The sequence below is a fragment of the Rhineura floridana genome, chromosome 6 (genome assembly GCF_030035675.1).
Source record: "Rhineura floridana isolate rRhiFlo1 chromosome 6, rRhiFlo1.hap2, whole genome shotgun sequence".
Classification (NCBI taxonomy): Eukaryota; Metazoa; Chordata; class Lepidosauria; order Squamata; family Rhineuridae; genus Rhineura; species Rhineura floridana.
In genome coordinates, this window is record NC_084485.1 from 139,064,750 (window position 1) to 139,353,107 (window position 288,358).

General features: G+C 42.6%; 2 protein-coding genes across 7 annotated transcripts; one reads left to right on the plus strand and one right to left on the minus strand.

The window, feature by feature from the left end:
* Positions 1-3,239: 3,239 nt before the first annotated feature.
* On the minus strand, positions 3,240-205,386 carry CRB1 (crumbs cell polarity complex component 1). The gene is made up of 12 exons (XM_061630658.1): positions 205,317-205,386; positions 146,518-147,108; positions 131,804-131,999; positions 128,499-128,638; positions 127,450-127,632; positions 67,705-68,658; positions 54,951-55,504; positions 49,683-49,848; positions 37,582-38,488; positions 35,234-35,362; positions 32,256-32,382; positions 3,240-3,455 (listed from the first exon to the last, which is right to left on the minus strand). Exons 1-12 carry the CDS (start codon positions 205,384-205,386, stop codon positions 3,240-3,242), a joined length of 4,233 nt encoding a protein of 1,410 aa, XP_061486642.1.
* Positions 205,387-249,391: 44,005 nt separating this feature from the next.
* On the plus strand, positions 249,392-268,179 carry ZBTB41 (zinc finger and BTB domain containing 41). Of its 6 annotated transcripts, none has more exons than XM_061633963.1 (11): positions 249,392-249,472; positions 252,099-253,321; positions 256,001-256,208; positions 256,932-257,001; positions 258,264-258,411; positions 260,009-260,138; positions 262,146-262,241; positions 262,900-263,006; positions 264,877-264,982; positions 265,921-266,009; positions 266,850-268,179. In XM_061633963.1, exons 2-11 carry the CDS (start codon positions 252,190-252,192, stop codon positions 267,503-267,505), a joined length of 2,742 nt encoding a protein of 913 aa, XP_061489947.1. In that variant the 5' UTR covers positions 249,392-249,472; positions 252,099-252,189; the 3' UTR covers positions 267,506-268,179. The 6 variants fall into 6 exon arrangements, with proteins under 6 accessions (XP_061489947.1, XP_061489950.1, XP_061489946.1 ...); XM_061633966.1 differs by having other exon boundaries at positions 249,415-249,472; positions 252,142-253,321; XM_061633962.1 differs by having other exon boundaries at positions 249,435-249,501.
* The last annotated feature ends 20,179 nt before the right edge of the window (positions 268,180-288,358 follow it).

The window sequence follows — 288,358 nt, forward strand, 5'->3', positions numbered from 1 at the left end:
TTGGTGAAAATAACATTAAAAATGCATTATGTTAGGATAACTTGCGTGCAAAAAATGTGTACACTAGTCAAAACTGCATGCAAAATTGTATTTATTAGGAGAAAAGCTCACCAAATGCTGAAGAATTTTAATGAGGATTTTTAAAAGAAATTTGCAGATTGCTGCAGAAATGTGGAGAACCGAATTTAAGTTTAGAAAACTGAGAGAACATTCCATCCCTAGGGCTGGAGCAGACATGGCATGCTGTGTGACACACCTGTCCCAGATGGATGCAGAGTTCTTTTCCAAAGATGATGTCCCAGTTATCAGGGGATCACTTTGTCAGACACCAACCAGACGTGTTTGTTAGACATGGTGCTTGCATTTTGTCATGTGCTCGTAGGCTGGAGGCTGTACATGCTTCATTGGGGCATGCAATAAACAAACAAAAACATGTCCATTCAGTGAACTGTGGTGCTTTGTATGCAGAAGGGGTGAAAGTTAGTGCTGCCAATTACTCCGTTTGTTGTACATGATTGCTCCGTGGTTGTTTTCTCTCTAGGTTACTAGTTTTGACATACATGTGATGTCAGGTATCATAACTGCTCAGAGGGACTTCGCTGACCTGGATTCACTACTTCACTACTCCTGTATTGTAATGCCTGACAGTTAATGTTGAGCTCTTACAAAGCATGCCTCCATCTTCATTCAAGTGTGTACTGGGATCTCTAGGGGTAGCATGTGGCTAAGGAGATGTGTTAGGGGACTTGTAGATTCTCTCTCTCTCTCTCTCTCTCTCTCTCTCTCTCTCTCTCTCTCTCTCTCTCTCTCTCTCTCCCCACACACACACACACACTGGATCTCCAGCTGCTTTTCAGCTATTCAAAGACCTTCCCATGTGAAGCTTCATGTGCAGGTGGAGTCTATCCTTAAAACCATCTTTGCCCTCTGCCACAATATTTTTATACTGCTACTGGCACACAGTTTTCTGATCATTTTATTGTGTTTTGTTCTGGCTGGAGGGTCAGATTTGTCCTTCAGTGTAGAAATGGGAGCTCAAGGGCTTCCCTCCCCAAATCTAATTTGCCCTATGGAAAACTGTCCCTTTAAGTGTAAAGAACATTGGCATGTTACCAACTGCTCTGAAGTTGTGTGGAGTTGAAACTATGCTTATGTTCTGTCCTGTTGTACAACACTGAGAACCTGTTAACCTGTGATATATGAAGCTTGTTTTTGAACTTTGAGAACATCACAGAATGGGGAACCTGGTACCCCCTCCAGATATTGCTGGACTGCAGCACCCATAATCTCCAATCATTAGCTTTGCTGTCTGGGGCTGATGAGAGCTGGAGCCCAATGACATCTGGCGAGCCACAGGTTTCCCCTCCCTGCCATACATTGCCTCCTGAGGAAGAGAGACTCTGCTCTGAATCCTGCACCGACTCAAGTCACATCTAGGGGAATGAAGAGCATTGCCCTAATTTTTTGGAACTCTGTTCCCAGCAACTGTCATCAATGCCTACTAGACTCCAGAAAGAAAGCTGTGACCCTCCTGGTTCTGAAAGCTTTCAGAATTTCAGTTAACACAGAGATGACTTCAGCCAAATGCTTGAAGAGTCTTTCAATTATGTATGAGGGGTGACATTGCAGGGAGATAGCCTGTGTTTCCTGGACATAACCAGCTGAACTGGGAATAGCTACTGCTAGGCTTCTGGTGGTGTGAAGGTAGTTAAGCATGGCAACCTTGGAATATGAATCCAGGTCTTGGATAAAGGAAGAAGGTTGAGGGTGGAGATGATTAGGTGGCTGGAACCAAAATACCCACCCACCCCTCCTCCTAAGAACACATATTTCTGCCTTTCTATAAAGAATAGCATTTATAGGGTGTTTTTCTCTCTTTCATGACAGACCATAGTTGCTTGGACCCAGAAAATTACCTGACTTCCAGAAAGACAGACCCTATCTCCCTCCAGATATTGTTGGGTTCCACTTCCATCAGCCCCAGACAGCATGTTAGGGATTATGGGAGCTATAGTCCAACAATATCCGGAAGGCCACAAATACCTCATCTGCAGACCCTTGTGTCATTATTGAAGGGCCTACCTTCGTTGTTAGTGAGTCACAGTGCTTGGGAACATATCCTTTGAGGTGCTGCACTTTGCAGTCCCTGCAGTGGCAAAATGTACGATTCTAATAGGTCACTGTACAATGGCACTGTACACTGCTGATTTATTATCTCAAAGTGCTAATTGCTTTGATTTTTATAAGAAAAGTAGCTATAAATCAGGGATAGGGAATATGTGACCCTCCAGATATTGTTGAATTCCATCTCCCATCAACCCCAGCTAGCATGGCCATGGGGGTTGTAGTCCAACAAGTTGTAGGGCTACATGCTCCTAACCCCTGACATATATAAAGGAACGGCAATTTTTGAAAAATCAACAGTTTATTTTGCAAGGGACTAAAACATCTTCTAAATCTAGAACAATATGGTAGAAAACAAGGTGAAATGAGTACACAAAGATAAATGGGTTGATCATTTGAAATGTTTATTTTACTGCATGAAGAGCTTTCCTCCAGACTATTAATTTGATCCCTGATTAAGAACTAAAATAGATGTACTGCTGAGCAAGACCTCTACTTCTAAAACCTCTTGAGATGCACAACAATGGTAGAATGACAGACAGATTACATAAGGTCACGTGATTGTTCCACATTGTCTTCTGCAATGGTGGCGAACACTAGGCAGCTGAGAGGGAAATGGGACAAAGATGTGGTTCAATTATATCTGAAATGCAGGCACTTAACAAGTATCCCAGAAGTCACTGTAGTCTTAACAGTCTACATGTGATTAAGACTAAAGCTAAAATTTCCAGTGCAATAAATAAGAATTTTCAGAAAGGGAGAAATGGCATCCATTCACTTCTGTCATTAATGCTTTCTAGAGCTGAGATCTACACAAGTCTGTGCACAACCACAAAGTGTGTGTGTGTGTTGATTTTTCTTTCTATCAGTAGCCCCTCGCATCCCATGAAGGCTGCTGTGAATATCAGAAGATGCAAAGACTACCAGTGGGAAGGGTTAGTTGAAAAGCCGAGAATGCACATGTGGAATAATGTGCATGATGCTTTGGATACTGACCAAGGCGATGGAGTTAAATTGCAGAAATCATCAACGTTTACAGAAGGATGCTTTCCCTGGTATCCAGAACAGCCCATTCCAGCTGGAGGCTTCCATATGAGGTACGGCAATGGTTCAAGCTAGATCAGCCTTTCCATTGGGGGAGGTTGTACCATGTTCCACATTTCGACTCGGGATCCCTGTTTCTCCTGGCGGCTGGGGCTGTAGGTTCCTTGCGTAGCCCGCTTATTGGCAGTTATGACAGAAAATGTGCCCGCCAGAAGGAAGATCAGTAACAAAGCCAGTGTTACTGAGCCAATGGCAGTGAATACACTGGAGGCGAGGTCAGTTGTCAACTGGAAGGATAGAAACAAGGCACAATATGACTGGCGTTAAAAGAGAAAAGGAACATTCATAGGTGTTACTATGGAAAGAAACTATGTAACTCAAGTAATATATATTTAAAGGTACACCTACACCTACGAAGAAAAGTCTGGCTGGTTAGTTTATATTTGAACGATGCAGGGTATGCAATTCAATATTTGATAAGGAATTAATTCAGTTGTCACTGTAGAAAAACTGTTCAGACTGTTGATAGTTTGAATGTTTTGTATTCTGAAAAAAAATAATAGTTTGGGTATTTTCTGGATTGCAAAATCATGTATTAAGAAATATTAAATGTTTATGGCCCGTATCCAACCCTGCATCTCTGCTGGCGCACGACACTGGTGTGCATGCAGTGTAGCTTCTGCTTCCTCTCCGTGCCCCTCCAAATGTACCACAAGATCAGCTCCAGAGGGTTGGAGGACCTCCTAGAGCATATTTTGGGGACACATGGGGGCAGGAGAAAGGAAACGGAAGTTTCACTGCACCTGCAGAACTATGCACACAGAGCACTGGATTACAACTTTTGGTTTTTAACAGTATATCTACCCCACTTTTCAAACGAATTTTTGAAAGTGGCTTACAAGATCAAAGTGGCTTAAATGTGATAAGACAATCTGGACTTTGAAAGTTGTTATTATATATGATTATTATCTGGGGCTACCATCTATAGGAATGACTTGCAGATTAGCATTTACTTTGCGTTGTCAGAAGATGACAGCACAACAGAAGAAACATTAACAGATACTTGAAGGGGGGGTAAGTGAATATATGTAAAATTCAAGAAATGTAAACTTGGTTCAGGGGATCTCTTTAGGGGATCCCTGATCAGCAGTCTCCCTCTGCCTTTATAATTACCCTCTGTCTGAAGACATAAAATGGATTGTGACTATACTTTTGAAATGTGTTTATTTTCTGCAGTCACACCTCTTTCTACAGTGTCTCACTAAGATTAGAAACCATGACACCTGTCACTCCATCAGATTGCCTTATAAGCTTAATTCCACTGCAGTGTGGAATGGGGATGGGGGAGAAATTCAACTCAATTCACATTTAAAGCCAAATTCATCAAATTTGCACTTTCCAAAACAATGTGAGAACTAAATCACAGCCATCCTCTGAAATCCACTCTTACCCAAAATTTGCAGTGCAGTTCTTTACAAAATTGCATATAATAGGATAAAGTGTGCATGAAATGAATACATTGGTGAAAATAATATACAAAAATGCATTATAGGAGAAATTGCTTGCAAAAATGTGTACATTAGTCAAAACTGCATACAATATATATATATTTTTGTTAAAATGCTGAAGAGTTTTCATGAGAATTTTTTAAAAAATAATGTGGAGAATCAAATATAAGATCAGAAAAATGAGAAACTGAGAAAACCAAGATTGGCAGATCATTCTATCCCTAGATCACAGCTTGGAAAAGTTACTTTTTGAACTACAACTCCCATCAGCCTCAGCCAACATGGCCACTGGATTGGGCTGATGGGATTTGTAGTTCAAAAAAGTAACTTTTCCAAGCTCTGCCCTAGATGTGGTGCTGAATGGGAAGCATTTACCTATAACCACTGCCATGTAGGGCAGGCCAACACAACAAGTGACTCATCAAACTGGACCAGGCTCACAAGGCCCCAATAAGCCTCCCAGGTTTGCTGCCTGCCTGGAGACGCATTGATTTAAGGCAGGGATGGGGAACTTGTGGACCTCCAGAGGTTGTTGGACTCTAACTCCCATCAGTCCCAGCCTGCATGGCCAATGTCAGGGATAATGGGAGTTGTAGTCCAGCAACATCTGGAAGGTCACACGTTCCCCACCCGAGTTAGACAAATTCCTCATCCCTGACTTAAGGCTTTGCTTTTTCCCCCCAAGTTACTTTGCCAATTCTACCACTTTTCCATGTGTGGTGTGGTGATGGTGTGCAGTTACACCATGCAGTGAAAGAGATTTTTTTTATTTTAAAAAAATGACCTTCATTTAACTTTAGCAAAGTGCCTATCTGGATCTCCACTTTTCCAAGCTGGAACTAGACAGGTGGAACATTAGATGAATATCTCTGAAGCCCTCTATGATGATGACACAAGGTGCTTCTATGTCTGGACTCCAAGGAGCCCACCATTTTGCTCCAACATCTTGGAGATCCACACTAGGAATAAGGGGGATATAGTGTGGCTGTTTAGCTTCACTCAGGAGTGTATGTATTTTGGTCTCATTTTTCCAATCTTAAATTCAGTTCTCCACATTTCTGCAGAACTTTGCCATTTTTTTTTAAAAAAAAACATGAAAATCCTTCAGTCTTTTAATGTAAACTTCTCTTAATAAACACATTTCTGTAGGCACTTTTGACTAATGTACACATTTTTTCAAAGCAATTTCTCCTCATCTAATACATTTTTGTATGTTATATTCACTCATGTTTTCACGTTTATGTCCACCTTTCCTTAACATATGCATTTTTGCAGGGCTGGCGCCAGGCATGACTGAGCCCCTGGGCACCAGCTTGCCCCTGGCACACGGCTCCTGCCTGTTTCACCTACCTCTCTCTTGTCTCTTGTTGCTGCGTGTGCTGCACACACAGGGATGCCATCAACCAAGATGGCAGTGGAGGCTTCTCTAAAGAGCTGATGTCCCCGCCGCCATATTGGTTGTGGGCACACATTGCACAGTACGCTATGCAGAGCTTGGAAAAGTTACTTTTTTGAACTACAACTCCCATCAGCCCCAGCCAGCATGGCCAGTGGATTGGGCTGATGGGAGTTGTAGTTCAAAAAAGTAACTTTTCCAAGCTCTGACGCTATGTGCATGCGCGCACACATGCCTGCTATCAATCAGATGGCGGTAGGAGCGCCAGCCCCTTAAAAAAGCCTCCTCTGCCATCTTGGTGGATGGCAACCCTGTGCGCACAGTGCACACAGCCTCAGAAGACAGGAGAGAGAGGTAGGTAGAGCGAGCGAATGAACGGGTGGGTGGCCTGAAAGCTCCCTCCCTGCGAACTGTGGCAGGGACCCTGCCATGGATCACAGAAGGGGAATGCTACTCCCCCACCCTAGCGAAGCGCCCTTCAGGGGCCCCTGTGGGCTGCAAGGCACTTGGCCAGGGCCCGACCTGACTGCCCTTTGGTGCCAGCCCTGAATTTTTGTAAACATTGTTGGGTTGGTGAAATGCATTGCAAAATTCAGATATGTCTGAATTTTGAAGGATGGCTGTGTTTCAATTCTCATGTGGTTTCAGAAAGTGCAAATTTGATAGATTTGGCTTGAAATGTGAACTGAATCAAATTTCTTGCCCATCCCTAGTTTCAAAGGACAAGCTGACTAAAACAAGTGTGGGGAATCTGTGACCCTCCAGATGTTGCTGAACTATAACTCCCATCCTCCTTGGCCATTGGCCATGCTGGCGAGGACTGATGGGAGTTGGAGGGCCACAGGCTCCCCATCCCTGAATTAAAATATAGAAAGCTGCTTTACGCCAGTTCAGACTATGTGTCCATCTTTGCCCTGTGTTGTCTATTTTGATGGACTTTGGCTCTCCACGTCTCCAACAAGGGTCTTTCACATCTCTTGCTGTGGCTGCTACTTGATATCTTGAACTGGAGATGCCAGGGATTGAGCCTGGAACCTTCTGCATGCCAAACACATGCTCTACCAGTGGGCTATGGGCCCTGCCCATACAGTGGCTATAGTTTTTGCCTTAGGATGGCGCCCAAACTAATGTCCTTGCACTATGTGATGGGAAAATGTTTGATGCAAAAACCATGCTTGTTGATCTGTGGCCTCGCTGAGGGAAGGCCGAGCCTCTCCAAAATGTAAACACAGAATTAGCATTTTGGAAATGTACTCTGAAATACAATACTGTACTCTGAAATAGAAACAGAAATGCTTTTTTAAAAAAATTGAAGTAAATATTAATAGTAATTAAATCCTAATTTAAAACATTTTTTACAGGGCATGTGGAACCCTTGGCAAGCCACAATGGATGACTATTTGGCTGTATTTTCCCTGCTGAATCCTAAGTTTAACTTTCTCATTTCTCATATAAGTGATTGTTTCTTGATTCCTAAAGTCTGGATGGATTCAGAGTCTACCCTCTTCACCCCATACACACCTAGGTATGTTTTAGGTGCTAGACAACTCTGCTTACCTGATAGAATCTAGTTTTAATAGTCATTCTAGTTAAATATTGGCTAGTTGGCCCCAGACTTCTGGAATTGCATGGCACAGCATGTAGCTTCCAGCGGGTTTACAATCTGGTGCATTCGTTTTTAAACAAATTATGCACAGCTTGCTGGAGTAGTCCTTTGTCGCAGTTCATTCTTCTCATCTAATCTCACAGATATCTTCCCACCATTACTGATGCCCTTTCTCTTTGCACTTGGATGCTCTAGTTAGCAGCGCAAAGCCATGGCCATGCACTTCCATACCAGTCACTTGGCTCCAACAGCAGTGCCCTGGTCTGTTGTGCAGGTTGCCTTGCTAGCTGTGAACTGACTTTAAAACTGCCAGCAGGCTCGTCAGTCTTCTCCCATCAGGATCAACTATTGCTTGGCTAATTGATAGCGGATTAATTAACATAAAAGATCTTGGCTTATTTGAGAAAAGTTTTTTTTAAAAAAGAATGGTGATGGAAGAGATTTTGGCTGACCCTAGACATCAGTATCTACTAGCCATGATAATTTATGACAATGACAATGCCTGGAAACATACAAATGAGGGTAACAATGAAGCACTGAGCCATATCATTAGAAACAAAATAGACTGGCTAATCAGAGAGAGAGAGAGAGAGAGAGAGAGAGAGAGAGGTGTCAGTCAAATGGTCTCTGGAAGGGCTGGATACAAGGACAAAACACACACACACCTTTATTTGTCCTGTCCAAGATGGGATTGCACATATCCTGAAGCCACAGCCAGCATGGCCAATGGTCAGGATTAACAGGAGTTGAACTCCAACAACATGTGGAGGGCCACAGGTTCTCCATCTCTATTCTAGACTGTTCTTGAAAACCCTTTTATTCCAGAAGATATTTGATAATTGATTCTGCTGATGTGGGGTTGCTTTTTATTATTATTATTATTATTATTTAAGGTTGCATGGCTGCTGTGTTTTTATGTGAAATGTTTTAGGGTGTTTTTATTGAACATTTTATAGTTATCTTTTGTTGTAAAAACTGGACTGTAAAAAACTTCAAAATAAATGCATATCAAATAGGATTGTCTGGGCTTATAGAGGGAATCCACGAAGCTACTCATACTGAGTCAGACCATTTGCTCCAGTACTATCTGGTCTAGTTTGGGGCAAAGTTCTTTAACTGGAGAAACTGAGTCCATCACGTGTTCTTTGACCGCAGAGCTATGGGCCAGCTACGCTGTTATATTGTTCAAGCTGAAGGGTCTTCAGTCTGGTCGGTAGCAGGCTGGGAGAGCTATCTGGCAGTTGCTCCAAGAGCTTCTCAACGGAAGAGTGGGATGATTTAAGAGTAATAAGTGAATAATCTGCCTTGTCCTCTACCTATTGCATAGCATGCGACAAATAGCCAGATGACAAATTCCTCACTTGGTTTGCCATTAATTGTCCACCGACGGGAGCCTGGTGTTCACGACAGGGCGTGTGATAACTGTTGGAGTATCCAGTCTTCTGAGACTACGGCAGCGCTGAGGCACCAGATGGTTAGCAATATGGGCTCAAGCCAAACACTTCTCAGATTACAGGGAAGCATTTGGAGTCTTTGGATGAGTCCTTTATGTTTATTCCCAGTTGATATCAGGGAAATATAGAACTCATAGACGTGTATTTTCCACTTTATTCACTCACTCTATCAACAGCTAACTCAGAAACAGAATGTTCGGCAGGGTTGCCACCAAATGTCACCTAAGCAAAATGTGAAGTGAATTTGAAGGTTCTTCTCTAGGTAAAAACATGTGGTGAATTTGAAGGGAAGGCAGAAGAGCTTTCGTTAACATATGCAAAAATTCATCCCAAAAGATTTCGCCAAAAGAGAAGTTTGAAGCAAATCAGATAAAACATGAAAAATCTCAAAGAAAGCCAGTAGGCCAGCAGAGGGGAACCTGTGGCCCTCCTGGTGTTGTTGGGCTCCTGCTCCCATCAACCCCAGTCACCATAGCCAATAGTCAGGGATGATGGGAGATACAGTCCAGCAACCTCTGGAGGGCCATAGGTGCCCCACCCCTGAGTTGGACAGACAAAATTCCTTGTGGATGGGATTCTCTCTCTCTCTCTCTCTCTCTCTCTCTCTCTCTCTCTTATATATCCCCACTAATCCATAATGCTCATTGAACGGGCTTGGGCAATTCACTCTTTCTTAGTGTGTTGTTTCTGGTATGTGACCCTAACTTCCAAGGAAGATGATCATGATACAGACATAACATAAATAAATGCAGTTTAAACAATATTGGTAAGTGATTTGCTATGGTGTTCTATCAACCTGAACAACAGAAGAGAACTGCATTGTATAACAGAGGAGGAGGAAGAGAATTCAGATACTTGTCCCAGACAAAACTGCTCACTAAACCATAAAGCTCATTGGATGACCTTGAGCCAGTAATTATCTCTCAGCCTAACCTACCTCACAGGGTTGTTGTGAAGATAAAAAGGGGGCAATGGGCTATGACACAAGATATACATGTCATAAACAAATAAAATAAATTGCTTAGTAACTCTACCAGGATGGCCATCTGGCAGATCACAAATTAGGCTGGACCTTGATTATTCCGATGCAGAGTTGTAAAAAGCTGATGTAGCATGATGGCTAAAAGCATGAGCCAGGGGGTTGCTGGCACAAATGTTGCCTCAGCCATGAATTCACTATGTAGCCTTAGACAAGCTGCTGTTTCTCAGCTTCAGCCCTGCTCCCCACCCCCATCTACAACACGGAGTTAACAATCTTATAGAGTTGCTGGAAAGATTACTGAGATCATGTATGTGAAATGGTCTGAACATGTAAAAAGCGCTGTGCTAAGTATCATTATTAAAAAGCTACATTTCCATAATCTGTTCACTAAAAAAAATGGAATGAGTACAAATGCCACACCCAGCAATTCCTCTTCCAAGCCACATTCAACTCTCTGAAAAATTATGATCTGGCTCCAGCCTAATTTAATTCTGATTGCGGTGTTCCACCTAGTTCAGGATTGTCTTTGATGACTGACAGCCGCTCTCCAGGATCTGAGGCAGGAGTTTTTCTCAGCCCTACCTGGAGATATCAGGGAGTGACCCTGGCACCTTCTGCATGGAATGCAGATGCTCTACCACTGAAGTATTGTCCTTCTCCACATGCCACACTTATAACTTCACTACCTAGTCATTCCAAATTCATTGGTTCTTGGATAACCAGGTATATTTAGCAATACAAGAAATATCTCAGAGGACTGCCCTCTCCTGTTGGTGCCAGGATTCTGCAAAACAATCCTGAAAGGCCTACCTACTATTAGCATGAATCAGTGATTAGCAAAATAGCTCTTTGGATGTTTCATGCTGTCAGACAGCAAGATATCAAGTCAACAACTCTTCTGTGTGGGTGCAACACTTAAATTGCAGCCATCGTTTGCTTCCAACTCTAAATATTGATCATCAAAAGCCAATGCCCTACTAGCCTTGCAGATAACACATAACTACTGTGTTGTTGCTTACTGAGAAGTAGATAATTGTGACCCATGTTAGCAACCCTATGTGTAAATTATTCCTGTGTGTGGTTCCTTGGAAGAAAGTTAATAGGGGCTCAGAGATCATAGAGCAAACACAACAGGTTTTGGCTTGGAGGGAACATAGAAATCTTTTTTCTTTTTAATCTTTTTGACAAGCTGGTTATCACTGGCTGGATCATTTATTCTGAGTCTTAAATCTGAGCCTCCAGATGGTGATTGTTCAATCATGGCAATTGTGTCTTCTTGGCGTCTTCTACAGCAGCTTTGGGGGACCTGTGGCCCTCCAGTTGCTGATGGGGCTGCAAGTCCCATCATCCCTGGCCATTGGCTATGCTGGCCGAATCTGATAAGAGATGGAATCCAACAAAGTCTGGAGGGCCCCCATTTCCCCATCCCTCCTTTAATGTGTGCTCTAGAGCACAGAGTAAAAAGAAAAGAAAGAATAAGTACATTTTAAAGGCATGCCAATCACACAAGGGAAATTTCCTCCTGAAAGCAGAGGTTAAGTAAATGGCATACATCAAAGGAAAATGGAACAACAGTGAAATGGGCCACCAACTGAAATGCAATGAATAATTTTAATAAACAAATATCTTCTATTTTTATGTGCTCCTAAAATGGGGAGCTTTGCCAATGTGTACGTTTCCTGCTGATGCTGAACTGTTTTTCTGTGAGCTAGATATGTAACTGACTTTTAGGATTTTAACTTGAAGGTATTGTATTCCACCCCAAATCACAGGAGAGGCATGATTAAATATTTTAAACAAAGGAGTTGATTCATTAAAGGGCGTGGGTGTGGATTCATACTTTTTAAAGACTTTACATTTGCCTGTCGGCCAATACTTGTTTTCCTCGTCTTCTACCTCTTGCTTTGTGCTGGATGCAGTGGGCTTATGTTTTGCCATCCAGCCTCTGCTCTGAGTTGTAACTACAAGGGGATGGAAGGACGGTTTTGGTCTCCATTCCATTTTGAAGGGGGAGGGACTCTCCTTTTATATTATTTATTTATTTATTATTTATTTATTGCATTTGTATACCACCCCATAGCCAAAGCTCTCTGGGCGGTTTACAATGATTAAAAACAAATATACAAATTTCAAAACACGTTGTTTAAAAAGCAATTTAAAAACGCATGCTATACGTTGGGTCCTGATCTCCTTTTCCACTAAGCAACTGCAGTGGTGATTGTTCCAGTGAACAACTCCTTCACGTTATTCTGGTTGTGGTTTGAGAGACCCACAACCAGTGGGTCCCCCACTAGAGGGGGTAATGTGGTGCCATCAGCCCTGGTTGAATGTTCTGGTGCGCTCATGCACATGTGAAAGTCCATAATGCCACACAGCAGCATACTAATTTTACTATGTCTGTATACATATATGGAGATATCTGTCTATCTATCTGTGAAAAACAGTGACTGGCTACAAACTGTCTTCAATCATTCCCTCCCCCCAAGGCCCCCTGCTCTGCCCTATTCAACCTCTTTTCATTGTTCAAGTCATGGTCATAATTCTGCACCCTCCTTGTTGGATCCATGAAGAAAGAGCTCACCCCGTTAGTTTGTCAGCTTGTCTAATTTTTGATTTCAGAACTTTTTGATTTCAAAAATGTTGGTCCCCAAGCTGTGTTTCACTTCATGTATTGTTTTGGTAAGTGCAAATTAGGTCAGTTCACATTAAAAATGTAAAATAACTGAATTTCTCTTTGTCCTCAAGCAGTAGTATATGAAATCGTATGTAAGGCTAAGCTGAACACCTTGGATCCATAGTGTATACGCTAAGCGGTTCAAGTCGAAAAACTGTTCTGGGGAGGTAGGTTGATGTCAGAGGGAACCAGCCTATCAGTGCTGCACAGCTGGCTTCTCTGCCAAACCAGTTTTCCTGAGCTTGATCCTGGAGAGGAAATTGTACATGTAAACAGAATACACACTGCTCAATATATGCACATTTGTGTGAACTCCATGACAACTCAATGAAGCCTCCATGTTCAGAGGCAGTGTACCTATGATTTCCAAGCAACAAGTACAAGGAACCCTCATGCCCTCTTTGTGACTTCCCAGAGGCATATGGCTGGCCATGAAGGAAACAGACTCCTTGACTTGATGGGCTTTTGCTTGAAACAGCAAGGCACTTTCTATGTTGTTGTTCATTACTTTTGGCAATGTAATCAAAACAATGCTTTTGACTTCCTGCTGCTGCTTTACATTTGGAAGACCGTGACAGGGTCACTATTGTGTTTGTGATATACATCAACAACAGCTCAGAGACTTTCGATAGAATCTGATATAAACCTGGGCATAATTCACAAGGAGTTTGTAGAGATGGTATTAGTGGCTGCCTGTATAGAGGTGACCAGGCACTGGAAAGACAGTGTTGGTCCCTCCAAAACAGGCTGGATGGAAACGGTCTGGGAGAAACCTTTATTAGAACATCTAACACAATATAGGAGAGTGGTACGGGGTATTTCAAAGCATGATCGATTTGATGACACATGGGTTCTTTTTGTTAGTTATGTGAATCAAAGGAAGGGGGATCTTCAGCCTCCTTCCACATATGGCACACTCTCAGGCCTGGGCGGGTGTAGCTCCTGCTCTGCAGTCTGCACTAGCATTGTGTTGCAGAGCATTGAGCAGGCACCACCCTTATGGCCAGTTCTTGCATTGCCTCATTGCATGGACTTTCTGGCCATCACCCAAGATGGGGGGTGAGTGTCATCTTGGGTGATGGCTAGGGTTGCCAGGTTCAATCCTTGAGACTGATCCTGTATCTTTAGGGGAAGAGAAAGTCATCCAAGTGCAGGTGTTCTTGCATCACTGTAATGGGAAAAACCACAAGGTGGAATTCTCCCTTCCCCCTGCACAACTTTTAAAGATACAGAAGACCTCTTGGAGGCTGGGCCCGGCTTCCAAGAGGTCTTCTGTATCTTTAAAAGTTGTGCAGGGGGAAGGGAGAATTCCACCTTGTGGTTTTTCCCATTACAGTGTTGCAATAACACCTGCACGTGGCTGACTTTCTCTTCTCCTAAAGATACAGGATCAGTCTCAGGCCAGGAACCTGGCAACCCTAGTGATGGCAGGCATGCGCATGCTGATGTCCTGACACGGCTGGGGTTATTTAAGCCCCCGGCAGCACAGCAGTAGTGCTGCCATGTCACCGCCCGCCACTGCCACCTTCAAGGGCCTGCTGCAGTCTGCGCTGGCCCTGCACACTCTGGTGAGGCTATTCTCCCTTGAATGGATCAATGACAGTCCCCATGTTTGTATGTATTTTGTTATACTTAACCGTATTTGTTGATCTGCATAAATGACACTGCATCACATACATACCTAGGTCTATATGACACCACTCTGTGTGATATTTTGTAGTGTTGTAGGTTTTTATTGTATATATGTTTGCTATGTTGTCATGTTTTAAATTTAAAAATCAATAAAAGAATTTACTAACAAACCCCAGCAGGTCAGAGGTACTATTTTATTTACCAGCTTGTGGGAATCTTGAGTGATGAAGAGAAGGTCCAAGCTCAAGAGGGAGCGCATGTTTTGCAAGGTGAACGTCACAGGTTCAGTCCTCTGCATTGCCACCTATAGTTAAAGACGGACCAAGTAGCAAGTGATAGGAAGACCTCTTTGGGGGAAGCCAGGACTGTCTAAAGTGGAATAAAGGTCTGGTGTGGATGTGGCCAGTGACAGCATTGGTTTCAATTTGGGTGGGAGGCTACATGTGCCTGTTGTAGAATAAAAAGGTGGGGGAAATGCTGAAAAAGAATGATACTGTTCACAATGTTTTCCTTTTGGAAAGGAAAGGGGCTTCCCCTCTGCCCAGTGCCCACCCATCCAATCTCCTCCCCTCCCCCTTCCTCCCCCTCCCCTTCCTGCCTCTCCCCCAGATCAGTTTCACCTATCCTAAGCATGACTGCACAGGAGTACATCCCATTGAACTCAAAAAGCATGCAAATGACCAAACCTGCCTTCCCCTTTCCCCTCCCCCCTCCCCCCTCCCTTTCCCCTCCCCCCCTCCCCCATGGTCAGTTTTACCTACCTATCTGAAGCATTATCGCACGGGAGTATATCCCATTGAAAATAAGTATGCAAATGGTCAGACCTGCCTTTCCCCTCCTCCTCTCCTCTCCTCTCCTCTCCCTTCCTCTTCCCCTCTTCCTCCCCTCCCCTCTTCCTTCTTTCTCCTCCCCTGCCCACTCTTAAACTTCTTAAACTGCAAGTTTTTTTTGCCTATTAGTGAATTAATACTATGTTTAAGTTGAAACTCAAACATATTCATAACATTTACTATCTGAATGAGGTGGTGATGAAGGCACAACATGTCTGCTCTCCACACAGAGTCAGTCTAGTTGTGACTTTCAGCATAGTTTTGAATCACGTGCCTGCGACTGGCCACATCTCTTTGTTTACAAAACTAGCTGTGGGTCCCTGATCTGGATTGGGACCTTTTCCCCTGCACAATTTTCCCACCATTGCCCCCATGCTCCTGTTTGTCCCATTTTTTAAAAGCAAAAAGCAAAAAGATGTGATTAAAATGTGCTTAAAGGCCCGTCTAGTTTGACCTTGACCCAGAGATTTAAATACTTGAGGCCTGAAGGAGTGAACTTATAGAGATGCGCTACATGTTTTTAAACTGCTTTTTAAAAAATGTGTTTTTAAATTTGTATATTTGTTTTTAATGTTTTTAATTGTTGTAAACCGCCCACAGAGCTTCGGCTATGGGGCAGTATACAAATGCAATAAATAAAGAAATAAACAAACAAATGTCTGTGTCTACTAAGAGTTAGCGTCAGTAGCTGCTGAGGTTCTAGTCTCCTGGCACTGCTGATGCCTGCCCTGCCTTGCCTCCCCCTTAAAAATCTGGCCCCAAACTCCAAGCAGCTCCGGGCAACTGGGTCTATGTGCCACTTTCATTCCCCAAAGTGCCCCAAAGTGACACTATGACAGGGGCATTGTGGGAAATGAAAATGGCAGCTAGCCCCAGCAACCTTGTGCTACTTGGAGTGCCAGTGCCACTGCTGTCCACTGCCAACAGGTGACACCACCAGGGCCCAACCAAGAGAGGACCAATGAGAAAGTATTTTGCCCAGAGCCTCCTCAAGCCTGGAGCCAGGTTTGCATAAGGGATGGATGAATCTGTCAGTTTCAGATCCTCCTCCTTTCTCACTTTTTCCATTCTTATGTTCAGTTTTCTGCTCGGAAATTCCTTAAAAGTTTAGCGTGCTAGCATTTTTTATTGAAGCTTTTGTCAGAAACAGTCGCTATATTGATTTTTACTATTTAAACTGCTTCCATTTCAAGATTAAGCTCACCAATTTGATCAACCTCTATGCATCAAGGAATATTCATGAAGCCCTTACTTGCCTTCCAGGAATAGGCATTTGAAATTGAAATCTCTTCCTCAGCCATTGCTTCGCTCAGATAGAAGAGGCTTACATGTTTAAGTTCATTGCAAGATGCACTCCTATTGAACATTATGTTTTGAGCAGCACATGAACATTTTTGTCAGGTCTTCAGTCTTAACCTGAGATCAGGTTCATAGATTTGAAAAATGTGGTCTTGCACAAGACTGTAGTGTATATATCCACTGCTCACCCCCCACCCCCGCAGCTTGCACTCCCCCATGAATTGTCCTTTCTAATGTAAATAAAGCTTAGAAGATCCCCTTTGGCTTCTCTTGCGCTTCATACTCCAGTGGGAATGTTGTATGAAGGCAGGCATGGGGGGGATGAAACCAGAGAGACTTGATTTCAGTTAAAATATTCCAAGATATTGAAATGATCTATCCCCATCCATCTCATTATCTGTAATTGCCCCCAAACCAATGGCGCCCTGTTTCTTTTTAACTAGGAGGATGTGCTTTCAGTTTTTCTCTTAGCTGAAGTGGGGAGGGTGCCTCATCTGCTTTGGGAGCTGTCTGATATCCCCTTGTGGATTGTACTTCTAATGAGGTGGAGCTTTGGTGAGGCACAACTACCAACAAGAAGGATGCTAGCCATTCAAGTAACATGGGGAACCAAACGACGGTCCATGCTGCACATGACTCTGGGTGTCTTCCCGTGGAGTTTCTTTTCCGTTTTTGCAGGATTTAAAAGAGCAAATGTTCTTCAACCTTTCTATGAGACCTGCGTACTGAAAGTGTTCTGCAGAGAGGCCTGTGCAGCAAAGTGGGGGTACAGGGAGTGGGGGTGGGGAGTCAAGGAGAGTTTTGACCTGCAAACAGGTCTGTTGGTCTGTGCCTGTGCCTGATGCCACTAATACATTTCTATTTATTGCTTCATATTGTGTTGATATTTTGAATGTAGTAGCAGGAGTAATTAATAGTATTTATTTAGTGTTTTGTCCAAGAGCTCTCCATGTCTCCCCCCTCCCTTATAAGAGCCATAGGATAAGACAGGTCAGTCTTGCTGACCTCATATTATACTGGGGAGGGATGGAATGGACTGAAACATGAGCTGGAATCTGAACTGGAGTCTTTGTTATTTAACCAGTACTTTACACTGCACCATATCATGCCAGTAATAATTGTGTAAGGCATATTAATTCAAAATGACGGTGGCAATGGATATGGTACAGGCATGGTAGACATTGTAGAGGTATGATAGCATCATGTGATGGGAGCAGGGGAGACTGTGAATCCAAATTATGGAATGATCATCCTGATGAGGTGTGCCTGGTGCCAACACTGTTATCTTTTCGGTGCCAGGTCAAGACTTTCCTCTTCTCCCAGGAATTTTAGCATTATTATTACTCTTTATTATTACTCTTTATTTTTACCCCGCCCTTTTTCCAAAACTGGAACTCAGGGCGGCTTACAAATAAAAACCACACATAGGTAAAAAACATACAAAAATATACAATTAAAATAGAATTAAACTATTCGTAACATTAAAACCATGAAACATACACTTAAAATACTAAGACAATTTAAAACATTAAGAATAGGACCATAGAACAATACAACAGACCTTATGAGGCCCTATCTTAAACAGCTTCTAGTCCAAAAGCCTGTCGGAATAAAAAAGTCTTTGCCTGCTGATGGAAGGATAGCAAGGAAGGGGCCATTCGTGCTTCCCTAGGAAGAGTGTTCCAGAACCTGGGGGCAGCCACCAAGAAGGCCCTATCTCACATCCCCACCAATCATGCTTGCGAAGGTGTTGGGACTGAGAGATGGGCCTCTCCTGAGGATCTCAACACCTGGGTAGTCTCATATGGGGAGATACAGTCTGACAAATAGCCTGGACCTAGGCCGTATAGAGCTTTATAGGTCAAAACCAGCACTTTGAATTGTGTTTTTATTTATTTTTTAAAAAACGTGTTTTTATATTTGTATATTTGTTTTTAATGTTTTTAATTGTTGAAACGGCCCAGAGAGCTTAGGCTATGGGGCGGTATACAAATGCAATCAATCAATCAATCAATCAATCAATCAATCAATCAATCAATAAACAGATCAGCTTCTAGACTCTAATTGTAAGTTCAGATCCAAGAGCCAAAAAGCATATCTGGAACCTCATTTGACACTGTATCCTTGGCCCAGTTTAAACTGGATATGAAGATCTCTCAGGAGTTAGTATCCTCTGGATTGCTTCTGAACTAGGAATCAAATTAAGATATTTCCTGGGTGAATTGTGTAAAAACAAAGAACGAACACCTAATATCCAGTAACTCAATTTAGCAGACTAATTGCTGGGAAACCACAGCCAACCCACAACAGATGCAATTGCTGGGTGATGCCATCTGGACAGTTAATAGCCATGTTCCATTCCTCCTGCAATCACCATCCACATAAGAGCTGGAAAGCCCCCAGTGTATGGTTGGGGAGCAAGGAAGATTTAATTCTGCCTCCCATGGCAAGAGCATCAGCAAGGTTACAATCTGGAAGAACTTTCCAATGCTATTCCTAGTAGCCTTCCATTTTAAATGGAGGGGATCCAGATAGGGGCTCAATACTGTAAAGGGTTGTTCATATATCACAAAACAATGGTTGGGTAATAGGTTTTTTAAAATTACTAGATTTCCCCCAGAAAGGGTAATTCTCTATTAAATGGGGGTGAGGTGGAAACATGGGCTGCCAGTTTTGATGTAAACTATGCTGAACAACAACAACAACAACAATATGCATGAGGAGCACCTGCACAATAAGAACCCTTCTGGATCAGCCCATACTGCAGCTACTGAAGTATACTTTAAACTGATGATATATTAGACCAACTACTTCAGCAATCTCAGTGCAGATAGGGGAGAACTAAGCAGTGATCATTCTTGGTGCTTGCCTCCAAAATCCTGGGAAGGATAGCTTGTGAAGGGTGCTTAGAGAAGACCACCATTCCCCTCACAGAGCTACGGTCACCAGAATCTGGGAACAGGGGCTGACTGTTAAACCACTCTGGCCACTGGAGCTCTGTCAGGGGAATAGCAGTCTTCTAACAGCTCTCAGCATCCTTCACAACTTTCACTTCTCAGGATTCATTGGAAGCCGTGACTGTCTAACGTGAAATAATAGTGGGATAAATATGTGGTGTGAATGTGGCCCTATAGTTCTCAGGATTCATTGGGCATGGGGAATGATTGTTAAGGAGTTTGTTGTAGCATAGCTCAGCACTGGTTCCAGGTTTCGGGGAGGGGGAGGGACAATGTCCTTTGATAATATACCCTGCGTTGGCCCACCTCCATATAGGGATGGGGGAGACTATCTGTTAAATTGGACTTAGTACCAGATTTTGACACAATCCGATAATCCGCTGTCTTTTTGAACCGGCATTGATTTCTTGTGGCGAGTTGTGGTTGTCATTGGCACTTGGGGGGGGGGGAAGCACCTTTCAAGTACATGGCTTCTCCCAAAGAATCGTGGGAATGGCAGTTTGCCCCCACAAGGCTACAATTCCCAGCACCCTTAACAAGCTGCTTCTTAAGATGCTTTGGGGGAAGTCATGTACTTTAAATATATGGTGTGTATGCAGCCTGCCTTGACATATCAATGTAGAACAACCTAGCCAGGGAGCCTGCTCCACAAGCTAGAGGAAGCACCCAGCTGACAAAATGTGAAGGTGAGTTAAGCAGAAGAGCGAGTTCAGCAGCAGGGCAAACTGGACAGGGCACCTCACTCTGCCCATCTGTTTCCTGACCGCAACAAAACCTAAGCTTTAATAAATCAACTCAATAAACTACAAAAACAATTATACAGGTAGGAAGTCAGCAGAAGTGTGGGGGCTTTCCAGTGTTTTGTATTGTCTCTAACATGTACAACTATCTGCCTGCTGGACGGAAGTTGTGGGTGTGCCTTTGGTGCAATGAGCTTCTGACTCGCCAGGAACAAATATGTTTTCTTGAGGCCATGATGGCTGACTTGGAGAAGAGGCAGAGAGGTTGTAGATTAGGCCTTTGGGGGCATATTAGCTATGTCCCACTCCCAGGATGACAGCTCTCCAGCTGTTATGGAGAATACAGGCCTTGGGGAAGGAGAATGCCTATCAGAGGAAGAGAGAAATGATCCTTAGAAGGGACTCATTCCTTGGGGGACGAGCAGATGTCCTCTCATGCTGAGGATACTTCTCCAGGAAGGGTGGAGAAATCCTGGTAGTGGGTGATTTGATCATTAGGAACATAGATGGTTGTGTGTGATGAGCATGCAGACCCAGGGTGATTTGCTTGCCTGACATGAAGGTTGCAAATGTTGCCCATTGGCTAAATAGCTTGGTAAATAGTGCTGGGGCAGTGGTCATGGTGCATGTTGGCACCAATGACATTGGGAAATGCAGTTGTGAAGTCCTGGAAGCAAAATTTAGGTTGCTACATAGGATGCTGAAAGCCAGGACCTCCAAGATGGCTTTCTCTGAAATGCTACCGGTTCCACGCACAGGGATACTTAGACAGGTGCAGCTTAGTAGTCTCAATGCATGGATGAGATGATGGTGTCAAGAGGAGAGGTTTGAATTTGTTAGGCACTGGGGTACATTTTGGGAAAAGCCGTGCCTGTACAAAAGCGATGGGCTCCACTTGAAACACAATGGAACCAGACTACTGGCACTGAAAATCAAAAAGGTGACATAGCAGGTTTTAAATTGATTGAGGGGGGAAAGCCAACAGGAGCTGAGGAGGGATTGGTTTGGAACAAATCTCCCCTTGGGATAAAGACCAAAAAAAGGAGTAGGCCTTGAACTAGGCACTGAGAGTGCAGGGCACAAGATAGCAATCCACTGGCCAAAACAAAAGTGCCAAAAACACTTGAAGAGAGACACTGTATATATTATTATATTAGTGTTTACATACTAATGCTAGAAGCCTCTGAGCCAAGATGGGAGAACTGGAGTGCATGTCTTAGAGGACAGCACTGATATAGTGAGCATAATGGAGAAAAATAGTGGGATGGTTATCCCTGGATATAAACTATATTGGAAGGACAGGGAAGGATGTATTGCAGGTGGTGTCACTCTATACATAAAAGAGGGCATTCAATCCAGCATGCTAGAAACTCCCAAAGAGGCAGACTTCTCCACGGAATCATTGTGGGTGGTGATACCGGGCCCCAAGAGTAATTTAGTACTGAGGACACTAAATGAGCTAAAATGGCAAATGAAATTCAATGTAAACAAGTTATGCATATTGGAGCAAAATAATAACAATAATTTTACATATATGCTCATGGGATCTGAACTGGTGGTGACTGACCAGGAATGAGACCTTGGGGTTGTAGTGGATAGCTCGATGAAGATGTCGACCCAGTGTGCTGTAAGCTGTGAAAAAGGCAAAATCCATGGTAGGGATCATTAGGAAAGGTACTGAAAATAAAACTGCTGATATCAAAATACCATTGTATAAACCTATGGTGCAGCTGCATTTGAAATAATGTGTACAGTTCTGGTCACCTCACCTCAAAAAGGATATTGTAGAGCTGGAAAAGGTTCAGAAGAGGGCAACCAAAAGGACCAAGGGGATGGAGTGACTCCCCTATGAAGAAAGGTTGCAGCATTTGGAGCCTTTTAGTTTAGAGAAAAGGCAAATCAGAAGTGACATGATAGAGGTGATTACAATTTTGCAAGGCATGGAGAAAGTGGATAGAGAAAAGCTTTTCTCCCTCTCGCATAACACTAGAACTCAGGGACATCCAATGAAGCTAAATGTTGGGAAATTCTGGACAGACAAAAGAAAGTACTTCTTCACACAGTGCATAGTTAAACAATGGGATTTACTCCCACAAGAGGCAGTGATGGCCATCAACTTGGATGGATTTAAAAGAGGATTAGACAAATTCATGGAGGAAAAGGCTATAAATGACTACTAGCCATGATGGCTGTGCTCTGCCTTCATAGGTGGGGGCAGTATGCTTCCAAATACCAGTTGCTGGAAACTGCAGGAGGGGAGAGTGCTCTTTGCACTCAGGTCCTGCTTGCGGGTTTCCCATGGGCATCTGGTTGACCACTGTGAGAACAGGATGCTGGACTAGATGGGCCTGTAGCCTGATCCAGTGGGCTCTTCTTATGTTCTTATGTTTTTAGTGCCAAAAGAGCATAACATTTATAGAACTAGTTAGTTCTGTGAGAATTTTCCTGCACTAAGAATCAAAAATATCATTCCTGATAGATGAAACCCATGTAAAAAAGAAAAGACAACTAGCTTTGCACAACCCTTTCCTGCAATGGCTATAAAGGAAAGCAAAGAGTGTTAATTGAATGAACTGTCAACATTCAGGCCAACAAATTCAACAAATTATTGAAGAATTTCTTTTAATTCTCCTTTGAATGCCTTTGTGAACAAAATAAATAGGAATACATTAGACTGAAAACAAAGATAGATTTATTTTAAATTTGAGTTTCATCTTAAATTAGATTAACCAAGATGTTGTCAATTAAAAGAAATGTAAGAATTTTGCAGTGTTTATTTTAAGGGGCTGCCTCAGGGCTGAATAAAACATGGGAAATGCATGGAAAGTAGAAGCAGAAGAGGTGCCTGTGTGATGAAGAGGTGCATTATATATTCCAACTACCCCTGTTTTCCAGGGCAATCCCTACCTATGGGTCAGCCAACTTTTCTTTTTCTGTACAATGTCCTTGTATGGAAGAAAGATAGCTGCCCCTATGTGGGCAGCCATCTCTTTTGCATACAATTTCCCAGGAAGGGACTGCACGTTATGATCTATGGTGACTTCCGGGAAGCATTTTTAAAGGTTTTTTTTTTAATTATGTGGCCACAGAGCTGCTCTAAGCAGTTTAAAATGTTTAAAAGGTTAAAGGAAGGAAGAAGCAGCCCTCAGACCACCTTGTACATACAGCATGGACCTATGTGCAGTCTGATATGTTGGTTATGTGACTTACTCCACAGATGAACGGTTCAATCTGTGCGTGGGTCCATGGGAGGTAAAATGGGAAGATTCATTGCAAAATATGGAGTGAAATGGAATCCTCCTGAACCCATTCTTTAACCTCATTATTGCTCATTATTGCTACGATGCTCATTTTTACATGTTGGACACATTGCGTCTTGCATGTCTAATTAAGGAAGGAATATGCAGCAAATGAACAATAAAGGTTTCAAAGGATATATTACAAAATAATCTTACTCTGGTAAGTACTCTGGCCTAGACAGTTTCTCTTTTGTCCAAAGGAGCCACGCTGGACATGCACACACCTTGGTGGGACTCAGAAGTTGGTTATGTGGCTAACTACAAATAAGTTGTTTCTTGGCTTGCTCGTATTACATTTTTACCCCAAATCACTAGCCTCTCAGTTGGGCAATATGGTTCCAGAGTGGAGATGGGGAAGAAATTTGATTCGGTTTGGATATAAAACCAAATCTATCAAATTCGCACTTTATACATGCACGCACACACGCACAGAACTGAAACACAGCCATCTTTCAAAATTCACATTTTGTGATACAGTTGTCCAACCAAGCAATGTTTACAAAATTGCATATATTAAGGGAAAATGCACATAAAAATGATTATATTGGTGACAATAATGTAAAAATGAATTGTATTTCGAGAAATTACTTGCCTACAAAAATGTGTGTTGATTTCAAGGGTGTTAATTTCAAAGTCACCTACACTGAGGTTTTAATAACATCAGGTTTAAATACATTTCTATTAATTAATCAACTGATCCATTAATTAAAAAACAGATGATTGATCATTTGTATTTTCTAGATGGTATAAAGCAGGAATGTCATTTAGAAAATGTAGAAATTTGCTTTAATGGCAACTCGTACTGTTTGTTTATCTAACAGCATTCCTATGTCCAGGAGGTAAGTCAGTTACCTCTTCTGAATGGGGTTGCACTCCCTCTGAAGGAAAAGGTATGTAATCTGGGCATCTTTTGCATGCAGAACATGTACTTTACCAGTGAGCTATCGTTTCTACACAATTTGTGGGTAGCCATGTTGAACATATTATGAAATTACCTTCTACTAAGTCAGTCCATTGGTCCATTTAACCCTGGTAATATGATCTGAGCTGTAACAGCTTTCTCGAGGTCTCAGGTCTTTCACAAAACTAAAGATGGGAGAAATGAATGCAGAACATTCTGCATGCAAAGTGCATGTTCTGCTAGTGAGCTATCAGAAACTTTGCAGGCAGAGATGGCAGTTAACTGGCTCTTTTTGTTGAGAATCCACACCACTTGTGATTATGCTTCAGGAGCACTCATGGTTCTGGCCAGCTCACTGGTTCTAAGCAATGCATGACTATTGTTATAAATCAAATCTGTCTAAGTTGTAGGTAAGAATATCAAAGACAGATACCCATCCCTTTGCTGCAGAGAAATAATGCCTATTTGTTCTAAGTTGATAGCATCTCTGTATAATCACTTTGGTATTTTAAAAAATCACAACAAAATGTTGGGAAAGCTGTTATCCAAACATTGTTAAAGGTATGATGGAATTTGCCCTCCCTTTCCCAAGTCTAATGGTAGCATGAGGGTTCAAGACCAGGTTAATAGGCAAGATGAGGAGCCAAGAACCAAGTTGCTTGTCAATCCTAGAATTTACTTGGCATTTAAGTAGAAAGCAGATTCTGTTTGAAGTGAAAAATATATTAGTAGGATATGGGACTTCCTGTTTTGTGTGGAAGGAAAGGGGAAATCTATAGCTACAATTTTTGAATTATTTGTGCATGCTTCTTTTGAACGATTACAGTAATATGAGATGAAATAACAAAAACCTGGCTGTCCATATCTGTTCCCCAAATTTGGAGATTGTCTGAGTTCAACTGCACAAGAAATATATGGAATAAAATAACTTGATCACAACAAATGCTCTTACAATGCATTTCTTTTCCCCATTTTTCCCCACAAGGGCCACTAGACCTTGTTAAATCTTGCTCTCTTACACTTATGAAATCTGAAATTGTGCTCCTGGACCAATATTGTAGTGGCAAATTCAAAAGTACAGGGTCCCTTCAGGATAGTCACAGCCATGCCTCTGCACAGCCATGCCCGGCTGAGATTATACAACCTTCAAAGATTATTAAATAATTGACCTAGGTCTGCATACTGCTTTCTGCTTCTCTATCCTTGTTTAGTGTCTTCTCCCACAACAACAGACATCCCTAGGAGCTAATCAGCTTGAAAGGGGAGTGTGTTAGCTACTGAGAAGAGTCTTCTCAGTGGCTGACTCACCTCCTTTCCTGTGATCGGCTCCAATCAGCAGGAAAAGACAAGACTCTTCTCAATGGCCCGTACTCCCCTTTCATGCTAGAGACATTGGAACCCTGCTCCCAAAAAATTAAGAGGTCTAAGACTCCCCCCAAGACCCTGGACCACTACACCCCTATCCTGGACTACAGCAACAAAGTACTGTAGCAAATAAATCTGTATAACCAAAAAGCCATTATGAATAAATACCCCAGCCAGATTGCAGTTGCTTTAAAATCCCTCAATAAGTTAAGACTGCATTGCTGAACTTTAGCCGGAGAACACCTCTTTCAGTTGACTGCTTCTTCACACAGTCCTAATGGGAGATTTGCTTTTTGCTTCATTTTGAAATGGGGATTGTGGAAGAATGACTGTAGTATCATGAACGAAATATGAACATGGATGATGGAGGGAGAAGATGAACCCATGGAAGGAAACATAGTTATTCAGTCCTTGACACTTTTTCAGTCAATACGATAATTACTCAGGAATAACTGCATAAGGATGACAATGCAAATGTGGAATAAATTATTCATGAGGCAGCAGGCATTTATTATTGTAATTTAAATGTCATTAGAATGTGTTCATATAACTAACACTTGTGGTTAATGAATATATTAAGTAATCTCCAACAGGCAAATTCAGTGAGAATCCGAAACTCCTGCACTATAGTTCTTTAGTTGTTCTGAATTCAGTGTTGCTGATATCTGCCATGCTCATTGTTGTTGTTGTTGTTGTTGTTGTTGTTGTTGTACTATTTGTCAGCTTGCCCCAAAGGCTGAAATAATATTAACCCACAGACCTTGTAAAAGTAATGTTTGGGCTACTGTTAATTATCAAGAGGATAAGGAGAAAGGGTAATGTAGTGGATTGCTCTAATCAGCACAAAAGGATGAGTACTCTTCTCAGTAGCTAACGTGCTCCCCTTTCAAACTGATTGGCTCATACATAGGGATCTGCCTGGGACTCTGCTCCCAAAAAAGTAAGGGGTCTCCTACCCCTTGTCACCCCAGATGACAGCACCTCTGATTACCACACTGTGCTGGACTCATCCTTGCCATTTTGATGCTTCTGGCTCCACCTCCAGACACCTGCCTATTGCTGTGAATGTCTCCCATGCAGAAGCCTGGGTGTGAGAAGCTGATCATGCACAGGTTTCTTTGGTCACCACTCCCAGTACCCACGCGAACATCCTTAATGGAATGCACACATGAAGAAGGCTGCAGTGGCTTGCCTGTGGCTTCTTGGTGAGTTTGTGTCAGAAGCTCCAACCTCAGCAAATCCTTGGTGGTTAGGGAGCTCTGATGGATATGAAGGTGGGCCTGGCAAAGGGCCATCTGATGGTCCCCTCGTCCATCAGTCAATCCTGGTGGCACCTGTGGATAGCAGCAGTGCTCTCAGCAGCAACCGCCAGCTGCATCTGGGCCCCCAATGTAGCATTGTTCTGAGGAATTATGGGAAATTAAAATGGTGGATAGACACAGCCACACCAGTGCTGCTTCCAGAAAATCTTTTTTAAAGCAAACCAGGCATCAAGAAAGGGCTCTCAGGATGCTGGTGCCATGGTAGCTATCCAAGGATGCCAGGTGCTGATGCTGGATTGGTATGGATGCTCTTCACTGGAATGACTGGGCAAGGCAGCATATATAAGAAATCCTTGCATATGACCCCGCACTCACAAGAACCTTAAGAAAAAGATTATGATGGATCAAGCCAAAAGCAGTCCAGCATCCTATTCTCTCAGTGACCAACCAGGTGCCTATGGGAAGCCCACGAGCAGGACCAGAGTCCAACAGTGCTCTCCCCAGTTGTGATTGCCAGCAAATGGTATTCCAAGGCATACAGCCTCCAACAGTGAAGGGAGAACATAGCCATTGTGGTTAGTAGCCACCGATAGCCTCGTTCTCCATGCGTTGGATCTAGACCTCTGTGTGCTGGGTGAAGAAGTCTCTCTCTTTCCTGAATTCCCCATCACTCAGCTTCATTGGATGATCCTGGGTTATAGTGTCATGAGAGAGGGAGAAAAGCTTCTCCCTATTTACTTTCCCTATACCCTGCATCACATGGCTCTGGTTTGCGATGATTAAATATGTTTCCCCACTTGGGCACAAGTGTCCAACTGCAACTGTTGTGATATTGTTGCTGACTCAGGAAAGTAATTGAGTTGGGCCATGTTTTGCTTCAGCATTGGGGCAGGGAGGAGGGCAATGAAGAAGAGAGAGAAATTAAAATTTAAGCAGAGAAATCCCAAGTGTTTTCTATTTTCTGATGCATTTTGGTGAAATCAAAATAGCAGGCTCCAAATGTATTCTGGAATTGGGAATGAAGGCTTTCTGTCCTCAGGGAGGGCAGATGATAGTCTCTTTACTGGAAGACACTAGTCTCGGGAGATGCTTAAGCAATCACACACACCTCAGGGGTTGGGTGGAATTCAGGGTGGAAGGACTGAACCTTAGCTTTCTGGGTAGCATATTTCTGAAGCATGTAAACATTTATAAATCATGAGGCACACAAAGCAAATGAGAACACAGGCATCAGCACAAACAAACAAAAATGAAAATGGGAGCTGTAACATGACAAAGGCAAAAGTTTATTGTGTGTACAAAGACAGGGAAGCTAAGTACATTCATATGCACACACAGACACACAATGTACATGGAAAATACACATGCTCAAAGAGAGGGACAAACAAGTATGTTTGACGACAGAGGATGCTCTTGATAACAAGGTGGTGAGAGAAGAAGACACTCTTCATTACTGCAGTAAGAACAGTGGTATTAACAGCAGGTATGCCATGCAAGAAGACTGGAAGGCTGCTTTCAGTATTACACTAGTGATCACATAAGGCACATCATGCATATACAATTGCACTCCAGTATCAGATTTCTTGAGCTGCACAAATATTCTGAGGGGAAAAATATTTATATTCCCCGTGTCTATGTTATACGCTTTTGGTGCTTGATCTATTTTTCATCTCATAAAATAGCAGCATAGTATGCAAGGAAATAACCTTGAGAGTGAAAGGTTCTCTCCCAGATTCCACGGTTCCTTACGCCAACCTAAAATGTAATGTTTTTGTAGAACCCTTTGTGGTGCTTAGCTCTCATCCAAGATTGTTTTTTTCTTTTCTTTATGTGCCCAAGGAAATCTTATGGGTGGCAATTAGCTCTGACCTCTTCTGTAACATACGTTTCAGCTATGTCAGTAAGCGAACACTCTCTAAGGCAGCCTTCTCCAACCTTGTGGGATGCTTTTCCCTTACAGATCTGACTGGTGTGGACCTTAATGTGTTTCTAGCACACGTATCTGTTCACCCAGGCCTTTGGTTAAAGTGATTGACCATATTTATTGTTGTATATGATGTGGGGTTTGTGATCTTGGTTTTACTGTAGATTGCATATTGGGACGGCTACATAGTCCTGCAAAGTGGTATACAAATAACAATTTTTTAAAAAAAACAAAACCTGGTAGTTTTGGACTACAACTCCCATCAACCTCAGCCAGCATGGCCAAGTATCAGGAAATATGGGAGATGTAGTCCAAAACATCTGGAGGACACCAGTAATATATTTGTATTATCAGTATGGGCTGAGAGTATGTGTTTTACTTGATTGCATAAAATACTACTTTTCCCTGTCATAAATACTTTGGGGTTAAAAAATACCTTGGGATATTGGTGGTGTTTGTTCTTTGGTACTAACGTCACCTTGTGTTTTGGGGAGCAAGGAGAATGGGTGCCATCATTTAATTGAATAAGCCCCAGCCAGCATGGCCAATGGTCAGGATGATGAGAGTTGTAGCCCTGCAACTTCTGTTGGACACCACACTTTCAGAGACACTCTTTTTTCTTAATTAAAATTGGAGGCACTCTCTCACAGCTTAAATTAGGTTTGCTTTCAGAGTGTTTCAGAATAAGAGTAATTTGCAGAGGAGCAAGCCCTCTAATTCTGTATGAGTTACACGTCTGGATGTATCTGCTGAATGAAAGAGACAAGCCTAGTGCAACGAGTCATGCAGAGGTGTAACAGTATGAGGGCTCAGTTGTAGGCAGAAGTTTGAAGGGAATCAGGAGCCATGAGATTAACCAGAGGTTTGGAGCTAAGAGCAAGTCAGAACTGGAGGGCAAACAGTGAGGTAGGATGGAGGATCAAGCCAGAAGTAAGGATCAAAGGTATAAGGACATGGCAGAGCTCAGGAAGGCCTTGTAGCTCAAGCAAGGCTGGAACAGAACACCCTTTTACACTTCCTCCTGTCCAGGAGGATCCATAACAAGTCTGAGTTGATGGTGTTAGTCCAGGGCCTGAAGGTATTTCACTGAGAAGCTGCCATCTGCAGCTCCAAGGTTCACCACATGGGGGAGCTGCACACAGATCTGGCAAGTAATTCTGTTGCGCCTCTGCATTGTAAGTGATTGAAGTTTGGGAAACAGTGGCTTAGCATTTTGCTAGCACAGGAGCAAGAAGAGGAGATTGAACCACTTTAGATTTACCTTTATTCTAATTAATGTCAAGGACCCTGCCAGACCCCATGCGGAGACAGAGAAAAAATACCTATCCCATAACTGAGGAAAGGCCAGAGCAGCGAGTCAAGCAGGCAGTCTCCTCTGTGGGTTGGTGCTTTGAGCTCATAAGAGGCACTAATTATTTAATTGATTTGTTCTTTGTGGCACACCAATCTGCCTCTGAATACCAGACTCTGGGGGACACAAGAGGCAGAGTGCTATTTCATGTTCATGTGCTGTTTGTGGGCTTCCCATAGGCATCTGGATGGCCACTGTGATAACAGAAAGTTGGACTAGGTGGGCTTTTGGTCTGATCTAGCAGGGCTCTTCCTATGTTCAGTGCACCCTGAAACACAGTTTGTGAATTACCGAACTAGACGGAGGTATTTAAATCAAGATCAAGAAAAAAAAACTCTTAACTATTTATAAGTCACAATAGGATGTTTAAATACTGTTCCTATCTACATCCCTCTTGTAAGCATCCAGGAAAGTGGATGATGGTAGGATGGCTAGTTGCAGAAGAAGACAAGGCTCCTGTACTTTGCACAGCTTTATAGAAGAGGGGATCTTAGCAGCTGGGCACACACATGTGCATGCACACAATTTAGCTGAAGAGCACAAAGGAGCAGTAAATCCAGGATTTTTGAAGCCAGAGGTTGTTCTGTGATGGCAAGGTGTCAGGTGGACAAAGAACAACCTTATTCTATTAAAGGGTTAGATGCCCTGTCTATCTTTGAATTGAGTGAGGGGATGGGTTGGATCAGCTTTTTTCAGCTGTGGGCCTTCAGATGTTGTTGGACTACAACTCCCATGAACCCTGACTATTAGCTAAGCTGGCTGAGGATGAAGGGAGTTGTAGTCCAACAACATCTGGGACCCAGGTTGAAGAGCTCTAGACTAGATGGCTCCCAAGGTTCTTTTCAACTCTACCTTTATAGGATACTATTGTTAGGTTAGCTTATTTGTATTGGCCTGTATCCACTGTAGCACTAAGTCAGGTTCCCATCAGCTCAAGGATTATAGAACCACAGAATTGTAGAGTTGGAAGAGGCCTATAAGACCATTGAGTCCAACCCCCTGCTCAATGCAGAAATCTAAGGTAAAGCATATTACTGCAAATGTGATGGGACTTGCCCTCTCTTCTGTCTCTGTGCCCCCCTTAAATCTGTTCTAGTGGTTCTTCCTCCAACCCTCCAGAGCAGATTTGGGAAGAGTGTGGGCCATGTGCAGGGGGAGAAGAGGGGGGAAGTCCCATTGCGCTAACAATCCTTGTGCTGATGGGATGAGTCAGCAGAGTACCGCCCATTGTTTTACACAATGTTATATGGATTGATGGTTTAACATCATTTGTACTTATGAATATGATGATGTTTCTTATTTGTTTTGAATTATTGTTCATTTGAGATGTTGTGAGTCATTTTGGGCACAATTTTGTGGGAAAATGGCATACAAATGAACAGATAATGAAGATGATCTCCTCATTCTAATAGAAAGGAAAGCATAACAGGATGTGATCCAAAACCAAACTACTAAACAAATCCAGAGCAAAAAGAATATACATATATTCCTTTGAAATCTTCAAAATCTGCTTTAGGGATGTTTTGCTTTCTTCTCTCACATTAAAAACGGAACTGCATCAAGAACCATGAATCTGCTGCACTGCCTTTCCACTTAGCATCGGAATCTGGACACCAAATAATGCACACCAATGTATTTTACATATGCTCAAAACGTTAGAAAAATGGTGTCAAAATATGACTGTGTTTTCAGTTGCTATTCCTAACCTAGCTGCACTTGTTTGGCCAAGGCATCTTCTGTTGTGCTTTGATGGCTTTTAAAATGATACTGCAATCTGGCTGCTAGAAATCTTCCTGTTCCCCCCACTCCACTGCTGGGTCATCATCCATGCGCAGAACAAGGTAAGAGAGAAGCTGAAAGAGGTTCTGCCACAACAAGAGAGAGACCAAGAAGGAAAGGTCGCTTACGTCTATCTCGCAGCGATCGCCAGCATAGTTCATGTCACAAATGCAATGGAATTTGTTGAGCTGGTTCTGGCAAAGGCCTCCATTGAGACACGGATCAGAGTTGCATTCATTGATATCCACTTCACATCTGCAAGATAAAAATTAGGGTAAGTGCATGGGCCCAACTACTCACTAACATGAATGGAAAAGGTGAGAAGACAGGACTCTCCATTTCGAATGGCTCACTGAAATCACTGGCTCACTGGGATGGCTTAGAACATTGAAGTTCAACTAGGGCAGAGGGAGCAAAGGCCTTATCTGGCAACGTCTGGAGGGTCCCTCCTTTAACCCCCTCCCACTACTGACATTAGACTTGAAACAAGCATGCTAACAACCAGTAGAACAGGTTGTGGGGCATGGTAGGTTGCATGGGGTGTGTGGTGCCCATAATACTTTCTCTGGTTTTCAAAGGTGCCCACAGACCCAAAAAGGTTGATGACCCCTGAACAAGTGGGTTGAGACTGAGGTGGAGTTGCATCAGCTACACCATTCCTATTTTTTTTCCTTTTAATGACTTACCTAACTGGGGTGGGAAGAAATGAGATGAAGGGAGATGGGAGAAAAAAACAGAAAGGAAAAAAAAAGATGACCAACATATAAAGTAAAAAATTAATAGTATAAGGAAGTCTCGTGCTGCTGGTTAGAGTTATAGTTGGGTTCCAGATTTGAAAACGGTAAAGACTATTGGTTTAAAAGAATATTGCAACATAGCACATCATCTTATGCAGTAAGCAGTATTTAAAATGAATGGTATCTACATAGTGTATGTGCCTAAGAGATTGACCCATATTTTACGTTTTGAACAGGTCATAATGTGTAAGTTACATTACTGATTTTTCCCCGCAAAACGAAGCAACAGGATAGTAGTGGGTTTCTGCTGGGATACCCTCTCAGTTCTTGCAGCACTGGTGAGGGCCAACAGACCTTGCTAGTGCTCTACACGAAGTAAGGGTGCACCATAGCTCATGTTACAGGATCTTCTGTAATGTGCTGGGGTTCTGGGGCAGACATGCAGGGTCCTTTGATGTGAATTGCTGAAGGAAAAGGTTTGAAGAAGAAAGCTTGAAAACTCCCAGTCAAGACTACGCACATCTTCCAAACTGGAAACATGGTTTGACAGCTGTGATTTAGCAATCTAGAAAAGGCAAATGAATGATGTGGGATGATGGTGAGAATAGGGTTTGGAATGTCCGTCTAGTTTATTCCAACGATGCATGAATGGTGTAGAGTTGCCATCAACAACTTCATGGAATTGTAAAAGTCATGTTTTTATCAGCTAGTGAGGCTGAAAATAAAAAAGAGATACTTTCATCCTCTAAGTTAGAGTAATCAGGTTGTTTCTAGGTGAGAAAGAGTGGTATTTTCTTTCGATCATAAACCTCTGAGGAGAAGAAAATGCACCAAATATATTTTGAAGTTGTCATTTTCCCCACTTGAATCTGCAAGGACTGGTAGGAGGTATTCCCTGACTGCTTGGGCTATACATTATGACACAGCAGTGACTGCCAAATCCTCTGTACATCGGTACCTAGGATTTTTTTGCATGTCATCCATCATACTGCATGGCTCCCCTTACGTTCGGAAGCACTAAACATCCTTTATAACATAATGGATGGACCCCACCCCTGCCAAGTCAGGAAGCACTACAAAGTAAATGGAGAAGAGAAGAGGCAGGATTAAAGCCATGCAAATGTGTGTGATTTTCCTTTCAAGTTTTAAGGAAAAGAAAAGCAGCCTCAGGAGACTGCTCTCAGGAGCAGAGGAATGGTAGGTGTGGAGAGGGATGCTTAACTCTTCCCCTGTAGGGCATTTTTTAAATTCAAAATTGACCCAATCTGCTGTTCTCTCTAAAGGAGAAAAGATGTATCTTTTCTCACCTGGGGGAAAACACAGAGGAAGGGTGTTTTTGAGCAAAAACAAACAAATATTGCTGGGAAAGGGCTTAGCACCTCCCTGCTGATCCTTGGCCAAATCCATAGTCTTCTGAGGCTCCTTTTCACTTTGGGGAGGAAAAGTGTTAACAGAAAGTTACTCGCAAATACTTGGCAGTTTCTGGGTACTTCCTTAATTTCCATCCATATAGATGGAATAATAATAATATTTTTTGCTCAGGTGCCGCCCTGGGCTCCTGCTGGGAGGAAGGGCGGGATATAAATCAAATAATAAATAAATAAATAAATATTATAAATAATTAATAACATCTCACATACAAATCAAAATGTTCATCAAAGGGTTTCTGTTGCTTACGTTCAGCACCCAATGTCTTTTCATTGAGTAAAGATGTCTTAATCTATCAGTGACCCAGGTCACAGATGGCATTTGTAGGATCTAACAACATGGTTGCATTACCCCAGGCCAGGGACTGGGGGCTTTAATGGAGACCCCCATGCAGAAAGGGCTCCCAGTTACCTTTACTGGAAAGGATCAGTACATGGTGCCAAAGTGAACAGGAATGGAAGCCTTGATATGAAGAAGCTCAACATGTTTATTGTCTCAGAGCTCTTGACTTTCTGCATATGAGTCAGTGCTGAGCTGCACATGCAGTGAAGTCTTCCTTGGCCTGTACCACATCAGTCTACAGGTGGGGGGACTTCATGCTTGAATGGATTTCCAAGCAAAAACAATAATTAAATAATCCCAACCAGCACATAGAAAGCCAGCTTTTTGGGGTAGACTACATTCCTCCTTTTGACACATTGTTTTTAGACATGCTTTCCCTGTTTCCTTTTGTTCCAGGAGTCTCATGATCTGCTCATTTCTTTTGGAAATGAAATAACAGAAAGATTATATGATAGTGAATAGAACCCAATGTTAGTTTTTAGAATCTAATCTTTTCCAGGATGGACTGGAGCTTGGCTAATGGTCCCATTTCCACTGTATGGCATTACTGCATGAAAGAATTCACACATCCCTTCATCTGATATGTCAAAGAATCTCACCGCTGTCCTGCAAATCCTGAAAGACACATGCATTCTAAGTGTCCTTGGAGCTCAGTACAGTTGCCATAGTTGTAACAGGTAAGATTTCTGCTCTCATTCCCGCACACTGTAGATGGTAGCCCTATACGTCTAAAGTAAAACAACAGTGATAAGTCTGTAACATCACTTTACCTTAATATTTTTCAAAAGCAGGTTATTGTTTTTGTTTTTTTAAAAAAACACCCTGTTTATCTGCCATTTAGGCTTCTTTTGGTCATACATGAGTATTGCTTAAATAACATCCCAGTCCTCAACATATTAAGATGAAAATGAAGGCTAATGCAAATGTTATGTTGGCATAACATATGTGGGCCTGCTGCCTAATGCTCCAGTATCACATCTATAAACAATAGGAATGAATTAATGGAATTATCTGTCCATTTCGGTTCTCCCCTTTTCTCATTTTTCTGATCTTAGATTTGGTTCTCCACATTTCTGCATCAACTTGTGATTTTTTAAAAAAATCCTCATGAAAATTCAACATTTTAGTGTGGATTTCTTCTAAAATATATATTTTTGTATGCAGTTTTCACTAATTACACCTTTTTGCAAGCAGATCATTCTAATATAATGCATTTTTGTATATTAATTTCACCAATATATTCACTTTGTACGCACTTTCCTCTAATATGTGCATTTCCATAAACACACTGCTTGGTTTGAGAACTGCATCACACAATGTAGATAAGTGTGAATTTTGCAGGATGGCTGTGTTTCGGTCCGCATATTGTTTCTGAAAGTGCAAATTTAATAAACTCAGCTTTAAATGCAAATGAACTGAATTTGTCCCCCATCCCTACTACACAAGAGCCATCTTGGAGATCCTGATATTGACATGGGTATTTCCCATGAATGCTTCACACTTCCCAGGGGTAACTTCCCAGGGGTAACTTCCCAGGAGGTAACTGTGTCATCCAGACATCTGCGTGGCTTTACCGGAGTGTTACGAGAATGTGCCTTGAACGGGTAGCTCAGCTCACATCACTATCAAGGTAACATTTGGATCAGACCTGCATCTTTCATTAATTATCTCAATGTAAATGAGCTTTTCAGGTGATAAGTGATTGCAGTATATAGACAGACTTTGCTGAACGGCTGATAGCACAATCCTATACATGTTTGCTTATAAGCAGGTATGGAACAGAAGTTCAGTTTGGTTAGGATTTTAATGTAAAACTATCCAATTCGCACTTTCCAAAACAATGTGTGAACTGAAAAAACAAAATTCACACTTCTTTGAATTTTGTGACGCAGTTCTCCAACCAAATAATGTGTACAAAATGTGTATATTAGGGAACAGTGTGCATAAAAATGCATATACAGTACTAGTGAAAATAACATATAAAATGTATCGTGTTAGGAAAAATTGCTTGCAAATGTATGCATAGGGAAAATTACATGCACAAAATTGTGTATTAGGAGAAGTTTGCACTAAAATGCTGACTAAATTTGATGTGGTCCTTTTTAAAAACAAATTTCAAAAATGTGCAGAAATGTAGAGAACTGAATTTAAGACTGGGAAAATTAGAAACTGAAATTGACAGATTTGTCCATCCTTACTTATAAGCAAGTCTCGAGTTCAATGGAATTTGCTCCAGGTAAGTAGGATTGCAGCTTAAGTGGTTATTTTCTAGTAGTGTCTAAACCAACAGAGATTTATTCTCATTCTCTCTCACTCACTCAAACACACATTCACTCACTTTCTCTCTCACACACATACACCAAGATAGAAGCAATTATCTGTGATGAACTGTCTCCATTTTCTTGTGGTATTATGAATGGATAGATGACTAGATTCATTATGCTATAATATATTGTGTTAGTCTTCAAGATACCACAAGACTCTGTTGGTTTTGCTGCAACAAACTAACATGGGTACCCTTCAGGAAAAAGATTTACTAATGCTATCTACCATTGCTTTCACTTATTTTCTGGTCTCAATAGGAAATAAACCTTTTATTTCTTTACTTCTCTTTGTTGTTTGGCTCTCTTTGCATTCCCTTCCCTTTCCTGTTGAAATTTAGACTATACCCTTCTCGGAGCGGGTACCTGTTTCATTTCACTTTGCTTATGTGAATTTGCAAAGACTATATATATTGATGGCCACATATAAAGAATTCATAATGAAGACTGAGGATATGTAGGACCAGATGCCCACAACATTACCTGATATCCTCATAATACAACTCTCAGTAGTGCAATTGCTAACCAGGGGTTTGTTCAGCATTTAATCACTGCCTCATTTAGGAGGTCAAAAGTGAATGATATTTGTAGTGGATGAATTTCTTCATCAGGCTTCATGATAGTACCTGCAAAACCTTCCAGTGAAATTCCCAGCACATAGGCAGGAATAGCTATTAATCTCATCTACACATGTGGCCCCATTTGCACACAGATGGCCACGACAGTCATCTATGTTTTCTTCACATCTTGCCCCTGTGTACCCCAGATCACATATACACTTGTACAGTGCCACTCTGTCACTGCAGTTTCCCTGCACACAAGGATTTGAAGCGCACTCATCAATGTTGGTTTCACAGTGAGTTCCAGTCCATCCCTCGGCGCATGAGCAGCGATAATAACTGTAGAAGTCTTTGCATAGCCCATTGTGCATGCAAGGGTTTGAGTTGCAAGCATCTGATTGAAGACAGCCAGTGACGACGGGATTGGCCGATATCTTGAGGAACTGCTCTTCCTGTGGTTTTTTCATATAGCCATCAGCAGTTTCAAAGTAGGAGAGATGGATGCCATTGATTTCCACAGTGCTCATGCACCCTCTGAATCCATCCATGTTGTCGAAAGCTTTGTCAGCCAGATAGATGTCTATCTCTTCTCTCAGAAAGTTGAGGTTTCCTGCGGCAACCGTACTCGTCGCACTGTCTTTCTCATCATCAATATCAATGTGCCACCTCGAGGACTGAGATAAGGGTTCCATCATTGAGAAGGTCACCTGGTGCCACTTCCCGTCATTCACTGGTTGTGAGCTAGCCAGGCTCAGTGTATAGAAGCTGTTGCCGCTTTGCAGTTGAAATGCTAATTTGGCATCCTGGATGCTGATGGTTACAAACTCTGGCTCCTTCTCAGCGTAAAGCAGGATTGCATTTGAGTCTTGAGTGCGAAAGCCAAAGGCTACATTGTTGAGGTCCCTCCTGATCTTCCCGTTGCTTCTATAAAATATTGCACTGCTTTGGCCACTAAAAATTGCATTGGTGATACCTAGGCAGAGATGGCAAAATTCATTAACATAGAAGAGTGGTGTACTTTGTCATGCATGCTATATTTTAACTTTTTATTTGTTGCATCTATATACTGCCCACATAGCCTAGTACTCTGCTTTCATATCTATTAAAAATACAATTAAAGTTCAGATGATATAAACAATACACCCATAACAGCAGTTAGCGTCACCTTCCCCCAAGCATAAAACTGGTATTTCTTTTTGGTTTCAGCATGGCATTTGCTGGCATGTGCTTGAAAATGGAAAAACACACACACACACAACAAAATAAATACAGAAATAAGGAGAGAGGGGACATAGTTCAGGGGCAAAGTACATTCTTTGCCTGTGGATGTTTAATCTGTGGTATTTACAGTCTAAAGAAGAAAAGGAAAAAGATCGGACCGTAAGTAGGTGATGCAAAGGACCCTCTGCCTGAGGTTGTGGAGAACAGCTGCCAGTGAGAATGGACAATACTGGGGTAGATGGAAGAACAGTCTGACCTGGTAGAGGAGATTCTTACGTACCACATATGCAAGTTTTCATAGGTGCAGTTGGCATTGTTTTTAGCGGAAAGCATGAGGACAGTGGAAAAGATCCTTGCTGGACATCTTAGAGAGCCACTGCCCATCAAAGTACTGGCTAGATATACCAAAGGGCTGCCTTAGCATTAGACAGTTACACTGATTTTTTAAAAAAGAAACTGTTGTACAGGTAACCTTGGATTTGTTCAGCTTACCAAGGGCTTTTCAATGAGAACATCAGTAGTGGTGGGCACAGGATTCCCTGTAGGGCACCTTGCCCGCTTCAATACATCTTCCTCTCCAATCCAAAGGAAAGTTTTAGGTGTGCCTACTGTGCGCTTGCAGTTCATGTAGAGCAACTATGAGTTCAGAAAGTACAGCTGGTCCAGAACACTGCAGAGTGCTAGGAGGTGAAGAGTTACTATCTTGCCTATATTGAAACAACTCCACCAGCTGCCACATAGTTTCTGTGATCAACTCAAAGTGATGGTTTTAACCTTTTAAAGACCTAAATAGCTTGCAGAGGCAGCTGGTGTAACGTACCCTGTCATAACTTTTGCCAGCTTAAGTTACCCCATTCCATCAAGAGGAATGTCACTTACACCACCCTTTTTGCCAATCCCTTTTCTGCTGGGTTGCTAGGTCACGTGACCAAGCTGAAAGGGGTTTGGAATAGGTGTTTCTTTGCTCCGTCCCACCTCCGTCTGCTTTTGGGGACTTACACTGGTGTTTTGGACAGCTGATTCTCAGCTGAGCTGGGGTGAAGGACTTAACACTGGTGTAGCAAATACACATCCATGCTCTTTTCCTTATCTTTTCAGACCAACACATACAATTAGTTTTCATTCTTTCATTTAATATCCCACAAACTAATCCAAAGGATTCACATAGCTTACAAATCAACAACACCAAAAGGTGTAAAAACAATAAGAAGACTTAAGTAGCAATCATAAGACACACACATCAATCAGCAGCCAATTTTAAAAAACAGCTGAAGCTCAACTATCCCAAAGTCTTCCATGGTATGCGCAAAGTTCTCCTCCAACACCACATTTCAAATGAGTTGATTTTCTCTTTCACTGACCAACTTTCACATCCATGCATAGAGATTGGGAATGCAATGGTCTGAATGATCCTGACTTTAGTGTGCAGTGATACATCTTTGCATTTGAGGACCTTTTCTACTTTTCTCATACCTGCCCTCCCCAGTCCTAGCCTTCCTCTGATTTCTTGACTATTGTCTCCATTTTGGTTAATGACTGTACCTCAAATGGTGAGTGTCAAGAATAGCTAACTTTGAGTTAAAGTTGGTCAAGCTAAAATGGTTCAACCAGAGGGAATTCTGGGAGCTTTGTGATCCCTGGGATACTCTGCTGGAGACATTCAAGGCTAAGTGTCAGACAGGCAATTTGCAAATGTCAAGAAGATGCAACTGAACCTTGTCTGTTATCTCTTATCTGCTTCCTGAGATCAAAGTCAGGGAGAGTGGGTATTGCATATCAGGACTGCTGAGTGGGACTGTCTAGCCCCCCATATCTTCAAAGGAGGTGATCACAGAAGGGGCACTTAGGATGGCTAATTGGCCCCCTCCCTGTTGCCAGCAAAACCCCATGAAAATGAAGGGTGATTCTTCAGTTACTTGTTCCCGTTCCTTTATTCCAACTACTTGACCTGCCTGATGATGCTGTTGGGAACCAGACATTTACTATAGTGAGTATAGCTAGGTTAAGTTTTGTTGTGTTGATTGTCTGTTTGTATCTCTCACAGTATTATGCAAATGTATTTCTTGTTTAGCCCGGTTGAGGGCAATCAGCTTTAAAGGAAATATATGCTGCTCTCTTTTTGTATGTACCTTTCTTTTCTATTAAATAAACTACCCTTTTATTAATGGTGTGTATTGCTTGGGGCTATGACTCTAAATACAATCCTTGATCACTGGATGCTACTGACTACCAGTGATTAGTGTGGGTTAATGCCCTAGAGCAGAGGGTGTAACAATAGGTCTGCTCTAGGATCTCCATTAGTGTTCTGAATTTCCTTTATTCAGAGTGGAAGCTAAGAAAGGGGTGGTGGCAGTTCTACCATAAAACTAATCCTGGAAGAGGGAGAGTTTGCCTGGTAAGCAGTGACCCAAAGCAATTGGGACTGTTCTCAGAAGCAAAGGACCCCCTTGGGGTGCTGAGGTCAAGGGACCCCAGGGGGGCAATCTTTGACAGAGTGCATTCTCATATCAGCAACACCTCCCTGGATAATTTTATGGTGCTTCTTCAAGTACTTTGCATGCAGACTATCTAATGTTTTCTCTCTCATAAGCAGCTTTTGCTGTTAAGCTTTCCCTATTTATTACCATCCTAAATGCTCTGACTTTTTAATGGTCAGTGTGTGATTACAGGATTTAAAATTTCATCATATGTTTCACTTTGAGAAACTTGCAGTTGATTAGCATCCAAATGTGTGTTGTCTGGAATGTCTTGCCAGGAAGAGTGGGTTGGGGTAAGGGAGAGAGAGAGGAAAGGAAACCTAAGGACAGGCTGTGGGATTATCCTTCTTATCTTGTTGCATTGTAAAATGTGGGTCACACCAGTACTGAGAAAAGGTGTGGCTGATTTTATAACCTCCTTAAGTAGACACAACAAATAACTGAGAAGTGTACTGCCTTCAAGTCGATTCTGACTTATGGAGGCCCTATGACTAGGGTTTTCATGAGGCTGAGAGGCAGTGACTGGCCCAAGGTCACCCAGTGAGATTCATGACTATGTGGGGATTCAAACCCTGGTCTCCCAGGTCATAGTCCAACACCTTAACCACTACACCACAAAGTAAGAGGGTGAAATCCTTATAATTATGACTGGTCATGCTTGGTAGCTTGAACATGCATGCGTATGGACGACTGACTTTCATGGCATGAATGATATTTAGTAGTTGATGAAAAACACGATGAAATGGTTTCCTCACGAGATTATTTTCTCTCTCACACACACCTAGCAGATAGATATTAGGATCAGATGAAACCTAAGCGATGTGATTCACAACTGTGGAAATGCACCTTCTCTCCTATGTTGCAATGCAAATAGGAATGCATATTTACGTCAGAGCACCCTAGCGAGGGAGCCTGCTCCACGAGCTAGAGGGAGCCCCAGCTGACGAAGCGTCAAGGCCCCAGCTGACAAAGCGTCAAGGCGAGTTAAGCAGCAGAGCGAAAAGAGGGTAAGTAGCTCCCATTTATTCCATTATTAAATTGAAGTAAAACAGCTCAGAGCAATAAGTAATAAGGGCAGCCCAAGGTCACCCTGAGCTAGGAGCCAAATCCTGAAAGAACCTATATCTTAGGAGACAGATCCTAGGAGAAGGAAGCCCATAGAAAGCTAGTTTTCAACACCACCCTAGCAGGAAAGCTTCAGGGGACACTGTAAACAAGGCTAAATTCCAGTCGGAGAGAAGGGGGAAAAGGAAACTCCACCGACACATCCTGGGAGAGAGTCAGCTCAGTCCTTGCTAAAAAGGGCAGCTTCAGCCTTCCTGAAACACAACCACAAGCTCTGTTTCCCTAGGTTAAAGAAAGGTCAGGCTGTTCTAGGTGGGAAAACAACAAACAAAAAAGACTTGCCTAGAAGGCGCAGCCCCTTGATTAGATTAAAAGCAGCCAAAAGCTTAAACAGCCCCGCCCCTCACTCAGGAAGGAAGGAAGGAAGCCTGAGAGAATACTAAAGAGTTAAGCCCCAGCTGATAGCCATCAGCCTCAAGTAACACATCATTGGCTGGCAGCAGTAGCTGGGAGGAACCAGCCACACATATAAAGTCAGAGCAGCCTAGCGAGGGAGCCTGCTCCACGAGCTAGAGGGAGCCCCAGCTGACAAAGCGTCAAGGCCCCAGCTGACAAAGCGTCAAGGCCCCAGCTGACAAAGCGTCAAGGCCCCAGCTGACAAAGCGTCAAGGCCCCAGCTGACAAAGCGTCAAGGCCCCAGCTGACAAAGCGTCAAGGCCCCAGCTGACAAAGCGTCAAGGCCCCAGCTGACAAAGCGTCAAGGCCCCAGCTGACAAAGCGTCAAGGCCCCAGCTGACAAAGCGTCAAGGCCCCAGCTGACAAAGCGTCAAGGCCCCAGCTGACAAAGCGTCAAGGCCCCAGCTGACAAAGCGTCAAGGCCCCAGCTGACAAAGCGTCAAGGCGAGTTAAGCAGCAGAGCGAGTTTGGCAGCAGGGCAAGGAGGCCAGGGCCCCCCACTCTGCCCGTCTGTTCCCTGACCTCAACTAAACCGCAGTCTCCAACCCATTGACGTAATAAACCTTAAACAAATCTATGCAGGTAAGAAGCCAGCAGGGGTGTGGGGGCTTTCCAGTGTTTTGCACCGCCTGCAGCATGTACGACTATCTGCCTGTTGGACAGAAGTTGTGGGTGTGCTCTCGGTGCAATGAGCTCCTGGCTCTCCAGGAACGACTTCATTTCCTTGAGGCCAAGGTGGCGGACCTGGAAAAGCTGAGAGAGGCAGAGAGGTGTGTGGAGGAGGCCTTCAGGGACGTTATAGCTGTGTCCCACTCCAACGATGATAGCTCTCCTGCTATCATGGACAACAATGGTCTCGGGGAAGGAGAGCATCCAGCTGAGGAAGAGGGAAACGATCCCTTAGAAGGGACCCATTCCTTGGGGGATGAGCAGCTATCCTCTCGTGCCGGGGGTGGAGGGATCCTTGCACTGGGTGATTCGATCATTAGGAACATAGACAGTGGGGTGTGTGATGGGCGTGTAGACCGCAAGGTGTTTTGCCTGCCTGGTGCGAAGGTTGGGGATATTGCCCGTCATTTAGATAGTTTGGTAGACAGTGCTGGGAAGGATTCAGTGGTCGTGGTGCACGTTGGCACCAACGACATGGGGAAATGCAGCCGTGAGGTCCTGGAAGCAAAATTTAGGTTGCTAGGTAGGATGCTGAAAGCCAGGACCTCCAAGGTGGCTTTCTCTGAAATGCTACCAGTTCCACGCGCAGGACCAGCCAGACAGGCCCAGCTTCGCAGTCTCAATGCGTGGATGAGACGATGGTGTCGGGTGGAAGGGTTCGGATTTGTTAGGCACTGGGGAACATTTTGGGACAAGCTGGGCCTGTACAAAAGGGACGGGCTCCACTTGAACCAGAATGGAACCAGACTGCTGGCACTTAAAATTAAAAAGGTAGCAGAGCAGCTTTTAAACTGACTGAGGGGGGAAACCCGACAGGAGCTGAGAAAGGTCCAGTTCGGAATAAACCTCCCCCCTGGGATAAAAACCAAAGAAATGATGAAATTTTAAAAGGGGTAGGCCTAGAAGTAGGCATTGTGAGAGCAGGGGCACAGGATATAAATTCAGAAGAGCAAAATTACCACAGGCCTAACCACAAGTGCCAAAGACACTTGAAGAGAGACACTGCTTACAAGTGCCTGTATGCTAATGCTAGGAGCCTCCGAACCAAGATGGGAGAACTGGAATGCTTGGTCTTAGAGAAGAGCATTGATATAGTGAGCATAATCGAGACCTGGTGGAATGGAGAAAACCAGTGGGATACGGTTATCCCTGGATATAAACTATATCGGAAGGACAGGGAAGGACGTATTGGTGGCGGAGTCGCTCTATACGTGAAAGAAGGCATTGAATCCAGCAAGCTCGAAACCCCCAAAGAGGCAGACTCCTCCACAGAATCGTTGTGGGTGGTGATACCGTGCCCCAGGAGGGACTTAATACTGGGAACGATCTATCGTCCCCCTGATCAAAATGCTCAGGGAGACCTTGAGATGAGATATGAAATTGAGGAAGCATCCAAACTAGGAAATGTGGTAGTAATGGGTGACTTCAACTACCCGGACATAGACTGGCTGCATATGTGTTCCAGTCATGACAAAGAAGCAAAGTTTCTAGATATTCTAAATGACTATTCCCTAGACCAGTTGGTCATGGAACCGACCAGAGGGACGGCAACCCTGGACTTAATCCTCAGTGGAGACCGGGACCTGGTGCGAGATGTAAGTGTTGTTGAACCGATTGGGAGCAGTGACCACAGTGCTATTAAATTAAACATACATGTAAATGGCCAATTGCCCAGAAAATCCAACATGGTCACATTTGACTTCAAAAGAGGAAACTTCACAAAAATGAGGGGATTGGTAAAAAGAAAGCTGAAAAACAAAGTCCAGAGGGTCACATCACTCGAAAATGCTTGGAAGTTGTTTAAAAACACTATATTAGAAGTTCAACTGGAGTGCATACCGCAGATCAGAAAAGGTACTGCCAGGGCCAAGAAGATGCCAGCATGGTTAACGAGCAAAGTCAAGGCAGCTCTTAGAGGCAAAAAGTCTTCCTTCAGAAAATGGAAGTCTTGTCCGAATGAAGAAAATAAAAAAGAACACAAACTCTGGCAAAAGAAATGCAAGAAGACAATAAGGGATGCTAAAAAAGAATTTGAGGAGCACATTGCTAAGAACATAAAAACCAACAACAAAAAATTCTATAAATACATTCAAAGCAGGAGACCATCTAGGGAGACAATTGGACCCTTGGATGATAAGGGAGTCAAAGGTGTACTGAAGAACGATAAGGAGATTGCAGAGAAGCTAAATAAATTCTTTGCATCTGTCTTCACAGTGGAAGATATAGGGCAGATCCCTGAACCTGAACTAATATTTGCAGGAAGGGATTCTGAGGAACTAAGACAAATAGTGGTAACGAGAGAGGAAGTTCTAAGCTTAATGGACAATATAAAAACTGACAAATCACCGGGCCCGGATGGCATCCACCCGAGAGTTCTCAAAGAACTCAAAGGTGAAATTGCTGATCTGCTAACTAAAATATGTAACTTGTCCCTTGGGTCCTCCTCCGTGCCTGAGGACTGGAAAGTGGCAAATGTAACGCCAATCTTCAAAAAGGGATCCAGAGGGGATCCCGGAAATTACAGGCCAGTTAGCTTAACTTCTGTCTCTGGAAAACTGGTAGAAAGTATTATTAAAGCTAGATTAACTAAGCACATAGAAGAACAAGCCTTGCTGAAGCAGAGCCAGCATGGCTTCTGCAAGGGAAAGTCCTGTCTCAGTAACCTATTAGAATTCTTTGAGAGTGTCAACAAGCATATAGATAGAGGTGATCCAGTGGACATAGTGTACTTAGACTTTCAAAAAGCGTTTGACAAGGTACCTCACCAAAGGCTTCTGAGGAAGCTTAGCAGTCATGGAATAAGAGGAGAGGTCCTCTTGTGGATAAGGAATTGGTTAAGAAGCAGAAAGCAGAGAGTAGGAATAAACGGACAGTTCTCCCAATGGAGGGCTGTAGAAAGTGGAGTCCCTCAAGGATCGGTATTGGGACCTGTACTTTTCAACTTGTTCATTAATGACCTAGAATTAGGAGTGAGCAGTGAAGTGGCCAAGTTTGCTGATGACACTAAATTGTTCAGGGTTGTTAAAACAAAAAGGGATTGCAAAGAGCTCCAAAAAGACCTCTCCAAACTGAGTGAATGGGCGGAAAAATGGCAAATGCAATTCAATATAAACAAGTGTAAAATTATGCATATTGGAGCAAAAAATCTGAATTTCACATATACGCTCATGGGGTCTGAACTGGCAGTGACCGACCAGGAGAGAGACCTCGGGGTTGTAGTGGACAGCACGATGAAAATGTCGACCCAGTGTGCGGCAGCTGTGAAAAAGGCAAATTCCATGCTAGCAATAATTAGGAAAGGTATTGAAAATAAAACAGCCGATATCATAATGCCATTGTATAAATCTATGGTGCGGCCGCATTTGGAATACTGTGTACAGTTCTGGTTGCCTCATCTCAAAAAGGATATTCTAGATTTGGAAAAGGTTCAGAAGAGGGCAACCAGAATGATCAAGAGGATGGAGCGACTCCCTTACGAGGAAAGGTTGCAGCATTTGGGGGTTTTTAGTTTAGAGAAAAGGCGGGTCAGAGGAGACATGATAGAAGTGTATAAAATTATGCATGGCATTGAGAAAGTGGATAGAGAAAAGTTCTTCTCCCTCTCTCATAATACTAGAACTCGTGGACATTCAAAGAAGCTGAATGTTGGAAGATTCAGGACAGACAAAAGGAAGTACTTCTTTACTCGGCGCATAGTTAAACTATGGAATTTGCTCCCACAAGATGCAGTAATGGCCACCAGCTTGGATGGCTTTAAAAGAAGATTAGACAAATTCATGGAGGACAGGGCTATCAATGGCTACTAGCCGTGATGGCTGTGCTGTGCCACCCTAGTCAGAGGCAGCATGCTTCTGAAAACCAGTTGCCGGAAGCCTCAGGAGGGGAGAGTGTTCTTGCACTCGGGTCCTGCTTGCGGGCTTCCCCCAGGCACCTGGTTGGCCACTGTGAGAACAGGATGCTGGACTAGATGGGCCACTGGCCTGATCCAGCAGGCTCTTCTTATGTTCTTATGTTCTTACATGCAGAGCTACTGAGTGAATGTTGCCAGTTATTATGCCTCTGTATCAGGGATGAAATACATCCACCTCCTTCTGAAGTAAATTTGGTAGACAGCCTGCTCTGGAATGGATGGGCTTGCTCTCCCCCTGAAAGAGCAGGTGCATAGACTAGTGGCTACTATTTGATCCAAACTCCAGAACCCCATGCTTCTGGGGTGAATTCAAGGCACTGGTATTTTATCTGCAAAGCCATAAAAGCCTTGAGGTCCAAATATCTGAAGGAACACCTCTGTCTGTATCAGCCTACCTATGCCTTTAGATCTAGGGTGGGGATCCTTGTTGTCCCACTTCAAAAAGAGCTACACTATGTGGTGAAACAAAGTACAGCCTACTGTGTAGTGGAGCCCATTATGAAATGCCCTCCCCCAGAAGCACTACTGGTACCTTTTCCATTTTTGGAGCCAGGTAAATACATACCTGTTTGCCTGGACTTTTATTGGCCATTAGTATTAATGTGCTGCTGCAGCTGAGGAACTAGATGTGGCTCTATGGGATTTCTGTTTATGGATTGTTAAATTGTAATGATATTCATGTTATACCTGCTCGTTTGAATGTATTGGGATTGTTTGTGGCCTGCACTGGGATCATATTTATTTATTTATTTATTTATTTTATTTAAGTATTTCTATCCCGCCCTTCTATCCTATAATAGGGCACTCAGGGCGGCTTACAAAAATACACACACACACACACATATATATACATATATATAAGGAGTGGTACTAAAGGGGACTACAAGGGTAAAATTTAACATAGAAGGCATAAAATCATAAAATTATAAAATCATATGATGAAGAATAGGTGAAAAGTACTCTTAATAAAAACAATAAATTTATGTATTAAATGTATATCCTGCTCTTCCTTCTAGAAGAGCCTAGAGTGCAAACACACAAGTGATAAAACAATTAAAACATCTAAAAACAATTCCAGTACAGAAACATGCTGGGAAAGATCTCTACTTAAAAGGCTTGTTGAAAGAGGAAGGTCTTCAGTAGGCTCTGAAAAGAGAAGGTCCCTAGATAAAAGACTGGATTTTTATCCAATCTTCTATACGGGACCTTAACAGCATAGTACTATTACATTCTGATTCTTGAAAAAGAAGATACTTTTCTTTAGTATAACATGGAATAGCACAGCCATTGATGCCAAATTTTCAGGTCAAGGTCTGTTTGTTGCTCCCCCACAACATCTCAGTTTCTCTTGGGCTGAAACAGATCTAACACTGAGATGCCCAATCAGAGTGATCTTCCCAAACTGGTATCATTGCTAAGACCCAATCAACCCTCGAACTCAGTATAAATAGCCAAATATGATGAAGGTAAATGGAAGTCTTGCTTCAGGGCTATCAGCCTTACTCCAGTCATACAAGCCTATTGTCTCCATTTAAAATAATAAATAAATTACTTGATGATTGTTGTGGGACTGAAGAAGGGGATCCATTTTATACACTGAAAAATTTAAAACAAATCAAAAGCCAGTGCTGTGGGACTTAGCACAGAGCAACTTAATGCTCTTCAAATATTTTGGATGATAACCTCATCATCACTGACCATTGGCTATGTTGGCTAGGGCTGATGGGAACAATAGAGCCACAAACTTTAGGTTGTTTCTGTAAGTCACATATCATTCCTCTCAACTGATTTTTTTTTTAAAAAAATAAATGGCAGAACTAGTAACTATTACAATGTGATGTCATGGATACTGTACAATAGGTACTCACTACGGCCAAAACAAAATCCATGCCTCCCTTTCAGAGGACACATCAGTTTGTCTCTGGTTCAGCTTGAATCAAGTCAAAGGACAAAGCAGAATTGGTTTTATAAATTCATTTTTGCCAGCAATTATATACTAAGGCACACAAAAAATGTGTGCTTTGTTTTGTTTTGTGCAGTGGTGGCACAATGCCTCAGTTTTTTTGTAATGGATGTCTGTTTTCACACTTACTGCTTAGCAAACTTCCCCTATAATATACTTTCTTGTAATGGTAGGTGAATGAAGTTCCTTATAACCTCAACTTTAGAGTGATGCTTGTTTGTTTATGTCAGAGCTCAGCATTGTGTCATCAGAGTTACTGTACAATAGCAGATACCCACACACGCTGTGAGGAGTGAACTAACCTACAACAGTGGTGAAAATTAGCCCTGGGTTGCTTTCGTGCCCCAAAGTTAAGTCCATTTTTTGGGGGGTGGGGGTGGTAGTAAGGAGGTGGGGAAATACTTGCATTCAAATCCTTGATGCACCAGCTGGCAGTGGGCTTCATGGGGGCACGGACTGAGTTCACACCATTTCACCTCCTCACAAGCTTTCCCGGCTGTATTTGGTGGACAGGTGCAAGTGAAGTCATCCCAGACAGCATAGCAAACACCACCGTTTTGGCAGGGGTTTGACTAAACAGGAGAGATGGGAGTCACATGTCAGCAGGTATCTCTACAGAAACCATCAAGGGGAGAGACTCTGGGAGGAGAAAGAAGCTGTCCTCCTTCCCCTGCCCTCCCCTCTTGTACTGATCTGCCAGGTTTCCTTTTCATATGCAGGCTTTACAGCGGAACCGTTGGCACTGTTTGGGTCTGTCAGCAAAAGTGAAACACATTAAAAGAAGTGGGTGGTTTTATTTTTATTTATTCTACAAATTTATAAACTCGTGCACAGCCTGAAGCCACCGAAACAGTGCACAAAAGGTGAGATGAAATACCACAAATAAAGTTCTAAAAACAAGAACGCCATTTCTACCAACTGGAAAAACTCAAAAACCATTGCTACCAAGGTACAATTAATAGTCAATAAATGACTGTGTCACATCACAGGGAAAGTCGTAAACAAAAATATCTTCACTAGGTGCCTTAACATCATAGGGTTGCCAGGTCCATGGCCTGAGACTGATCCTGTATCTTTAGGAGAAGAGAAAGTCAGCCAAGTGCAGGTGTTCTTGCAACTCTGTAATGGGAAAAACCTCAAGATGGAATTCTCCCTTCCCCCTGAACAACTTTTAAAGATACAGAAGACCTCTGGGAGGCCGGGCCTGGCAACCAAGAGGTCTTCTGTATCTTTAAAAGTTGTGCAGGGGGAAGGGAGAATGTCACTTTGTGGTTTTTCCCATTACAGGGTTGCAAGAACACCTGCACTTGGCTGACTTTCTCTTCTCCTAAAGATACAGGATCAGTCTCAGGCCAAGAACCTGGCAACCCTATAACAGGTGCCTGTCTAATTTTGGCTGATAAATTGATTTCAGAGGTGCAGCAGCAACATTAAAAGACCAATTGCTACAACGATGTCTCTGGGGCATACAGTACCCTTAGAAATGCCCACTGGAGGAGAACAATTGCCAAGCGGGGATATATGGAGCGAGGGAGTTCCTTATGTAACCTGGTCGTAAGTTTTTTTAGGGCTTTAAATGCAAAAAGCAAGACCTTGTACTGCACCTGGTTGCATCTTAGCAGTCAAGACAGTTCCCTCAGCAGAAGTGAGCTCCCACTGGGAGGAAGGGTGGGATATAAATCTAGTGAATAAATAATGGTGTTGACAGGACACCCCAGATAATGAACTAGCTGCTGCATTCTGCTCCAGCTGAAGCTTCTGGGGTAAGACCAAGGTTTAATCCACTTCCAGGTTTAATCCACTGGCAAAACGCTTGCTTTGTATGTAAAAGGTCCCAGTTAGGGCCAGCCCAATCATTAGACAGAATGAGGTGACCATCTCAGGTAGCAGATGTTAGTGTATGCGGGGGGTGATAGTCCTCAGTTGGAGGACACAGTTGGTCCACTGGCCCATGTGGTCCACTTTGCCCCCTAAACTTTGTGCTCCTCCCTCAGGTAGAGGGTCTAGTCCTGTTGCCAGTGTTGGAGTAAGATTCAACCACCAGTTCGGTCAGTTTCAGTCCGTGTCAGTGGGGAGGTACCATCTTGTCCCTTGCCTCAGGCAGCAAAATGTTTTGGGCCAGCCCTGGCCCCAGTTCAGTCAAAGTACCTCAGGGAGACTGGCTCTGTATGTGGACATGGAAAGTTGAAAAGGACATGCAGCAGGAGATCCGCAGCGATCAACTTTAAAGCAGCCACAGGCAGCTCCAGTATTGATCAGAGTAGTGGTCTGTGAGAAGGAGTGTTTAACTCTTTCCTATGCCACTTTCTAGATCAGTGCCTGGGGCTCTTATTAGCCCTAATGATGGGGGTGCAGGTATCTATAATCCTGCCTGCATTTTTTCTGCTTTGGGGCAAAGCCTGCTTGCAGATGGGTAGCTCTTAGCACTACCCAATCATTACTCTTCTGTTGTAAGCTGCAAAGAGAACCACAATAGACTTTCCACACTTTTCCATGTGCTGTATGCCTGCCTCACCAGTAGGCATGACATGGCTGTTGTGAGTGGTGCCATCTGAAGCTCGGCAATAAGTCACTATAAGCCTTATGGTGGGTATCCCATTAATTTATTTTTAATTCAACTCTTAATCAGCACTAAAATGCTTATATATTTTTAAAAATGCAAGGTAGGTACAGTGCTATAACACCACAATGCTAATGGGTCTTAATTGTGGTTATTAGGTGTGATTATATCCAAGCCTATATTGGGTGTTCATTTTGTAGACAGTACCGATGTAGCAGTTGTATCAGGCATCTCTATATATTCTATAAGAGGGCCAGTGTGGCATAGTGGTTACAGTGTTGGACTATGACCTGGGAGATCAGGGTTCAAAGCCCCACACAGCCATGAAGCTCCCTGGGTGACCTTGGGCCAGTCACTGCCTCTCAGCCTCAGAGGAAGGCAATGGTAAAGCCACCTCTGAATACCGCTTACCTTGAAAACCCTATTCATAGCGTCGCCATAAGTCAGGATCGACTTGAACCCAGTCTATTTCCATTTTTCATATATTCTATAGAATGAATGGTCTTAGTTAATCATAACTAAAGCTGTGGGACTTCAGTTACTCATGACTAGTTTTTCCCCAGTGATTTCAATAGGACTTTTGCTGGATTCTGGCTAATCTTTTTCAGGTTGTCTGGGAAACCATTAAGGATAGTCCCGAACCAGGAACATGGGATGGAATCATGTAGTGACTATTCATGTAGTGACTACACTATTCATGTAGTGATAATTGCAGGTATCATAGCAGTGCTTTAATGTTTTAAGTTACTGTTGTAATCTGGAGGTTATTGCTTTCTGTAGTGGGCTTGATTTTTTTGGTGGTAAACAGTGGTATGTACTATCTAGGTACATTTCTGGCATTCTATAGGGAAAATGTTCCTGACTAGCAGAATTGAATTTAGATTTGGTGGCTTTTTATTTTTCCAGATCTGATTCTCCAGTGGTGTCACAGTCGTATTACCTGATCGTATCAGACAAGCTTAGATAAGATACATTTCTTGTGTTCCAAAAACCACTTAAACAGACCTTTTGATTTAGTCCAAAGAGAAGGATCTCAAAAGATTAAAAAAAGAGATGATTGATGGAATTAGAGGTCAAAGGGAGGAGCATAAGCATGTAAAGCGGTGGTTCTCAAACTTTTTTGGTTCGCGGCGCACTATTAAACATAAAAATTTTCTGACGCACTCCGTGTACAAAATTAAAAATATATTAATATATTTTAAACTATGAATAAAAATAAACTATAGAAAACTATTACTTACCCTATACAAATGGGTTTCTTCTCATTTTTAAAATATACTTGCATAATATTTGAGGCACACCTAGCTACCTCTTAGGGCGCACCAGTGTGCCTGGGTGCACCGTTTGAGAATCACTGATGTAAAGTAAGGCTTTTGTTAGGGTATATCAAATAAGAATGGACAATGTTTTTACAAACAAACTCTTGGCAAAAACCAGTGGTACCCCGAAATCTCCGTATATAAAGATCTTTTGTAGAGAATGCTCAACACAAGGAAGGCTTTTATGGCTAGAGAATGTTGAGCAGGCATAAATTTACTACATACCAAGGTGTGACCTTTAGTGAAAGGCCATAGCTCTGTGGTATGGCAGATTCACTCCCTGACATCTTCAGACAAGGCTGGAAACCCCACTGCCAGCCTGTCTGAAACCCCACTGCCAGCCTGTCTGAAACCCCACTGCCAGCCTGTGTGAACAACCACTGCCAGCCCGTGTAGACAATATTAAGCTACATGGATTGATGCTCTGATTGAATTGCTTGTTTGAATACTGGCCAGTTGTGTAGTCATTTCAGTGAGCACGCAAAATAGCTGTCTAAACTCAGAGGTTTTAAGGGAGAGCAAATGGGAAAGTAGTAAAACAAAAGGTAGAGGTAGATTTGGGGGTGGAGGTTGAGCAGAAGGGCAAGGACAACTTCCAGTGGGTGGCCTTGGGCTGCTTGAAGTAGTGGAAGCATCTGGTGTAAGGTTACAAGTCATGAATGGAAATCAGGATAGATATTGCCAATTGTATCACTGACGGTGGTTCATGTTAATCGTTTGATGACTGCAGCATCAAATGACAACTGGCGCATGTGAACGAGTCAGATCAAACATCACAAAAATCTGTTGTATCTCCTTGCCCTTCAGCTGAGTCCCTTTATACATTCAGGTGCAAATCATCATGGGCTGAATAATCAACTTGCACAAAATCAAGTGATGTAAGTCCATGCATGAACTGATCCTTGGTTTTCAGAGAAGCATTTGGTCATAAATAGAGGAGAGCAGGGGAGATGGACCTGAGAAAGCCTAAGGTATGTTATAATGTCATCAGTGTTCTTCTCTGAGGCTTCATATTGGCTAGGAGAAGTGAAAATAAATAAGAAAATATGCAATTCTTGAAGAATTTTCTGATGGGGTAGTGGTATATTTTTAATGTTGAAAGGAGAGCAAGCATATGAAAAGGAGTCAACCATGATTGTGAGTGAACCTTTTTAAAAAAAAGAAATGCTTGAGACATTACAAAAATAGCTGTTTCATATAAAATGTACAGTGCATGAATGTGCAATCTACAGTAAAATGTATTCCATAAATCTACACTTTTGTAATTGAGAGATGGTATTTGTTTATAAATCCACTGATTTTATATAATGTTAAATGACAACCCTGTGATTTCTGATAGATCCAGTCCACACGGGGCCTGGCTTTGTATTTGTATGGTGACATAATATTCTTCTCTTCTTTAATATTTTTACAGGTCTCATTGCCAGATCCAAATGCCCATAATATGCCATATGATTAGCCCACTCTGAAAGTCTGGTTTTACAGTAATTACGAGAATATTTTGGTCTGAAAACTGAAGCGAGTTCAAGTTGCCCTTAATGAATAGCAGGTTTGCTAACTGGTTATCATTACCTTGCCATTTAAGTGCTGTGCTTTCCAGCCTCCCAGATGTTTTGTGGTATCAGCGCCCGCAAATTGCAAGGCTATTCAACAAAAATCTGATCTTACCTGCCTGTTTCAGATATCGTGTTCAGATATTCTTACTGTCACATGCTGTTTTTCGAGCACTGTTAGTTCAAAAGAGAATTCCTTGCTGCAAACATGGAAAAGGCACTTTGAGAAACAGCATCCTTACCTTGCAGAAGTTGTCTCCAATGCAGCCTGGGGCTATGTTGATCAGCGTGCTCTTGCTGTTGATAGAATATGATGAAGTTGTGACAGGGAAGAATTCCAGTGGTTGGTTGTTCAGTCTTAAATCTTGGATGCAGCCTTTAAAATACCCACCATTTACATGGGTTTCTTGGTCACTGGGTAATCCTCCAATGTAGATAATATCCCCGCTCTGGATTTTTATTATGGGAGTAGAAATATAGCCCAGGTTTTGTGAGGACTGGAATAGCTCCGTCTTATTTGGCTCAATTTTTATGGATATTAAATAGAAATTTCCATCATTTACAGGCTGTGTTCCTAGGACTTTGTCAGAGCTTAGACCAGACACAATGAGTTTCCCACTTTCCAGCCAGACCTTAAGAAACAGGAATGTGCTTTTTTTCAAAGAAAGTAACAAGCCAGAAGGCTTGCGTGTTCGGACAAACATTGAGATGGTTGCACTTTCGTAGTTGCTACCTTCTACAGGAAAAGCAGCATACCCTTTGGAGTCCTCATGTCCAAATCGTCCTGGAATGTAGTCTTGAGTTCATGTGACAAAAAGAAAAAGAGAAAATGACACATCTTTAAGAGAGAAGTACTGATGGATGAAGGAACATATCGGAGAACGACAATGAATGTTCTTGTGTTGAATCTAAACAACTAAAGTACCCAATTGCACTTTCAATGGTAAAATGAGACTTAGCTTCTCTGTTCCATTCCAGGAAAGTAAATTAACTAATCAGCTAGCATGCAGGATTGCTAAAGTTGGTTTGAAATGTAAAGTAACTCTGGGCAGGGCCTGGGACAGAGGCAGGGTGTGTGGACCTGGCAGGGTTTATGGACCTAGCAGGATCTGAAGGGGCAGAAACCTGGAAGAATCTGATCAGGTATGAACAAAGCCAGAATGGAACCATGAGGAAAAGAGCAGAGAGGATTCTGACAGAATCTGGTGCTTACCACTTTTTCAGATTCCAATATCATTTGTGTGATAAAACACAGTTGTGCTAGTCAGCGCTGTTAGATACTGAGTGGCTGACAACCCAACTAGCATCATTCCTTCTAACAGCAAGCTCGGTGAGTGCCACCAGGATTGTAGCCAAATGAGGCCAATGAGAAACAAGAGGGGAGGTATCAGTATGCTTGAGGGAATTCTGAGGTTTGAAGAAGTATAAAAACATTTGGGTTAAATGAAAGGGGCAGACCCCCACCCCCAAACCCCAGCCTAGTGAGGACTAAGCATGCTCAGCAGCCTCAGAATGTTGAGCAGCTGTTAAGGAAAAAGGGGAACCAGGTGAAGAAATGGAATGGGCAAGAGTATAGCTAGCTGGTTTACTTGCTGGAACGCTGGGCATTCCAGCAATGTTGGAGATCCCACTTGTGGTTTATTTTGTGGGTATCTGTATGTTTTGTGGAGATAAATGGCCATCTGGTGTTCTTTGCCACACTTCAATGGTTCGTAGTGTTCATTATGAATCCTGCACCAGAAGAGCAACCTTTTAAAGATCGAGAACTCCATTCAATATAATATCTGAGATAAGAGGTAGCTGGCATCAGCTCAAAGTCAGGAGGCCAGCAATACTGAGTGGCTTGTTCTGTTGCTTCTGCTGCAGTCCTTTGGATTATGCCCACATTCAGTCTTAGATTCCTTGTTTCTAATCTCTGGGACACCAGGATCACTTGACATTCTGGGTGGGTTTTTTTTTCCTGATGGCCCATCTCTGATGCATGAGGGAAAGACAGATAAATATAGAGTGACTTTAGCGTGTCCGAAAGGTCCTTCCCTTTTTATTGGATGACTCAGTAAATTTTGCTCATGCTTAGGGACCATTGGTTGAAAAGCATGAGTTTGGAAGGGTTTGTTTCTCCCCTTAAATCTGATTGTTTAGAGGGCACGAGCAAGGGAATTGTTTGCATTTGCCTGCAACATATACCTTGGATCACTGCCCAAGCCAGATTATGGTTTTGGGCAGTTGTGTCTAAATCCAGACATGGTGTGTGTGTGTGTTGAAATGCAACATACAGAAGATTCTGCTCTGTTGACCATGTGATGGAGGGGCATTACACTACCTTCCAATTGCAGGGTCCAATGTTGCATACTCCTGTCCAGAACTTGGAAAAGTTACTTTTTTGAACTACAACTCCCATCAGCCCAATCCAGTGGCCATGCTGGCTGGGGCTGATGGGAGTTGTAGTTCAAAAAAGTAACTTTTCCAAGCTCTTCTCCTGTCCCTATGTGTCTGAAGAGAGCTCTGAGGAATGAGCACACACAATCCTAGACAGACCACTAGGGTAGGTCCCAGCCTCATGGTTCCAATTCAATCTGCAAAGCCCTTAACGTCTCTTGCTTAAGCCACAGGGAGATATTAGCTGTGCAATCACCTTCCTTGTGATGTACCAGAATCAGTATTTTTGAGGCTAGTGGACAGACAATTTAATCATGCAGAAGGGCTTCGGACTAGGAGAAGGGCCATAGCTCAGTGACAGAGCATCTGCTTTGTATACAGAAAGTCCCCCGTTCAATCCCTGACATCTCATGGTAGGGATGGAAGAGCGCCCTACCTGAAACCCTGGACAGCCACTGCCAGTCAGTGTAGGCAGTACTGAGCTAGATGGACCAATGGTGTGACTCAGTATAAGGCAGCTTCCTATGTTCCCAGAAGGCCTTTTGGTTTCTCCTAGCCATGTGATTCTGTGACAAGATGAAATATGAGGATGAGGATGTTACAGCCATATGACAATGGAACCAAACACTGGAGGCATTCAAGAGTCAGCTAGACAGCCATCTGTCTGGAATGCTTTGATTTGGATTCCTGCATTGAGCAGGGAGTTGGACTTGGTGATCTTGTAGGCCCCTTCCAACTCTACTATTCTATGATTCTATAGGGTCAGATTCTCAACAATTTAATGTCATGGCTGACCCTTAGGCAAAGTCCTCTCCACCCTTGTGCGAGAATAACAAGGTAAGCCCTCTAGAAACATATATAGGAAGGGACATTACTTCAGTCCCAACAAGCCAACTCTGGAAATTTGTCACAATGTAGACACCATAGCTATTTAGGAAACAAAATAGGTTCATTTTCCCAATCTCCATGTTTCTTTAGCTCAGCCTGTCTCCTGCCATGCAAAAAGGGAAGAGTCAGTGTTGACTGAACCAGGGGATGTTGCAGATGGCCACATGAAAGGAAACATATTCTCTGGTACTTGCACTAGAGCAGAGCTCCCAGTCTGAGTAGATCCCTACTTTGTAGCATACATGGCATGCTAGTTAATCCAACCATAAAGCAAACTCTTTTAGTCTTGGGACATCAGGCAATAATATTGCTTCCTCTTTTTTCTGCTGCTGTGTTTAGCTCAAAATAAGCTTAATAGAGTGTAGGCTGGTGATTGGATATGTGCCTTTTGTCTCTATTTTGGGTGTTGTGCCATCAATATGAGGGATGTGAAACCCAATAGGCTGTAACAAGCTTTTTAAATTGGGATCTGCCTTGGCAGTTCACGTTGTACAGATTTCCTTCTGAGTGTGCTCATTCTACAGGTGTGCTGTATTGTCCACATTAAAGTAACCAACACTGAAGATTTAATATTTTAAAGTGTTAAAGCTTAACCTTCTGGCTGATTTTTTCTTGATCTGAAATCAAGTATGACAAACGCTAGTCTTTCAAACAACAACAAACCCCAATAACAAAAAATCTTAAACTTTCACATAAAAAAAATGGACAAACTTAAAGTTTCTATTGTTCTTTCTTGTCTTATACTACAATAGGCATTGTAAAAAGTACATAGGCTCAGGTCCCACAATATGGTTTAAAGGCACATGAGGACATTGCCTTGCAGAAGTTAAGCAGGTCTGGGTCTGGACAGACCCTGGATGGGTGACCACCTAGAAATCAAATGAATGCCACCTTGGGAAAATAAATAAATAAATATACTGCTAATGTCAACATATACCCCAAAGGACTAACTAATTTGTTAACTTCAAGAGAAGATCACCCCTAGGTTGTGGGTTGGACGAATGACATGGCTTCTTCTTAAATGACCATCATTCTTCCCTGAGGCCTGGCAACACTGATGTGAGAAGAAGATCCATCATTCACCCAATCAGTGCGGTGGCTCTCTACAGATGTTAACTGGTGTATAGTGGGACTGGACCACATGGACATGGAAGCAGCTCCCACATCTCAAGACTAACATATAGATCAGTTTAGAGCAGCTGAATATTCTAAAAAATATTTGGAGGGACACAATCATATGGAAGTGGCTTCCACACAAGGCTAACTTTACTATGCATCAAGATTAAGTGGGCTGATTCAGACACTGGAAGCTGCCTTACACCAAGTCGGATCATTGGTCCATCTAGTTCAGTATTGTTTGCACTGACTGACAGTGGCTCTCCATAGTTTTAGACAGTGGTTTCTCCCACACCTACTTTGAGATACCGAGGATTGAACCTGGGACCTTCTGCATGCAAAACAGATGCTCTACGACTGAGTTATAGCCCCTTCCCCAATTTAATGGAATTTAAGGGTTGGGGAGATGAAAGCAGTTATTAATGTCTAAACAGTTCAGTGAGGCTTTTTAACTTTGCATGGCAAGGGGTGGGTTAAGGAGATGTGTCATTTAATGCTCTGCTTTAGGCAGCAAAATGTCTTAAGCCAGTATGGCTTCCGCAATGCAATGTTAATTGATAAGATGGCCCTAAATCAATAATCACAATAATCTAATCTGAACTAAAACCTTCAATGTATGGTTTCACATACCAAACAACATCAATAGCATTAACCACATTTAAACAAAACAAAACCCAGCTGTTCACAAACTTATAATCAGACTTTTCTTTCATAAGTGGAAAACTCCCATTTTGGTGCTGAGATTTCCACTAGTCACCTTTTTTTTGCCTGCAGCATTTTATTTTAATGAAAGGATCACAGTGATGATCATTGTGAAAACCTGCCTTTAGACTGTTTTAGGGCTTATGTCTGGTTCTGTTTATTTAGTAGGGGGAAATAAATTCCTGGTTTATTTCTGAATAGACAATTTCATAAATAACGTGAAAAATGTTTTAATTTTGTGAAAAAGATGATCTTAAACTTCTTTCTTCACATGCTTGTTAAAACGTGGCACGCGTATATAAATCTTTCCCCTCTGTGTTGAAATGGGCATTTTAAAGCATGAAAGCTTTGTGTGTGTTTTTTAAAAAAACTTCTACTCTTTCTATTAAAGGAGTACTTGAAAGACATTTTTCATGTTGAAGAGAGAACGCTTATGACGTGGCAAAGCCAACAAGGAGCAGGAAGAGTTGCAATATTACAAAGAAGGCAAAGGAAGCAAGGTTAGCCTTTTAAAAGGTAGCACACCGCGTGTGCAGTTCTCAATTACATTACTTCAAAAGAAATATTGGATCTGGTATGTGGTCTGATGGGCATTTGGCATAACCTCGGTCAACATCCACCTCTTCAGCCACTACATCTGGATGCAGATGGAAATAAATCAACTTTTGTTGCTTGCTTGTTACTTCTGTGAATGCGGTGTGCAGTGGAAATGCTGCCTTGCACCTATTAACTGTTTGTCACCTTCTCTTTATCAAAGATGCAAGTATCTGTGTGCCGCAAACACACAGAACCGCACAGCACCACACCGCTTTAAAGATATTTTCCATTAACTTTACACCCCAAAGTATATGTGCTCTTGCATATTAGGAATGAAAGCTTTAATTGGTAGTTTAATCTACTAAGGCTACAATCCTGTGCACTATTACTTGGGAATATCCTCAGTTCTGCCCAGTGGGACTCATTTCTGAGTAATCATGTAAAGTTTTAATTGGCAGATTGGTGAGGGCCAATTTTAGTCAGTGGGGTTGCAAGCTAAAGGGATACTTGCTTTTTTATTTTAAGGCTAATTGCTTTATCTTTATTTATCTTTATTTTATTTAAGTTCTGGTGCATCAGTATAAAGTGAAATATTATTAACAGCCTGGTCTTTCTTTTTTTCCCACTCAGTCCTATGAGTATATGTGAATCCCACTGCGTTCAATGGGACTTACTCCCGAGTAAGTGTTTTTTAGGGTTGTAGTCTTTGTTTATTAAATTGTAAGGTATCTTTTGCTTCTTGCAATGCATGTCTTTCAATATGCTAGGGCTTTGGTGATAATGCAAATTTGTTTAAATGTAACTGATTAACGTTTAAAAGCAAATGATTAATCACATGAATATGAAATATAATTGGTTGACAACCATAATATATGTGTATTTGGCACAAACACAAGCACTATTCAGACAGTTGTATGAACATTCATGCTAGGGAGATAGGGTCATGCTGTTGGCCATTATGTGAATTCAGCAAAAGGTCTGAAAAAGCCTATGCATGTACAAATGGTATACATGTAGACACTGTCACCCTGATCAGTCCCCTTTGCCTATTCAGGAGTCTCTGGTGGTGTGGACAGGGCTTGTTATGACCTCCAAACAGCCCTTGCACCATCCTGAGGAAGATGCCGATGAGGAGGAAATACAGGCTGGTCTACTCGGAGGCAGGGTGGGGATGAGAGGGGAGGATGGACTCTCAAGCACAATGTCCTCCCAGCCAAAGACATAGCTCACCTGCCTTCCTTCAATTCAGAGGAGCCCCCAATCACACCCCCATCCCTTCCACAGTGTAGAAGCCAGTGCCTGCAGAATCAGACAAGGTAAGTCAGGACAATAAATCAGTGCAGTCAATTTCTCAAGGAGCTGGAGCCAAGTGCAGCATAAACTTGTCAGCAGCCAGCTTAAGGTCTCAAGGGGCCCCAGTTCATTCAGATGGGGACACTGCGAGCTGCCCAGGGTTCTGACCTGCTTAGAGAGACCTGCCTTGGCTTTGCCTGGATTGGACTTGACCTGCTTGGAAGAGGTCCTGTTTATTCTTTCCCTAGAAATGGAAGGGAGGAATGAGGTATACCCCTAAATGTTTAAGGAACTACTAGGCCACCCAGAAAGCTGAAATGTGGAACACATATAGCCCAAGACACACTGTTTACTAGAAAACTCTGAGAATAGGCCATGTTAGTTCCTAACTTCGGGAATGTTGTTTACCTCATAACAGAGACCAATATTCCAGCACAAAGCAAGCCAACCTGCACATGAGGCTGAATACTGGAGTGTTAGAATTCAGTATCCTCTTTAGGGTTGGAGTTGTGGGAAGGGGTGTTTCCATTTGCAACCAAAAACATGTATTCATAATTAAGATTCATTTGTGTGTGTATGCAATACTCGTTTTTGGGATTGTATGTGTATGGTAGGGATGGGTGAAAATTTTGACTCAGTTTGCACTTCAAGCCTAATCTATAAAATCCACACTTTCTAAAACAATATCAGAACTGAAACACAGCCACTGCACTTACTCGAATCTTGCAATGCAGTTCGCCAACCAAACAATGTTTACAAAATGCATGTATTAGGGGTAAGTGTGCATAAAAATGAATATATGAGTGAAAATAACATACAAAAATGAATAAGATGAGGAGAAATAGCTTGACAAAATATGTATATTAGTTAAAACCATCTACAAAATGTTTTTATTAGGGGAAATTCACACTAAAATGCGGGAGAATTTTCATGAGGATTTTTTTTAAAAAAAACTTGTAAATTGCTGCAGAAATGTAGAGAAGTGAATTTAAGGTTGGAAAAATAAGAAACTGAGAGACCCAAAATTGACATATTTTTCCATCCTTAGTGTACAGTAATCCACTTATTTACCCACATGCACATACCTAAAAACAAGTGATACCTTCCGTTTATCTTAGGATGCAGTGTTGGCCTGACACATTTTCTTGCCTGAAATACAACCCAAATGGCACCCTCCCATCCTGCTAGAGCCAATGTTTTTTAAAAAGAAAAGCTTGCTGTACCAGACACCAATTCCTGCCTTCATTGATCTCCCTGCCCTCATGGTGCCCCTAAACTGGCCCTGCAAAACAGAAATTATTGTTATTGTATTTTAACTTTGTATTGTGTTAACCACACTTACTTGGATTTTAAATGTGGTTTTAATATGTTGTACACCACCCTGAGAGCTTGTTGCTATAGGGCGGTTTAAAAATGTAATAAAATAAAATAAAAATAATCACAGAAATATGGCAAATGCTCCTGATAATTTTTTCCATTCCCAATATTCTTAGAACTAGAACTTTGACTTCCAGTATTGATTCTGAAATCCAGACAGAGATCTGTGATCAAATCTTTCATCTCCTTGATTTTTTGTAAAATGGAGCTGTAGATATCCTGTTTCACATCAGAACCACTGTGTTGCAGCCAGACTGACCCTTTCCCTGTTCCCTTTTCTCCATGAAAATTGCCCCCAGTACAATCTATTATGAGAGCCAGTGTGGCTTAGTGGTTAAAGTGTTGGATTACGACCTGGGAGACCAGGGTTCAAATCCCTACACAGCCATGAAGCGCACTGGGTGACCTTGGGCCAGTGACTGCCTCTTAGTCTCAGTGGAAGTCAATGGTAAACCACCTCTGAATACTGCTTACCTCGAAAACCCTATTCATAGGGTTGCCATAAGTCGGAATCAACTTGAAAGCAGTTCATTACATTTACAGCCTATTATAGTACCAGTACGTTTCCGCCAATGAGGCAAATAGTAATGGGGGTTCATTTTTATTGAGAAAACTGCAAGGGGAAAGGGTTAAATGAGTCCTTCCCCTCCCCCCATCACAGCAGTCCCAACCCAAATCCCCCAGCTGCTTTTTAGAAAAAAAATTAAAGAGATGGGAGATCTGATCCCAGATTCCCAACATTCCATCTGATTTGAACATCCATTTATTGGAAGAAGGCAGGCTCATGTCCCTTTTGTCAGTCACTTAAATCAGCACATGTGTGCATAGACACACAAGTATATTTAACTTGCAGACAGATATATGTTTTTGGCTAGTACCAGAAATCAGCTTATACTAGCTTTATACCAGAGTGGTGGCCTCAGCCTTGAGGTAAATCTATGCAGGAGGTAAACCTGTGAAAACGATATGGTTTCAACTAGGGATGGGCGAATCTGTCAATTTCACTTCCTCATTTTTCCAATCTTAAATTCAGTTCTTCCCATTTCTCCAGAAAGTCCTCATGTAAATTCATCAGCTAATTCTTGATTCTTGGGCTCTTACTGGGAGGAAGGGTGAGATATAAATCTTTATTATTATTATTTCTCTTAATATGCACATTTATATATATCCCACCCTCCCCAAAATTTTGCCTAGCATAGCCATATTTACAAAGCAATTCCCCCTAACATAATGAATTTTGTAAGTTATTTCCACTAATATATGCATTTTATGCACACTTTACCCTAGTATATGCATTTCCGTACACGTTACTTGGCTGGAGAACTGCATTGCAAAATTTGCAGAAGTGCGAATTTTGAAAGATGGCAGTGTTTCAGTTTGTGTATTGTTTCAGGAATTGCAAATTGAGAAAGTTTTGCTTTAAATGCGAACTGAATCAAATTTTCCCCATCCCTTGTTTCCCATAACTAGGCAATGTGAACATACAGTAACCATTTTGAGATATACTTCATGTTCCCTGTTTCCTAGAAGAGATGCACTACATGTCTGGATTCTTCTAAAATCAAAATGCCTTGGACCTAATTTATGAGGAATCCCCTACCAGTGTTGATACATCCATGAGGGAGTGTAAGACTGTTCATTGCTCCCAAGCTTCTTTTTCTCTTCTCCCACCTCTTTAGTCAAAATGATAGGATGCTGTGAATCTAAAGAACACTGTGGTCAGGGTGAGGTGGGGGGAGAAATAGTTTTTAATCATTTGCAACAGTTCTAATGGAAGCATAAGCTTCTCTCGGAGCTGTATGGTTTTAATTTTGCTTCAAGTAAAGAGGCAAACATATTTACCAGATGTAGTCTTCTATTCCAAAGTTTCTTTTCAAACCTTTGGATAAATTGCTGCTAAACTTCAAAGCTGTCTGCTAGAATTACAGCTCTGGCAATGTCACTTTGAAATAGTAATAATAATAATAATAGTAATAATGATGATGATGATGATGGTAGGTGCGCACACAGTGAAGGGAAGCATATATTTTTTGTATGATATAGTATTTAAAAATATTAGAATGCGTTTTTGAAGCTGAAGCTTTCGGGACAAATGGATCCAATAAGCCCCTTAGACCAGATATCAAGGGTGTATATCCACACAACTCCACCAAATCCAGTGCAACTATGCTATTTAACATCTGCAATAGATATGGTGCTTTGAATTGAACCAAGGGCTTATATTGGTGTCTTTCATATTTCACCCCCCTTTTCTATCTGATTTTGCTGTGATGTTTTTTCCATTAAAATTCTACCTTTTCTAACAGATATCTGAATGCAAACATTGGGTGCAATCTGGCCAAACTTAAATATGTTTAAATATAAGAACTCTCTCTTTCTCAATGCTCAGCAGGCCGCTTTGCTGTATATGTTCAGGCAGCTCAATGACAGCACAATAGTCTGCATGGATACTCAGTCTCACTGGGAGGCATTCAACAGTAGTTCTCCTCAGAGTAGACTGACTGAAGTTCATTGACATGACTAACTTAGATTCATTAATTTCAATGGGTGTACTCTGAGTAGGACTAGTTGAATGCAACCTTTAGAGTTCAATGGGCCTTAGGTAAGTAGGTATAGGACTGCAGTCTAAGACTTTTAATCTTGCATTAGCTGAATCATCATGTTCCCTGAAGGGAACAGTACTGCAGCCAAAGCAATGGGATTTGACTGCCACCAGTCAGTTGAGTGGAGATTAAAGCCCTGTGGAAAAGCGCCCTTTGAAACAGCTTACTCAAATGGGAGCATGAGAGCTGTCTAAAAGCCTTTTCCAAGTTTACCCACACTTTCCTTTTAAGTCCCCTGAGATTGGGGACTTAAAGGAGGAGTGGGGGAGAAACTTGCTAAAGCCTCTTTCAAGTCTTGCTGCACTTTCCTTTTAAGTCTCTGACTTAGAAGAGGATTTTGTAAATCTCTCCCCCCTCCCCCTTTAGGTCCCTCATCTGAGGGACTTAAAAGGAAAGTATAAAGAATTTTGACAGGTGGGTGGTCCTGCCCATCTGTCAATCATGCAACATCATAATGTCATATGGCCCTATCCACCTGCTAAATTTGGCCAAAGAGGCAGATCCTGATAAGGATCTGCCCACGGAGCCAAAAAGGTTCCCCACTCCTATATAGGGGAAGGAGTTGCTACAATTCTCTGATGAAGGAACTACATCCTCACTTCACATCTATTTGAACAACGAATAACCAAGACACTAAACATTAAAGAGAGGGGTGAAGATGGTCATGATGAACAGGCCTGGAAGCAAAAGGTCAGGAATGAATTTGGACATGTTGATATTTATCAATGGCATGCTTGCAATTGGATAGGCATTTTGTTACTTTGAAACTACATTGACTTTTCTACCTGGCTTGAAGATGGGCTGTCTGGGGGAGAGAACAAGAAAATACTGGACTTATGGTGCTGTGAGCAATGACTATTCCCTTAACAGCGACCAATAGGCACAAGATGACTTGTGATTAGGGTTGCCAGGTTCAATCCCTGAGACTGATCCTGTATCTTTAGGAGAAAAGAAAGTCAGCCAATTGCAGGTGTTCTTGCAACCCAAGAGGTCTTCTGTATCTTTAAAAGTTGTGCAGGGGGGAGAGAGAATTCCACCTTGAGGTTTTTCCCATTACAGGGTTGCAAGAACACCTGCACTTGGCTGACTTTCTCTTCTCCTAAAGATACAGGATCAGTCTCAAGGATTGAACCTGGCAAACCTACTTGTGATACAGTGAGGCAAATAGCGTCCTTGAATATTTACAGTAAAACATCACTAACTTAGAAGCTCTATAGTCTCCTGTTCTATAAACACCTATCTTTATTCCAGGCCATGTGCACTGTAGACAAATTCATAAAACTGGAATGATTTTTGAAAGAGATACATACTCATATTTTTGATAGGATTCGGAAGAGCATTTCAAATTGTAATATTTCAAAATGGGAGCAAATCTGAGTGAATTTTCAAATCCTAAACTAATATTCAAACTACTGAATTGATTTCAGCTGTGCGGATGTCTTCTCTGAAAGTGTGAGTGATCTTAGTGTGGCAATAAGCCATGAATGTCAGTCCAAAATGTGCAGAGAACGTACATAACAGAGTTTGAATTTCAAAATGAGAACTTAAAATTTTGAAAACCTTCAAGTATTTGTGCACTTGTGTTCATGAAGAGTTTGTAGCTTTGAGATTACCTGATGTATATGTGTATTTTGTTTCACAGCTGAGATGGGCAGAATTTCATTCAAGTCCACCAGTGGATCAGACCAATTTTGGTGGACCGCTGTCACAGTTGTAGTGACATGGGTGGCTCAACCCAATAGGCAGAGTAATAAGCAGAAAACCCTTGAAAAGGAAACACAATGTTCCCTCCAGCTGCATTAATTTTTCCCTAGCATAGCTTGAGCTGGACCTCAATGACTGCTGGCAAATCCTGCCACAAAGGTAGCTGCGATGCACATGACAGTGTTGACACACTCTTTGTACATGCATGTCCTATGCTTATAAGAAAGATGGTAGCGATGCTGTGAATCTGTCACCAACACAGCTGAGGAATTGTCCAGTGGTGGGTGAGTGACGATGTCATTGCTGGAGCATGGGGCTCTGCCATCTGACCCCACTTGTTGTACAACATGATTTCAGCTGGTAATTAAGACTCTGGGTGCTTAGGGCTTTACCTTACCTGTAGCACAGTTTGGCTCAGCATAGGGCCTGTAACAATCACACTGATAGCTCAGCCACAAGTTGATGCAGCGCCCCTTATTTTGACAAGGGTGGTGTTCGCACCAATCCTTTTTAGTGCAGCCTGCATTGACATTTAAAGATGAATCAGATGACATGTTCTCTGGGATAATAATGTTCAAATCTATTTCAATGTCCTGAAGACAGCCTATAAATGAAGGTGCAGAATGCATATTATAGATGTTAAGCACAGAGTTATCGCTCCTGTTCCCCACTGGCAAACCACCCAAAAATGTGCTCTGAAAAGTAAACATTGCTTGATTGCTATCTATTGTGGGAGTCGTTTTACTGAGACAGGGTTCTATACAAGAGCTGTCAAGTAACTTAAGAGTAACTGCTCTTCCTATGGTTACCTCCACTGAATGCCATTCGCCATCACTGACGTTATGTGCTATATGCAAAAAAACCTTTGACTGGTTATTGACTTGCATGGATAAGTGTAAGTAGCCATTCAGTAACTCCAACTTCACAAATGTGTCTTTGTCACCTCGGTAAAATATAAAAGTTGTTGGCTGAATAGTCAGAAATCTAAGGTTTATGTTATAAAAACTGTCCTGGGAAGGGATTATGACACTGTTAACCTGAAGGAACCCATTTCCCTGAAAAGACAAGGTGGTCATTGTTTCACAGTGTACTCCGATATATCCATTTGAACATATGCAGCTAAATTTGTGTTGTCCGTTTCTTAAGTGAGGAATACACAATCCCCCATTTTGGCATTTATGTTGAATACATCCAAGCAGGATTTCTGTACAGTTCCAGCCGCCATAAAATACCCCATCCTCCTCTCCAGTTGGGCAATGGCATGTATAATTTCCAAAAGAATTCTCGCAGGTCCCTCCATTTTGGCAAGGGTTCATGTGACATTCATTGATGTCTTCTTCACAGTGAATGCCTGAGAGAAAGCAGAGGGGGAGAATGAAGGCATTGATCCTATAGGCCAGATTAGAGCCACATTTACACCATACATTTATTCCACCTTAAACAGTCATGGCTTCCCCCAAAGAATCCTGGGAAGGGTAGTTTGTCAAGGTGCCCAGAGTTGTTAAGAGATTCAGATTTTCCTTACAGAATGACAATTGTCATAGTGGCTTAACTGTCAGTCCCTCTTCCCAGAGAATTCTGGGAACTGTAGCTCTGTGAGGGGAAGAGGGGTCTCCTAATAATTCTCAGCACTCTTCACAAACTACCCTTCCCAGGATGGGGGGAAGCCATGATTGTTTTAAGGTGGAATGAATGTATGGTGTGAATGTAGTCTAGGTTGAATGTTTGGGTGCTTTCAGATAGAGGCTTAATACTGTAAACAAGTAATTGAGTAATCCCAAATGGGCCACTTTCAAGTGTTTTTTAACCTATTAGATTTCCTCCATAAGGGATAAATTTGGATAAAATTGGGGGTGGGGATATAGGCTGGCACCTTGATAGGGGCATCCTGTGTTCACTGCAAAAAACTTGAACATAACACAAGCACCCATCTCAGAATAAACACCCATCTGGAAGCACCTTTTATCTCTTAAACATAAAAGCATATGATAAAATTAACCATGTGGCACAAAATATAGGTTTTCCCAAATATGGTTGAGCTTACTAATGTCTGAAAAACCCTCTTAACTGGATGAATTATAGATCTGTCCCTGCCATTGGATTATTTATTGGCAAATAATTAATCCAAATCACAAAACATTCCCTAAAACCATCGTAACTGAAGGTGTGATATGAACGTGAAGATGGTGACTGCAGTTTTTTTTAAAAAGGCACAATTTACAAAGAAGACAAACTTAAATCTTGAAAGGAGCACTATAAATGATCCTGTTTCTGTCACAAATGCTCAGCCAAGGTAATTCAATAAAGATTTCCTAAATCTTTGCATATAGATATAGAAACGTATGAGTTCTGCATGCAGTTGACAGGATTGCATCTCTCCTAAACCACATGCTACGGTGTATGAGAAACCCCTGTAACATGTTGTGATGTCCTTCAGAACCCCAACCCTTCTCCCTGCTCTTCCCAGATTCAAACACCCACTTTATGAATTTGGGCCAATTACCGGCTTTCAGTCCTATCTGCCTTTCAGGGTTGTTGTGAGGATAAAATGGGGTATGTCTGTATGTGTGTGTGAGAGAGAGAGTTGTTTTGTTTTATTTAGGATTGCTGGACATATGATTCCAAAGAAAACATTTGGATCAGCTCCTGGCTGGGTCAGGGGGAATAAAAGCCTGGCTGCCCTTGGGGAGCCCCTTAGGGAATCCTGAGGGCGAAGATATTATCCTCTTCTATTTCTTTCTTTCTTTTTTAAACCAATCTAGAGGAGATTGGTAGTGGGGAGGGCGTATGGCGTATGTGTAGTTCCTGCACAGAGTGAGAGCCTGTGCAGTGAACTGAATGATAGGAGGAAGTCGCCAGATGTCTTCAGAGTGAGAATCTGCAACTGGCAGAAGGCTGGCCCTCCATGGGTGTGAGATGGGGGGGGAGTAGATGTGCCCTGTGTGAAAGATATTGAGTGGGTCCAACTGTTCCCAATTCTTGCATAGGCCTACTGGGATAACTGGTTCAGACAGGCTTTGTTGGTGGGCTCTTGTTAGGTCCCTATCAGGTGTTTAGAAGGAGTTTTAGTAAGGAGGAACATGGGTGATGCCACCCCAATTTCAGTGATCACGGATAGAGGGAAGTATAGCCATGGAGAGGTGGTGAACTACCATAGAAGATGAGGGCAAGGCTATCTACGCCTTGTTCCTCGCTCCCACTCCTCTCATGGATGGGTTCCTCGTTGCTCATCTGCTGTGCCCACTGGCCTGTGTGTGCTGTTGTTAAACACCAGATCGGTACACGATAAGACCAGACATCTATGATTTGATCATGGATGAAGGTGCTGATTTGGTGTGCATTACCGAGACCTGGATGGGTGAGCTGGGAGGAGCTGATGTGACCCAGCTTTGCCCACCTGGATACTCAGTGCAACACCAGCACAGGCTGCAGGGACAGCGGGGAGGAGTTGCTGTGGTCTACAGAACTTCCATCTCTGTCACCAGCAAACCACTCTGTCTTGGACAGAGCTTGGAAACGTTACTTTTTTGAACTACAACTCCCATCAGCCCAATCCAGTGGCCATGCTGGCTGGGGCTGATGGGAGTTGTAGTTCAAAAAAGTAACGTTTCCAAGCTCTGGTCTTGGAGCTGGCTGTGAGGGCCTGCACCTGGTGTCGGGCCAAGGAGACAGTAAACTAGAGTTGCTGCTGGTGTACTATCCACCCTGCAGCTCGGCAGCTTCTCTGACTGAGCTGGCAGAGGTCATCTTGGCTGTAGTATTGGAGGAACCCAGAATGATAGTCCTGGATGATTTCAATGTCCATGCTGAGGCTGCCTCTAGTGTTCCAGCTCGGGACTTCATGGCCTCCATGGGGCTGTCTCAAGTTGTCACTGGCCTGACGCATAGGTAGGGCACACCCTCGACTTGTTTTTTACTCCTGATGGAGGAAGGGGTGGTCTAGAGATGGGGGGCAGATGTCACCCCACTGTCATGGTCAGACCACTTCCTGGTGAAGTTTAGATTTATGGCTCTAATCCTTCCCTGCAGGGGTGGTGGACAGATTAAGATGGTCCATCCCCGGAGCCTAATGGAATCCATTGGATTCTTGAATGCCCTGGGGGAGTTCCCAGTAGATAGAGCAGATGACCCTGTTGAAGCCCTCGTCACGCTGTGGAACAGTGAGGAGCACTGGGCTCTTGACACGGTTGCCCCTAATTTATTTATATTTATTTATTTATTAAATTTATACCCCACCTTATGGCCAAAAGGCCCTCAAGGCGGCTTACAAAAACACAAATATAGCAATACATACATCAATAATGCAATTCTCAAAATTAAATAACAAATAACATTATTGAAAGAAAAGAAAAAAACATTTAAATGTGTCACGATGAGAGAACCTCATTCAGCCAGGTTTTTTATACTAGATATGCTCTGCTCCGGAGGTAGGACAGTCTCAATTTGAAAGGACACAAATTGGCTCTTCAGCTTTTTCAGGACCTAATCTTCGTGACTCCCAAAAATGCCGTCCTCCATTTTGTAACTTAGAGACAAGAGACCTTTTGTTTTCCTCTTCACGCTTCTCTGTTCCTGTTTGTACGCAGCAGCCATGTTGGTGATAACAATCTCTTTCACTGCGTCCTGCTGCTCCTGAACTGCAGTGGTAAAATGATGGGAGGACGCTGGTTTTGAAGGGACTAGTGCCTTGTTCTTTGGGGGACTCCTTGATGTATTCAGCCTCTGCTGATGGAGCAATTCCGGCAGGCCCTGGAGGAGCTTTCCGCAATTGGGCAGCAGAGCCGAGGGAACGAGTGTGAGCCTTGCAGCTGCCGCGGAGCGCGGCGGCTCTGTCTCTCCTCCGAGGCCGGCATTGTGGATCCCAGTTTGCACCTTGATACACCAGTAAGCTAAGGGCAATGAAACAGGCTGAACAACAGCTAGAGCGCAAGTGGCAAAAGACGTGCTGTGAGGCTGATCGGGCACGAGTAAAACATCATAGCTGTGCCTACTGTGTGGTGGTGAGGGCAATGAAGAAGGCTCACTTCTTTGCCACCATCGCATCCTCAAGTAGCCATCCGTGGAGCTTTTCCATATTGTCTGGGGTCTGTTGACATCAACTCCAGGAAATGGAGTTTTAGACCCTTCAGAGGCCCACTGTGAATTGTTTGCAAGGCACTTTGAATATAAAGTTGCTCTCCTCCGTAGTAATTTTGATGCCCCCTCCACATCTGCTGTAGTCCCCAGTGAGATGTCCAGTGCAACATCGGCTGCAACTTCTTTGGAATGGTTTCAGTTGAAGTGGCCTAATGACATGGACAAGGTGCTTCCGATGATGCAGCCAGCAATGTGTCCTCTCGACCCTTGCCCTTTTTGGCTTATTAAAGCTTGCTGAGGGGGTTTGACTGAGTGGATCCAGGGTGTGGTCAATGCATCGTTGTGGGAGGGAGTGGTCCCAGCCAGCCTGAAAGATGCAATGATCCGATCGCTCCTGAAAAAGCCCACCCTGGATCCATTGGTTTGAGACAATTACTGACTGGTCACAAATACTCCCTTCTTAGGAAAGGGGATTGAGAAGATTGTGGTGCAGCAATTGCAGCTACTCTTGGATGAAACAGATTATCTTGACCCATTCCAATCTGGGTTCAGGCCTGGTTATGGGATTGAATCAGCCTTGGTCACCCTGATGGATGACCTTTATTGGGAGAAGGACAGGGGGAGTGCAACTCTGTTACACTTACTTGACCTCTCAGCGGCTTTTGATACCCTTGACCATGGTATCCTTCTGGGCTGACTTGGTGAGATGGGTATTGGAGGCACTGTTTTACAGTGGTTCTGATCCTACCTCCAAGGTCGTTTTCAGATAATAGCATTGGATGATTATCTTTCGGCCTCCTGGCAGTTGTGCTGTGGGGTGGCACAGGGTACCATATTGTTGTTTAACATCAATATGAAGCCCTTGAGAGTGATCATCAGGGGATTTGGAGCAAGGTGTCAGCAGTATACTGACGATACCCAGCTCTGTTTCTCTGTAACATCTGAATAGGGAGAGGTCGTGCAAGCCCTGGACCGCTACCTGGACTCAGTGGTGGGCTGGATGAGGGCCAATAAACTGAGTCTGAATCCTAGCAAGACAGAGGCACTGTGGGTTGGTGGTTCCCGAGTTCGGATAATTGGTCAGTTGCCTGCTTTGGACGGGGTTGTACTCCCTCTGAAAGAGCAGGCCTGTAGTCTGGGGGTGCTCCTGGATCCATCTTTGTCACTAGAGGCCCAGGTGACCTCAGTGGCTAGGAGTGCCTTTTACCAGCTTTGTCTGGTGAGACAGCTGCGGTCGTTTCCTGACCGGGATAGCCTGACCACTGTTGTCCATGCACTGGTAACCTCCAGGCTAGATTACTGTAATGTGGTTTATATGGGGCTACCCTTGAGGTTGGTCTGGAAGCTGCAGCTTGTGCAAAATGCGGCAGTGAGACTGCTCACTGGGGCAGGGTATCACCAACATGTCACCCTGCTGCTGAAAGAATTGCACTAGCTGCCTATTAGCTACTGGGCTAAGTTCAAGGTTCTAGTTTTGGTGCACAAAGCCCGATATAGCTTCGGACCAGGATACATGAAAGACCATCTTATCCTTTGTATACCCAATTGATCACTGTGCTCTGCAGGTGAAGGCCTCCTGCAGAATCCATCTTATTAGGAGGTCTGTTCTGCACAACATAGGAAATGGACCTCTAGTGTAGTGGCGCCTAACTTTTGGAATTCCCACCCCTTAAATATTAGACAGGTACCATCTGTGTTATCTTTTCGGCAACTACTGAAGACTCCTCTCTTTCAACAAGCCTTTTAAGTTGAGACCTTATCCCAGTCTGAATCTGTGTTGGGATTGCTTTTTAATATGTTCTTAAAACTTTTTTAAAAATAGATGTTTTTAAACCTTTTTTCTATATGTTTTTAAAGCTGTTTTAAAATTTTTTAAAGATGTTTTGTTTTAATATATTTTAAAGTCTGTTTTTATGATGTTTTAAAGTGTTTTTAGTGCTCTTGTTTGCTGCCCTGGGCTCCTACTAGGAAGAAAGGCAGGATATAAATCAAATAATAAACAAACAATCTTTATTATAATTTATATAGATAGAACACTGCAAGACAGACCTTAAGAGCTGTTTCTTCTGCCCAGACACTGAGATCTGCTGACCTCTTTCAGCTAGTTCTGACTAATAACATTTGCTCTCTGGTTCTTAAAGAGACAGTGAACTATTCTCACAGGAAGGAGGAAAGTTGGAATATAAAAGTAAAAAATGAATAAATCAGAGGTGGAGGAACAGAGACCCTCCAGACATTGTTGGGCTACAAATCCCAGCAGCTAGCATGGCCAATGGTCAAGAATGATGGCAGGTATAGTTCAGCAACAACTGGAGGGCCATAAGTCCCCCATGCCTGAAATAAATATTTAAAAAACCAAATAAAAATGGTTAATTCTTAATTTCTTTAACAATTAGAAAATTCAAAGGCAAAACATGTGCACTAAATAATTTAACTTGGAATATGATTCAATATTATTCAAAAATCAATAGTTTTAATAAATGTAATTCACTAATGTAATAAATGTAATTCACTCAGTGTTACAGTGAAATGTGAGCTTGCAGACTCTGCCAAAGAAACATACATTCCCTATCAGATCATTCACAAATGAAGGCTGATTTTGAACATTCAACACTGAAGGTTGCCGGATGCATCACAAGACTAGATAGGACCATGTGTTATTTATCAACTCCCACACTTGGAATGGAAGAGACTGGCCAGCCCAAGAGGGGAAAGTGAAGTGCTTGAGGTGGGGAGGAGGTTGTAAGATTTTATGGAACCCTTGGAAGGATACTTATAAAATCTGGTTGAAAAACAATGGAGTCTTCTTACTCCCAACATCCAGGGGCAGGTTGATTTACTGAATTATAGACATTCAGGAGCTCCTGGAATGGTAGGGAGGAGCTATGGAGCTGACCTGCTAAACACCACTGTCGCTGCCACTTCCTGGGATGGTTCAGGAGTGGGGCAGGGCTGCAGAAGTGAGGCTGGGGCTGAATGGGCATACTGGTAGAATCAATCCAGTGTTTCCACCAGTGCCCCACATAGTTCCAAACTTGCCAGTGCCCTGGCCTCCCCATACCATCCTGGTAAGCAGCAGCAATGTTGGCGTTGAGAGGGTGATTCCACAGCATTGCCTTACCACCAGAGCTTGGAAAAGTTACTTTTTTGAACTACAACTCCCATCAGCCCCAGCCAGCATGGCCACTGGATTGGGCTGATAGGAGTTGTAGTTCAAAAAAGTAACTTTTCCAAGCTCTGCTTACCACACCAGCCACTCCTGATAAGTATGCATAGTGCTTTACAGAGTAAATGAGCACAAGTCTCTGCCTCCAGGAGCTTGCAATCTAAACATCTGATACAGGAGAAACAACAGAAGAAAGGAAAGGGACTGGAGGGAAGGGTAAACAAGGAACCAATATGCAGTTGTTTCAGTTGTGCATGCTTAGGCTAGGAATGGGATCCATTGACCGGTGCTGGTTTGAAAGCATTCTGTTGACCTAACAGGCTAGTATTTGTACTTTGTCCACATGCCACTGCTTTTATGCATCAGTTTTTTCCCCCTTGGAACAATATTGATATTAATATTGGGTTTTTTCAAAGCAAATGTCAATAAATTAAAGGAAATATCGATAAATTGAAGGAAACATTGAGAAAATATAAATATTCATATGAATATTTTAGATACTTATTTTTTTTAAAAAAAACATTTCTGAAAATAACCATGGAAACAGTCGGATCCATAGCTATAGTGAATAAGCGAATTAATGGAAAATTCAGCACCAAATATGTACTGGAATTCTAGCACATCCCTAGCTTAGGCTCAGTTACAGGCTGAGTTAGGGCATGAGAAAAAGGTGTTTGTGCTTCACAGAAAAGGGGGGTTTACTTTTGAGGAGAGATTTATAGGGAGGGAGGGAGGGAGGGAGGGAGGTAACTTCACAGGTCTTCTGGGAGGCAGTGCAAAGCATACAGGGCAGCAAAGGAGAAGGAAAATGTCAGATGGTGATGAGGCTGGATGAGTGCAAATCATGGGCAGGATATGAGAGTACAGAGACCAGGTGGTGCGATAAGTTAAGAAGGAGGTCCAAGTTTTAAAAGTTTGAGAAATATTGATAGAGGGAATTGAACATTCAATCAAACCCTGCAAGTGCGCTATAGAGAGAAATCAAACCCAACCACTGCTCCTCCACCACTTGCAATCTGTTTTGTTATGGCCTGTTCAGTTTCAATCATTTTTAGCAGAGTTAAATCTGACCTGCACAACTTGTAACTCCATGGGTCCAGGCCCACTAAGAGGTCCCTAAATCTGATTTTTCTATCTGCCTGGGACTGAAAAAGGGGAGGGCTAGTCAAGTTGCTTAGCAAGCCACAATAAATTATTGGTGGGCTCATGGGACCCTTGTTGGGATGGTGGAGAAATTTGATTCAGTTCACATTTAAAGCTGAATTTATCAAATTTGCACTTTCCAAAATAATTTGAGAGTTGAAATACAGCCAGCCTTTGAAATTCACACCTCTCCAAACATTTTGATGTTGTTCTCCAACCAAACAAATGTTTGCAAAAGTGCACAAATTTATTGTATTTATTTATTTATTGTATTTATATACCGCCCCATAGCCAAAGCTCTCTAGGTGGTTTACAATAACAATATCGGGGAAATGTGCATAAAATAAATATTTTGATGACAATAACATACAAAAATGCATTATATTAGAAGACATTGCTTGCAAAAAATGTGTATGTTAGTCAAAATTGCATACAAAATATGTCTAGTAGAAAAATTACACTAAAATGCTGAAAAACTTTCATGAGGATTTTTTAAAAATCACAAATTGCTGTAGAAATGTGGAGAACTGAATTTAAGATTGGAAAAATGAGAAACAGAGAGAACCGAAGCTGACAGATCTTTCCATCCCAAGTCCCATGTTGTGCAGGCTTGTCCCTAATTGTCCCCACTACTTACTCCTACCTTCTCCAATTTGGCCTTCTTAGGTTCAAGTTAAACATGATGATGTACACATAAAGCAAATATTACCCATATACTCACTGTCACATTTCAAATTAGATGTGCATTTTAGCACCCCAGGAATCCAGGGATCCATAGATCTGGTGGGCACTATGTGGCTGGCATAGTTACACTATAAGTGTGTTGGCTGAGCATTTTGTTAAAATGTGAAGTCAGCCACACATAGGGTTGCCATATTGCCTGGTTAGGGGGATGAATTGGCTGCCAGTGGGCGGTTGCTGCTTACCCCCCCCAGTGCCCCATGAAAAGTGCCCCTCTGGGGGGTGCTTGATGAACCCCCATTCCCAGGGTTTGGGGTGAAGTTCCATCACACAGAATGTTACACTTGCAAAGCAGTTTCAGCCCACACATTTAAATTGGACCTTCATGCTTATCCAGTTAGTTTCACTCTTGCTTTGGGAAACTCTCTCATAGCGTGTGTGAATTGGCTATAATCTCTGGCTGTAGTTCCTAAGGCAATTGCATTCTGGGGCTGATTTACCACCATCTTGCATCTTGTCTAGTCACTTATGCTGGAGGACAGCAGTGCAAAATAGCTGTGAAGTGTTTCCAAGTCAGGAAATAAACACTCTTTTACCCACTTTGTATTCTTTTCCACAGGTGCCAATGAGTTGCTGGAGCTGCAAGGCAGCATTGAATGGCGCCGACTATGTTAAAAATATTAACTTCATGTGTTAAAAAATATATATCTGATAGAAAATAGTTCCAGGAACACTTTTGTTTGTAAATCCAATACATTTCCACCTTTTAAATTAAGCAACACGGTTCACAATTAGGAGAAGAAACAAAATGTGCTATGGAGCGAAAGACATTTGCTAATGCAAAGTGAATACAAAGCAACAATGAGGTGAGGTTTGTTTGCTGTTTCTAAACAGCCTGCATGTAAGAAAATGATTTAAAAACAAAAACAAAGTACCACCATCAAATAGTAGATTCAGCAGGGCCGGCGCCAAAGGGCAGACAGGTCGGGCCCTGGCTGAGAACCCCTGCGGCCCAGAGGTGCCTCTGAAGGGTCCCTCCTTAGAGTGTGGGGGTAGCACTCACCGTCTGTGATCCTTGGCAGGGTTGACTCCCGACCCTGCCACAGATTGCAGAGATGGAGCTCCAAGCCCCCCAAAAACCATGTGGGCCTGTGGCACCTGTTCGCTCCACCTATCTCTCCTCCCTTTCTGAGAATGCCGTGCATGCTGTGCACACAGCTGCCACCAACCAAGATGGCAGCAGAGGCTTCTCTAAGGGGCTGATTGATTGATGGCAGGCAGCATAGTGTGCATGTGTGCCATCAACAAAGATGATAGTGGGGGTATCAGCTCCTTAGAGAAGCCTCTACTGCCATCTTGGTTGATGGCAGTGAGAGGTCGGTGGAGTGGTCCTGCACAGTCTATAGGGGGGCTGGGAGCAGGGGTCCCTGGGCAGGCTGGCACCCAAGGGCCCAATCACACCTGGCACCAGCCCTGAGATTCAGTAGTATTTTCCTATTCCAATATAGAACACTTAATTCACTAAAGAACAATTGGGGAAGATTTAAGAGTTTTTGTCTTGAGTCTCTCTGCAAGCCATCACCGTTGTGTATCTACCTTTCTGCTCTGTCAGGCAAAAACTGTTTTGAAAGAGGCCTACAGGAGGTGAGCTATTTTTCTTGTGGCAGCCAAACTTATGGTACAATCCCTGTATAGAATTATGTATCAATCCCTCTAATACTGAACTCAGGTGGGTGAGTGCCTATCAGTACGGATTCCAGAAGCAAAATAAAGACACCCCATATAAGGATATTGCTTCTACAGACTCAGGGGACTCCCTAGGGAAACAGAAATTAAAAGAAAGGGCAATTAAAAAAACACCCAAATAACCAAAATAGCCTGACAAGGGGTGGCATCCATCAATGGACTTCAGATAGTCATGCCTTGTAGCTCAGCAGACCATTTGTGCCTGTGGGAAATGAATACGAAATGGGTAAAATAATGAGTAACTGAAATGATTTCAATGGATCTATTCAGAGTGTGACTTAGTTGAATGCCACCCAAGACTTGTGAACTTTCAGGATTTATTGAATGTTGAGGATAGGGATTCACACACCCCAGCCACCACTCTGCTCTGCCCTGCCCACCCCCAGCATGACAGAGGAGGAGGAGGCAGGAGAGAAGGGACCCTCCCCAGGTGGAAGGATAGAGAGGCAGCCGTGGCAAAAGCCTTCCCACCAGGGCCAGACCGCGGAGGAGGAAGGAGGACAAGAAGGAGAGGCGCCACACTGTGGGGCAAGCAACAGGCTGCAATAGATGAATACAGGCTTAACTCCCCCACGGCCGGAATTAAACAGATTCTTCACCCACCCCAGCCTGCAGTCTGTCCCTTGCCCCACAGTGTGGTGCCTCTTCTTCCTGTTCCTCCTCTGTGGTCTGGCCCTGCTCTGGGAGGGTTTTGCCTTACCAGCTGCTCTCTCCTTCTACCCAGAGAGGGCCCTTTCTTTCCTGCCTCCTCCTCCTTCATGATATCGGGGGGTGAGTGGGGAGGAGTGGGGCAGATAGGATTGGTGGGGGCGAATCCCATCCCGAGTCTATGTGCATTTTTTTTATTTTAAATTTTTAATCTGCAAGTAGCTTCAAAAACTAATGAAGAGAATCTGCCTTATGTTCTCAAGAGTAGTATTACCAACTCTTGCTGTAAATAGCAGCTGAAATGGCTTATTATTGGCCTTGTTGGAGCAAGGGCCACTGTCACTCATGTTAAGAGGATTGGGAAACATTTATAAAACTAGATATAATTCAACCACTCAGAGAGGCCCATCTTTTAGTGGGCTGAAAATTATTTGCATACTAGCCAAGTGTGAGATGTGTCAAAAGTTAGATGTGGAAAGGAAAGGGTTTCTCAAGGCATTAATTGTTTTCAGCCACTACAGGCATCTGCTAAGCCAAATGTTCTGCATTTTCTCATAGAGGAGAAAAAAATCAAACTACTTCAACTTTTATTGATGTTTACAGTGAGCACAAGTTTCTGATTAAGTAAATGTCAGATCTCTCTCTCTCTCTCTCTCTCTCTCTCTCTCTCTCTCTCTCTCTCTCATCAGCATTCTGTAGCTTTTCTCCTGCCCATTGCAATGGATCTTACTTGCAAATGAGATGAGGAATATCCTATTCACCTCCTATTTGCACACTCTGGTTCCGTTGATATTTCCTTCATGCCCTTAATATTATGTTTTGGTACTGCCCAGTTGCTGTTAACTGGTGTGCATGAAAAAATACATAAAGGCTGTAATTCCGTCCTCATCTGTATGGAACAAAGCCTCATTGAACTCAATGAGACTTATCTCTAGGTATACATGTATAAGACTGTACTTGTAAGCTGCCTTAAATGCGGCTCCAGTTCTGAACAGATTCACAGAGATGGATTTACAAAAGCAGTTAATCAGGCTGAATGCTATTCTGTGACCACTAGTTTTTAGGAATTTTCTGAATATCTGAAAGTGACGCTATTCCTTGATGTTGTTACTGATAGCAAACTTGGTTTAGAGAAAAAGATATCAACATTTATGTTTCCCTACAGTTTCCAAATATATTCTAATTATATTAAATCAGAAGGAACCTGATATTTAAGTTGCAACAGTCGTAACAGCTAGATCTGAGTTGAGACAAAACTTAGAAATAAAATAATAAACTGTGACCATTACCATAGATAAACAGCACAAGCCTGTTATTTGGGTGGGTGGTTTAGAAAAACCACATTTACATTATTTTTCTTCCACCTCTTCTCAAAGTATATTGTAATTATATTATAATAGAAGCAAGGGGATATTCAAACGGTGTTTCTGGCAACTGGGTCTGAATAAAGACATTCACTTAGAAACTAAAAAAACACCACCACAATCAAAATTACCTGTGACCATTGCAGTTAAAAGAGCCCAAGCCTGTATCGTAGCTGCAACCATTTTCCCCACAGCAGATGTATTCCTTACAGGTGCATTGCATGTTCCATGAGATTACGTTTTGAGGAGGAAGACCTAAACAGGTGAATCTGCGACTGTGCTGTGCTTGTTAGTTTAGCTTGATAGTATCTTCCCTGACAAGCCAGATCAGCAGGGCTTAACCTAAGACTCAATATGGTGCTTACGCGGTGGTTATACATTATGTACTTAGGCTGCAATGCCAAATGCACTAAGCTGGAAGTAATTTCTGACAGAATTCAACAATGCCATACTTTCTAGGTAAATGGGTTTATAAGTGTATGTGTGATATGTTCCACCTGCAACATTGCTCACAACGTCTAATACAAATACAACAACGGCTGACCTATATCATTGTGAAACACCCATATTACTATGCTATATGTAGGTCAGGTTCTGTTGCTGACTCAAGCCAAATATCTTGTTCCTGTGATGGAGTGGGCAGGTATACCCACCACCTGCTCATAATGTAATGTGTCAGGCAGACCTTCCACATGGGTGAGTGCTGAGTCATGTAATCTCTCCCACCCCTATTATTTTACTAGGGGCTTCACCTCTGCATCCTTTGCATGCCAACCCCACCCATCCCCACTCCCTCACCAACCCCCCCCCAGTGCCTCCATGCATCGGTGTGCATCAGCCACTGTCAGCCCACTCACATTCCTCACCTACTTGCCTCACCTGTTTGTCTGCTGCCCCTGCTGCCTCCTGCCACCCCACCACCACCTCCATCTCCATTTGTCTCCTTCGCTAAACTTTCCCACCTACCCCTTTATTCCTGGATGTCTCTATTTCTTTCCTTCACTAAATCTCTACCCACCCCTCTTTAATCCTGGCTGTCTCAGTTTCTGTCCTGCACCTCAGGCATGCATGCATGCTTGCTCTCCCATCATGCCTCACTTGGCCACCACCATGGAATGCTGCAGGTCATCATGCTGTAGTTTGCAGTGCCACCTGCTTGTGGCCAAGTGAACTGCATCATGACACTTACATTTTTATTAAATAGTTCAATAGAAAGGGAAAGGATTATTCAGTTTGGACTTCTTGCACATTCAGGGGATCATAGTGTCTATGTCAAACATTGCAATTCGAGCAGTAGAGTGGATGCCTAGACCCACAACTCCATCATATGAACAGGATATGTTGGCTTAAGTTTCTGTGCTGGGACTGAACCTTGCTTGTGGGTCTCTGGGGTTTATTTACATGTCCAGGTGTCCAGGAGGAGAGCTGTGTGCAAAAGCAGCCTTTATGCACATAAATAATAAGAACAGAAATGAGCGTCTGGGTGAACAACCTCATCCATATCAGTGATACTTATCTAGGCTCCATTGATGGGGGCTTATGTGTGTTTTGATATGTATTCCTATCCAAGTGCACCAGTTGTTCTGTGTAACCACCTCTGGAGCAGCATTTCTAGAGTAGCAGCAAAGTAAAACGCATGTGTCAGATAATATGGTGCTGCAATGACAGTTATGCATTAGGCATCTTTGTTTTGAGCTCTGTATTGGAGAGGGTTTTTTAATGTGACTGACAGCACAATCTTGTGCATATTTGCTAGGGTTGCCAGGTCGGAACCATCCAAAAACCTGAGAAAATGGGGGCGGGCCCTAGTGACATCACGGGGCAGGCCCTAGTGATGTCACGGGGCAGGCCCTAGTGATGTCACGGGGCGGGCCCTAGTGACGTCACGGGGCGGGCCCTAGTGACGTCACGGGGCGGGCCCTAGTGACGTCACGGGGCGGGCCCTAGTGACGTCACGGGGCGGGCCCTAGTGACATCACGGGGCGGGCCCTAGTGACATCACGGGGCGGGCCCTAGTGACATCACGGGGCGGGCCCTAGTGACATCATGGGGCGGGCCCTAGTGATGTCACGGGGCGAGCCCTAGTGACATCATGAAGCATGATACATTGTATCAACCACGCTTGCATGCAGCATACCATTCAAAAAAAAAATTCTGATTGGAAATTAAAATAGAAATCTTACCTAAAAGAGGTCCAGCTGAAGTGACAAGGTCATTCCTTCTCACCATCTTAGGGAGTATGGATGGAAAATGGAAATGGAATGCCCTCAAGTTGATCCCAACTTTTGGTGACCCTATGAATAGGGTTTTCATGGTAAGAGGTATTCAGAGGTGGTTTACCATTGCCTTCCTCTGACTTTGGACACATATACTTTGGACACATAATGAGAAGACATGATTCATTAGAAAAGACAATAATACTGGGGAAAACAGAAGGGAGTAGAAAAAGAGGAAGACCAAACAAGAGATGGATTGATTCCATAAAGGAAGCCACAGACCTGAACTTGCAAGATCTGAACAGGGTGGTTTATGACAGATGCTATTGGGGTCGCTGATTCATAGGGTCACCATAAGTTGAAATTGACTTGAAGGCACATTAACAACAACAACTGAATTAAAGATACAAAAAAGGAAAGTGGAAGGTGTTTTATTTTATTTTTTACAGCCTGGAGAAGTGGTAAGAGGTAAAGTCAGGAATGAATGCATTTTTTTAATGAACAAGATAGCATGTTGAACTATCTTGTAAAAATGAACTAAGAGTGCTTGCAGCAGCTATGCTAATGCAGAGTGAGCCAGTTGTTATCTGCATGGTGCTATGAAGTCAGTTGTATGTTAACTGTATGCTCATGCAACAGATGGTATAGCACAGTGAGGAGGAGAGCCTGGCTGGGAGTCCAGAGTCTATGAGTTCAAATCCCCACTCGTGTCTCCTGGATGTCAAGGGCCAGCTAAAGATCACCCCCACAGTGGCTCAGGGATTATGTGCCCTGCCACGTGTGGGCAAGGTGCATAGTCGCAAGGAGCCGTTTCCCCCAGCTGGCAGTTGCGGACAAGGAAGGGACTGGCTTGTGCAGCTGTGGCAAGCTGAGCAGGCCCTAGCCAGATGGAGAGTACTAGCCTTAGATGGTAAACCGCCTCTGAATACCGCTTACCATGAAATCCCTATTCATAGGGTAGCCATAAGTCGGAATCGACTTGAAGGCAGTCCATTTCCATTTCCATGCATATAATTAAACAGATGCAGTCAAGTTTTTGGACTTTATTGTGATTGCTGGCCAAGCAGGATAGGGCTCATGGGAGTTTTAGTACAATATCTGGAGGATGCTACTTTGGCTGCCTTTGGGATAATAGATGGCAGCCTTAAGTCTGAAATGGTGTTTGGAATGCTGTAGAGACCAGCCAGTACACATTATGTCATAAGGCCAATTCTTAACCATTTGGCTGTGGCAGTTACCTGAAATTGCTCTTTCGTGGGCTCTCACAAACACCACCAAGCTTTTCTTTCAAAACAGACCAGCTTGTTTAAGTACATACAAAGAATAAAAAAGGAAGTCAACTGACAAGAACAAGACACTTTTTTTCTAAGCAAAATTGATCAAAGAAAAAAAGTATGCTTGTGTGTGTGCCTGTGCGTTTGTGTGTAACACACACACACACACACACTTACATGTAGCATAGAATCACAGAGCTAGAAGGGGCCTTTTAGTCCTTCTAGTCTAAGCCCCTGCTGGAAGTCCAAAACCCAGAACAAGATCAGGTCTGTTCGCTTAAATTGCCACATTAGAGACTTAATGAGACAACACGAGTCAGTTTAATGGGAACTTTCCCACAACAGGGTGACCATATGCTTAGATCTGATAGACCTGAAGCAGCTGACAATTTAGGGCAGACTTCCCCAGCTTGGTGCCCTCCAGATGTTAGCTGGTGGCAGCTGTATGCCCAAAGATATCTGGAAGGCACCAGGTTGGGGAAGGCTGCTTTGGGGAGATGGGAAATGTGCAGAAAAATGGAACAATGGCACACATTCCTATTTGTTGTCATTTCAATCTCACTCCCACATCCTGTCAAGAAAAGACAATTACATGATGATTCTGTCCGTTTCCAGCAGTGCAATTATCCAGAGGAAATAGTAAGAAACTGAGGATTAGGGCCAAACTCTTTCTTTCTCTCTCCAGCCTCTCTCTCTTTCTCTCTCTCCAGCATCTCTCTGTTTCTCCAGCATCGCTCTCTTTCTCTCTCTCTCTCTCTGTCTCTCTCTCTCTCTCTCTCCAGCATCTCTCTCTTTCTCTCTCTCTCTCAACATCTCTCTCTTTCTCCAGCATCTCTCTCTTTCTCCAGCATCTCTCTCTCTCTCTCTCTCCAGCATCTCTCTCTTTCTCTCTCTCTCTTTCTCTCTCTCTCTGTCTCCAGCATCGCTCTCTTTCTCTGTCTCTCTCTCTCCAGCATCTCTCTCTTTCTCTCTCTCTCTCAGCATCTTTCTCTTTCTCCAGCATCTCTCTCTTTCTCCAGCATCGCTCTCTTTTTCTCTCTCTCTCTCTCCAGCATCTCTCTCTTTCTCCAGCATCGCTCTCTTTCTCTCTCTCTCTCTCCAGCATCTCTCTTTCTCTCTCTCTCTCAGCATCTCTCTCTTTCTCCAGCATCGCTCTCTTTCTCTGTCTCTCTCTCTCCAGCATCTCTCTCTTTCTCTCTCTCTCTCAGCATCTTTCTCTTTCTCCAGCCTCTCTCTCTTTCTCCAGCCTCTCTCTCTTTCTCCAGCCTCTCTCTCTTTCTCCAGCATCTCTCTCTTTCTCTTTCTCCAGCCTCTCTCTCTTTCTCCAGCCTCTCTCTCTTTCTCCAGCCTCTCTCTCTTTCTCTCTCTCTCTCCAGCCTGCTACCCACAGCAGCAGTGGACGCCGGACAGGGCCAGCTCCTTCTTAGCCCCGAGGACGCCCGGCCGCTTCACCCCTCGTGCTGTGGGCGCCGCTGGGTGGCAGCGGCCGTGATGCGCTCCCCAGCCAGAGACGCTGCGGCCGCCGCCGCTGCCGCCGCCACTGCCGAGCTCCATCGCGGCCACTCCCGCCCAGCGGCGCCCACAGCAGGAGGGAGAATGACAGCGCCGCGCTCGCCCAACTGGCCTTTTAAGCAGCGCCCGCCTCACGCGCCCAGGGCCAGCCCCTCATTGCCGCTCCCGCCCGCCCCTGTCCAAGACAGGCTGCTGTCTGGGAAGACAGAGCCCGGCCCCGGCGGCACCAGCTCTCCCTGCCTCAATGACAAAGGGTGGGAAGGCGGCCAGTGAAAAGCCGGAGATCATCCAGTTTAAGCAAAGTATTGCCGGAGGCTGGAGACGGCCCCTTTTTCCCTGAAACTCCGGCCAAAAACCGGAGACCTGGCAACCCTAATATTTGCTCAGACGTAAGTCTTATATTTTCACTGGGGCTTACAGCTAGTAAAGCTGAATGAACTTCAGTGAACTTGAAGGTTCAGGACAGGCAAAAGAAAGTACTTCACACAGCACATGGTTAAAATATGGAAGTTGCTCCCACAAGATGCAGTGATGGTAATTTATATGGATGACTTTAAAAGAAGATTAGATAAATTGATGGAGGATAAGGCTTTCAATGGCTACTAGTCATGATGGCTATGTTCTCCCTCCACTGTTGAAATCAGTAAGTCTGCAAATACCAGTTGCTGGGAATTGCAAATGAGGAGAATGCTGTTGCACTCATGTCTGGGCTACCCATGGGCATCTGGCTGGCCACTGTGAGAACAGGATGCTGGATTACATTGGCTGTTGGCCTGATCCAGCAAGGCTTTTCTTGTACTTATAAAGCATGCACAGGATTACAGACTTAAATACCGGCTATAATATTGTAGTCACAATCAGCCTGTTAATATCTTTCCTGTGATGAATACTGGATTCACACAAGGATTGCCACCTACCTTGGAGCCAGGCCTTCGCCACAGTGACCCTTCTAGAATACCCTCTCCTGTGTCATCAGGAAGGCATCAACTGTGGCACTCAAATGCCTTTTAGAAACCCATTTGTTTATGCAGGATTTCTCTACTGAAAATATTTTTTCAGATTGTGCTGCTCAGTGTTGTGATTTAATATTTTACTGTGTTTTGATACTATGCGTCACTTAGATTTAGCTGTGATTCTGACTGTTCCTTTTCTTGTAAACCACTTAGAGTTTTTTCATGTTAAGCAGTATATAAATTGTATAAATGAATAAATTGCTCAGTCTAAAAGGTAGCAACTACGGTTTGGAGAAGGTGATTAGTGAGGGATGCTCGAATATTTGATTCTCAACTCTGTTTTAGTACCCATTGTCTTATACTTAAAAAATTATAATAATGAGCTACATTATTCTTTAAAGCTCAGTATTTTGAAAATGCGTTTTCATCCTGAAGTGTCACTCCAAATCTTATTGAATCATCATGAAAATTCAAATTTGGCCACATCTATGCTGCTAATTGTCAAGTGATAATTGCTCTTTGCTGAAAGGAGGAAATGCACCTTCACAAGAGGCAAGGGGAAGGGGGATGAGCAAGGAAGTGAAACCAGCCAGGCTAAAGTAATGGTAATTAACTCTCACACTTTGGGGCATAAATCCATTGTTTGCTGTAAGAGTTGGGAAGGAATTTTCAGTCCACTCCAATGATTATCCTTCCCCCTTCACTTCAATTGGCGAAATCATCCAATTCTTTTCTTTTTCTTGTTCATTCACAGGACTGCAAGATTCTAAATTGAATACTCTGACCTGGTCCAACAAACCTCACAATTTTGTTAGTAAGGCTCAGGTGCATCTCTGCCCTGCCTGCCAAAGGCAGCTGCATTATTTTCTTGCACTCACAGTGGCTGCATACACACCATACATGTTTAATGCTCATTATTTCCCTCAAAGAATCCTAGATACGGTAGTTTCTTAAGGATGCTAGGAATTGTAGCTCTGTGAGAGGTAAACTACAGCTCCCAGGATTCTTTGGGGGAAATGTGCTTTGAATGTACTTTAAATGTATGGGGTGTGTGCAGCTACAGGAGCTGTGCCCTGTTTGTAGCCAACAGATTAACTGATATGTTCACCACCACAAGGAGAACCTAAAATTCAGAATTCCACTGCTCAACTGACACTGTTTTTTTCTTCTTTTCCTTAGTTCCACAGTATCCAGCCTTTTCAGGCTTGTTCATCACCTGTTAATCCAAACCTTCAATACCATGCCTATTTTATTCCACCTCCCCATATATGACCATCATGCTTCCTCCATTTTTCACTGCTTACTCTTTCTCACACACACTTTCCCCTCCTCTTAATAATAATAATGCCATTCACAACCAACATGATGATGGTGTTCCTGGTGGAACTTGCCTTAGATGTATTTATTTATTTGGTAGATTTATGTTCCACCTTTCATTGTTGCTGATCCCAGGGTAGGTTACATCATATAGTAAATATTAACCAGCAGATAACAATACAATTATCAATTAAAAGTTCAGAGGATACTGCAAAAAATCTTACAGACTTATCACACATAAATGAAAGATTTGCACTAGCTGCCCATTTGCTACCGGGCCAAGTTCAAGGTTCTAGTTTTGGCATACAAAGCCCAATACAGCTCAGGACCAGGATACCCGAAAGACCGTCTTACCCCTTATATGCCCAGTCGATCACTGCGCTCTGCAGGTGAGGGCCTCCTGCAGATACCATCTTATCAGGAGGTCCATTCTGCACAATATAGGAAACGGACCTTTAGTGTGGAGGCACCTACCCTGTAGAATTCCCTCCCCTTAAATATTAGGCAGGTGCCATCTTTGCTATCTTGTCAGCGCCTTTTGAAGACTTTCCTCTTTCAACAAGCCTTTTAGGTTGAGACCTATCCCAGTCTGCATCTGTGTCAGAATTGTTTAATATTTTTAATAATGTTTTTAACCCTTTTTAAGGTTGCTTTTTAAATGTTTTTAACACTGTTTTGTTTTAATGTATTTTAAGATCTGTTTTTATGATGTTTTAAAGTGTTTTAGTGCTTTGTTTGCCGCCCTGGGCTCCTGCTGGGAGGAAGGGCAGGATACAAATTAAATGAATGAATGAATGAATGAATGCCTGGGAGAATAGATACATTTTATGAAATAAAAAAAGGGTTGATACCAACTGTACCTCCAAGGGGAAAATATTCCCCAAAGTGGCCCTTTCCCATGTCCCTGTGAACAACCATTCCTGGCAGCAAAACATCAAGAAGGGCTGATCATTTTTGTAGGTAGTTTTGACAAAGGTACACATTTTTGCAAGTCATTTCTCTATTATGTCATGCCTTTTTGCATGTTATTTTCATTCATATATTCATTTTTATGCACACTTTCCCCTAATATATGCATTTTTGTAAATATTGTTTAGTTAGCGAACTGCATCCCAAAATTCTAATAAATGCAAATTTCGAAGGATGGCTGTGTTTCGGTTCTCATATTGTTTCAGAAAGTGTGGATTTGATAAATTCTGCTTGAAATGTGAACTGAATCAAAATTCTCACCCATCCCTAGCAGGAGGTCAAACTGCTGTAAAAAGGGGCAGCTCAAGGGACTTCTTCAAACATTGGCAACAAACCCTACAGGGAACCCAAAGGTTGCTCTCTTTGTTGTTAAATGTCTAAGCATGGGGTTTCCTTTAACCATTTATTTTATTTTTATTTTCTTACATTTATACCCCACCTTTCTTTCAGCAGTGAATCCTAGGTGGTATACATGTGGTTCTCAGGTGGCTGTCTGTAGGAGCCAAACATGTTTTCCAGTAAAAGGAACCAGCCCTTAAACACCAAACAGAGCAGCTCTGATCATGTGCTAGAATGTACTTCCCTCGCCATTGTATCAACATATATGAAAGAAGGCAGGAGATTTGCCACCTGAGAGTGACTGCTGCTGGGTACAATCAGTGGCAAAGCCAGCAGACCTGCAGACCTCTCGCAACTTTTCTCCTATAATGTAGTATAACAGCATTACTTTGAGTTCTTTCTTTTCCTCCAAGGCAAGTTCCAGATCCAGTTTAAACTCTCGCTGTCTGTGGTCCCCCCTGCTCTCTTCCTGTGCACATGGCAGAAATGCTTCCCTGCCATCTGTGCATTCAGCCAGCATGGGAAAGGGCACTCATTTCCCATCAAGGGAATTAATCCTTCAAGCTTTTGTGGAGCTGCTCACTGTGACTTAGGAACCCCATCTCCTGCAGCCCCACACACCCCACAGTGCCATGCACAGCAGAAAGAAGTCTGTACTTTCTAACAGTTGTTTGATCCTGTATTCCTTGATAAAAAACTGTATTACAAATTGTACAAAGGTATGAAGTTAGAGTTAGTGCCATTCATTAGTTTTGAGAAGATTGTCCAAGGTCAAAATTCACTGACTTCCAAGTGGTTGAGATCATTGGATGAAATAAAATCTTGCAGTGGATTTGGTAAGCAAAATTATTTTCACTCCTGAAAACACTTAAGGGGTTTAAAGCATGTTTGCTTCTTAGATGAATGCAGTTACACAGAGGGTTTGGGCACTGTCCAATCTGCTATGAAAGGGACTGGGTATCTTGTCGCTTGTTGCCTGTTTCTTGTTCATTTTAATTGAGATGGGCATGTACAGCCATTGTGCTGTCTAGTGTGTAACTGCTCCGGCCTTTTTCTCTTGCCCAGTGAGATAGCAGCTGGGGAAAAGTTTAGTGGTCTGTGAGAATTTCCTGAATTGCTAAAATGCAAAAGCGTCTGTATAATATGCGAAAATGACTGAGTTTGCATAGCCTCATTGTCAGACGACATTAAAACAGAGTCTTGGAGCCAGCAAGGTAGAAAATGACAGTTTTAATAGGTCTTGGCTAGTTGGAAGAAGAACACAACCCAAAGAGTAACACTGAAGAAAAGAGGGCCTGTGTGGCATATATCTGTAATGAACCAGTATCCAAACTAGTGCTTATGTCTAGTAGCTGCATATAAAACATTTATATTTTTGTGTTTTTCAAAACTGGGGTGGGGTGGCAAAGGCTGGAAGATCATCAGTGGGCCCTGTGGCTGATAGACCTCCAGTGAATATAAACCATTGACGCTGGGACCAGTTTATTTATTTATTTATTACATTTATATACCGCCCCATAGCAGAAGCTCTCTGGGTGGTTTACAGCAAGTTAAGATGGGTGACCACTGGATCTGGTGGGGTGGCCTATGGGGTCACCAGAGGTGGTGCCAATTTGCTCTATTTTTCCCCTCCCCATCCTCCTCCATTGCAAAGATACTGAGGACACTTAAGCAACACAGTAGTTCGATTCTAACTGAACTCAGCCTCGTGAGGTAGGTTAGGTTATGGGACTTCCCCTTCCTCTCCTCTCCAAAATCCACTTCAGAGCATCCCCAGCCCTCTGGTGCAGATGTCAAGGATGTGGAGGAGAGAGGAGAGGAGGCGGAAGCTCTGTTGTGCAAGCGGAATAGCAGCATTTGATACAACCCACTGTTTTAATAATCCACCAGCTTTTTAATAGTGTATTTGGTAGCAGAAAATGGATAAACAGGTTTTATCATGTATTTATATATGCTGTAAACTGCTTTGATATTTTTAATAAATAGCAGTATATAAATATTTTTATAAAATAGAAATAAATAACTTCTAATTTTTTTTGAAGTAGGGTAGGTGAAAAAAATAGCCTCTCATGAACCTCCACAAGCATTAAACATATGATTCTAAGTTTTGTTTCATATAAAACAAAAGAGAAAGGAAGAAAGCCTGCTCAGGCTGAGAGAAGTCCCTAAAGAATTCACTCACACAAGCACACAGACCCTAATGCACACATCCACACACATCACTTTCATACATACCAGCCTGGCTCGCATGACACAGTAAGCCAAACTATGGGCTTATCCAAACGGAGTGGGATAATCCACGGTTTCCATGTTCGGTTTGTCATCTGATAGTCCTCACTTTGCCTTTTAGTTCGCTCTTTCTCAATTAAAAAAAATGCTTTTTTGCACCCGCACCCGCAGCGGTAAGACCCCTACATTCTTTTCGCTTTTTCCAAGCTCCGCCTCTAAAACCTCCTTCTATCAACCAATTGGTCAGCAAAAAATTAAATATGCTCCTCTCCTTCTTTGCAATGAAGCACAATATGGCTGTAAAGGAGTTCTCGCCGCGGAAGGAAAGGGAGAAGGAGGGGGGTGGTCGGTTTCAGCCTGCCTCCAGTAAGCTTTGTCAATTTCATTCTACTCGCTGGTGTTTTTGCTTCAAATCATTTCGCTGCGGGAAGGAAAGGGAGAACAGGGGGTGACACGTTTCTTGCTTTTTTGGAGAAATAAGTGCAATTGCCAGCATGTGTATCTCCTTAAATATCCATAAAGGCAGAAAACCATACATTCGTTTAAGCGTAATATCGCAAATACAAACAAGAAAGGGGCTGCTGGTCGGTTTTACGCCTGCCTCTGGAAAGCTTTGTCAATTTCATTCTACTCGCTGGGGTTTTTGTTTCAAATCATTTCGCTGTGGGAAGAAAAGGGAGAAGGAGGGGGGGTGACACATTTCTTGCTCTATGGTTCTCCAGTCTCTATGGTTCCAGGCGGTGGGGACGCTGTAGCAAACCACTCATATGCAGGGCAGGGAATGCCCATTACTTTCAACGGGTAGAACTGGGGGCAGAAAAGCCCATGCGTCTCAATGGGTAGACCTGGCGTCACAACAGCCAATGCGTTTCAGTGAGTAGATCTGGCATTTCAATGGGTAGACCTGTCATCCGAAAAGTCTATGCATTTCAATGGGTAGACCAGGCCACCAGGTCTACCCATTTGAAGCCTGCTTGCTTTCTTGTTTGTATTTGCGATATTACGCTTATGTATGCTTTTCTGCCTTTATGGAATGTATGCTTTTCTGCCTTTATGGATATTTAAGGAGATACACATGCTGGCAATTGCACTTATTTCTCCAAAAAAGCAAGAAACGTGTCACACACCCCTCCTTCTCCCTTTCCTTCCCACAGCGAAATGATTTGAAACAAAACCCCCAGCGAGTAGAATGAAATTGACAAAGCTTTCTGGAGGCAGGCGTGAAACCGACCAGCAGCCCCTTTATCGCTTGCTGTGCATTGCAGATCCCACCCACAGTGGCCGCCCAGTTTGCAGGCTGGCAAAAAATAAAATGCATCTGCACAGTAGTTGCAGACCCCCCCCCAACACCTGTCAGGCCCAGGATGGGACTCAGGAACCAGGCTTGGGGTTGAAAGCAATTCAGTTTTTATTAAGGTAATATCCAAGCATAGACTGCGCCTTCTCATGAAGCAACACAGAGTTATAGATCCTGCGACGTGGAAGAAAGTTGACAGAGCAAGGAACTGCTTTCCCGCCTGTCTCTTAAGAAGGGGGCAAATGGCCGTGGAGCCTTTCGCTCCTCCTTACCGGACCCTCAGTTGCCACCCTCCTTCTCCCCCCCTTTCTTGTCTCTTCAACTGTCTTCGAGTATGTGGCAAATGGGGAAGCATGGGCCCCTCCTCTTCTGAAGTCTCCGACTCCGGTATGGGGGAAAGGGAGGGGGCAGGCTTTGAACTTTCTTCAGGCTTCTCTGTCTGGAGCAGCCCTCCCTCTTCCCCCGTCTGTTCTGAGCTTCGGAGCAGCGGAGGCGTGGGAACCTCCAGGGGAGATTTTGCAACTGTAAAACCCTCAAGGTCCCCGTTGCTAGGTAACTCTATCTCTGGAATTTCCTCTGCTTCGTCTTCGCTCCACTCGGGCGAAGTGGCCCCCTCCCTTCTCTCCAGTTCTTGTGAATCCCATTGATCTAAATCCCCGGGACCCCAACCCTGTGTCCCGACATCATCCTCTCTCCCAGGCTGTGCTCCCCCCCCCGACTGGCTTGGGGCAATGGGGAAAACGTTGGTGAAAAAGTTTTACCAATTCTGGAGCATGCACGTCAGTTTCAGCCTCCCAAGATCTATCTGCTGGCCCATAACCCTTCCAGTGAATCAAATACTGCAATTTGTTGCGCCTTATTCTGGAGTCCAGGATTTCCTCAACTTCAAACTCAGTCTGCTCATTTACTAGGAGCGGAGCCCCTGGAGGCTCCTCTGGCCGTAAATCACTGGGAGGGGCTGCTTCCGTTAGCAGAGATCGATGAAACACAGGGTGCATTTTAAACGTGTCTGGTAGCTTCAGTCAGTACGCCACGGGATTGATTTGAGCCTCTATTTCAAAAGGCCCCACCCTCTAGTCTTGTAATTTCCTACATTTGCCTGGCATTTGAAGGAAATGGGTGGTCTCCTGGTTGGAGGGGAGGGCCCTCTCTCCTGTGCAGATCAGCAACTCTCTTGTACTCCGTCTTGGCTTCGTTTAGCTGCTGTTTCAACGTCTGTTGCGCAGCCTGTAATTCCTTCAGAAAGTCTCCTGCAGCGGGCACCAACACCCCTTCTGAGCTGCTTGGGAAGGCTTTAGGATGAAATCCATAATTAGCGAAAAACGGGGTTTGCTTAGTGCTGGAGTGTAATGAGTTGTTATAGGCAAATTCTGCAAAATGCAAATATGACACCCAGTCAGTCTGTTGGTAGGACACGTAATATCTTTCCAAAACAGCATTCAGGCGTTCCGTCTGACCGTCTGTCTGGGGATGATGAGCTGAAGAGAGTTTTAGCTCCGTCTGCAGCTGTTTCCACATGGCTCCCCAAAACTTAGCTGTGAACTGAGTTCCTCGATCTGAGACTATACTGTTTGGCAATCCATGCAACCAGTAGATTTCTTTGATGAATAACTTGGCTGTCTCTTTTGCCTCTAAGGCCCCTGAACAAGGAAGAAAATGTGCCATTTTGGTGAGTAAATCTACCACTACTAGGATGGCTGTCATTCCTTGTGACTTTGATAGATCAGTTATAAAATCCATGGAAAGGTCCTTCCAGGGTTCGCTTGGGACAGGTAGCGGTTGTAACAGCCCTGTTGGTTTTCCTGTTTGTGTTTTTGCTCACATACAGACAGAACAGGATTTTACGTAGTCTTCAATATCCCGACGCATTTTAGGCCACCAAAAGTCCTTGGCCACGTTCTGAATGGTTTTGTAAATACCAAAGTGCCCCGCGGTGACTGAGTCATGGCATTGACGTAGGACTCTGAGTCTTAATTCCTCTTCTGGCACACACCTGGCTGCTTTAAACCATAACAATCCATCTCGCCAGTGGAAATTTACTTCAGGGTCTTGACCCTGTCCCGCCTCCTGAATATATCGTTGCATGCCTGCATCTTCCTGCTGGGCTCTTTTGAGTTCTTTTTCCCATGAAGGCTGACATGATCCCAGCGTTAATTTCTCTGGTGGAATCACGTATTGAGGCTGGTCCTCAAACTCACTTCCTTTGAATTGTGGCTGTCTGGATAAGGCATCTGCTCTCTGGTTTTTGGCTTGGGCATGATAAGTAATCTTGAAGTTGAACCTAGTGAAGAACTGGGACCATCTTATCTGTCTGTGGTTCAACTTTCTGGCTGTTTGTAGGCTTTCTAGGTTCTTGTGGTCGGAGCGCACTTCGATCTGATGAGAGGCCCCCTCCAAATATTGTCTCCAGTTCTCAAAAGAATCCTTAATGGCTAGTAGCTCCTTCTCCCACACTGTATAGTATTTCTCTGCCGGCTTTAACTTTCTAGAGAAGTATGCGCAGGGGTGCAGCTCCTTCCCTTCTTGATTTAATTGAAGAAGGACCCCCCCGATGGCAAAATCTGAAGCATCTGCTTCCACGACGAAAGGGCGGGTTGGATCGGCAAAGCGCAGAATGGGCTCAGTAGTGAATCTTCTTTTCAGCTCCTCAAAGGCGTTTGTAGAGTTCTCTGTCCATTGAAATTTCTTCTTTCCCCTTAAACAGTCAGTCAGAGAAGCTGTTAATTTGGAAAACCCTGGGATGAACTTCCTGTAATAATTGGCAAACCCTAGAAAATGTTGTACATCCTTTTTGGTAACAGGTTGGCCCCAATCCAATATACAATTCACTTTCCCTGGGTCCATCTCCACTCCCCCCACTGAGATTCGGTACCCAAGGAAGTCCAGAGACTTGAGGTCAAATCCACATTTCTCTAGCTTAGCATACAGATGATTTTTTCTCAGTCTCCTCAACACAGTTTTTACGTGCTGGTCATGGTCTTCTTGATTCTTTGAGAACACTAGGATATCATCCAAGTAACAAATCACATACGTGTCCAACAGGTCTCTAAACACGTCATTCATGAACTTTTGAAACACGCCTGGACTCCCCAAAAGCCCGAACGGCATGACCAAATATTCAAACTGACCGTAAGAAGTCAGAAATCCTGTTTTCCATTCATGTCCCTCCTTCATTCTGACCAGATTGTATGCTCCTCTTAAATCCAGCTTCGTGAAGATTTTTGCTGAGCGCAGGCGGTCTAGTAGCTCTGAAATCAAGGGCAGTGGGTAACTGTTAGGGATGGTGATCTGATTCAATGCACGGTAGTCGTTACAAGGTCTGAGCTCCCCCCCTTCTTCTTCACAAACAACAGGGGCGCTCCAGCAGGGGACTGTGAGGGACGTATGAATCCTCGCTTCAGGTTCTTTTCCAGAAATTCCTTCAGGGCCTCCCTCTCAATTTCTGTGAGAGAGTAAATTCTCCCCGATGGGATGCTGGCTCCTGGCACGAGATCAATCGCACAGTCGTAAGGGCGGTGGGGGGGTAGAGTCTCTGCCTCTTTTTCATCAAATACGTCTTTGAATTCCTCATACTTTGAAGGAAGGGTCACTTGCTCGCTCTCTTGTACTGCCCCCGCTAAGGTGTTCTTGATTCCTTCGGGTTGACAGTTCTCCTGACAATACTGAGAGGTGAACCACACCACCGCCTCCTTCCAACCTATTTTGGGTTTGTGCTTGGCTAGCCAGGGCATTCCCAGAATCACCTCAAAGTTCGAGAGATCTGACACGTACAGCGAAATGAACTCCTCATGCCCAGGAATTTGGAGTTTCAATTCCTCCATGGTGTGTGTCACCCCTCCTGACTTCAGGGGTCTCCCATCGATGGTCTCCACAGATAGGGGAACGTCCAGTTTCCACCTAGAAATTCCATAACGCTTGGCTAACTTTGCATCCATAAAATTCGTGGAGGCCCCACTGTCAATTAATGCAGTAGAGTTAAACATCACTCCTTGGGAAGTTGTAATCCGAATAGGTAGAACGAACACTCCTTTGGAGGGGGGTTGGGTCATTGGAGGGCCTTTATACAACGCTGCCCCCAGTCCACCGGCCTGCACTTGGACTGGGTGTTCTAGTTTCCTGACGGCTCTGCCTTCCCCCCTTCAGTCCACAATCTCTGGCCACATGGCCCGGTTTCGAACAAAAAAAACATAGACGCTCTCGGCGTCGTCTCTCTTTTTCTTCTTCTGACAGTCTCAGCCTAGCCCCTCCCTGTCCCTCGGGTGCATTACCTGCCGTTCCTGAAGTGGAAAGGACCTTGCTGCGGGATGCTGAGGCTGAATATCTTGGGACCTCCTGTTTCTTTTCCAGGCGCCTTCCTTCCAGCCTGTGATCGATCTGTAAACATAGCCAGATTAGCCCTGGCAGGTCAGTGGGGGGGGGAGGTCCTGGCCAGCTCATCCAGGATTTCAGCGTTCAGTCCACTTCGGTACATATACATCAAGGCTGCCTCATTATAACCAGTTTCCTGGGACAAAATTTTAAAAGCATTAGTGTACTCGGAAGCAGTTCCATTGGCTTGTTTCAGTGCGCCTAACAGCCGCGCTACTGTTTCAGCTCGTTGCGGGTCTTGAAACATCTCGGTCATTTCTTGGATAAATCCTCTGTATCTTCCTAGGAGGGTATCCTTTCTCACCAGGTACAGGGTCACCCATTTTGCAGCTTCTCCCTCCAGGAGGCTGATCACAAAGGCCACTTTAGCCCCATCACTCGGAAATTCTGCATTCCTGACATCCAAGTATAACTCACATTGAGCCACAAAAGTTGCCAACTGATCACTTTGCCCCGCATATTTTGGGGGTAATCCAATGGGAACCTTCACCGCCGTGGCTGGAGGGGCTGCCTGCATCCGATCGACCGTGGCTTGTAAGGCCTGATTATCCGTTTTCAGCGCCTTGACTGCTGCCAGCAAGGTTTGAACATCCGTCTGCAGATCAGCCACATTAGTCCTCAAAAGTCTTACTTCTTCCGTCTCAGAAGTGGGATTTGTTCCCCCCGCCGCTCCCTTTGACATCTTGTCACGGTCAAATGAAGAGAGCGTAGAGGGTGATTTAGGTGACTCTGTCAAGCTGTCAGGCCCAGGATGGGTCTCAAGAACCAGGCTTGTGGTTGAAAGCAATTCAGTTTTTATTAAGGTAATATCCAAGCATAGACTGCACCTTCTTCCGCCTGTCTCTTAAGAAGGGGGCAAACGGCCGCGGAGCCTTTCGCTCCTCCTTACCGGACCCTCAGTTGCCACCCTCCTTCTCCCCCCCTTTCTTGTCTCTTCAACTGTCTTCGAGTACACAGCAACGGGGGAAGCATGGGCCCCTCCTCTTCTGAAGTCTCCGACTCCGGTATGGGGGAAAGGGAGGGGGCAGGCTTTGAACTTTCTTCAGGCTTCTCTGTCTGGAGCAGCCCTCCCTCTTCCCCTGTCTGTTCTGAGCTTCGGAGCAGTGGAGGCGTGGGAACCTCCAGGGGAGATTTTGCAACTGTAAAACCCTCAAGGTCCCCGTTGCTAGGTAACTCTATCTCTGGAATTTCCTCTGCTTCGTCTTCGCTCCACTCGGGTGAAGTGGCCCCCTCCCTTCTCTCCAGTTCTTGTGAATCCCATTGATCTAAATCCCCGGGACCCCAACCCTGCGTCCCGACAACACCCCACCATTGCGATGATTGGTTCAATTTTCCAGGGCTTATTCTCACACATGCACAAAAGTGCAGATATGTGATTGGCTGGAATGAGGAGAAGAGGCAAGGGGAAATGCCCAAGAACCACCCATCAGCTGTAAAGTCCGTGGTATTGCATCCTTCCTCCTGAAGGCACAGGGGATGATTCCCGATTTTAAACAGCAAATCGCATTTTTGCCGGTATTGCAAGGATCGGATTTAACCCGCGAAAATTTGTAACAGTGCGAGACGTCAATTGGACGACTGAAAAATAATGAACACACATAGCGGGCGTGTCACACATTTTGCAGTCATCTGGATGAGCCGTATGACTTACTAGGCTTGCGCAGGGTCCTAGAGAGGAGCTAACAGCCACTTTGCTCTCATAAGAACATAAGAAGAGCCTGCTGGATCAGGCCAGTGGCCCATCTAGTCCAGCATCCTGTTCTCACAGTGGCCAACCAGGTGCCTGGGGGAAGCCCGCAAGCAGGACCTGAGTGCAAGAACACTCTCCCCTCCTGAGGCTTCAGGCAACTGGTTTTCAGAAGCATGCTGCCTCTGACTAGGGTGGCAGAGCACAGCCATCATGGCTGGTAGCCATTGATAGCCCTGACCTCCATGAATTCATCTAATCTTCTTTTAAAGCCATCCAAGCTGGTGGCCATTACTGTGTCTTGTGGGAGCAAATTCCATAGTTTAACTATGCGCTGAGTAAAGAACTACTTCCTTTTGTCTGTCCTGAATCTTCCAACATTCAGCTTCTTTGAATGTCCACGAGTTCTAGTATTATGAGAGAGGGAGAAGAACTTTTCTCTATCCACATTCTCAATGCCATGCATAATTTTATACACTTCTATCATGTCTCCTCTGACCCGCCTTTTCTCTAAACTAAAAAGCCCCAAATGCTGCAACCTTTCCTCATAAGGGAGTCGCTCCATCCCCTTGATCATTCTGGTTGCCCTCTTCCGAACCTTTTCCGACTCTATAATATCCTTTTTGAGATGAGGCGACCAGAACTGTACACAGTATTCTAAATGCAGCCGCACCATAGATTTATACAACGGCATTATGATATCGGATGTTTTATTTTCAGTACCTTTCCTAATTGTCTACCCCCACCCAGTCCTTTCTGCTCCCTTGCCATGCTAAGCCAAGGTTTGGCTTAGTCTGTCAACTGAACCTAGGGTCAAGGGTAAGTTCTCTCCTCGCTAACCACAACCTGTAGCCAAGAACAAACCTTGATGTGGTCCCAGGAAGCCATAGCTTGGCTTATCGTGTTGCGTTAACCAGGCCATTTTCCCTCTAATGGACTGAATATACATTCCTGTTACACACATTTTCTTTCTGCACAGCAAAACTTCATTCCCAGCCCCTTTGCAAAACCATACCTCATCAGGGCTAACTTGATGGTTCTCTTCTGTATCTCCTTATCAAACTGGAGAGTACAAAGTAAACAATGGGCTGATCAGGCTTTCCTGGCCTTTCAAACTGTCTTTCAATCTTCCCCCTCCCCCTCTCTATATTTTAACAACAACAACAACAAAAGCTATAGTGAAGAGAATAGACTCATAACTGCTGTTGCTATCACTGGTATATCAGGTCTAAAATAAGTTTGATGTAGTATGAGGACTTTGATAGCGTGCTTGCTCTAAAAGCAAGGGAATCAGTGCTGGCTCAGAAGAGTCCAACTGCCAGAGAGTGCAAATGCTTGAACCTAATTGGCCCAGAAGAAACTGCATGCACCTGATTGGTAGGCAGATCATTCATAACACACCACAAACTGTAAGTTAATTAATGGGCCCTGAGGAGTCCCTCTGATTGGCTAGTGCTACTGGTCAGGCAACAATAACAAAATGGAAGAGCAAAGGAGTCCTGTAGCACTACATATATATAGATAACCATTGTTACTTTACTTTTTAAAATGAGGAACTGTGTAGAGCTGCTCTCACAGTGATGTTTTGTGATTGGCTGTGATGCACAGAGAGCAGAATGACTAGCAAAAGCGATGGACAGAAACAATTCCAGGGAGTTTCTCTCTGCAGTTTTGGCAAATTTTATAGATGCTCTTGCAAGATAAAAGGGTTTATGAACAATTATAAGTGAGGAATTATTGCATTATAGCCAGTAAAGGTAAAGGTGTCCCCTCACTTATAGTGCGTGTCGTTTCCGACTCTTAGGGCGACGTCCTGCGACGTTTACTAGGCAGACCGTATATATATGGGGTGGGATTGCCAGTTCCTTCCCCAGCCTTTCTTTACCTCCCAGCATATGCCGGGTACTCATTTTACCAACCACGGATGGATGGAAGGCTGAGTGGACCTCGACCCCTTTTACTGGAGATTCAACTTCCTCCTTTCGTTGGAATCGAACTCCGGCCGTGAGCAGAGCTTCGGCTGCATTACCGCCGCTTACCACTCTGCGCCACGGCAGGTCCTTTATAGCCAGTAGCTGGTGGTAATAATAGGACTTCTTCTATGGCTTTGCAGCACCATGAAAATAAAGGAAGAAGAATACTCAGTAAGTTGAAATTTAAGGATGAGTGTGGGGGGCATAAAGGAGAATGAGCTATGGTTTTTGTTTTTTTAATCATTTTGGGGACAGACACGTCAGAGGACTGTGCCTCTCTCCCAGACCTAACTGAGAATCCACTGGTGATTGCAACAGATGCAGTGTATGAAATAATAAAAGGTTAACTAGAAATGTGTGAGCCTCCAGATATTTTATCTGCATATTTTTCTAATCTTAAGAATATAAGAAGAACCCTCCTGGTTCAGACCAAAGGCCCACTTAGTCTAGCATTCTGTTCCCACAGTGGCAAACTAGATGCCTATGGGAAGCATCACATTCTCTTTAGATTTGTACCTATCCAAATTGGGTGGTAACGTAGATTAATATTTAGTGGTAATTTAAGATTAGTGTGATCCCTTGTTGAGAAATTTCATTCATGTTGGACCTATATAGATTTGCTTCAGTTGGGTATGCTTAGAATTCTCTTGTGCTTGTCCGATAAGCTTGATTCCAGATCTACCATAGTTTGACCCAACACTTACTGTTTTAAATGCTGAATGAGTCTGAAAAAGTATAGATTCACACATATGAAAAACTCCATGCTTTACATTCTATGTTGCTTTTCCTTGTATGGTCATTAGCATACCAGGTTTACATATCAGGCAGTTAGCTATGTGTCTGGCCATTCACAAGCTGTCCTTGTGTATGTCTCTTGATGTGTTTCTGCAGTGGATCACAGCAAAGCAGAGAAGTAAAAAAACTCTATGAAAAGTCCAAAGTAAAGCTTAGTAGGTAATCCAAAACACATTTTATTTTTATTTTGGGATAATTTATGGGGGCACGGCTTCCCTGAGTTACAAGTTTACTGTTCACAGTCTTGATGGGCAACTAAGTTGACTTTCTTTTTGCATTTTCTCCAGTTCCTGAAAGCATCCTGAAAGTTATCTTAAAAACTTAAACTGGCTTAATGTGTCATAATCAGCTCAGCATCTGTTTCCTATGGTGCTGATGAGTTGGTATGAATATGCATTATCATTCACATCCTTACTTACCTGTAAACACTCTGCAATTAGGAGATGAGATGCTATAGGGGCTCATTTAAGTAAAAAGATCATTTATATGAAGCACTGCCTAAAATGTACTTTTTCCATTATTAGTTAACACACTTTATTTTGGCAGTTTGCATTCACAATAGGCTTTTGTAATGCTCATTGTGAGCTTATTCATGAGACTCACCTACAATAATTAGCCACACTAATGCAAGGAACCCCTGTAGTTCCTAGTGCAGGGAAACCCCTGAGCATTCACTCTTGGGTTTGTTGGAAGAAAGCTACAGCATAGTTTGCACACACATGTTCATCACAGATGACTGCAACCATTGATGAGTTGCATCTATGAATGGCCCATCACAGCTACAACATCAGAGACAAAACTTTCATAGCAACCAATGATGCAGTACTTTTCAACTGAGGCATTTAACACATTCAGCAGCTAGTCATCAAGTATACTAATTCAGTTATCAAGTGTAGAAAAATTAAGTGATGTACAAACATAGGCAGACCAGCCCTTGTGGTTAGGTAGATCTTTACTTGCAGATTTGATGTAACTTTTACTTCTCCATGTGGGGATATGCCTTGATTCTGCATTCAGATACAACACTTTCCACATGTATGCCTCCACAGAAAGTCCTTCATAAAGAAAATTCTCTTTCAGAGTCCATAAGACTTAAGGAGAAGCCTGCTCCTGTATGAACCTCCTTGCACAGTTAGGTAATTGAATTGGGTCTGGAGTTGACTGCTTTGGGCTTCTGAGCACAGATGATAGTGATAAGAAGCAGGACTCTTTAGTAATGGATCTTTCACTAGGAAATTCTCTGCTCAAGTTGAATGCCAACCTACCTTGCTTCTAGTGGATAGAGTAGAGATGGGGAACCTGTGGCCCTCCAGATGTTGCTGGATTCTGGCTCCTATCATCTCAGAACATTGGCCATGTTGGCTAGGACTGATGGGAGTAGGAGTCCAACACCATCTGGATGGCCACAAGTTCCCTGTTCCTAGTATGGAGGCTAATAACATTTCATAAAGCCTTTCAAGACTAGTGTGGTATTGTAGTTACACAATTGGATTAAGATTGGAGACACTTGGAGTAAAATTCCCACACGGGCTGCAATTCTATGGCCACATCCACACCAGACATTTAAACAGTCATGGCTTACCCCAAAGAATCCTGGGAAGTGTAGTTTGTGAAAGGTGCTGAGTGTTATTAAGAGACTCCTATTCCACTGACAGAGTGGTTTAACAGTCAGTCCCTCTTCCCAGAGAATTCTGGTGATTGTAGCTCTGTGAGGGGAATGATAGTCTCTTCTAAGCACCCTTCACAAACTACACTTCCCAGGATTCTTTGGGGGAAGCCATCACTGTCTAAAGTGGAATAAATGTCTGGTGTGGCTTGTGCCCTATATCTACATACTTAGGAGGAAATCCCATTGAATTCAATTAGGCTTATGCCCAAGCAGACATGAACAGCATTGTGGGGTCAATTATGCTCATTGTGTGACTTTGGGTAGGTCAACATTTCTCATCTGGATGCCACCACAGCCTCACCTTTTCTGGGCCTTCTGCCACCATTTAATCCTCCCTGTCCACTACTCCGTACCATACTCCTTAAACCAGACATGAAAGAAACAATACCTGTGGATTATTCTGTGAATACTATGCTGTGCTGTGGCATAAACTGAATTCTGAGATCTGTATAAATTATGCAAATTAAGCAAATTTGTATAATTTTTTAAAATTTGCTTAACATATATGTGGGTTTTTAAAACTATTTTACATAATTTACTTTGGATCTGATAGTCATGGAGAGAAGCAGGGAGACTTAAACACAGAGTACTTCCAGGCTGTCCCTATTACCAGGTGGGATTGAATCACATACTGGCAAATTCAGGTTGCACAATTAGAGTTGATTGGAAGGTCTTGTGCAACAAACCAGCATTCCCCCTCCCACCCCAAAACTGGACTTTTGCAATAAGGAAACTGATGGGAAAATGCACTGGAAAGTGTGGGACAATACTTGCTTCACCACAATGGCATCTAACCTCCCCACCGGCAAATAATTAAATAGCTGATATTGTCTAATCTTCCTGCAAACAAATTAGGATGAGCTTGTCTGGCTTCCCCTTTGGCCATCTTGGATTCTTCCCTCAGCCTTAGAAAATGGAGAGGAGGGGGCCTAAAAACATCTATTCCTCCTTTTCCTGCTCAGCCTTAATTTCCTGACAGGGAATCAGTATCAGATTGGTTTTACACAGAGAGTAAGTGTGTGATCCTAAATGGAAGTCACTTCTCTAACCACTGAGAATCTTGCATAGCTAACTTCTGAAACTTCAGTAGGCATGGACCATGCATACCTTTGCAGCCAAAAGGGCTAGAATTTTTTATTTTTTAAAAAAAGTGAAATTCTCAAGAAGTTGGATTGGTTCCTACCCATGGTGGCCACCCACCATCTTAAGGAACCCCAGATGCAATGCCCTGAACTATAGACTTATGAAACCAATAAATGTCATAGATCTATGGCAGTGGTTCTTAACCTTTTCCACTGCCAGTGTCAGGATCCCTCCTGCTGCCACCTCCTGTCAGGTCCCTCCAGTCAGGATCCTGGTTTTTATTTGTTCTCTCACTGGCTCTAGCACAGATCTCACAAGATCCCACTGCTAGGCAGCACCACCAGCCACTCCCTATTTCACAATATTGCTTTGAGACTTTGCCTTAGTCTCCTTCTGGCTTATTGTTACTTTGTGTCTGGGTGCACTTGCAGGCCACAACCCCCCTGTATCTTTGTGCCAATAAAGCATACAGCCCCCGGTTGCCCTGAATACTTGATGATACACTATCTCTTCACCGCTGCCACCATTTGATACTGTTTCTCCACCTTGGTAAATACCCTCCTCACCCCTCTGTTCTGTGAAAGCCCCAGCCAAGGATCAGGCTTTTAGTAAACCAAGAAAAATATTTATTTATAAACACCAGGAAATAACAAGATTACTTAAGGTATATTTAACAAGCGTATGGTTTCATATATCGCGTTACTCTTTATGTTTCTAGTCATATATAATCTGCCTCAATACCAGCCTAATACAATCCAGCCCACAACCAACTCCAACCCACAACAACTGACAGAACTCCCAAAACTCCACCAACAGAACACTTTCTCAACTGTCATCCTCTCATTTATACCTTCAGCCACTCAAGCGCTCAGCCAATCATCATACCACATTATCCAGCATTCTAGCCTATGTACTCCCCCCTCTCACTCAGTCCACCTACCATATATACCATAATAAACCTGCATTTAACATATTTACAGTAATATCTATATACAGGGACATCACATTAGCATCCCTTGGATTTCCAAAATATGCTCTCACACCCCCTGAAAAAACACCATTCATTTTTAATTTTAATTTAATTTATTTTAAAATGTGTGTTTTAGCCTAACTTAACTAAGATAAATGATAGTTTTCCAAAATCTGGTTGTATAGTTAATTTTCTGCTTCTATTTAAATGATTTTTTAAAATCTCTTGAATGCCTCACACCCCTAGAAAAAATGTCTCACACCCCCAGGGGTGTGTGCACCCCAGGTTAGGAACCACTGATCTATGGGCTGAGGGATTACATTTTGGGTAAGTTAAATGGTGGGTGGCCACCACAGATAGTAGCTGAGCTTGAATTCACTTCAAAAAAACAACACTACTGACCAACCACCACTGAAAAGCATCTGGGAGCCTAATGGAAAGAACAGTGAATGGCAGTGCAACCAGATCAAGCCAGTGAAAGACCCTTCCAAGCCCCCAAGGCCTTCAGCCAGTGCCTGATTTAGCCGAGCACTTGCACCAGGCCTGACTCTACCACTGTGGTACTAAAACAAATATATGCATCCCTTACAGATATGCCACCCAATTTCTAGCAGTTGAAGCAGCCCTTAGATTTATAATTGTCTGTTCAATTTGGATATGGGATATTTGTTTGTTTTGTAAGAGAGAAAGAGAGAGACAGAGGCTAATAATTCAACTTAGAGAAGCGATATGGTTTGTATTTGACCTCTTCATTTGTGAAAATTGAAGGACTTCACATTGAATAACAAAAAAAATGACTGTGAAGGAAAGAAAAATGGTGTGAATGGAAATATGTTTACATCTCAATGCTTGGGAGATGAAGCTGAATACCATTTTGCAGTTGGGAGCATTATGTGTAGTGTTCAAGTTGCCCTTGGCTGTTCTAGTATAATTAAGGATATATGTATGAAACATTCTTGAGGGTGTTTAACCTCTTCTCAGACTTTCCCTCATTTCCCACCAAAATCTATGATGACCCATGCACACTAGGCTGGTTTCTTAGTGGAGAATGATATCGTTTCTGTTTTACAGACTGGACAGTTTGGGAATTGTCAATGTTAGCTGCTCTCTTCTTCCCACAAAATCTCTGTATGGTGTTTCCACTGTGCTGCCCACATAATGCTGATCCATGAACTTGAGAGGTCACATTCTTGAAGCAAACTCATGTCTCTTGTATGCCGTGTATTCAGCTGAAGGCCAGCCTGTTGAATTAAGCCATTTAATTTACACACCAGACATACCATTCCTGGATCCAGGTACAATTATTTTTAAAGGAAAACATGAGCCATTTTGCGCAACCTAGAAACTCCAGGTGTTCAAAGTGGGGAAAGTGCGTTTCACACCATCCATAAAATCCTGAAATGCATTTGAAAACCAAGTTTGTAATTGTTACAGATGTTTCTGAACCTCCTAATAGCAATGGCTACAATGTGGTTGTTTTTCTAAGGTGATATCATCTGTGCCACAGGCATTTATGGAACCCCTGTGTAAGCGGCCGCAGACTGGTTCCTAATCTGTGTTACTGCAGCTTAAACAAACAAACATCCATCCATATGGGCTGAGAGCCGATAACAAAACCAATTTAAATGAGTGTAACCACAACAAATTACAAGAAAAGGGCTGCCTAACAAGCTGACTTAAACATTAATTCATGATGATCCAGCAAGTGAGCTGTGCATATGCACTTGATGTAGGCATCTGCATCTGTACACAGGTGAACATTGGCAAGAGCATCTAATCCTCCCCACTGAACTTAATAGATGTAGATGGGGCAGCTCATGTTGACTACATTGAACTGGATGGATGTATCAGATGTGAAAATAGTATTGCATTTCCATCCAGCGCTCCTGAACAAACAAACAAAAGGCAATGAGACCTGGATGAGGGCCACAGATTGCTACCCTCAGAACTTTTACTTCTGAAATATATTAAATGCCTGCTGGAGTGAATAAAAGTACTCGGTAATACAGCACTGAAATCTGATTTATTTTTAACACCCCAAACTGTTACATTTAATTCAAGTATTGGAAAAATGTTCTTGGAAATTCTAGTTTTGTGAGTGAGGCTCACAAAGTGAAGTGACTTCAGGCCTTAGTGTTCTCCCATATTTTGTGTATGTAATTACATGCACAAGCACTAGGACTCAGATGCTGGCTCACACACACGGGCTGCAGTCCTACACATACTTACTCAATGGCACTTAGAGATTTGCACTCTCAGAGTTTAACTTTTCTGAGGGCTGTATCCAACACTGCAACTTCAGTGGCACAATGGACTTCCATGCATGCAGTGGAACTTCCTCTACCTCCCCAGGCTGCCTAGTGCCCTCAAAATCAGCTTTGGAGGGTTGGGGGACCCTCTGAAGCAGATTTTGGGGACATGCACAGGAAGGATGATAATGGAAGTCCTGTTGCACCAGTGGAACCAAGCACGCAGACCGGAAGCATTGGGTACAACCCTGCATTTTTAAAAGACATCCCAAATGTCTGTCCCAAAGGCAAAACATGGGCAATGTTTTACCAGGGACTGCTAAGCAGAAGATAGGGAGTCCTTCTAAGAACAATTGCTGAGTATGTGCCCCTCACTTATAATTTCAGTCAAGTTAGATGGATGAGTTCCAAAGGGTTTCTGTGAATCAATGTCAAATGCAAAGAGATGTGCCAGATTCAAAATATCTACTGCTTGAAGGCTTTGTCAATCATGTCCAAGTGTATTATGCAGCACAATGCTCCAGACAGGATGGATCAGAGTAACAGATAAGCCCTCTGTGCTATTCCAGTGCACAAGAGAGCCCAACTTCAGGAGAGAAAAATGTCGGTGTGGGACTGGAGCTGAGTTTTCCTAAACACCACAAAATAGATCAGGAAAGTTCCTGTAGCCCTTTAAATGGCATTTGGATATTCTAAAGTAGGGCGAAGTTTCCATGTTGAAAACATACATTGCAGAAGCCTTTTTTCCCAATGCAACAGTTGTAAAAGCCATCTTTCTTGGCTGCAATAAAGAGAAGCTTTAATACTTCCATCCAAATTATATTTATTTATAATATAAAAATATATACTCCACCCTTCAGGTGCCTATGCATCACTCAGGGTGACTATTAATTAAAACAAACCATAAAATGCAAATAAAAAAACCAAATGGTATACTGTACAACTTTTCTTTTCTTTTTGGGAGGCTGGGTGTACCCATCACCCAGATTTCTGACCTTGTCAGTTCTACCTCTGAGGCCTTTGGTGGCACAGAAATATTAGCACAGGTGATTCTGGTGTTTCAAGCAGCAAGGGCACATATTTTACTGTTAGGTTGTAATGTATCTCATAATTCTTTCAATGTCTCAAAAAAGCCACCTACATTTGGTTTTGCTAATATACAAATGTATTCAAATTGCATTGACTGATCTGTCTGTGAAAAGGTAAATCAATTGAAAATGTCACTACCCAGTTGCAGTTAGGGATGGGCGAATCTGTCCATTTCAGTTTCTTTCCATATCTCATTTTTCCAGTTTTAGTTCAGTCCTCTATATTTCTACAACAGTCTGATTTTTGTTTTAAAAAATCCTAATGAAAATCCTTTAGTATTTTAGTGTGGATTTCTCCTAATGTACACATGTTTGTATGCAATTTTGCCTAATATACACATTTTTGCAAACCAATTTTCCCTAACATAATACATTTTTCTTTGTTATTTTCACCCAGTATATGCATTTTTGTACACACTACTTGGCTGCAGGACTCCATTGCAAAATTTGGAAAACTGCAAATTTTGAAGGATGGCGGTATTTTGGTTTGTGTATTGTTTCAGAAACTGCAAAGTAGGTAGACTTGCCTTTAAATGCAAACTGAATCAATTTTCTTCCCTATCCCTAATTGCCATCCTTACTCACTTGCTTACTCACTTATCTAATCTATCTGTCCTCAATACTGTAATCCTTAGAGCTCTATCTGCTGTTACCTTGGCACTTCTGTGCTTTGTACACCTGTCCTTGCATTGGAAGAAGCACTATAAACTGTGGATATACTTTCTCCAGCACAAGAACGGTGAACTATTAACATGCCTTGGAGAAGATAGCGAATAGTTTGTCATGGGCCAATGTTAAACTGAAGTACATTTGACCTAAGATTGAAAATGATTGATAATTGGTGTCAGCGTGTTCCATGATGGAACAAAGGTTTCCTATGCTTTTCAAATGGTTAAAACCAAAGTCCTGCCAGTTCAGAGAGGTTCTGAAAACAATGTTAGTAAAAGCTTCTGAGGTTTCTGATTCAGCATATTAGCTATTAACTCTGAGTAAAATCTGAACTGGGAAGCCATGCATCCATGTATTAATGCACACAGGTATCAGGAGACCACTGAAGAGTGGCAGACTTCTCTGCCACAGAAGTTCATGCAGATATAAACATTGTGTGATTATGGAATGCAAACAAATTCTGTTTTTCTTGATGCACATGGGCTGAGCTGCCCAGCCTTCCTGCTTCCAGCTGTCTTTATCTATTCCACTGGCCTTCAATTCTATATATGTTTGTGCCTAGTATGGACCCATTTTCCACCTGATTTGCATGCAATTTTATTTGTGAGCTGTGCCTCAAATGTACCTATTTTCAAATGTACCTATTTCAAATGTACCTATTTTGTTAAAGTAGGAAGAACTATTCTGTGTCTGAAAGCCAGCTGGATGGCACTTGACTCTTACTCAGCACTGGCTGTCCCCAGTGCACCTGAGCTTATGGGGCACAGGGCAGGCTGTGCATCAGTCCACCAATACTTTGTTGCCACTCCCTTTCCCCACATCTGCCAGCTGAGGTAACTGCTCATTCTGCCTAATGGCAGGGCCAGCCCTAATCAGAAGTATAATTACACATTTCCTCTCAGAATTTATTTTAAAGGGATGACCTAAGAGAGTGGCTTTAACAGCAAAAGTCCAACTATTCATTCCTGGGGATAGTCTGAAAAGAACCTACAGTGTAGACCTGCTATTTACTTCTAGATATATGTTCTTGAGAATATTATGTACAATCTGTATGAAATTGTCCTAAACCTTCATAGCCAAAGCTGTGTGCAGTTCGTAGTACCTCCCCCCCTATAATTATGTGCTGAAAAAAGCTGGATTTGTCCTGTATATTCTTTTAGGTAACATCATTCTGCTATTTTTACTACTTTTGTATAATTTGTTTTGATATGTCAGCCATTGGAATGAAAAAAGAGCACTGAAGCTCCATCCAAACCAGTGAAAATCATATTTAGCTAGCCAGCCAGCCCTCTGGTTTGTGAGACTTTACTAGGCATTGCCCAAATACTTTCAAGCAGATCTTCACATTCATAAGGACTAGAGGTTTGCATATTTTAAATGGACTGGATGAGGGCTAATAAACTGAGGCTCAATCCAGACAAGACTGAGATGCTGCTAGTGGGTGGTTCTTCTGACCAGATGGTGGATGTCCAACCTGTCCTGGATGGGGTTGCACTCCCCCTGAAGGAGCAGGTTCGTAGCCTGGGGGTTCTCCTAGAACCATCGCTGTCACTTGAGGCTCAGGTAGCCTCGGTGGCACGGAGTGCCTTCTACCAACTTCGGTTGGTGGCCCAACTATGTCTGTATCTAGACAGGGATAACCTGGCTTCAGTTGTCCATGCTCTGGTAACCTCCATATTAGATTACTGCAATGCACTCTACGTGGGGCTGCCTTTGAAGACGGTTTGGAAGCTTCAGCTTGTGCAAAATGCAGTGGCCAGATTGGTAACAGGGACCAGACGGTCCGAACATATAAAACCGATTCTGGACCGCTTGCATTGGCTGCCTGTATGTTTCCGAGCTCAATTCAAGGTGCTGGTTTTGACCTATAAAGCCTTACATGGCTTGGGACCACAATACCTGATGGAACGCCTCTCCCGATATGAACCCACCCATACCCTACGTTCAAGATCAAAGGCCCTCCTCCGGGTGCCTACTCCAAGGGAAGCTCAGAGGGTGGCAACAAGGGAGAGGGCCTTCTCAGTGATGGCCCCCAAATTATGGAATGATCTCTGTGATGAGGTGCACCTGGCGCCATCACTGTTATCTTTTCGGCACCAGGTCAAGACTTTCCTCTTCTCCCAGGCATTTTAGCATGTGTTTTAAATTGTTTTTATATTGTTTTAAATGTTAAAATTGTGTTTTAAATTGTTTTTAAAATATGTGTTTTAAATTGTATATTTGTTTTAATGTTTTTCATTGCTGTAAACCGCCCAGAGAGCTTCGGCTATGGGGCGGTATACAAGTGCAATAAATAAATAAATAAATAAATTTTAAAGAACAAAGGTGAAATTCCAAATTGTCAGGAAGCTGAATTCTAAATCCAGTATCACATCCTGCACTTTTTCTGTGCTCTTATGAAATCTCAAATAGACACGATCATGGCATGTGAGAGGAGCCAAGAGAAGCCAGAATTTAGCTAAGCAAACTGTTTATCTGCCAAGCTCTGTCCACATCCCTCAGCATCCCCCCCTCTTGTGACTGAGGTGAAGCAATGCTTGTACATGATTCAAAGAGAACATTTTGTCAGAATTTCTCCTAAATTAAACAAACCTCATGAAAGTCAACAGCAGAAGGAAAAAACATTTTCTTAACATTAAAAAAGTAATCAGGCTGTTGTACATGGAGTTGATGTCAGGGGGGACAGCTTTTTATATTGGGGAAGTGATGGATTAAAGAAATATTTAAAAATGATAGTAAAAAGAAAAATCTTAAGATCTATTTTGAGCTTGTCCAAATGCTCTTTCAAGATCAGGAGGTTTCTGAAAGAAGGAAAAGTGCTTTAAAGTGCTAATTGTCTCTCTCTTTTTAAAGATTAAAAAAAATTGCAGTCGGCAAGTACTTGCTAGTCCTGAGGGTGTCCTCTGATGATGTGTTGAGCGTATTATATTAAGTGCAACCCTACCCATGTCTACTCAGAAGTAAGCCCCACTGAATTTAATAGGACTTACTACTGGGTACATGAATATAGGATTGCAGCCTGAGTCTTATAATTTAGATCATTACACTGAATGTTCTCAACAGCCAAAGCCTAGCATACATTAGGAAGCACCTTCTCCCACACAAACCTCTTTGCCCTCTCTGATTAGCCAGTGAAAATCTCCATTCTCATCTAAATGTGAAGTTAGTTCTGCTGAACCTGTGTTCCTGCAGATGTTATTGGATGCCAGCTCCCAACAGCCACAGCCAGCATAGTCAGGGATTATGCGAATCATAATTCAACAAGATCTGGAGGGGTACTGTGATGTTCCTGTAAGTTAGCATCTGTAAATATGGTAAGTGCGGGTCTATTGGGTGATGTATGGTAATTGACTGAGAGAGAAAGGGGGAGTACCTGGGTGAGAAGCTGAGGTATGCTGGATGATGACTGGCTGAGTGGCTGGTTGGCTGAAGGTATAAATGGAGGTTTGTGAGTGATGAGAGGAGGTCGGGGGTCGGTTGGAAGGAAAGAGTTAGAGAGTTGAGAGAGAGAGGTTGTTGAGTGGGTTGGCAGAGTTCTGAGGGAAGTTTGGATTGGATTTGGCTGATATTTAAAGAGGGTATATATATGAAACCATACGCTTGTGAAACATTCCTAAAGTAATCTTGTTATTTCCTGTTATTAGTAAATAAATACTTCTTTGGTTTACCAAAGGCCTGATCCTTGGCTGGGGGAATATACAGACCAGAAGGGAGGGCAAGGTAATTACCAAGGCTGAACAGAAACTGTATCTAATGGTGGCAGCGGTGAAGGGAGGAATTGTAACAAGTCAAGTATCCAGAAAAACCCAGAGTTGTATGCTTTTTATATAAAGATACAAGGGGGTTGGGAACAGCATAAGCACTCGGTCACAAAAGTAACCAGCTAGAGAGAGACTCAGGCAAAGTCTCTGGGAGTATTGGTTATAGAATGTGACTGGTGGTGTTGCCTAGCAGTGGGATCTAGTGAGATCTGTGCTAGAGCGGAGTGAGAAACCATATAAAGAACGGTCCGGACTGGTGGTGTCCCTGGTGGTGCCTAGTGAAAGGCAGTAGCCACAAACAGGTGGGAACCTGACAGGGAGAGCCAGGGAAGGGCGTCACAGGTACAAGTTCCCCACTGCTAAAGGACAGGGTGGAGTCTTTTCAGTGGTGGTACCTATCTTATGGAAAGGCCTTCCATAGGGAAGCCTGCCAGCCATTTTACTGATTGCCTTCTGCCATTTGTTTAGTTAAAACTTTTATGTTAACCACAGCTTTAACCATCCTTAAATTTGCTGCTGCTTTTCTTTTCAGTTACTAGTTTATATGGTCCAATCCACTCCTCTCCAAACACACAGCTCTCAGAATTTTGAGGCAGAGCAGTACAGCTGGATCTCCATATGGAAAATGGGTATGGGCCTCCTCTTGAAGGGAACAGCCAGGTATATTGCCATGCACTCAAACTATGTGATCTCATCCAAGGTTTGGCTGTGCAAAGGGAGAGACGAAAAAGAACTCATTTGAGCCCTATTGCTTCCAAAGAAAGTACTCTGAGAATTGCTTTGATGGATAAGAAAACACACACACATGCTTATTAAAGCATATCAGGTTATAAAGAACTTATTTTCAGTTAAGACGACATCAGATTCTAATGGTGAAAGAAAGATTTTGCATTGCAGATAATTTTGCTTATTTATTAACATTTGTGGCTTGGACCCTCCTGAATACTCATTACCTGGAATAGATGAAGATGACTCTCAACAGGAGTGCCTTTAATTTGTCACTGCAATGAAAGTTAGACCTTAGACATAGTGGGCATTTGTGAACAGCAGTCACCTACAGGGGGTGCTATCTAGGGTTGCCAGGTTCCTGGCCTGAGACTGATCCTGTATCTTTAGGAGAAGAGAAAGTCAGCCAAGTACAGGTGTTCTGGCAACTCTGTAATGGGAAAAACCACAAGGTGGAATTCTTCCTTCCCCTTCCACAACTTTTAAAGATACAGAAGACCTCTTGGAGGCCAGGCCTGGCAACCAAAAGGTCTTCTGTATCTTTAAAAGTTGTGCAGGGAGAAGGGAGAATTGCACCTTGTGGTTTTTCCCATTACAGAGTTGCAAGAACACCTGCGCTTGGCTGACTTTCTCTTCTCCTAAAGATACAGGATCAGTCTCAGGCCAGGAACCTGGCAACCCTAGTGCTATCTCCATTCATGGGTGAGAGGGATGGCAGAATTATCAAGTATGAGATATCAAACAATGTGTGTGTTTGTTTGAACCACTCAGTAATCATGCTTTGGAGCTGAACTACTTGACTGTATTACGGCCAACCATTTTGGAAGAGGGTATTGCAGCTGAGAGAGTTGCTTCCAGTTTTTCAGTGCTGGTCTGCAACGGGGATAGGACAGAAAAGAAAGCTTGGGCAGAGAAAGAAATATATATATTTGAAGATTTTCCATAAGGAAAGAAAACTGGATGCTCCTTGTTCTACTGTTTCTCTTTAAGGGCCCTTGAGGACTTAAGGGGCTGGCTGTCTCTCCCTTTGCCCCAACTAAATCAGGCAGAATTGACACTGTCTGAGAATGCCTATGGCTGTCAAAATGTCAGGCTTTGGGAACCAACATTCACCACCAGCCATCAATATCAGTCTGTTGGGTTCCCCTCCAGCATGAACCTCTGGGGATTTTGGTAGCTTCTGTGGATGAAAAGAGATGCTAGTCGGAGGAAGCAGTGAATCACTTTGTCCCTTCCCCCAATGCTCATAGCCCCTAAGCTAGAGTTGTGTCCTTATTAATTCTAGTCTCTTCTTCATGAATCTGATAATTCCATTGTCCAAAAGTAAATGTTCCATATGGTAACACGATCCTGAGAGGCAGATCAGGATGAGAGATCAGGAGCTACTCATTGCTATCCAGTGGGCTTTGTGTCTGAGACAGGATTTGAGTTCAAGTCAATGGAGTTCATTGGGTAACTTTGGGCAAAACATTATTTGTCAGGGCAGCCTCACAGGGTTGTTGTGAGGATACCATGACACAGCACCACATATGCTGTGATGTGAATCAGTTTAGTGGAGTGGCCAGAGTAGTGCTCATTGTGCTTCCAACTCGCTTGTTGCTCAGTTTTCCACTTCTCTAGGAATGGGGGGTGGGGTGCTTATCAAATTTACATATGACAGAAACGGGAGAAATGGGTTGATACCAGTTAGGGATGGCAAAATAGCTTGATACAAACCTGACTAATGTGCAGTTGCTGAAACAATGCATGAACTGAAATATAGCTATACTTCAAATTATGCAATGCAATTCTTCATCCATAAAAATGAATGCAAAAATGTGTATTTTACAAAAATATGCATAAAAATGCATTTTAATGAAAATAACATGTGGTGCATGAAAATAGCATACAGTGCATTATACTGGGGAAAACTGCATTCAAATGTGTATATCTGGCAAAATTGCATACAAAAAGGAGAAATGCACATTAAAATTCTGACAAAGGTTCATGAGATTTTTTTTTACAAAATCACAAATTGATGCAGAAATATTGCAAACTGAACTAAAAACTGGAAAAAATAGAGAGAAACCAAGAGACACTGAATCTGACAGATGTGTTCATTCCTAGCAGCAGTACATGTTAACAGGTTCTAGGCATCTCATGTCAATCATAAGCTGAACATGAGCCAAAGTGTGATGCAAGCTGCTTAAAAAGCTAATGCAAACCTAGGCTGCATTAACAGAAGTTACAGTTCCACTCTATACTGTGTTGGTCAGAACAGATCTAGGCCACCGTGTGCAGACTCCAGTCTGGGTGCCACATTTTAAGAAGGGCATCAACCTACTGGAGCATGTCCAGTAGAGGGTGACCAGGATGGTGAAGGATCTGAAAGCCAAGTCTTATGAGGAACAGTTGGAAGAAAGAAGTATGTTTAGCCTGGAGAAGAAACTACTAAGAGAGGACATGATAGCGGTCTACAAATATCTGAAGGGCTGTCGAGGAGAACATGCAACAGGCTTGTTTTCTGTTGCTCCAGAAGACAGGACTAGAACTAGTTGGTAGAAATTGTAAGGGAGCAAGATTTTTGAGAAATATCCTAACATTAAGAGTTGTTTGGCAATGAAACAGACTGCCTCAGGAGATTATGGCCACTCCTTTGCTGCAGGTATCTAAGAGGGTGGATGGTTGTCTACTCTGGGATACTGTAGCTGCATCCTGCAAAGAGCAGCAGATTGAACTAGATTACCTCCAAGGTCCCTTGCAATTATGTGATTCCTGAGGCAAGAAATTAATGCACATATGATTCAAGTACCATGACATTATTCTCTTTCATATTGGCTCAGTGTAGTTGGAAAAGACTAAAGAAGTTGAGAGAGACACTTTGGGGATTTAAAATGCTAAGTTACAATTCAATAGTGATGGTGGAAGAGACACAGCTGGCAGAGTCCTTCCTTATGAACAGTCTCCCCCAAATGGTACCTGCAGCCAATGAGGGCCTGGATTATAACAATATAACTAATTCTGACATTTTTCCTCACAGTAGCTTGCAAAGGTTAATTCACAGAAGATCACTGTGGTGCTTATCCAAGAGATCTGTCTGCCTAAAAGTCTTACTTACTAGCCACACGATAGCCAAGGAATAAAAAGCCTCAGAAAGGGAGCCTACCATTACCTTCCTTGTCTGATTGAAGGCTTGAGCCCAGCAGCTAAGATTAGAGCTCTGTCCAGGCCCAAAACAATGTTCACAGCAAAACCTCCCTCCACAGGCTGAGAATCTGTTGGTGGAGAAGGGTTTAATCTCCCTAGGCGAAAGATGGGGAGAGAGTGTTTATATTGCCTTAGGTGAGAGATGGGGTGGAAATAATTGGAGGGGGTGGCTTTTCATTTGCTGTTGCATCTGTACATGAGTATTGGTTGTTGAGTGCTTTGAAGACTTTATTGAAGTGAGACATGAGTGGATGAAGTTGATGTGATGAGTGCATAGAGTGTGATCGTTGAACTATTGTGTTTGACAGCATGGTTCCTGAATTCCTGGTTTATATTATTACATGTGAGGATGCTTTTTTTATCTTGTAATATTTCTGAGATTTTTTAAGATATATTGTAACTATGTTGTACTCTGATGATGTATTTTGGTGCATTTGTTGCTATATGGTTCCCTTTTTTATGTACTTATGAATATTTTGTAGAGAGACATCAGTTAATGATATTATTTAATATGTGGGATTTTATTATTATTAGCTGTGGCAGTTGTGTTGAATGTGGAATTTGTATCTTTATGTAGTATATATTATTTTTTGTTGAGATGGAACAAATATAACTGGAGATGGAACTGAAATATAAAGGAGTATATAAGTTCAATAAATAAATAAATATCTCTTAAAACAACCTTCCCCAAGCTGGTTCCTTCAGAGTGTTTTGACTACTGCTCCTGTCATCTCTGATCATTGGCCATGCTGGCTGAGGTTGTAGTACAAGGTACCTGAAGGGAACTAGATTGAGGAAAGTTGCTTTATACAGTCCTGTCCACTGTATAAATGATACTTTTGAACATCAATAATCTCATATATATAAAAAGAGCAAGGCTTAACAGATTTAAGGTCAGATTGTTTGCTGTTGTAAAGGAAATGAACTTACATATATTTATTCATTTTTACAAGCAAACATTTATGTTTATGATACTGAGGTTTTAGAGATAATTCATATATTTATATTCATTTAAGAAAAATAGACTGATGTTTAACATGTATATTTTTAGAAATAAGATGAAATACAACTGTGATGTTAAAGGTTTTGTATTAAGATATCATACGAATGAATGTTTGATATAATAGGATGTGTTACATTCTATGATATTCTTACTAATATCATTTAGCGCTTGTATGGAACTTGTAATGTCTATATTCATTGAATAAAATTTACATTAAAAAAGATTGAAGCTTATGGCTTGGTTACATGAGGTTCTTCCAGGTTAGCTTCGCAGATGAGCTACATGATACTCCTATAGGTCAGCTATTCATCTGGTTGCCTCATGATCAAAGATTATGGGATTCCATCTCCACAATGGTCTGTACGATCTCTTTAAAAACTTACCTTTTTTCAAACCACTGCCTCTTAAGTAAGGCCATTTTTTAAGGGAATTATTAGACGGGGTGGACCTGTTAGCTGTTGTGGCAATGCCATATTGTTCTTTTCGTCTGTTTGTTTAACTGACCTATTTTTAAAATGATTATTAATGTAACTGTCACTATTAGTTTTGTAGCTGTCTGTATTTCTTGGGTTTTTATGATGCTGTAAGCCACCTTGGGTGGGCTATGCCCCCCAAAGCCACATATAAACAAATGTTGACATGTTTGGATAAATCACTTTTCTTTCATTGTGTTTTCTGAGGTAAAGGTTTTGTTTTAAAAATAATGTATAAAGAGATTCACAATATAGGTTGCAAGGGGTTAGCTATGTAAACTTTATATGCTTTCTACCTGGAGCTGTAAGAGATACATGGTATCAGAATGTGCAAGTGGCTGGCTGACAGTTAACTGACATGTTACTTTGTATCAAAAACCAATGTAGCTTTGAGAGCGAGGTGCCATTTATATATATGCAGAGACAATAGATTGAAAATGGTAGATTTTGATTGGTGCTGATAGTGGACATTCTGTCCCATCCCATTGGTCTAGCGTTGTGACCTGATGGGTGAGAATTCTACTCAGATTTAGATGACTGGCTGAGGGGAGACAGGCCTCTAAAAAGCAGGTCTCTGGCCACAGTAGGGGTCAGTCTTTGTGTCAGTCGTTGTGAAGAGGCCAGTTGTGAGGAGGGTCAGCAAGGAGCCAAGTGAAGGACACTGTGGCTTTAAGGGGCTTGGGAAACCTGAGATAAGCCAGGAGCTGAAAGCACTGGCTGGAGTGAAAGGAGGTCTGTGAGGGAGAGCGAGAGGCCCAAGAGACAGCATTTGAGGGAGCTCAGAAGCCAAGGGTCAGCAGGGTTGCTGAGTGCCTGAGGCAGAACAAGTTGCTGAACCAAGGTGAAAACTTTGGCAGAAGCCCGAGAGACTCCAGAGGCAAGTAGTCAAGGACCAGATTAAAGTCCACAGTAGTGCTGTGCACTGGATTCAGCCGAGGTCTGAGCAAAATCAGGCCCATTCAGACCTTTTGGGGCCTCATCCAGACATGGTTCTGACAGCCACAGATGGTTATGCGTCAGACTGGATAACTCAGAGCAAACTGGGGCTGTCAGGGTGTGGGGCATCAGGCAGGGAGAAGAGGTAGCTGCAGCTCTCCTTCCTTCCTGAGCACTGCCACTTGCAGGAAAGTGCCTTACAAACACACATTGTGCAGGTTTGCTCCCTCAGCTCATTGGCTTTGGGCCCAGGGAGTGATCCGGGGGGGAGAATAGCAGGAAAGCACCTTGCAAACCACCACCTCCAGGATGGCTCCCTGGGCTCAAAAGCAAGAAAGCACCTTGCAATCAATCACCCCCAGGACTGCTCCCTGGACTAACAGATGATGAGCCCTCTCTCAGTTGGGGGAGGGGAGAGAGGAGAGGACATGCATGCCCCCTCCATGCTGTATGTTTAATTAGATTTTTTATCCTAATTAAACATTAGCCCCACCTCCTGAACTTATTTGGGAGTGGTTCTGTGCCAGAGTGGGTAGTCCCCAGGTTAACCCAGGGTAGGTCTGCCTGATGACCCTCCTCCAGTCTGGAGCCACAGGGAAATTAGGGGGTTCTGTACACAGCCCTATCCCCAAGCATAGTCCTCAGTGCCTAGTTGTTGAATTAACTGAGTTGGAGCGGCATAAAGTAATAGGCTACTGGTTTACATAGTGGGAGGAACAGAATCTCTCTGAGATATCTTCTTTAAGCAACAGTAACCTAGTAAAAATTCTGATTTAAAATAACAGCAGCCAAATTAAGTTTAATATATAGTAACCTTTCAAGCTAGCATGACCATCTCTTTCTATTAATTGTTATTAAAAATAAAATACAGCTTACATAGTTTTTTTCTCTTTATAGTGGTGTCTCCTCTGTTTTGTACCATGCTTAACCACAGCTACTGATGAGTGGACTGACATTTATTATTGTTAATTAATATTGCTAATTTAAACACAAAGCTGCAGCAGGAAAATGGCTTGAACAAATAAGTAAATAGTGTAAGAGTTGAAAGGGCTGGATAATAGGGAAACAGTAATAGTTACATAGCTATATATCTCTCCTAACCCATCACCTTTGGTAGCATCCCATGAAGTGTAAACCTCTCACAATTGGTGGAAACAAGGTATGATTATAGTACTCGACATCTTAATGTGTGACATTTTGGTGGTAGCGGTGTGACATAATAGAGACCTCTTGACAACATGCACCTCTCTAAAATGACTTTCACAGCTACAAGGCCAACAGGATGTTTCCTGTGGTGCAGGATCAGGGGACTGGCCCAGGTGCTCAGATTTTCATACAATAACCCTTTAGAGAGGCTAATTCACAAGAAGAAATTGGTGCAATTAGAATATGGACTGGGCGCACCTGTGATGAATCATGATGAAGTTGTGACACAGCCAGCTCACAATTGCATCACAACTCAACCAGCTTACAACTCAACATCAACTAATTGACTGTGCTGCAATTCCAACCCCTTTTGTAAGCTGTCAATCACCCCTGCAACTGCTCTGTCTAGGAGGGCAACTGACCTTCAGAAATATCACATGTGTGACCAATTCTTGGAATAAAGTGTGTGTGTGTCCCATTCACTGACCCTGAAATGACTGTTAGGAAATAAGCTCATGAATGTCCTCTCATTGCTAGAGGTGAAAGCTGGCTGTTCATGAACTCATAGGCTCATTTATTCAGCTGTCAAATGAATTACAGCAATCTCTAATCAGCCTTGGGCTTCATTAATCTGTTGATGGTGTGTCATGAAACAGAGCCTGTACATTTCTCTGCAAATGGAAGGAATTACTCTTACCACCACAATGGTGATTGGTTGATCTGTCATAATGGTGGCTTTCAGTGTCATTCCTTTTTGACACAAGCAGCAAATGAGAAGGTCTTAGATTATATTCATTGCCAAGAACATCATTTTAAAATATGGTTTTTCAATTGATAAAGCCTTTACCCTTGCATAAACCCACACGTTACTCAAAACCATCAGAATCAAACAAAATAATGAGGAAAGGCAAGGAATAGGCAAAGAAGCAACAGATATATTCAGAATATTCCATTGTGTTTAGCAAATTAGACTTGTAAGAAGCTGTGGAGTTAACATAAGAACATATGAAGACCCTGCTGGATCAAGCCAGTGGGCCATCTAGTCCAGGATCCTGTTCTCATAGTGGCCAGCCAGATGCCCATGGAGAGCCTGCAAGCAGGACCTGAGTGCAAGAGCACTCTCCCCTACTGCAGTTTCCACCAACTGGTTTTCAGAAGTGTACCACCTCCAACTATGGGTGCTGTGCATAGCCCTGATAGCTAGTAGCCATTGATAGCCTTGTCCTCCAGGAATTTGTCTAATCCTCTTTTAAAACCATCCAAATTGGTGGCCATCACTGCCTCCTGTAGGAGTGAATTCCATTGTTTACCTATGCGCTGCATGAAGAAGTACTTTCTTTTGTTTGTCCTGAATCTTCCAACATTCACCTTCACTGAATGTCCATGATTTTTAATGTCACGAGAGAGGGAGGAAACCTTTTCTCTATCCACTTCCTCCATGCCATGCATGGTTTTATACTCTTCTATCATGTTGCCTCTCACCTTTTCTCTTAACTAAAAAGCCCCAAATGCTGCAACCTTTCCTCATAAAGGATTTGCTCCTTCTGCTCACCCTTTTCTGAACCCTTTCCAACAGTAAAATATAATTTTTGAGGTGAGGTGGCCAGAACTGTACATAGTATTCCAATGCAGCCGTACCATAGATTTATACAACGGCATTATGATATCAGCAGTTTTATTTTCAATACCTTTCCTAATGATCCTTAGCATGGAATTTGCTTTTTTCACAGCTGCCACACACTGGGTCAACATGTTCATCGAGCTATCCACTACAACCCCAAGGTCTTGTTTCTGGTCAGTCAACTGCCAGTTCAGATCCCATGAGTATATATGTGAAGTTAGGATTTTTTGCTCTAATATGCATAATTGTTAACTTGTTTACATTGAATTGCATTTGCCATTTTACCACCAGTCCACTCAGTTTGGAGAGGCCCTTTTGGAGTTCTTTGCAATCCCTTTTTGTTTTAAGAACCCTGAACAATTTAGTATTATCTGCAAACTTGGCCACTCCTAATTCTAGGTCACTTATGAACAAGTTATATCTTACCCAGAAGTTTGCTGAGGACAGTGGTTTTCAAACTGTGTTCTGGGATCAGGCCTAGCATCAGTATCCAGCAGGACTCAAGTGCCCAAGTACTCACACTTGCTCTGCCCTCCCCTCGCCGAATGACTGGTGGGGTTGCCAGTTTTGTTTTGTCAAGGGCCTTCCAAAACCTAGAGCAGGCCCTGTCTTGGAGACTCATGAGTATCTTGGAAACTTCACAGTGGTTTCTTGGTGAGAAGTACAGTAATAAGCTATTATTAATCTTCTCCTGAAATGTGTACCTACATGAGTCTGTTGGGTATGTTATAGGGCAGGCTTTTGGTTCATGTAGGACAACAGCCAAACCCAAACAGGTATGGCCAGTACTATATATGAACAGAATTTGCATCACAGATAATTCCCAAGAATCTTCTGCTGTAAACCACAGGGATTCAAAGGCAAATGTACTGGAATTCCTTAGCAGACAAGCTGATGTGGAAACAGTTCCCTGGAGGTGGAAAGACTGAAAATAAATGTCTTTTTTCAACCCTGACATAGGCAATGAAGTGCCACATAGTTGTCCCTCAATGGATCATTCACTTAGGAAGCTGCCTTATATGGTTTGTCCAGCTAGTTCAGTATTGCTCGTGTGAGCTGGCAGCAACTCTACCAGATTCAGAGTTCAGACAAGAGTCTTTTCCAGTTGTATCTGGAGATGCCTAGGAGATTTCTTGCAGGCAAAGCATGTGCTTTACCACTGAGTGATGACTTTTCCCCTTCATGCAGGTGATAGTGTACAACACTAGGCATGGCCAGAAGTACGGAACAGTTTAGTAAAAGAGGAGCTATGGGCATAGCATCTTCCTTATATGTTTAATATACAAATGTGCATTATTATCATCACCCATGCTTTCATTGCACAGATGATGCTATGCATTTATAAACTGCTAATCAAACCTATTAAAAGAAACATATTTCCTGAAAGAGAGTATAGCCCAATTTAAATGTTTTTAATAAAAGAAAAAAAAAGATCTGTGAGTAAAACAGAGACTATTACAGGAGTTCATCAGTCAAGTGCCTCTTGCTGGCCCTCTTTTAGTGGGGTAGGGTATTTCTGGATGAGCATTTGGCTTTTAATTGATTTTATTATTCTGTATTTTATTTTGTTAAGTTGCTTTGATACATTGATTTTTGCATAGAGTGACTAGCAAGTGGTAATTAATTATTATTATTATTTCAGAATTTGGGGTTTAGCACTAGCATGCTGAAAGCCATACTACCCAATGTACAATCTTTTTCCATTAAATCTCTGATCCATACGTATTGGCTATGGTTGCTCATTGATGAAGCCTAAGAGCAGCTTACCTGGTAGAGCAGAGCCACAGGAATAGTAACAGGGGTGAGGTGGCAGCAAGGTCAGATGCACTGGCGGTAGCAACCCGATTGGCTCTGCCGGAGCACCCACATAGCTCTGACCTCACCAGTGCTTCACCCCTCCTGTTAAGTGGCAGCATCACAGCTGCCAAGAAGCAATTGTTGCACCTCTGACACAACAGACAAGCTGCCCCTGGTGAAGCCATCTGCACATGCTCAAAGGCACTCTCCCCTGTGTTCACGAAGAGCTAAGAGTATTCTAAGAATTCCATTTGTAATGGAAATTCTCCTATTTTGAAACTGTTATGAAAACTGCAATGAAAATGGGAAGTGAAAGCAAAAGGGCCTGCATAAGTTTATCACTTTAGTTTCACTTTGTTTCACATTAGTTTCACAATGAAATGAATGTGGACACATTCATTTAGTTTCACGTTAATTTCTGAAATGAATGCATACCCTACATGTTATACATTGGACCCAGGTTCCAATGTCTTAACACCAGCATCTGTTGGCCTGAAAGCACATAAGGCTAGGTCCCTGCTGAAGGGCAGGGTCAGGTCTGGTCAGTGCCTGGATGGGAGACGGCCTAGGAACCATATGTAAGCCGCCTTGGGTTTCATGAAAAAAGAAAGGCAGGGTATAAATGTAATAAATAAATAAATAAATACATTCTGGGACTGAAGCCCGCCAGACTCTGGCTGAAATTAAACACTCAGCCTGGTTCTAATATGATTGTATGTTGAAATGTAGGAAACAGTGAAAGCCAGCCTAGAACCTAGTCTATTTTTTTGTAATAATTAGCCTGTGTCTAGAAAGAATACTATATTAGAAGAGTACTATTTCATTAATATCCTCAAATACACACAACATAATGTAAATAATATATAACATGAATGAACCCAGATGAGTTGCAGGCACTTAGCTTTTGAAGCAAGCCAAAAATATTTTTTACTATGCATTAGGACTAAGCAATTGATCTGGGGTGGGTTTTTTTCCACAAGAAAATTCTGCAGAAAAGTTTCTATTTATACAAGTGCATTTGTTTCATAAGTAACACAACAAATGAACAAATGAACAGGCAAAGCAGATAGTCTCAAAGTTGTAATCAACTTTTTCATCAATGCATGGAGAGGAAGCAGGATCATAGGTATTGATCTGCTACTCCTGACCTCTGTGCTTCTGTTGGTTTGCCACCCATCTCCACCTCCACCTTCACTGTTCAGCGGAAGGTACAAATGGACTATATGCATGCGGGGCCCTGAGCTTTGAGGGTAGGTGGAGAAAGGATACATTTTACCATGGCTGGACATCATGCCTCCTAAGTATGGCCTCTTGGAAATCTAGACAGAAGATTTCTCTTTTTCCAAAGCTCAAATTCAGTACTTTTGAGCTGTGATGATACTTTCAGGCACAAATGTTTCATGTAGCTTTGACCTAACAGGGTCCCCGTTAAAAGTGTCAAACTGGATATTCCTGGCATCACCAGCCATCATAATATTGACAACCTCACATGACTTGCCATTAAAGGGCTCTCCATGTTCTGGAATTATTTCCTCCATGTTAGAAAAATTGGTGAATATTCTGTGGAGAGTTGCAGTGGAGTATGTAGAGAGTGTCTTTGGCAAGGGGAGGTGGAACAGGCATGCTTGATCAGGGTCTATGGTTCTGGGGGAGCCTGGACTACTTACCTTTTTGCATTGTTGTCAGTCTCTTTTTACATCACCTAAACTTTTGCATGACTTTAATTTTTGAGCTCCCCAAATGTTCTTTTTGAGCTGCTCATTGTTTTCCTATAACTGCCCATTTTTGGTCTGGCTGCCCATTAAAAAAAGCCCTGGCAAAAAGGATATTCCTGTTTACACCTGGCAAATATATTCCCATTGCATTGCTCTTTGGGCATACTAGAAGTAGTAAACAGTATGTGCTTTTAAATTTTTTTTACGTATCTTAATATATTTACAAACATTCCAATAAAAATAATTTCCAACTTAAGCTTTGAATTCATTTGGACTTAATATTTAAATCACATTGAAAGTGTGCTTTATTGGATATTGTTTCTAAGCCTTTCTATTCCAGTTCAAAACCTTTGGCTATTTAGAAAAAGCTTTTGAGACATTTATACAACATAAATTGAAACTTACTTTTTCTAGTTTTAAAAATTCATAGTTGGACAATACTGTTATTAGCCCCAACCAAATTGTCACCAAATAGGTAGCAAGCCTTTGTGCTCTCTGGATTCTTCATTGGGGGGATGTTAAGCACAATAGGGGGGAGGTGGAGGGAGGACCTGGCTTGATGCTGAAGTCACAGACTCTGCACTTTCTCACAGTCTTAAAATGGACTGTTGGAGGAGACTGCTGCAATCCTATATGCACTTGCTTGGGAGTAGTCCTATTGAATTCAGTGGGGTTTTTGAATAAACATAGAACTGCACTGTTAACTGGGTTAAGCTCTATTAGGCACTATCTAGATGTTGGGTTTACCTAGCACCGTAACAAATAATAACTGATTCCCCCCCCCCTCTCCCAATCCAGGAGGTACTCAGGTCTGTCTCTAGTCCAAAGTGAAACACACATAAACATACTAATTCAGTTCTAAACTGATTTAGGGCACTGGACATTTTTCCAGACAAATCTCATTCATTTTTTTCTAAACCCCCCACATTATTGTGACTAATGAATGTGAAATTATTTCCCGCACAATTATTTTACACAGATACAGTTTCTGCAGGCAACAGTACACTATACACCATCATATGTGATGAAGATGATTCATGGGACAAGCTACAATTTGTGTATCATGTATATGCCCAGCAAAAAAAAATAAAAAATAAAAATGGAAATGTATATTCATCACACAGGAGGTTGTACATATAGTCTACTTGTAGTTTCTCTACATGGAAGCAAGAGCTGTACAGTATTTGCTGCTTCTGAAATAGCCTTAAGTCTCTATTGTAGCATATGTCCACCAGGGGGACCCTTTGGACTGTGACACTTAACAATACCAAGTTTACAAATCGGGAGGCTGCAATACCTGTGAATCCGGTAGGACAGTTGCACACATAGCCTGATGCTCTATGGTAGCTGAACTCTGAGGATAGCTCTGGAATTCTTCCATACCAGTTTGACCATGATAACTCCACACACTCACTCCTATGGAGACATGGATTACTGCTACACTCATTTATGTCGATTTCACAGTGAAACCCTGTATAGCCTGTGAGATTGAAAACAAGAGAAGGTGTTGAAACCTCTGAAGCTCTTAGGAAAAGTGATCCTTTTTGTTTTTGATTTTGGTTTGCAATATTAACTTTAGAAGCAGCAGAAATATTATTATTATTATTATTGGGAAGAGTGAAGAAGACTGTAGGAGAATGCAGCTCCCTTCTACATGCATCTGTTTGTATTCTAGTAAGGGTTTAATATGTTGCATGAAAGCCAGAGAAAGATGAATTGGACTTGGATACAGTTTCAAACACATGGACTCAATTAGTGGCTTGCTGGTAAATCACAGTCTCTCATCCTATCGTCACTAACTCAGATTAGAGGGAAATCTGAAACTACCACCCATTCAATAGGTGCACACTGTTGTTCCCTATCGTCTCAATGTTTTTATTTAAATCAACAGAGGAAGTGAGGGCAGGGCTGTCTTCAGCAAATGCAAAAAAAAAAAAAGCCACTGGATTTGATAGCAAGTGCAAAACCTACCATTCAGAGAATACAAGCATTTTTTTTTAAAAAAAACAAGTTTCTAACCATCATGGTCATGACAATGTGTATTGGCAATGCCATGCAAAATTGGCATAGCAGGGTTAAGTAAGGCTTCCAGTGGTCAGAGTTAGACCATCAGGGCTCTGTATAGTACATTGCCTCACCTGTGATTAACAGAAATAGAATAAATAATGCATACTAAACCAATATTTGTTTTTATTTGCATAATTTATAAAGGTCAGACATTCAGCATATTTTGGTACAGAATTTAGGCTGTCATGGTGCATAATTAAGTATTTTTTTAAATTGTTTACATAGACGGCACACAGTGGTCACAGAAATGGGTGCTTATGAAAAAAAAACAGACTTTACCTGGCCAGCAGTGGCATACATAACTCTCCACTGTATCCTCGCAGGTAGCATTATGATGACATGGGTGGTACCAGCAGAAAGGAATTAACATTTCACAGTGTTGACCCATATATCCACTGCCTGTACAGTTACAGCTATACCTGCATTGTAATAAAATTAATTACAATTATAACTTCCTTATGTTTCAGTCTGTAGATTATTATTTGAAAACTGTTTGCCTTTTGCAAAGCTTTCAGGTCAATATTTGCCTCTATCCTTCTTTCTCTGTTTTTGTATCTTGGCCTCCCCTATGTTAAAATTTTATCTTGATTTAGATTTAGAATGCACCCTACCATACTTGACTGCCTCTTCTACACACTTTGCATTGGTCCATACCCCTTTGGATGCTCAGTATCCATGAGGGTGAAGGCTCTACCCCAACTGTTTATCACAGGGATGGGAAACCTTTGGTCCTCCAGTTGCTGTTCCGATCCAGCTCCCATTGCCCCAGCCAAATTGCCCAAAAAAGCCAACGGTCAAGGAATGACGGGAGTTGGAGTCCAGCTACATTTGGAGAGCCACAGGTTTCACGGCCTTGATTTATCAGAGCATCTGACAAGTATTAAGTAAATGAAGACAACAGACTAGAAACTACTAGTGCAGCCCTGATTAACTCGGACGTTTTATCTTACATGAACATTTTCCTTAATAAACAAGTGTCTGAAACGAAGATGAGAGAAAGCAAATAAGCTGACAGATATTCACAGGATGGTATATTACCTATTATGACTGAAATCCAGCAGGATGCATGTTTAGGTTGTTTATATCTATTTAATTATATGTTTTAAAATTGTTGTAATCCACTCTGGGACCTCTGGATGAAGGAGGGTAATATATTCTAATTCTAACAACAACAACAATCAATAATACATTTCAAAATGTAGGCTCTGGGAAAAGGAGGAAGAATTATAGTTTCTATTAGGGGCCCTCTACAGAAGGTCTAACAAATGTATGTAGGTTAGGATGGAGCCTCCCCCATCCCCTGCATATATCTTTATTATCCATGGATATTGAATACCTGCAAATAGCTCTTGCTTCTTTTAAATCCTACTGAATATTTCTGTACTGATTTCCTGTCTAAGATTTCTCTCTTCATTTTCTTTCTACCCTAATTTACTTTATATATTCTTCTCTGTCATTTCAGGGATTTCAGAAGCCTCCCGTTTTCTTTCTTCTGTTTTACTGATCATCCAATACTTCACATTCACATTGAGCTGTACATCTTATGTATTTTTAAATATAATAATAATAACAATAATAATAATAATAATTAACAACAGCATTTCCTTTTTCAGTATTAAATAAGAAACCATATCAGTGCACTACAGGTGTTTCTGAATGGGGATGTTTATATGAGAAAGGCTCAATTAGAAGGCAAGCTTTTTTTTCTGTAATCCCTAGATGTGATATAAAATTTCGCTTCACATTTGATGAAAATCTTAAATTTGAAATTGGCAGATTCAGGTTGCTAATACTCAGAAGGAGAACTTCTAGTTTTCACTGGTGTTTTTTTAAAAAAAGAATCAGTTCAACACAAAATAGTCCTGAGAGTCACCTTTGCAAATGATACTTACATGTGGATAGTGTCATTATATGGTCCTGCCACTAGGTGGCACTGGACTTTTCTGGCTGCAGTTGTATCTGGCTGCAGCCAGGAGTGTCCTGTTGTTGTCTTCTTGTTTAAGAGAGGTAAAGTTTTGTCTAGTTTCCTGGACTGATGGGTCCTTTAATCCTCTTTTAACCCTCATAGCTCTAATGGATGCTGCCAAATTTGCATTTCAGTTTATCTAATGAGAACAGAAAACCTGTGCCTGCTATTGGAACAATTAGTTCAGTGGACAGCTTTATTGGCGTACATTGCACAATAGCATAAATAACAGCTATTGTTCAATTCAAGTAGAATGGGGAATTCTACCTCTGTGTGACACCTGTTTTCTTGTGATAGGAGAATACAGTGCTTTATGTTTTGAATGTTTAATTACAAAGTCTGCTTTTGAGATCACTAAACTATTTATCAGAAACCATTTCAAGCTGAGCAGGTCTCTATTTTTTAAAATCACCACCTCAACAATTCTTTTTCATGATAATATTGAAAAATTATAGTTATCTTGAAAAGGAACCATATCTACCCATTGGGTATCTCTGGCTCAGTTGTCCCTGAGGTGGTAGCCCTGTTTCTGTCTGGGACTTTGGACTGTACCACTTCAGACTAATTGGGGGGAGGGGTTCCTAACAGGATTAAATATTTCTCTGTACAAAAAAAATCCTTGTGCATGACAAAGTGGATGCCAGGGAGAAAGGTTCTACTCTTAACATTGACATGCTCATTTTCTATGTTTTTGTAAGGAGGAACATTCCATCAAGACACAGATTTGTCAGCTCAATGAAATCCAGGCCATATTTAACTAGTTTTGATTTAATAATATTTATTGATTTTTTTAAAAAAAATCAAGATTTTGATACTTTCGTGGGTATTTCCCCCACATGATAAAAAACTCAGGGCTTGTCTGATCGTAGTTGCCAAAGTTGTTGCTTTGAATCTGGAAGGCTATAGGCTCTCTACCCCTTCTGTAGACATTCTAATGCATTGGGCTAATCTGTGCCCTTCAGAAGTTGATGAATGGCAACTCCCATCAGCCCTGGCCAACATGGCCAATGGTCAAGGATGATGAGAGTTCTAGTTTAGCAACATCTGGAGGGCCACAAGTAGCTACATCTGTTCTAGTGTATATATGCAGGTATGGTGTGGAGCCTGCTACCCCACCCCATGGGCATTCGTTTGAGCAGGTATTTACAGTAAGCAGAGGCTGGATGACCATCTGTCAGAGATGCTCTAAATTACTGCATTGAGCAAGGGGATAGACTAGATAGCCTTCAAGATCCCTTCAAGCTCTAAAATTCTATTATTTTATTATTAATTATCCCCAGTTTTGGATGCCTAAAGTATATTTCTAAGGCAAGCAGCCTTAACATAACTTCACAGCCAGCTCCAGAATACCTCCCTAGACCATAAACAGAAGGACCCTATTTTAGAGAAAATTCCTAATTTCTCAGCCTTAGCTGGGATTAGGTCTCAGTTGTATTTCTAAATATCTCTCAAATTCTAGCTGGAATCAGGGAAGGATCAAATGTTCAGCTGGTCAACATTTTTTTCAAAGAATGTTTACCTGCCTACCTGGCTTAGAGGTGATTCCAGTCTATAGGCTAAAGCGAACAAGTGCTTGTCATCTGTTGTAAACACATTTTCCAGCATTGAGAGTACATACCCGTTGATACTATCTATACACTGCCCGGCATTGAGGCATGGTTGACTTGCACACTCATCAATGTTGATGGCACAGAGATCCCCCAGGAAGCCAAGTGGGCAGGAGCAGTAATAGCCACCCAGTCTATCATGACAAGTTCCACTGTTCAGGCAAGGCTGTGACAAACACTCATCAATTTCCAGTTCACAATTGATACCTGCAGAAAAAGGTACGTAAAGGATGAAGTTTGAAGGAGGAACCCTAAAAGTATATGTTCTGGAAAGTAATTTTGATGTATAGGGTTTTTTTTGTTTTTGTTTTGCAAGATGTGAGAAAACCAGTTGTTATTGTTGTGAACCAACTTGTTTCATATACAGAGGTGCAGAAATCTTAAGTGCCCAGTAGCCAGTGGTGACTAAAACCATTAGACCAGGCAGCTGTACTGCTTAAATAGGACAGAAAGCAGATCCCTCCTCTTCCCGAGCTGCTGTTCGTAGGGCCTGGCTTCTATCTTTCTTATCCCCTTAGCCAGGGGTGGGGAATCTCAGGCCCAGGGCCAAATCCAGCCCTCCAGGCCTCTCTATCTGCCCCTCAAAGCTCTCCTCAGTTCACAGTCTTCACTGTCTCTGTGTTGCCCTGGAGTGTTTTTTCCTGATGGGAATGTGTCCTCAAATTCTGATCATGCCTCTTGCTTGAGTGTGGATAGAAACTAGCCTACTTTAGGAAGGTAAAATTTACATTTGTTGCACCACCCACTTTTGCCTCTGGCCCTGCCCACCAATGGCATGTGGCCCTCAGAAAGTTGCCCAAAAGGGAAAGCAGCCCTGAGGTTGAAATAGGCTCCCCATCCCTACCTCGGTCCCATTTCCTTCCTTAATTCTGTCAGTTCCCAAGATTTTCAGTACAGCTTGGCTTTCTGCACTTTCGCAGTGAGGTGGAGGTGGTCTAGCAGCAGAGGAAGAGGCAATAGCAAAGGGTATGTAAGTCAGTGCTGGGGGGAGGAGGAGGAGAAGGAGCTAGGTAGCGGTGGTCTGCCTCGGGTGGACAAATGCCCTGCACCGGCCCTGTTATTTTCTACAAACTAACTCCCATTGGAAACACAGGAAGCTATTGGTCTTTCTAGCTCAGTGAGCTCTACGCTGACTGACAGCAGGAGTCTTAATCCCACCTCTATGTGGAGATGTCAGGGACTGAATCTGGGACCTCTGGCATGTAGAGCATGTGCTCTATCACTCAGCTTACAACCTTTCCAAAGTCTGAGCCTTAAATGGATCTTTATTTTCTTTGATCTTGCATAGTGTTGTTGTTTTTTAAAGGAAGTTTTTTGCTCATCATGAAATGCTGCTTTTATTTGTCACTTTCATCCTGATTTTTTTTCCCCAGATAATGATAAAATAGCACAAGTGGGCACCTGGATTTTGGCTCTGATTCACTCTCATAAATTGCTGCAACTTGGCATGCAGTGTGAGTTGGATTAATCCTCCTTCGTGTGTTGCGTTCGCTTCCCTGCTGTGCAGTGGCCTTTGCTGTGACCTTGGCTGTGCTGAGTTTGTTAGGTAAAGCTTACATGCTTGCTCTTGTATTGGCGTAGCTCAGTTGGGGCAAACATAACAGGGGAGGAGGATACCGGCTACCCACTGGTATCTGGCTGCCATGCCACCTAGATTTACAGTGAGTGTGGCAATTACTGAAGACCAGCTGCTGCTTAGGGATGGCTTTGTTGCTCTGGTCCTATCTAAAACATGCATCACACCCTGCTCTATGCTGGCTGCTTTATTTACAAGTTCATGAGACCAGTATTCCTCTCCCCAATGATTGTGCTCCTCCTCTTTGTACTGGGATTGCTGTTGTATGCTATGCAGTTGTAGCAGCTGTGTACTTCTTTCCCATCTAACCATCCAACAGCAGAGCAGTTCTGTGGCAAAGGTGACAATTATTCTCTCTCTCTCTCTCTCTCTCTCTCTCGGCAACATCCTCCAGATGTTTTGGCCTACAAATCCCATCATCCCTGATTACTGGCCATACTGGCTGGGGCTGCTAGAACACCTGGAGGGTACCACATTGGCCACTCCTGCTCTACACTGGAGCTTGGGGTCTCTCGGGTCTATCAAGTTACCCTGAAGAGGAATGCTTGTCCATATGGTTTGGTCTTGAAGAATGAAGGTCCATGACATAGTTGTCAGAGTTTAGTTCTGCTCAGACCTGGAACCTAAGGATTTGGAGGAGGTGGAGACGGAGGAGGAACAGAGGGAACAAGACCCTCTAGGAGATGTCCATACTGTCAATGACCTGGAAGAGCTATTGGATCCAGATATCTCTGCTCCAGGACTGCAGGTCACTACACCTGCTGCCTAGGTTCCTGGATGGATGTCAGAATCTCCCCCTCTTCCCCAGGTCCACAGGAGGAGAGGAGACCACAAGCCAGGTAGGAGCTTCAGGGATATGGCTAGCTGTGCACAATAGGGTTGCCAGGTTCAGGGCCTGAGACTGATCCTGTATCTTTAGGAGAAGAGAAAGTCAGCCAAGTGCAGGTGTTCTTGCAACCCTGTAATGGGAAAAACCACAAGGTGGAATTCTCCCTTCCCCCTGCACACCTTTTAAAGATACATACGACTTCTTGGTTGCCAGGCCCAGCCTCCAAGAGGTCTTCTGTATCTTTAAAAGTTGTTCAGGGGGAAGGGAGAATTCCACCTTGAGGTTTTTCCCATTACAGAGTTGCAAGAACACCTGCACTTGGTTGACTTTCTCTTCTAAAGATACAGGATCAGTCTCAGGCCCTGAACTGGGCATCCCTACTGCATGAGCCTATTCAGGAAGAAGGGGAAGTGCATGGAATCACCTGTCCAGTTAAGGATCTGGATGAGAACCAGAAGGGGTGGAGGCTCCAAATCCCAGTCTGACCTGCTTCATTGCTAAAGCAATATCTCTCATCCAAGAGTCAGTTTTCCTGAACTAGGAAATGGACAACTCCAAAAAGAGGAGAACTGATTAAAGGTAGGTAAGTGTCAGCTGAGGAACACCACAATCCCACCAGCCCTCATCTAAGATATTTAGGTATTATTTATAGGAGGTGTTCATATATTCTAGGGTACGCACTGGCCAAGATTCCTACAGTATCTGATCTGTTCTGAGTTGCTCTGCGCTCTCTTCCGATTCATTCTGATTTATACTTTGGGTTTTGAGCTGCTCTGTATAAAATGAGACTGTGTTTCCCATTCACCATAATGGAAAATCTAAAAATGGTTATAACTTTTCCCCATTATGGCTGAACAGAATGGACTAAGCCTGCCAAATTGCAGAAAAAGAGGTCCAACGGCTTTGCTTTGAGGGGGGAAGTAAAGGGGATCCACTTTTCTTCATATTAGGGCAATGCGTTTAGGCCAACTAAAACTCCCAAAATCCATATTAGTTTCATTTTTGGTGGTGGTGGGGAGTATACATTTATCTCTTGCCCTTTCCTACCTTAAAATAATTAACAGGTGGCTGAATGATGTGCATTCTTGCTTGTGCATTTTAAAAATCTTTCTGGGGTTTGTTTGTGTCTGAGCCTTACAACACAAAGCTGTCTAGAATGTGGTCTGTGACGTTCTGAAAAGCTCTGCTTTTGTTTTCTTTTTAAATTATTTTTTCAAAACAATACTAATTAAATTGAATTGAGCTTTTAACTTTTTTATCTACTGTTCTTTAACAGGGAAAAAAAACAGAGTTCTTCAGTGCATTGCAGGCAACATGTTGGACAGCCTCACTTCTTGCAAAGCCCATGGACCTAGAGAAACACAGACATATAAGAAAACACAGAAGTATAAGAGATAGAAACCATAGAGTGACACAAGGCTTTATGGAAGCCGTGATCCAGTTTTTTGGGGGGGAGGGTATTGACATCACACTTTTGACTTGAGCTGAGAGGAAAGAATTCCAGTTTATCTTGTTATTCAGCCCCGCACAGAGAGCCTCTGTACACTTCTAATACAGGACTGCCGATTTTCACTCCTACAGTAAGTTTCACTGGCTAGCCAATGACTTCCGCAGACACTGTCAATGCAACATTATTGCAATATCATCATGCATTTAAGTGGGTCCTTTGCAAGTCTTGGCCATCCAGCCAGGGCTGCACCAAACATGGTTGAGAGCAGTGAAGTGAATGTGGCGTAAACACTTGATGCTTTCCAACCATGTTGCCTTAAGTCTGACTAGAAATAATTCATTCATTTGTATTGTGGTGATGTGCTGAGAAGCATGATGTTTGCATAGCACACATCTTCAGTGCTCCATGATATGAGCTATTAATGGCACATGTGACTTACCCTAAGGAGTGGGTTGCACACAGGATCTAGGTGTATATGTTGTACATGTTGTGTGACACAGGAGTGAAACTTGGGCTCATGGACTTCCTGCCACCCACCTGCATAGTGACAGCATCATGTAAACTGACACCAGGGAGCACACATCTATATGCATTTATACTCTTCCCATACAATCAGTCTATTTTTTTTTGTATGCTGGTTGGATCCATATCCTATGCATGGGGTACATACTTATACCTAATAATTGTTGCTGTGTCCCACAGTCTGTTAAATCTACATAGCTAGATTCAAAACTACGGGCCAAAAAACAGCCTGTTTATAAATATGAAACCACGGGATTTGCTATGTTGGATCAGGCCATTGGTCTGTCAAATCAAGTAACCTGCCTTAGGCAACTGAGTGAAAACCCCTTTCCATCCATAAAATGTCTAGCCAATGTGATGGATGGTATATGGGAGGGATTCCCCTCTGGTCTCTACAGCTGCAATCAACTTGCAAAAACATGGGATTTTAAGAGACGTGGAAGAGGAGGAGGAGGAGGAAGAATGGATATAGATTGTTTTGGCATCTGCATACAATGCCCTGTCATAAATAAAAACGATTCTAGGAAATAAATAAAGAACACTACATTTATATTTCTCAAAATTAAAAACAGAAGACTCCAGTCCAGTAAATCATTAGTTTGACCATGAGTATTCTCAGTTAAAGAAAAGGGATATGTACGTTTTATAGTTTGGTAGTAGTGTTGTCCAGTAGATGGATGATTCCGATTGCTTTCACTTGGAATTTGGAAGGTGATGATGGAAGAAAATGGCTCTCTCTTCCCCAACTGGGCAACATGTCACTTCATAGCCCTGGGCAAATCATTCTCTCTCTGTCTCAATTCCCCAGCTGTAAACAAAATAATAGCCAACCCAACAGCTTACCAAATAGGAGTCATGGGAGGATGTGAATACAATAAGGAGACATTGTTACCCACACAAACCCTTGTGGATAAGGTAGCTATATCTCTAGTTATTAAAATAAAAGTACTGGGCATGGTCCTGCAACGTTGACCAAATTGGGGGAGATGTAAGAATGATGACCATCAGAGCTTGTGCCCTGAAAGTAAGCAGGAAGGGAATCATGCAGGGATAAGAACTCTACTGACAGCTCACTCTGTGCCAAAGTGGCTGGGAGCCAAGCCAGAGTTGGCAGCATTGTAGGCTTAGATTGGTCCCTGGTTGTGTCACCTGAACCCGGCTGAGCTGGTAGCAGCAATGCTACCCCCAAGTCATCTAGAGGGGATGGTACTTTAGCACAGCAGAAGTCAGTCTAGCAGTAACCTCCTTCTCCAAGCTGCTAGAGAGCAAGGTGCAAAGACCCTGCCTCTAGGAACTCCAAGTGCTTAGGGATGCAGAATAATTTTTTCTGGTCCACGGTTTAAAATGAATCAACCCGGTCTGCAGTCTCTGGATTTGTATGCATAGCAGAATGCAGATAGCAATTGGACTGCACATTTCTCCAATTTTGTGATACACTTTCAGGTCAAAAAATGAGTACAAAAATGTGTATTTTAGGGGGAACTGCATACAAAATATTTTAGGAGACAGTATGCAGAAAAAGTGTACAAATTAAATGCATTTTTGTGCACTTTTGTTTTTAATCCACAGAAAATGGGATGGAATGGACTTATTAATGAATGCATTCAAAACTGACACAGTACAGAATTAGGCTGATCTGTTTATCTCTAATTCTATGACCATCAGTGCCAGAGTTGTACACACATGCTTAATACTAAATGAACACTCAAGGTATTTCACTTTGGGTGTCTTGTGCCCATTATTTCTTCTGTTTTGATCTGAACATATGACATATTCTTCCTCTCCAGTGCTATACAAAATAACTTTATGATTGGTAAATAAACATTAACTGTTCCCCATCAAGGCCAAGTCTGTGCAAGTACACTTATGAGTTTCATCCACTCTTGCTCTGTGAGCAATATACTGAAACATGGCCCTGTAAGTTCTTCTCTGGCTTGGATTTCTTCTGAGCTAGAGAAGAAATCAAGTCCACCTGAGTCAGGAAATTCTGTACATCTAGGATGCCCCTCCAAAGAGATCCTCAGTGGCCAGGTGCACAACATTAAAGATATAACCTGAAATGCCTGCATCATTGCTGCTTACTGGGATGCTTTCCAGCCATCCCAGTAGGGACAGGGCAGGGCAGTGTGAGGTTGGGGCAGTGTGTGCATACTAGTGGGAGCACTGGATTGGCTCTGTTGATGCATCTGCACCATCCTGGCCTCACTGCTGCCCTGCCCTAGTCCCATCACCCCAGCACATTGCAGCAATACTACTGCTGGGATGCCAGGTACATTACTCCTCCTCTCCCCAACAGCTATTCCTGAAGCTAAGAAATTTCCACATATAATTCTCAAAACTCTCACCATACTATTAGGATTCTTTGTGGAAGCCATCAAAGTTAAATGGACATAATATAGAGAATCGGGGTGTAAATATATAATGAAAAGCTTGCTTTAATAGGTATATCATGAGAAGACGGGACCAATAAGCTTTATCAAAAACCTTAGAAATAGTAAGAGCTGAGGCTCAGTGTTTTATAAGGCCAACATAGACAGGAAAGTTTAATATCTCTGTTGATATAATGCATATATGCAGCTAAGCTACTTTTTGGTCCTTCCTCCTAAAAGTCCCTTGTCTTTCTATATAAAACCTGGAATGGATAGCCTGCCATTACTTGGGGTACCCTGGAATACTAGCCAGGATCAGGAAATGGTTCTACCACGAAGGGTATACTCTCAAAACCCACAAACCAGATGTGAGAGATGCTTTAGCTTGACATGGCTTGGTCTGGTCTCTCTACACAGAGACTATCCACGTGGATCATTTTTCATCCTCACCATGGCTGCCGCTGTTGTTTTTTTTAGCACCTCTTTAACAGTGCCTTACAATGCCAAGGCAGGAGCATGAGAAGCCACTGTCTGAACTAGATTTCCAAATTCTGTGGTCTTTGGATTAAATAGGATTGACATAACAGTGAAATGCTACGTTTGATTGCCAGCCTGTCGCAGCACCAGTTGCACTTTATTATTTAACAGCTGCCCAACACATGCACTGTAAACAAAGCACACATGTGCAGTGCATTATCACACTAAAAATGCAGATGCCTCTCCCACCAGCCTCCCGACTGCCTTAAACGTCCCGTTACTCTGTTATTCCTGCACAATAACCTATTCCATTTGTGTGAGAATTATGTGAGACATTTCTCAGCTCTTTGAAGGTAAGAGCATGCAGGATACCAGTTGCATAAGAACAGCCTTGACAGCACGGGGAGCAAGTAGCAGCCTGAAGCTGGTAACGAGAGCATTGGTTAGCATTACTGCTGTCGATTTATTGCAAGTACTCAGTGGGCACATCAAAAGTTATACGCTTTTTAACATCCCAGGGAAATGAGATGAGGCTGGATGATTTCCCACTGTGATTCATGGTGTCAGGCTGGGATAATAGCAATAGGCAAGCTCCCTCTGACAGACTAAATGAGGGTTTTTATTACCAGCAGGGACCCCTTGGGGGTTCAGTCCAAGAATCCCTCTGGCTCATGCATTTAACACATCTCACAGTTAGGTGCAGAAAATGCAACAACGACCAGAACAACAGCAGCAGCAACAACAACAACAAAAATGGCTTCTGATAAATCACTCCATTATGCAGGTGTTAAAATCCAATATTTTACTATTGCAGAAACAGCAAACTACCCCTTTATAGAATTATTACCCTAATTATTTTACTCATTGCTGCTGGAAGCTGTTCTCAAGCCATACATCAACATATGGAGTCTCTTTGGGCTTATATTTTATTCCCCCCCTTTCTTTTCTCTGTTGCCTCTACTTTTAACTCGTCTCATGCTCCTGACAGTTCAGCATTCACAGTGACTCTTGGGTTCCCCCAACTGAAGTAACTGGTGGTGAGGGAGGGAGAGGACAAACATACTGTTATGGGTTTGGGCTTGAGATAGATGATTTCTATGAGTCCCCTTCCAGCCTATGATTTGGAACCCTGCACCTGAAGGTGGACTCTGCAGCTGAGAAACCTGCTCTGCTGGTCAGAAGAGTCTCCTTTGTTAATCTAATACAGTGGCCAGGTGGGCTATCAAGTGCCCATTAACTGGCAGATGGGCCAGGAAGATCCTATTGTTATTGAAACTCTTCAGGAGAGCCCCCCCCAAGAGAGGCTTGTGTTTTGAGTAGAGTCTGAGGAAAGGCTGGAAACTGGAGATAGACAGAGAGGATGACTCCCTGCCTCATGGCTTTAGGGTGCCTCCTGTAAGCCTCAGGAAAAAGCAAGATATTGGACTGCTGATGCTTTGAACCTCTCCATCTTAAGCTCAGGTTGGAATGTGTGTAAATAAATAAACCATATTTCATAAAAACACAGCGGTCTATGCTGACCTTATTTCCAAGGAAACTAAACCCCTGGATAAGAGCAGGGACCCCTGGAGATCTCTCACCGCTCGGAGATTGGGGTGGCGCACAGCAATATATTAAATGTGTCACCTCCAGAATCCGGGAGAGGACTAGCAAGCTGGAGAGGATTCCCGCAGGCTGTTCCTGTTTGGGGATTTGCCATGTGTGCCTCAAGTTGGTCTTATGGTTTCTAACTGGCAAAGGGCTGGCGGTGGAGTTGCAGTATCTCTGTCAGAATGGGCCCCTTGACAGAGAAGAGATGAGGGCGGACGGGATGGGAACAATTCTTGACTCTGCAGACCACTGAAAGGTCTCCAGGGGTCTGGAAGGAACCAAGGCAGTGAAGGTCTTAGAGGACAGGAAGTGAAATTTGGCCTGAGTCCCAGGTTGGCTTAAGATCAGTTCATAGGCTATTGGTTCAATGTAGTTGCTGTCTCAAAACCATGGGCTCCCCCATGGCTGGCTCGCATGCAATACTGGTAATGTGTCATATGGGTACAATCATACGGGTAGACTGGATCCCAAACCAGCATCCCTCTTGTAGCCACATGATATGGTCTATATATATGTTACGACACTTTGATGCCTAATGCCATCAGTAGGGAGCAACTGCACTACATTGGTAAATTATGAATGGACATCCCATCAATGCCTAGGGAAGCTATTTGCACAGAGTTCCTCATGTATCTCAGTGTCATTTATTCTTTGACATTCCCATTGCCAGCAGCTGACCCAGGACCATTTGAATGGCTTATTTTGACTTTGAATGAGGTGAAACAAGAGAGAGAGAGAGAGAGAGAGAGAGAGAGAGAGATGCTGACAAATGACCACTAACAAATACAGTGACGTGACCATGGAGGGGCATTGGTCATTTCAGTTGGTTGGCATTTATTGGGACTCACCACAGCCCAGAAAAAGTCATGAATCCATGCCGACATTCGGCATCATGAATCCCTATTTGCTAGAAACTGCCCCCATTTTCTGATACCTGTTCCTGATAGTCTCTGGGGAGATACTGAAAAAAAGATATATATACATTTTCAGATATTTCCCTGGGTTTGCAGAAATTAAATATTTTCCTCCGTATATCAACCTGGGAGTAAACTCAGTTGAAAACTGGCTTTTTCAGCTGAGAAAGCATGCTTATGACTGTACAATAAAAGGAGAAAGATTATTCTTGGCTGCAGTGCATAAATGCATGTACATGAACACAAAATGGACTGGTACACCCTTTCTTTTCCCTTCCTCCTTGCACATGTGCACACATACTTCTTATCCAGATCATACATGATGTTGAATGAGGTTGAGCTGCAGCTATTATATAATGCATACAAACAGTGCTGTGGCAAGATTAAAATGTCTGCTAAATGTAAATGTACTACCTTCAAGTCAATTCCGACTTATGGCGACCCTATTAACAGGGTTTTCATAAGGCTGAGAGGCAGTGACTGGCCCAAGGTCACCTAGTGAGCTTCATGGCCATGTGAGGATTCGAACCCTTGTCTCCCAGGTCATAGTCCAACACCTTAACCACTACACCACACTAAAACATGTTTTAAGTTTTCCAAAACGGAATGCTTAGGCTCAGTTTAGAAGCACATCCTGTAGTAACCAATATGTGCTGTCATAGACAATGAAGAGTGAAGGGCAAAACCTTCTGCATTTTGTAATTGGAGAAGGAAGCTCAAGCAGTGCTCCATGGAGGGCGAACAGAAGTTACAAGGACACAAGAGTGCCCCCTTTTTTTCAGCTGTGACAGGTTCAACGGTAAACCATTGTGGTCAAAGCATTTGAATGATCAGTGAAAATAAACTGAAAACAAAATAAAGAAAGAAGAGGAAAGGAAGGAAGGAGGGACTACGGGGGCAGGAAAGTGGTGCCTTTTCTTGAACTGGCTGCCCAGGGCCTCTTTGCTGGGCAACCCCAATTCTGCCTAGACAGTTCATTTCTTCCCTTCACTACTTTAATGTTGTTCTCTGGCTCACTGTTCCTGAAGGGGGAGTCTGTTCCCCTGTCCATCAAGGAGTTTGGTTAACAGGGCCAGTTGCAAATGCAACTTCCTGTGTACAACAGGAGGTCCAGGTTGAATGTGATCATTTCAGAGCAGCCACACTGGCAGTTAATAGGCTTTTCCTTCTTTCTCCTCTCCAGCTTTCCTGTTGTTCTGTCATTTCTCTCATCGCTTGGCCTGGGCTGAGACACCTACTGGTAACAGCAGGGTGGCGGGAAGGCAACACACTTCTTGTTTGGAATAACACTCAGCGTGCATATGATGGATCTTAACTGAAGGCAGGCTTCCAAATGAAGTCTATGTCAGTCAACAGAAGAGATCTGCCTGTACCTTTCTACATGCCCCTGCGCTCATGAGCGGTTTTTTTCCGGGGGGGGGAGGTGGCTTAAGTCTCTATTTTTAATTCTCATTCTCTGAAAATGCTTGCAGCCATCATAATGCCATTGGATACTGCTGCTTTCCCCTCTCCTTACCTCACTGGAAATTGCCTAAAAAATCTAGGTTTTTTTTGGGGGGGGGGTTATTTATTTATTTATTTATTATTTGATTTATATCCCACTCTTCCTCCCAGCAGGAGCCCAGGGCGGCAAACAGAAACGCTAAAAACACTTTAAAACATCATAAAAACAGACCTTAAAATACATTAAAACAAAACAATGTTAAAAACATTTTTTTAAAAACAAAGCTTTAAAACCATCTTTTATAAAAGGGTTAAAACATATTATTAAAGAAACATATTAACAAGCAATTCTAACACAGACGCAGACTGGGATAGGTCTCAACCTAAAAGGCTTGTTGAAAGAGGAAAGTCTTCAAAAGGCGCCAGAGGTGGCACCTTCCCAATATTCAAGGGGAGGGAATTCCACAGGGTAGGTGCCGCCACTCTAAAGGTCCGTTTCCTATATTGTGCAGGACTAACCTCCTGAGAAGGTGGTATCTGCAGGAGGCCCTCACCTGCAGAGCGCAGTGATTGACTGGGTATATAAGGGGTAAGACAGTCTTTCAGGTATCCTGGTCCCAAGCTGTGTAGGGCTTTGTACACCAAAACTAGAACCTTGAACTTGGCCGGGTAGCAAATGGGCAGCTAGTGCAATTCTTTCAGCAGCGGGGTGGGTGACATGTTAGTGATACCCTGCCCCAGTGAGCAGTCTCGCCACCGCATTTTGCACCAGCTGCAGCTTCCGGACCAACCTGAAGGGCAGCCCCACATAGATTTTAGATTGTGCTGCAGGAAATGTTTGCCACTTTTTATTTCCATGTTGGCAACAACCGATTTCTTCAAGAAAACATTTAAGTCTCATTTAATAATAAGTATTTGGTATTATTATTGTTTTTCCTGGTTACTCTCCCAGTCCTATTTCCTTCCTTGGACACTGGTCTTTCCTTCCTGGATTAATCACATGGGTGATTCCACTCAATCAGTGAACTGGAAAGACATCACAATCTGATTTGGCTGCATGATGCTATCAGTGAGGGTGAGTGAGGGCAAGTGGGGGCAATTTAAACAAATAAGCAAATACTTTCACAAAGAGTGGTGAAAATTTAAAGAAATGAGGCACTGCCAAGTTATTCATGAGAAAATGCACGTCATTTCAGCTCCACTGTATTTTTAGTCTTTATAATGCCATTTGAAATTGTCCTACCCTTCCCCCAAAAAAGAATCTTACAAGTTTCTGTCATATTATTAAACAGAATAAGAATGGAAATATCCTAGCAGCACTTTGCTCTAAAATGTATTGGCCACAATCCAGCATCCAAATATGCTACTTTAAGCCTATTGATTTCACTGGATATCGGTATACCTAACTCTATGCTAGATTATGGGGATTTATTTAGAAGTCAGTCTCTTTGAATGGAATTTATGTGCAAACAAGTGCACTCAGCCTGAAAATAAGCACCTTCTCTGTGTCTCCAAATAAAGCTGGCTAGTACTCAGGAGGAGCTGACTTTTAGAATGATGTCTGATATTAAAGAGTACTGGAAATTTCACGTGTCTGAGAAAGCCACTCTCTGAAATAGAATTACCACAAACATTTTGCACTGACCACCAGCTGGGCTTCCCCCTCCCTCGCTTGAGATTTTGTCAGCTCAGTTCATGTGCAATTCAAATGCCAAACATATATAATAATGATTTGTTGGTTCTACTCCCATGACAGGAAAAATAAGGACCAAAAGTGATTTTTTAAATGCGCAGAAGGGATTTATTGTGTTTTCAAAATGTATGTCGCATTTTCAGAGGTAATATGGGGCTTTTGAAGCACTGGGTTATTAGACACCCCCTTTGGGATAAATGAACATCCATTTTTAAGACAGCGTCAAATGCCCCTTGCAAACATACTGGATTCTCTGAAAAGCTGATACACAGCATGATTTTATAACTTGGAGTTTTAACTTCTCTCAGTAGTCTTGGTTTTACGATCAAATACTTAGAGAGACTTTTTTGTGGTAGTCAGTAACATAATGGGATTGTGTGTCCAGAGAGTGGAGCAGAATTATGAATCTGCTGGCTACATTATGTGGAAGCAGTAGGCAGCATAGCTGAGCAGAGAAAGCAGAATGAACCTGATGGTTGCTAATATGAGAGAGAAAGTTGTGTACAATATTGTAGGTCAAGAAGATCGATAGAACAATTTAGCGAGCATGGAGATCCAGGAAGGTGAAGGCAGGTGAAGATGACTGACAGTTGTGGAAGATACAGAAGGGCTTCAAAAGAGAAAGAGACAGGATGTAGAATGTTGCATGGCTTGCTCAACAAACCCTTTCAATAGAAAAGAAAGGAATGGGTTGTGGATGAATGGAAAGGAGATCTCGAAGGTGAACTCTGAAGCCCAAGAAGTTATCTAGTGCACTGAATGTAACTACTCAATATACAGGGTTTCAAGGCCAGGAGACATTGCTTGGGCACATGCCAATTGATCTGCAAAGGTAAGTTTGCAGCATATAGGAAGTGTTCATGGCATGAAACCAGTATAGCAAGTATTCAAAACAGTGCCTTTAAGGGCAAATAGGAGCCAGGGGATGGGGAGGGTGGGTTCTGTGGGAAACCACATGAAGCCCCAATCTAGTTTGGGAATACTATGCTGCTCAGGGCTCTGTGCAGCTGCTTTTCCTTTCAAAAGTGACCAGCTTAAGCATGCATTTTAAGCATACCCAAAATAGGTTCAGAACTTTGGACAGTGCCTTGGAAGTTTGGACTAAGCCCCAGACTGGATTCACTGCCCCACTGCTATCAAAGCCACCAGTCTCCACTGGCTACCAGTTACTCACCCCTGCAGCAAGTCTTTACCACGTATCCATCCTTTTCAACTTAAGAGTTGGGCTAGTTTAAAAATGGTAAAAGAAGGATTATGCTACTCCTTCAGAGCAGCGGTATCTGCTAGTCTGTGGTCTGGTAGATATGATTCATGATGTGGGGTGGAAGCACCTGGCTTGTTTATCCAGTTGGGATGGCATATGCACTCTGTCAATGTTCAGAGGCACTTTCCTGCCTGTGAAATTCCAGGGTATGGTTAAATGCAGATGACCATTTGGTGAAGAGACGACTGATTATTCACTGGATGCAGGCTGCGAGGTCCAAATTTGTGGACAGGCAAGAGAAAAACACATAGCTGCCCTGAAATAGCATATGCTATGGATGCACAGAGCATACATTCACCCCCAGTGCAGGCCCGCTGGCTGTCACCAGAAGAAAACATAGGATGGAACACTGGGCTGTGGGAGTTCCATTGCCTATTCACACCCCTGAATGAGTCTTGGGTTTGGGAAGGAGCTGGAGCTGCAGTCACAGGCAGGGATGTGCATCTGTGCTTGCAAAATTCTTGATTTATATATGTAATAGCATTTGTATGCCACTTGATTGTAAATAGAACCTCTAAGCAGCTTACCCCCAAAAAAACCCAACCCCCCCAAGCCATTTGTGTCAGTAGGAATCAAAGGCAACTTTTCATGTGCTTACCTGTATACTCAGGAGGACAAATGCACTCATACTTCCCTATTAGGTTCAGGCATGTGGCACCATTCAGGCAAGGGTCCGAAACACATTCATTCACTTCTAGGTCACAGTGTTTTCCTTGGTAGCCTGGGACACAGTAGCAGGAGTACCCGCTGATCTTGTCTCTGCACACTGCTCCGTTGAGGCAAGGGCTGGAAAGGCATTCGTCAATGTCAGTTTCACAGTGCATACCTGTGTACCCTTCAGTACAAAGGCAGGCGAGGCCATCAGGCTGGTCCCAGCATGTGCCTCCGTGCCTGCAGGAATGCAAGCCACACATGCTGGTGGCGGTTTCACAGGTAGCTCCAGTGTACCCTGTGGGGCAGTCACAAGTAAAGCTGAGGCTTCCTGCAGCACTTGAACAGGTAGCGTTATGAAGACACGGGCTGGAGGAGCAAGGATCAGAGACTTTCTTCGCACAGTCTTCTGCCAAGGTGTCACCTGAAGAGTCCAGACAGCTGCAACCACCCTTTCCAGCTGCACCACCACCACATGCCGAGTCCTTTTGGCAAGAGTTTGGCAGGCACCTAGGACCATCTTTTAGGCAAAGTGACTCTAAGAAGGAAAGACAGAGCTTAATGGGCAACTCTCAGGGCAGTCAAAATATACAGTAAGAAGTGGGGCCTGCAATAAAATGCTGTTGTCTACCCTAGAGATGGAGAAGACATTACATTCAGTTTGCATTTAAAGGTGAGCCTTCCAAATCTGCACTTTCCAAAACAATACCCAAACCAAAACAGCCTTCCAAATTTGCACTTCTCTAAATTTTGCGATGCAGTGCTCCAGCCAAGTAATGCTTTTTAAAATGCGTATAGGGGGGTAACGTGTGCATAAAATGCATATGTTCATGAAAATAACTGACACAAATGTGTTGTATTTTATATTGTTGTGAACTACCCTGGGACCTTTTGGTGAAGGAAGGGGAATAAATTTAACAACAACCACAACAGTATCAGTGAAAACTGCTTTCCAAAAATGTGCATATTAGGAAAAAGTCACACAAAAATGCTGATGATTTTGTACGAGGACTTTAAAAAGAATTGCAAACTGATGTGGAAATGTGGAATCCTGAACTTAAGATTGGAACAAATGAGAAACTGAGAGAAACCAGAATGGACAGATTCTCCCATCCTTAGTCTGCCCATAGCCTGCAGCAGGAGCTTTCTAGTGCTGTTCAGGCCTTGCTAGCGGAGGAGGGCGTGAAGGTCAGGAGGAAGGAAAAGACAAAGGACACATGATTTGTCTGCTCCTCTCCCTGAGGATGTCCCCCTCCCCCAGTGCTGTATGGCACTTGAGGGCTGTGAGACCCAAAGTTGAGTATTTCATAGCTATATCATGGGAAAGAGGATGTGGTTCTGGGCAATGGGAAAGAGAGACAGGGGTGGGGTACCTCAAGCCTGGGGACCAAATGCAAACCTGCAGGCCTCTGTTTGGCCATCGGGACTCTTCCTCGGCCCACACATCCCTCCTTAGCCCTGTGACACACTGCCCTCCAGTTCTTTTGCCTGGCTGGAACATCTACTTGAATGGTATCTTATTTTTTAATTTTTTAATTATTTTATTTGTATCCAGCCCTTCCTCCCAGCAGGAGCCCAGGGCGGCAAACAAAGTGCTAAAAACACTTTAAAACATCATAAAAACAGATCTTAAAATACATTAAACAAAACAGTGTTAAAAACATAAAAGGGTTAAAAACATTATTAAAAAGCATATTAAGCAATTCTAACGCAGACACAGACTGGGATAGGTCTCAACCTAAAAGGCTTGTTGAAAGAGGAAAGTCTTCAAAAGGTGCCGAAAAGATAGCAGAGATGGCGCCTGCCTAATATTCAAAGGGAGGGAATTCCACAGGGTAGGTGCTGCCACACTAAAGGTCCTTTTCCTATATTGTGCAGAACGAACCTCCTGATAAGATGGTATCTGCAGGAGGCCCTCACCTGAAGAGTACAGTGATCAACTGGGTATATAAGGGGTAAGACGGTCTTTCAGGCATCCTGGTCCCAAGCTGTGTAGGGCTTTGTACACCAAAACTAGAACCTTGAACTGGCCTGGTAGCCAATGGGCAGCTAGTGCAATTCTTTTAGCAGCGGGATGACATGTTGGTGATACCCTGCCCCAGTGAGCAGTCTCACCGCTGCATTTTGCACCAGCTGCAGCTTCCGGACCAACCTTAAGGACAACCACACATAGAGAGCATTACAGTAATCCAACTTAGTGGTTACCAGTGCATGGACAACAGTGGTCAGGCTATCCCGGTCCAGAAATGGCCACAGCTGTCTCACCAGACGAAGCTGGTAAAAGGCACTCCTAGCCACTGAGGTCACCTGGACCTCTAGTGACAAAGATGGATCCAGGAGCACCCCCAGACTACGGACCTGCTCTTTCAGAGGGAGTATAACCCCGTCCAAAGCAGGCAGCTGACCAATTATCCGAACTCGGGAACCACCAACTCACAGCGGCTCCGTCTTGCTAGGATTCAGACTCAGTTTATTGGCCCTCATCCAGCCCACCACCGAGTCCAGGCAGTGGTCCAGGGCTTGCATGGCCTCTCCTGATTCAGATGTTGTGGAAAAATAGAGCTGGGTATCATCAGCATACTGCTGACACCTCGCCTCAAATCTCCTGATGACCTCTCCCAAGGGCTTCATATAGATGTTAAACAGCATGGGGGACAAGATGGTACCCTGCGACACCCCACAGCACAGCTGCCAGGGGGCTGAAAGACAGTCACCCAATGCAATTCTCTGAGAGCGACCTTGGAGATAGGATTGGAACCACTGTAAAACACTGCCTCCAATACCCATCTCACCAAGTCGGCCCAGAAGGATACCATGGTCAATGGTATCAAAAGCCACTGAGAGATCAAGTAAGAATAACAGGGTTGCACTCCCCCTGTCCTTCTCCCAATAAAGGTCATCCATCAAGGCGACCTGGTATGAATGCCCATTGCATGCCTAGGTGGAGAGGTGCATAAGAACATAAGAACATAAGAAGAGCCTGCTGGATCAGGCCAGTGGCCCATCTAGTCCAGCATCCTGTTCTCACAGTGGCCAACCAGGTGCCTGGGGAAAGCCCGCAAGCAGGACCCGAGTGCAAGAACACTCTCCCCTCCTGAGGCTTCCAGCAACTGGTTTTCAGAAGCATGCTGCCTCTGACTAGGGTGGCAGAGCACAGCCATCACAGCTAGTAGCCATTGATAGCCCTGTCCTCCATGAATTTGTCTAATCTTCTTTTAAAGCCATCCAAGCTGGTGGCCATTACTGCATCTTGTGGGAGCAAATTCCATAGTTTAACTATGCGCTGAGTAAAGAAGTACTTCCTTTTGTCTGTCCTGAATCTTCCAACATTCAGCTTCTTTGAATGTCCACGAGTTCTAGTATTATGAGAGAGGGAGAAGAACTTTTCTCTATCCACTTTCTCAATGCCATGCATAATTTTATACACTTCTATCATGTCTCCTCTGACCCGCCTTTTCTCTAAACTAAAAAGCCCCAAATGCTGCAACCTTTCCTCGTAAGGGAGTCGCTCCATCCCCTTGATCATTCTGGTTGCCCTCTTCTGAACCTTTTCCAACTCTATAATATCCTTTTTGAGATGAGGCGACCAGAACTGTACACAGTATTCCAAATGCGGCCGCACCATAGATTTATACAATGGCATTATGATATCGGCTGTTTTATTTTCAATACCTTTCCTAATTATCGCTAGCATGGAATTTGCCTTTTTCACAGCTGCCGCACACTGGGTCGACATTTTCATCGTGCTGTCCACTACAACCCCGAGGTCTCTCTCCTGGTCGGTCACCGCCAGTTCAGACCCCATGAGCGTATATGTGAAATTAAGATTTTTTGCTCCAATATGCATAATTTTACACTTGTTTATATTGAATTGCATTTGCCATTTTTCTGCCCATTCACTCAGTTTGGAGAGGTCTTTTTGGAGCTCTTCGCAATCCCTTTTTGTTTTAACAACCCTGAACAATTTAGTGTCATCAGCAAACTTGGCCACTTCACTGCTCACTCCTAATTCTAGGTCATTAATGAACAAGTTGAAAAGTACAGGTCCCAATACCGATCCTTGAGGGACTCCACTTTCTACAGCCCTCCATTGGGAGAACTGTCCATTTATTCCTACTCTCTGCTTTCTGCTTCTTAACCAATTCCTTATCCACAAGAGGACTTCTCCTCTTATTCCATGACTGCTAAGCTTCCTCAGAAGCCTTTGGTGAGGTACCTTGTCAAACGCTTTTTGAAAGTCTAAGTACACTATGTCCACTGGATCACCTCTATCTATATGCTTGTTGACACTCTCAAAGAATTCTAATAGGTTACTGAGACAGGACTTTCCCTTGCAGAAGCCATGCTGGCTCTGCTTCAGCAAGGCTTGTTCTTCTATGTGCTTAGTTAATCGAGCTTTAATAATACTTTCTACCAGTTTTCCAGGGACAGAAGTTAAGCTAACTGGCCTGTAATTTCCGGGATCCCCTCTGGATCCCTTTTTGAAGATTGGCGTTACATTTGCCACTTTCCAGTCCTCAGGCACGGAGGAGGACCCAAGGGACAAGTTACATATTTTAGTTAGCAGATCAGCAATTTCACCTTTGAGTTCTTTGAGAACTCTCGGGTGGATGCCATCCGGGCCCGGTGATTTGCCAGTTTTTATATTGTCCATTAAGCTTATAACTTCCTCTCTCGTTACCACTATTTGTCTCAGTTCCTCAGAATCCCTTCCTGCAAATGTTAGTTCAGGTTCAGGGATCTGCCCTATATCTTCCACTGTGAAGACAGATGCAAAGAATTCATTTAGCTTCTCTGCAATCTCCTTATCGTTCTTTAGTACACCTTTGACTCCCTTATCATCCAAGGGTCCAATCGTCTCCCTAGATTTGAATGTATTTATAGAATTTTTTGTTGTTGGTTTTTATGTTCTTAGCAATGTGCTCCTCAAATTCTTTTTTAGCATCCCTTATTGTCTTCTTGCATTTCTTTTGCCAGAGTTTGTGTTCTTTTTTATTTTCTTCATTCGGACAAGACTTCCATTTTCTGAAGGAAGACTTTTTGCCTCTAAGAGCTTCCTTGACTTTGCTCGTTAACCATGCTGGCATCTTCTTGGCCCTGGCGGTACCTTTTCTGATCTGCGGTATGCACTCCAGTTGAGCTTCTAATATAGTGTTTTTAAACAACTTCCAAGCATTTTCGAGTGATGTGACTCTCTGGACTTTGTTTTTCAGCTTTCTTTTTACCAATCCCCTCATTTTTGTGAAGTTTCCTCTTTTGAAGTCAAATGTGACCGTGTTGGATTTTCTTGGCAATTGGCCAGTTACATGTATGTTGAATTTAATAGCACTGTGGTCACTGCTCCCAATCGGTTCAACAACACTTACATCTCGCACCAGGTCCCGGTCCCCACTGAGGATTAAGTCCAGGGTTGCCGTCCCTCTGGTCGGTTCCATGACCAACTGGTCTAGGGAATAGTCATTTAGAATATCTAGAAACTTTGCTTCTTTGTCATGACTGGAACACATATGCAGCCAGTCTATGTCCGGGTAGTTGAAGTCACCCATTACTACCACATTTCCTAGTTTGGATGCTTCCTCAATTTCATATCTCATCTCCAGGTCTCCCTGAGCATTTTGATCAGGGGGACGATAGATCGTTCCCAGTATTAAGTCCCTCCTGGGGCATGGTATCACCACCCACAACGATTCTGTGGAGGAGTCTGCCTCTTTTGGGGTTTCGAGCTTGCTGGATTCAATGCCTTCTTTCACGTATAGAGCGACTCCGCCACCAATACGTCCTTCCCTGTCCTTCCAATATAGTTTATATCCAGGGATAACCGTATCCCACTGGTTTTCTCCATTCCACCAGGTCTCCGTTATGCTCACTATATCAATGCTCTCCTCTAAGACCAAGCACTCCAGTTCATGTGATGCCCCTGTAAATGTAATTACTGTAAATATGGTAAGTGCGGGTTTATTAGAGTATATGTGGCAAGTAGACTGAGTGAGAGGGGGAGTATATGGGTTGGAATGTTGATGAGTGTTGTATGATGATGGCTGAGCGTCTGGGTGTCTGAAGGTAGAAATGAGAGGATGACAGTTGTGAGGGGGGTTCGAGTGCTGAGGGGGATTTTTGGAGAGGGTGGTGGTTCGTTTTGGGTTTTGGAGGGGTGGATTGGATTTAGGTGGGTAGTGAGGCAGGCTATTTATGACTAAGAAATATCAAGAGTAACACATCTTATGAAACCACATGCATGTTGACTGGACCTTTAAGTAATCTTGTTGTTCCCTGTGTAAATAAAAAAAAATAGTTCTTGGTTTACCAAAATGCTTGATCCTTGCCTGAGTTTCACAGACCAGAAGGATGGGCAGGGCATATACCAAGATTGGGAAACAGTATCAATGGTGGCAGCGGTGAAAAGATAGTGTCAGCAGGTATCCAAAACAACCCAGGGCTGTAATCTTTATAGGCACTAAGATACTGGGGGGTTGAGGCCTGTAAGTGCACCCAGACGCAAAGGAGCAATAGGCCAGGAGGAGACTAAGGCACAGTCTCGAGGCAATATTGTTTACAGAGAGTGTCAGGTGGTGGTGCCTAGCAGTGGGATCTTGAGAGATCTGTGCTAGGGCCAGTGAGAGAACCGTTTTGAGAGCAGGACTCTGAAGTGAGACCGTGACAGGGTGGTGACCATGGGAGGGGTCCTGACAGTGCACATCCAGACTTCTGTGCAGTGGGACGGCAGCCTATGATACAGAGATCAGAGCCATGGCCATTGCATTGCTTGCCACTGGAATGGGGAACCCAGAATTTAGCCCATGGGCATGTCGCCCTTGGACTATAAAAGGTTCCCCAAATCCAGACTAAAGGCAAACTAGATGTTACACTAATTGCATGCACGGCATGTGCATATTTTTTGTTATGTAAGTAGTGGCTGCAGAGAAGTCTAAGCAGTCTCGGAACTGTGGGGCTGCAAAGTCTAACATTTTCACCCCCTGCCATGGTCCTGACAAAAACACACACAAAACCTTCCTCTCTGAAGCTGCTCCTTGAATTCAAAAGAAGCCTCCATTGGGGCTAACAGAAGCTTTCCTTGATTTTTTTTTCAAAAGCAGCTTCAAAGAAGCAGTGTTTGTCATGACCATGGCAAGGAAAGAAATAGTTAATTGATAGGCTCCCATCATCATTATAAAAGAGTGAAATGATGTTTTCTGAAGATATGCTAAAGTAAATTAAGTCTTGCTATGGTAATATTGTGCAAGTGTGACTTAACTGTGATGCACAAGGTTTTTGGTACATTTATAAGCAGTAACTTTAAGACCTTGTGCTTGAGCCTGCTTCTCTCTCCTCCTTCCCATTCATTTTTTCTTATGTGTCTTTTTAGGCTGTGATCCTGAGGGCTCATCTTAGTATTCATTTTTGTAACCAGCTCTGGGAGTCCTTATGGCTAAAGGGCAGGGTATAAATGCCTTAAATAAAAGTAAGTAAATAAGTAAATAAATATGTACATTCTCATTCTTTTATACCTTCTCTGTCTCTCCAAGTCCTGGGGACTCACAGGTGCTTCTCAGACTGTTTTGTTTTAAAACAACAACTTTCCTTTTATTTTAATTTACAAACATATATGCTCTTGAATATCTTGGGAGTCCTCTGAATACACAAAAACTCCTAACTGATTTTGGGAGGCCTTGTTTCACTTCCAAACAGATAGGACACTCACACTCCTCAGTTTCCTACTAGAAGAATTGATGAATAGCACAAACAACAACGAACACCCACATGCCATGTGGCCTAAAAGTAGCATAGAAAACCTTGGATTAGTTACAAAAACCCATGGCATTTTCATTTCAAATAATTTAATCTGGGTGGGCTGGGCTCGACCTTTCTTTTAAAAACAAAAACGTTTGAGGTTGGCACAGCCCTACAGTAATAAATTCAAGAGAGAGAAAAAAGCTGAACTCTTGCAGTTGGCTCATGAATTCACTGAGATTCACACCCATTTTCTCCTATCTATTCTTTTATTTCCCCCTTGTTCTCCTCCTCAATCCCTTTGTTTGATTAAATACTCTTGTCTTCGTAGCATTTAGCGTGCAAAAACTGGGGGAAGAGACTGTGGGGCTTACTTCTGTGTTCCATACAATATCTAGTATAGCTTTGGATTGGGCTAAATGTGAATAATAGTGTTTCATGCACCCAGTTTTGTTGAGCGGTAAGAGGTTTTTCCTAGGTGTATAGGTTTTGTTTTTGAATCTTTTTCTTTCTTTATTACATGTATTTGTCACTTACTATATAAAATGTCTCAAAGCAACTTACAATGGTGAAAAAACAGCTACAAAAGCTCAAAAACAACATCAAAAGAGTAAAACAACATTATATACTAGAAGTGCTCATCCTGCAATATTATAAAAAGGAGAAACCCTCCTCCACCTTACCACAAGATGAACAACACAGCAGGCTAGGGTATCATCATACCATATTATCCCAATTAAAAAACAAATGCCTGGGTAAATAGAAACATCTTCACCTTGCACCAAATGTTGATAATGATGGTACCAGGCACACCTCTCTGTGGAGAGCAGTCCATAGCCAGGGAATCTCCACTGAAAAGGTCCATTCTCATTTCTTATTATGAACAAATTCACACGTTAAGAATGAGGCGCCATTAATCTTGAAACAGCACTAATTTCCCCCTCCCACAACAAGGCTACCTTTGCAGGTCTCAAAGGTGCTGGCTGCCATCCATCTGCAAAAGTGAGGCTTTCTTCCCCTCCTTTGGCCTCATTTGAAGTGCAAAACTATTTCCTTCAATCATCCTGGAGAGGGTAGCATGTGTATGACAAAATGAGCTCTCAAAAGGGCTTGAATGATGAAAGTATTTACCTGCTAACTAGAAAGCTGGTACATATTGAAGAAGCTGTCAGGCTGTTCCTAGAGAAGCCTTCCCCAACGTGGCACCCTCCGGATGCTTTGGGCTGCAGCACCCATCAACATAGTGATGCTGTTTGGGGCTGATGGGAGCTGGAGTCCAAAACATCTGAAAGGAGAAGTCTATGCTAGAGACAAAGTCATCTCTTCACTACAGCATGGCGTCTTCCACAATGATAATAAATCATGAGCTGAAAAGAGCAGTTGGAATAGGTTTCAGTACCTTGGACAGCTCCTTGAAAGTTCAGACTAAAACCTGGAGCAGATGCACTGCCTCACTGACACTGGAGCCACCAGTCTCCACTGGTTTCTGTCTATGTTGCTTTGGGCTCATTTAGTTCTGAGAGTTTGGGGCCAGATAACAGAGTGCTTTGAAACAATAACCATTCCTAATATGTGGGTTCAAATGCAATTGAAAAGAGAAGCCCATGTGCTAAAGGCACTCATCCATGCACCCATTATGAGCCTCACTGTTGTATCTCCCCCGATGTCACCTCTAACCGAATACTTTTCAGTGGAATCAATTCATCCAATCAGCTGCCCAGATGTCAAGTGTCTGAATCAGGCCTGCCCTTAGCATGTGCGGGGCCCGGGGCAAAAGCATAGTTGCCCCCCACATTCTTTCTCTCACTATATTAGAGAGAGAGAGAGAGAGAGAGAGAGAGAGAGACTTAATGTTTGCATAATGGCCTGTTTCCCAGCCCAGCTACAGCCAAGTCTCAGAAGAACCCTTCCCCCAGAGACCATCATTTTCTGTGTTGTCAGCACAATACCAAAGCATCTTGACTCTTACACATTTCAAACATAAAGATCCTGGTCCAACATCTTGTTACTTGGAAATAATTCCCACTGAGTATAGTTTGTCTTACTTTCAGGTAAGTGTGATTAGGATTGCAGACATTGTTAACAACTGGCCAGCACTTGGACAAGGCTACCTGGCTGCTCCCTTCTCTGTCGCATCTCTTCCCACCATCGGGACAAAGCCTCATCTGTCCCTAGGCCTTGTGCAGTTGACAGGGTTTTTCCCCAAAAAAACCTTCTGGGCAGTGAGAATGTTTACCCCTGAGCAGCTGAACCAATGACTAGGAAGGGCTCGTTTTAAAACACTAAATATAGGGGAGCAGCATCCCATAAAGCATGACGGGCAGCTGTTAGAATGAATGTCTGACCCTCCCACTTTCTGCTTCCCCCACACACATTGGGTGTTGACAGTCCCCGCATATTAGTAACCGCCCCCAAATCCATCGTTTAGAGCTATACATGCTCTTGATAGGCGAGGTTTCCCCTCCCCTTCATTTTCTAATGCAAAGCAGTGAAGGCTTTCACCATAGAGATGCCAAAAAGGCTAGAGCAGCAGATGTTTCAGTGTCCACAGAGAACCAAGGCCGAGAGCGACTTCCAATTGAATACTGGAAGTTCAGGCTGTGCAGCTCATAGAGAGACAAGGATCAGAAAGCGTCGCTCACGATTTGACGCCCATGGACTGCGACGCCACCTCCCTGGCCGCCTCTTTCTCACTACCTCACAGGATTCCCGCGCTCGCTCGCCCACCCACCTGCCTGCCCGCCTGCCCACTCGCACGCACGTCTTAAACAAAATCGGATCACCAAGTACGGCCCCCACAAAGTGTGGGGCCCAGGGCAACTGCCCCGCTTCCTGGTGCCTAGGGGTGGTACTGGTCTGAATAATCAAGGGATGTATGGTATAGCACAGTGAGGAGGAGAACCTGGCTGGGAGTCCAGACTCTGTGAGTTCAAATCCCCGCTCATATCTCCTGGGTGTAAAGGGCCAGCTAAAGATCACCCCACAGTGAGTGGCTCAGGGGTTATGTGGGCAAGCTGCATAGTCCCAAGGAGCCCAGTTGCCCCCCAGCTGCAGTTGCGGACAAGGAAGGGGCTGGCTTGTGTAGCTGTGGCAAGCTGAGCAGGCCCTGGCCAGCTGGAGAGGACTAGCCTCAGAGGGAGGCAATGGTAACCCCCCTCTGAATACCACTTTCCATGAAAACCCTATTCATAGGGTAGCCATAAGTCGGGATTGACTTGAAGGTAGTCCATTACATTACATCTGAGCCACTCCTAGATATATCACCAGATATTAAAGACCTCCAGAAAAAGCAGTTTTCCGTAGGTTAGGGTGGACACTTAAAAATGTAAATGTACTGCCTTCAAGTCAATTCCGACTTATGGCGACCCTATGAATGGGGTTTTCATGAGGCTGAGAGGCAGTGACTGGCCCAAGGTCACCCAGTGAGCTTCATGGCTATGTGGGGATTGGAACCCTGGTCTCCCAGGTCGTAGTCCAACACCTTAACCACTACACCACACTTAGACACTACCAAAAAATAACTCTTTCGATAGTTCATGAAGTCTGTTCCTTCTAGTTTTTAAATCTGTTCTAACTCTTGAATTGCTGTGAGTGTTTTGTTTTTGCTGTACTTCGGTTGATTTTTGATTTTATTGGTTTTATGCCTTATTTACAATGTTCTTATACTTATGTATTGTAAGCCTCCCAGACAACATTATGTTATGTTATGCAACTATCATTAATAAATAAATAAAGGAAATGCATCACCACAAAAAGGGCACCGTTTTGCACAAAATTTACATATGCAAATTTAGATGTATAGATGCAACTTTAGAAATGTTTACTGTAATTTAAATAGAAATGCAATACATCTCACCACAGTGAGGATGCCTGTGATAAGGTGCTGTGAGCCTGCTCAGACCTCTGTCTGGGTGCTAAGTGTTGATGGGTACCTTCAAGGTCCCTCTTTTATGGATTCGTATATTTAAACCAGACTTGGACCAAACAGTTCTTCAGACAGAGGGCTGTTCTTTGCGAAGTAGGACACATTGCCACCCTGCCGTAGGTGCATATAATTTCCTTCTCTGTGCTGGCTGAACTGGATTGTGTGCATGAGAATGGAAATAAAAACCCAGACAAGAGAGCATCTCAACTTCTGACCTTTCCATGCAGGAAAGCAAGTATCTGATTCCACAGGAGCTGCCTTTCCTCCGTGCTATGACCTGCAATGTGAGTAACCCATGCTAGGGGGTAAGGGCATGCTGTGCACAGGCACATGGGCTTCCTCATGCTTGAGCTACAAACATCTGTTCTTCGATCGAGAATATTATTCCAATTAACAGTGTCAGAAAGGAGTGTAGGGGGGGATGAAACCTGCAGTGATGTTGAGAGTCGGGTCTTCCTTTGAATACAGAATAAGAACCACACAGGTTTTCTTCCATTCTCAACCAGTTAAGATCACTTAGCAGTGACCTCCTTTGACAGAGATTTTTTTAAAAAAATTAATATTTAACATCCAAACAAATTAAAAGAAACTGCAGATCACTTTGAATTTAGACTGCCTGACACATGAAGTAATTCTCCAAGTCTCTTTAAAAGGCACCACAGCGTTAACCTAATTACTTGAGAAATTAGTGCCAAACATTTTACTCCATTGTTAAGGCTTTTTGATGGAACTGAGATGCTTGACGCGAGGATTTCTTCCCCTCCTCCTCAGAAATGGAATATATTAGAATCTGAAGTCCAGAAGAGTTTTCCCAAGATGTTTGCTCACAGTAAAGAGTGACATCTACTGGTTGATATCAGTATTAATAAGGTATTACAGAAATCTGATTCTTATTTTTATTTTTAAATAAAACCTACATAAGCTAAGCTGTTTGGGGTGATCAGCATTTGCCATTATAACAAAATTAGGATAAGGGGAAGTGGAAAGCAAAGCAAAGCAAATCTCTGCAGACACACCCAAAAAACCCCGAAGAAACTGACCATCAGAAAAAATAACTGGCGGGATTCATGTGCTTCAAATGTGTGTTGAATGTGCTATAAACGAATAGTGCGGATCTGCCCTAGGTATGCTGTGCATTCCATAGTAAACTGAAAAGAACAATTTTAAAAGATACTTTTTTAAATGGAAAGGGTTGTAGCTTAGTGGCAGGTCATATGCTGTGCATGCAAAGGTCCAAAATTCAATTTCTGGAAAAGACTATTGCCTGTAATCCTGGACAGTCAGTGCTAGTCCATGTCATCAGTACTGAACTAGATGGTACCAAATGAGTCAGTATAAGGCAGATTCCTTTGTTCCTAAAAGTGGAAAGAGACCCAAAGGCCACAGTAACTCTAAAATTTATGTATTTTATTTACAACATTTATATACTGCTTTATTGTAAAAAAAAAAATCAAAGCAGTTTACGGAAGGAATTAAACAATAAAATCATTGGCAAAAACAGTTAAAGACAAGTATTTAAAACATTCAAAATAATGATATCAACAATGAGTTAAAAATAGATTAAAAACACAATAGCTTCTACATGCATGGGTAGACCTGCCTAAACAAAAATGTTTTTAGAAGTTGCTGAAAAGACTACTATGAAGGAGTCTGCCTAATGTCCATAGGCAGGGAGTTCCAAAGTGTAGGTGCTACCACACTAAAGGACTGATTTCTTACAAGAGCAGAACAAGTACTGTGTGGCACCTGTAACATGGAAAGCACACCTTGAACTTGGCCTAGTAGCAAATTGGCAACCAATGCTAATTTCAGAGCAGAGGTATTACGTGGTGACAGGGTCTCACTCATTTCAGCAATTGTGCCATAGCATTCTGCATTAACTGAAGCCCCTAGGTCAGGTTGTGCTACATGGGGATTTCTGTGACCTTGGCTGATTTGCTGCAAGGACTTTTTTTAGCTTTGGTTTTTGGTTAGGAATCCTGACTGGTTGTGGGATGCTGGGTTTTCTGCCTTACTCATAGGAATTTTGTTGTAGTAGGTATGGTATTGCATTTAGGAAATCATCACTGTCTTTTTCTATTTGCATTTCATTTTCCTTTAACCTCACTCCTTTATATCCATAGAAGCAACAACAGTGGTTCCATGCGCTCAGCTCAGCCCCCTTAAACCCACTGATGATGCACCTTGTTGTTTGCATGGCGGTTTGTTCCTTGCCCTATAGTGGTAAAAGAGAATTCACATACTGGGAAGTGTAGTTGCAATTGTTATTGTTCCCAAGCTGCTGCCCGTGAAGGTAGACCAAACCATGTGTTTTTTCTCTCTGTCAGTTATTACTTACTGGAATTGGGCTGTCTGTCAAAGTGAGTTTATAGAAGCCCACAGAGTAGGCAGGAAAGGGTAGATAATCTTATTCTTACTCATTTCTCAAACTTCTTTCTGAAGTGAAAGGTCAAATCTGTAAAGAAGTTTGGAGCAGCCATGTTAAAAGGTAGGGGCAGGGTATTCCAGGCAGGGGGTTGCCAACCCTGCTTGGATATGGATATCTTTGCAGAGGATCCCTAGTCAAGCTTTATCAACAGCACAATCCAAACCGTATCTACCCAGAAGTAAGTCCTATTGAGTTCAATGAGCTTTGTACGTGTGTTTAAAATTGCAGCCTTCAGGGGCACCCATCTTTAGGTGCCTCTATCTAACATCTTCACAATATTAGGCTCCTTTCTTCCTACAATGGCCTTCTGGTGACTGGCCTGGCTTGAGGGCACTTAAACCCTTCTTGCCAGAAGCAAGTAGGCTATATTAAATGTTCCCTACCCAGGGTCCATCTTTTAGCTAAAATTTCTTAATTTCCAAATGTTTTTGTTTGAATTGTATGCTCCAAGCAATTGTCGTTGATGCTTTATGTATCATGCTTAATGGCATCACTTGGGCCCACCCCTGTGACATCACTAGAGCCCACCCCTGAAATCTCAGGGTTTGAGATGCTTCTGACCTGGCAACCCTAGCCCTGCCACTCTGTTAAGCCCCACTCACTGACATCAATTACATTAGTCAAGGCCATTGATTTCAATGGGCCTACTCTCAGTAGCATAAGGACTGCAATCCAAACCCTGGTTGGAGAGCAGTTGGGCTTAAGAGAGCGGCAGTTTGTTGTGGACTCGGTCCTGCTCAAGCATGCAAGTTTCACACAGCATCCACACAATGTCATCCTCATTAAATCTGGATTTATTGTTTCCACGGTAAATCCACAGAAGCAGCAAATCCAAATTAAATAGGGGGGGTATGGGATGGCATTTTGATGAGGATGACGTCAGGTAGACATTGTACAAAACACTTTTGTGTGTAATAACGCCATACATGTAGGCCAAATCCAGCTGCAGAAGAATCCAGACAATGCCCTTTCAACACTGCATGGGTCAATGCAACAATAGTCCCATGAACACTAACTAGCTTCCGTTCTTGGACCTGTCCTCATAGCTTGGATAGCAAAGAATTTTTTACTGCAGGAAATGTTCAAAAGTAACTGCAATATTGATCCTCTTTCTGAATGTGAGATCTTAACTTGTTTAGCCCATGCAGTTGTCCACTAGAGAGGAACCAAACTTTAGTTGTATGGTGGACCACCTGTTTTACATGTACAATGTTTCAGTTTCAGTTTCTGAGCTCTCCAGTTCAAAGGAACTAAGCAGTGGTGGGAAAGTTTCTGCCTCGGATCCACTACCAGTCAATGAGTACTGGGTCAAATTGGCTATTATCCTGTACATGCCTATGTGTATTTTATTGATTTACTGCAGTCCTAACCCACTTAACTGGGAATAAGCCCCATTAAATTCAGTAGGACTTCTGAGGAGATAGACATACAGTAGCTAGGATTGTGCTGTTACTTTGGCCCTGTTCACAAGTTACAGTCAACGAGTGTACAGTCCCTGTACCCGGGTACACAGGTAGTTGGGCTGTACACTCGTACAGTTATTCACATGTAACATTCAACGAGTGTACAGTCCCTGTTATATACACATATGCCGCCAGGAAAAGAAAATGGCTTCAATGACACTTATTAAATGCGCCATTGAAGCAATTCCCTTTTACTGGCAACAAGGCAAGGCACGCTGGGTTTGTTATACTTCCTGAAACTGTTTCCTGTCAAGGGGTACATTCAATAGAAAGAATTTTGGCAGAAACAGGAATGTAGGTTTACTCTTTTCATTTTTCCTGCAGATACTTAAGTTTTTAAAATCAAAACACCAACTTTTAAAAAGAAAATACCAGTCTGTAACTATCATAATTATAGCTATTAAAATATTGCATTTTTCATTGCCTGTATTAGGGTATGTATGGTTTCTGATGTAGGCTTTCATGGAACAATCCTATACATGTCTATACAGTCCTACAGAGATCAATAGGACTTACTCATAGATAAATCTGTGAAAGTGCAGACCTACATATATTGAATATTTATATATGAAAATATTTTGAGGAGGAGGGGGCTGCAACAAAAACAAGCTGCTTATAAGAGTATGAAATGAAACAATTCTTCCAACATGGTACACCTGGTTCTTTCTTGAGGACATCATGTGTTTTAATACATAAAACTACACTCAAAGTATAAATGTGGTGGGAATTATTTATCAATTGGGCTTTCCAAGCTGCTGCTCCCACTGTAACATACTCTGTCCCCTGGAAAACCTTTCCTGGTATTTGGGAAAGCTCTGCGCTGTGGTTTTTATGGTTTCTCAGTGGAAATTTTTGTAGCTCAGTATCAAAAAGTGATCATCAGTATCTCTTTTTATGGTCTATGTCATAATGTTTAGCTTTTGGATAGCACTTTAAATGCAGAGAGTAGATCAAAATGTATTGGTGTATCTCAGGATGACTCGCAGAAGATCAGTTTGGATTTCAGACTCCTGTTTCAAATGAAAACAAGAAAATGACCACCCCACCATTGTACTGCTTAAAAGAAGAAAATGGAGTGGATTTTTGTGTGGAAATACTGTGAGCTGTTCAATTTTGGAACTCAAAACAAATTCCTGGGCTAAGAATGATTTAACTCTAAGTGTATATATTTTCCACAGGTAGTCTGCCATCAGTTTGGGTTATACTGCCATCTAGCGTCCGAAGGCAAGAATGCACTGTAGTCAAAACCTGGGGCGTCCGGCCCCTCCCACTCCAGTTTTCATTCTTCCCTTCGTCCGAGGCATTTGGATACTTACACAGAGCGTGGCTCTCTTTTTGTCTTTGTTTCTGTATTAGTCTGTCTGTTTTGATTGCCTGTTCCCCTCTCCTCTTCTTCCCCCCTCCTTCCTGGGTTTTTGGAGTGTGTGGGACTGTTTATTTGTTCCTTTTTACTCCTTGATTTTGTTTTCTCTGGTGCCTTTGGGTAACTGTTTTTTCCCCTTGTTTGAGCAGTGGCTCATCCCTTATGCAGCTAGATCCTGACGAATGGAGTGAAGACTCTGATTTGGATGAGGACTACTCCTATCACCTCTTCTATTTGGCTGATTATCTTCCCCTTTGCTGTAGAGTGTTGGACACCCTGGGCATCTAACCTGCACAAACGCAGCCCACTGCACCACCTGTGAAAGTTGCCAGGGTTCTCAAATCGCCCAGGTCAGCGGAGCACTTGATCCCTGTGCCAGATCCCATCAATAAGCTGGCCAAAGAGGAATGGGCCCATCCCCTGCGCCCATGTCGCTTTTCACCGTTAGCCAACAGACTTTACTTTGGCCTGGAATTCATGTCTTTCCTAAATGTTCCTGGTGTTGACCAACCGATTTTGAACTTGATTTCTAGGTCCCTCCTTCCAAAAGAAGGAGATTCACAACTCAAGGACCCTTCTGAAAGATGGCTTGACTTCGCACTACGCAAGAACCATGAGGCATCCGCCTTTTCCATCCAGGCCTCCGCTGCCACCTCAATTTTCTCTAGGGCCTCCATGATGTGGCTCGATGAACTGTTGGATGATCCTAATCTGGACCCAGCCACACTGCAAGAAGGCCTAGTCAAGTTGCATAAGGCGCCTGCATTCGTGGCGGATGCCACCTTGGATGCGACCCACCAAGGAGCAAGGGCCCTGGCCACAGAAGTAGTAGCTCAAAGGACTTTGTGGCTCTGGTACTGGGATGCTGACACCACGGCCAGAACCAACTTGTCCATGGCTCCATACTCGGTGTCGCTTCTCTTTGGGGAAGACGCTCTTAAAGCGGTCTTGGTTGATCCCAAGGACAATCGAAAGCCCATGGATCACTTAAAAATTCCTTGGTGGAACACTTAAAATGACTTTTTTTCTGCCTGTTAAAATAGTTGTAATGCATTGTGCCAAACGCTGTATGATTTTAATTATATTTTTATTGCTTATTGTATTTCTTATATATTGTGTTTTATTGTATTACAATTTGAATTCCTTTTTTTATCATTAATTTTTATTCAAATTTTCAAAGACAAAAAACAAAACAAAAATAATTAAACAATAAAATAAAATGTTGACTTCCGATTTGTCACAGATCAGTTATAGGTCTACAATATATAACAATCCTGTCTCTTAAATTATATTATAAAATCACTTTCCTCCAGTAGTTATCTTAGTTAATCATCAAATCTCATAAACATTACTTTATTCTTTCCACAAAAAGTCAAAGAGAGGTTTCAATTCCTCGAGAGATATATCTTTCAATTTTTCTCCAAATAAACATGTCGATTAATCCATCTCGTTCAAATCTATTAGGTCCAATAATTTCAATAGCCATTCTTCCATTATCAATGTTAATTCCATCTTCCATCTTCAATAATCCTGTTAAGTCCAGTAATTTCAGTAGCCATTCTTCCATTATCAGTATCCCATAATAATCTTGTTGTCATAACCATAGTCCAAATAAACATATCGATTAATCCATCTCATCAAATCTGTTAGGTCCAATAATTTCAATAGCCATTCTTCCATTATCAATATTAATTCCATCTTCCATCTTCAATAGTCCTGTTCAGTCCAGTAATTTCAGTATCCATTCTTCCATTATCAGTATCCCATAATAATCTTGCTGTCATAGCCATAGTCATATAATAAGAGTCTGATGGGAATTTCCTCTGTCACAAATATTTCCTTGCCATCAATTCTGAATATGTTGCTGAAATATTGTTGTAAAGTCATATCTCTGTTCTTCTTTTTTACAAAATGCACTGGCTCATCTCTTGAGAATTTTTCCATTGTCACATATCTGTAGTTAATTCCATAGATTTTTTCTATGTCAAGCTCCATCACATCATTCCAGTCCAGAAAATTATCCAAGACCTTGATAACTTTATCTCTAATATCTTCATTAATTTCTTCAGAGACAACGTTGAATTCCAAACAATAAACTTTGTTTCTAATATCCATAAACTCCAAATCTTTTTCCAATTCCACATTTGTTCCAATCTCCAGAGCTTGTATCTTCCCTTTAATTTTTCTTTTCTCATCTCTAATCTCATCAATCTCCTCTCTCACAAGATCCCCTATTTCTTTAAGCTCCTGCATCATTTTGCCAAATTCAATTTTCATCTCCTGTCTACCCTGTCTCAGGGTTTGTTTCGTTATCTCAATCTCATCCATTATTTTCTGAAACATAATTTCTTCCATGGTCTCAGCCACTTTCCTGATTGCCATTCTTAAAACCACGAAAACAAAAATTATTTCAGCCACAATTGGGTTAATATTCCAGGCTTGATGACATCACAGTGTAGACAGTACAGCCTGCCTTATCTCTTTTATGTTCAGGAATACCAAACAAATTTAGTTCCCAGCATCAAAACAGTTAGTGGCGTCGTGAAGAAGCAGATTCGTCAAAATAAAATAGACCAAAAAGAAAATAGTCCCGGACATATAATACTCCAAAGTTCATAAATCAAATTTATTTATTTTTTTTCCTGCTCAAAATAGAAATCCCTCTTCCGTTTGTATCTTTAGAATGCACTTCCAGGCCAGCTTTTTGCAATAAAAACAAAGATAAGCTTTTTCAATTTCTTTCCTCCTTAATTTCGTAAATAAAAGAGAAGAGTTATAACTCACCCAGAAATTCTTTATAGCTGATTCATTGACAAATCTCTTTTTGCTGCAACAATTTAAACCAAGTGAAAAAAAATAGAAAGGATGCTTGCCTGTTAAAGTCCGTTTTTCTTTGAAGAAAAGATAAACATGTCGCTTAATCAGTTAGAGCTAGTTGGAAGTCCGTCCGGTATTGCTGGCTGAACCTTCTCTCATAAATTAATGAAATCCAGTCCCCCCAACAAAAACAGGCTTTTGTGGTTAATCTCTACATTTCTCCCTGCCCAGGAGAAAATCTTTACCAGTCAAAAAGAACGTTCTGACTGATTTTAAAACTGAAAAAGCTTCTTCTGAGACGAGAGCTCGTCTCAAAAAGCAGGCACAAGCGAAGTCACCCTTCCCGGAAGTCGTATTACAATTTGAATTCCATAGGATTCAAATTGTAATATAATAAAATGCAATGTAAGAAATAAAATAATATAAATACAAATAAAAATCAATATGAGTATTTAATGAGATGGATGTGCCATCTCCCATCTTCAAACACAAATCCACAGACACACTGCGGACCACCTGAATAGCACTCATGGATCACTGGTGATCCACGGACCACAGTTTGGGAACTCCTGGTCTACAATGACTGGAGGTGGCTCTCCAGTGTTTCAGGCCCGCAACTCTCCGAGCCTATCTGGAGATGTCAAGGATTGAACACGGGACCGTCTGCATGCAAAGAAGAAGCTCTACCATTGAGCTATGGCCCTTTCTCTCCTTTTCCTGGAGCTATTACAAAAAGTGTGTTTGAGTTAAGGGATGCCAGCTGCAAATCCTGCAGCACATCTCAGAGGACAGGACTGAGCCTATAGCTAGTTGCTGATCCCTACATTATCCATTTATTAAGTTAGTTCCTCCATATGTTGGACTAAAGTGTAGGCATTTCACAGAAGACATTATTAGACCTAGCATGAACAGCATGGCTTAACAGGCTGTTGTTGCCCTGGATTGTGCCCACATAGCCCACATATCAGTTGTAATATTCCCACTGGAATAATCACAATTACATGTATTTTGTAGACCAGTTTATAGGAGGGCATTTTTTCATTGAAAATTCTTCTGCTACAGATCAGCACTTTGGTGTCAAACCAGACATTTGGGAAAAGTTGACTATGAAGGAAGATACCATGCAGTAGAGCTCTGCACTGATATTGTTTCTTGGGTCAAGATAAACTACATTAGCTCTGCTTTCTTGCCTGCCACACAGTTGCCTGCCATTTTTGCCTGCCGTATAGGTTTCTAGAAGCTGAGCTGAAACCCAGCCACTACTCCTCTGGAGGGCTCAGTGAATCTGCTGGGCCCATGAAGTTTCATCACCCCCCCCTCCCATCAGGCTTGGTTTATGCCCTTTTCTATCAATACACTAACTTCCTGCTTCTGTGAATTTCTTAACAGAACCTACTTATCTATTTAGCTTCCTTGATTCGCAACACAAAGATCCTTTAATTGCTTCTCAGACTGATGAGCCAGGCCAGTCAGCTGCTTTATAGTATCACGTGGAACCTCATAGATACCTTCTATCACTTGACTGCTGTTGAGTTGGTAGACTGACTGTCCCACAGTGTTGCTGGCAAAGTGGAGTGTAACAGGCATAGTTCTGGAATACAGACCTTGCTCGGTCTGCACCAATTGTTTTCACATGGTAGATACTCAAATGTACTGAGAGTAGCTCAAGAAGTCTGCATCCCATCTCCTGCCTGAATTAGTGCTCCTATCCTGGATGCCCTACCTCACAGAAACATAGGAGTTCCTATGTTTATACTTTATACTGAGTCAGACCATTGCTCCACTAGCTCATTATTGTCCACACTGACTGACAGTGGCTTTCCAGGGTTTCAGGCAGGAGACATTCTTAGCCCTACCTGGAGATGCAAGGGATTGAACCTGGGACCTTCTGCATGCAAAGCAGATGCTCTACCACTGAGGTATGGCCTCATTAGTCGAGCACTAATGTTCATATAATGTCTCCTGTGTTGGTGCAAATTAACATATTGCGAGGCCTTTTATCTCAACCATTAACCATTCACTCTTGATTCACTATGAACTGTCATTTGTTCTTGATGTATCTATTGTCTTTTATAAAAGTTGTTACTCTCTTTGAGGACTCTAGCTGAAAAGTGATATATAAATCTTCTAAATAAATAATCTCATTTTCCATGCACATTTCTAGTCATCCCAGGCTTCCCTCAACACACACACACACACACACAAGCACAGTTTCAGCTACTTCTGAATTCCAGAGATTGAAGTCATCCCCCCTTTTGCACTCCATACAAGTTATTAGTGAATGCGTGAATTGTTGGAATGTATGAGGTTCAGCTCCAACTTGGTGGGTTGAGGCTGCATGGGGTTAATAATGGTAGCTAGAGCGCTAGACCTCTTGCTGGTTGAGGCTATACCTATCCCTTTGATCCTCTGCCTTCTCTCCCCTTCCTGCTAGGCTGATAAGCAAAGGAATGTTGATCCCAGTTTCTTCCCGCCTTTCTCAGTGTTCTCTTTCTCTTGAGAGGGGAGCAGACATCTTTCTTTGTCTCTCCTCTCAACCAGGATGAGGGCCAGCTAGATATAGAACTCTTTCCTATCAAGCATGTACTTCCAGAATAAAGTAGTTGTTTCTTATTTTAAAGCTTAAAGTCTCTATCTGACTAATTTGCAGGGAAGGTAGAATCTTAGCAAAGATTCAAACACACACACACTAAGCTCACTCAATACTCTCCGTTCCGCAGCGCTACGCAACTCTGCTACGCATCTCAATAGAATTCCGACATGAATGAGGTTCAGAGCTTGGAAAAGTTACTTTTTTGAACTACAACTCCCATCAGCCCTAGGCAGCATGGCCACTGGATTGGGCTGATGGGAGTTGTAGTTCAAAAAAGTAACTTTTCCAAGCTCTGAGTTGCACAACTGTCTTTGAATATTTATTTATTTATTTATTTATTTATTGCACTTGTATACCGCCCCATAGCTGAAGCTCTCTGGGTGGTTTACAGTAATCAAATGCATTAAAACAAATATACAATTTAAAACACATATTTTAAAAACAATTGAAAACACATTTTTAAAATTTAAATCAATATAAAAACAATTTAAATCACATGCTAAAATGCCTGGGATAAGAGGAAAGTCTTGACCTGGAGCCGAAAAGATAACAGTGTCTGGATTGAGCCTCAGTTTATTAGCCCTCATCCAGTCCATTGTCGCAGCCAGGCACCGGTTCAGCACATTGACAGCCTCACCTGAAGAAGATGAAAAGGAGAAATAGAGCTGCGTGTCATCAGCATACTGATGGCAATGCACTCCAAAGCTCCAGATGACCGCACCAAACGGTTTCATGTAGAAGATGAACAGCATAGGGGACAGAACTGACCCCTGCGGAACCCCATACTGGAGAGTTCAGGGTGCCGAGTAATGTTCCTCAAGTACCACCTTCTGGAGGCGACCTGCCAAGTAGAAGTGGAACCACCACAATGCAGTACCACCCAATACATTGAGCATGGTGTGTGTGTGTGTGTTAAACTTCTTGTTGGAATATATGGGGTTCAATTCCAACTTGTGAGTTGAGGCTGCATGGGGCTAAAGGCGTAGCTAGAGAGGAGACCTCTTGGTTGCTAGGCTACACCTGTCCTTTGATCTCCTGCTGTCTCTTCCTTTGCTAGACTGATATGCAAGGAATGTTGATCTCTATTCCTTCCCACCTTCCACCAGTCTTCTTTCTCTCGAGAGGGGAGCAGACATCTTTCCTTTGTCTCTCCTCTCAACCAGCATGAGGGCAGACCCTGGGATCAGAGTTAGCTAGTTAGCTAGATCTAGAACTCTTTCCTATCAAGCATGTACTTCCAGAATAAAGTAGTTCTTTCTTATTTTAAAGCTTAAAGTCTCTGTCTGACTAATTTGCAGGGAAGGTAGAATTTTAGCAAAGATTCAAACACACACACATAAGCTCGTGCAAAATTCTCCGTTCCGCTACGTAACTCTCTGCAGGGTCTTACAGGACATTGGGCCCAGCCTTCTATAGGTTACGGGCACCAGCCATGCAAAAGGAGATTTAAGCAATTAAAGGAGCTTTGTGTTGCAAATCATGGCAGCTAAATAGAGACCTTCGGAGTCTAGTCAGTGAAAAGAGTTGAGGCTTTTACTTAAGAATAGCGACTGTGGGAATTTCAAATGAAAAATCACTTAAGGCAACAGAAGCCGTTGGACGTAATTACAGGATCGGAACCAGGAGGAGATGCTTCTCGGGAGGAACAAAGAGTTTGGACTGAGGACGAAAAGGTTCGAGATATTATTACAAAATGCTTGAGTAATTCCCAGATCCCTTTAATCATGAATTGTAAAAATGCCAGACAGATGTGGTCTGCGCTGGAATCGAGACATCAGCCGAAAGGTCAGGCACATCTAATTGCAATGTTACGAAGTCTTATCAACTTGCAAATGAGGGATGATTCTTTTGAGGAACATTTTACTAAATTTATGGTGTTAATCCAAGGGATAGAGGAAGCAGGCACAGTTTTAGATGGACCGGTACAGATTGCCTTATTTCTTGATTCCCTCCTAAAATATATGGAAACTTTCGTACTTATTTTGCAACAACAGAAAAAGTCTCTGAATGAAATTATTTCAGAAGTTAGGGAACAATCCCATCAGCAGAGTGAAAGGAAAGCTGATGCAAGAGAGGACAGTGTCTCCTCTTTCCTACGTAAACAAGCTAGCAAAGAAGCTGCTGGCCTGGCAGTCAAATGCAGATTTCGGGAACAAAGGGAATCCAAAGGTGTGAAAGCCAAGCGTTGCTATCTATGTGGTTCAGAAAAACACTTAAAGGGCCAGTGTGATAAGAGAGAGAGGTCTGAAGGACAGAACAAAGAATTAAAAGGAACAGGCAAGAAAAATGCCAAGAGTTTACAAGTAACTCATGTGGAAAAATGTTACAATGATAAAATATATGTGGACAGTGGAGCAAGTGCTCATTTAATAAATGAAAAAGCCCTGTTTGAGAAATTAACCTCACGTGAAGGTTTGGTCAAAGTGGCGGATTCGAGGGAGGTAGCCATTAAAGGGGCGGGAGATGATAAGCTGGTTTGTCAGACTCCAAGCGGCACTGAGGAAATTTATCTCAGGAATGTGCTCTGAACCCCAGGAATTTCTAATAACTTGATATCTGTCAGTGAAGCAACAGACAAAGGATGTAAAGCATTATTTGAACAAGATTCCTGTGTAATTTCTGGAGATGGTGAAATTATATGCACAGCTACTAAGCGAAAGGGAATGTATGAAATTGATCAAAGTCCACAAGCTAATGTTGTAAAGGACTGCTGTAACAAGTCATGTTTAGATATGTGGCATACAAGATTAGGGCATAAAGACATTGCAAAGATTAATACCCTTCAAAAGAATAATTTAGTAAGAGGCATGAAAATTGAACCCTGCCAAGAAAAGGGGAGATGTACAAGCTGTGTTAAGGCTAAAGGGACCAGACCCAGTTTTCCCAAGCAGAGTGAAAGGAAGACTAAGCGCCCCCTAGAGTTGATTCACAGCAACATTTGTGAAATGCCAATTCCTTCAAATGGTGGAAATAAATATATTCTTAGTTTTACTGATGATTTTTCAAGATTCACTGTGATATATATGTTGAAGGAGAAAGGGCAAATGCTTCAGAAACTCAAAGAATATGTTGCATCGGTGACCAATAAATTTCAGAGAAAACCACAGATTCTACGTTCTGATAATGGAGGGGAGTACATACTAGTGCCGGTGCCAGGCTATTTTGCACCCTAGGCAAGGCTAACTACTTGCATCCCCCACAAAAAATTGCTAACTTTAATTTTCAAAAACAGATGTCTTGTAGAAAAAAATGAAAAGCACAAAACTTGAAACTGCTAAATTTATTTTAGTTGCATTTTTTCCAAGGGTTAAAAAAACTAATCTGTATAAAACGGTGCCCCTCAAAGGTCAGTACTGCTCCCTCTGAGGTCTGCACCCTAGGCGGCTGCCTAGTTGGCCTAACGATAGCACCGGCCCTGTACATATCTCATGCTACCCAGCAGTTTCTGCATGAAAATGGGATTGAGCATCAAACCACTGTACCCCACAACCCAGAGCAGAACGGAGTCTCAGAGAGAAAATTCAGAACCCTAATTGAGATGGTGAGATCCATGCTAGAAGATGGCAACAAGACTCCATTTGAATTATGGTATGGGCACATACCCAGTTTGGCTCATGTAAAGGTGTTTGGATCAAAAGTGTATGGTCACATTCCACACCAGAAAAGAACCAAATTGGACAACACTACAAAGGAAGGAATCTTCGTTGGATATTCTTCAAAACAAAAGGGATACAGAATTCTAAATCCCAAAACAGAAAGGATTGAAATCCAAAGAGCTATCTACTTTTATGAAGGTCAAGGTGCATTCCAACCAGAAGAGGCACCACTCCAAGACCACAACAGTGAAGAAGATAAAGTAGAAATACCATACAGCACTACAGATTACAGCAACATGCCAGCACTGGAGGACAGTGAGGAATCAGAGCAAGAAAGGGAACCTGCACAGCCAGAAGGGGCAGCAGAGAGTCCTGCACCAAGATGCTCTAACTGCATCAACAGAGGTGTACCTCCACTGAGACTGTCCTACCTTGCAAGAGCTGATGAACTTCCAGAGCCACCTGGAAAGATATTGAAACTGTAGTCAAGCATACAACAATCAGGACACTCCTGAGTGTTGCTACCAACAAGAAGATGCAAGTAGAGCAACTAGAAATAAAAGCTGCTAGAACATGGAATGACAAACTGAACCAAATACTCTTGAAACAAGGGTATAAAAGAGGCGAAGCAGACCAATGCCTATATAGCAGGTTCAAGAACAACAGAAAGACTTATATTTTGATTTATGTAGATGATTTACTACTGGCTTAAGAGAATCCACAAGACAAGCAAGAGTTAGTAAATAATCTAAGCAAGGAAGTTGAAGTGAAATGTCTAGGCAACATCACATACTACCTTGGAATACAAATTGAAAGAGAGGACAATGGATCCTTTCTTCTAGATCAAAAACAAAAGATTCAAGACCTACTTGAGAGTCTAGGACTGAAGGACGCACATCCAGCACCTACACCAATGGAAGTAGGATACTTGAAACCAGACCAGAACAATCAACCCTGGGAAGACAATGAAAGGTACAGACAAGCTATAGGGAAGCTCCTGTACATCAGCACAATAACCAGACCAGACATGGCGGTAGCAGTGGGATACCTTTGCAGAAAAACCAGCTTGCCAACCAAGAATGACTGGGAAGCAGTCAAGAGAGTGGCAAGATATCTGAAAGGCACTGCAAACTTGAAACTAAAGCTATCAGCTACTCGAGATCCTAAACTTCTAGGATATGCTGATGCTGACTGGGCTGGAGACACCAAAGATCGTAAGTCAACCAGTGGAAACTTGTTCTACTATGGGCACTCACTTATCTGCTGGACAAGTCAAAAGCAAGAGACTGTAGCACATTCATCTACTGAGGCAGAGTACGTATCAGCTGATGAGGCATGCAAAGAAATGCTGCGGCTACGCAAGCTTCTACGAGACTTGGTCATATCTGAACCAGAGCCTATCAGAATACTTGAGGACAATCAAGCCTGCATAAGACTCGCAGAATCAGAAGGGCAACGTTCTCGCATGAAGCACATTGATGTGAAGTTCCACTACCTGAAGGACATAAGGGAGAAAGGACTTCTAGAGATGACCTACTGTCCAACAGAAGAGATGACAGCTGATTCTTTGACCAAACCATTGGGCAAAGTCTGACACCAGAAGCTACGAGGCAAGATGCACCTTGTAGAATGAACCAAGTTCTTGTTGAGAAGGGATGTTGGAATATATGGGTTTCAACTCCAGTTTGTTGGTTGAGGCTGCATGGGGCTAAAGGCGTAGCTAGAGAGGAGACCTCTTGGTTGCTAGGCTACACCTGTCCTTTGATCTCCTGCTGTCTCTTCCTTCCTGCTAGACTGATATGCAAGGAATGTTGATCTCTGTTCCTTCCCGCCTTCCACCAGTCTTCTTTCTCTCGAGAGGGGAGCAGACATCTTTCCTTTGTCTCTCCTCTCAACCAGCATGAGGGCAGACCCTGGGATCAGAGTCTGCTGCTCCAACATAGCTAGTTAGCTAGATCTAGAACTCTTTCCTATCAAGCATGTACTTCCAGAATAAAGTAGTTCTTTCTTATTTTAAAGCTTAAAGTCTCTGTCTGACTAATTTGCAGGGAAGGTAGAATCTTAGCAAAGATTCAAACACACACACATAAGCTCGCTCAAAACTCTCCGTTCCGCTACACAACTCTCTGCAGGGTCCTACAGGACATTGGGCCCAGCCTCATATACTCCTCTCTCTCTGTGTTAAACTTCTATTCCAAAGAAAAGTCCAGGCAAGGACTGTGATTGGAAACACACAAACAAAACAGGGTCAGCAGCAGAAGGGCAAAAAAGGGACAGCGAGCCCAATGTTTTTCAAAAGGCTAATGAAAGAGTGGATCACAAAATGAAAATGAACAAGCCTTTGGGTTATGCCCTATGAGGATCCACAAACAGCATCACCATAAATATGGGAAGACACTTGATATGGAATGTATTTACTCCAGGCCTGTTTTCGAAGCATCCTAGCACACATTGCCATGGAAACCATGTGCGTGGTTTATTGCCTTGAATGAAGATGATTGCCATGGAAACCAACAAAAACAACAGCAGTGGCAATGAACGGAAGAAGCTCTTCTCATTTCCAAAAGAAAGGGCCAAATATTATTATTGTTTTCAAATGCACTTAACCCAGCAAAGACAAAGAAACAACACATTTTACAGAAGGAAACAAAACAAAATACCCTATAACCACAGTGTATTATTAGGAGCAAATGAAAAAGCAAAACATTTTACAAACATTTATGAAGCTGTTTGATAAATGAAAGAGGTCTGGAACCAAATTGCAGAATTGGTTTTTAAAGTGGCCTTCCTTTTGCTGTTCTTCTATTTCCATATGAATGCCAGTCTGCTTAAAGCAGGATAGTAGTAGGGCTCATCTTTGCTCACCTCTCCTTCATCTGTGTACAGCCCCAGCCATTCACACACTGTACAAGTATATCAGCATAAATCCTTAGCATCAGCACCAGGAACTGACAGATGATAGTAAACACAGTGACAGCGTGACAGGTCTCTCTGCAACACCGCCACACACACACTCCTTTTGGGCTCACAACATCACATTGTGCTCGTTCAGAAGCATTCATTTGGAAGAATGCTTCCTTATCTCTCACTGAGTGGTGGAGACAAGCAGAGAACATCTTGAAAGTCAGCTGCAATCAGGGTCCAAGCATCATTGGGGGGGGCAGTACAAACATGTAACATGGGTCCCCTCCCACATGCATCCCACAATCCCATACATACAATATCATGAGTCGTGAAAGAAAAGTTTCAATGTATATTCAGAAGTAAGGATGGGAGAGAAAGGCAATTCAGTCCGCATTTAAAGCTATATTCGCACTGTCAGAAATAATATCAGAACCAAAACGCATCCTTCACAACGAGCCAAATTTTGCAGTGCAGCTCTCCAACTAATGTTTTAGAAATGCATTATGTTAGGGGAAACTGTGCATAAAATAGATAGATAGATAGATAGATAGATAGATAGATAGATAGATAGATAGATAGATAGATAGATAGATAGATTAGAAAGAAAGAAAGAAAGAAAGAAAGAAAGAAAGAAAGAAAGAAAGAAAGAAAGAAAGAAAGAAAGAAAGAAAGAAAGAGAAAGAGAAAGAGAAAGGAAGAAAGAAAAGCCCCTTTTGAGGCTATGGTGTAATTTTGGAAATGTAGAAAACGTCACTGTAGTATAGGGATGGAAAGCTCAGTCAATTTTGGTTCTCTCAGTTTCTTGTTTTTCCAATCTTAAATTCAGTTCTCTGCATTTCTGCAACAATTTGCAATTTTTTCAAAAAAAAAACTTTATTAAAAGTTTTCAGCATTTTAGTCAAATTTCTCCCAATAAACACATTTTTGCAAGCAGTTTCTCCTAATATAATGCATTTTTGTTATTGGTATTTTTACTAATATATTCATTTTAAACATTTATAATCTGCTCTTCATGTCAATAAAGGCACCCCCAAATGAGTTACAAGATATAAAAAAACTTATAACATCATAGCTTAAAATTTAAATATTAACTATTTAAAACAGACAAGTTAGCAGAGTAGCTTCTACTTTCCTGCCATATCCCCATCCACCCTTGCTGTTTTTGTTTAGTGTATTATCAAGCCTGCAAAAGGGTCCCATAGACGTTGCTGATTATTTTGTAACTTTGGGGCTGATCATAAGAAAAGACATGATGCCCTTGTGGGAGAACTGTTGCACCTATCTTTCTTAAATTTGGCAGGGTTCATCTCCTCAGGGGCAGCTATGTCTGAAATCTGCATCCAGTTCCGGCAGAAAATTAAAAAAGTGACTTTTCTTAAAAAATAAACTTTAAAGGTTTCCTTGCACAAAATCCCCTGGACAAAGCTACTTGAAATTTGGTAGGCTTAATACGCTCTGGATGTGCTCCTTTGCTTGCAAATTTCATCCACTTATATGAAAAGGCAATTTTTTTTACCCGTTTTTAGATTCCCCATTATCATCAATTGGGGGCAGGGCAAAACAGAGCTTTGGATTATATTTGGACCCAAATAATTAGCACAACACAGAGTAGAACCTAATTGTGTGTTTGCTGCACACCCCTGGTATATCTCCCCAATCACTGAGGCCCAGTCAGAAGTTTTCATCGCAGGTACTAATTCTGTAGGGGCTCAAACTGTCTGTAATAGCTAACAGACCATTTTCCGTTATGGCTAACCTCCCACCCCCCATGCATTATCTTCATGAAGAAAGTTCCACATATAGATGGGACTGCAGGCCCTCACTGTTGGCCCTTACCCTGACATCACACAGCTGCCTACCCCCACTCACCATAACTATGCATTGAGCAGAGATGCCTCTATAACGAAAGATTTCTCCATAAAAAAATCTTTTGCACACAGGTTTTCCCCCATGCAGATGTTTATGCCAACCCACGGATGTGGCAGGTGAGGCCAAGGAGAGGTGTGACTTCAGAGTTGAGGCCAGTGATGTGACCCTGCTGCCCTTCAAGTGGATACTGTGCCCTCTTCAGCAGGACAACATGTGAATGGAGCTTTTACATAAGTGTCTGAGACAACCCGTTATGATTTTTTGTTTTGTTTTAAATTGTAAAAAAGAATAAGAATCCTCTGACAGGATCCGCTCCCTATACTTCTTCAGGAATCTCTGTCCTGGGTATACCTCCTTATCTGAAGGAGACAGTGAATTTTGCAAAGACACAAATGGGGACTTTGAGACTACAGGAACTTTTAAGTATTTAATGTACTTATTTGTAATTAAATACTAACTCTCATAGCACATGGTTTAGGAATTGCCACTTTATGGATAAGAAGCCTTGAGCATCCAGTCTAAAAATCCATCCCAGGTTTTGCTTGTCACAAGTGAAATGGGCTAGGAAATGAAGCTGATACTAGTATCATGTAATCAGAGGCATCCTCTAATCTCTTAATCTATTTAAGAGTGTTCAGTTATCTACCTTGGGTTTTCACTGTGGCAGTGCTAACCCTAGGTAAATTCCGGATTATGTATTCTAGCAGGTGCTATTTGGAAATGAATCTCACCCATATGTCTGGGCAAGTGTTTTTCATGCACCATTTGCCAGGGCTTGTCACAATAAGTGTTTGTAGAATGGCAGACTGGAAGCATACTTCACCTAGCAGTAAGTAGTAGCCTGATAGCCTAATATATAAGGCAAATGGGGTTGGCTCACACACCCGTTTTATATAATGTTGCAGGAAGTAAATGAAATGCAAGTGAACAATCTCCCTACTTGAAGGGATTCAATGTGGTGAACAACAGGAACTGATTTTATAGGCTAAATACCATGAAATACAAAACCAGCATAAGTATGCTGGAGTGTGGATTCAGGCTGTGGGGATGTAATCTGCAAGGTTTACAAAAATTCCCCCTTACCCTACACAGAGATGTTTCAGAAGAAAGGAAAGCAAAAACAACTCCTTTTCCATATCAGCCTTGCCCATCCAATGCTAATTCACACCTCCCCAAACAATACACAAACCAAAATGCAACTATATTTCAAAATTCACAAATCTCTGAATTTTGCAGTGATGTTCTCCAAGCTAACTCTCTCTCTCAGATAGATAGATAAGGGGAAAGCATGCATTAAAATGTATGCATTCGTGAAAATAACATATTAAAATGCATTATATTAGGGAAAATTGCTGGTGCCATGTAGGAACTTCAAATTAATCCCTGATAGTTTCTGAAATAAGGACTGACTACCCATCCAATTAGGCTTCTCCCATTCAGCGCACTATGTCTGATTAACTATTTGACAATTTGATCTGAGGGGGAAAGGAAAAATGTTGACTGGTCCCACTAGATACCTAAAATCCCACCTCACCCTTGATAGATGGATGGGTAGAATGTGGGAAAGAGCTTTATCTGAAAAATTGCTGAGCACAGTAGAGTAGGACATGGATTGTCTCATTGGGATACCTTTGGTTCTATACAGTTCCCATTTATTATATAGCCACAAGAGTGGCTGTATACTATAGTCAGCATGGATTTTCGTATTCCGCTATGTTAAATTGAAAATGCCATGCTGATGCTTCCCATAAAATAATTTCAAAACAAAACCTCACAAAACTTATAGTCCTAAACTCAGAAATGCTTGCTTAACAACCCTCTAAATTTTCATGGTGACACACAAAACAGTCAGAGAGAATCAAGCATTCAACGTGTAAAAAGAGAGAGAGAAAAACCAGAACCCTGTTGGACTTTTTTGTCAGAGTTCTCATAATCTGCTGAAATTAATTAAAAATCAGCCATGTTCACAGAGTACCTGTAATCCTATTACTGACCTTGCCCCATACTCAGACCTTCATCTTCTGCGGTTTAAAAGTTAAAAAAAATGCCTGGCTGATTTTTAATTAATTTAAGAAATTTTGGCTGGCAGCCTATGATAATGCAGGGCATGCTAAGTAAGAACCAACTGTCAGTGTTCCAAAAGCCAGACTCACAGGTGCTGGGCTGGCCTAATCAGGGGGCCACACCCACAGCAGACTTTGATTTCACATGAGACAGTCATGACTTCCCCCAAAGAATCCTGGGAAGGGTAGTTTGTGAAGGGTGCTGAAAGGAGACTCCTATTACCCTGACAGAGCTCCAGTAGCCAGAGTAGTTTAACAGTTAGCTGCTCTGACTGAAGGTCTGTGAGGGGAACAGGGCGTCTCCTAGCAACTCTCAGCACCCTTCACTAACTACACTTCCCAGGATTCTTTGAGAGAAGCCATGACTTTCTAAAGTGAAATAAAGGTCTGGTGTGGATGTGGCCAGGGACAGCTTTGATTTAAATTTGGGTGGGAGGCTACATGTGCCTGTTGTAGAATAAAAAGGTTGGGGAAACCCTGAAAAAGAATTATACTGTTCACAATGTTTTCATTTTGGAAAATCCCACTGAACTCAATAAGCATTAAAATAATCAATCCATTCTCAGGAAACTTGCACAAGATCCCATTTCTTACCTCCCAGATTAAAAAGCAGAGAAATTCACTAATAGGCAAAAAACCTTGCGGTTTAAGAACATAGCTATAGTCCACAGATATTTCTATCAAACTTTAAAAAGCAGGGAAATTGGGCAGCTATAGTGAATGCACCAGGGGAGCAGGAGACCTGACCTCCTGTCTGAGATACTGGACTGCCCTACGAATTTGTCAGAATGCAAACCCCATTTGGGTTGGTTTTTCACAGTCCAATCCACTTGCTGTGTAGCTTGGAAGAATTTGGTAACATGTGCATTCACTATAGCTGCCCAATTTCCCTGCTTTTTAAAGTTTGATGGAAATATCTGTGGGCTATAGCTACGTTCTTAAACCACTAGGTTTTTTGTGTATTAGTGAATATATAAATAGGTCACTACTAGCCTTTTTTCCACCAAGCACTCATATGTCATTATGAAGGGAGCAGGTAAATAGCTGTAGACTGGGATCCAGTCAGATATCCACATCAAGAGGGTGTGATCAGCTAGGCAGCAGGGCAAGCAGCCCTTGATTTGTTGCACTTGCAAAACTGTAAGTTGGGCTATCTTTGTTGTTCTTATCTTCTTCTTTTGCTGTGATTGTAGTGAGCACTGTACTCTGTTGTTTGTTGTTGTTTGATTGATCTTTTTATGTTTTTCTTTGAAAATTAATAAAATTATTTGCAAACAGTAACAATAGCCATAACAATTCATGCTTAAACCCACTGAAATCAATATGTTTAAGCATACCTGACTTTGGCCATATTCACACCATAACTTATCCCACTATTATTTCACTTTAAACAGTCATGGCTTCCCTGAAAAAGTCCTGGGAAGGGTAGTTTATGAAGGGTGCTGAGAGTTGTTAGGAGACTCCTATTCCCCTGACAGGGCTCCAATGGCCAGAGTGGTTTAACAGTCAGTCCTTCATCTCAGAGAACTCTGGAAATTGTAGCTCTGTGAGAGGAATAGGGCATCCCCTAACAACTCTCAACACCTGGAACAAACTACACTTGCCATGATTTTTGGGGGGAAACAATGACTGTTTAATGTGGGATAAATGTATTGTATGAATGTGGTCTTTATGTTGGATTGTGTCTTACTGTACATAGCACTGAGCACAATGTTATCCCTTTCTGTATGCTATACCATGTAAACCAGATCTTGCTTTTTCTTTTTAAGAAATAATATGAATCTGAAGCTATTCACCCACTAAGCTGCATCTGAGGATTTCTTTCCATGGCAGCACCAATAACACTGGTTCCTCACCCATCATGAGTCCTCTAGAAAGTGTTACAACCAGCCAGGAATATGGGCCCTCTATCAACAGCACAACTAGGAGCTGTGAAGTTGAACTGAGGTGATAATAAGACAGGGGGATGGGGAACAGGGCCAGCTTTAGACATTTTTGCTGCCTGGGGTAGAGCAGCACACAACCACCACCACCCTACACACAAATACACACAAGGTCATGGCTCATACTATCCAACATTGGTCAAGTTATTTTGACACCTGAGCAGAGCTTGGAAAAGTTACTTTTTTGGACTACAACTCCCATCAGCCCCAGCCAGCATGGCCACTGGATTGGACTGATGGGAATTGTAGTTCAAAAAAGTAACTTTTCCAAGCTCTGCACCTGAGGCAGAGAATTCCCCATGTGCCTCTTCTGTTTCCTTGCAGTAAAAATAAAATAAAAAATAACAGCTTGCTGCCCTTTCATTACCCCTGAAGTCAGCTGCATGAGGCGATTGCTTTATGGTAAGAACACATGATGATAGTGAAATTATGTATGGTTGGAACACATGATGGTAGTGAAATAAAATAAATCAAAGGCTTATCTGATTTTGTATATGGCTGTGGTGTGTGTGTGTGGTTGGGAGGGAGGTGAAAACTTCTTAGAACCAATCCTTGTTGCTATATGTGCAAAACTTAGTAGGCTTATTATGCAGATGTCCCATCCTCCCATGCATATACTGCTACCATGTAGCCTCCCAAAAGCAGTTAGCAGCAAAATTAGCACAGCTGCTGTTCTGAATTATTGTCTGTTGTATTGTATGGATGAGAACACAAAATATCACCACCACCACCACTGGGGCCCTCCTCTCCTCACAGAAGGCATTAGAACCAGCTGCCCTGTGAGCAGAAGAGGAAGAAAAGCAAGCTGTCAATATTATAATATCTTTAAATAGCCATCATCATCTAAAAAAATTGTTCAAATGATATGTTATGGCTAGACCTAGAAAAAAAGAGGCTAGACACAAGAGATGGGTCGAACAGAGCGACATTTATTAATGATATCTGCAGGGGAAATGAGAAGTGTGGGAAGCTAACTGAAGCCTCGACATTGGACGAGCTGAACCTTGCTCATTCCAAGGGGCATGGCAAGTAGGGGTGAGGAAGAAATTTGATTCAGTTCACATTTCAAGCTGAATCTATCAAATTTGCACTGTCTGAAACAATATGAGAACCAAACCACAGCGATCCTTTGAAATGCACACTTCTCCAAATTTTGTGATGCGGTTCTCCCAACAAACCATGTTTACAAAAATGTGTGCATTGGGAGGAATTGTGCATAAAAATGAATATATTGGAGAATGTAACATACAAAATACATTTTATTAGGAGAAATTGCTTGCAAAAATGTATATATTAGTCAAAACTGCACACAAAGATGTGTATATTAGGAGAAATTTGCACTAAAATGCTGAATAATTTTTATGAGGGTTTATATATGGAAAGAGAGAGAGCGCGCACAAAATTTTACAGAAATGTGGAGAATTGAATTTAAAAGTGGAAAAAGGAGAAACTGAAATAACCTAAATTGACAGATCCTTCCATTGCTAATGGCATGGCATAGCCCCAAAACCTGGGACCCACCTTACCCCATCTTCTCCTGGAGCCCCACAACTCCAGTTAGGTGTGGCAGGTAAACCTCAAGAACATTCCATATCCAGGCAAAGGGCCCCACAACCTTGAGCAGCTGGCCTCCATAGATGCCCTTCACTTTCAAAGGTGCCTGATGGTGCTCAACTTTCCTCGTACCTTCCTGCCAACAACATGACCAAACTAAGCATGCAACCAAATTAATGTATTTAACTGCAATTACCCCTACGCCCCCAGAATACAGTACAAAACCTACCCAGCTTGGCCAATTTGCAGGCAGACAAAAAATTCCTATTCAGCCCCAAAGTGGCTGGATATCCTCTATTGCAACAGTTGCGAAAGAGGCCCATAGGGATGCGACCAAAGCCTATAAAGCCTATGGCCATGCTCCCAGATACAGGTGCTGGCATGCGTGTGTGCATGTGCACGCAAGGTAGCCTCATCTCACCCCCCTCCCAAGCAGGCTATAGCAACACTCCCAGATACAGTGCTGTGCAGCTAACGGAAGCAGACTTATTGTTGATTATTCTTTTTTCGCCCCCTCAGTTCTGGAACTTTTCCTGTTTAAATCCCAGCCATGTTTCTAGTATCCCAGCAATTAACTTTTCAATAGTTTTTTATGTGGAACTTTTCAAAAGTCCACAAACTTCGTAAGAAAGTTAGGCAAACAAGACCATCTAGCTATCAATAATTTGTTCCCCCCCCCCGGGTTCCTACTGGGAGGAAGGGCAGGATATAAATCTAATAAATAAATTTATATCTTGCACCTTCAGTAAATATAAGCAGCAAATATAATTCTATTAAAACATAATTTAACCATTTCCCCCTTTATATTGAATTCTATAGACATATAGAACAACAGTTAAGCCATTGAACAATGAATATATAAATACATAAAAATATTTTTAACTGTAATGTAATACCAATAATCAGTAATCTTACATACCTTAATTATCCATTCATCAACTGAAGGATATTTAGATTTTTTTCAATTTATTACTAATTGTTACTAATAACCATACAAGCAGCTGTTAATATGTGTATGATCATTTCTCCATTCTCTGATAAGACCAAATCCTTAATGTATCCAAACAATATAACTAGTGGATTCATAGGTAGAACATAATGTTGTTGATGATCTTTTTAAGTTATTCTGGGAGCCTTGTCAACTTACGAGCAGAGTAAAAAGGCTTAAAATAAATAACTCTATTCTGTTCCAGCAGAATGGTATTAAATAGCTGATATTAAACTTTGAGACTGGATTTTTTTATCACAGCACCCTATTTAATAGATAAATTATTTTAAAATCAAAAATTTCCGGCTGATACAAGACAAATAAAGAGGATGAAAATGGGCCCTCTTATCTGGTTACTATTACTTTCCTCAAACACACATAAGCCTTTGCACCTTTTTATTTAAAAAAGAAAAATACAAAAGAAAAACAAAACACCAACTGCCATGATAGATGGCAGATACCATTGGATTTGTTTGGCGCACATAAAAAATGTATTTATGAAGCTTCAGAGTTGAAAAAACGTCCACATTACCTGCTATTCTACTTTTTATGTTTTGAACCATGTTCAGAATTTCTTGGCACTTTTTAATGCACTTAGAGTTGAGCTCCATTTCAGAAAGATTAAGTTACCTCTTGTCTGACACAGATGCTTTTTTGATTCGTAGGGTTTCTCACTATACCTTGGCAGCCTTGAGAATCCAAGCAAGCTAACTACCATGATGATGTTTTAATTTGATGAACCCATTGGTGTATTTGGATTTTATTCTGTTTGTTGTTTTTAAGTTTCAGTTTTTACGTGTTTTTATTTTTGAACTGAATTTTCAGGAGTTTGCATCTCTGAAATTTATATTTTATTCTCTAGGAAGTTTCAACAGCTGTGGGTCAGAAGCAATAAAAGCTCACTACTACTATTAAAAAAGAAAGTTGACTGCACAAACGTTTGAGGCAGAACTAGTAGACATAATTCCTCTTCCCCTCTACACATTCAGTATATGCAAAGGGGGACTAATTTTTGTGCCAATGGTTTTTTGGCTGGACCGTGGGCTCATCTACATGGTGGTTTATTATGTGTTTGGTGCTACTCAAATCTTTTAATTAGCATGGTTCACAAGACATTACCTGCAAACGGAAGCTATCACTCAGTTTCCCCCCTGTAAATCCATACTAACCCAATCTGTTGATAATACAAAAAGTGGAGAAAACTACGTCTCCACTGTGCTGTGCTCCTCCTTGTAGGTGCTTTGCTTCACTGTTTTCAGATGGGTGTCAGTCATTCCCCTCTCCATGCCCACTATCTCCTCCCTTCGTTCATTTTGTTTCCTGTGGGCTGACAAGCAACTTCCAGCTGTTCTCCATTCTGCTGGCCTCTTTTATGTTGCTGCAAACAGTGCCATTATTTTTCTTTTCCCCCTAACACTACTCAAACAAATATTTGTATTTCAGGTGTATTGTAGCCGTGAAAATAGAAATAATCACACTTCTGGGTTGTTGTTTTTAAAGGATCCTACTGCAACTGGTAGAACAAACTGAGCATGCTCGGTTACTTAGAAACCAGACAGCAACCAGAGGGAGTGCAAATGTAAATTAGAGGGCGTGGTCATTAAGAAATTGCAGGATTGATCCCTTATAGAAGGTGTGAATGGAAACCTCTGTGTTTGCAGCTGACATTGAGCACTTACTGTGGATGGTGCAAATCTATTATGAAGGTAAAAGCAGTGTATTTGTTACAAAGAAATGCTCCCATGTAGATGAGCGCTGCATGTTCTAACTTCTTAGGGTGACCAACATGAATCAATGTGAGAGGTCGTGTTCTTGATGGGCCAAGAGGGTGCAGGTTTTCTGTGTCCCACTGCTGTTCTTGCGCCAGCCATGACCTGTTAATCCTTCCCTCTCCAACTGTGATCTTCCCTCCCCAAAAATGTCCCTCTGTTTCATATAGACTTCAAGAAAGCCTCTTATTGGTTCCAATAGGAGGGTTTTTTTGAAGTCTAACCACTGGTGGTAGTCGGAGGTATGAGGAGGGGAGGCTGCAGGCCAGATGGGGACACCTCATAGACTGCATGCAGTCCACAGGCTGACTGTTCCCCATTCTTGGCATATAGCAACAGCTACAGTGTGTGTGGGGAGGAGATGTCTTTCCTGCTGTTTGAGATAAAGTTGTAGACTGCTTCCCTATGACAGCATTGCTTGGAAAGTGGAGTACCTGAGGTATTTCTCAAAAGAGAAGAGAGAGCTCTGTACCAGTTAAAATCAGGCTAACTGTGGGGGCATGTCTTGGGCTACCTCAGAAAATATATCTCCCCAGACCTGATGGGAGAAGGGGAAATCACTGGGGAATATACTAGCTATGTTTCTTCTAGACATTTTTTCTTCTCCTAAGTTCCTCCAAGGTGAAGTGATCTCTAGTGCTACAGTGAAAGAATGAGGAGAGGATACAGGAGGAGGGAGGAGGAATCTAAGATTGATGTCTCTTCCCAAGAGAGTTCTGAGCAAAATCCAATGATTCTGAGTGTCTTCAACTAGAACTTCAGAACCTGCAGCTAACCGATAAACATCTGAAGCTGCCTTATGCTGATTCAGAACATTGGTCCCTCTAGTTCAGCACTGTTTTTACTTCATCTGGCATTTATTCTCCAATACCTCAGGCCAAAGACTTTCCCAGCCCTACTCTCTTGAGATTTTTTTTTTTACTAGAGATACCACACCTTGAACCTAGGACCTTCTGCATGAGAAGCATATGCTCTGTCTCTGAGCTCAGGACTGCCTCCAGGTTTGAGGGAGTGCCCTCTGTGGTGCTGTCCTACATGAGTGTCTTTCTCCAGCACTGGGCTTACAAAACAAGAGCAGCAGATGACCATGAGCTGCCCTTTTAAATTTTGCACCATGTCCGGAGTGCCCAATGGTGCATCGCTTCAAGGCATTGTGGGAAATTTAAATGACAGCTCCCGCTAAGGTCCTTCCAAGTGTATCAAGTGTACCAGTCCAGGGATGTTTAAAATGGCAACCTGTAGCTGTCTGTGTGGGACTGCAGAGCAGGCATTAGCACCGACTCACTGATTGAATAAGGTCAGTTGATCTGGAAGAAAACACTGGACCTCAACAACTTATTTGATTGAACTGTTTCTTGGCGTTTGCGGAACCCATCTCCTCTCTAGTTTCCTTCTTTCTATTTAGAACAGCATTGAGTTTTCAAGCAAGATAGGCAACGGAGCCTTTGATAAAGCTGCGCTTGACTTTCTCACTGCTCTCTGTTTTAATTAAGTATGATTAGTGAAATGTCATTTGGAAGTCTAGACAGGGAACTGGAAATAAAATTCATCACCAGGAGCACAGAGTGAAAAATGGGTTTTGCAAGAAGAATGGCAATCAAAGCCCTGAGCATGTGAGCCCCAAACTTTAGCAAGGGAAATGTTCGCCTTCTGAAAAGAGTTCATCCTAAGAAGCAGAGCTAATTAAAAAAGATTAACAGAAATGAAGCATGTAATGACTGGAATGCAGTAGGAATGGAGAAATGAAGTGTTGATCTATGTCCCCAACTTTTGGGGAAAGCACTTAGAAACAGCTAAAACTTGTGTGATGCTTTCTGTACAATGCGTGACTAACAGTATGGTCCTACACATACTTGCCTGGGTTCCACTGAAATCAGTGTGACCTCAAAACACAGGGTTGGGATGCCTTTTTGCAGATTTTCAATAATCACTATACACCAGTAGTTCCCAGACCTTTTCCCTCACAGACCACTTGAAAATTGCTGAGATTTTTGGCAGACCACATAATGATTTTCCTGCCAGTTGTACCAATTGTAATTCCATAGAATTCAAATGGTACTATAATAAAATACAAGAAATAAATAAAAGAAGCAACCAAAACACAGCTAAAAATCACAATGAATATTCAGTGCAATGGATGTGCCATCTCCCAATGTCAGCCACAAATCCACAGACATGCCACAGACCACCTGAATGAAGCTTGCAGACCACTGGTGATCTGTGGGCCCCAGTTTGGGAACTGTTGTTGTACACAATTTATATTATCACTCCTTTAGCCATATTGCTACTTTTTGAATACTGACTTTAACACATTGTGGCTGTGTACACACCATACATTGAAAGCACATGGCTTTCCCCAAAGCAACATGCGTGACCCTAGGTGCCACACTGCCACCATTGGGATGTATGCTCCGACACTGGCAGGGTGGGACACTCACCCAGGTTATTTAGGGAGCAATCCCCCCTCCTGTGTTTTAGGCCATGTGATTATGCCTTAGAAGCGGCTGTATTTCTGCTTATGATAAGCTATGCATATTAGCTGTGCTTCTACCCCAGAATGCAGACTAACATCGTTACAGGGGCAGGGGCACTCTGTGGCAGAAGCAATGCAGCTGGGCCAAGAGCTCTGCTTCTGCTGGCATGGCTGGAAGTTTTGAAAGACAGTTAAATGAAATGAAAACAATGTTTTTTTTAAAAAAATGAAAGGGACGGGGAAAAATCTGCCTCCACTGCTGCCATTGTCAGCATCCCTTTTCCTCTGAAATATTCCCTCTCCCTAAAATATTTTTTCTGATCACCCTGAAAAGGATTTGTGTATGTCTGGTTTTGCTTAGATTATTGTCTTGTTTTCTTTGCCTTCCTCTGCCCTGTCCTGGTCTAAATTTAAATTAAACTTCTTGGGATAGGGACCTGCTTTGTACAGCACAATTTATACTAATAGTAGAGTATGAACAATAACAACAACATGCAAGGCATGATCACACATCTTTAAGATGTGACTTGAGTAACAGTGTATAAAACTGTATCTTAGAGAATCTCCCATCTTTACATCTGGAGCACTGTGGTGTTTCTCCATGCCACTTGGTAATGTTTGATGGTCATAGTCATGTGAGAGAGGAGCTATGCTATGGCTCCTTCCCATACTGGTGTTACCCCAGCTTTAAAAAACTTTGCTATTACTTTATTATTATTATTATTATTATTATTATTATTATTACAACAATAAATATCAAGTATAACAGATGAATATGGCAATCATGTTAAATATTAGCTCACCAGAGTCAATCTTAATTCCTTAACATCATCCATAAATTGAGAATGCTGAAATAAAATGAACTGGGAGAATGCCAATATTTGCTTGAGAATCTTATTCCCAAATACATTTCTGTTCTACTTTATTCTGCCTGATGATTGGTTCTTTATAACTGAAAATATCTACAGATTGTACACCAAAAAAACCTGGTCAAATAAAATGAGCCACATATTTAATATGTACTTTTTATATGTCCTTTTTTCATAACTCCCAGAATAGCGAGAGCAGCTCTTCTGCTAAAAAGGGTAAAATCCAAGTTATATGCCACTGTCACAATAATGGGTTTGGTTGAAACAAGAATATGTCATTACCTTGTTGTCTATTTTCTGTCAATTCTCCTAACTGGTCCCTTGGATTATTTTGTATGTACTCGTGTGCACAGAGGTTTGCTTTCCAGAAGCCAAACCTATTGTAAATGCATAATGTATGCCTGCAGCAACCTCTGAAAATACAATTGATGAACAGTAGATTACAGAAAGAAAGTAGTCACCCATGAAGGCAAGGCACAGAATAACATTTTTTCATTTCAACCTAATTCATAACCGGAGGAAGAAAATATGTCCAAGGCTGAAAAGGGAGAAGACGTGATTGTGGCAGAAAATATGTGTAGGAGAGTAAGGTAGACTGGATTGTACTTATAATGTGTGTGCACGCATGCACACGTGCACATCTTCTGTAAATAAATATGTTTTAGAGCTGTCTGTCAATTAAATAATGTTTAGTTTATTCATTTTTCTTTTTAACCAATTAATTGGTTAACTGATTAGATTAAATATGCATATTGCCATATGTGCCTTTTTGAGATACTGAAGTATGAGAGAGCTTACAATATAACAAAAGAAACCTTCTGCTCATTGTTAGAAGAAATGACAACTTTTAATATTTTTCTCCCATGGCTTAAGAGAGTGATATACAAGAATCAAGAACCAGAAAACATAAAACAAATGTGACTTTAATAGCCCCAATGATTAAGTTTTGCTCTAAAGTAATTAAAACTTGTCCACATAGATTAATTAACTAAGACTTTACTTATTTGATCCACTGCTTAAGCCAGACTTTGGTAACCTTGAGCCCTCCAGATATTCTTGAACTACAACTCCCATCATCCCTGGCCACTGGCCATGTTTGCTAGGGCTGATGAGAGTTGTAGTTCAGCAACACCTGGAGAGCCAAAAGTTCCCCACGCCTAGCTTAAGCCAATTAAAGTTTGCAAATATCTAAATGATGGAACGGCAGTTGCAACTTCCTGTTATCTGGCTGACATGGCACAATGCTGTGGATGCGGGATAGAATGCTGTTGTATGAGCTGAGTTTCTGGACAGACCTGTTGAGGCAAAATCCATGTTTAGAGTTGCCTCTTGCTTTTCTGGCCTTTAACTGCTAACAGTAGACTGACATGAGAAACTATGAAAGGCCAAGCTTTTCCTAACACAGCAATGAGTGTTGGGGAAAACTTCCTCTGCTTTTTCTTCGTTACTATTAATATTTTGTTAGTAGAACATTGATAAAATGAAAAATACCCCCCTACACACACATGCATGCACACAAAGTGTTCCCATTCTCCAGAAGTGCTAAACATGTCCAGGCATTTAGCTATCATTGCCCAGTTTTTCTCATATTCTGTTTTGCTGATTATATGCAGGTCTGAATTGTTTGTGTGACTGATAAGGGAGAGGTAGCATGGAGCAGGATGGGGGTTAGGAGGCTGTCAGGGGGAAGCTACAGAGTTAAGCAGAAAATCTAAGTGTAAAATGGGAGGAGAAGGGGGCCAATGGCTGTTGCCCATAGGGGCTAAGTGGAGCCTCCATGTTCAGAGGCACTAACCTCTTTGGACCAAACAATCAGGGTTATTGTTTTTATATCCTGCATGTAAACTTGCCAGAAACACCTGGCTGTCCATTGTTGACTAGATAAACTTTCCTAGGAGTAAGCTCCACTGAACACAATGGAACTAATAGAAATTCATATAGGATTGCACTGCATGTTCTCATAAATCGTATTCAAAGCTTTCCAGAATGGCTTCCATGATGTGTCTTTAGTATTGTTTGGTTCACCCCATTTAGGTTTGCTGCTATTACAGACACAGGAGCAGGGCGAGGACCCTAACTGTAACCCCTAGTTAGACATTCATCTCACACAATGAGTTATGTGGAACAAAGCAACAGGGCTGTGCTTGCTGGTACATGCCCCAGCGATTCCATTCCCACTGCTCTCCTGTTGTCCGCACACTGGAGGAAGGTCTCAGTTGGAGTGCCTTTACTATGCATGTAGGCTGTCCACCTGGGTGATCAGAGTTCAACATCACAGGGGGAACCTTCACTCATAAAGCAGGTTCCATATCTCTCCCCCCATCCCTCATTGATGGTGGTGGACAGGGCTGATGGGGACACAACAGTGGGGCAGGGTCAGTGGGGACAGCCATTCTCTTCTACTTCGCACAACTATTCACTATGTGAGCTAAATGCCTGAGTAGGACTTATGTTTCCTTTCAACCTCCAATTTAGCCACTTGTATTGAAATATATAATTCAAACTCACTCACACACACACACACACACACACACACTTTGTGTGTCTATCTGATCCTCAAAAGAAACCTGCATCAACCCTCTAGCACAAATCAAACTCTCGAAAGACTATCCTGCCTCTGTAGCTATACAGTGTACACTGTCCTACTTCAAATAATGAAGCAAAAGCGGAATGATAAAAGCATTAGAATTTCTCCTAGCACTTGATAAAACCGAATGCATTTGGGGAAGTTCCTTTTAAAATTCAAGTTGGGGATTGTTGTAGGCTCCCTGCTGTTCACCTGCTCAAGAACAACCCTGGCTGCCTACATGTTCCATGATATGGAAGCAGACACATGGAATGCTAGCAAACATGTAGTCCTTATTCTATCAAACAGAGAGGTTTTTAAATATACAGAGAGAGAGAGAGTTGAAAAATGTGCAGGATCATTAATAATGGCAACTGCATAGAATCTGGATTTTGTGTGTGGGGGCGAGAAGACCTAATGCTTTTCTTGGAGGGAAGGTACCAGCCAGACCCCATATCATAAACACAGCAGGATAATGGAGTTATCTTTGTGGAAAGAACAGATTTGCATTGGGGCCTGTTCACACAATTTGCTGTTCTTGTTCAAGGGATAAGTCGAGTCAATGTGTACCAAAGGAAAGCCAACAGCCAGAAGATCACCTGTTCTTAACTCGCCTGTTTTTTAATAATACCAGAGTTACAAGTGAAACCTACAACAAAATGTTGTAGTACGGAGTGCTCCTGTTCAGGGTTCCCACCAGCTATGCCCTTTCTCAGGGTACTCCATTAATTTTCTATTCCTGGAGTTTTCTATTTTCCCCCCAAAGACTTGGTCAGCATTTTGTGCCCATTGAGTATGCTCAGTCCTCATTACAGTATGTTGGCATCTGTTCCTTGGGTTTTTTTTTTAAAAAAATAATAATAATAATAAAATTTTATTTGTGAGTCGCCCATCTGGCCGACTCAATGGCCACTCTAGGCGACGTACACTCCCAATAAAATACAATATAAAACCAATAAAAAAAATCAGCCATTAAAAAACACCACTCTTTCAGGTGGTCAACAACATTAAAACCTAACCCACCCCAGGAGTCCCAAAGGCCTGTCTGAACAGCCAGGTTTTTAAGGTGCGGCGAAAGCCTATCAAGGAGGGGGCATGGCGGAGATCGAACGGAAGGGAGTTCCAGAGGGCGGGAGCCACAATTGAAAATGCCCTCTTTCTGGTTCGCACCAGCCTAGCTTTTTCAGCTGGCAGAATCGAGAGAAGGTCTTGTGTGGCTGATCTTGTTAGGCGGCTTAATTGGTGATGCTGGAGGCGCTCCTTAAGATAAACTGGGCCGAAACCGTATAGGGCTTTAAAGGTCAGTACCAGCACCTTGAATTGGGCCCAGTAAACAACTGGTAACCAGTGTAGAACTACTAACACTGGCGTGATGTGATCACGGCGATGACAGTTCCTAATTAAACGTGCCGCCGCATTTTGTATCAGCTGTAATTTCCGGATCATCTTCAAGGGCAGCCCTACGTAGAGCACATTACAGTAGTCTAAGCGAGAGGAGACCAGGGCATGTACCACTTGTGGGAGCAGATGGACAGAAAGGCAGGGCCGCAGCTTCCGTATCAAATGAAGTTGATACCAAGCTGCCTGGCTCACTGCCGAAACCTGGGCCTCCATGGACAGTTGGGAGTCGAGAATGACCCTGAGGCTGCGGACCTGGTCTTTCAGGGGCAATTTTACTCCATTAAGTACCAGGTCTATATCTCCCAACTTATTCTTGTCTCCCACGAGCAACACCTCGGTCTTGTCAGGGTTTAGTTTCAGCCTATTCCTTCCCATCCATTCACTAACGGATTCCAGGCACTTGGACATGGTATCCACAGCCAACCTTGGTGAGGACTTAAACGAGAGATAGAGCTGAGTGTCATCCACATATTGGTGACACTGCAGCCCAAATCTCCTGATGATGGCCCCCAGCGGCTTTACATAGATGTTGAATAGCATGGGGGAGAGGAAAGAACCCTGTGGCACTCCACAATTGAGAGGCCAAGGGTCTGAAACCTCATCCCCCAGAGCCACCTGTTGGTGCCTGTCAGAGAGAAAGGAATGAAGCCACCGTAAAACGGTGCCCCCATTCCTAATCCTTCCAGGCGATCTAAAAGGATACTGTGGTCAACAGTATCGAAAGCCACTGAGAGGTCCAGGAGGACGAAGAGGGTACATTCTCCCCTATCCAACGCCCTCCTCATATCATCCACCAGGGCGACCAAGGCTGTTTCAGTTCCATGTCCAGTCCTGAAACCCGACTGGAATGGATCCAAGTAATCTGTTTCATCCAAGTGTGCTTGCAACTGTTTGGCAACCACTCGCTCAATCACCTTGCCCAAGAATGGTAAATTAGAGACTGGGCGGAAGTTGTTTAACTCTTGAGGATCCAAGGAGGACTTTTTCAAGATGGGATTGATTATTGATTGATGGGATTGAAAAGCTTTTATTGTACTTCTTCAGATCTTGGGATCTCCCAAGCCTGCTGACACCTTCCTCTTGTGCAAGCACAGTATCATTTTGGGGAAGATGCTCAAGAGAGTTGTGGCCAGTTCCAGGCACTCTTGGAGGAAACTGAGGGTAAAGACACACTCACTATTCTGCCATTCCAGTGTGTCTCCACCTCTCTTTTCTGGACACGAGGGCATGTGACGCTAGTCAAACCCCACCCGTTTTATTGCAAAACATAGTGGGTTCAACTTGAGTGTATTTTTAAAAAATTCACCTCAAAGAGATTTTGCAACTGATCGGCAGATCAGGCCATCCCCCCTCCAGATATAGCTGATGGAAACACTTTACTGTTAGCGACTAGTGTGCTCACAGCCTGATCAACTTGACCCACTTCAATTTGGGTTCAGATCTGGTTACAGGACCAAATAGGCCTTGGTCACCCTGATGGACAACTTTTATTGGGAAAAGAATAGGTAGAGTAAGACCCTGCTACCTCCTGTACTATCACTCACTGGCTTTTGGTACCATTGACATGGCATCTCTCTGGACTGTCTTTGTGAGTTGGAATGGGGGGGCACTATTCTGCAGTGGTTTTGCTCGTGTTTGTGAGGCTGGTTCCAGGAGGTAGCATTGGGTGACTACGGTGTGTGCAATGGTCCTTCATGTATAGAATTATTCAGAACTGCAACATTTTTAAAAGTGTTTTTACCCAGTGCAGCTGAAGTGCAGTACTTTGAAGCTGCTCCAAGCAGCTTTGTCTTGTTAAAAACAAAGGGAAGGACAGAGCAAGACCTCAGTTCATCTAGTAAGTACTCCTCATGTGTGTCTCTTTTGATGTGCAGATTTTTTTAGGATTTCCCAGAAATTATTCTAAAAAATTTGCATAGGAACTTTAAGGGTTGTGTCTAACGTAGTGCTAAGTCAGTGCCCTATCAGTGCAAGGATTACTGATAGCCCAACGGGACTTTCTCCATCTCTCCCGCAGCCCCTAAATTTGTTCTAGTTCTCCCAACCCTCCAGAGCAGATTTGGGAGGATGGGGGGGGGAGTCCTGTTGAGACTGATGGGAAGTGCTGATAGTGTCCTGCCCGAACTCAAAGAACTCAGACTCAGCTGTAGCTTTTTCTTTAATTGAAGTAAGAGAGTTTCAGTTCAGTACGCTTCATGAATCTACCTACAACTTACTCGGAACTCAGCATCCCTCTCTAGCTAACTAGGCACAACTCGATGGCACTAAGACATTGACTCAGCAGCTATCCCTCCCCCTCGCCCAGCTTAAGTAAGTCTGGGCAGGCTCCCTGCTTGCTTGTACCCCAAGTCACTGTTGGGTGCATGCATGTAAGCATAGACTCCTCCTCAGCTGGAATTGTTGAATCTCCTGTCGCATTTGCCTCCTGGACTGGGCCAAAGGCAGTGCAGGGCTTCAGTCACTGTCCCGTCCTCTCCCTCTGGAAGGGGTGGGCTGTGTGGCAGCAGCACAGGTGCTGGGAGAGGATCCTTGGCAGGCAGAGGAGTGTCCGGCAGGGGTGCCTAGAACTGCTGGAGGTGACCCGTCAATGCCCAGAGCGGGGGCCACTTCATTTTCCCTCCCGTTGCTTGGTCCTTCCACAACTGGAATGTCCCAGTCCAAGTCCTCCTCTCCTGTCCCCTCCATGCCAGTCCACCCCATGCTAGCATGGCTCATAACAGATAGGGCACTCTATAGTACCACCATGTGACACTCACGTGCAGAACCAGGTGCAGATTCATCCTTATTTAGGGGTATGTGATCCTGTTGATTCTCCTTGATCTCTCAGCTGCTTTCAGTACCATCAACTATGGTATCCTTCTAGAATGGTTGATGGAGTTAGGGAGTGGGGGACACTACTTTGCAGTGGTTCTGCTCCTACTTGGGTGGGTGGCTCCAGAAGGTGGCTCTGTGGGGACTTGGAACCTCCGGTGTGGGGTTATGCAAGGTTTAATCTTATCTCCCACTCTATTTAATATCTACATGAAACTGCTGAATGGGGTCATCCAGAGATTTGGACTGTGTTATCATCAGTAAACTGATGACATGCATCCCCTTTTCATCTTATTCAGATGTGGCAGTGATTGTGATGAACTGCTTTCTGGTCATGGTATTGGACTGGATGAGGATCAACAAACTGAATCTCCAGACAAGACAAGAGGCACTGCTAGTGGGTTATTCCTTGGTTTGAATAAGTGCTGTCTGTTCTGGATGAGATTACTCTCCTCCTGAAGGACCAGGTATGCAGCTTGGAAGTACTTTTGGATCCATCTTTGTCACTGGAAGCGCAAGTGACCTCCATGGCACCCAGTGCCTGCTTTCTTTCAGTTGCTGTTGAAGATGGCTCAGAAATTGCAGCTGGTGCAGAATTCAGCAAGCAGATTATTAACAGGGAACATGCAGTCTGAACATATAGCACCAATTCCGGCCTGACTGCACAGACTGCCAGTTTGTTTGTAAGCCCAATTCAAAGTTAGTTTTAACCTCTAAACCAGCCTTTCCCAACCTTTGGTCCCCAGATGTTGCTGGACGACTATTCCCATCATTTCTTAGCATTGCCCATGCTGGCTGGAGCTGATGGAAGTTGTAGTCCAACAACATCTGAAGACCCAAAGGTGGGGAAAAGGCTTCTCTAAAGCTTTATATGGCTCATATACATGTTGGCTGAGGCTTATGGAAGCTGCAGTTCAACAATATCTGGAGGGCCCCACATTGGCTACCTTTGGGTTAATGGACAGCAAAGACTGGTGGGTGGCACCCATTCCAATCTGGGTTCAGGCCTAGTTATGGGACTGAATTGCCCATGGTTGCCCTGATGGATGATCTTTTTTGGGAGAAGGACAGGGAGAGTATGGCGCTGTTATTTTTATTTGATCTCTCAGTGGCTTTTGATACCATTGATCATGGAATTCTTCTGAGCCAACTTGGTGAGATGGGTATCGGAAGCACTGTTTTATAGTGGTTCTGATCCTACTTTCAGGGTCATTTTCAGAGAATAGCATTGGGTGATTGTCTTTCACCCCCCTTGCAGATGTGCTATGGGGTGCCTCAGGGTACCATCTTGTCCCCATGCTGTTTAACATCTATATGAAGCCCTTGGGAGTGGTCATCAGAAGATTTGGGCCAAGGTGTCAGCAGTATGCTGATGATACCCAGCTCTATTTCTCTGTACCATCTGAACTGAGACAGGCCATGGACCGGTGCCTGGACTCAGTGGTGGGCTAGATGAGTGCCAATAAACTGAGTCTGAATCCTAGCAAGATGGAGGCCCTATGGATTGGTGGTTCCCAAGTCCGGATAACTAGTCAATTGCTTGCTTTGGATGAGGTCACACTCCCTCTGAAAGAGAAGGTTTGTAGTCTGGGGGTGCTCCTGGATCTAGATTTGTTGCTAGAGGCCCAGGTGACTTCAGTGGCTAGGAGTGCCTTTTACCAGCTTCAGCTGGTAAGACAGTTGTGGCCATTCCTGGACTGGAATAGCCTGACCACGGTTATCCATGCACTGGTAACCTCCAGGTTGGATTACTATAATGTGCTCTATGTGGGGCTGCCCTTGAGATAGGTCTGGAAGCCGCAGCTGGTGTAAAATGTGGCAGTGCGACTGCTCACTGGGGCAGGGTATTGCCAATATGTTACCCTACTGCTGAAAGAATTGCACAGGTTCTGGTTTTGGTGTACAAAGCTCTGTGCAGCTTGGGACCAGGACACCTGAAAGATCATCTTACCCCTTATACACCCAGGTGATCACTGCATTCTGCAGGTGAGCGCTTCCTGCAGATACCATCTTATCAGGAGGTCGATTCCATACAGCATGGGAAGCAGACCTTTAGTGTTGTGGCACCTACCCTTTGGAATTCCCTTCCCTTAAATAGACAGGCGCCATCTTGGTTATCTTTTTGGGGCATACTGAAAACCTTTCACTTTCAACAAGCCTTTTAAATAGAGACTTTATTCCAGTCTGCGTCTATGTTGGAATTGCTTTTTTAGATATTTTTAAAGCTTTTTTTAACATTTTGAAAGATGTTTTGTTTTAATACGTTTTGAAAGATGTTTTATTTTAATATGTTTTTAAAGATGCTTTATTTTCATTTGTTTTAAAGTCTTTTGTTTTTAAGATGTTTTAGAGTGTTTTTGGTGTTTTGTTTACTGCCCTAGACACCTGGTTGGAGGAAGGGCAGGATATAAATCTAATAACAAACAAACAAACAAATAAATAAACTTTATACTCCCATTTTAAAATATGCATTTTTAAAGTATTTCATTTTTTCTCCCCACACAAGAAGAGCAAGATGCATTAAAAGTAAAAAGAGAGGGGTAACATTTGAGACTCTCACCACAATTCTTCCTTCCTTTCAGTAGCCCAGAGTATTGTCATGAGCAAATCATGTAGATCCAACTGCTAAGATAGTACCAGTTTATTTGGCCCACTGGCTATCACTTCTAGGGGACATTAGCAGAGTGCTAAAACACCATACCCACCTGGCCCAAACAAACACACAGAGATGAAAAATGTCATTTGAATGTGTGACTGTGGGGAGAACTATTACTGGATGCAAAAGCAAAGAGCTGAAATATTTTGTCATTTCTATGGTTGTAAACCACCTTGAGTACAGTAATGTAGAAAGGTGGTATACAAATTAAAAATGAAAATTTAAAAATGAGATGAAATATCTTAGCTCATTATCTGGGCTTTCCCCCTGCCTCCCCTGGAAATGAAAGGAAGGAAATATGGGAACTTTCCCCTCCTCAATTTGAGAGTTCTAAGGACATGGCCTGTGACATCTTACACTGAGGGTAAAAAAAGAAAAGAAAGCTCAGCCGTTTTCACCCCAGGAACAGTCCAGGCCCACTGAATACCCTCCTAGCTGCCTCTTCATTCCACATCCAGCTAATGAGAGTCAGCTGAAGCACCAGATCTCTCAGAAACTCATCAGCCAAACAATGCTTGCTGGCTGCCCTGGGAAGATGGCGCTTTCCATCTTCCTTGTAATAAAGGGAACGAATAAACGAACCCCTTTGTTAGCCAAGCTTTTATCCTACTATAATAATTAGACATTAATTAGGGATGTGAAAACCAGCAGAGATTGTCCTCGTCTAGAGAAAGAAAAGTCCCTTTTTATTGGAAGGAGGATGGATGGAGACTATATTTGTCCATTGCTCAAAGAGAAAACTGGGTTTTCAAAAAATGTGTGGCTTTTCCATTATAAATAACTATTCTATATTATTTACGTTGCCCTGCACAGGAGAAAGGACAATTTAAAAGATGTTTCAATGACTTCTTAGAACATTGTACAATTCTCATATCTGTGCCCTGATGTAACAATTTGACTTGTATTGCATTTGTGTGAATGGTCCCCCACTCAGAAGATGCCAACTGATTAGAAGGACCCAGCTTGTCTGTACCTTTAACAGTAGCTTGCCCTGCAGATATTAGTTGATGAAAGTTTTCACAGCATGGAGATAATTAGTATGCACAGTTACAATACCTAGTTGAAAAGTTGGCAGTTCTATGTACTGGTTTTCAACTGGTGAATGGCACTCTGTGGGTCATACCAAAATCAGCACCATTACTATCTTGATTTTATTTTTGTCAGTTTTGTAAAAGAAAGAAAGAAAGAAAGAAAGAAAGAAAGAAAGAAAGAAAGAAAGAAAGAAAGAAAGAAAGAAAGAAAGAAAGAAAGAAAGAAAGAAAGAAAGAAAGAAAGAAAGAACGATAAGAAGATTGCAGAGAAGCTAAATGAATTTTTTGCATCTGTCTTCACAGTGGAAGATATAGGGCAGATCCCTGAACCTGAACTAACATTTGCAGGAAGGGATTCTGAGGAACTGAGACAAATAGTGGCAACGAGAGAGGAAGCTCTAGACTTAATAGACAATATAAAAACTGACAAATCACCGGGCCCGGATGGCATCCACCTGAGAGTTCTCAAAGAACTCAAATGTAAAATTGCTGATCTGCTAACTAAAATATGTAACTTGTGCCTGAGGACTGGAAAGTGGCAAATGTAACACCAATCTTCAAAAAAGGATCCAGGGGGGGATCCCGGAAATTACAAGCCAGTTAGCTTAACTTCTGTCCCTGGAAAACTGGTAGAAAGTATTATTAAAGCTAGATTAACTAAGCACATAGAAGAACAAGCCTTGCTGAAGCAGAGCCAGCATGGCTTCAGCAAGAGAAAGTCCTGTCTCAGTAACCTATTCTTTGAGAGTGTCAACAAGCATATAGATAGAGGTGATCCAGTGGACATAGTGTACTTAGACTTTCAAAAAGCTTTTGACAAGGTACCTCACCAAAGACTTCTGAGGAAGCTTAGCAGTCATGGAATAAGAGGAGAGGTCCTCTTGGGGATAAGGAATTGGTTAAGAAGCAGAAAACAGAGAGTGGGGATAAATGGACCGTTCTCCCAAAGGAGGGCTGTAGAAAGTGGAGTCCCTCAAGGATCGGTATTGGGACCTGTCAGGGCCGGTTCTAAAGGGCGGCCAGGTTGGGCACTGGCCCAAGGGCCCCGGAGCTACAGGAGCCCCTGAGGGGCCCTCTGCTCCCCTTCCGCAATCCATGCCCCCCCACGCCCCACACTTACCTGTCAGCTGGCTTTTTAGCATTGCCCTTAATTAAGATGGTGGCTGCAGCTTCCCTAAGGTACTGAAGCCTCTGCCGCCATCTTAGTTGATGGCAGAGATGTGCACACATAGCATGCCCATCTGCCATCAACAAAGATGGCAGTGGAGGCTTCATTCCCCTTAGGGAAACCGTGGCCGCCATCTTCATTAAGGGCACTGGTAAAGACTAGACAGGTAGGGGGGCTGTGGGGGGGCTGCGCTTGCGCACATACACACCTGTGCGCACACCCACCCAGTGGGGGGCCAGGGCAAACTGATGCCCGAGGGCCCTTGCATGCCTGGAGCCAGCCCTGGGACCTGTACTTTTCAACTTGTTCATTAATGAGCTAGAATTAGGAGTGAGCAGTGAAGTGGCCAAGTTTGCTGACGATACTAAATTGTTCAGGGTTGTTAAAACAAAAAGGGATTGCGAAGAGCTCCAAAAAGACCTCTCCAAACTGAGTGAATGGGCAGAAAAATGGCAAATGCAATTCAATATAAACAAGTGTAAAATTATGCATATTGGAGAAAAAAAAACTGAATTTCACATACACGGTCATGGGGTCTGAACTGGCAGTGACCGACCAGGAGAGAGACCTCGGGTTGTAGTGGACAGCACGATGAAAATGTCAAAGCAGTGTGCAACAGCTGTGAAAAAGGCAAATTCCATGCTAGCGATAATTAGGAAAGGTATTGAAAATAAAACAGCCGATATCATAATGCCGTTGTATACATCTATGGTGCGGCCGCATTTGGAATGCTGTGTACAGTTCTGGTTGCCTCATCTTAAAAAAGATATTATAGAGTTGGAAAAGGTTCAGAAGAGGGCAACCAGAATGATCAAGGGGATGGAGTGAGTCCCTTATGAGGAAAGGTTGCAGCATTTGGGGCTTGTTAGTTTAGAGAAAAGGCGGCTCAGAGGAGACATGATAGAAGTGTATAAAATTATGCATGGCATTGAGAAAGTGGATAGAGAAAAGTTCTTCTCCCTCTCTCATAATACTAGAACTCGTGGGCATTCAAAGAAGCTGAATGTTGGAAGATTCAGGACAGACAAAAGGAAGTACTTCTTTACTCAGCGCATAGTTAAACTATGGAATTTGCTCCCACAAGATGCAGTAATAGCCACCAGCTTGGATGGCTTTAAAAGAAGATTAGACAAATTCATGGAGGACAGGGCTATCAATGGCTACTAGCCATGATGGCTGTGCTCTGCCACCCTAGTCAGAGGCAGCATGCTTCTGAAAACCAGTTGCCGGAAGCCTCAGGAGGGGAGAGTGTTCTTGCACTCGGGTCCTGCTTGCGGGCTTCCCCCAGGCACCTGGTTGGCCACTGTGAGAACAGGATGCTGGACTAGATGGGCCACTGGCCTGATCCAGCAGGCTCTTCTTATGTTCTGAAAGAAAGAAAGAAAGAAAGAAAGAAAGAAAGAAAGAAAGAAAGAAAGAAAGAAAGAAAGAAAGAAAGAAAGAAAGAAAGAAAGAAAGAAAGATAACAGCCAATCATACTGCAGTACTGTACCACTTCAGATTGCAGATGGAAGATCTTATTATTTAATGCTTCCCTGTATATAAATTCCCTGGGCATAAAAAAAAGCCAGAACCCTATATTATAATGGAGAAGGATAGAGGAGAAACTTTCCCATAACTTATAAGTTGCCTAAGTGCATCTGATATTTGATGTGGGAAAATATTTGAATATGAACACACATGTATACCAGTTTGAGGTGGTACAATCTAAGAACAATTTTACCATGTGCTCTGCTGTTTATACAAATTAGCTCAGGGAGAGAAGAGGGAAGCCAAAGAGCAGACAAAGAATCAGAGAGAGAGAGAGAGAGATGGTTGCAGGGTGGTCTTAAAGATTGGTCCTATATCTAAAAAGGCTGGTGAATACAGCTCTAGCGTATCATATGTAGCCCAGATGATACCCCCTAGTTTCCCCATACATCTACATCCCTTCCCTAGTCAGCCACAAAGTTCTGCAGATGACCTTGGGCCAATCACTATCTCTCAGCCTAACTTAGTTACATGACAGAATAGCAGGGGGGATTCATGTATGCTAACCTCTTTGTAGGATGAATGGGATAAAAATTATTTCCGTGCATAGCAGCAGGGTAATACATGTTCCCATTGGATGATGTGTCTTGGGATTATCAATGGAATCAATTACCTAGAGGGGTGGTGTGTTCTCCCTTGCTGGAAGTCCTCAACCAACAGATGGGCAGCCATCCGTTGGGGATACTCTCGGTCTGGATTTCCTGCATCAAGCAGGGGATTAGACTAGGTAGTCCACAAGGCCTCCTTCTACTCTACAATTCTGTGAAATTGAAAATGGCAGTTTTCTGCCTTAAGAACACAAAACATGAGAATGCAGGAAGAACCTTACAGGGTCTGGCCAAAGGTCCACCTCATCTAGCAGTCTGTTTCCAACAAAACCCACACAGATGCCTCTAGAAAGCTCACTAGCAGGCCATGAAGATAATGATCTCCCCTGTAATATGTTACTACTGGGACATTACATTACATTAAGGCCTCCAATGCGCCACTCACAAGATCCCCTCCCCGCACTGAAATTGGACTTGAAAGAAACATTCTGTTGTAGGCAATAGAATAGGTTGTGGTGTGTGATTGGCTGCAGGGTGTGTGTGGTACCCACAACATTCTTGAATTCATAAATGTGCCCATGGGCCTGAAAGGCTTGACATCCCCTGAATAACATGAACATGTCATACTGTATGTTCAAAAAGCAAAACTTAAATGAAATGGTACCAGAGGTTTAGCATTACTAGTGAAAGAGCCCACCATCACGCCTTGCTCTTTCTGTTTCTATCAGTCTCTTCTCACCTCCAGCTCTCACCCCAACCATCTTCACTAATAGGTATCTGCTGAACTTTAGGGATTTAGCCAATGTGTTGAACTATAGATATATAAGGTTGTCAGGATGCAGGGAACGCAATAGAGTTAAAGGTCAGTAAGAGAAGACTGAATGTGAAAAGTTTTGTTTATTAAAAAGGAAGGAACTGTTCCCAGAAGTTTAGGATGAAGTAGGTGGGGCTTCCTTGCTTCAGAATGGGAAATGAATGGAGAAATATTAGTTTGTGATTTTCTTTCTCATTATTCTCCTTCCTATGAACCTGCGTTTGAGCCTTACTACACTTGGGAAATCATTTAAGGCATTCCTGTTTAGGACAGATTGCTTTTTATAGCTTGATGGAAATAAGAGTAAGCAAAACTTACACAACACTCTCAATCAAACAGAACAGTGCTTGAATGAATGATTTGCTCCAAAGGTTGAGAGCAAGATTGTTACTGCCAATGGCAGGAGGAGCCAATGTGATGCCTTACAGATGTTTTCAGACTATAACTCCCATCAGCCTCAGCTAGCATGGCCAATAAACGTGTCATTGCTAAGAATTGGGAAAATTCTTAAAAGTCCAACATGGAACCTTAGCACAGTTAACTAAACTGATATCATTAGATTAAGAAACAACAGAAATCTAAATTTATAGTTGAGTTTTGGAGGACTGACATGAAATTAATATTAACAGATTCACTAATATTGCATACATTGATTGTTTAGTATATCAATTATGCAAGAGAAAAACTAGTTTTTATTTACATTACTGAATTTATATACACTATTCCTATTGTACTGTAATTTTCACTATGTCATTTTTATACATAAGATACATGAGATGGATGTTAAATTTTAAAAATGCGTAATACATTAGCCCCCTGGCCATTATGAAGTTAGCACTGTTATTCAAAAAGTTGCCGTAACCACATGCCTTTTCTAAAGTTTGTCTTCTATTGATTGATTTGTCTGTCTCATGTTAACAGCTCTCAGTATCTGCACTATAAAACTATGTGAGTAACAACAATTTGATGGATGCAGCAACAGAAGGTGACCCAGATTACACAGCATTGTACGCTAATGCCAAGTCTTCTTGTTTAATGGCAGCTGCTGTAAGCTTGCCTGATTAAGATTCAGATTCGCCAGGCACAAATCACACAGCCCCTTCAGACAAACACACACACACACACCCTGTTGGTTTCAAAACAATAGCTCCTTCCCTTCATAAACACAGATCAACTTCTATCATCTGAGTCCTCTGTAAATTTTATGTAGTACATACTGTCATCATTCTGACAAAATGATGAAAAAAACCCATTTTGAAAGCTTTTTTCATACTTCCCAGTAAAGTGAGAGTTTGTTGAAAAGGCTTTTTAAAAAGGCAATCATGCACATTCACTTTCTCCTCCTAATGGAAGGGTCATATATACAAGGAAAGATTAAGTGCACTATGACATTTGTTGAAGCTTTCCTTTGATCCCCACCCGCCCTCCGACTTTTATGAGATGGATTTTAAGGCTTCCCCCACCCTACAAATGACAGAGCCAAGAGTGACAAATATAAATAACAGATGTGATAAACAGATCAATAAGTTGCAACAGAATTCAAAACATGAAACATATTATCTGCCTATTTAACATTGTACATGTACATTTAACAAAAAAAGTTTAACACTGATGTACACAGGAGTATTTCAGAAGAGTCAACTTTTGAATAACCATTTGTTCAAGAATACTTTGTCTTGCTGAGCATCTTGGAGTCTTATGGGCTGTAAGTCATTCTTTCTGTGGTTTTGCAAAACTTAGGAAATACACTTTTGACATTTGGGATCCCCCTCACCCCCACATTATCATCTTTGGAGATTTCTGCTAGAAGTGTTTATCGCTTTACCTAGACATAGGACTTACAACATGACAGGAGAAAGAGACAGTTAATACTTACTTTTTAAATGAATGAGCAGTAAGAAACTGAGGTAGAAGATGAGGAGAGAGTTAGTTCTTGAATGAGCCATGTTCATCTTGATGGAGCATCCTCCTTTAAAGTTGCCAGTTATCCAGGGGGCTTGGGTTAGTGGTTATTTCTTCCTACTCCTGTGCTAAGCTCCGGACGACAGTCAAGGCACAGGGTCTATTGTATGCCATCTCTGCCTCTGGTCCTTGCCAGCATGCACTGCAAATCTACAGAGTTCAATTTAAAAGGCATTTGTGCTTGGTAAGATTTTACTCCAGCAGCACTGGGCAATGTCTCAAACCTGGTGCAGATTTCTCCATTAGATGGACTGGAGTCTCTCTTGATTCCCCTGGTTTTGTAAAGAATTGTGCTACTGGAGAGAAGTGGTGCACTCAGACTGCATCCTTGAACAATCTTCTCAAGGTTTTCCCTTTCCGTTCTTCAATGCAAAACTCCATTCCATCTCAATTATGGTCTCCAGAACTATATCATAGAAGCCCTGATAATAACACTTTGTACATACGAGCAACAGCCCTTTACAAAATGCACTCGGCAAAGTGTTATTTTGACCGTAAAAGGCAGAACTAGCTCCTATATGCATCCCATAATAGAGAAAGGGATCTTAATGGGTATGTAAGCTTTACCCACTTGGTAGGCCTTCTGCCCTTTGCGCAAATGAGAATTTCAGTGTTTACACTCATGCATTTGTACTGCACAAGCAGGACTGACAAACCAAATGTTGAAATGTGCAGTGCTTCTGTTCACTATTCTGCAGACCTCGTAGGGGTCTGCTAAGCCTGCACTCTTGTGCATGGGTGAGGCTGTTTTGGCTACATAAGCACTGATGCTCATTCCAATCCTGAATATTAAAATCAGAAGAGACAAAATGCTCCATTGGCCTCTATTTACAGGGTACAGTCTGTGTTTTTGGATACCTATAAAACACTGTCCCTGTTTTGCCTTTTTGGGGAAGATTTTTGGGAGATGCATTTTTTAAAAATGTTAGTGTGAACTACTGGAACTGTCATTCAATAGATTTCAGTCCTCCTTCCCAGGCTTGTGGGACGTTAACTATCTCAGCAGGACAAGGGTGGATGCCTTGACTGTATGCACATGTAAAGGTACACACACAGACACAAAATGTGCACCACTTCAATGACATCCCCCAGTAATTCCTAGTGAAACAAAATAGGGAGGGTAATGTCATTTTGCTGCTGGCTCTTATACATACTACATTGCATATGCTGATGTGTTTGTTAAGGATAGTGAGAATTGTTAGGAGACCCCTACTACCCTCATAGAGCTACAATTTCCAGAGTGGTTTAACAACAAATCCCTCTTCCCAGGAAACTCTGGGAACTGTAGCTCTCTGAGGGGAATGAAAAAATGGAAATGGACTGCTTTCAAGTTGATCCCGACTTATGGTGACCCTATGAATAGGGTTTTCATGGTAAATGGTACTCAGAGGTGGTTTACCATTGTCTTCCTCTGAGGCTGAGAGGCAGTGACTGGCCCAAGGTCACCCAGTGAGCTTCATGGCTGTGTGGAGATTCAAACCCTGGTCTCCTAGGTCATAGTCCAGCACTCTAACCAGTACACCACACTGGTTCGAGATCTCTTAACAGCTCTCAACACTCTTAACAAACTATAGTTTCTGGGATTCTTCGAGGGAAGCCATGATTGCTTAAAGTGGTATGATATATGTGGTACTGAATGTATAGCTCAGATGAGGTCTATGTTTTATTTGATGCTGTTCTGAAGTTTTGCTTGCGTGAGCTATCTTGGGAAAAGTTCATTTTTAAAAGGCAGGATATAAATGACTCAAACAAATGAATAAAATTCTTCCACACATCCCAGCTGCTGACCATGAAGAGTCAGTAAGGTCTATATGATATTGCCAGGGCTAGCATCAGGTCAGGCCCTGGCTGAGGTCCCCTGCAGCCCAGAGGAGCCCTGAAAGGGCCCTTCCTTAGGATGGGAAGACAGTGCTCCCATTCCACAATCCATGGCAGTGTTGGCTCCCAACCCTGCCATGGATCACAGACAGGGAGCTCCCAGGCAGCCCCCCAAAACAGTCAGTGCAGGCTTCAATAAGACCACCCGCATGCCCCACCTGCTTCACCTTTGAATGACATGTGCGCTGTGCACGCATGCCTGCCATCAACCAAGATGGCGATGGGGGCTTCCCTAAGGAGCTGATGCCCCACCACCATCTTGGTCGATGGCAGGTATGTGCACACAGAGCACACATCATTCACAGAGACAGGAGAGGTAGGTGGAATGTGCAGGCAGACTAATTAGCACTGTGCCACCTGTATGGATGAGTTGGGCTATGGGGCTGCAGGCCCAGGATAGGCTGGTGCCCAAGGGCTCAGTCATGTCTGGCGCCGGCCCTGGGTGTGGCTATTAAACATTCTACTTTACTAGACCTTGTTAGGGAGAGAGAAGGAGACAGGGGCCTTCTACCTACTTGTCAGCACCCACCAGTACTACTTACACCCTATATTTATATACAAATTACAATATTTCTGTTTTACCATTCAAGGCCATCTAGGTTTCTAAGAAGACTCACAATACAAATAAAACATTTCAATGTACTAAAAGCAATTTTAAATAAGCAAAGCAACTGTAATTACATTAACTAAACTACCACTGAAACCTAAATAAATCAGGCAGACTATTTTTCTTTCTTTCAAATATTGATAATCAGTTGCCAAATGCTTAGGAAATGATGGATGTTTTCAAGTAGCACCTAAACTTTAATACTGTGAATGCTGTCAAACATAATTGGGGAGGGAAAACCTGGAGGCTACAAAGGGATCCCCTTTTCTAGTAGCTACCCACCTCATCTTTGAAGATGGGATCCCCCAGAAAAGGCCCCCATAGATTATCTTTACACTAACAGGTTTGTCTGGGAGCAAGTAGTGCTACCCTAAACTCACTGTTCAAATCAGCACTTTGAATTGTAAGTAACAAACAGGTAGTCAGGTCAAATTGTTAAGTATTGGTTTAGCATGATCAAATCTACAAGCCCCATTTAATAAACAGACAAGTACATTTTGACCCTGCTGAAAGTTCCTTAAACAGTCCTTAAAGGCAACCCCTTGTAACTCATTGCAATAATCTAATCTGGATGATACCAAAACTTGGATAGCTATGACAAAAACAGGTTCTCTCATGAAGGGCCACAACTAGCACATCAACTGATGCTCGTGAAAGACACTTTGTACAATGGGTGCTACTTAAGCTTCCAAAACTAGGATGGGATTTAAGCTGCTGTTTCAGGGAGACTGCAATTCCATCCAAAACAAAATGAATATTAATTACCAAATCAGCTTCACCACCTGAACTGAACTTCAGTGTATTGGCTCTGTTCTATCCCATTACCAAATACAGACATGGGTTCAGAGTGTTCATTGCCTCACCTATATTAAATGAAAAAGAGAAACAAAGTTGGGTGTCATCAACAAACTGACAATATCTCACTTTAAAACCCCGGATGACCTGATTCAATAATTTCATGCTGTTGTTAAATGGCATCAAGAAAAAGAAACCTTGTGGACTCCCATAACACAAGTGCCCAGCAACTAGAGATGTAAAAAGGCATTGATTTCTATTCTGATTCATGTTCATCACATGCAGCACTGTTTCTGTTCTGCTGCAGTTTGGCTTCCGACAAATACTATGTTATTTACTCTCTGCTGTAGAAGAATTTCACATAATTAATCACATAATTAATTGTGTGATCATTATGCCATTCCACATCATTCATTCCACTGCAAATGCAAATGGAGGAGAAAGTAATCAGTTATATATCATTTGTGGACTGAAAATAATACTGATTACTAACTGTATTCACTGGACTGATTTTTCTTATGGACATGGAATGAATAAGCAAACATCAGTTATTTCCACTCCCGCTTCCATTGAAATTATTCAACATGTCTACCAGCAACACCCTCTGAAACCAACCTACCACATATGAATAGAATCATGGGAGCACAGTGACTCCAATTCCCGACTGAAACAGAAGGATTCCATGATTGATGGTACTGAATTCCATTAAGACATCTGGGAAAATCAACAGGATGACACTCACACAGTCTTTTTCCTGGCAAAGATCATCCCCCCAGCATAAACAGGGAAGTTTTAGCTTCCAGACCCAAATGAAAGCCCAAATGAAATGGGTTCAGATTAGGGATGGAAAGATCTGTCAGTTTTGGTTCTCGGTTTCTCATTTGTCCTATCTTATATTCAGTTCTCCACATTTCTGCAGCAATTTGTGGGTTTGTTTTTTTTAAAAAACTCATTAAAGTTCTCCAGCATTTTAGTGCAAATTTATCCCAATCAACACATTCTGTAGGCAGTTTTGACTAATGAACATATTTTTGAAAGCAATTTCTCATCATCTAATGCATTTGTGTATGTTAGTTTGTCTCATGTATTCATTTTTATGTATACTTTCCCCTAACATCTGCATTTTTGTAAACGTTGGTTGGCAAACTGCATTGCAAAATTCAAGTAAGTGCGAATTTCGAAGGATGGCTGTATTTCGGTTCTCATATTGTTTCGGAAAGCATAAATTTGATAGATTCAACTTGAAATGTGAACTGAATTGACCTTCTTGCCCAATCCAAGTTCAGATAAGCCATTTTATCCAAGAATGTCTGGAATCCAGTAGCCACCACCCAGAATAGAGCACCTTGTTCTGAGATTTGTCACTGGCCAAAAATTAGACAAATCATTGGAATCCAGGGAGAGCTTTGAACCACTCATATCTCAAAGAGGCACTAACTGCTTCCTAGACCAGCTTGTCTATTCTCTCCAGGTGAGATGTTATTAACCACAATGGTCAAGGATTGAACATACAGATGGATAGCACTGCTCTCTACGCACCCTGTCAACATCCTCAGACATCAGCAACTGAAACACATCCAATCATAAGTGATTAAGTGACTCCAAGGGAACATTTATCCTTTGTCTTGCAAACAACATTGTATATAAGATGAATTAGTTTGTCTAATTCAGTTTAACATAAATTTCAGGAGTGGAAATGGAGGTTTGTGAGGGGTGAAATCTCACCTTGAAAAATACCCAATTTACCTACAAGTTTTTGGGGTGCATGAATTTTGCCAATTGTACTTACTTCATTTCTTTAGTCACTATTCACAGCAACAATAATTCAGGGCTGGTCCTACCTGGAGGCAACTGAGCCTCTTGTCTCAGGCAGTGGATTAAGAGGGACAGTGATATGAGTGTATTCCCCCACCCATGCTGCTGCTGGTCTAAGTCCCTGCCACTGCACTGCCCAACCCCTCACCGTACTGTCAGAATCATCACTCCATTGCTATAAACCTGTAGGCTGCGGTGCACCACTTCTCCACTGCTTGAGCCCCCACTGCCAGCAGCTGCACCTGGCTGGGCACTCCAGGCTGTGGAGCCCATCTGGTGGGTTGCATTCTTTTTTGTCTGAACTTCAATAGCCACACAGCAACCAAAGCAGAAAGTGAACAGTGGCAGTTGTCCAGCCAAGCATTCCAATGCTGCTGGAGTACTACGAGGCTGGCCTGCAGCTGGAGCAACAGACAGGGAACAACCATCCACTCACCTGGTCAAGTCTCATGAGACTTAATCAAGCCATATAACCACAGATTTGGAAGTGCCCTCAAAGGTCAACTAGTACAACCCTCTAGTGTTGCAGGAAACCCACTACAACAGCGTCTCTGATGAGTGGCCATCCACTTCTGCTTCAAAATCTGTAAGAAATAAGAGTCCAGTCCGAGGCAGCCTGCTCCACTGATGAAGAGCTCATACCATCAGGATGTTTAGTTGAAAACCTCTTTCTTGTCATTTGAGCTCACTGCTTTGGGTCCTATCCTATGGAGCAATGAAAAACAAATATGTGATGGCCCTTCGAATATTTGAAGATGTTTATCATATAGCCTCTTAATCATCTTTTCTCCAGGCTAAACATACCCAACTACTTCAACCTTTCTTCATGGGATTTGGCCTCCCAACTTCTCAGCATTTTTCTCTCCTAAGGCGAGTTTGGCAAAGTCTCACAGTTCTTGGCACTGAGGGCCTGTCCATACGATCATATAATTTGCAGTGTTATTGCTTTGTGTCCTCATTAATCGTCCATATGTCGACGTTGCAAGCTAGTACAGATTTTCGCTTTCACTAATTCGCATTAGAAATACCACCAAAAATCTGATATGCTTTCCTAAACCAATAATCAATTGCATTAACGTCTGCACAGTCTGACAAAATCCCATGGACTTTCTTGCAATAGGCAATCCATGGGTGTTCCTCCGTCAAATGCCAAGCCCCTTGTCTCCTTCCCACCCAAGAGCACATCCACAAACCTGCACATGCGTAGGATTTTTTTAAAAAAGAGATAGATTTCTGCTCTCTTCCAAAAAAGCATGCAAAAAGCAAATGACTGTTACGGACCAATCACTGAAAAGGGGTGGACTTAGGAGAGTGGCCGATGCTAAAGCAATTTAGACCAAAAAAAGCCCACACATATGGATGCTTGATAATTGGGTTTTCACAATAATCCAACCACAAACAGGACATGTATGGATCTCGAGGCCACCAACCGAATATGGAAAACATGGATTTTGCGGTTAGGTATGAATGGGCCCTGCAACACACTGTGGCACTGCAGTGCCTGTGGTAAGTAGGGGCTGCTGGCAGAAAGGGGGTGGGTGCCCCAGTGCTGGCAGTGAGAACAATGGCCCTAGTGGGCTCTGTCTCAGGCAGCAAAATGGCCTGGCCTGGCCCTGACTACTGCAGCCATTTTGTCAGAATACAGCCCTGGATTTGGAAGTCTCCTGGTTGCCGAGTCAAGGTGGATATGCTTTTCTATCTCCCCACGTTGAAAACACAGACTTATCTCTGTATTGCCTTCCCAACCAGGTAATTTTCTCCCTCTTTCAGTCCTCTAGTGCTCTGCTGTCTCTCTGCACTACACACAACAAGGGAAGACAGAGAAGTCTTCTAGAATTGCCTAGGCAACATTGTGGTAAGGGGGACAGAGGCAAAATGGTGGCTTCAACTAATGTTTCCCTTTTGTACTTGTAAATTGCAATAAATGCAAGAGTTCCACTCAGTCATTTCATTATATTTTGCTATATTTCCATTCTGCCTGCCTGATGAAGAGCCCTGCAAAACTTGGAAGCTTGATTATTTTATGCCAACTTAAGTCAATCTTAATCAAATATAGCATTCTTACTGTTTTATTGTTTCATATCGATACTACAGCTGAAAACACTGGTGGGCAAAAGGTAACCCTGGGATATTTTAGTAATACCATTTGCATGAATAGAATACAGAGTCTAAATGTAATTTGGCCTTGATAGGCTTTTGAAATCATGAAATTTACAGCTGTTCCACTTCTCATGCATTCAACATACTCAGGTCAATGTCTTCACACTGAAAGATGCAGCCTTTCACTGCCCTGTGGTCTCTTGTTACTGTGATTGCTCCTCTCATGGTGATTGCAGTTTCGTATCTGTTTCCTGCTCTAAGAGTCCATCTAATTGCTCCTGAATTATTGGGTTTTTGCACTTACCATCAAATATCCAATATCTTTTCTCTGACAGAATTGCTATTTATTTTTCAACTTTAAAATATCTAACACTGATTGTCTCAACTTCCACCTTCCCCCGGGGGGCAAGTTTGCTTATTGCTCGATATGGCCACTGCTAAGTGTTATCATTTCCAATGTGAAAGAGGACTGGGACCTATCCCTATTCATTTTCAATGGGAACTAGACATTCTTCTCTTCCAAGTGGGCCTCTTTACAGCTCCCACACTTGCTATTTTCTCTGGAGTTATTCATTCACACAGCTGTTATGGAAGATCCAGACAATGTCAATTGTCAAACTATTGCATACCAGCTACACAGAATAGAGACACATTTGTGGTTATGCTGGCTTTGGGGTGGCCCCATCTCCGTTTTCTGAATGCAGGGGCACACAGTGCTAGTCAAACTCCACCTCCTTTTATTCTGAAACCTTGGAACTTGCATCTCCAACCCATTTTACCTTGAAGTCAGCTTCACACAGCCTTCAAAACGGATTGGCCATCAACCCTGTTGCCACTCCAGGTGTGTCCAATGAAAATGCTTTGCTGTAGGCTGTGGCGGACACAGTGATTGGTCCGACACTTTGCTGTGGGTAGTCCTAATCAGCAATGGGGAAGGGAGATGTGTCCAGCTGTAGGCAGAGTCATTTCAAAAGGCAGCCAGAGAAAACAGTGTGGTTGCTTTTGAAGAAACTAGTGTGTCTGCAGCCATAGTCTCCCTCCCTATTTTATCTTCACATCTGCCCTGTGAGGTAGGTTAGGCTGAAAGATAATAGTTGATATAAGTTCATTGTCCAATGAGCTTCATGGTGGAGTTGGGAAATCCATGTTTCTCCACTGGCTCTTAGTATACAGTACAAGGATTGATAAATCTATTCTAGTCTGCCCCATTCTGTTCCAGTCTGTGGACATACTAAAGTGCATCCTTCACCATTACTGTGCAGCAGGGGTATAGTTGTCCAGGGTTGTAGGGGGTCATTGACCCTTTCCTTTTTGGGAGCAGGATCCCAGCCAGGTCCCTATGTAGGGGCCAATCAGCAGGAAAAGGGAGCGTGTTAGCCACTGTCATTGTCCTTTCATGCTGATTGTAGCCAATCAGAGTGATTGAGGAGGTGAGTCAGCCACTGAAAAGACTCCTGTCAATAGCTAACACACAGCCTCCCCTTTTACGCAGATTGGCTCCTAGGGACATCTGTTGCAATTGAGTGTAGGCTCAGGATACAACAGTGGGAGCAAGGCAGATGAGGGAAAGTGGAAAAGGGAGCATGGATGTGACTGAGGCATGGTATGACTATCATGAAGGGACCCTGTACTTTTGAATTTGTCACGACATTACTGCTATGAAGATTTTTTAAGGTAATTCCAGGGAAATCCTTACAAATCTGCATATAAAAACAGAACAAAAAGCAAATACCCTCAAACTGAGGAGTAATAATGAAGTATATGGAGGGGCATTCAGTACTTTCCCCCTTGCTCTTAATATTGTAAAGCTGCTTGGAAACCCACCCAGGAAAAAAAGTTTGTTTTTTTTAATGTTCAATTTCCTCCCCACCCCCGACCTTCACATCTCTAAGCAGAATAAAGTACGAGCCTAAGTTACATTAAAATCTCTAATGGTTACATGATTGCTAGGAAATTTACTCCGTTTCAGAACTTGCTTTTTCATAAAATTAACTCTGTGAGCATAGACAGGGTCACAGCTCAGTGGTGGTAAAGCATCTCATTTGCATGCAGCAGGTCCCAGGTTCAATCCCCAGCATCTCCAAGTAGGGTTGGGAAAGTATGAGCAGAGTGACTGGATTAAGCAGATGGAGTCCAGAGAGAAAAGAAACTGATAATATTGTGCTGAGGTACAGCAAACAAAACATGATATGCTATGAGGAGAAATAATACAGAGAGGTTTGTCTTTTTTAGGTCAGGCCTACACAGGGAAGCACTCCTTCAGAACTACCTTTCTCTCCTACTCCACCAATTGTCAAATCCCAACTGTCTCCCTCACTGACAGCTAACTCCCAGCTGATTAGAATGTCTAGCCAATCAGTCTGCTGTCCGCCTGACCAATAACAGAATTAACCCCTTCCGTTACTGACTGAACGGTCCCTGCTGCTGTAGTTCCAACAAAAAGATTCTCTGTCTGAAATCCTAGAGAGCCACTGTCAGTCAGCACAGTCAATACTGAGCTAGATGGACCAAAGGTCTGACTTAGTATAAGGCACCTTTTCTATGTTCCTATCCATGGGATGCTCTCAGAGACCCAAAGGCTCTCCATGCGTAAAAGACATGGAAACAAACAGCCAAGGTCAAACCTGCTCAGCTCTGTGTTTTTTCTCCCCATCCAACATATTTTAAACAAACAAAAAAAACATACAGGAAGCTGCAATCTGGAGTGGAAGATTGGGGATGGGGGGGTGAGGTTTCTTTCTTTTTTAATTGGCAGGCATTTTTCCCTTTAAAAAAGGTAAGCGTCTTGTATCTTTTCCCTATAGGACAAAAGGTGGTCCAAGAGAAACAATAAACACAGTTACAGTCTGGACACCAAACTTAAGTCTGAGATGTGGGGAAGCAGGGACATATTTTCTTGAGTGTTGGCAAGCTATGGGGAAACATAAAACCTGCAGCCTGCTCATCATGCCAGGGCATTTCTGTACAAGTTTCCACTACTTGGTGAGCAGTATGTCTGTAGCAAACTATTAGAGGAGACAACATTTGTATCTACTATGTTAAGACAGAGCTCAGCAGTAGGTTTGCACTGGAATAACCAAGAAACAAATGTGCCCCCCATATATTCATTTGACTTATTTCTTGCCTTTTGATCCAGAAGGTTCTCCAAGAGGGCTTACATAAAATAACCAATTGCAATTATATTGGGGCTGGTTTTACACTCTTCTGGCACAAAGTATTGTTCCCACCTCACTTCTCCTTAGAACCACTGGCTGGTTCCCACTGCCTTTCACCTAGGGTGTTTCTGGACAGGGGCTAAATTTACAAACAGGTCTCTGCGATATCACAAAGGGATCACTGGCAGCAGGGTTTTTTAAAAAAACTTACTGGGTTTTCCTCAGAAAGGGCAAATCCAAATAAGGGCTGGCATTTTGGTGCCAACAATGTTGTGCAGTCACTGCAAAAACAAAACAGAAAAACCTTGTATGTATGAGGAGTACCAATCCTACTATGAATACCCCTCTGGAAGCACCACCAGTTGCACTCCCCTGACTGCTAGCAATCGGATAGCCAATTGCTTGCTTGAGCGCTCCTTACTCCTCCCCCACCTCAAACTGTAGGTCTAGTCACTGTCCAAATTTGTTTTAAATCATACTTTTATTGATTTTCAGAGACTGAACATACAGAAAAAACATACAAAGAAAGGTAGAAAAAAGGAGCAAAGAAGAAAAGCCTCACCGTCCCCCAATCCCTGGTAAGCCTGACAGTTTTTTTAAAAGTTCAACCAAAAATATCCTCCCAGAGTCTCAGGTGTTCCAGGTGGACAAAATCCATGTTCTCTCTGTACAGCACACATAATAAATGGTGGCCAGACATTATAAAACGTGTTTACTGCTTGCGCATTACTCTGTGCTCGCAGTTGGAAAGTTAGCTTTTCCATCAAGGGCAAGTTCCAAGTCTGTGCAGTCGGTTCTAACATCAGATCTGCATTTAAGGACCTCCACTGTTTGGCAATGGCTAGTCTAGCATCTACTACCGAATGAATTTAAGGTCATTAAAAAGCAGGGTGTCAACAGCAAAATCAAAACTAGTGAGAAGGACGATCTTGGGGTTGGGTGGTATAACCTGATTAGTGATTAGCCTAATCTCTTTAAATACTCGCTCCCAAAAATGGTAAGCCCAAGGACACTGTCCAAATTGTTTTGCCTGCAATCCTATACTTATTTACCAGTGAGTAACTCCCTCTGAAGTCGATGGGGCTCACACCTAAATAGAAATGTATGGGACTGCACTGTGACTCTATGAAGATTTTCCCCTACTGCCTTCATAGTTGTAGCCTCATCAAACAGCATGTCACGCAGCAACACTAACATGCATCACTGCTGCCGCTTGTCAGGTTAATTTATGTACACAATGCAATGCTCATCTGAAGACTTGCACATGGTCAGTTGAAACAGTCAAGAGGAACTGCTGGATTCCAGATGGGAATTGTGACTGTTTGCATTTGAACATGTAAAACACCCCTTGGATATATTTTATGCATTTCAGGCAAAAACAAACCAACTATACTAAAATGCTGCAGGAATCCCTCAGGAGCTGCAGAACTCAATATAGTGTGTGATTTGGTTATCTTTACCTTTGAAGGGCTCTTGCACAAAGAACATGTTTTTTATTTCATAGCGTGTGGTTAATACCACCGGGAAGTGATTCCGCCGTCAGAGACAGATGCCAGGTCAGCTCTTGTCGCTGTAGATAAAAATGTTGCCATCAGTATTCCCCACCTTCCTACTAATGAACTGTCTAATCACATAGCCACTGTCTGTACTGATAATCCTCCTCTGTTGCCAAGGTTGCAAGAGGTTTTCAAAAAGAAAGAAAGAGTATTTTTAAACAAAAGCCTTCAACACGCACCACATTAAACAGATTTTTACCTTTTAGACTAGGGATCAGCAACTGGCAGCTCTTAGGGAAAATCTGGCATCCTTAAAGGTGCCGCTTCCCATTTCAAAGGTTAAAAAAAAAACTGTGGAGAAAACAGTCATTGTGGCTCTTTGGTGTAAGGATCAGTCCTTCGGCCTTTTCCTTCTTACTAGTCACTAGCCAGGGATTTGTATACCTTTCAGCTTTGGGGCTGGAGGTACCACTTAGGGCCAGTCCATATAACTGTATAATCTGCAGTGTCATTGCTTTGTGTCCTCATGTATTGTCCATATGACGTTGCAAGCTAGTATGAATTTTTGTGTTCACAAATCCACATTAGAAATACCACCAAAAAACCAATATGCTTTCCTGAACCAGTAATCAATCTCATTAATGTCTGTGGGCTTGAATGCAATGCTGTGGACTTTCCTGCAATATACGGTACATGGGCATTCCAATCTCTGAAAAGGGGTGGACTTAGGGGAGTGGCCAATGCTAAAGCAATTTAGGGGGCAAAAAGCCCACACGTATGGATGCTTGATAATCGCATTTTCACAATAATCCATCCACAACAGGACATGTATGGGTCTCGAAGCCACCAACTGAATATGAAAAACGTGGATGGGCCCTCTGATGCTTACATATTTTTTAAAATCATTGATACGACTTACAAACATAGAAACTGCTTTACACTCAGTCAGACCACTATCTAGCTCAATATTGTGTATACTTACTAGCCACACCTCAACAAGGTTTCAGATAGGAATTTTTCCCAGCCCTACCTAAATATGCCAGGGATGTTTCACTTTTAAAGTGTATTGTCTGCAACCACTGAGCTACAGGCTTGATTAGCCTGGATTAAATTTACAGTATTAACACAAAGTATGAAATACTTGGAACAGTGGTGCTTTCAGGCTAATCCAGAATGGATGTATCTGTCAACCACTGCTACTGAGAATACCATATTGACTTATCAAGAATAGGAAGCTCCCTTTTACCATTTCACACTATTTTTGTCCATCTAGACCAATGTTCTGCAGCACTGGATTCCTATCTATTGGACTACAACTCCCATCATCCCCAGCCAGCTTAGCCAATGGTCAGTCCATCAACATCTGGGAAACCAAGGTTGAAGAACACTGAACTAGCTAATGTGGTATCCACGAGCCAGCATGGCCAATGGTGAGGGATGATGGGAGCTATAGTCCAACAACATCTGGAGGTCTGCAGGTTGCCCATCCTTGATCTACTCTGACTTGGAACTGCTCTCCAGAATCTTTCTCATCACCTGTTACCTGATCCTTTCGAGTGGAGATGATGGGAGTAAGCATGTGTTCTCCCACTGATCTGTCTTTCCAAAATTGACACATTGCTATTTTTTATTTTAAAAGAGGTACTGAAAGTACTGAAAGTTGATCCAAGCTTAATGGTATGTATGGGAAAACATAATATTCACTCTGCACATGGTTCGCTCTTCTTCACTGAATATGGAGAACCCCAACAAATCAATGGGAAGTGCTATCTGCTAATGGGAAAAGCAAGAGGGTACTTACATCTAACCCAGTCTTTCCCAACCTTTGGGTCCCCAGATGTGGTTCGACTACAACTCCCATCAGCCCCAAACCTGTGTGGCCAATGGTCAGGAATGATGGGAACTGTAGTCCAGCAGTATCTAGGCACCCAAAGGTTGGGCAAGGCTGCTCTAACCTATTACTGAAATGTGGTTGATCTCCTGTGCTAAAGAGAGGCATCTTTGTTTACTGGACCCATCCAAACAAGATATCCACTAATACTCTATAAATCCCATTCCCCTTTCTTTATACTCTTTCACCATTTTGCACATATGGCAACCTGATGTCAGTGATGCTGTCTTGAATAAGGTGGTAATATGGTTGCTAATGCCAAATCGTGTCTTGTTCACATAGCTAGCAAGGGACATATCAGCATGCAGAGACAGACTCTTGAACCTGGACTCCAGCCGTTGATTAGCAACCACCCACACAGACTGGATGCATTCAGAGTGCATTGTGTATACATTTGGATATGAAACACTGGATGCTGCTCATTTTCACTGTGCAATATGGATGAGGGTGCACAGTTCTAACTGCATTGCAACATGGAATGACCCTCAAACAGTTTCAGAGGAGGCAAGAGGACTATTTGGCCTGGGCCTCAAGCTCAAAGGGGGCCTCAGAATTAGACTTGGTAACTCAGCTAGAAAAGGCTAGAAATGCCTTATCTTGTTTTTGTGTGTCATCATTTTTTTTAGTTTTTATTATGGCTAGGCTCAATGTGTTTTGAAAATCTTCTTAGGCACAAGCGACTTGTGCCTTTGCCCTCCCACTTTCTTGCAAAATACCCTGCTTTCCCTCCGCTACCCATGTACTCATGTGTTGCGCGCAGGGTCAGCCCAAGATATGTTGCTGCCTGAGGCAAAGTACAAGTTGGCACTCCTCCGTTCCATTCCATGGACAGAAGCTGACTGGACTGGCAGCTGAATCTTACTTCAGCACTGGCAACAGGATGGCATCCTCCAGTGCACCTGAGGGCAGCAGGCTAATTTGGGAAGTGTGTGACAGGCCTCTGGCTCATATAACTTTGATTTCCAACAGAGAGAATTAGCTGGAGGGCTTAGGAGAGGCAGCTGGGGAGTGAGCTTCCACCATTGCCCCTCAGCATCTGCCACCTGAGGCAAATGTCCCGCTATGCCTAATAATAGGGCTGGCCTAGATTACGCACACATACATGCACGCGCACAGCCCTGTCTGAAGATCTGCAGACGCTTATTGTAGAAACTGAATCTGACCACTCTTTAAACCAAAATGGACTAATCTGTCAGGTTAGGAAAGGAACACATGCAGAGAGAGAGAAAGAGAGACTTGTACATTGTGTGCGCTTAGGGTAAAGAAAAGCATAAATTAGCAAGAGAATAATACACAGTGAGATGTTTAGCTGCCTCATTCCCAGCTTCCAATTTGAGAGAGTCACACATACCAACAAAACAAACTCTGCTTTACCCATCAGTTTTGCCCCTTTCCTCCATATTATTTATTTATTTGATCTATATCCCACCTTTTCTCCCAGTAGGAGCCCAGGGCGGCAAACAAAAGCGCTAAAAACACTTTAAAACCTCATAAAAACAGACTCCAAAATATATTAAAACACAACAACCATTAAAAACATATTAAAACAAAACATCTTTAAAAACATTTTTTTAAGCTTTAAAAACATTTTTAAAAGGAGGTTTAAAAATAGTTTAAAAAGCAATTCCAACACAGATGCAGACTGGGATAAGGTCTCTACTTAAAAGACATCTGTCAGACAGGTGACAGATTTATATTTATATTTATATATATATATTTATATAAATATAAATATATATTTATCTGCTCATTTTTGTCCCTATTAATAAATGGTGCATTTGTTAAAGAATGCAAAACTGTTTCAGGGAGAAAGAGGTTTATTGTTGACATCACAGGTACCAACCAATCAGTGTCATGCACAGCCTTTCTGCATTTCTTACATGCAATAGGGCTGTGCTGCTGTAAGCTTTCAGAACTCAGTCCTCACCCCAGGTTTGATTGTTAAAGAGAATGATTTATCTGGATTGAAACGAGCCACAAAACTTTTTAAATGTCACACCTGTCTTTGCCTTTATTCTAAGTGTAAAATTTAGAATTTGAGATCGTAGATTTTAGTTGTAGTTTTTCTTTTTAAGATCACGCCTATCTAAGGTTCCTAGACAAACCACTAATTATTCTTCTAGATTCTGGAGAATAAGCCATTGAGGGATGTCATGTCATTGTTAAAAATTAGTTCAGACAGCATTTATCTTAATTTTTGATGCATTTCTTTCATGCTACAGCTACTAAACTTACTTCTGGAAGTTTGGCATGCTAAATTAATGTTCATAAAGTTTGGATGTGCTCAGAAACTTTAAGGATGGATCCAAAATTCTCTGTACTTTGTTCTATACGAATTGTGCTCAGCCCAAGCCACAGGGAAACATTATTTAAACTGCCAGTGGTAAGGACCTAATTTCTGCCATCAACAGGGCTGGCACCAGCCTGCCATGGGCCCTCAGGCACCAGCCCACTGTGGCCCCCACCACCCCTGTGTGTGTGCATGCATGCCTGAACACACATGTGCTTAAATATGCCCAGTTGCTTCACCTCACATGTCAGCGCTGATGGGCTCCTGTTGCAAGGAAGGGTGGGATATAAGTCAAATAATAAATAAATAAAATGTCTGCCATCACCAATGATCTCCCATTCAACTGGTAGCCAATGTGCTGTGTGACCTTCTAGACCCCAAATATGACGATTTGGTTGCTGTAACAATTGAGCTGGGACAAGACTGTTTTCTTGTATCCCCCCCACCCTTTCCTAGAACATCTGCCCATGCAATGGAACTTTTCTGGCTGTTCAAGAGTGCAGGTGAAGGGAGATGATGCTTGCCCTGATTTCCAGACCAGCAGCACCTGAGCTAGCTCTGGGCACTTCCTTGGGAGGGCTCTGGCTGGCACAGGGATCGAAAGAAGCGCCACTGTGAACATTTTCCTAGCTGCAACAGCTGTGCTGGGGAAATGAAACTGTTTTCTTGGGTCTTGTGTGTGCTGGAATGTTTATTACGTTTGTCATTAATTGACATGCTTTAACTGATAGCTTGTTTTATGATGACTTGAAATGTTCTAATGTTTATGTAATCCAACTGAGTCATTTATTGGATTGTTATGCATTTAAATGTAAACAATAAGTGATTAGTCAGGCTTTATTTCAGCCACATTGCTTAAGAAGGGTGATTCACACAAGTGCATGCCACTTGAACTGAAATGACTCCATGGCTGACTAACAGAGATTGTACTGGCTCAGCTGTATTTTAGGACAGTTTGGGGCACTTTTAAAATTTTCCAGATTTTTGATTCCTGACCCGCAGGTCACATTTTTTTTACTTTTTTTGGACTGTGCAGCTGCACTCAGGATTGTCAAGATTTTTCAGAATCTAGGGCTCAGAGACAGGTTTCTCCCACTTTTCCTGCCAAATGGGATGCTCAGCTGCATTTTAGGACAGTTTGGGGCACTTTTAAATTTTCACATTTTTGACTCCTGACCCGCAGGTCACATGTTTTGACTTTTTTTTGGACTCCGCAGCTGCACTCAGCATTTTAAAGATTTTTCAGATTCTAGGGCTCGGAGACAGGTTTCTCCCACTTTTCCTGCCAAATCGGATCCTGAGCAGCATATTAGGACAGTTTGGGGCACTTCTAAAATTTTTCACATTTTTGACTCCTGACCTGCGGGTCACATTTTTTTGCCTTTTTTTGGAATCTGCAGCTGCACTCAGAATCTAGGGTTTGGAGATCCGGTTTGGCAGGAAAACTGGGAGAAACCTGTCTCCAAGCCCTAGGTTTTGAAAAACCTTGACAATGCTGAGTGCAGCTGCAGAGTCCAAAAAAAGTCAAAATATGTGACCTGCAGGTCAGGAGTCAAAACTGTGAAAAATTTTTAAAAGTACCCCAAACTGTCCTAAAATGCTGCTCAGGATCCGATTTGGCAGGAAAAGTGGGAGAAACCTGTCTCCAAGCCCTAGATTCTGAAAAATCTTGACAATGCTGAGTGTAGCTGCAGAGTTCAAAAAAAGTCAAAAAATGTGACCCGTGGGTCAGGAGTAAAAAATGTGAACATTTTTAAAAGTGCCCCAAACTGTCCTAAAATGCAGCTGAGCATCCCATTCGGCAGGAAAAGTGGGAGAAATCTGTCTCCAAGCCCTAGATTCTGAAAAATCTTGACAATCCTGAGTGCAGCTGCACAGTCCAAAAAAGTCAAAGAATGGGGTGGCTATGTGAAAAAGTTCTGTTTGTGATATTCTGATTGGTGATGGCTGTTTTGTACAGATGGATCCCTACCAGATGATGCAGTCACCAGGGGAGGAGCATACAAGTGTGAAATACCCTAGTTGCCATGAGCTGTCTAGATGGCAGCAGAGATCCTTTTGAAATGGTAATTTGGGGTGTGTTTCTCAGACAGGTGTAAGAGTGCTAATTAAGGTCTCTATATACCATTTTTGAGTGTGAAATAATCAGAATCAATTTGACAGAATCCAATATCTGCATAGTGAAGAGTGGATCAAAGAAAGCAAATCACACTGACCTTGACCGCCCATCTCTTGCAAAGGCAAATCTTGCGATAATGAAATGGGCTATTCTAAAAACAAAACAAGACAAAACTCTTTGCTCCCATACAGCATAGTCTTTCAGCAAGATTAGAAATCAGTAACCCAGACTAAACCTTTGCACCAAATTACATAAATAATGTAACTCTGTCCTAATTAGCCAGTTGGCTAGTTTTCTGAAAATGTCTCCCCGACCACTGAAGAGATCCATAGTACAGGCAGTGCTTTTTTTTCTGATGGAACTCACTGGTATGGAGTACCAGCACTTTTTTCTTTTTTGCTGCCCATGGCAGCCATTTTGTGCTGACATTCACAGACTTTTATCAAGGGATGAGTACTAGCACCTACTTTTTATTTTTTACCAAAAACCCACTGAGTATAGGCTACCAGGTAACTATTACAACATGATAGTATCTTCTGCTGTCATCAAGCTGCAACATAACTTTAGGATTTGTTCCCAACCTCAGTGGTTCGCTGTGCAATTTTTAGGCGTTCATTCACTTCTGTCACAACTTTAGGCAGAAATGGCATTGGGCAGGATCAATCATAAGGGGGACCAGAGCTTGGAAAAGTTACTTTTTTAAACTACAACTCCCATCAGCTCCAGCCAACATGGCCACTGGATTGGGCTGATGGGAGTTGTAGTTCAAAAAAGTAACTTTTCCAAGCTCTGAGGAGGACTCCCATAAGGAGTCCAGTGGGGGTACACAATGGCCACGCCCCTAGCTCGGGAGGGGCACCGCCTCATCCAGCTCACAACCCCTCCCACTGGTTGGTCAGCGGGATCACAGGTGTCTTGGGTTCACACTCCACCTGGGTCTAAACCAAGCCAACTCCCAAGGGTAGTTCCCAACTGCTGCCAATAGTCAAGATCTCTATTCACCAACAGGCATATGGTGAGTGGTGGCAACACCGGCAATCAGGACTACATCTCCAAAGATGGAGAATTACATTATTTATAAGTTTTTATAAGTTCTGAAAGTTTTTATAAGTTTGTTGGTGTTTTTCTTACTTTGCTTCTTCCCTGTGTTATTACTGTTTCTACAGAGAAGCTAACCTCAAAAATTATATTTCTATCATTTTTCATCCTAGAAATCTGTTTCAAATTTATTTTAATTAATTCCAAAGCCTTTTTATTGGTCAATGTCATATGATGGTGATGTGTTTCAAACTGGAGGTTATGTTCTATTTCTATTTTGCTTGCATTAACAGTTGAATCTGCAGTTTGATTTAAAATTAGCCTGATTACAATATGCTGCTACTTAAGCAATGACTCTAGCTGTTGGAAAAAACAAACTTGGCCTACCCAAGATGCATGTGCTCAACCTGTTATGCTTAAACTCCACTTAAGGAAGGGTGGGCATAATCAATTAAAAACACAGAGCACACCTAGAAATTTGCTAGAATATATTTCACCTCCCACTATTTTATCTTGTGCAAACTGAGATACTCCTCATGTCCACTGAGACTATTCTGCATAATGTATCATTATTCCATAATTGTTTTTGGAACTTTTTTTAGTGTAAATTATGCAAAGTGTTGCTGTACTTCACATATTCACAGAACAGAAGCAAAAGAAAATGGTTTACTATAGGAAACTTCACTAAAAATTTCAAAGTAGATCAAACATATTTAAAGTGACTATCTGAACTCTATCAGCTGTCTTAATATTTTTGCTTCCTCCCTGCTAAAACAAGATCAGAACAGCACGTCTTATTTCTGTTATTTGGGCTGATTGCAAGTGTTGCCACCACTCACCATATGGCCAGAGGCATGTGTTATCAAATTCTTCCAAGCTACACAGGAAGTGGATTGGACTGTGAAAGACCAACCCAAATTGTGTTTGCATTTTGACAAATTTGTAGGGCAGTACAATATCTCAGATAGGAGTTCAGGTCTCATTCTTCCCTGGTGCATTCACTATAGCTGAATAGTAAACACTAAAGCAATTTCCCTGCTTTTTAAAGTTTGATAGAAATATCTGTTGGCTATAGATAAGTTGTTAAACTGCAAGGTTTTTTTGTGGTTTTTTTGCCTATTAGTGAATTTCTCTGCTTTTTAATGCAGGAGGTAAGAAATGGGATCCTGTGCAAGCTTGCTGAGAATGGATTGATCATTTGCATACTTACTCAGTTCAATGGGATTTACTCCCCTGCAATCATTCTTAAGATAGGTGAAACTGACCGGGGGGGGGAAGGGCTGAGAGAAGGAGCGGGAGGGGAGTAGGCAGGAGAGTGAGGGGAGGAGGAGGGCAGGTTTGATCATTTGCTTGCTTACTGAGTTCAGTGGGATTTACTGTCATGCAATCGTGCTTAGGATGGTGAAGCTGACCATGGAGAAGAGGGAGGGACGGAGGGCTGGAGTGGACAGGGGATAAGGAAGAATGAACAGGGGGTGGAGAGGAAGAAGGGAGGAGGAGAAGAGATGAGAGGGGAAGGAGGGGGAAGAGAGGGGAAAGGTGGGTCTGATCATTTGCATGCTTATTGAGTTCAATGGGATTTACTCCTGTGCAATCATGGTTAGGATAGGTAAAACTGACCATGAGGGAGGAGGAGGAGGGGAAGGAGGGAGGGGGAAGGAGGGGAAGGGGCAAAGGAATGGGGAGGGAAGGGGCAAGATGAAGGGGATAGGAGGGAGGAGGAGGGAAGGGCAGGTTTGATCATTTGCATGCTTTTTGAATTCAATTGTATTTACTCATGCACAGTCATGCTTAGGATAGGTGAAACTGACTTGGGGAGGGGAAGGGAGGTGGAGGAGGTGGAAGGGGGAGCGAACGATAGGGGAGGGGAGGGAGGGGAGGAGATTGGATGGGTGGGCACTGGGCAGAGGGAAAGCCCCTTTCCTTTCCAAAAAGAAAACATTGTGAATATTATCATTGTTTTTCAGAGGTTCCCCAACCTTTTTATTCTACAGCAGGCACATGTAGTTTCCAAAATTTAAACCAAAGCTGTCACTGGCCACATCCACACCAGACCTTTATTCTACTTTAAATAGTCGTGGCATCCCCCCTATGAATGCTGGGAAATGTAGTCTGTGAAAGGTGCTGAGAGTTGCTAGTAGACACCATATTCCCCTCACAGAGCTACAATCCCTAGAAGAGGGACTGACTGTTAAACCACTGTGGCCACTGGAGCTCTGTCACAGGAATAGGAGTCTCCTAACAACTCTCAACACCCTTCACAAACTACACTTCCCAGAGTTATTTGTGAGAAGCCATGACTGTTTAAAGTGGAATGTCTGGCGTGGATGTGGCCCTGATTTAGCCAAGCCAAACAGCTGTTAGTCTGGCTTTTAGAATACTGACAGTTCTTTCTGAGCATGCCTGTGCATATCATAGACACCAATGTTAATTTTCTTAAATTAATTAAAACTCAGCCATGCATTTTTAAAAACCTTTTAAGCTGCAGAAGATGAAGGCCAGAGTATGGGGCAAGGTCAGTAATAAGATTATAGGTACTCGGTGAACATGGCTGATTTTTAAATAATTTCAACAAATTATGAGACCACAGACAGAAAAAAGTCCCAACAGCACTGGATTTCCCCCTCTTTTTTCACAATTTGGACTGTGGATTCTCTCTGAGTGTTTTGTGTATCACCATGAAAACTCAGAGGGTTGTCAAGCAAGTGTTTCTGAGTTCAGGACTATAAATTTTGTAAGGTTTTGTTTTGAAATGAGCTTATGGGAAGCAGCAGAATGGCATGGGGGTATTTTCAATTGAACATTGCAGAATGCGAAAAATCCATGCTGGCTACAGCAGTGGCTGTATAATTAGTCCTGCCTCTTTCCTTTCTTTCCTCAACATATATCTGGGCCTCATCCCTCATGTAGGTCCAGAGGCATTCAAAGGAAGGGAAGAATGTGCCCTTATGTAAACAAAGGGAGACAAGATTAGCATTCCCATGTGTGATTTGGGCTAGCGCACACTTTTGTGCTTTACCCAGACTTTGTTCTGTCAAAGACAGCAGATACATTTCTATCCTGCAAGACTTCTGTGTGGATTTGGTAGTACACCTCTGTTGTGAGAAAGGAGAGGGCAGTGTTATAAGAACACCATACCAATGGGAAACTTCCGCCCTTCTCTATCCTTGCAGACTCTAAACTTGGTGCTGGTTGTGCTTTTTCATCATCCACACTTTTAAATAGGCCTGTTGTGATTTGTCTTGGAATTTGGTTTGGCTTTAAAGCATCATGATCTCATTGGGCAAGAAAGCAGGTATCCAAAATTTGACATTTTTTTCAGTTTGTTCATCTGTCCTACATAATGAAGGTGAAGGTGTGTGAGGTGTGCAGGGTCAATGATTATACAGTTAATACCTCAGCTGACAAATCCTCCAAGAAAGAAGCACCTGTTAACAAAGTTGTTTTTGGTTGCTGGGGATGTGGGGGTGTCCCGTCCAGAGCCGAAAGAATGAGGCTGGAGTGTGTGTGCAAGTAAATCTCATTTTATCAGAGTAATGGATACATCAAAGGCATTGCGCTTCATAGGAAACCCTACGGTAACTCACTAGAGTCCCTAACTATACTCTAGACATGCTCTGCAGCGTGTGAAGGAAGTTGACTCAACGACCCCCCCACTGGGAGCGGCAGGCTTATATAGGAAATGTTTTCGAACGTAATCTCTGACTCCTTCGTAATTCCTGTCTTTGCCCTGTCCGTTTCTTGCAGCGACGGGAACAAGGAGACAGGGGACGCGCATCCAACAGCTCATCTGAAGACACCTGCTCCCGAGCAACGGGCTCGAGGTCAGGGGGCGGTGCCACACTGGAATCCTCCTGGGAACTGCTTGGTAAAGGAGGAGCTGGCACTGACTCTGAAGCTTCCCCCCACAAGTCCTCTGCATCAACCAGGGGCGGTGCGCTCGGCTCCTCGGAAAGGGCGTTACTCGTGGGAACTGGCTGGAGAGCAGGCTGCTCCCCTCCCGCACGATCCTGCTCAGACACAACAATCCCCAACTCTGCTTCTTCTGGCTGCGGAGGTGCCTGAAACTCATGCCTCCCCCCTTCCTGTCCCTTCTGAGTTGGCTGCAGCGCAACATCGGGGGGGCACACACTCTGACATAGTCAGAATGTGACTGCTTGTGCACTGGATTGCGGCTGCTGCACGCAGCTCTCTCACACGTGGCTAGAATGGCACTCCATGCCAAGTGGTGCAGACATCTCTGCAGTAACCAGTGGTTTGGGTGCCCTGGAAGCACTGTTTACTGCAGACACATCTGCTCGAGTGTAGGGAAGGATGGCAGAGAGGGAGAGGGGGAGGGGAAGGGGGAGGGGGAGGGGAAGGGGGAGGGGGAGGGGAAGGGAGAGGGGGAGGGGAAGGGGGAGGGAGAGAGGGAGATGGAGGGAGAGGGGGAGGGAGAGGGAGAGGGGGAGGGAGAGGAGGAGGGAGAGAGGGAGAGGGAGAGGGAGGGAGAGGGAGAGGGAGAGGGAGAGGGAGAGGGAGAGGGAGAGAGAGAGAGAGAGAGAGAGAGAGAGAGCATGGGGGTTTCGCTGCCCCTTGTGTATCTGCTTGAGCGTATGGAGAGGAGAACTGTGTTCAAAGCTTTAGATTGCTATAGCGAGATGCTGCATGATAAAAGGAGAAAGCCTAAACAGGCAGCCCTGGATGCATTTTGGAAGAAGCCTTCAAGTGGTCTGTAGGCAAGGCTTACCTGACCTGATTGTTTCATTAAAGACATGCGTTTTGTTAGTTTTGAACAGAAGGTTTGCTATACTATGTTGAGCTGCTCTTCTTTTTTGTGGCATAGGAACCTATCCCTATTCTTTCCATGTTGTTCCTACCTCTGGTACCAACGTTTCTGTTAAGGAAGTAATGGCCAGGAACGCATGCACTTTGTTAACTGAGTTATTACTGTATATCCATAAGGTGAAAACATCATCAAGTTGCCATTATCAGGGCTGGCACCAGACTGCCCCGGGGCCCGCAGTGCCACAGCCAACCCCTTCCCATATAGGCGACATGGGGCTAATAAGCTTGCCCTTGTGCCCCACCTACCTCTAGTGTCATGTGAATGATGTGCGTGTGCGGTGTGCATGCCTGCCATCAACTAAGCCCCTGCTGCCATCTTGGGTGATGGCAGGCATGCACACACAGCATTCACACTGATGGTAGGTGGGGTGTGCAGGCAACCTTATTGAAGACCTCACTATCAGTGTTGGGGGGGTGCCCGAGAGCTCACTCTCTGTGATCTGCAGTAGGGTTGGGTTGCAGGACCTGATGCTGCCACAGATCTCAGAACAGGAGCGCCACCCTTCCACCCTAAGGAGAGGCCCTTCAGGGGTCCCTCTGGACCGCAGGGGCCCTCAGCCACAGCCCACCCTGGCCGCCTTCTGGTGCTAGCGCTGACCATTATAATAACAATAATCCAAAGTGAAGGCCCCAACACTGAAATCAAGATATGAACCTGTTCCTAATAGAGGCTGTATCCACTCTATGGCATTCATGTGTACATGGGTCACACTTTCCAAGTGTGCATTTCTACACCTTCAGGGTATTTTAAAAAATTGTTTAGAGTTGTCTCCAACTAAGTTCTACTCAGAGTAGAGCAATTAACTTAACTGCTCTACTTCGTAAGACCTAAGTTAGTCATCTTCATTCATTTCAGTAGGCTGACTCTGTGTAGGACCAGCACTGAATACAACCCTTCGTGTTTCTTGTAAGCCACTTTGAAAGGATTTGTATCCTGAAAGGTGGGATATAAATAACGGTAATAAATAAATAAATATGACAACAATATTCAAAGGCCTTCCTACTGGATAGAAATGCAAATAAAATGTAGATTAGAGAGAGATTCTAGTTGCATTTGCCATAAGGTCATCAGAAGCAATTGCTCAAAAATCAGTGAAATAAGCCTTAATGTATGCCTTCATTTTGCCAGGAGAGTCTTTTTAATATGAAAGAATCATAGCTGAAAGAGACCATAGCACTCTCAGAGTTCAAGGACATTTAGCTTCCAAAGGTGAATTTTCACAGCTGTTCACATCATGGTAACAGATCACTTTGTTTCCAATTTGTTTTTACATATTTGTAGTAAAGCCTTAAGTGATGTTCAAACTTCAAATAAATATAGCTTGGAGAAGAATGTAAATTACAGCCACACTGTTAATCAGTCTGACTTTTATACTAGAATGCCTTTATTTTTTTCAGTGAAGAAATTTGTTAAGCCATGGTGTGCTAATTCCTATAACGAACAATGGACTAAAAAATAGAGATGTCAGAAATTTGGATTTATTTTTAAATGGCAAGACTGCCCTCTGTCATCTTCACATATAAAGTCAAAATGATACCCTTTGCTGTGTGTGTGTGTGTGTAATATGACACAGGAAGAGAGTGGAGGCAGAAGTATGGCAGTCCACCCTTTATTTGCTATTCAAAGTGCCTGCTTCACCTTGGACAGTAGAGTTGCCCACTGTTTTACATGTCCCTACTGCTGTGTCGTTAACAGCAACTTGCTACTTTATATCGTACTTAACCATGACAAACTTTCAAAAGTTTTGTTTACTAATTAAATGTGCCAAATCAGATTCCATTCAATGTATAGTACTGGAAAATGTATAACCCCATCTCTGGGATTATTCCATTTTATTGTCACATGGAATTGCTATCTTTTCCATTGGCTCTGGTCCTGTGCGTTTAATAACAGAGTGACATACAGAAAATTAAGATCTAGGCAAGTGATGAAGAAAGCGTTGCTAGCTTAACTTCTGCCCAACAGCCTGTTGCCAAAAATTAGCAACCCTGTTTTCATAACAGCCCTGTGAGGCAGGTTACGCTGCAACTGAGGCACTCAGGAAGATTCATTGTGGTGCAGGACCTGGGATCCAAGGATAGTCTCCCACTAATATGTCCCATCAGCACAAGGATTTTGGCTTGCACAATGGGATTTCTCCCCCCTCCTCCCCTGCATGCACCCCTACTCTCCCCAAGTCTTCTCTGGGGTGGGGTGGAGTTGGGGGAACCCCTAGTACAGATTTATGGGGAACACAGGAGGAGAAAAGGTGAAGGGAAGCCCCTTTGTACAAGTGGATATCTTTGCGCTGACAGGACTGTGACTTAAGGCTACTTTGGATACATCCCCCAAGTCTCTTCAATTTGTGAGCCTTACATTGCCTGCCCATGCCCTGTCTGCTGTATACTGAACTGTACAGATCAATTAAAGGCAACTTGCAGGCCTTAAGTGGTTTCTAGGGAAAAACCCAATTGATCCAATGTAGGGACAAAGCCCTGTATTACTCTGACAGGATGAAGTCAAATTATACAACAATGGGAATTTGAACACCATCAAAAATTATTTCTGTAATTTAAGATTCCTGTGAATGCAATTAGAAGCTGAACTACATAATGTGTGCTTGCTATTCTCTATCATATGGCTACTGAGATTAGCTCTCTGTGGTATGTGACAGGGTAACAGAACCACAGGTACATTTTAATACACTGGTAAACTGCACCTCCCTGTGGACAAATAATTCAGTTGCATGGAACTGTTCAATTTTCATGAGTCAATTTACAGGATCTTATTATCCAAAATGATAATAATAACCCAGTATTGAATAATCCCGTGCAGAACAGCCATATCTCAGACACTTGGCTAGCACAAGCCCCAAGAGAGTTAACAGGCTTTACACCAGCAGGATGTTTCTAAATACAACTTGTTCGTAAAGACCTTTGGAACTATTCTGTCTGTGATGTTCCATCTGTGACCACCCATTCACAGATGCAAAGTCATCACTTGATACTGGAGTCATCACATGAATACAGTGGGTCAACTAGGTCCACAGCTTGTATTATCCTGTTACATTTACACTTGTTACGAGTGCTTAGGCCAGCTCCCACTTTGGTTCATTTGGAGTTGAAGGGATGGCCAGGGCTGGTTCTAAAGGGCGGCCAGGTTGGGTACTGGCCTGAGGGCCCCAGAGCTACAGGAGCCCCTGAGGGGCCCCCTACTCCCCTTCCACAATTTGCGCCCCCCCACACCCCCCACTTACCTGTCAGCTGGCTTTTTAGCATTGCCCTTAATGAAGATGGCGGCCGCAGCTTCCCTAAGGTACTGAAGCCGCTGCCGCCATCTTAGTTGATGCCAGAGATGTGCATGTGTAGCACGCACGTGTGCCATCAACAAAGATGGCGGCGGAGGCTTCATTCCCCTTAGGGAAACCACAGCCGCCATCTTCATTAAGGGCAATGGTAAAGACTAGACAGGTAGGGGGGCCGCGGGGGGGTGCACGCACACGCACACCCACCCACCCTCCGGGGGGCCAGGGCAAGCTGATGCCCAAGGGCCCCCGCATGACTGGAGCCGGCCCTGGGCAAGGCCCTGGAGTATTCTGGACTACATTTCCCACACCGCACACCGTTTTCTGACTAGTTGTGTTAAGTACTGTGAAATGAGGATAAGAAGCAAGGACCATCTTTTGGCACTTTCGGAGGAACGTGAAGATCGTGAATTAAATGTTCTGTCATTTTTTCACAGATTTCCCTCATGCCCAGCAGGACAATCCCATTGTTCAAAGACAGCATTAGAAAGCAGACCTAGTTTTTCTAAGTGTCAGCAAGAAATACACACGCAAGAGCACCTCATACCCAGACCCCTCCTTTTTACACTGATTTGCAAGAGGGAAAGTGTATTTAAGAGCAGGGTTTGAGACCCACGATGGTGATTTTGAGCTCCAGCATTTGTAACTACGCTCTCAAGGAACGCAGTGCAGGACTTCAGGCCACAGAGTTTGTGTCTTGGTGCAAACCTTGAGGCAAAGACATTCCTTCCTGCTTTTTGGTCAGAGCTCCTTCACATCAATTCAGCTGTATTCCACTGCCCACTCCTGGGCCTAAGATAGGTAATCTCTGCTACTTGGCATTCCTTATAGCAGCAGATATCTTTTCCATCTTTAGTTTAAAGTTATGAATAGGTTAGGATATTAATTATTAATGCTGCCACACACCCAGTAATTTTGTATCATTATTTTTCTTTTCTCTCAATAAAAGAAAGTTTTGCTTTAGTCTGGTTTGGACCTGCTTTTTGGGGGGGTTATACACATACTGTTTAGGCACATTTCAGGGCAAAGCGCTTAGGTTATCCCTAGCAAAAGATCCCTCTCCTCTTAAGGAGGCGTGTTTAATGGGACATGTGGGTGGCAGGTTCACACATTCAGGTTCCAAATAAACATGTGTGTTAACACACTGCCTCCCAACATTCCCATCCTTTCTTACATTCCCAGGCCTATTCAATCAATGGTGAGCTGAGGCATATGAAAAAATTCATACTAGGATGAAAGCTTTATTGGGCAAACCAAAATCATCATCATCACCATCTATTTGTATGCCATCTTTCTGTAGCAAAGCCATGCTAAAGGTGGATTAAAACATCAAAAAATGGCACAATGCATTCTAACAGTTACAAACATAAAATAAAAACAAAATATAAATTGTCAAACAAGAGTCAAACGATGAACTAATGAAAAGATCTCAATACAAAACTAAGCAATCCCCACACACTTCATCGTAATGTCTTAACAATAAAAAATACAAAGCCATAATCCCCAAAACAGGAAAAGAATGTAAAGAAATTAAATCTTGACCCCAAAATGAACTGCTAAAAAACATTCCACCCCAATAGTCTATAGGCATCCTGAGCAGCAAATCTTGCAAGACTCAATGCAGGTAAGACTGTCTCTGGCCCCTTCAGCATTGGCTGCTTTTGTTGCTGGGAGTCAGTAGCCACATATTGCAAAGGTTGGCTTAGATCATGGCACTCCGCAAATATTATTTAAGGCTTCATAGGGAGGGTTGGGGAATGTGTGACCTATCAGATATAGCTATCATCCCTGACCACTAGTCATGCTGGCTGGGGCTGATGGAGTTTATTGTTTCATAGAAATATTTCTATACTTCTCTCACGCTAAACATCAGGGTGGCCAAACAGCTAGAATCAGGAGTGCACTTCAAGGTTGGTTCCTTTGCAGATAGGTCTTTACCTGCACCACACCTGATATTACCTCCAATGCAAACATGGTTTGGGGAAAACAGCCTTGCAGGCCAAATTAGGCGTCATCTTGGCTTGTGGGCCAGAGGTTCGCTGTTGCTGCGCTATGCCAAGAATCACAGCTTATTGTTCCTGCAAGGAGAGGAGTAAAGCAGGGGTACTAATTCATAAACCAGGGCAGCCAAAGTGGCACCTTTGGGACATTGCTGGACTACACTTTGCATCATCCTTGACCATTGGCCCTACTGGCTGGGGCTGAGGGCTACCCTAATCCGTGATGTGGGAATGAGGCCTCTGTTAATGTATGTAAGAATATGTTGTTTTACAAGGAACTGTGATTGAAGGGTTAATAGCAACAGACGCCAAGACAAGCCGACAGGTGTGAGTAATTAAGGGTGGGACAGGCTAAATCATCCTGTCTGTCTGGGTAATAAAAGAGAGAGAGAGACCCAGAGCTAGTTGAGTTGCTGATGCTCTCCATATCTCCAACGCTCAAGGACTGCTGCTGTTTTGCTTGGCATGCTGATGTTCTAATCATGGACGGGTTTTGCAGTTGGGAAAGCGAAAGGACTACACGAGCACACTGAACCTCTGGCTGTGCTGCTGTAAGCAACCTGCAAATAGACTGTTGACTGTATATATCAAACAAATGCTGTTTATCTTCTGTTTGTGCAACGTCTGAAGTAAAAAGACTGCATTTAGCACTATAACGTGTATCCTGACTCTGTGGGGAAAGGGTGGGGACTGCACAAAAATCCTTTCAGCCTCTGCATGTATTTCCAGGTGAGGCTCTTAATGCACTGGGACTGAGTAAAACTCTTCTGGAATGATCCTCTGTAGGCTCCTGTTCAACAGCACATCCATCAGCTGTTGAATCTTCCACAGTACTGGTTCCTCTTACATGCTTTCATGCAGCAATGGTAACCTCTCTCTGCAAAGAAGCTCTTCGCCACCATCTTGCTCCAAGAGCATAAGTGGGTCCCGCAGCTTCTGCCCTTTCTTTCTTCCCAGCCAGCCAAGGCTCCCGAAAGCCAGACCAGGTGGCACACGCGCCTTTCTATCATGGCTCCTGATCATTCAAGCTGGTCCAAGAACATCCCTAGGACATAGCGGCATGTTCCTTGCCATGATGTCAAAGCCAAGTTCACACAGAGTGACTGGAAGTTCCATGTAAGAATTCGTCTTGCTATCTTGCTATAAAGAAATATTAATTTAAATCTCCATATTATAACCAAAGGCCAAATAACATTAAGAATATAATATAAAGAATGATTAGGGAACACAAAAAAGGAAAAAAGGTAAATCTGAGCCAGCCACTTCTCCGTAAAACACAGAGAAATGCAGAAAGGCAACCCATCTCAAAATACCCCTTACCTCAAGAACACACTTCATGATTTTATGGAATACTTCATGCCATAATAAAATCAGTATCAAGCTAAAATTTCTATCTATTTAGATTTCCCTTTATAAAGATTTCTTTTAACTGAAGTATTTTGCTTTTCAATAGGAGAGCTCAGAAACCCGTTTCCAAGATCAAATAGTAAAAATATCTTAATCTTAAACAATACTAAATTAATGATGTTCCGTCACGCTTCTAGCCATTTCTTGGCTCGGAGTGATTGCTCAGGAATTTTGCAGAGAGGTGACGTTGACCTCTCTGCTTTTCCCTGGACACACAGGTTTTGCTTTTAATGCCTGCTGTATGTGAATAAGGGGGAAGAAATCCATTTTTCCTTAATCAATTTTCAGGGGCCCAAATTGTCTGGGGCCAGGACCCCTTAGGGTTTCTCCATCAGCAGGACCTGTAGCAGTGTTCCATGTGGCAGAGGAGGATGGGTAAGGAGGGCAAGGGAGAGGCCTATCATGAACCCTGGTAGAGTGGGCTGGAGGAGGAAGACTGAGATCCTGGGAAGGGGCCCAGTGGAGAGAACTTCAGTAGTCTGGCCAATGACAGCCCCACCCTGGAGGCATAGGCTGCAGTAGATGAGATGGAACTCACAGTGAACTTCCCATCACAGCACCTTCCAACCCTGCCTTGGCTCCCAAGTTGCCTCCTGCTCTACCCCAGGGGATGGAGAAGTCAGAGACGGGCAGAGATGGAGCCTGGGGACAAACTGGTCAAGGTGTCTCCTCCCATCGCCAAGGATGGGCCGCTGTCTGCACAGGCATGAACAGAATGAGCCTGCTCACCTGCCCATCCGTAGGACTGCCCACTTGCTGGCCCAGCCCCGATCCAAGAGACAGTTCCTGCAGAAGGAATGTGCCTGACCTGAGCCTAATTAAGTGGTCTCAGGAGGTGTGTCAAACTGTTGCGACAACATCTTTGCTCAAGTAGCCATGCCTAGAAATGCCTCTTAGAGACCCTGTGTAACCTGTAGTCTGTATGTATTGCTCTAAGAGTTAAATTTTGCATTAAAAATAATGTAGAAAAGCACATCGGTGATCCCGAGTCTGATTCTGACCAAGTGAGCATGGACAAGGCCTCTCTGTCCCTCTGTCATTGTTGCAAACCAGAGGCATTTTATTTGGATATGAGTGGGAGCCTATGCGTGAGATGGTACAGTTTGGAATCCAGGTGCAAATTACAAGTGTACCAAGTTAATATTCTGAAGAGAGGAATTACAGGGCTCAGTGACATTAGTTTTCCCATCTGTCAGGATTGCCTTGGGTCTTGCCAGGTTGAGTCTAGCATGTGTTTGGTGTCCAGGTGTTTCGGGGGTTGTAGAGAAAGAGAGAAACGGAGGGGATTTGCTGGGAATATATAGTATCCTAATTACACTATGTTGATGTTAATACTGATGTTAGTGACTGTTGGTGTAATGAGACCACAGGAATGTACTCTAATACTCACATACCTAATAATTGCTGTACAAGAGCAAAGTAAATCTGGAGACACAAATTAAGGTTTGGAGTACTAAACTGAGCAGCAGCCACAGGCAGATGATTTGGAAGATGACAGAGCCACCAAAGGGCAAGAGATGCCTGCAGCATTTACAGTCCCTGGTTACAAGACTTGGTTTCCTTCAGGTGACCCTCAACCTCTTCCTCACTGCATCACATTTAGTAATGAGGCTATTTTTCTTTCTAATAAGGAGAAAACAACAGAATAGAAATCTCACAGCTCAAACTTCTCCAGGTCTTTTTGCAGTATGGTTATCAAGGTCTACTTGGAAATGGCCTTCATTAAAGATGTTTAATGCACTGTGTTCCTGAACTCTTCAGTTCATGATCCAGGATACTGTTCCTAGCAAGCCTCATGAATTTACCTGCAGCAAAATGCTATTACATCTTGTCAAACATACAGTATTATTTATTTATTTGTTTGTTTGATTTATATTCTGTCCTTCCTCCCAGCAGGAGCTGTTACAGTTACTGATATTGCACATTCTTTTTTATTTATGATTTTCCAAAATTATTATTATTATTTATTAAATTTGTATCGTGCCCTTCCTCCCAGCAGGAGCCCACAAGCATATATTGCATACTTTGGATTCCAAAGTACATCCACATCCTATGGGTTCACAAAGGATTGAACAACAAGTGATTGAACATGACCCCCCCCCCAGGCTCTAACCGATAGCTGATCTTCCTTCTTTGGGTGTGCATCAAGGTAAATTTCAGCTGCGCAGAGCAACCAAGCAGAAGCCATGTGTAATTAGTGTATATCACTAGCATGCCTGTGCAGCAAGGACTGGAGGCAAGTGCTGAAGGCTCTTTAGTATTAGCAACCTCTAAACCAGAGCTGGCAAACCTTTGGCTCTCCAGATGTTGTTGAACTACAACTCCCATCATCCCTAACCATTGACCATGCTGGCTGGAGCTGACGGGAACTGGAGTCTACCAACATCTGGAAGGCCAAAAGTTTCCGACCCCTGCTCTATACTTACCCTGGTGGGTACCAGCAAACACACTGACATATAGCTAACTGATAAACAGGTGATGGAAGCTTGCATGAAGCAAGGAAAGAGGTGTCACAAAAGAAGTAAATTCAAAATGTAACTAGTCAGGCTTCTTGTTTGCCAGTTCAACAGTAGGCCTGCACTGCTCCAGCAATACGTTAGGCTTCCCTTTTCCAGGATTTTCCCAAACAGTCATATTTTTGTATCCACACCCTAGTATCTTCTAAGATCAACAATGGTAATGCATTTATTTATCTATTATTTATTTATTTATTGCACTTGTATACCTCCCCTTAGCCGAAGCTGTCTGGGCGGTTTACAGCAAATGGGACTGTCACTGAAGACCGTTCAGAAACTACAGCTGATTCAGGACACAGCTGCTATGTTTTTAACCAGGACGTTGTTCTGAACACATTACGCGGGTGTTTAAAGAACTTCACCAGCTACTGGTTCCTTTCCAAACACAATTCAGAATGCTGGCACTTAGCTTTAAGTCCTATACTAGCCTTTCCCAAACGGTCCCAGATGTTGCTGGACTACAATTCCCATCATTCCTGACCATTGGCCATGCTGGCTGGGGCTGATGGGAGTTGTAGTCCAACAACATCTGGGGATCCAAAAGTTGGGAAAATCTGCCCTATATTGATTTGAGACCCAGGTAACTGAAGGAACCCCTATGGTATCAACCTGTCTGTGTACTGAGAAAACCTTTGAAAGCTGTCCTCCCAGTGACCCCCACCATCTGAGGCAAGGTGGGTGGCTACCCATGAGAAAAACTAGTGCCACCTCCTCTGACTCATTTATCCTCAGGCCTCAGCAATGCAAAAGGGAGGTCTTGGAAATGATAGTTATGAGGAACAATCTCCACTGTTTTCAGTTGCTGACTTGGGTCTTATCCAAACGGAGCGGGATAATCCACGGTTTCCATATTCGGTTTGTCATCTGATAGTCCTCACTTTGCCTTTTAGTTCGCTCTTTCCCAATTAAAAAAAACACTTTTTTGCACCCGCACACGCAGCGGTAAGACCCCTACATTCTTTTAGCTTTTTCCAAGCTCCGCCTCTAAAACCTCCCCCTATCAACCAATTGGTCAGCAAAAAAATTACGTATGCTTCTCTCCCCTTTTGCAACGAAGCACAATATGGCTGTAAAGGAGTTCTCGCCTCGGAAGGAAATGCTGCTGGTCGGTTTCATGCTTGCCTTGTTTGTATTTGCGATATTACACTTAAACGAATGTATGCTTTTCTGCCTTTATTGATATTTAAGGAGATACACACACTAGCAATTGCACTTATTTCTCCAAAAAAGCAAGAAAGGTGTCACTCCCCCTCCTTCTCCCTTTCCTTCCAGGAGAATAAAATTGACAAAGATTTCCGCAGCGGGCTTGAAACCGACCAGAAGCCCTTTTCTCTTGCATTTGGATATTACACTTAAAGAATGTATGCTTTTCTGATTTAAAGCAACCCCCGCCAGCAAGTACAATGAAATTGACAAAGCTTTCGGGAGGCAGGCTGAAACCGACCACCACCCCTTTCTCTCTTGCTGTGCATTGCAGATCTCACCCAGAGCAGCAGCCCAGTTTGCAGGCTGGCAAAAAATAAAATGCATCTGCGCAGTAGTTGCAGACACCTTCCCCAACACCCCACTATTGCGATGATTGGTTCAATTTTCCCGGGCTTATTCTCGCACATGCGCAAAAGTGCAGATACGTGATTGGCTGGAATGAGGAGAAGGGGCAAGGGGAAACACCCAAGAACCGCCCATCAGCTGTAAAGTCCGCGGTATTGCATCCTAACTCCTGAAGGCACAGCGGATGATTCCTGATTTTAAACAGCAAATCGCATTTTTGCGGGTATTGCAAGGAGTGGATTTAACCCACGAAAATGTGTAAGAGCGCGAGACGTCATTTGGACGACCGAAAAATAATGAACACACATAGCGGGCGTGTCACACATTTTGCAGTCGTCTGGATGAGCCGTTAGTCTCTCACAGTTGCTATTAGGGCAGGATGGCAGGTAGGCCTGGACACAGTAGGGTCACCCAGTATGAGTGAGAAATCACAGCCTCCATTCAAATCCCCCCCGTTGGCACAGCACAGTTTGTTGGGCCCAATCCCAATGTTGCAGGCACCATGAAGTGGGTCTGTGGTTTCACTCTCTAAGTACTGTGGTCAGAAAATTGAGCTACCTGGAGATTGAGCAGGACTGGAACTCTGGCTCCCTAAAGCCACATGCTGAGGATCCCCCACAACCCTAGAATGGACCCAGGGCTGGCTCCAGGTTTCTGGGGGTCCTTGGGCACAGGGCATCAGTGGGCCCCTTGATTCCCGCCTTTCTTCCTCAGACCACACTCCTTGCTCTTGGTCCCAGCCATTTAAACTAAAATAAGTGTTGACCAACAAGGCAACCACTGTATTATTGTTAAAGAAAAACACAAACTTAAATATTTCACTAGTTGCCTTTTTAACTGTTTATTGTCACCAGAGTAATAAGGATAAATGCTCAGTGAACAGGTCATCCGGAAGCCACTGTAGTCTCATGTTTATGGGTCGCAACAAAGATGAAAAGTTAGTTGTGGAATCATAATGAGGTAGAACTTAATCTGCAGTCCTATACCCTTAGCTGTTTAATTTAATGGATTTGCTGCTCTGGTTGAGCTTAACTTCCGGTAAGACGTATTTACTTCATCTCCAAAGAGAATATTATTATTAAAGGACTGCTATCAGTAGCTAATGTTTAAGGAGTAAGAAGTAAGGAAGGGAGACAGTGTGTCTTGGCATATATCCACATTCCAGCCTCTTTGACTGTGTGCGGAAATGCCGGTCCGCGGACGCTGAAGCATAGGAGGATCCACCATAAATTTTAAGAGGAATTACTTGTCAACTTTGATGTTTGCTGGAGGAATTAGGAACCTGAGCCCAAATTTATGAGGGCTGCTGAAACAAATGCTTATCTTGCTACAGCAGCTAAGTATACCCTATTTTGAACTGGCTCGGGGGAGTCAAACACCGGTGTTGGCCCTTGCTGATTTATTTGTTACACGGTATATGGAGTCAAGATGGTAATGACTAGAAGCAACTATCAGGAATTAGGTCTAACAGTGGAAGATATTGAAATGCCAAGCAAAGCCCAGAATAAAATTATGAAATACTTTCTTCCCATTAATGACCCACCTCCTTCGAAGGCCCAAGAACCTTTAATTAATTCTGTGAACACACAGCTGGGAAATGAATGGAACATAGCACACCCTCTCTCTGCCAAACTGCATACGATCTTCCCAGCTGCCAAAAGCCTTGCTGAGGAGCTGCAGGACACAGGTTTAAACTTCTCATCGAGAGTAACAAACGACGAGCTGTCTTCAGAAATTAATTTAAACTTTTCCTTGAGCATAACAAACGACGAGTTGCCTTCAGAAATCCTTACCATTGACTCTTACTGCCCTCTTAAAAGACAATCAATGACTTTACTTGAGAGCAAAAAGGAGAAGGAAGAACCCTCTTTATCAGATTCTGATCAAGACTGGCACCTCCTTCTGTTTGAGGAAATGAAACTGATCAAGGCACACATCTCAGAAACAAACAAATTACTTACCACGCTGGTGGAAGCGTTAGCGACTCCAAGAGCTGAAAAAATAGGAGTAGAAAATTCTACACACAGCTCTGAACCCCCTCGCATCGAGACTACAGCCATGGGTAAGAACAGAGACAGAAGGAGGAAGAAAAAATCTTCAATAGCCCCAAACATTAACCAACCCAAGAAATCGAAAAATATCAAGAACAGTAAGCTCAACAAACCAAAAAAGATGAACTTTGAGCCTTTGTTTAGACAGTTGGAGGTTCCAATGAAGAAGAACCCTCCAGGAGTCTACTGTCAGGTTGAGCAGGGAGGATCCTCCTCGCCGCTTACAGAGTCTTTTTCAGACTCTCAGAGTTCTGTTCCTGATGAGGACATGGCAGAGTGTGTACGCACTCCGAGGAACTACTTAGAACAAAGGACTGTGACAATTGAAAGGCATCCAACGAGGTGGAACTTAACATTGCAATTGAATAAGTTGGTCATTTCCTATAACCACAACGCCGGGGAGTGGCGCCCCTCATTTCTGAGCATTTCGTTCTTGGACAACTGCTTTCGTCAGTCCATGCACGCCCCGTGGCAAACAAATTATATCAGATCAATGATTAATATTTCTAACAATCCACGTGACTGGTGTTTGATTATTACCTGTCACTCCAGTAAGGTAGCTAACCAAATTCTAAGAGCAAGGGACGGTCTAAATAGAAGGGGGATATCCGTACAAAGATATTATACCAACGCTGTAGCTCCAATGCCGTTAGCCAGTCTTCACACGCAAAATCTGTCTATTAGGACGGTTGTATCTGAAGCATCTTCAAGGACTAATAATTACAAGAACCCCGACCAGGCGGACCCTGATCCATCAAATTTGCAATACTCCTCTACAGTCATGACATCACTGATGCCTGCTCTTTTACAGGAATTAGAACCAGAGGAGCTACAACTTACGGAGCTTTATGTCCAACTTCCAGAGTCGGAGAGATTGGCACTTGTCACTAAGTTGCATCTTCTGATTCAACGACTCAGAGCTGCAGACTGTAACGAGACATCGATAGCTTCACCCGCTCCTTTAAATGATGCTGGAGGAAACCTTTGTACCACTAATACAGGAACCCCTATTAGGCAAAGGCCGACTCCAACAGAAGAAATGATTCCTAGTATTGTTAAATCCAATTGTTGCAAAAGCGGCACAGTTTTTTGGGATGACATGGGAGTTTTAAATAGAATCTCGGAATCCAACTGACATGTACCTCCTGCTGCCCTGCATTTTCTTTCTTGGAACATAGCTGGCTGGAAAAGCAAACAAAGCGATCCAGAGCTGATCTCCTATTTTAACAACTTTGATGTAATATTTCTCCAAGAGACCTGGGCAGCTTGTAAACCTATTTTGAATGGCTTCTCCTCTAGACACTTGCCAGCCACATTTGCGGGCCCCAGGAGAGGTAGAGCAGAAGGGGGTCTGGCAATATTATTCTCCACTGATTTGGTCATCCAAGTCAGAGATCTTCAACCTTTGAAATCTATGGCTATGGCAGTGCTCCTGGAATTTAATGTTTTATCTGTCCTATGCATCAATGTTTATATGACTTCCAATCATACGCGTACCAACATGGATTTGATCTCGGATCAGTTTGATAATTATTTGTTAGATTTGGAGATGAAATATCCTAGAGCATATTTGATTATCATGGGGGACTTTAATGCGAGGATTGGACCTAATAATAATGCCCTTTTCTCGTCAAGGTTATGGAGGGGAGAAAATTGTGACCACCTTATCCCGAATCTCAACAGACTTTCGAAGGACAGCAAAATCAATTACGGGGGAATATGTCTCTCACATCTTGTGGGCAATCATAACCTGATTATTTTAAATGGACTTGAACACCTAGATGACAGTGCGGAATACACTTACATCTCCACCCATGGAAGCAGTGTAATTGATTATGTAATAATTTCTTCTCAACTACTTAATTTGATTTCTGCCTTTAAGGTAGGAAACAGACAAAATAGCGACCACCTACCGCTTAATATCGAATGCCTCTGCCCAAAAAACTCCAGGTTAATTAATTACCACAATGCTACCCGTAGTTGCAAGTTCTCTGCGGGCAGAAGAGTCAGATGGACGTCACAGTTGGCCCTCAAGTTTGAAAACTTCCTTTTCTCTCCATCGGTCAGGGACATCTGGGAAAATTTAAGAAAAGCTAATAACTCCCAGTTAGCCCTAGTTGAGTATACATCCTTAGTTTTAAATTTAAACGCCATTTTTTTCCCCAGACAGCACGTGGTTAAAAAAATTTCTGGCTGTAATGCAAAATGGTTTGATTCGGAATGTTTGGCCTTGAGATTACAGCTGAGGAATGCATATATGCAATATTGCCGGCAAAATCTTACTCAGCTTCCGCCTGAATATTATGATATTAAAAGGAAATACAAATCCCTGCTGGCTACTAAGAAAAGGTTATTTGTACAGCAAGGATGGGAGTCCTTAATTCAGGCATCGAGATCTAAAGACTCTAAAAACTTCTGGGCTATCATCTCCAATGCCTCCAGTACTGAATCTATAGCTCTTTGTAATATCCTCCCCCAGATTTGGGAACGGTACTTCACTGATATGTTTGTGGAAGTTCGTCATAAAGATCAAAGCCCTTTTATTCCCCCTGATCTTATGTCTCTTCCGTCTTGGCCCCCTGTCACACAAGGAGAAGTAAAAGATCTAATAGCTGGATTGAAGGCGGCCAAGGCACCTGGTCCTCATAATATCTTGCCAGAAATGTTAAAAAAATTTCCAGACTGGTGGGCACCCATCCTAGCCAATCTATTTACCAAAATTAATAACACGGGTCAATTCCCGGAGGCTTGGAGTGAAGCAATAGTGGTGCCAATATTCAAAAAGGGAGATAGAGAGGACCCGTCTAATTACAGGCCAATTAGCCTATTATCAGTAATCGGCAAACTATATGCTGCACATTTGAAAGTAAAGCTAGAAGCCTGGATGGAGGAACATGATATATTAGGAAAAGAGCAGGCCGGGTTTAGGAAAGGCAGTTCGGTACTGGATCACTGGCTAGTATTGAGCCATTGAGCGGAAAAATATAGCAAGCTAAGAGGTAATGGTTTTTATGTGGCCTTTGTTGATCTCAAAGCCGCTTTTGACTCAATTCCACGGGACAAACTATGGTTTAAACTAGCAAATACTAACATTGATAAAAGGCTGCTTTCCCTGATTTACAATCTATATCAGCACACCTCCCTTCGTGTCCATTGTGGCCGTGAGGGAGGTTTGACCGACTCCATCTTTTCTAACAAGGGGGTGAGACAGGGGTGCATACTAGCGCCCCTGTTATTTAATTTATACCTAAATGACCTGAGAACATCTTGCCTCTCTCAGGAATTTCACTCCCCCCAAAACTGCAGAAATAAGATGCCCTCTGCTTTTGTACGCAGATGATGCGGCCCTTCTCTCCCTTTCAAAAGTAGGGCTTAAACGAATGCTACGAGCTTTCATGTTCTATTGCAGTGAAAATCGATTGATTATTAACTTCTCCAAAACCAAAATTTTGGTATTTTCCAATCGTAAAACAACCTCTGTCTGGTCAATTAACGGTCATCAAATAGAACAGGTCCCATATTATAGATACTTAGGGATTATCTTTCACTACTCGATGAACTGGACTACCCATATAAGAGCGGCAATTATGAATGCCCGTAACACGATCAAGGGCGTGTTACACTTCTTCTTTTCCAAGGGTGGGCAGTACGTGCCAGCTGTCATCCAGGTTTTCAAAGTCAAAATCATCCCCCAGCTCTTATATGGGTTCCCCATTTGGATACATTAATTTAATACCTCGGTGGAATCAGTCTTTCACTTCTCTTACGCAGGGTGCTTGGCGTCCCAAGATGTGTTACCTCTGTAGCTCTCAGACTAGAATGCGGTCTCACATCTTTGGAATGCCAGGCATGGTTGATGGCGGTGAACTTTTGGGTCTCACGAGCGTTTAACCCACGGCCAGGATATTTAACTGCCCTCTGGAATGATGATTTTACATCTAATTGGTGTAAAAAATTTACCGCGAAATTATTACGGTTAGGTTTTTCCACGTAATATTTAGTATCCCAACCATTTTCCATGGCAAAAGCCCAAATTCGATCTCGGCTTAGAGATTCTGACTTACAATCTACGATCAGCGGAGCCACTAAAGTATGTTCTCCTCTTTTTTTGAAACTAAAAATGGTCCCTGAAAATTATGCTCCCTATTTGGACTACCTTACAGTACCTAAACTTAGACTAGCTTTTACGAAGGCCAGATTCAATTCTTTGCACTCAGCACTGTTGAAAGGAAGGTATGCTGGTCTCCCTGTTGTACAACGTCTTTGCCCATGTGGAATGGGCTCCATCGAAACCCTTCACCACATGGTTTTAAACTGTCCCCTATACTCTTCGCTAAGGGACAAATATCTTTCCCTCTTGTTGCTAAGGTATTCTTCCAAGCCCCCGGAAACTATAGTATCTTACCTATTGGCTGGTTCAGATAGGAAAACTTCCCTCCAAGTAGCTAAGTTTATCCAGGCCTCCCAACAAATACGGCTAACCTTGCCCTCTTAACTGAATGCTCTTGCTCCGAAGCAATTTTATTTTGTATTCTGTTTTATTGTCATTCTGTTCCTTTTGTATATATACTGTATTTTGTATCTCTTGTTTTATAGCGGGTCCTTGACCGTAATAAACTTATGATGATGATGAATTTAATGGATTTAATTCTGAGTAGACATGTATAGGATTACACTCCACCTGAATATACCACCATTTCCAGGGCTGCATTTCTAACCATTAAGGCTACACTGAACAATAGCAACAATTAGGAAGTTTATTTTAACAAAACCTTATAAAGGCAGGAGTGGGTTTATGGCACAACAACTGTACATTCCTATGCATATCTACTCAGAAATAAGCTCCACTGAATTCCATGACCCTGATAAGAGTGTATAAGATTGCAACCTAAATTGGTTGGTATTAAAGGTACTACACAGGACTATAAAGAAGGGATCTCATAAGCTTCCAGCTTGTTCACTTCTACATTTTCTTTTCAAGAATGTGCTTTAATTCATATTTGACTGCAAAATAGTAATAACAAGTTTGCCCTGATAAACAGAAAAAGTAATAAAAAATACTGTGAGCAAAAGCAGTTTCAGAACTCAGAAAACAGCACACACAAGAGAAAAATATTGTTGAATGCCTCCCTAATCTCCAAGCGGTGAGATTTCTGGGGTCCCTGAGCTCCTCCAGGGTTTGGTTTCCTTTGGGAAGAAGGTCAGCAGAGACTGTGGTGTCTTTATGAAATATGGTTTATTTATTTACACACATTCCAACCTGACCTTAAGATGGAGGAGGTTCAAGGCATCATTAGTCCAATATCCAGCTTTCCCATCAATGTTACAGAAGGCACCCCAAACGCCATGGTGCAGAGAGCCAGTCTGTCTGCTTGCCTGTAGTTTCCAAGCATTCTCTAGACACAACTAAAACTACAAGGCTCTCCTGAGCTCCAGGAAGGGGGGGGGATGCTCTCCTGAAGAGTTTCAATGACAAAAGGGTCTTCCTGGCCCATTCACCATTACTGGGCAACTGATAGGTCCATTATCTTACCTGGCTACTCTATTTGCTTAACAAAGGAGAGACTCATCTGACCAGCAGAGCAAATCAGAGGCCGGAAAGGGGACCCATCATGGAAAGGGTTCATCCATTCCAACCCCCCCCAAACTCATAACAATATTTTAAAGTAATTCAATGGGGCTTACTTCTGAGTAGATGTGGGTAGCATCAAAGCCTGATCAGTGCTGCTGCTTCTATTTCCCACCCCACAGCTGCAACAAATAACTTAAAGGCAACTGAAAAGCAAGGAAATGGTGAGGAAGAGCCAGTGCTCATGTGTGCCTCGCACTGCAGCCGCAGCTGACCCCTTCCGGGGTGGGGGGCGCATGGCTTACCTGATGGAGTGTGCAGCAGGCACAGGCACAGTTACAGACCAAACACATGGGAGCATCCTGTATTTGCTTTGCACTGGCCGGCTACTGGTGTGCCTCTGCCTCCCCCCCCATACATATCTGCTTATTTTTTCCTCCTTCCGTTGCTGCTAAAGGGCTTTGATTTACTTGTGAGAAAGATAGCTGAGAGCTGACTCAGCACTGGAACAGGCAGTCAAGAGGAGCAGCAGCAGTAGTCCCAGAGTGGTGTGGACGGGGCCCGCCTATTCTACCACTCTCACTTATGAAGGAGTCTCATCACAATCGGAAGCGGTGGTTGAGTGGAACTCCTGATTTGCATATTTCTTTGGTGGCACTTAAGAGAGCCGCTGTACCCAGAAATCTCTACCATGGCATGTCCTGTTTCTTTGCGGTGATTGCCCTTGCAAGTTCAACAGGGAGCCGAATGTGCAGGTTTTGTTGTTATGTGTCTTCAAGTTGATTATGACTTATGGCGACCCTATGAATCAGTGATCTCCAACAGCATCTGTCATGAACCACCCTGTTCAGATCTTGTATGTTAAAGTCTGTGACTTCCTTTATGGAATCAATCCATCTCTTGTTCGGCCTTCTTCTTTTTCTACTCCCTTCTGTTTTTCCCAGCATTATTGTCTTTTCTAGTGAATCATGTCTTCTCATGATGTGTCCAAAGTATGATAACCTCAGTTTCATCATTTTAGCTCTAATCATAGTTCTGGTTTAATTTGTTCTAACACCCAATTATTTTGTCTTTTTTGTGGTCCATGGTATGTGCAAAGCTCTCTTCCAACATCACATTTCAAATGTGTTGATTTTTCTGTTATCTGCTTTTATCACTGTCCAACTTGCACATTCATACATAGAGATCAGGAAATACCATGGTCTGAATGATCCAGACTTCAGCGTTCAGTGATACATCTTTGCATTTGAGGACCTCTTCTAGTTCTCGCCCAGTCTAGCCTTCTTCTGATTTCTTGACAATTGTCTCCCTTTTGGTTAATAACTGTGCCAAGGTATTAATAATCCTTGACAAGTTCAATGTTCTCGTTGTTAACTTTGAAGTTACATAAACCTTGTTGTCATAATTTAGTCTTGTTGACGTTCAGCTGTAGTCCTGCTTTTGTGCTTTCCTCTTTAACTTTCATCAACATTTGTTTCAAGTCAAACGTGCAGGTACAGAATCCTAAAGATTGTGACGTACACCACTGCTCGCCTGTCGTTGGCTCTTTTTCTTGATCCCGCCCTCTTTCCATACACGTGCGTTGGTCTGAAACGGTAAACATACCGAACTTCCTCCCAAACGGAGGCTGCGTCTGACGTTAGCCTCCGACCGGAACCCGGAAGTGATGGCGCGAAAAGAGGTGTGTGAGTGGGAGGGGATACGCTATTGGTGAGTGGAGTGAGGTGGGTTTTTGTCATTGTTATTTTTGGCAGAGTTTTAAGACCCTCCGATAACAGTTGCAGCGGATGAGTGTGAGGCGTGTCTTTGCGCGCTGTCAGCCGTGGAGGTGACCGTTATTCGCCACCTTTGGCGCGGGGAAGGGGTTCAGATGAAAAGGCTCCTCCTCCTTTTTCAAGCTGTGCTTCTTCAGGGGGGTTTCCGAGGGGCGCGGCCCTGCTCTTGTTTGCCGTTGGGGAGGGAAAAGAGGTTCAGGTATGTATGTGTGGGGCGCGCGCGCCTCCTGTTTACTCTTGCTGGAATAAATATTCTTGCTATTCGCGTCTTTTCCCCCCTCTCCAAACTGCATATCGCAGGGAGGGAGCACTTTGTTACCCCCCGTGTGAATGTGGCGTCTTAGACACGTGTTGAGTGCACCTGCGTCTACTTAATGTTGATGAATTCTGTGGAAGAAGGTGGAGACGGTGAGATAGACCACCTCCTTTCAGACTCGAGAGGGAGACACTATATTTGAATATTCCTTGGGTCAGTTAAGTTCCCTGTGAATAGGAAAAAAAGGGGGGGTGGAGATCTTAGCCCCGCTCTGTTCGCTGCTGCGTTGGTCTTTTATTTGAAGTAGGTTTTGAATGCAGATCATTAAAGAATGTGGCCCACCTCTTTCAGTTTCAAGAAGTACAGTCTCTTCCTTATTCTGTTCACATCTCATTCTATTGCATGTCTACCCCGGGACTTAAACATAATGCCTAGTGAGCAAGGAGAACTTAGCTGTATGACATTGCACATGCTAGGTGCCTTGACCGACTGCCACCTGGTAGCATCTTGGAGGAATTGGTAGCCTGGTGGAAGCTGCATTCACATGCTAACGTTGAACTAAGTGTCAAGTCTGTTTAAATGATCCCAGGGCTGCCCCTGCTATTAGGTGCAATGAGGTAACTGATATTGGATATCATGCACTGGCAGGAAATTGTTAATTATTTAATTTAATCATCCTACTTTTAGGAATAGGTTGGTGAAAAAGATGTTTCTGTTATATTCTTCTGCATTTGGTTCCAAAATAATGCAACTGCCCTTTAGTGCTACCACCTTGACTTTGGTAGGGGTGAAGCAGCGGATGCCATTTGCTACTCAGTCTTAGACAGCACAGTGTTTTGAATCGGGCCTGAATGGGACAATGTATCCACACAACACTGAATAAACAGATCTGACTTGCTTTCCTAATGTATGTTTAAACTGAGCCACATCCTCATAGTTTGGGAGAAACTTTGCCATTTAGGGCAGTATTTTCACAGGTACTTTAAAGACTTTGTTCCCAGGATCTAAGTATGTTGAATTGAAAGTAAGGCTGCAGTCTGAAGAGTACTCACATTAGAGTAAATCTTGTATAACTCTGAGCTGCAGACTCTAACGTGCATTTGTTTCGTTGAGGTTAGTTCCTAGCAAGTGTGTTTATTATTGCACTCAAGTGGCAACACTAATCTCTTGCTTGCAAAACCTCACATAACAATAAATGCAACATGGCACTGTTCTCTCCCCCTTCCTCTCTAATTCTTCCTCTCTTTGAAAATGGAAACGGACTGCCTTCAAATTGATCCTGACTTATGGCAACCCTATGAATAGGGCTCATGGTAAGCAGTATTCAGAGGGAGTTTACCATTGCCTCCCTCTGAGGATAGTCCTTCCCAGCTGCCAGGGCCTGCTCAGCTGGCCACAGCTGCACTACCCAGCCCCTTCCTTGTCCGCAACTGCCAGCTGGGGAGCAACTGGGCTCCTTGGGACTATGCAGCTTGCCCACAGCTGCACAGATGGCAGGGCATGTAACCCCTGAGCCACTCACTGTGGGGTGATCTTTAGCTGGCCCTTGACACCCAGGAGACACGAGTGGGGATTTGAACTCACAGACTCTGGACTCCCAGCCAGGCTCTCCTCCCCACTGTGCTATACCAGCTGTCTTCCTCTCTTTAGAAGAGGACAATCATAGTAATCTATTTGGGAGAAAGGACATGCTTCTCTACCACAATGTATTTATTATGTCTAGTTAGATTCTGGCAGAAATCGTAATTAAATTACATTCATGCTAGTGAAAGATGCCAAATCTCAGGTACACCTGAAGAAAACTGAGGTTTTTTGTGTTAAATAATCTAGTAATATTTATCCATGTTTCTCCCCTTCTTCCACACATGAATTCAGTGAGACCTACTCCCAGATAGGTGGTGCTGGATTGCAGCCTGCCTTATCTGTGGAATATATTCTATTTGAAAGAACAAAATATCTATGTATATGCACAAACAACCATTTCTTATTCTCATGTTATTCTGCAAAGATGAAAAATCAATACTTAACATAGCTCTTGTGTAAAAGCATTTGGAATACTACTGCATATGTATTTCTGAATGTGTGCACCTTCGGAATATTTCAAACTAAACAAAAAGTTGCATTTTGGTCTTTAGGATATATGAGGCTGCTGGCAAGCTTTGAGTAATGCAATAAATGTATGTGCAAACTGCGTTCGCTTTTAACAAGTAGCTTAATTCCTGCTGATAAATCACATGTGGCTAGACTTCAAACAAAAGTTATATTTGTATTTGCAGATCATAACTTCAGATATTATTAAATCAGCTGTCTCTTTGACAGAGTTTGGATTACATATGAGGTTCCTGATTTTAAAGCAGCACAACTGCAATGAAGAAAAGGAGAAAGCTCACTGCAAATCTAGATGACAGAAAACATCTTGATCACCAGAGGGAATCTTCTGATAAGATTCCTGTAGCAGACGCTGTGCAGGAAGCTATTGTTGATTCTGTGGGAGTAGCTACTGCAGACCAGCATGCGTATTCCAAAGAACTTCCTCCATCACCAGATGAAAGAAAGCTTTTGAGCTCCCTACAGTACAACAAAAATCTACTCAAATACTTAAATGATGATCGACAGAAGCAACCGTCTTTTTGTGATCTGCTCATAATTGTTGATGGAAAAGAATTTAGTGCCCATAAAGTAGTAGTTGCTGTTGGAAGTAGTTACTTCCATGCTTACTTGAGCAAAAATCCAAGTAAGAATGTTGTCACCTTAGATCATGTAACTCATTCAGTTTTCTGTCATCTGCTTGAATTTCTGTATACATCAGAGTTTTTTGTGTATAAGAATGAAATCCCTCTAGTTTTAGAGGCAGCCAAGTTTTTAGATATTATTGATGCTGTCAAACTGCTAAATAGTGAAAACGTTTCCATTTTGCAATCTGAAGAGAGGTCAGAGAATCCATCACAGTCAGAAACATTAAGTGAACCAACTCCTAAAGTCGGAAGCAATCACCAATGTAATTTGTGCAATCGCAACTTTTGTTACAAGAAATCCTTAGAAAATCACTTGTCCAGAGCACACAAAGCTTCTGCACAGGAAAAGGAACATGGACTAAAAATAGTCGCGAGCTCAGATATTTCTACCAGAAGATCAATGAGAAATCGAAAATGTCCAGCTAAGTTTGATCAGAATGACAATAAAGGTGGAGATGTATCTGACAGCAATTTAGATCAAATTATTCCTGGCAAGAAAACCAATGAGTCTAACAATGAGTCTGAAGAGAGTGGAAGTGAGTATCCCACTGATGAAGACAGGCAAGAAGAGAACACATCCTTAGATGATACCGAGTCTGAAGAGCAAAGTGAAAAAGAATGTGAGGAAGATAGACATGAGACAGATGGTTTGGCAGCAAATATTTCTGAAGGCAGTCTTTCCACATATATTCCGGTTATTATTCAGAACAGTAGTAAAAAATTCTTGCAGTGTCCTAAGTGTAATAAAACATTTGATCGAGCAGGTAAGTAGGAATCGTATTTTCCTCCTTCCTTTGGGGATGTTTGATTGGAAAGCAAACTAAAAATTGTGCTTTGGCTCCTGGGTACAAAGGAGCTCTTTCTGATAATTGCTCACATCTCTAAAACAGCTTGTAAACACACTGTGTAAAGACAGGTTCTGTATAGAGATGACTATTACAGTACAGTAGGGCTTTGCTTCCCAGCGTTCTGCTAATGCGGCGGCTTTCATTCCCCGTTTTAAAGCCACTTTTGTGGCATTTTCACATGATGCGCCCCATTATACTCAATGGGGTTCCGCTTTACGCCGATTTCCGCTTTACGGCGGGGGTCCGGAATGGAACCTGCCATATAAGCGGGGCCCGCCTGTATAAAGGCATGTTAGCAAAGTGTGCAACTGACATACTTGGAGTAGTAAAGAAAACTAGAACCTCACATATTCTGTTTATTGCCAGATCATTTCTGCTGATGTTCTGATATATCAGTCTTTTTAAAAGACAAACAATAACTAGCAGCCATGTCATATGTGCTGGTCTTTGACCAAAATAAAGAAATTCATTCATTCACACAGCCATGTCATATTACTACCAAACAACTTTATTTTATAAAGCATGTGAAAATATCAAAGAAAGAACTGTTACGTGTGTTACCTAGAGAATGCTTTAACTTTTCTGGACTTGCTGCTATGGTTCTTTTGAGCCTTCTTTGAAAAAGACATGAATGGTGTTGTTAGACATTTGGACACATGTATGGAAGTATTTGGGTATTCTCTGAACTGAAGGTATCCATCATGTCCTTTAGATGATATTGGGCTACAACTCTCACTAGCCCCAGTCAGCATGGCCAGCGATCAAGGAGAATGGGAGTTGTTGTCCAACCAACTCCTGTAAGCTTGTTTGCCCCAACACAATTGTCTACTGGGAACACATGAAGGTGACAGTTTTATGAAGTTGCCACATTGTGGCATGTAATTGGGTGCTGTATTGTAGGCTGGCTGAAGACTAATCCTGGTTCTGGAAGTGTTTAAGAAAGCTGCTTTCTGTTATTGCAGCAGGGATAGGTGCCCCAAGCCATGAGAGAGGACGATGCATAGGCCACCAAGCAGATTCTAGCAGTGGAACTGAAACTGATTATACCAATTCTGCCAAAGTCTGGAGAAGTTCCTTATCAGTTTCACCACAGCAGCAATTTCAACAACAGTTTTAAGATAAGAAGTGAGATGGCTCCCTGAGGTGAAACTGACATGGTGCTTCAGCACACTTTACATTCTGTTTTAGCTTCTGTTTCCTCAGGCTGAGGATTGGTGGTGGGTGACATGGTGGTGACATGCAATCACATTCCAAACAGCACTGTTAGGTCACCTAGCTGAAGAAAGAACAGTTTCCCAGTTGAGAGAATGTGTTCCTTTCAAAAAGATTTCCTTGAAGGATGGCTTCATTTCATTATGGGCTTATCCAAACGGAGCAGGATAATCCACGGTTTCCATATTCGGTTTGTCATCTGATAGTCCTCACTTTGCCTTTTAGTTCGCTCTTTCCCAATTAAAAAAAAACGCTTTTTTGCACCCGCACACGCAGCGGTAAGACCTCAACATTCTTTTTGCTTTTTCCAAGCTCCGCCTCTAAAACCTCCCCCTATCAACCAATTGGTCAGCAAAAAAATGACGTATGCTCCTCTCCCCCTTTGCAACGAAGCACAATATGGCTGTAAAGGAGTTCTCGCCTGGGAAGGAAAGGCTGCTGGTCGGTTTCATGCCTGCCTTCCCACGGAGAATGAAATTGACACCCTTTTCTTGTTTGCATTTGCGATATTACACTTAAACGAATGTATGCTTTTCTGCCTTTATTGATATTTAAGGAGATACACAGGTTGGCAATGCACTTATTTCTCCAAAAAAGCAAGAAATGTGTCCCCCCCCTTCTCCCTTTCCTTCCCCCGAGAATGAAATTGACAAAGCTTTCAGAGCAGGCTTGAAACCGACCAGAAGCTCTTTTCTTGTTTGCATTTGCAATATTACACCTAAAACAATGTATGCTTTTCTGATTTGAAGCAAAAGCCCCAGCAAGTAGAATGAAATTGACAAGGCTTTCGGAGGCAGGCTGAAACCGACCACCCCCCTTTTCTCGCTTGCTGTGCATTGCAGATCTCACCCAGAGCGGCAGCCCAGTTTGCAGGCTGGCAAAAAATTAAATGCATCTGCGCAGTAGTTGCAGACCCCCCCAATACCCCACCATTGCAATGATTGGTTCAATTTTCCCGGGCTTATTCTCGCACATGTGCAAAAGTGCAGATACATGATTGGCTGGAATGAGGAGAAGGGGCAAGGGGAAACATCAGCTGTAAAGTATTGCATCCTAACTCCTGAAGGCACAGCAGATGATTCCCAATTTTAAACAGCAAATCGCATTTTTGCCGGTATTGCAAGGAGCGGATTTAACCCGCGAAAATGCATAACAGCGCGAGACGTCATTTGGACGACTGAAAAATAATGAACACACATAGCGGGCGTGTCACACATTTTGCAGTCGTCTGGATGAGCCCTATGTCATGCACTATAATCTGGTTTATCTGAGAAGTCCTTCAGAAATGTATCATTACCTAAGCTTTATACATGGTAATACTGCATATTAGCAGGACTAGTTGCTAGCTGCTCATCTAATATTTTAATTTGGTTTGGTTTGTAGGGAAATTTGAGAGCCACGCTCGTGTGCACACTGGTGAGAAACCTTTTGAGTGTGATATCTGTCATCAGCGCTATTCAACCAAATCCAACTTAACTGTCCATAGAAAGAAACACAACTATGAAATTGTATTTCATAAAAAGGAACACAAGTGTTCATACTGTAACAAACTGCATGCCACGAAAAAGACCCTGATAAAGCACATAAAGAGGCAAGTATGAATGAAACTTGTTATGCTGTAATGATATGGTGCGTTAAGGTGATTTCTTTTTAGTACAAAATAGTATAAAAATGTATGGCTGCATAAGGTTTTATATATAAACAACTATCTGCTTAAAATATATGGCAGCAATATATTTTAAAAGTGTATGGTGTTAAAAACGTATGGTTAACTGTGTGTGATGTATTTAAAGTATTGAACGACTGGGCACATTTGTATAAAGTGACTCATTGTTACATTGGGATTGAGAGTGCTTGCATCTTGAGACAGTTCATACACTCACCTGTTGTCGATTCTGCTTTTACGTTCAAGGGCCTGCACTTTTGCTCTCTGCATAACACAAAGTAATATGTGAAATGAGGAATCTACACATAGGGTGGCTTAAAGTATGGGCAAAAAAATATTTAAAGGGTTTGGAGGGAAGGACAGCATATGGGAACAATATGTTACAGCTTTGCCAGTGCTGTAAAGTTGGAATATATAGGTAACACACATATAACCAGTTTAAATGGCAGTTTTTTTTTCAAATGGGAATATAAATCCAGAAGCATTTCAGGCATTTACGCTTACTTTCTGTGCAACATGGAGTGGGGTACGTTGGCTGTAAGGAGTAATGCAGCTTTGTTCTAATATTGCTGGCTGTGCTTAAACAAATAATTTTCTTACTCTGCTATATCCAGAAATAATTTATCACTGGATTTCCCCACCTTCCAGATTTCATCCTGAAAATGTACAGGAATTTCTCTCCATAAAGAAGAAAAAGAGTGAAGGCTGGAAATGTGATGTAAGCATAGTTTTTTATTTTACTGGAAATAATTTGACACTTGGTTTGTGTTTTTTTGGATGCTGTCTCAGATCCAGAGAACTGAGTGTCCATGCAGCAGTGCTGTGTACATTTCTGTTTCAACTACAATTCTTCATATTGCATTGGAAACTGCTCCAAAGGGTTCCCTTTCTGGAGTATGTAGTAGTGGGGCCCGGGGAGCTCCAGTGAGAAGGGGCCCCAGGGGACGCCGGTGCATGGACAAAAACTTTATTCCCTGGTTTTGGATTATTGTCTCCCATTTTAATGCATAATTTTATGCAAAGTTAATTTTTTAGCATACATTGGGTTGAGGCATCTTTAGAAAATGTGATCGGTATGTGGCAGTAACTGATGCCAAAGTTAATAACAGCAAATAAAAAAGGGCAATGCTGCTCTCTGTTACATGTGTAATACCATCCATTTGTGTAGCCGGTTTCAGGATTGCAGTCTACCAAGATTTTAAAATAAATGACTTCATGCACTGTTTCTGTGCTATTTCCAGTTGGTAGCATGATCAAGTAAATTTATGATGAATAATAGTACCGGCTATAAATCAAGATACTCTGTTGTTGTTGTTGTGTGCCTTCAAGTCAATTACGACTTATGGCGACCCTATGAATCAGTGACCTCCAACAGCATCTGTCGTGAACCACCCTGTTCAGATCTTGTAAGTTCAGGCCTGTGGCTTCCTTTATGGAATCAATCCATCTCTTGTTTGCCCTTCCTCTTTTTCTACTCCCTTCTGTTTTTCCCAGCATTATTGTCTTTTCTCGTGAATCATGTCTTCTCATGATGTGTTCAAAGTGTGATAACCTCAGTTTCATTATTTTAGCTTCTAGTGACAGTTCTGGTTTAATTTGTTCTAACACCCAATTATTTGTCTTTTTTGCGGTCCATGGTATGCACAAAGCTCTCCTCCAGCACCACATTTCAAATGAGTTTATTTTTCTCTTATCTGCTTTTTTCACTTGTGTGCTGAAGATGTTATAAAATGTGAAATAGGAATAATAGACTAGCAACTAGTCCATATAACGTGGCACAGAATATTTCCAGAAAGATAATGTGCTGATGGATTGACTATTGGCTTTACCTGGTAAAGTGTATCATCATCAAAGTATTAGCGCGGTTATTTTTTAAAAATTTTAAAAACGGATGTATTTTATTTTCCTCCAAGAAGCTCAACACTGTGTACATGGCCCATATTTATAGTTAATGATTGGTTGACTGCTTTATCACTTTAGATTTGCAATAAATCTTTCACTCGAAGGCCTCATCTGGAAGAACACATGATTCTTCACACCCAGGATAAGCCTTTCAAGTGTACCTACTGTGAAGAGCACTTTAAATCCCGCTTTGCAAGACTGAAGCATCAAGAAAAGTTCCATCTTGGTAGGAAAATCTAATTCTGCTTGAAAATATTAAATATGTAAATATGTTTTCTTCAGTATATATTTGTTGACATAAACTCAGCTTTCAGTAAGCAATTTGTGCAAATCTCTTGCAGCACTGTTTCAGTATATGTGTTCAAGCTTTTTTTTAGTTGTTCAAAGATTGTAGTCGGGGCTTTCTGCGTCTCTCAGCTCACTGGCAGGGTCCTCCCTCCCTTTAGCCCTTGACTATGAATTTTTCTTTAGAGCTTCCCCTTATAGTTTGCAAAAGGCCAAATATGATGTTTTCAGCCAGATTGGGAGATGATCTGATGACTATTTTGTGATTGTATGTTGTTTTAAATTGTTTTGAAGGATGTATTTTAGATTGTTATAACCTTCCCTGGGACCTCAGGGTGAAGGGTGAGTAATAAAAGAATAATTTCCATTTTAGGAGTGTCTCCAAGATACTAGAGAAGGACAAATATTATGTAGATTAGTGCTGTGCACATTTGATTCTGTATATGTAGGAGTGGACGTTGGGCAGGTTCAGGGCCTAAGCTTGTACAGGGACTGCGATCCCAATACAGTTAAACTCTACACAGGGTGTGGGAGACTCAGTGGTACTGGAGACCCATGATTGGATCTCCCTCTCTTTGTTTCAGCCTTAAAAGCAGCTAGGAGGCACTTTGGATTTGATTTGCAGCACTGTGGGGGAGGAGGTAACTGTTCTTCATCCGCCATACCTATAGCCCGTGTTGTACCATTCTCTTTTTCCCTCTGTGACAAATAGCCATTTTAAGAGGGGGAGTTCCATTTGGGGAAACAGGACAGTGGGGAGGGTTAACTGCCTCTCCCTCCCCAGGACTGCAAACTTGATCCAAATTGGCATAAGTGAACATGCACTGTGGCTGCTTTTAAGGCTAAAAGAAACATGTCAGGAGACCCAGTTGTGGAACTGTATATCATGTTTCTTGTGGTAAAAAGATTGTGCCACGTCTGCTAGAGCTTTAGAGAAACTGGAATAATATTACCACCAAAGATGTGAGTTTTGCATAATGGGAAACTTAAAAGTAGGTTACCCCAGACTTTCAGATAAGGGTTGTGGAAGTGGTGTCTCTCTCAGGTCATGTATAGGTATTGCTAGTTTTGCATAAGAGCAAATAGATTCTCTCTGTTAAGAATACAACTTACTTCTGCTCAAAATTTGATGGTGTTTTAGTGTAGTAGAATAGTGAGGTGAAATGGAGATTTTCCAGTAAGAGGGTTAAGCAGAAAAGATTTTGTTTTGAATGCTGTTCAGTTTTGCCTCCATTGTCCTGTTTTATCAGTGTAGTGTGTCTTATGTTGTGGATTAAGGTGTACCAAATGCATGGCCCCACAGTGGAGCAGATGCCATCAATATTTACGACACAATGACTTCATAGAGCAAGGCTTGCCAAACTGAACAGAGCAATGCAAGTTTCTTTTTTGGGGGGAGGCAGGTTAAAGGGATGATTATAAGTGAGCATTTTTCCTTTCAGCTTTATGTTCTTGAGGTCCAAAATAATGTGCTGGTTATGATACAATTTACGTGCTCAGGTTATAACAATGTAAATTGTATTCTTGTTTCTTCTTAGGACCTTTTCCATGTGATATTTGTGGTCGTCAGTTTAATGACACTGGCAATCTGAAGCGCCATATTGAATGCACTCATGGAGGAAAGAGAAAATGGACATGCTTTATTTGTGGAAAATCAGTTAGAGAAAGGTAGGTGGTAAAATACATGTGAGCAGATCAGTGTTTTTATATAAATTTGTTTCTATATACAAAACAATAAAAACTGCAAAAGTTTTTGTATGATAGATGATGACTGACCTAGTATTTCAGTTAATGATCTTACTGATGGGCACAGTGGCAGAGGTCTCTTCAGAGAGTAGCCTAGACTAAAACTAATATGAACCCCTTGAGTATTGCTTCCCTAATGATGTCATGTAAATAATTTGATGTCAGTAGGATAACGTCACATGAATTGATACAAGAATCACATGTGGATTATGAGAAATGCCACAGTTACAAAATTACCCCTTGTAAACTATATTAAAAAACCCAGTTCCCAGCTTTCCATCAAATTCTAGTACAATATAAGTGTGACTTGGAACAAAATACTGCATTGTGGAGTGCTCTTGTTCAGTCTTCCAGCCAGCCATGCCCTCTTCCAGGATATTTCTTTTTGCTCCCTACTTTAATTTTCCTTCCCCCCAACAAAAAACCCCCAGTTGGTCACTATTCCATGCCCATTCCTTGTTTGGGATGTTTTATTGGGGTGGGGGTTTTGCCCCATAGGTTTTTTCTAACATTTTTTTGAAAACCGCAGAGTTCTACCAAACCTGCTGGCACCTCTCTTGTGTTTAGATGGTACTGTTGGTTCTATAAGGATAGGGAGAGAATGAGTTTGCTGCTAGTATTGAGGATGATCAAGAAACTGGATAAGGCTATCCAGATAAGCCAGGCCTGATTCACAATGGCTGTAATCAGCAGGGTAGGGAGCAGGCTCAGTCTTTGCCCAGTGATGCCCTTGAGTTTGCCCCCATGTAGTTTATCTTGCCAAGGCTGGCCTAAGACTTCTTGCTGCCTGACACAAAGGGCAAGAAGGTGCCTCTTCCAAGTATAAAGCCAAGCAGGCTGGCAATTGAACCAACCTGGCAACAGAATAGGATCTTCCACTGTACTGGAGCAGCAGTGTAGTTTAGGGACCTAGAAGAGGGCATGGGGCATACAGAGCACTGTCCTACTATGGAGGGAAATGGCCAGGGAGCTCAAGAGGATCAGCCAGAAGGCTACTGCTGCCACTGCCTAAGGAAGTTGTCTCACTCTGTATAAAGGTAGGACTGGCCTTTCGTTTGCATAAGCAAAAGTTTTTGCTTTCATATTTATTTAGCATATTTCTAACCTACCTGTTGTCATAACTGATCTCAGGGCAGGGTACAATACAAATAAAACTCAATCATACTCAAACAAAGGCAATAAAAACTATTTCACAACAAAAGCAGGCAAATTGCACATAAATAACCCCCCAAATCTTTCTGTATATAAGTTCTGAAACAATGGAATGAGCTACGTGCCTCTATATAAATGAGCAAAACCTAATATCCAGCAAATGCCTGGGCAAACAAGTTCTCACCTGGCACCAATGAGGGCATTCCAGAAATGGGGCACAACTACTGCCTTTCACACCTGCATCTGGGGACACTTTTTTTTCTTTAGTGAAGGGCATTGCAAAACAGAATTGGTGAAAGAAAACAAAGGGAGAAGTTGGTACTGAGCTGTTGTTGAGGAACTATATTTGGGGTCATGCTGGCAGCAGAATATAGTTGTATGGGAAAATTGCAGTATCTGCACTGGACCTGCAACAATAAATAAATATTTAATTTGTAGAGTCTTTCCACCTACTGCTGCTTGAGGCGGCTACTGCATGCTTGTGGTTGTCATCTTAAAATTGTAGCATATTGGGCTGGGTTTTCTAGTGAGCACAGCAAGCCCTGCCCATGACTTTCCCCCTGTACTAATGCTTGGGGAAGCAGGATGTAATAGTCGTGTCCTAGCCTTGTGAAAATCCAGATGGGGCAAGGAACTTAACTCTCCCCTGATCTCGTTGAGGAATTGCCTAGGCTGAGTTCTTCTTCCCCCTTCACCACTCCTCAGTCTGTATTGGGCTTTGATCACAAGGAAAGGGCTAGAAAAAGCATTCGTAAGATTTCAATTTATCTCCTCCAGAACAACTTTGAAAGAGCACTTGAGAATCCACAGTGGAGAGAAGCCTCATCTGTGTAGTATTTGTGGGCAGAGTTTTCGTCATGGAAGTTCATACAGGTAAACAAGTCTATATAGTTGTTATGCTGCTGTCAGTTATCCTATCAGAAAAGTGCTGACATTATTTTATTTATTCCCTGGACAGAGGCTAGAAAAAAAATCAGCTGTGTTCTCTTTAATTTTGTTTCCTTGTTGCAAGGCTGCTGTGGAGCTAGGATGGAAAAGGAGGTATTCTCGGTAGTCAGGGAAAAGAGCATGTTGCCAGGCAAGGCTGAGGTCTCAAACTGTCAGCTAGAGTCTCTTAGCCACATGAGCAGTTTCATTTTCTAACTACTCTTACCTCATAGCCAGGTGGACACCTGAGGTGGAGCACTAAAACAAGGAGTAAGCCAGGCTAGCAGGTTCGGATGTAACAACAAGCCACAGTTCACATAAGCACATATTCACAAGCCATCTTCAAATCATGGTTTCAGTTCATGTTTTGTTGGGCACAAACAACTGCAGAGAGATGGCCGGGGCAGGTTCAGACATGTAAATAAACTATGGTTTAGTGCTGTCTGAATGCTGTTAATACAGCATCTTATCCCATGTGTGCTTGAAACACTGTGTAGTTACAGTTGTAATTCTGGAGACTGCTATATGCATCATGGCAAGCTCAGCTTAATAGTGAGCATAACATATCCTGCCAAAGATTAACCTTGTGTGTTTATTTATACAGACTTCATCTGCGAGTCCACCATGACGACAAGAGGTACGAATGTGAAGAATGTGGAAAGACTTTTATTCGGCATGACCATCTGACAAAACACAAAAGAATACACTCAGGTAGACAAATAACATTGACATTAGCTTTTTCATTTAAAAATGAATTCTGGGATGAGTTCCTGCTGGGAGGAAGGGCATGTGTGTGTGAGAAAAAATAAAAACAAACACAGGAACACAGAATTTTGAATATTGGTTTTAAGACAGCTGTGTCTTTTATAGTGTTAAAGTATCCATACTTCTTTCATCATCCTATTATTATTCTATGTTATATATATATTATGTTATATATATATATATATGTCCATTTTCACTGTGTTAAGACAGAGTAGTCAGAGGTGTGTGTGTGCATGTCATATGTAGGCAGAGCTATAACGTTAAAGAAGGGACAGGGAGCCTTTTTGGTTCCACAGGCCAGATCCTTATTGGGATCTACCTCATGGGCCAAATTTGACAGGTTGGCTGTCAATCACATGGCATCATTATGATGTCACATAATTGGCAGGTGGGCAGGAGCACTCACTGGCAAAATCCCTTATGTCTCTTTTAAGTCTCTGCAATCGGGGATATAAAGGGGAGGGACTTGCAAAAGTATTTTCTGAGTCTCCCTGTGTTTCCCTTTTAATTTTCCATGATTAGGGGTTTAAAGGGGGGGAGACTTGGAAAAGCTTCTTCCAGGTCTCCCTCCCACCCCTTTAGATCCCTGATCATGAAGAATTAAAAGGGAAATGCAGGGAACATTGGAAAACACTCTTTTGCAAGTCTCCCCCCTCCCCCTTTAAGTTCCCAATTAAAATACTTCAAGATGGGAACACCGGAGCTATCCTAAAGCCTTTGCAAAAGCAGATTTGAAATAGCTTGTGCATGCAAGGTGCTTCAAAGAGTGCTTTTACATAGGGCTTTAATCCCCACTTAGCTAATGATCCCTCAGGAACAGGACTGCACAGCCAAAGTGGGATTAAACCCTGCCCACTGCTGACTTCACAAATGACATTGGCGGGTGGGTGTGGTTTGAGGAAAATGGCCTTGCAAGCCAAATGGGACCCCCTGAAAGACCATGATTTGGACAGAGGCCATAGGTTCCTCATCCCACATTAAAACATGGTAAAGTAGATATTTTAAAAAAAACAAACCCAAGATTTCAAATACACAGGGCTACCATTTATTCCAATAGTTGAAGTAGTTCTGTTTAAACAGTTGGATTGTTTATAGGATCAAGTAATGAAAACTATGATGTCATCCATTGCGTGTGGAGGTTGTCGCTTTGGGGAAAAAATGGTGCCAGCAGAAGAAAACAAGTGTAACAGGAAAAAGCACTTTAGAGTTACTCCTCCACTTGTGCCAGCTCCTGTTCTTGAAATCAGTAGATAATATATTGACGATATGTCTTCCCATAAGGGCCAGTTCAGATATAATGCTAAGCCAAGGATTAGTATTGTGTGCATAAGCAGGAGTGAGCCTTTAGTTCATGCACTCCCCTCTCCCCTCTTTCACATGGCAGAGCAGGAGATCAAAAGTTTCTTTTTTTAAAACTATCCAAGGTTCCCATTAATTTATGAACTCAGGAAGTCTGGTTAGTTTACGCTGTTGTCAGTGAACAAGTAAGCTAACAGTGTGGTTTGTTTGAACTGAGCACTTCCCTAAGTTTGGATGTAATGGGGAATCCTGGTTAGTGTTAAACCAGAAGCCTTTGTTCTCCTGTCACAAGAATGGGGATGGGGAGTGCATGAGCTCAGTGCTCACCACGGCTCCTGTACACAGGACTAAACCATGGTTTTGCATTGCGTTTGACTTGACCCTAAGAGGATGAATGTGCAAATTACTGTTTTTTAGTATTCTTGCAGACTTCTGGTTTTCCTTGTTTGGGTGCCTTTAGTTTTTTTATTAAATTCAGATCAGATGTAATTCAGATCATGGTTTTGGTCCTCTTAAGGTGAAAAGGCCCATCAGTGTGAAGAGTGTGGGAAATGTTTTGGCCGAAGAGATCACCTCAGTGTTCATTATAAAAGTGTTCATCTTGGAGAAAAAGTGTGGCAAAAGTAAGTTTTCGTTTTAGTTCTGAAACACGTTCATATCGTATACAAAGTTTGGCCAGGTTGTTATGTACTAATATGGTTCAGTTTAAATATAATGAGAAGAAGCCTTGTGCCAGTGTACTCCCTCCCTTTGCATACTGGGCTTTGAGGAAGATGCTGTGGTTTGTCAAACCACAGTTTCCTATCTTGTCCAAACTGGGAAAGTATGATTAAAATGCTGCTTATAAACCAGAATATTCAAACCTCCAGAAGGGGTGCTTTCAGATTAGGGAAAGGAGTAAAGGCTTAAGTGCTTCCTTGGTGCCAGTTTCCTGATGATCAAAGAAGCTGCATGGGGTTGCATATACAGAAAAAGATGAGATTCCGATCATTCATTTCTAGTTTGTGTTTATGCTGCTTTGTGGCTCCCAAAGTGGCATACAGCAATTAAAAAAAAGTTAAACAAAAGTTAAACAAAATTTGAGATTAAGCTGCAGTACAAATTGAAGTACAAATTAGTTTGGCCCCAAGATGAGTGCACAGGGTAAAGTTGCTTAGACATTTTCTTCTTTTTAATGTATTCTACATGGTTTGGTTCAAATTCCTTGTGATGAGCCCAATGTCTCTGAAGTGTCTTAGGCTACAGTCATACACATACTTTGGGAGTAAACCTCAGTGAAATCTGCAGAATTTAGAAGTAAGCATGGATTTGTGTGTGTGTTGCAAATGTGAGTTCCTGTTTGCAAAAAAAATTCTTTTTGGGTAGCTGAACATTTGGCTGTCTTTCCATTCTTTGATTTACAAATAATGACCTAATATATTTACATCTTTCTGCAGAACAAAATTTAAAAGCAGGAAAAAATGAGGAAGTTAAGCCTATGGTTGTGATGTAGTTACGTATGCATTAAAATTGTTTATGGATGGGCAGCTGATTTTCTAATAGGTTTTTGTTTTTTTTGAAGGTACAAAGCAACATTTCATCAGTGTGAAGTCTGTAAGAAAGTCTTTAAGGGGAAGTCAAGTTTAGATATGCATTTTAGGACACATTCAGGTAAATCGTCATAAACTATGCTTTGCTGGATTAGCAGGATTAATGTAATGTATCATATTAGGTGATTCATAATAGTAGCAGGAATGCGCACAGAGCATTTCTTATGTGTCTGGCCCATTTCAGTGATCATGCAGGTTTTATTTCCTTCCTGGCTACTAGTGACAAATCACTTGTTTATAACACTGCAACTAAGTCACATTTTGTGATGCATAACTTGTCTTAGTATTTGACTACTAACCAATTTAGACTACAGATGAGTAATTGTGCATTTGTGTGCTCTTCCAAGTCAAAAACTCATCTCAAACGTTAGCAATTCTGAGGCCAACTAGACTTTCTGATATGATTTCTACATGCAAGAAGTTTTTGATGTTGGGGAACTTTCAGTCTATGCAACCCTCCTATCCGTAGTCTGAAGTGGTGTATTCTAGGAATAGTGGGATCATATGATCAGAAATATCAATTCAAAAGCGTTAGCTCTCAGCACAAAAGTTGGTAATTAGTATTTTTTTTATTTGTCTTTTAGGCAAGAAAACAGGTTCTCAAAGAACAGACTTCTCAGGGCTGCTGTGTTGGTTAATTATGCAGTCAACTGAGAACTTTCTTTACCTTTCTTTAGTGGAAAGTCATATAGCTTTACAAATACACATCCCTAATATTAACTAGATAGTTTGAAAAACCAATTGCTTTAATAACAATGACAGTGTTGTGATGACAATTTCATATGCATGACATGTATTTAAATTAATAAAATGCCTCTGCATGCAACAGATAAACTAAGAACAGTATGTAGCATTGATATAATAAGAAATATTTACTATGTTTACCGACTTTTCAACACAGGTGAAAAACCATACAAATGTCAAATTTGTAACCAGTCCTTCAGGATTAAGAAGACATTAACTAAACACATGGTTATTCATTCAGATGCTCGCCCTTTTAACTGTCAATACTGCAATGCAACATTTAAGCGAAAGGACAAACTGAAATATCATACTGACCATGTGCATGGAGGAAAGTCTGCAGAAGAATCACTAAGCCCAGCACCAGAGGAGAAAATAAGCTCCTTGCCAACCCAGTATGTGCCTGATGACAAGGCTTTCCAAAGTGAGTCTAAACCATTCATGGAACAGCCCAAGGTTTATCAAGCAGAAACCAAAACAATGCTACAGAATGTATCCCCAGATGCGTGTATTCCAGTAACATTGATACCAGTTCGGATGCCTGAATCTCAGTCTGATCTTGTACAACATACCACCCCTGTTACATCCTCACCTCAAGACATTCTTCCTCCACAGCCTCCTTCAACAGATTATCAACAAGCAACAGATTTGGCATTTCTAGAAAAATATACTCTCACTCCACAGCCTGCAAACATAGTTCATCCAGTCAGACCTGAGCAGATTTTGGATCCTCGGGAACAGTCTTATCTTGGAACATTATTGGGTCTTGACACAGCTCCTTCCGTACAGAGTATTTCAAGTAATGGACATTCATGATTACATGTGCTGGATTATTAGAGTGGTATGCAACAAAGTACTTCACTAGTGCAAGGATTTCTGCTTGTGCTGCAGAACTTCCCGTCCCTTTCTTCTTCCCCCACACCCTCCCCAAATCTGCTCTGGAGGGTTGGGAAAAACCCCAGAACAGATTTGGAGGCATGCAGGAAGACAAAAGGGAGGGGAAGTACTGTTGTGTAGCCAAAAGTCTTTGTGCTAGGGGAACTAGTTTGTTGGATACCGCTCTTATATTCCACTAGTCTTGCTAATCCGTTTAGCAGTCAGAAAGCTAACAAAGTCGGTCTGTATTTTCTTTGGCATCTTTAGTCTTTTTAAAGCTGCTTAGCACAAGGAAAACCAAGTGGTTTTTTAATGCAGTGGTTTTTAAATGTTGTATAGATTTTTTTTAAAAAAAAACTTTCAAGGGGTACTAGACCAGATATTTCATTAAGATTTCTTAATTCATTTATACACAGCTCTTTGTGTGTTTACTTTTCTTTGTACATCTCTCCTTTTGTATATGAAAATGTTCTGGGAAGCTTCAGGACACAAATTACACAAGTCCCTCTTCATATTGCAGATTACCTTCATCTCAAACCATTATTGTTGGCCTTAAAATTATTTGTATTTCAATGCCAGAATTTGAGAAAGTAGATAAAGGCTGTAAAACTTAATACAGTTCTGCCGCTAGTGTCAATCTGCAGGATTGCAGGCATGTCAACCAGTGACACAACCGGGTTTCCCCACTCAGTTTGCATATCATGGTAAGCCATTGAAGCTCTGATTCCACCTGCTTTGCTCTTCCTTGTTAGTGCATGGGAAAAACAAATCGCAACCCCTGGCCTGGGGATTGTGATTTGCCAGTAACTTACCATAATTCAAATTTATATAAAATCATATTGAAATGGAATTGAAACATTTGTTTCAACGTTTTTATCATGTGTATGATGTGATCTATAGCCATGTTAAATTCAGATTGGGAAAACATGCATTGATTGGCTTAACAAATGTGGACAAAACTTCTAATGATTCTGAGTTGATTAAATGAAAAATGAAATGGACTGCCTTCAAGTCGATCCCGACTTATAGTGACCCTATGAATAGGGTTTTCACGGTAAGTGGTATTCAGAGGTGGTTTGCCATTGCCTCTTAAACTTGCTTCTAGACATAAATCCAAGTGTCTCCCATCACTAGAGTATATAGCCTTTAACTTGGGTAGAACAATTCCAGTTGCAGGATATGATTCTATATAAATTAAAGCAGAAATGTGGGTTTTCCAGAAAAGATTCCTATGCATATTAGTGTAAATTACATAATTTCCATTGGAAAATGTTCAGTTTGCATTGTAAAAAATTCTGATGCCCTAGAGTGATGTAATTTAACACATTCATTCTACTTACATTTAGCAAAAATGCTTAAAAAGGTTTGAAACTGCCAAGCTTGTCTAATACAGTATTGTCTAATACTGTAAAGTATGCAATTGGCATGCATTCACTGTTACTCATGAACCATGGCAAAATAAAGCACTGGAAATTTTTCTGCCCCACATCACTGGATTAAAACTGATATTTTATTGATTACTTTTATATCCTACCTTTCCTCTAAGGAGCTCCATATGGTACACATTGTTCTCCTTCTCATTTTATCCCCACAACCCTGTGAAGTGGGTTAGGTTGAGAGACAGTGACTAACCCAGGGTTACCCAGTGAGCTTTCACAATCTGCGCTGACAATACTTACCCCTGCAGTGAGACTGGAAATAGCTTAAGGAGTTGTATACTTCACTTCAGTCTGCACTGAAAGAAGCGAAAAAGTTAATACCCAAACCAGGAAATGTGATGCTAGTTGAATGTGGGACCTTATGGTTTGGCTATTTACTTCTATATGTGGTGAGAGGAGTAAAAAATACACATATGGACCCGATGTTTGTTTCAGATCTGGCTGGGAGGGGGGGCAGAGGGGAAGTAAATGTATGAACAGTCCTTAGTTCAAGATGGAATAAAAGTAGTTTCTTTTTTTTTATTGACTGCAGCATGCAGCTCTTTCTTGGAAAAAATATTTTAAATGATAGCTTTTAATTGCCCTCTGTATTTACATGTTTGCAAGTGGATGTGCAAAAGGGAATTCAAGAGCAGCAGTAAATCATATTTATGATAATTTAAATCTCTTTTAACAGCTATTTTTAAAGCAAGCCTTCCCTTTTGCCTTGCTAAATGCTTACTCAAGGTATGCTAAGATTTTTTTAGTTGTAGTACAGTCATTTATTACCCAGATGCCTAAGGCTATAATCCAATATACTTGAGACTAAGTCCCATTGAACCCAATAGAGCTTACTTCTGAGTAGACTTGTATCGGATCACAGCCTAAGGCAGCAACACTTTTCAGTTATAAAGAAGAGATTTAGACATGTAAACATACTGTGTGCATTTTAATTCATGTAATTTAATGGTGGGGAGGCTTATATGGGAGGAGACTTTTCTTGAGATAATCAGGACTCAAGCTGCTGATGGCTTTAAAAATCAAAAACAGCACTTGAGTTGAGCACAGAAGAGAATTGGCAGCCACTGGCAGTTGCTTTAAAATAGCTGAAATAAGAGGAAACGTCCACATCAAGGTGATGGTTTGAACAATTCTTATCCAAATAGAGGCAACATGCCTCTGAATACCAGTTGCTGGGAATAGCAGGTGGCAAGAGTGCTGCTGTGCTCAGGTTCTGCTTCCCATTGGCATCTAGTTGGCCCCTTTGAAAATAGGATGCTGGATGAGACAGGCCTTTGTCCTGATCCAGTAGGCAGTTCTCACGTTCTTACGGTATCCCCCCGCCTGAAGAAAGGTCCAAGTAAAAGGCTTAACTGAGGTTAATGTGATTTACTTTGAAGTAAACGTGGTTAGGATTGTATTGCTGTGCTGAAAGCATTCAGCTGTCAGATAGTAACTATCATTTTTAGTGTCCAATAATGCTAAAAAATGCTTATAAACTAGTTTCCATCTCCAGTGCTATTGAGAACTATTTGGAAACCTAGAAAACTATCCTTGAGGTCAGGATGAGGTTGTAATCTTCATTTTATTTTCTTGAGCTGGGTGCAGAAAGGATCTAAAATGTATATGAGACTTGGAAAGATACAAATATGTTCTGTGGCCTCTTTCAAATGTCATACTTGATACCTCATAATAGTATTTTCCTTTATAAATTAATGTTCTTAAATTTAAATGATCATGGAGCCATAATTCAGTTCGATGTTGGGCAGGCTCTGTTCTTGCCCAAGTTTCAGTGCTTCAGCAGATAGTTGCTATATGTTTCTTTCCTATTAGGCAAACTAAAAAGCTTGGTTGGGAGTTTTTTCTGTCTTAGTTGTCTTCAAAATACACCAAAGATGGATGTTAGCTGTTGAATAGTGCTAGAATATGTAGAACTGAAGATACCTATTTGAAAGATTCATCCAAACAGGTACAAGTAAGTCCTGGATTTTTGGCTGGTTCCACATTTGCACATATACTTATGAGAAGTAGGTATGTGTTGGTGTGTAGCAAAGACTAGGAACAGATGCTCAAATGTATCAAAGTATGTTAGATAAGTTGATTAGATATGAGGTAATTATAATGCTAATATTTAGGAATGGAGCAAATACAATGCTAATATTTTGGTATTTTGATACTCTAGAACAGGGATGACTTTCCAGATGTTGCTGGATCAGCTCCCATCATCCTTGTTCATTGGTCATGCTGGCTAGGCCTTAAGGGAGCTGAAATCCAGCACATGGATGGCTACAGGTTATCCATATCTGCTCTAGAAAATAACCTACACAGCCCTATATTCCAGTATCTGTGTTTAGTAGAGGGCCACATGAGCTGGAAGTTGCTTATTTTTAATTGCTTGGTCTTACCAATATGTGTTGTGTTTTCAATGACATATTTGATGCTAAACCACAACTAACAATTTGTGCTTACTCTGTAGTGTATTCAGAAATGGTTTCAAATGTGAAGAATGTGATGGCCCATTAAAAATCGTTGTTTATACATGTGCACACACATAAGCAGATGTGAAATTAAAAATAATCATTTGACTTTGAGTCCACAAAATATTTACCATTACAATTTCACATTAATGTTTCTTGCCCCTTGGGCAATGAATTTTTTCTAATGAGCATACAAGCCATGTGTCATCCAGCTCCTATTGTGGCCTAAATCCTATTGAATAATAATGTTTCCTGTTAAGCAGAGCAGGTCCTTGCTGAATTAACACCTGGAAATGGTGTGGTGGCTGATTGAAATGCAAATGCATGGAGACTGTTCCACGGGAAGAGAAGCAACTCTACAGACAAATGAAGGTTGCACAACTGTATTCATGTATTACAATTACTGATATCCTGCATTTCAGGATGGAAATCCTTCCAAGGCCATTTACAAGTATCACAATATGCAATAGTATCATTATACAGCCACGAGAATGGCTGCATATTACAGCTAGCGTGGATTTTTCACATTCCATAATGTTAAATTGAAAATATCCCTCCATAACAGACTGAGGCTTCCCAGAAACTCATTTCAGAACAAAAACTTACAAAACTTATAGTTCTGAACTCAGAAAAGCTTGCTTAACAACCCTCTAAAATTGTCATGGCGATACACAAAACAGTCAGAATTGAGAGTTCAAGGTCTAAAAAAACCGTGAGAGCCCTTTTGGATTTTTTTCTGTCAGAGTTGTCATAATCTGTTGAAATTAATTAAAAATCAGCCATGTTCACAGAGTACCTGTAATCCTGTTACTGACGTTGCCCCATACTCTGACCTTCATCTTCTGCAGTTTAAAAGTTAAAAAAAAATGCCTGGCTGATTTTTAATTAATTTTAAGAAATTTTGGCTTGAACTGAATGATAAGGGTCGGGCATGCTCAGTAAGAACCAACTGTCAGTGTTCTAAAAACAAGACTCACAGCTGTTTGGCTTCCCTAATCAAGTGGCCACACCCACAACTGACAGTTGAGACAGTCATGGCTTCCCCCAAATAATTCTGGGAAGTGTAGTTTGTGAAGGGTGCTGAGAGGAGACCCCTATTCCACTGACAGAGCTCCAGACTAGTTTTAATAGTCAGCCACTCTGATTGAAGCTCTGTGAGGGGAATGGTGTCTCCTAGCAACTCTCAGCACCCTTTACTAACTACACTCCCCAGGATTTTTTGAGAGAAGCCAAAGTGAAATGAAGGCCTGGTGTGGATGTGGCCAGAGACAGCTTTGGTTTAAATTTGGCTGGGAGGCTACATGTGCCTGCTGCAGAATAAAAAGGTGGGGGAAATGCTGAAAAGCAATGATACTGTTCACAATGTTTTCCTTTTAGAAAGGAAAGGGGCTTCCGCTCTGCCCAGTGCCCACCCACCCAATCTCCTTTTCCCCTCCTCCTACCCTCCCTGCCCTTCCCCAAGGTCAGTGTTGGACTATGACCTGGGAGACCAGGGTTCAAATCCCCACACAGCCATGAAGCTCACTAGGTGACCTTGGGCCAGTCACCGCCTCTCAGTCTCAGTGGAAGGCAATGGTAAAACCATCTCTGAATACTGTTTACCATGAAAACCCTATTCATAGGATTGCCATAAGTTGGGATCGACTTGAAGGCAGTCCATTTCCATTTTCAAACATGATTGCACAGAAATAAATTCCATTGAACTGAAAAGGTATGCAAATGATCAAACCCTCCCTCCCTTCTCCCTCTTCCCTCCCCCTTCCTTTGCCCCTCCTTCCCCATCACCATCCCCTTCCAATCCCTCCTTCCCCTTCCCCCTCTTCCTCCTCCCCATGGTCAGTTTTATTTATTTTTATTTATTTATTTAATTTAATTTATATACGGCCCTAAGCCCGAAGGCTCTCTGGGCGGTGTACATAAAAGGTAAAAGCAGGCACAATATATAAATACAATAAATATAATAACAAAAAAACAAAAACACACAAACAATACGAGAACCAAACAACATCCAGAATACAACATAGTAATAAAATACTGTAAAAATACACTTTAAAATGCCTGGGCGTATAAAAAGATTTTCACCTGGTGCTGAAAAGATAGCAGCGTCGGCGCCAGGCACACCTCATCGGAAAGACCATTCCACAGTTCAGGAGCCACAACCGAAAAGGCCCTATTTCTAGTCACCATCCTCCGAGCTTCTTGATGGGATGATACTCGGAGGAGGGCCTTAGATGATGAGCGCAGTGTACGGGTAGTTTCATAGTGGGAGAGGCGCTCTACCAGGTATTGCGGTCCCATGCCGTGTACGGCTTTATAGGTCAAAACCAGCACTTTGAATTTAGCCCGGAAACAAATAGGAAGCCAGTGCAGATGGGCCAAAACAGGTGTTATACGAGCGGACCTTCTGGTCCGCGTCAACAATCTGGCTGCTGCATTCTGGACTAACTGTAGTTTACGAACTATCTTCAAGGGCAGCCCAACGTAGAGCGCCTTGCAGTAGTCCAATCTAGAAGTTACGAGAGCATGAACGACTGAGGCGAGGTCGTCACTGTCCAGATAGGGACGTAGCTGGGCTACCAATCGGAGATGGTAGAAAGCATTCCGTGCCACTGAGGCTACCTGAGCCTCAAGAGACAGGGAATGGTCGAAAAGAACTCCCAAGCTACGAACCTGTTCTTTCAAGGGGAGTGTAACCCCATCCAGAACAGGGTGAACATCCACCATCTGGGCAGAGAAGGCACTCACTAACAGCGTCTCGGTCTTGTCTGGATTAAGTTTCAGTCTGTTAGCTCCCATCCAATCCATTATCGCGGCCAGGCAACGGTTTAGTACGTTAACAGCCTCACCTGAGGAAGATGCAAAGGAGAAATAGAGTTGCGTGTCATCAGCGTACTGGTGACAACGCACTCCAAAACTCCTGATGACCGCACCCAGCGGCTTCATATAGATGTTGAAAAGCATGGGGGACAGTACCGATCCCTGTGGGACTCCACGGTGTCGAGCAGTGTTCCTCAAGCACTACCTTCTGCTGACGACCCACCAAGTAGGAGCAGAGCCACTGCCAAGCAATACCCCCAACTCCCAACTGCGTGAGCCTTCCCAGAAGGATACCATGGTCGATGGTATCAAAAGCAGCTGAGAGATCAAGGAGAATCAACAGGGTCACACTCCCCCTGTCCCTCTCCCGACAAAGGTCATCATACAGGGCGATCAAGGCTGTTTCGGTACCAAACCCAGGCCTAAAACCGGATTGAAACGGATCAAGATAATCAGTGTCATCCAAGAGTCCCTGGAGCTGGCCGGCCACCACCCGTTCCAGAACCTTGCCCAGGAACGGAACATTCGCCACAGGTCTATAGTTGTTCAAGTTATCTGGGTCCAAGGAGGGTTTCTTTAGGAGCGGTCTCACTACCGCCGCTTTTAAGCAGTCAGGGACCACACCCTCTCGCAAAGAGGCATTGATTACCTCCTTGGCCCAGCCGGCGGTTCCGGTCCCGCCAGCTTTCACCAGCCAAGAGGGGCAAGGATCCAGCACAGACGTGGTCGCCCGCACCAGTCCAAGGATCTTGTCAACATCCTCAAGCTGCACCAACTGAAACTCATCCAATAAATGAGGACAAGACCGTGGTCTGGATGCTTCATTGAATCCAACTGCTATAATATTGGAGTCTAAGTCCCAACGAATGCAAGCGATCTTAGTTTGGAAGTGTCCAGCGAACTCATCACAACGGGCTACAGATGAATCTATAGTATCCCGAGGGCCAAGATGTAAAAGCCCTCGTACAGTTTTAAAAAGCTCCGCTGGGCGGGAGAGTGATGCCTTAATACTGACAGCAAAATAACTCTTTTTTGCTGCCCTCACCGCTGCTGTATATCGCTTATATCTCCGAGACTACCTCTGTCAGCTCAGTTAGGGAATTTGTTGAGCAGCAGGGCGGGCGGTACACCAACAAAATTCCCAACCTGTCTCTCTGGCCCAGCGCAAGGTGGAGACACTCCAAACCAGTCGTCACCTGTACAGGGTGCTTGGAGAGTGAGAAAGAACTCCTATAGACCACAGCAACCCCACCTCCCCGACCTTCGGCTCTACCATAATGCTGAACCATGTACCCAGGTTTTACCTATTTAAGCATGATTGCATGGGAGTAAATACCATTGAACTCTATAAGCATGCAAATGATCAAACCTGCCCCCCTCCCCCTTCCTTCCTTCCCCCCTCTCCAATACACTCCTTCCCACTCCTTCTCCCCCATGGTCAGTTTTACCTATCCTAACCATGATTGCATAGGAGTAATCCCACTGAACTCAATAAACATGCAAATGATCAATAAGCATGCCTTTCCCCTCCTTCCCCTCTCATCTCCTTTCTTCCTTCTTCCTCCTCCCCTGCCCACTTCCTTTGCCCCTGTCCAATCCACTCCTTCCCACTCCATCCCCCCCTCGGTCAGTTTTACCTATCCTAAGCATGATTGCATGGGAGTAAATCCCACTGAACTCAATAAACATACCAATGATGAAACCTGTCCTCCCCTCCCCCTCCTGCCTGCTCCCATCGCAGTCCTCCCCTCTGACCTTCCTCTTCTCCCTCCTCCTCCTCCTCCCATCTCCATCCCCTATGTTCAGTTTCACCTATCCTAAGCATGATTGCAGGGGAGTAAATCCCACTGAACTCAATAAGCATGCAAATGATCAATCCATTCTCAGCAAGCTTGCACAGGATCCCATTTCTTACTTCCTGGATTAAAAAGCAGAGAAATTCACTAAGAGACAAAAAGCCTTGTGGTTTAAGAACGTACCTACAGCTCACAGATATTTCTATCAAACTTTAAAAAGCAGGGAAATTGGGCAGCTATAGTGAATGTACCAGGGGAGCAGGAGACCTGACCTCCTCTCTGAGATATTGGACTGTCCTACAAATTTGTGAAAATGCAAACACAATTTGGGTTGGTCTTTCACAGTCCAATCCACTTGCTGTGTAGCTTGGAAGAATTCGGTAATATGTGCTTCTGAGCATATGGTGAGTGGTGGCAACACCTGCAATCAGCCCAAATAATAGAAAGAAGACATGTGCTGTGCTGATCTTGTTTTAGCAGGGAGGAAGCAACATTATTGAGACAGTTGATATAGTTCAGATGGTCACTTTAAATGTCTGATTTACTTTGCAATTTTAATTAAGTTTCCTATAGGAAATCCTTTTCTTTTGTTTTTGTGAATATGTGAAGCACAGCAACACTTTGCAAAATTTACACTAAAAAAGGCCAAAAATAATTGTGGAACAATGGCATTGACTATTCTGCAGAATAGTCTCCCCTGGACATAGGAGTGTCTCCGTTTGCACAAAATAAAACAGTGGGAGGTGAAATATATTGTAGCAAAATTCTAGATGTGTTCTATGTTTTTAATTGGCCGTGCTTACCTTGCCTTAAATGAAGTGGTTTAAACATAGGAGGCTGAAAACATGCATCCTCTTTTTTCCAACAGCTAGAGTCATTCCTGAAGTAGCAACATATTGAAATCAGTCTGATTTTACATCAAAGTGCAGTTTCAGATTCAACTGTTAATGCACCCAAAATAGAAATAGAGCATAACCTCCAATTTGAAACACAAAAGGCTGTCTTCACCATCATATGACATTGATCAATAAAAAGGATTTGAAATTAATAAAAATAAATTTGACACAGATTTCTAGGATGAATGAGAGAAATATTTTTTTCTAGATGAGTTTCTCTGTAGAATCATTAGTAATACAGGAAAGGAGCTAAGTAAGAAGAACACTAAACAAACAAAAATATAATTCTCCATCTTTGGAGATGGCAGGTGATGGCCACTCACCATATGCTCAGAGGCACGTTACCAAATTCTTGCAAGCTACACAGAAAGTGGATTGGACTGTGAAAGACCAACCAAAATTGTGTTTGCATTTTCACAAATTTGTAGAGCGGTACAATATCTCAGAGAGGAGGTCAGGTCTCCTGCTCCCCTGGTGCATTTAGCTGCCTAATTTCCCTGCTTTTAAAAGTTTGATAGAAATATCTGTTGGCTATAGGTATGTTCTTAAACTGCAAGGTTTTTTGCATATTAGTGAATATTAAATACATCAGGTTCTTTTGCATAGGACAGTTGATGGTAGATCACCCTGGTGGGTGGGGAGAAGGGCAGAGTCCAGCTAGAGCTACTATTCACCTGCCTCCACCTGCAGTTGCCAAGATTATGTGGTGAACCACTTCTGCCTTTAACATTGTATGATTAGGGTTAGGAGAACACAGTGAAATAACATTCTGAAAAGGAGACACTACAAATATGCAACAAGTATTTATTTAAAATATTTGTAGGCAATCTTTCACTCAAGAGTCCATGAGTTGTGTGAATGAAAATGATTAGAGGCATGATGCACCTGAGAGAGAAGATATAAAGCAATTGAAGGTGTGAAACAGAATGGCTACATGACTTGAATGAGCAGTATAAAAAGCAGAGATTGGGAAGGGCGGTGACAAAGTTAGTGCAGTATAACAACGACTGACGGAGTCCTTGCATTTGATATGGCTACTTCCAGTTTGTGTTGATTAGGCCTGAGACTTTCACATGTTACCCCCTTTCCTCAGTCTATAGTTCTTTGCACCCCTAGTTTGAATACCCATTTCCCTCACTTCACCGTTTCTCTGCTTTCCAAAGCGCTTGCTGTATTTTCTCTGTGACTATCCTTTGATGTGCCACCCTATCTGTTGTTCCCTTTTCTCTAAGGTGCATTGTGTAGGCGACTGTTGGATGTATATACAGAGGAAGAGGTTTTGCCTTACTTCCCTTCTTGCTGTGAAAGTTTGAACTGATTTTGTGTTGTAATGAATTGATCTAATTGCCTGTCTCTGAATTTCCAAAACAATTGAAACATTTGTACAAAACCTTGTTTCTTAAGTATTTCTAAGTACTTTATAAACAAATCTGAGACATCAGATCTGGAGCTAATTTTATGTGTCTCATGTTTTTGCAAAAGTACGGATGTTAGCCGAGCCTTTTGCAGATTTGAGAATGCAAATGAAGCATTGTGCAATCTCAAATTATACAAATGCCACATGCATCAGTTGCATGGATACAGACATCTGTGCACTTCGTAAACATGTTGAGACTGGGTAACAAGGACAGGAAGTTAGTGTCTCTTCCTCAGAAGTTTGTTTCTAGGAAGCGGTGGGCTCATGGTTTGTTTTTTTACAGTAACACCTCAGTTAACAAAGTAGATGTGTTCCTGGACATGATTATTATTATTATTATTATACCCCGCCCTTCCTTCCAACAGGAGCCCAGGGCGACATTACTTCTTTAACAGAAACTTTAGGTAGGAATAACATGAAAAGAAAAGGGATAAGTACCTAAGCCACAAAAAAAGAAGAGTAGCTCAACATATTTCAGCAAACTTTTTATTCAAAACTAACAAAATACATGTCTGAAATGAAACAATCAGGTCAGGTAAGCCTTGCACAGAGACCACTTGAAGGCTTCTTTCAAAATGCATCCTGGATGCTGCCTTGCCTTTTTTCTTTATCAAGTAATGCTCAAGATTCTACAACAAAGGTCTTGCCATACGTGGAGCAAGAAATGCCAGATGTCCAAGCTGGATTTAGAAAGGGAAGATCATATTGCAAACATACGTTGGATAATGGAACAGACCAAGGAATTTCAGAAGAAAATCACCCTGTGCTTTATAGATTACAGCAAAGCCTTTGACTGTTTAGATCCTGAAAAACTATGGAATGCTTTAAAAGAAATAGGGGTGCCACAGCATCTGACTGTCCTGATGCGCAACCTATACTCTGCACAAGAGGCTACTGTAAGGACAGAATATGGAGAAACCGATTGGTTCCCAATCAGAAAAAGTGTGAGATGGGTGTATTTTATCACCCTATTTGTTTAACCTATATGCAGAACATATTATACAGAAATTGGGATTGGACCAAGATGAAGGTGGTGTGAAAATTGGAGGGAGAAATATCAATAATTTAAGATATGCAAACGATACCATACTACTAGCAGAAACCAGTAACGATTTGAAATGAATGCTGATGAAAGTTAAAGAGTAAAGAACAAAAGCAGGACTACAGCTGAATGTCAAAAAGACCAAAGTAATGACAATAGATTTATGTAACTTTAAAGTTGACAATGCAGACATTGAACTTGTCAAGGATTATCAATACCTCGGTACAGTCATTAAACAAAAAGGAGACAATAGTTAAGAAATCAGAAGAAAGCTAGGACTGGGGATGGCAGCTATGAGAGAACTAGAAAAGGTCTTCAAATGCAAAGTTGTATCACTGAACACTAAAGTCAGGTCATTCAGACCATGACATTCCCAATCTCTATGTATGGATCAGAGCTTGGAAGTAACTCGTTAGAAATAACGAGTTACTTGTAATTTGTTACTATTTTGCATAACGAGTGGGTAACTTCGTTACATTTTGTATGTAACAGAACGAGTGGTAATTTCATTCCTTTGACCTGCAAATGTAACTTTTTTGCGTTACATTTTGACGTTACTGGGGGGGGGGAAAGCAGGGGAAATCATCTGCTGCTGTGATTGGTGGAATGGTGGAGGAAAGATAGGTGCCTCAAACTGGGCTTCTGTGCTGTTTAGCTCTTCCCTCGTGCTCTACGGAGGCACGAGGGAGGAAGTGGAGAGTCAGACAGCGCTGGAGGGCAAGGAGGAGTAGAAGGCAGAAGCAGCAGAATGGAAGTGAAGAGCTGTGGAGGTGAGTGTATGTGTTACCCTTTCCAGCCTACTCTCCCTGCCCCCCGCTTGTCCTGCCTCCCTCAGCCTGCTCGCCTGCCCCCTCTGCTCTTCCTGGCACCCCTGCTTGTCCTTGCATCTCCTCTGCTTGTCCTTGCACCCCCTCCGCTTGTCCTTGCACCCCCTCCGCTTGTCCTTGCACCCTCTTTGCATCCCCTCCGCTTGTCCTTGCACCCTCTTTGCATCCCCTCCGCTTGTCCTTGCACCCTCTTTGCATCCCCTCCGCTTGTCCTTGCACCCTCTTTGCATCCCCTCCGCTTGTCCTTGCACCCTCTCTGCATCCCCTCCGCTTGTCCTTGCACCCTCTCTGCATCCCCTCCGCTTGTCCTTGCACCCTCTCTGCATCCCCTCCGCTTGCCCTTGCACCCTCTCTGCATCCCCTCCGCTTGCCCTTGCACCCTCTCTGCATCCCCTCCGCTTGCCCTTGCACCCTCTCTGCATCCCCTCCGCTTGCCCTTGCACCCTCTCTGCATCCCCTCCGCTTGCCCTTGCACCCTCTCTGCATCCCCTCCGCTTGCCCTTGCACCCTCTCTGCATCCCCTCCGCTTGCCCTTGCACCCTCTCTGCATCCCCTCCGCTTGCCCTTGCACCCTCTCTGCATCCCCTCCGCTTGCCCTTGCACCCTCTCTGCATCCCCTCCGCTTGCCCTTGAACCCTCTCTGCATCCCCTCCGCTTGCCCTTGCACCCTCTCTGCATCCCCTCCGCTTGCCCTTGCACCCTCTCTGCATCCCCTCCGCTTGCCCTTGCACCCTCTCTGCATCCCCTCCGCTTGCCCTTGCACCCTCTCTGCATCCCCTCCGCTTGCCCTTGCACCCTCTCTGCATCCCCTCCGCTTGCCCTTGCACTCTCTTTGCATCCCCTCCGCTTGCCCTTGAACCCTCTTTGCATCCCCTCCGCTTGCCCTTGCACTCTCTTTGCATCCCCTCCGCTTGCCCTTGCACTCTCTTTGCATCCCCTCCGCTTGCCCTTGCACTCTCTTTGCATCCCCTCCGCTTGCCCTTGCACTCTCTTTGCATCCCCTCCGCTTGCCCTTGCACTCTCTCTGCATCCCCTCCGCTTGTCCTTGCACCCTCTCTGCATCCCCTCAGCTTGTCCTTGCACCCTCTTTGCATCCCCTCCGCTTGTCCTTGCACCCCTCCAGAGAGAGTGAAAACTGGGAACTGGCAAGAGACTAGGAGGTAGGTGCAGTCTCATACTTCTGTTTGTGTGTTTTGCTTCAGTTATGTGCCTCTCATAGAGCGACTCTCACTAGGCAGCAAGAGATGACTACCCCAAGCAACCAATTTGGGGCACCATGCAACAAATTATTAGCTATTTTAATTTTTGGTTGTTGTATATTTACTGTCAGGAAGAGGTACTTGTGAGATTTTCTGCCTCAAATGCCAACATAACTTTTCAAGCTATGGTACTATGACCTTGACTTGGGGGCAGGGCACCATTTGCTCTTCTGCTTCAAGTAGCAAAATGTCTTGGGCTGCACCTGCTTGCAGTCATTTCACATACTGGACAACTAACATGGCTTTTTGGTGAAGGGCAAGAGAGAATAAGACTGTTATCTCAAAAACAGTTGTGCTTGAGGAAAAGATGGCAAACATATGTAGAACTAAACTTTTCTGCAATTAGACATTTGCATAGGGTATTTTTTTCTACTCATGGAATATTAAATCTTTAAGTCCTAAATCCTTTGTCATCCCCTCCCCCTTGTGCACACCCTTTACACTGTCTTTCTCCCTATGCATGTAGGTCAAAATGACAACTGGTGTAGTTTGGGAATTAACAGAATGAGAGCTGAATTACAACTCAAACAAGAACTTCCCTGCTGGTGTCTGCTACTGATGTGGGGGGCATTTTGTTAGGGAGAAGTGATGAGAGGGGGTAATTTGCTGCTGAAACTTTTTATCTGCAACCCCTTCCCTGGCCACTTCCCCCTAGCTGATGGAGGTCAATAAGGAAAAATATGGGGATTGCACTGGTGAAGTGGCAGGCATGGAAAACAGCCCCTTCCATCTATCTCCTGCTTCACCTACCCAAATGCACCCCAGCAAATGCTTTGCACATTGACAGCACACATTTAGTTGGTTTTCTGGTATTTGTTGCTGAAAGTGTAGTTCCATGCTGGGTGCAGCTGGGACGTTCTGAGTTCATATCTTACCACAGCCATGAACGCTGGATGACCTTCTGGCCACACCCACGCCAGACATTTATGCCACTTTAAACAGTCATGACTTCCCCCAAAGAATCCTGGCAAGTGTAGTTTGTGACGGGTGCTGAGTGTTATTAGGAGACTCCCATTCTCCCGACAGAGCTCCAATGTCCAGAGTGGTTTAACAGTCTTCTCAGACAATTCTGTGACTGGAGTTCTGTGGAGGGAATTGGGGTCTCCTAACAACTCTCAGGACCCTTCACAAATTACACTGCCCAGGATTCTGAGATCATGACTGTTTAAAGTGGAATAAATGTCTGGTGTGGATGTAGCCTTAGTGAGTCATTTTTCTTTTCAGCCTGCCCATCAATCATATGGACATTAAAAAAAATCTGGACTATTATAAAAGTTAGAATTTTATTTGAAACACCTTTCAACACTCAAAAAGGACTGTCAGTCATTAGAGCAGTATGACAATGGAACCAATTACCTAGGGAAGTGGTGGGCTCTCCAACATTGGAAGCATTCAAGAGGCAGCTGGACAGCCACCTGTCAGGTGTGCTTTAACTTGGATTCCTGCATTGAGCAGGGGTGTGGACTCGATGACCTTAAAGGTTCCTTCCAACTCTACTGTTCTATAATTTTCTGTTAGCTGAGACATCTCTCTCTCTCTCTCTCACTCACTCACTCACACAGCCACTGAGCATTCTATAACAGAGCATGCTCAGTACTCATTTGGGAGGTTTTGGGAGTCATCCCCTTTCTGTTTTCTCTCTCACTTTTTTGTATTCTGCAACACTTGGGGTTCCCTCTTGCCCACTAATACTCCTTATTATGTGTGGTATGGATGGTGATACCATGGCTACATAAGCAACAACACTTCCAGCCTGAGCTTCAGAAATAGAGGGAATGACACTCTGACCAGTTTAAGTGCTTAGTATTTAAATCTGATTGGAAACTGTTCAATTTGATACAAGGTGGCTATTAAGCATGACCTAAAAGCTGCAATTCCAAGCATACTTACTTGGAAGTAATTCCCATAGCAGTAAATAGGATTTACTTCTGGGAGTATAGAATCAATCCGTAAGAGTCTCCCAGTAGACACCATACATGTAAGCACATGGCTTTTCCCCAAGAATCTTGGGGACTAGTTTACTCCTCACAGAGCTACAATTCCCAGCACCCGTAACAAACTACAGTTCCCAGGATTCTTTTTTGGGGTGGTGGTGGAAATGTGCTTTAAATTTGTCATGTGTATGCAACTTTGGTGAGATAATAGCTGAAGGTAATCAGCCCAAAATGATAACAAATAATCAGGAGGCATTCCCAAAAGACATTCAAACAGTGGGTAAAAAAAAGTGAGAATTACAGAGGCAAACACAGAATGCAGTTAAGCAATAAAGTAATCCAAGAGAGAGGAGACACCTTTGTCTCTGCTCTCTCCCTCCTGAGCCATGAGGGCAACTCCCAAACCTGAGTGTTGCGCCTCCAAGTTAGTTAGAACTAGGTATGCCTTTCCTATCTACTATGTATTTCTATAAATAAAATAGTTTTTCTTATTTTACTAAGTCTTAAGTCTCAGTGATCTCAGTGCAGGGTAAAAGCCTGCCACTTAGGTAAACGCACACATTGGCACACACACATCTCAGACTGTTGACAATCTCTGCTAATATCTATACAAATTTACATAACATGCATCACCTGAACTCACATGATCTAGAGTTAGATCTTGCAACATTTGCAAATGAGAAGCAATAGGGTTTTATATTAGTTCTGATTGTCTATTGGGCTATCATAGGGTATGTATTTTTTGCCTTTTCTATGGCAAAAACTCCAACTTCAGTGGAATTTATGTGATGTGTTCTAACCATTTGAATGTGCTAATGAATGCTTTATTCTTTCATCAGAACTTTAGCAGTAGTACTAAAATACTAATAAAAAAGGGAAAGAGAAAAAATACTTTACATACATCATTCAGCTGTATTGTTAATTATAGATATAGATATAAAGGATAAACGGCATTTTGTCAAAAGTATTTTTGTCTACATTTTATACCTCCTCCTTGGTTTTCCAAGCTTGGCATGGAATGCTTGTCATACATAATTAATTTGAAATGCTGCATTATCATAATCATCATCTTCAAAATAAAAAATAAATGTACTGCCTTCAAGTTGATTCCGACTTATGGTGACCCTATGAATAGGGTTTTCATGAGAGGCAGTGACTGGCCCAAGGTCACCCAGTGAGCTTCATGGCTATGTGGGGATTCGAACCCTTCTACTACCCCCTGTGTGTGTTTAGTTTTAATATTGTTTTAGGCTACTTAGATGTGAAGCAGCCAAGGCCAGCACCTTGTAGGCATTTTTTAAAAAGTAACTGAAATGTAATTGTAGTGATTACTTTTGAGAAAAAGTAAAGTAATCAGTTACTTTCAGAGCAATTGTAATTGTAACTAATTACTACTTTTTTGGCCAAGTAATTGTAACTGTAATTTATTACTTTTTTAAAGTAATCTTCCAAGCTCTGGTATGGATGTGAAAGTTGGACTGTTAAAAAGCTGTAAGAGAAGGATCAACTCATTTGAAAAGTGGTGTTGGAGGAAAGGTTTGCGCATACCATGGACTGTGAAAAAGAAAAATAATTGGATGTTAGAACACATTAAACCAGCACTATCATTAGAAGCTAAAATGATGAAACTGAGGTTATCATACTTTGGACACATAATGAGAAGACATGATTCACTAGAAAAGACAATAATGATAGGAAAAACAGTAGAAAAAGAGGAAGGCCAAACAAGAGATGGATTGATTCCATAAAGGAAGCAACAGACTTGAACTTACAAGATCTGAACAGGGTGGTTCACGACAGATGCTTTTGGAGATTGCTGATTCATAGGGTCGCCATAAGTCGTAGTCGACTTGAAGGCACGTAACAACAATCTTGCAATAGCAATCTAAAGCTTCAAGCACAGTTCTCTCCGTATACTTGAGCAAGGCAGGCAAGGGGCAGCCGCTGCCGCCACCATCACCCTGTGCCTGGTCTCTGCCACCCTCCCCTACACTTGAGCAGATGCATTTGCAGTAAACAGTGCTAGGGCACCCGGAGCACTGTTTATTGCAGAGGCGCCTGTGCCACCTGGCAAGGAGCACCATTCCAGCCATGCATGAGGGAGCTGACCACAGCAGCTGCAATCCAGTAGTCAAGGAGCCACTTTCTGATTATGTCAGTGTGTGCCCCCCCATACCCCCTGAAATCCAAAAAAACTTTGCTAAAAGAAGCTTCCTTCCTCAACTGAGCACCAAGCACTAATGCATATTTTGTCTAGATCAGGGGTGGGCAGCCTCCAGGCTACAAGTTTAATTTGGTCCATCAGGCTGTTTTGGCCAATCCACACCAAAGTGCCCTATAAAGATGTGGCTGGACTAAAGAGCACTTGCAAAGCACTCTTCACAGCGCTTTGCAAATTGCAAGTGGTGAAAATCAGCTGATAGTTGGGGTTTGCAAAATGCAGCACCTGAAGCTGTGCAAGCCCCCAATTTAGCTGATAGCGTGGGCAAAAACAGGTCATCTGATATGTCAGGTGGGCAGCTTCACCCACCTGTCAAGTTTGGCCTGTGGGGATGAGGAAAGAAGGATTCAGCTTGCTGAGCTGAGCCAGTTTGCAACCCTGGTATAACTGACAGAGTGTGACATTATCTCAGATGGGATAACAACCGAGGCAAAGCCCTTGCTCCTACTTCCTCCTTTGCTTCTTAATCTTTCTAGCTCAGCTAAATTCTTGAAGTAGCAATGCTGATGTTGGTTACTAGTTCGCAGTTCCTTATTTAACCTACAATTCAAAGCATACCTCACAGGCTCATTAGAGGGCTTCAGCTGAAGCCTTCTCATTGGTCAGGTTCTCTTCACAGTTAACTTACAACCTGGGTGGGGGACCTTTTCTGGCTGGTGGGCCAGATCCTTATCTCCCTATCTCTGAAGGGCCAAACTTGCCAAGCAAAAAAGCCTGTAGTGGATCTAATCATTGTACTGTTGAAATTTTTTTGTGTGTTTTATGTGTTGTAGTTCATTAGAAGCCAGAGAGGTCCCCCTCCAGGTTTTACACAAAGCTCAGGAGCTCCAGTGACTGGGTCCTGAGGCCATCAGGGATTTCTGGTGGGTTTTTCTCATGCCTAATGTGTGTTCCAGTTTGTTCTAAAACAGTGGCTTGGCCACCATCCTCCTTGTAAAGAGTTGATTCTTACAATCACCACAGTTCTACACTCAGTCTGGAGCTATCAATACATTTGCACAATAAATTATCCCAGGTCAAATCACGCCACAGCACGCACACACCTTCTCAGGCTATATTTTTATATGGTATTTCTGTTTCAGAACTTGAGCCTTGAAAATGTCCCTAATCAGCTTTACTTGCTCCAAACAGCTCGAATAATTAGAATAAACCCTTTGGAAATACCCCAGACCCCTCTTCCCAAAGCGCTATGGGAACTTTTTTTATGCCTAATGTAGAAAGTACATATTCCAGTCAAGAAAACTACCATTCCCATTTTGCATCTATAACAATGGTGGTAGGCTCACAGCATCCATTGTTGTCCAAAAAAAGTACATGTCCCAGCAAGTCTTTAGAGAAAGTCTCTCCCGTTCCTTTTGGCATTTTTCTTGTTTTTAATTTCATATAGCTCTCTGAATCTGAGTAACTTGTTGCCAGATTGGCAAACACAATTTTAAAATAAAAAAACAAGTTCCCCCAGTGCTCCATCCATAAAACAAAAATGGTAAAAAAAAAAGTTTCCAGTGGTGTTCAGTCACACAAAAATGCAGGAGAGTGAAAGAGAAAAAGCAAAGTTTTGCTGTGTGCTTTGACTGCTACTGTTAAAAGTATGACCTTCAGAAAACAGCTTTGTGCATGCTCAGAACATGAGCAAGGGTGACGTTGTAAAACTAGAAAAAAACAAAATTTTCATGTTTTTTTTGCCTGGAGATGGATCGGAGTGGCTGTAACTGGCCATAGCAATACTGTTTTGGGGTTGTATTCAACTAAGTCCTACTCAAAGTACACCCATTGAAATTAATAAACCTAAGTTAGTTGTGTCTAGTAACTTCTGTGGGTCTGCTCTTGAGTAGGCCTAGTATTGAATACCACCCTAGGATTGGGATGGGCTGAGTAGCACAGACAGCTGATTGGCTAGAATGCCCATTTTTAACAAGGTTTAGTAAAGTGACAGTGATACATTCTCCATTGTAACATGTCCCCCTGCTGGATGACTTCCCAGGGAACTATGGCGAGTGCAAATCTTTGAGGGGAGTAAGGAGAGAAAGATAGTGTGGGAGAGACAGACACAGACAGCTAGAGAGAAGACGTTATTTTGATATGACCTGATTTTAATAGGAAGTCATTTTAGTAAGGGTGAGAGGCGTAGGGTTAGGAGGGAGAAATGGGTATCTACAGAAAAAACAGGAAATCTGTACAACTTTTAAAATGTAAGTGGGATTTCTTAATGGCTTCTGTATTCTGGTTCTATCACTATTCATCAGAACTTACAACCTTAAGGGATCATTCTTCCCCAGTCATGGCTGGGTTATTCTCAAAGGTTATGCTCAGGGCGGGTTTAAATGTTTCAGATAAAGTGGCTTGCCTTTTCCTTCTGGGTATAATTACAAGGCCATCTCACAGTTTTGGAGGATCTCTTGACAAAATGTTCTTCTTGAGGCCTACACCTTGCTCTCTACAAGATGCTCATGGGCACAAATTCATGTGGGGACTGGAGGTTTCAGGTGCCCCAAGGTCATTGCAGTGATACAGAGCATGAAAACTCAACAACCCCAGTTTCTAAGCTTTCCTCCATTCTGTCCTAGGTTGAAAAGATTACACAACCTCTTGAAGTGCTGGAGATAGTGCAAAGTCCATCCCCTGGTCTACAAAAAGGAACCAAAAATCAGTGTCATCTTTGAGAGGCCCAATGACCTGGAGATGTAAGCAA

Excerpts from the sequence above, each read along its gene's own strand:
- CRB1 (XM_061630658.1), bottom strand. The coding sequence starts at position 205,386 with ATGGCTCATTCAAGAACTAACTCTCTCCTCATCTTCTACCTCAGTTTC. Across the intron at positions 127,633-128,498 it reads TGTATGCCACTGCTGGCCAG|GCTATACAGGGTTTCACTGT; the intron begins GTAAAGTCTGTT and ends TCAATCTCACAG. Across the intron at positions 3,456-32,255 it reads GCGATCGCTGCGAGATAGAC|TTGACAACTGACCTCGCCTC; the intron begins GTAAGCGACCTT and ends CTATCCTTCCAG.
- ZBTB41 (XM_061633963.1), top strand. The coding sequence starts at position 252,190 with ATGAAGAAAAGGAGAAAGCTCACTGCAAATCTAGATGACAGAAAACAT. Across the intron at positions 262,242-262,899 it reads CGTCATGGAAGTTCATACAG|ACTTCATCTGCGAGTCCACC; the intron begins GTAAACAAGTCT and ends TTATTTATACAG. Across the intron at positions 266,010-266,849 it reads GCATTTTAGGACACATTCAG|GTGAAAAACCATACAAATGT; the intron begins GTAAATCGTCAT and ends TTTTCAACACAG.